This window comes from Bufo gargarizans, chromosome 6 (genome assembly GCF_014858855.1).
Source record: "Bufo gargarizans isolate SCDJY-AF-19 chromosome 6, ASM1485885v1, whole genome shotgun sequence".
Lineage (NCBI taxonomy): Eukaryota > Metazoa > Chordata > Amphibia > Anura > Bufonidae > Bufo > Bufo gargarizans.
This window is the reverse complement of record NC_058085.1, coordinates 145,738,157-146,026,514: the sequence shown is the minus strand read 5'-3', so window position 1 is coordinate 146,026,514 and position 288,358 is coordinate 145,738,157. Positions and strand designations below refer to the sequence as shown.

The following is a 288,358-nucleotide window of genomic DNA, read 5'->3' as shown; positions in this document are numbered from 1 at the left end:
AAAGGAGGTTTTTGTATATATCTTTCCTGAGATAAACAGAGTTCAAGTAGTAACGGAGAGTGATCCGATATTGATCTCGTTTCGTATTTCATTCGCTTTACCAATTTCACATGTTTTCTACTTATCAATGCAAGATCTATTCTAGACATCGATTTACCTGCTTTACTAAAACATGAGAAAGCCCTTTTCCCCTGTCCTAGATATTCCCAAACATCTTCAAAACCAGCCTCCAGGCAAAACCGTGCCAGGGGAGACCCCTGAACCGGACTATCACCCCTGACACTCGTAGAGACCCTATCACGTAGAGGATCAATGACACAGTTGAAATCGCCAATAATCAGTGTTGGACACTCTGGCCATTTATCCATAAATAGTACCAAAGAATTAAGGACCGAAAAGGAAAATGGCGGTGGAATGTAGACAAAGGCCAAAATACATATCTTCCCCCTTAACCTACAATATAAGAAGATAAATCTCCCCTGTTGGTCAACAGAGGATGCCTCACAAACGAAATCAATAAGTCTATGTATCAAGACAGTAACACCTCTCGAGTAATTGGAGAAAGTAGAATGATACGTGTGCGCAGCCCATCCCCTGTCGACCACCCTAGAGGTCTCTTCAGTGAGATGGGTCTCTAGCAAACATACTATGGCTGGCAAGTGGACCCGAGTCAAGTCAAAAACCGCTTGTCTTTTTCCTCTATCCCCCAAACCACGTATATTCCAAGCAATAATTCTAGTCAGCATTATCAATAGCGGTTAAATGGGAAAACGAGGAAAAAGAAAGAAAAAACGAAGAAAGAGAAAAAAAAAAAAGTATATACTTTGACGCACCACAGCCCCACCCCAACCCCCCGTACAGATAATCCACCACGTATTGTAGTAGATTTCTCTCCTATGACCATCCCTCCCGCACTCCCCCCACTCGGCCGCCCCCATTAGGAGGCGAAGAAAAGGGAATTTAGGGGTATAAACCCCTTATAACAATTCTAATTCCCACCACATCCTAAAGCAATTGAATCATAGATTATTTCGATCAAGCCAGTCCGTGGCTTCTTCCGAGGTGTCAAAAAATAGAGTTTTATCGTTGAAAATAATCCGCAATTTTGCTGGGAATATAAGAGAATATTTAATATCCCTTTCTCTTAGCCTCTTTTTGACAGTCATAAATGTGCGTCTCTTTTCTTGTATGTCTTTTGAGAAGTCTGGAAAAAAGGCCAATCTGTTCCCATTGTATATAACCGGTGAGCATTCCCTCGCCCTTCTCAAAAGGATATCTTTATCCCCTGTGGCCAGTAACTTAACAAGGAATGTCCGAGGTTGTCTCCCTGGAATTGGTTTACCCCCTGGGACCCGATGAGCTCTTTCTATCATAAAGAAAGGGGAAAACGAATCTTTCCCAAAATTCTCAAAAATTAACTTCTGTATGAATTGGGTTGAGTTCTTCTCTTCCGCGCCCTCTGGAATCCCTATTATTCTCACATTGTATCTTCGTGACCTATCCTCGAGGTCCGCCACCTTTTTCTTCAGAAGGTTATATTCTAATTTAAATGTGGAGACTTCGGTTTTTATTTTTTTGGATTCATTCTGTATCAGGGCAACGGAGCTCTCAAGGTTGTCAACTCTGTCTCGCATTTTTGCCAAATCGTCTTTTATTAGTCCCACATCAACTTGGATAAACCCAAGTTGGGTTGTAACAGCCTGTATTAAATCCCCATTTTGTTTGACCGCTAGCAGTATTTCTTCTAGCGGAGAGGAGTTGTCATTAGGGATAACTTCCCCCATTATACCCTCTTCCTCTTCGGGGTATCTAGAGGCTTTTTGTGGTTCTATCTCAGTCATCTCTGGGTCGTCATTTTTTTTTGTGACAAGTTCCTTTTGTCCGCCCCTCGTGTTAACCCTCGGAGACCTCAAGAACTGGTCTATTTTTGTTGTTTCAACAGTTTTGAACCCCAGTTTCTGACTTGAGAGGTCAGCCGAGCGCCTACTAGCTTTTGGAGCCATACCCTGTTTCTATATTTATATATATTTTTTTATTTATTTTTTTCCCCTTCCTCCTCCCTTCTTTCTTCTTCTCCTCCTCCTCTTCCTCCTTTTTTTTTTTTTTTTTATAATTTCCGCCTCTTTCTCTCCTTTTATATTTGTATATCTTCTTTTTACCTTTTTTTCTTTTTCTTTCCTCCTTTTTTTCCTTCTCCTCCTCCTTCTTTCTTTCACTTTCCACTTTATACTTTATAGTTTACTCCTTTTTTATTTATTTGTAACCACCACACTTTTTTCAAATGTGTTTTAGGATGGTAAAAATAGTTTTTTAGTTAGTAGGTATCATCCTAGGGAGAGGACATCTGGAGGACAAAGGAGAAAAAAAAAAAGAAAAGGAACAATCTCACCGGTTTTCAACCTTCCCCTACCGTCCGAAGATTGAAAATCCTGAGGGCCACCAGCAGCAAAAATGAAGAAACCACGGCCTCCAACAGCCTGTCAAAGTAAAGTTTATACGGTTGAGCCCAGCAGTGGAACGGAGGAGGGGAGAGTGGTGAACAAATTCTAGAGGCGCAAGGAGGGGCTCAGATATATCAAGGAGATCATACAAGCCCCCTGAATAATCCTCCAGCAGCTCGTCAATCTCCACGCAGGATTAGTCACAATCACAGGGAGGTTAGGTTAAATCATACAAGCCCCCTACAGATTCTTCCAGCAGCCCGTCAAACTCCACAGAGGATTAATCACAGTCACAGGGAGGTTAGTCACAGCGGTAACAGGGAGGAGGGGGAACAAATCAGCAAAAAATGAAGGCACGAGGAAAGGTCAAATGCATGTCGGACAATCAGCATAGGTCCCAAATGAATTCAATCAGCCCGTCCTGCGATCCATCAGCCAGAAGAAACACAGCAGGGGCACCCAGAATGACACAGGGAGGAAAAGGAAGGATCGGCAACAGTCCCAGATGAGTTTCATCAACCCGTCCTGCGGTGCAACAGCCAGGAGAAACACACCAGGGCTACTCACGATGACACAGGGAGGAGAAGAGAGGACCGGCAGATACTGACGACGAAGTCCACACACAGGTCCGACCACAACGGCACGGAGAGAAGGAGGGAGGATCGTCAGGAGCCAAGGATAAACTCCACGCTAAAGTCCAGCAATCGGGGCAGCGACACATGCCCCTGCGATCATGAAGAGGGCACGGCCGAAAATCAGCATGAGGAGGCCAGCATGAGGACGCCAGGAGATACAGGAGGACCGCCGAGCTGCGGGGAGGCGGAGAGCGTGACGTACTCTGTCTACGTCATCACGTAGGCTTAAGTATTAATGATACAATATATAAACAAAAATAATAATAATGATAAAAATAAAAAAACAAATTGAATCAATCAAAATCAAATATTATTATTTGGTATGAAACCAATACAATATATAAATTGAATATGATAATTTCTTGGGAGGACGAAACGATCAGGGAGGTGATGATAGATCCCTAAAAGAGGGACCACATACAATAAGAATTTACTTAATAAAACCATAGAATATATATATATATATATATATATATATATATATATATATATATATATATATATATATATATATAAAATGAATAAAAAATAATAATAATTAAATAAATATAAAAAATAAGAAACATATAAATAATAAAAAAACAAGCTTGATTATTAAAATCGAAAGCTATGGTAGTACTGTATATCTATTATTCATATCATCCCCCCCCCCCTCAAAAAATATTCACCCACCCTGAATTCAATATGGTAGACCTATTTAATTATAGCCATTTAAAAATAAAAATCGGGTAATAACTATTATCTGTATACTGAGTAATGAGCGCTTACAAAAAAATTAAGTATTGTAAAAATCGATTGGTCCATGTGGTGAATCTTGTATGATTCTCTATTATACCGGATATCTATCGCACACATGTAAACATTACCTGACGTCGTCAAGAGGAGACCGGACGTCATCACCTGGAGACCGCAAAGGAGAAGCGCCCAGTTTACACGTCATGCAGCTGACATCTGACCCGGGCCACACGCGTGGACGGGATTGGCTGCATGGTTCGGGGGGGAGGGACTCTGGAAGGCATAAAGGGAGGCCACAGTGAGCGCGCGCACACATATACCCCGCATCCCCTGACGAAGCCGCAACAGCGGCGAAACATGTCGGGAGGGGTGTAGTTATGTGATGTCGGTTTTAGGCAGTCTGTGAGGGAATAAGAGGAGTCATTTACGCTGAGATACAGATATTATAGAAAAGCATATAGTGGCAGATTGTGACAGTGTTGATACGGTGTGTGGAGCCGACCCCTAGTGTAGTGAATAGCAGGTTCAGGAAACATAAGTTTGGCAGCTGTACGGACACAGAGATATGGCTACATTGACCTCTATGGCATAAATAGAGGCAACATTGTAAGCCAATCTGTATCCAATTGTTGTGCAGATACTAAAGTATCATAAGCAGGGGACTGGAAACAATCTGTGAGCCCCAGTACAACAGGAACTGAATACAGGAGGCCTCAAATAAAGGCTCTCTATTTGCACTCCAAATAAATAAGGCATATAGTCCCAGTGCCAAACCCATAATTAGATATCCAAGTGATTCTTATTTAAAAGGTGAGGCTCCCACACACCTACAGTCACCATACCATGTGATAATAGTTAATATACTGTATCTAGCAAGATATTGCCAGCAAAGGTTGCAAAACTAGGCAACCAGGCTCAGTTATTGTTTTTTCTCACAACTGAGATTTTTTTAAAACTTTTCTTCACATTTTCTCTAATCTATGTTTATGTCTTGTGAGTAAATATTATAAACAATAAAGTAAAGCTTTTTAACTGCTAAAGAGAGATCCCTAAAGGGATTATTTGGTCCCACAGACCAACATAGTACCATCTGGGGAAGTGCACAACTCTCCTGAGACCATGGTGCTAGTTATCAAGGGGGTTTCCCAAAAATGACATTTATTGCTTATCCGCAGGTGAGAAATGTTACATTGGTTTGGTCTGACTTCTGGAATCCTGTGCCCTGTTCCTACTCTGTATAGAGCGATGGCCAAGCAAGTACAACGTGCACCCTACATGCAGATAGGAGTTCTGGAAACAGCCAAGGGAGCGTTCTCATTGTTTTTATATCTCCCATAGATCTGTATGGAGAGGCACAGTTCCACTACTCCTCACCATAACTATTGCAGAATTTGGAGGGGGTTCCAGCAATCAGACCCTCATTAATGTAATATTTCTGACCTATCCTGTAGATGCTGCTTTTGTTGGGAAGACCGCTTAAAGGGAATCTTTCACATTGGGCATAGTGTCTGAGCTGCAGGCAGCCTGTTATAGAGCAGGAAGAGCTGAGCAGATTAATATATAGATTTATGTGAAAAGATTCAGTAAAATTTTATTCATTTAATTCCTGCTCATTCTGGGCTTTGACGTCCAGGAGGTGGTCCTATCAGTGATTGACAGCATTCTTTCTATAACTGTGTATACAGAGATGGCTGTCAGTCGCTGATAGGACCGCCTCCTGGACTTCAAAACCCAGAATGAGCAATAATTCAAATGTATAAAATACAAGTTTTTCTGAATCTTTTCCCAGACACTATACCCAATGTGACAGATTCCCTTTAAATCACTGGTGTTCTTAATGCATGACACATGGATCAGCGAACACCAAAGATGGTGTATCTTGTGTGAAACGTTCTGTAGTTTGCATCTAGAGTCCACTTTGTCAGCACTTGCACCATGTAAAATAAATAGTGGGAATATACTAGGCCTGAGCCCTGATAATCTATGCTGTTACATTTCCACATTGTCCACTTATAGCTGTAGATCAGTTTCACAAATTTTATTTTTAACACAGGAAAGGTCCAATCCGAGCCCCAGAACATCTCAGAGCCACAGTGCGATGGGACTACCAACCAGATATTTGCAAAGATTACAAGGAAACAGGATTTTGTGGCTTTGGAGGTGAGTGGTAGGAGCTGATCATCCTGACATTGACAGGTTATATTGCTTAGTTTACTGCAGTAAAGATACAGTAGCATTTCTTTAATCTGACATTCAATGAATACAGTACATGTGATAATCGGACACCTAACCAGAAGCAGAAGACTGAGAAGAAAGAAACAATTAGGAATTTTAGTGATCACAGCTGATTTTGTGTTTCTGAATATATAAAGGGGTTGTCCAAGTTATTTTTATTGATGACCTATCCACAGGATAAGTCATCAATATCAGATCGGCGGGGGTCCATCCAACACCCGGCATCCCCACTGCTCAGCTGTTTGAAAAGAAGGTGCATGCTGTGTCAGCACTGCCTTCTCTTCATTGTTTACCTGCTCGCTGTCACAACAGCAGTGGTGAGCAGGTGTAATTACACCTAAGCTGTCCCATTCACTTCAGTGGGATGGCTCATCCCTAAATGTATAGGAAGGAGTCCTCCCATTGAAGTGAATGGGATGGCTTGTAATTACACCTGCTCACTGGTGCTGTTGCGACAGTGAGCAAGTAAACAATGAAGGGAGGGCAGCACTGGCAAGGCACGCACCTTTTCTTCAACCAGCTGATTGGAGGTGGCGGGACCTGTGCTGATCTGATATTGAATGCCCAGCATCTAGTGGCTGAATTGAAGTAATGCACCTTGGTGGTAATGCAGAACGATTTCTCCTCTGTCCTTTGTTTGTCACTCAGTCTCATTAATTCCTGTATAATCAATGCATTTAATAGTATCTTCCCTTTTATTTTCATTTCAGACAGCTGTAAATTTCTTCACGACCGCTCTGACTACAAACATGGCTGGCAGCTAGAGCGAGAACTCGAGGAGGGACGTTATGGCGCCAATGGTATGTGGTGATTTTACTGCAAATTGTACTTCTACATTTATATTATTGTCAAAATCACCCACTCCCATATTATTTGCTATTTTTATTTAAAGGGATGACCAATATGGATTAGGGCTGCAGCTATCGATTATTTTAGTAATCAAGCAATTTATCGATTATTCAAACGATTAATCGAGTAATCTAATTAAAAAAAACTTCTTAAAATAACTTATTGCTTTATAAAAGCAATATTTTTATTTCTTACAGTGGTATAGCAAATAATTGCACACACATAAGGCTTCTTTCACAGCTGCAATATACATTCTGTCAGAAGAACAGCCAGACAGAATGTACCGTATCAGGTATAGCTGGATACTGCCGGCTGCTGCTGCGATTGACTGTAATGGGGCCTGGCCTTGTTACAGCATTCAAGCTGGGTTTTGGCCGAACGAAAAAAAAAAAAAAACGTTTTTTGTTTGGACGCTACCCAGCATGTATGCCGGAACATGGCCAGATGGCCTTGGACCACATTATAGTCAATGAGAACATATAGCTGGTTGTATCCGCCTTTACCCAATACAGTGTACTCTAGCAAGGTGTTCTTCTGCCAGAATGTGTATCTAAGGTTATGTTGTGAACTCCGGCAGTCTGTTCTGTTGGAGGAACAGACTGCCCGAGTTCAATGGCTGCATCTGTCATAGCTGGATGCCTATCGACTGTAATGGGGATCTGGATGCTTTACCCCGGACAAAAAATGCTGCACAGAGACAGCATTTCTTTGGTCAGAATCCGGCCAGTCGCCAGATGATCAGAGTCTCCCTGTTCACACTGCAATGTGAACCTGGCCTAACCTGTTAAAGAAACCTAAATAAGATGATCAAATTACTTTTTTAATAAAAAGAGTTAAAAAAAAAAAAAAAAGAGAATAAGACAAGTATGGCATACACATGGCATCATGATGACACGCACAGGGGCCAAATGGAAATGCAGGTACAGCACCTATATAAAGCAATAGTGACATGCAGCTGGAGTCGCATGTGTGAGATTTACATGACAGTGGCTTAGGTGACACGTTTAAAACAATACAGACATATTGCATACACAAAAGGCTAAACATTAGAGCTGTACCGCACAACCCACTGGAAAACACCTCGTGAGGTAAAGGATCCTTAAGGGCCGTCAGCTGTCGAGTGCAGATGCAAAGTAAGTGGAGATGCACACCAATCACCCCGCACTTTATCAAATTTTAGTGGGCATCCCCTGTGTTTATAGACAATGTTCTCCATGGAGACCGCATTATTCACAAGAGAGAGCCATTGTTCCTTTGAGGGGGGGGGGGAGAATCTCCCATCCATAGCAGGGCAACCGCCTTCCTAGCTAGGAACAAGTTTTTTTTCTAGGAAAATTCTGTGATAGTGTGACCATGACTCCTCATCTACGACACCCAGGATACCCATTTTGGGACATGGCTGCAATGCTGAAGGGACCATAGTTGTGAGAGCCTCTAGTACCGTTATCAAATACTGGTGAATGATTGGGCAATCCCATATCATATGCCAAAAATTAGCACCCTCCGCACCGCACCTATGACACCTGGAGTGATCAATCCTACCCATCTTTTGAAGTCTAGTGGGAGTAAGATAGCTGCAGTGTAGAAGAAAGAGCTGAATCATCTTGTTGTTAATAGCGGGGAACACTCTGGTTGGGACTATTAAGGCCTCCTCCCGCTCATCAGAAGATAAAGAGGGTCTAAGCAACTTCCACCTGTACTCGACAGCCAACGGGGTCACCAGCATACGACAGTCAAGAAAATGTGTGTAGAGGGCTGACACTATCCCTCTAGGGCCCAAAAACCCCAATGAGAGGGTACTTAGATATGCACCTATTCCCACCTTGAAATTGGGCCTGTAGCGCATGCCTCAACTGAAGGTACCTGTAGAAGAGGGTGCGCGGCACCAGAAATCTGTCCTGGATCTGCAAGAATGAGATCAGCTGCCCTCCCTCATATAGATCCCCTAACACTAGAACCCCGTACCTCCTCCACTCAGACGTCCCTTCTAACCGTGACAGGTGAGGGAACATACAGTTGTCCCATATGGGGACTTCACTGGATAAATCCTTGTAGGCATTCAGTTTGGACGCCTGCCATATCTGGTGGGCTGGCTTGTGAATTGGAAGTGTGCCCTTTTGTAAATGACAAGAGCCTTCTAGGACAGGCCACAACGTAGATATCTGCAGATAGTCATGCAAATAGGATTCTGCGTTAGGCCGTGGAGCCTCAGTGACCCAGTACCTCAGAAATCTCAGCTGGCTTGCTATAAAGTATAGGAAAAAGTCAGGAAGGGCAGCACCCCTTGCAGCTTTGATCTCTGAAGAACCGAGAGTGAAAGCTTTCTTCTGGATTTGCCCCAGACAAAGGCTGTAATCAGAGCGTGAATGCGCTTGAAGAAGCCTCGGGGGATCAGAGTACACGCGTGGGACAACAGGTACAGACCTTTGGGCAGCAGCACCATCTTAACCAGATTCAATCTTCCCATAACTGACAATGGGAGGGACTCCCATGTTCTTACTTTCTCCTGAAACATGGATTCTAGGGGTTCAATATTCAAAGCGTAGGAGAGCTGCGGTACCTTGGTAATCATTACCCCAAGATACTTGAACCTATCAACTACAGGCAGGTTATGGTGACATTCCGGCCAGTCGTGTGCCCATAGGGGCATAATGGCAGACTTGCCCCAATTTATGTGTAACCCAGAGTATTGCCCAAAGGACTCTATGACAGCAATCGCTCTCAGGAGAGACACTTCCGGATCAGACATAAACAGGATAAAGTCATCTGCATACAATACTATCCTATCCTGCCTCCCACAGACACCCCTGTGTAGAGTGGATCCTGTCTAAGTCTGATGGCCAAGTGTTCGATCGCTATTGCGAACAACAGAGGCGAGAGCGGGCAACCCTGCCTTGTACCCCTACGTAGGGAAAGCCTGTCAGAGTACAAACCATTAAGCTGAATACATGCAGAGGGATTACTATAAACAATGCCAATCCATCTAATAAAATTAGCCGTATCTAGGGAGGCTAATGCCCACCTTGCTTTCTCGGCAACTCTTACTTGCGCTCTCCTAATGTTATCTGAGGTGGATCTACCAGGCATAAAGCCAGACTGGTCAGAATGAATCACAGACGTGGTCACCTTGTTCAATCTGTTGGCTAGAATCCTAGTCAGGATTTTATAGTCCAAGTTCAAAAGGGAAATTGGACGATAAGATCCGCAGTCCATCGAGTCCGGCAACGATGCGCAGGAGTGCGCCGCTTTATATAACTTCAACAGCTGTGGGCCCAGACTCTCCCCATACTTAGAATACACCTCCACCGGGATGCCATCCGGGCCAGGAGCCTTCCCTGACGGCAAATCCTTAATGGCTCTCTCCACTTCCTCCAGAGTGATATCCTCCTCCATAATACCCCTGTCCAGGTCATTCAGCCTAGGGTAGGAAACTTCACTGAGGTACGATTCTAGTTCCTGCCCTGAGTAACTAGCCGCCGACCTGTATACATCCGCACAAAAGATGTGAAAGCATTTCAATATATCCTGCACCGTCTCCACTATGCGTCCATCAGCCTCTCGTAAGCGAAGTACTAGTGGAGCCATAGTGTTGGTGCATGCTATATGCGCAAGCAACTTCCCTGTCTGATTGCCTGTTTCGAACACCTGTTGCTTGAGGAAAAAAAGTTTTCTCTTACTCTTTTCTTCCAAGTGCAACATGTACTGCCTTCCCCTAGACATCCACTCCACTCTGCGCTCCTCAATGGGGGACTCAGTAAACGCCTTCTCAGCCTCCCTGCAGCTGGCATGTAAATCATCCTCCCTGCGCTGCGCATCTCTCTTGACATACGATATGGAGGACTTAAGACACCCCCTGAGGTACGCCTTCAGTGTCTCCCACAACAGTAGGGGATCAGTAGAATCATCCTGGACCTCAAAAAACATACTCGGCTGATCTGGGATTCTGTCGGTTAAGCCGAACAGGGTAAGCCAGAAAGAGTGAATGCGCATTTTACTGCCCATGCAAACAGGGTTAGAGATCGCCAGATCCGGGGCATGATCGGAGGGCCCCTGTGGTCCATGGCGAATATCCACCAGGTCAGTATACACTATGGAGTTACCGAATAGGTAGTCTATTCTAGACAGAGCTCCTCTGGAGGGGGTGAAACAGGAGTATTCCCTAGTACGTGGGTTCCTGGCTCTCCACATATCTGTCCATCTCATCTCTTGGGAGATCCTAGCAAGGATCGTGTTTTCCCCACCTCGCCCACCTCTGTCGGCCCTGCAGCTAAATCTGTCCAGGTCCTCGCTCACCACTTGGCAGGCAGCGGGATAATTGGCCATGAAGCCAACGACTGCTTGCAACAGGGAGAGAGATGCAGGAGGTGAATTATACAAATTAACAATCACATAGGGAACACAGTAAATATGAGCAAATATGAAAATGTACTGTCCCCCTGGGTCCACTACTGAATGATGAACCTCGCACCTGAGGCATCTATGAAACAGCAGGGCAACTCCTCTGGAGTGAGAGCTACCGTAGGCACAAAATAAATGTTGGGCCCAGGGTTTTTTAAGCCTGTTTCCCGTTTCCGGTGTGAGATGGGTCTCCTGAAGACCCAGTATATGTGGATTAAAGGATCTAATCTGGGAAAACACTGCAATCCTCTTTTTAGGGTTGCCCAGACCTCTCACGTTCCATGACATCACTCTCAAGGGGGCCATAGTGACACTAGTATTGAATCAAGGACATATATCCCCTCACATAATGCGTATGCCAACAATGCAGACACCAGAACCATATGAGACAGTTGTTCCCCTGCTAATATCATGGAGGAATTCAGCCATACTTGAGAGGTGTAAGCTTGAGCATGCAGTAACACAACATATAACAATAACATAGGTGACCTGAGTGTGTCAGGTACAGAACCGACTAACTTAGTGGTCCTTAACTCGGGGACCTGCATGGTGTAGATAGGTGTTATTACCACACAGGTAATGCCCCTTCCCTCATTACCGCTGAGTCATAAAAACTGCCAGCCTTAACACAAGATGTTGGGACAAGTTGATATAGCGTCCGCAAATTTACTCAGAGAGGCCCCTGAGGAATAAGTGTGCCCTCCCTGGAGGCCAGCAAACTGAGGCGGCCTTCTTGAAACATGGCCGGAACACACTATATCGCATAGTAAAGTCAGGGAGTCACAGGACAAGTCCCATCCGTAACAGACATGAGGGAATGAGTAATACTTGCTGTGCAGAGACGGTGAGTAGATCAACGCTGTGGAGGACGCGCAGACTTCCTCAAGGCCCAGTCCTCGGCCTCCCTGGGGTCATTAAAGAAAACGGTTTTGTCGCCATCTATTACTCTGAGGCGAGCTGGATAGGCCATAGAGTACTGTAGGTTCAGCTCCCGGAGTCGGCGTTTAACCGCCACAAACGTGGCCCTCCTCTTCTGGAGATCGGCCGAGAAATCCGGGAAAAGGGAGACCCTTGCATTATCATGCCTGATATCCTGCTTGCTCCTAGCCTGGTTAAGAATAAGATTTGTGATCTCTCCAATTCAAAAGGCGCGCCAGAAGTGGTCTTGGGGGAGCCCCGGGTGGGGGGTGTCTGACTGGAACACGATGGCCTCTCTCCACCGCATACACAGGAGAGAAGGGCGCCTCAGGGAACTGCTCCTTAAACCAGGTTTCCAAGAACGCCGCCGGATCTCTGCCCTCAGCTTTTTCAGGTAGGCCGATCCTCACATTATTGCGACGCAATCTATTTTCCAGGTCATCACATTTCTGTTGCCACTGACCCACTGATCTCTCCAATTCTTGCACTCGCCCTTCCATCGGTCTGGTCAGGTCTTCCAGGGCAGACCCTCGGTCCTCAGTAGTCTTGACCCGATCCTGCAGTTGCTGCATATCATGGCGGAGCAGGCTGACATCCACTCTCACCTCCTCCAGCTTCCCGGTGAGTGAGGACTGTGATCGTAGGCAGCTTTGAGGGTAAACTCTGGCTCGGTGTTGTCCTCAGCCTCTGCCCGCGGGTGACTGCCGCGCGCGTTGGAGTTGCGGTCGCAGCGTCATTTTGGGCCTCAGATCTGGCGAACTCTTTCAGCCTCTCAGCGGCTGTCTGTGCTTTGTTGGGCCCCATAATCGGTGTGCGGGGTCTCCTCCTGCGTCTACACACCGTCCACTCTGTGCCTGGAGTCGGCAGTTTGTCAGGATGGTGCAGGATTGTAGAGGGTAAGCAGAGCTGCTCTCAAATGCGTGCTCTCATGCCGGCAGTTGGCCACGCCCCGATCAAATTACTTTTAAAAGCAAAATTCTAATTAAAAAAAAGCTAAATTACAACAAAAAAAAATAATACAAGTAAACAAACTAGTAAGACATAAACATTGTCTTACTGTTTTCTAAGGCTTTCTGGCATTTTTAGAAGGCAAAAACAGGAAAGGAAAGGCTTAGTTTCCCAATAGCAACCAATCAGATTCCAGCTTTCATTTTCCAAAAGAGCTCTGAAAAATGAAAGATGGCATCTGATTGGTTGCTAAACCAGTTCACCTTTTACACCAGTTTGGATAACATTATCTCCTGAATAAGGTACATATGGTAAAGTGCATGTAAGCTTGCATTAACCAGCACCTGAGGGGTTAACTGCCGCTGATCTGCTGCCAGTACCCGCCTCCTGTAGTAAGGGTTAATTATCATTGGTGGCGCAGTGCACCCCTCCCATAGTATTAAAATCATTGGTGGCAGTGGCCACAGGGTTCCCTCCTTCTCATTGGTGGCATTGGCAGCTTCTGATCGGAGCCCTAGCAGTGTAATCCTGGGGCTCCGATCTGTTACCATGGCAGCCAGGACGCTACTGAAGCCCTGGCTCCCATGGTAAGCTCCCTGCTGCTGTGTGTACTATGCAGGGAGAGTGCAAGATCCTATTCACCCTGATAGAGCTCTATTAGGGTGAATAGGACAAGGGATTCAAAGATACCAGGTTCTGGCCCCTAAGGGGGGAAATGGTTATTAAATAAAAAGTGTAAAAAACTTGGTTATAGTTGGAGGAGACTGCCCTTGTTCTCCTGGGCATCTCCTTCTCCTAGGCTGTAGCGCTGGCGAATCGCAGCGCAGAGCTCACAGCCTGGGAGGAAAAAAAAACTCCCAGGCTGTGAGCTCTGCACTGCGATTGGCCAGCGCTACAGCCTAGGAGAAGGAGATGCCCAGAAGAACAAGGGCAGTCTCCTCCTACTATAACCAAGTCCCGAACATACCGGAGGACATAACGGGAGAACGGAGCACATTCCACTACCACCAGACCATGACACATATTTAGCATTCCAGCAGAGAAAGTCAAAGCGGTTGTCCACGACAATGGTGCTAATGTTGTAGCAGCAGTAAAGACTTTTAACAGGAAAACGTGGATGGGCAACGGTGCGATGTGCAGGTCACACTCTGAACTTGGTTGTGCAAAGCTCTCTAAAGAACCACCAAGCTATCTCCAAGTGTGTGGCTTGTCCTCCTACTATAACCAAATCCCCAAACATACCGGGAGAACGGAGCGGCGCCCAGGGATAATAGTAAGTGCAGTAAGATCCCTGGGCGCCGCTGTATATGTCATGATACTTGGTTCACAATGTTTGGACCGATGAAGGGTCCTCTTTAAGGCTGGTGTTCCTTCCCATTTTAGTTTGTTTAGGGTTAAAGGAGTGTGCAAGGTGGAGCTGTGTGTGGCCTCATGGCTCTCCTTATACTGGAGTTGTGACCGTGAGGTGAGTTGTATGTCTGCCTTTGTAGGAGCTTTGTGCCCCTCTGGATGTGTCACCTGTCCGTGTCGGCCTCCTTGTGGAACATCAAGGTCTTTTGCAATATCATCCCGCTGTTTCCCCGTGTCCCCTTACCCAGAATCTCCTCTAAGGATGTGTTCAGGAACCAGTCATCCAGATACGGGACAATGTATATCCCTCTCAGTCTCAGGGCTGCTGCGATAATCACTGACAACTTGGTGAAGGCCCTTGGAGCACTGGATAGACCGAAAGGAAGGCAAGTGAATTGATAGTGGTGTATGGATCTTCCGTATGAGACAGTTATCCGAAGAAAACGCCTGTGTGACTTCCGAATTGGCACATGGAGATAGGCAGAGATGTGATTGAAGAGGTAGTCTCCATCCTGAACCTTTTCTTGGCCACGAACTTGTTCAGGAAGGTGAGGTCTATTACCAAGCACCACATGACAGCAAAAACTCTGGAGTAAACCCCTTGACCTCGTTGGTGTGGAGGAAAGCCCCTTTGAGCAGGAACTCGTGAACCAACACAGTTATCCTTTTTGTTTCCATGGGTCGAGAGAAAAACATTTGGAGGAACTTGCAGGAGTTCGAGAGAAAGACCTCTTTGGATAGTGGATAGGACATAAGCATCTTAGGTGGAATTTTGCCAAGCTGGAAAGAAATGAGAGAGCCTTGCACCCACATTTGACTGGATAATTATGGTGTCAAAGATTAGGGTTTTTGGGGACCTCCAAAAATGTTGTCTTCTGAGTAGATGAAGGACCACCCCTCCTATGGAACCATGACATTTATAAAATTAAAAAAAATAAAACTATTGCCGCTATTGCGTCTGGGAGAACTTCTGTATTGTTTACGGAGGGTCTAAGGGTCCATTTACACGTCCGCAAACTGGGTCCGCATCCGTTCCGCAATTTTTCAGAACGGGTGCAGACCCATTCATTTTCAGTGGGGCCGGAATGTGCTGTCCGCATCCGCGGATCCGTACTTCCGCATCCGTGCTTCTGTTTCCGCAAAAAAAATAGAACATGACCTATTCTTGTCAGCAATTGCGGACAAGATTAGGCATTTTCTATTATAGTGCCGGTGATGTGCAGTACGCAAATTACGGAATGCATATTGTCGTTGTCCGTGTTTTGCGGATCCACAAAACACTTACGGACATGTGAATGGACCCTAAATCTAGGCTTCCTTCTTTGCTGAGGAAACTTAACTCCTTTCTTCTCATTCAGAGATTCTAAGATCTTTTCTAGTTGGAGGTCAAAAAGACTTCCAGGCTGGAGCGGCAATGAACAAAAGTGATTCTTGGAAGGAATATCACCAGCCCATTCTTTGAGCCACAGGGCTCTTCTAGCGGAGGTAGACAAAGGTAGGATTCTAGAGTCCATTAAAAGAATGTCCAGAGGCATATCTGCCATTTTCATATCTGGAAGATTCTCCAAAATCTGATCCCTAGGGACCCCATCCTGAAGTTCCTTAGAGAGCTCTGAAAGCCATATTCCAAAGGCTCGGGCTACGGGAATAGACGCTAAAGAAGCTTTGCAAGATGCAGCTGCTGCAGAGTAAACCATTTTTAGGGATGCTTCTGCCCGCCTGTCCATAGCATCCCTAATGAGAGAGGTTCCTCAGAAGGAAACATAGATCTTCTAGAAAGTCTCGCCACCAGGAGATCTACCTTGGGGGGGAGACTCCCACTCAGCCGTGGTTTTGGGGTCTAGATTATACATAGAATTGAATCTGAAGACCTGTATCTGGCTTATTTTCTGGTTTGTTCCAATCAGACTGCATAAACTCCTTAAGTAAGGGCTGCTCTGCAAAACAATGAAGAGGGGCTTTCGGAAAATAATAAAATGCTTCCTTTTTTGAAATGTCATTAGAGACAGATACTCCCTCCACTGTTCTTTTGACTTTCTTAATAAGGGAAGAGGCTCTATCCTTTGGAAGAAGTTAAAAATCTTCAGGGTCACCATTGTCACTGGAATTGGAGTCTGAATCCAATTCTCCTTCTGAGCAGATCGGAGTATCCGAATCTTCAGTAGATAACACAATAAGGATAGGAGAGCTCAGTCTTGGACGTTTACTGGAGCAGTGACTAGACTTACATGCGCGATTTTTCTCACGCGAGTGCAAAACGCATGACAATGTTTTGCACTCGCGCGGAAAAATTGCGCTTTTTCTCGCAACGCACCCACCTCTTATCCGGGCCAAAAATAAGACGCCCGTGTGAAAGAGGCCTTAGGTGGATTAGGTCGCGGATGCAATGCGTTTTTCACGCAGCCCCATTCACTTCTATGGAGCCAGGGCTGCGTGAAAAACGCAGAATATAGAACATGCTGCGATTTTCACGCAACGCAGAACTGATGCGTGAAAAACAACGCTCATGTACACAGCCCCATTGAAATGAATGGGTCAGGATTCAGTACGGGTGCTATGAGTTCATGTCACGCATTGCACCCGCGCGGAAAACTCGCTTACGGAGGGTCTAAGGGTCCATTTACACGTCCGCAAACTGGGTCCGCATCCGTTCCACAATTTTTCGGAACGGGTGCAGACCCATTCATTTTCAGTGGGGCCGGAATGTGCTGTCCGCATCCGTGCTTCTGTTTCCGCAAAAAAAAATAGAACATGACCTATTCTTGTCAGCAATTGCAGACAAGATTAGGCATTTTCTATTATAGTGCCGGTGATGTGCAGTACGCAAATGAATGGGTCAGGATTCAGTACGGGTGCTATGAGTTCATGTCACGCATTGCACCCGCGCGGAAAACTCGCTCGTGTGAAAGGGGCCTTAGTGTGCTGCTGAGGGATGATATGGAAATGTAAGATTGCAGTACACAAATTGTTTTTAATGAAGTAAGGGAATAAGTGGTTGCCAGAAAACTGGTGCTGCTCATCCTCGGGAGCCCAATAGGATCAGACTGTTTGAAAAGGAAACCATTATTTCCTGTTTACCCCCACCATAGAAGTTATGCATTCATGTATGATTTCAGAAATAATATGCTGCATAATGGCTACTGGTTGTAAACGTGGAACTGTATCGCTTTGTACATTGTTTTTCAGATGAGGAGAATTATGAGGTTAGCAGCGATGAAGAAGACATGCCCTTTAAATGTTTCATCTGCAAAGATTCCTTCAAGAACCCAATTATTACTAAGTAAGTGAAGTGAGTTGCCATGGTTGTCCGGAAAAGTTCAATGTGAGAAGAGATCTCACCTGCATTATTAGGAAAGTGTTAGGCCGAATGCACACAGCCCTGAGCCGTCCGTGGTAACACGGGCTCGATTCCTGCTGAGAGCAGGAGCGCACGGCGTTATTGGTTGCTATGACGCCATGCGCTTCCTGCTGCTGCCGCCGCAGTACAGTAATACACTGGTATGATATATACCAGTGTCATTACTGCACTGCGGCGGCAGCAGGAATCCAGCCCATGTTACCATGGACCGCTCACGGCCGTGTGCATTCGGCCTTAGCCAGTCTCTCTTTTGAAAGGGGTTATCCAACCCCTATAATGCCCAGGCGGCGTAGGTAACGCTAGAGAGGCTCATTCCCTTTGCAGCCTGCTATTGGCTGTCCCCCTTCCCGACTGTTTCGATCTGTGCGTCAGGGAGATGCAGTGGCACCCGTGCGGGCATCAGAAGCGACATGGGTGCTGGGGAGCTGAGTAAGTATGACCAGTAGGAGAGGACCGGGCTTTATAGGGGTTGGGTAACCCCTTTATCATTATTGGTTATTGTAAATTTGGCCATTGACTTGGTATATATCTTTATACATACACTAGGGATCGACCGATATTGATTTTTTAGGACCGATACCGATAATTTGTGAACTTTCAGGCCGATAGCCGATAATTTATACCGATATTCTGGGAATTTTCATTTTTGAAAAAAAAATTAAAATTCCCACAAATCTGCTGAAAATTAATGTTTATTGTTAATGTGTATTTTTTTTGTAAATCTTTTTTTCATTTATACTTAATATTTTGGTGTTTTATTTTTTTTGTAACTTTTTTTATTTTATTTTTTTTACTAACTTTTAGCCCCCTTAGGGACTAGAACCCTTGTCCTATTCACCCTGATAGAGATCTATCAGGGTGAATAGGAGCTCACACTGTCCCTGCTGCTCTGTGCTTTGTGCACACAGCAGCATGGAGCTTATCATGGCAGCCAGGGCTTCAATAGCGTCCTGGCTGCCATGGTAACCGATCGGAGCCCCAGCATTACACTGCTGGGGCTCCGATCGGAGGAGCAGGGGGAGGGGGCGCACTGCGCCACCAATGTCTAATACTGGGGTTGGGGGGGCGCACTGCGCCACCAATGAAGATTAATCTATCATTTATTCATATACAGGAGGCGGGAGCTGGCTGCAGAATCACATAGCCGGCTCCCGACCTCTATGAGCAATAGCTGCGATCCGCGGCACCTGAGGGGTTAACTACCGCAGATCGCAGCTACAGCTCATAGAGGCCGGGAGCCGGCTATGTGATTCTGCAGCTCCCGCCTCCTGTATATGAATGAATGATAGATTAATCTTCATTGGTGGAGCAGTGGCCATAGCTCCTCCCCTCCTCCTGTTCCCTGTCCTTACATTGGCGGCAGCAGCAGCACAGGGGGAGGAGACGCTGCTTCCTTCTCCCCTGTGCTGCTGCTAAGGGGAACACGGAGAGCGCTGTCAGCAGCGCGATCTGTGTTCCCCATACGCTATCGGAATATCGGCAAAATAAATGCCGATACCGATAGCGTTCAAAATCCTGAATATCGGCCGATAATATCGGTAGATCCGATAATCGGTCGATCCCTAACATACACGTGCTTCCCAGGATTTTATCCTACTTCCAATATGGACAGTGAATCTGCAGTCAACTTTATATGCTTCATTTTCTATTAATTGGCCCTGATTCTTTACCCTTCTTCTAGGTGTAAGCATTATTTCTGCGAGGGTTGTGCCCTGCAGCATTACCGTAAATCCCAGCGTTGCTATGTGTGTAATACACAAACAAATGGAGTGTTTAACCCAGCTAAAGGTATGTGTGCCTCATTACAGATCCTGGAATATTTAAAAGTTACTTAGTGGCTGGACAGCACTGTCTGCTGCAGTTGTCGTCGCATAGAATAAAACAGCGTTAAAGGGGCTCTGCAGGTTCAGGGCTGAACCCGGATATAAGCTTGTCTTTGAGTGGAGCATCTGAGCATTTGTTTGCATCACAAGGTCTGTTTACTGCCAGTGACGTACTGGGCTTTACATCACTATGCTAGGTGGAGACTTCTGCCTAGCAGTGAGCCCGTTGATGTCACCAACCCGAGGTAGCTGTCTATAGCGCTGCCCTAGGCTGTTTTAGAGGTGGGTATTATGCAAAGTAGCATAGTTCCCAGCTCTAAAACAGCCATGGCATCCGGTGCTCACGCAAGAGGGCGCCATTTAGAAATACCTGACTGCCGTAAATTTACAGTCAAAGGTCGGAAAGGGGTTAAACATATCCATAAGCCTCAATTCACTATTTTGTTGCTTGCCACAGCATTTTATTTTTTTTTTATTTTTTTTTTTCGGTCAGCTCTTCAGGAAAGCACAGCAGATTGCGCTTTCTTATACAGAGGGCCACTACAAAAAAAATGTATTGTGTTTTTTATTTTATTTTTAACATGTGACCAAGAAGTGACACTGTCTGCTGGGCACCATGCACTTAATTTATTTTTCTGTTCTGATGCTTGCAACTGTGATAGTGACTATGGCTACATTATCTTATTGGAATGTGAAACCCCCCTCCTTTCTCATCAGTGATGCATGCTGCTGACAAGCTTTGTCACTCCACCATGCTTTACACTGCAAGGTACAAGGTAATTGCCAAGTACTGAAAAAGTGGGAAGATTTCAGTTCAGTTTCATATATATAACTTTCTTTCTGTGCCTTTTTTTTATCAGAATTGATTGCAAAGATGGAGAAGCACAAAGCCAAGCAGGAAGACAGCGATTCCCCTGAAGAACAGGGCTAGCTGATTTTCCCGCACTTTTTTTTTTTTTTTTTATTCAATAAACTTTATATAAAAATGTGTACTTCTTTCTGTATTGTAAGAGAATAAAGAGGGATATTTTATCAGATACATATCCAGTACCACATCTAGGATATTGATTGAACTATCCAACACACTGTTAAGAGTATGGAGGATTGTAGTGACTTTATTGGCAAGACTGTACATGCCAAAAGATGCTATGGAGGAAACAGGCTAAGTTCTGGTGCCATGTAAGGGTACTTTCACACTTGCGACAGAGGATTCCGGCAATCCAGACACAAACTGATAGCATTTGTCAAACTGATCCGGATCCATCTGATAAATGCATTGAAATACTGGATCCGTCTCTCCGGTGTCATCCGGAAAAACAAATCTGGTATTCATTATAATTTTTTATTTTTGAATTTTTAATGGTCTGCGCATGCACAGACCGGAAAGCCAGATCCGTTTTGCCGGAACACTTAATGCCGGATCAGGCACTAATACACTTCAATGTAAATTAATGCCGGATCCGGCATGTGATCAGTATTTTTGGCCAGAGAGGAAACTGCAGCACGCTGCAGTATTTTCTCTGTCCAAAAAACTTAAGAGGGACTGAACTGATGCATCCTGAACGGAATGATTGCTCTCCATTCAGAATGCATTAGGATAAAACTGATCAGTAATTTTCTGGTATTGAGCTCCTGTACCTACTGTCTTGTGATAGTACTTAAAAAAATCTGGTGCAGTTACATGTTGCTCCGAGCTAGCACTGAAGATTTTACGGAAAAGTTCAGTTTAGGGCTGCAGCTAACGATTATTTGAATAATCGATTAGTTGCCGATTAATTTCTACGATTAATCGGCAAAAACGACAAAATTACAAAACAGAGGTTTATATGATCTTACTTGAAAAAATATGTTCAAAGGCCATATTAAAACAAATTGTGGACGACACTATTATGGGGGATCTGTGGACGGCGCAGTTATGGAGAGGGGGATCTGTGGACGGCGCAGTTATGGAGAGGGGGATCTGTGGACGGCGCAGTTATGGAGAGGGGGATCTGTGGACGGCGCAGTTATGGAGAGGGGGATCTGTGGACGGCGCAGTTATGGAGAGGGGGATCTGTGGGTGGCGCAGTTATGGAGAGGGGGATCTGTGGATGGCGTAGTTATGGAGAGGGGGATCTGTGGGCGGCGCAGTTATGGAGAGGGGGGATCTGTGGGCGGCGCAGTTATGGAGAGGGGGGATCTGTGGGCGGCGCAGTTATGGAGAGGGGGGATCTGTGGGCGGCGCAGTTATGGAGAGGGGGGATCTGTGGGCGGCGCAGTTATGGAGAGGGGGGATCTGTGGGCGGCGCAGTTATGGAGAGGGGGATCTGTGGGTGGCGCAGTTATGGAGAGGGGGGATCTGTGGGCGGCGCAGTTATGGAGAGGGGGATCTGTGGGTGGCGCAGTAAGTCGGACTAATCACGTCTGCATCTTTATTTTACCTTTTTACAATGACGCTCCTGTAACAGCCAGGCAGAGCGGACGGCGGCATAACGTCACTCACTCACGTGACGCGCCTGCTCCGCCCACCTCATGAATGAAGGAGGCGGAGCAGGCGTGTCACGTGAGTGAGTGACGTTACGCCGCCGTCCGCTCTGCCTGGCTGTTACAGGAGCGTCATTGTAAAAAGGTAAAATAAAGATGCAGCGACCGCCCGCCCGAATAGCAACGAATCGGCAATTATTCGATAACTGGATTCGTCGACAACGAATCCAGTTATCGAATATAATCGATTACATCGATTAATCGTTGCAGCCCTAGTTCAGTTTATACTAATTGGTGTCTTAAAGGGCTAAAACTACTTTCACATATTCATTGTGCTGTCCGGTTTTGAGATCTGGCACTGGGGCTCAAAACCGCAGCACAACTCTTCAGTTTTGTCCCTATTCATTGTCAGTGGGGACAAAACTGAAGAAAACGGAACAGAGTGCAGCAGAATGCATTCCGTTCCGGTTTGTTGCATTCCCATGTCGGACAGGGTGCAGCATGGGAAACAAAAACCATGTAAGTCAATAGTGCCGGATCCGGGGGGTTTTTGGACACAAAAAAAAAACTGATCCGGCGCCCATTGACTTACAATGGTTTTAGTGCTGGATCTGGTTTCTTCATTTTCAATATAATACAACCAGATCCGATCTGAACAGATGCAGTCAGTTGTATTATTCAAACGGATGCATTTTGCTGTGGTTTTGAGATCCCATGCCAAATCACAAAACTGGACAGCAAAAGCACAGATGTGAAAGTAGCCTAATTCCTTAGCAAGTGTTGCAGCAGGCACCTTTTCCAGTGCAACATAGTGACAATCCTTCAGCAGTAGGGTCTATTGGTGACATGGACATGCTTCATGGTGACAACATGTCTCCAAACAGCGAGTAACGCATGTTATTTTCCTGGAGCGATACAAGCTCTAGCACAGGGGATTGCTATGAATGGAACGGTCAATGGAGGGTCTCCCTAAAATACAGCAGTACATACTGCAGACAGTCACCTACTCGCAGATGTAATATTTGATGCATACTTGACAGCTGTGATTGTAGTCAGGACATCAGAATCAGTTATGTGAAACAGTTAAAATTTATTTAGTTTGGCAACAATATGCATGTAATAGAGAATCTCCAGCTTGTCATGTCATAATGCACCGGACTACACATATTTGTGCGCTAGCCTACATGTACAGGTCAGACTTAGATGTCCCAGGTTTAATGCCACTGACGTGAAAGCATAGACATCTCAAGGTGCTGCTGCTGCTTTCTTAAAGGGATTGGGGGAGGTTTTTTTAATGTATAGGGAAATGGATTATAAACATTTTTTCAATATACTTTGAGTGGATTTTTTATGTCTTTTGGCAGTAAGCTACCCCTCTTCAGCGCAGTACTGAATAGTGAAGACATTCCTGCGCTGCCCTCACTTTCTACTTAATATATTCCCTAAAGCTGGCCATGAATAATATACATACTCCTGTCTAACATCGGTACACTGTCAGTAGAGTGCTGACAGTGTCCGGTGCGCTCACTAAATATATTGCCGCAGTTATATGTAAATTTTTAGCATTCATGGCCAGCTTTAGGGAATATATGAAGACGACGGTGAGGGCAGGGTAGGCATATCTTTACTATTCAGTACTGTGCTGAACAATGCAGATGGGCAACTCACTAACAAAAGACAACTTCAGTTTTTTTCATTAACAAAATCCCAAATCAAATAACTTTAAAAAAAAAAAATAATCTATTATCAATTTCCCTACACATTTAAAAATTGCCAGTTACACTACAAAAAAAAAAAATAATATAAAGCCACCACTGTTTTCCATAACAGTGTCTTGTATTGCAGCTCGCCTGCATGTGGCCAAGCTGCAATACCACGCTCTGCTCATAGATGACAGTGGCACTGGAACAAGTTATTATCCAGGTGGACAGTGCTACTGAAGTCTTGCGGTTGGTGCAGATTGAGTATAAGAAGGTCACAAGCTTGGGAAAGTTCTCTGCATGTGGAAGGGGCTAGAGATACTAGATGCAATCTGATCAGCCAATGACTGTGTCATCAAATTTAACTAAAATACAAGAAAGACCCTTCTTTATATGAAATCTAAATCTGCTATTCAGAATACTGTCCGCTTTATAATTCAGTGTTCTGATCAGTCCTTGTATGTATTACAGGAGGAAGGATACTGACAATCATGAGGTTCTGCCAGACTACAGAGTATATCTGAAAAAAGAAGTACTCTGAAGACACTTACACCAAACCCCATGTGTTGCACCCCAAAAACGTGCAAATCTAGAATGAATCATCATGAGAACATTCAGACATGTGTTTCCTTCCTCCTATTCATACTGAAATAGCATATTAGTTGTACTTACAGATTATGTATTATAAATCCTATATCTTGCCCCTCAGCGGGGCTGAAAATGGTCTGCCCCAAGAAACCGTGCTGCTCTTGCCCATGGATTGTGCAGTATTAAACCAGTTCAACCCAGGGGGGCCGTGCTCCAATCCAGACACAAGAGTGCCCCATTTCTGGGGGAAACAAAACAGACGGACCATATGGTTTCTTATCCCATAAGCCCCATTTACAGCCTGCCCATGATGGACCTATATTGTATCTTAGGATATTGCTCCTAAAGCAGTTCTCTAATACACTTTCATCATTTAAATAGCTCCATTAAAGGGGAGTTATCTGGGAACCACACGTATTCATGGGATATGTCTGGTAGTGTCATTTTCAAGTGAATGGTGTCGAGCTTCAATACCAGACAGAACTTGTAAACGTGGTTTGGGGGGCGGCCATTGTGATAATTCCTTCCCTCTCTCCAATAAGGGAGCTGCTTTCTGTGTTTTGCGGGTCCGCAATTTGAGGACTGCAAAACATCCAACAGTCATGTGCATGAGCCTTTACAGTGATAATTGTGACTAAGGTCATTCCTAATACAGCACCAAAGAATGGCGAGCTGAGGTCCACTGGTTATAATATCCCTTTTCCTAAAAATGCATTCTGTTGTCCTGCAATTCTACATTTTTAAAGGGAAGGGTGTGAAGTCAGATGTCAGCCTACTGATGATTTCAGGTGGGTGAGCTATAAAAGTTTATTAAAAATAAAATAAATCACATGCATATCACCTTAAAAACCACACTGGTATTACTGCCCCGTCTTTAAGTGCTATTGTAAGACTGAATGATTATATATCACAAGAAGTGTGTGGAGATAAACAGGATTTATCTAAACATTACAGGAGCATACCAGCAATGAAAAGGCTTCCCATGTGTATTACTAGCAGGTGACCACGACACCTGAGTTACACCAGGGACATTGTGGCCCCCATGTTCACTCACTCATTAACAGTGATGTGTTAGATCCATACAGTGCCGACCAGGTTAACTAAGCATTGATAGAACAGGTTTCCAGCACAGTGCACCGGTCCCCATGAATGGAAACAAAGCGAGAGGTGAACTTCGCTAACACCAGTGTCAGCGTCTACACTTTTTTTGGTGGTAGGTTTCCTCATGCACCTACAATAAGTGAGACCCCTCCCATGGGGCCTATGCTGTGTAAACATTAACAGGATTTGTATCCTCCCCATCCCCTACCCAGGCCCTCCTTTTTGCCTCAAAAGTCCCAATCGTCCACATCCAAGTGCTCCAGATCAGCTGCCAACTCCATCACACCCTGGGGCTCTGAATTCCTTGCTCCTTCAAAGTTGGTGATGGGCGACACAGGACGGAGTAGCTCAGGGAGGGCTTCTGACGCTCTGCGCTTTATCTGGAAGTGGAAAGATTAGATTTTAAGTATCATACCGCTTTAGGACTATCCCTTTTTGATAGAAGGCATAGGAACTATTTACCTGTTTGAAAAAGGAATGATTGAGCAGTGTGCCAGCATTCGGCCTACAACAAAGAAGAAAAGGTCATGATGCCAAAAGTAAGAAGCCAGAAATTAAACCCCCCCCCCCCCCCCCCCCTCTCTATCCACTGCTGATGTGGGAATCTATCTAAAAGGCCACTGTCTGATGACAGTAGAACTTTAAATTCCCCATGGAAGATTAGCCTGTGCATACTGAGCAGTGGATGAAGGGCTGCCCGCTGGACTCCTAAGCCTTGACGGGGCAATGATTATGCAGAGGTATTCCAGCAACAAATATTTATCGCCTTATAGGTGATTAACAATAAAACTGAGTCCGAACACTGAGACCTCTCAGTGATCGCCGGAATAGGGGAACCTAGCCATAAGCCCCCCTCCCGTCACTCCCATAGGGTTTGAGCACAGATGCAGTGACACCATGCTCACTCCATTGAAACTTCTGGCCGAAGTTCGATGTGACAGAGTTCTACTGAATCTAGACAATCTGCTCAGCACCTCCTGCTCTAAAGCAACATGTTGAACATTCCCTTTAAATTAGACAATTAGCTCTTGATAGGTGTCTCATTAAAAGAAGTTGTCCTATTACAAAAACTTATCTCCTATCCTTAGAATAGAAAGTTTCTGATCGGTGGGGGTTCGCCCGTTGGGAGCCCCGTCATGAGAACAGGGGTAAATGTTTCCCCAGTTTAAATAAAGCGGCAGACAGGCCTGTTTGTTCAACGCTCCATTCATCTCTATGGGACTGCCAGAAGTATCAGATAGGTAGAAGTGCTTGGCTACCTTCCATATGGCTGAAGGGAGCAGTGCAAAAGAAGAAAAGGGACAGGAGGCAGCGCCTCATGCGTGGCGCTGTTTCATTAGGGTGATAACATAAAAACTGTTGCGCTTACCATGTGCTGCTGCAAAAAGTCCCAACGGCTATGTTGTACTTTGCTGATATTGCCCGATCAGCACATGGGATGCCCGCGCTACTGCCTTGGTTCCTACCTGTGCCGTGGGTACGGTTGTCGGGATAAATGATCAGTACAGTAGAAGAAGGAAAGATGTGTCGGCGCTGTCAGCAGGAGTCTGGTACCAGGTAAGTATTAGTAAAAGGGATTTTTTTTTACAGTCAATGCGTTTCAAGGGCGGAGCGCCCCCTTCATCAGGACAGTAATACACATGACAACAAACAAGGGTTTTTAAAACCATTTTTGGTGCGCAGGCCAGGGGTGGAGGGGGAGACAGGCAGACCTGGGTGTGCTTATGCATAATCATCTTTGTTGATAGTGTAATGGAGGGGTTACCTACATGTTAATGAACATTTTATGAGCCTGTCCTGTTTATTATTAACATTATCGGCGGTATGTTGATTTAATATAGCACAGGCGCGATTGCGTGTGTGTATATATATATATATATATATATATATATATATATATATATATATATATATATATATATATACACACACACATATATAAAAAATCATATATAATTAAATATATAAATACATAATAAATAATAGTAGTGATAAGAAGGCAATAAGAACAAATTGACTCCAAAAAGGAGATTTTTGTATAACTTACCAGTTAAATCTCTTTCTCGCTCTTCCTTGGGGGACACAGACCTTGGGTATAGCTCAGCTCCCTAGGAGGCGTGACACTAAGTAAAACTGTTAAGCCCCTCCTCCATCAGCTATACCCTCAGCCTGGAGATAGAGGCTACCAGTTGCGTGTCCAAGTAGTGAAAGGATAACAACCAACAATGGAAACAACCAGCCAGCAACCCAACGGGGCGCCAGACCATAACCCCGTAACCAAACACAGAAGGGTGGGTGCTGTGTCCCCCAAGGAAGAGCGAGAAAGAGATTTAACTGGTAAGTTATACAAAAATCTCCTTTTCTCGCCCATTTTCCTTGGGGGACACAGACCTTGGGACGTTCAAGAGCAGTCCAAGAAGGGAGGGACCACAAACCCAAGGCGGACCACCACCGGAGCATCAGGAAACCGCTGCCTGCAAAACCAGGCGGCCCAAAGCAGCATCCGCTGATGCATGCGTATGCACTCTATAGAACCTTGTGAAAGTGTGCAGAGAGGACCAAGTGGCTGCTTTGCACAACTGTTCAGCCGAGGCCCGATGCCTCTGCGCCCAGGAAGCCCCGACTGCTCTGGTGGAATGAGCAGTGACGCTGAAAGGCGGAGCTCTACCCTTGGCTCGATAAGCCTCAGACACCGCCAGTTTAATGAAACGGGCAATAGCCACCTTGGAGACCGCCAAACCCTTGCGCGAACCCTCCGGAACCACAAACAGGGAGTCCGTGCGCCGAAAGGATCCGGTGACCTCCAGGTAAATCTTCAACGCCCTGACCACATCCAGACGGTGCAGTTCCCGTTCTCTGGGGTGGGAAGGAGAGGGACAGAGCGACGGAAGGACGATGTCCTCATTGATGTGAAAGGCGGAGACCACCTTTGGCAGGAAGGACGGGACAGGCCGAAGCACAACCTTATCCTGGTGGAAGATCAGGAAAGGTTCGGAGCAAGAAAGAGCCGCTAACTCCGACACCCGTCGGAGAGATGTGATGGCCACAAGAAAGATGACCTTGCAGGACAGAAGGCGAGGGGAGACCTCCCGTAAAGGCTCGAAGGGGGCTGATTGGAGCGCCGAGAGCACCACATTCAGGTCCCAGGATGGAACTGGAGGGCGGTACGGCGGTACAGAGTGAGCCACCCCTTGTAAGAAGGTCTTAATTGGCCCCAGAGGGGCCAGGGGACGCTGGAGAAGAATAGACAGCGCCGAAATCTGTCCCTTCAGAGAACTGAGGCTCAGCCCCAGGTCCAGACCCGACTGGAGGAAGGACAGGATCGTGGGAAGAGAAAACCGGAGAGGTGGGATGCTCCGGGACTCACAGAACCCCAGATAGGACCTCCAAACCCGATAGTAGATCCTAGAGGACACGGGCTTACGAGCACGGATCATGGTGCGGACTACGTCCGCGGAGAAACCCCGTCGCGTTAAGACGGCGGTCTCAATAGCCACGCCGTCAAACGTAGCGAGCCTAAATGCTCGTGGAAGATCGGTCCCTGAGAGAGAAGGTCTTCCCTGGAGGGCAGTGGCCACGGTGCGTCTGCCAACAGCAACATTAGGTCGGCGTACCAAGACCGGCGGGGCCAATCCGGGGCGATCAGAATCGCGGGAACGCCCTCTGCCGCGATCCTCCGAAGAACCCGTGGCAGGAGGGGGAAAGGAGGAAAGACGTACAGAAGGGAGAATTCGCGCCACGGAAGGACGAGCGCGTCGGCGCCGTACGCCTTCGGGTCCCGTGCCCTGGCCAGGTATCGGGGGACCTTGTGGTTGAATTTGGAAGCCATGAGGTCCACGTCGGGGCGACCCCAGCGAAGACAAAGGGCTTCGAACACCTCTGGGTGCAGGGACCATTCTCCCGGGTCGATGGTGGACCGGCTCAGGAAATCCGCCGCCCAGTTGTCCACCCCCGGGATGTAAATCGCGGATAAGGCCGGCACGTGCGCCTCCGCCCAGAGGAGAATGAGGGCCACCTCTTGCATCGCAGCAGCGCTGCGAGTGCCTCCCTGATGGTTTATGTATGCCACAGCCGTGGCATTGTCCGATTGGATCCGAACAGGGTGGCCCCTCAGTAGATGGGTCCAGTGTCTGAGGGACAGAAGAATCGCCCTCAGTTCCAGAATATTGATTGGAAGTCTGGACTCCGATAGAGACCAAACGCCCTGGACGGACCGGGGAGGGAAAACCCCCCCCCACCCCCGTAAGCTGGCATCGGTGGTAATCACCAGCCAGTTCAGTGGGAGGAAGGACCTCCCCCGTAGAGGGATATGCAACCACCAGCTGAGGGAAGCCCGAGCCAGGGGAGGCAGAAGAAAGGTCCTGTCCAGACTCCTCGGTGATTTGTCCCAGGCCGACAGAATTGCCCTCTGAAAGGTGCGGGATCGGAATTGTGCGAACGGCACCGCTTCGAAACAGGCAACCATCTTCCCCAACAACCGCATGCTGGATCTGAGGGAAGGGCGGTGATGACGGAGGAGACTGCGAACAGACCCGCAAAGGGCCAGACGCTTGTCCGACGGGAGGCGGACCTCCGCCAACTCCGTATCCAGGAGCATCCCCAGGAAGATCAGCCGTCTGGAGGGGGTAAGGGAAGACTTGGGGTGGTTGATGATCCAACCGAACCGCGTCAGGGTCTCCAGAGTGAGTCCCACACTGCCGGATGCCTGAGAGAAGGAGGGTGCCTTGACCAAGATGTCGTCCAAGTAAGGGAGAAGAAAAACACTTCTTGAACGCAGAAGGGCCAAGACAGGGGCCAGGACCTTGGTGAATACTCGAGGAGCCGTCGCCAGACCAAAGGGAAGGGCGACGAATTGGAAGTGATCGTCCCCCACTGCGAAGCGCAGGAAGCGGTGATGACATGGAGCAACCGGAACGTGGAGATATGCATCTTGAACGTCGATTGAGGCCATGAAATCCCCTCTTTCCAGGGAGGCCACCGCGGACCTGAGAGACTCCATCCGGAATCTCTGCAGTCGGAGAAAACGGTTCAGGCGCTTTAGGTCCAAGATCGGTCGCACTGAGCCTTCCTTCTTGGGAACCACAAAGAGGTTCGAGTAGAACCCCCTGAACCTTTCCGTCGGAGGCACGGGGGCGACGACACCCTTGTCCGTTAGAGAGCGAATGGCCGTGAAGAAGGCGGCCGCTCGTACAGGATCCCGCGGAGGACGGGACCGGAAGAAACGGTCTGGCGGAATGGACGCAAATTCGATCTTGTATCCGCAAGATACAACCTCGAGCGCCCATGCGTCTGAGATGTGGGCCCGCCATACGTTCCTGAACAGTAGAAGGCGGCCCCCCACCCGGGTGGGTGGGGGCGCACCTTCAGGCAGAGGGCTGCTGGCCTGTGGGAGCCCGTGTGGGCTGGGGCTTGCGCCAGGTAGATTGCGTCCGAAAAAACGGCTTCTTGCGTCTATCCTGGGCTGGGCCAGAGGAAGAAGAACCGGCCGCGGGTCTAGACCCGGTGGGCTTGCGAAAGGACCGAAAACGGGACGAACCAGCGCGACCACGGGGGGCGCCCCTCGGCCTGGACTGGGGGAGGTGAGTACTCTTCCCACCCGTGGCCTCAGATATAAGTTCGTCCAGACGGGTTCCGAACAAGCGGGAACCCGTGAATGGTAGGCCAGCCAAAGAGCGTTTGGAAGCGGCGTCCGCCGCCCAAACCTTCAGCCAGAGTTCCCTCCTGACAGAAACTGCCAGGGCAGAGGAACGGGCAATGAGGGCACCCGCATCAAGAGAGGCCTCACAGACAAATTTTCCGGCCTGGACAATTAGTTGGGCTAAGGAACGGAGGTCCTGTAGAGGGACGTCCGACCCTAACTCCCGTTCCAGTTGCAAACCCCATTCAGAGACCGCTTTACCAGCCCAGGCGGAGGCAAAGACCGGTCTAAGGGCCGAACCAGAGGCAGTAAATATGGCCTTGGAGAGGGATTCCGTACGACGGTCCTCAGCAGACTGGAGGGAAGATCCGTCTTGTACAGGAATAGTAGTGCTTTTGGACAGGCGAGCCACGGGAGGATCAACCTTAGGCGGGGACGTCCACGTGGTCACAGAATCCGCTGGAAAGGGATAACAAATGTCCAGCTTTTTGGGTGTAACAAAGCGGACGTTAGGCCGGGTCCAAGCCTTGGACACCACAGAAGAAAAATCAGCGTGGATGGGAAAGACCTTGGAGGCCTGTCTGGGGCGAAGAAAGGACACGCCGGCCTGTTCAGAGCTGGGGGGGTCATCGTGTATGTGAAAGGTATCACGGATGCTAGTGATAAGATGCCCCACCGCGGACGCCAATTTGGACGGAAGCTCTGAGTCCATGTCCACGTCCGAATCCGCCAGTTCTCCCTCAGAAGGCGTATCCCTTTGAGAGGATAGACTTGACTGAGCTCGCACGCATGGCGGAGAGAGCGAAGCATCTGGAGAAGATGTGCGCTCAACCCTTGAACGTTTCTGAATATGCCGGGCCCTGGAAGATTCGCTGGGAGGCAGGGAATCAGTGGGGGCGGCAGAAACGGTAGTCCCAGCGGGTGCGACAGGGATTGTGGCAGCCTGCGGGAGAGGCGGTCTATCCACGAGACGGCCCACTACATGTGTAAGGCTTTCCACCGCCTGAGACAGAGACCTAGCCCAGTCAGGGGGTTCAGAGGCACCGGGGGGCGCAGCGGAAAGCGGGCCCTGCACCGGGGCCTGACATGCAAGGCAATGCGGCTCAGATTGCCCACGCGGAAAAAGTTCCTTGCAGGCGGTACAGGCATGGTACCAGGGTTTGGGGGCACCCGTGGGATCTGACATGTTGAAAAAGTGGTCGTACCCTGATACAGAGACCACAAGGGGTTGCAGCAGCTATGACCAGGAGGGTTAGGAGAGGGTTAACTGTCCTACCAGTGTCAGAAGAACGTCAGGAGTGAAGTCCAGATCAACAGCTGCAGAAAGGCAGCAACAGCAGAGAGCGTGCGTCCCAGAAACGCAATCTATGCACCAGGAGTCTCCCACGTGGCTCAGCTTCCAGAACGGAGTGAGGAAGCGCGGCAAAAAACCTCAGCAGAGGCGCGGGAAGAAGCTCCGCCCCCTACACGTTTGAATGTCTCCTGTGAAGGAGAACGTAACTCCGCCCCCAATGACGCGCGCGCGCGCGAAAAAAAAGAGCACGCCCCCTGCTGCCGTGACTCTCAGGTTTATGCAGGAGCGTGAGAAACGAAAACCTTTGTCCGTAGAACAAGGCCCGCAGGCCCAAGTGCGCGGCGATATGCAGGTGGGTGACCTCACCGAGCCTCCTCTGCCACAATGTCCCCCGCCGAGCCCGAACCGCCGATGTCGGGCCTAAGCCCCGCCCCCCGATCACGCACGGAGCGGCGGCGGCGGGGAGGGAGAAGGATGTCAGGAGAGTAATCCGGGCCCTATAAACAGCGTGGGGAATCAGCCATTGGGGAGCGGAAGCAGCCGCAGATGGGGAGATCTACAGAGCGCTCAAATGACGACCACGGGTGCCCCCCCAAACCCAGTGCAAATAGGGACAGGGTATGGGCTGGAAAAGCCATCTTACCTGTCTTCACCCTCAGTTCCTTCCAGCAGGGTCGCCCCTTCAGCTACTGGCACCGCAGTGGCAGGAAGCTGGGAGAGGGGCTTTGCGTGCGGGCGACCCCCTAGCTGGCGGGATGTAGGGGAGCCATTGCTGCCCAGATCCCCTATTGCTTCTGTGGGGGAGGCAGCAGTGCAGATAGTTGGCACTGGCGCAGCTCACCCCGGGAGAGCAGAGAGGCCCAATGCGTCTCTGGTATCCCTAGGAAAAAACAAAAATAAAATAACAAATTAGAGAAAAAATTACAACAAGGAGAAAACAGCCCTGCAGTAGCAGGGAGTGTCTTGCCTCCTTGGACACTAAGCTAAAACTGGTAGCCTCTATCTCCAGGCTGAGGGTATAGCTGATGGAGGAGGGGCTTAACAGTTTTACTTAGTGTCACGCCTCCTAGGGAGCTGAGCTATACCCAAGGTCTGTGTCCCCCAAGGAAAATGGGCGAGAAATTATTATTTCATCTCCAAAAATTGATAATGAACTACAGCTACTGTGGCTGATCGATTCATGGACCACACATCGTTTTGAGGGTACTGATATCTGACCACGTTCTCTTCCCCTTAACACTGAACTCGCTCACTCCCCAGCGCAATAACTGCTTAGTATCGCTCGCATCGGCGAGCCCTATGTTCCATCAGAAAAACTCAGCGCTGCTGCTAATAAATATGTATGGGGACGACCAGCTGAATTTAGATACTATGTATACCACATATACTGCGCATACCTTGAATGTGGTAACCAACTAGCCAGTGTTCACTATTGAACTTCAACACTGAGCCGGCTGCAGCATCTGCTGTATAACAAGCACACAGCGCAATCGCGCCTGTGCTATATTAAACCAACATACCGCCGATCCATAATGTTAATAATAAACAGAACAGGCTCTATGTTTACAAATGTTCATTAACATGTAGGTAACCCCTCCATCACACTATTAACATAGAAGATTATGCATAAGCACGCCCAGGTCTGCCCCTCCACCCCTTTCCACCCCCTGGACTGCGTGCCAAAAATGGTTTTAAAAACCCTTGTTTGTTTGTTGACGTCATGTGTATTACTGCCCTGATGAAGGGGGCACTCCGCCCTTGAAATGCGTTGACTGTAAATAAATCCCTTTTACTAATACTTACCTGGTACCAGACTCCTGCTGACAGCGCCGACACAGAGGTTCCTATCTTTCCTTCTTCTACTGTACTGAATGGAGCAGTGGACATGCATGTGCGTCTCCTGCTTCTTTCAGACGAAGGAACACAGGCCCCTCGTTCTCTTGATTGGCATGAGATAGGAGAAGTTCTTGTAATAGGACAACCCTTTTAAGAAGCCTATGATGACATTTGCATGTAATACAACCTTTCCCTGGGGTTATGTATGATCAGGCCACCCTCTGTTTACCTGAGTGCAGGGTTCCTCTGCAGACACAGCTCCACTAAGTTGTGGAAATGAGGAGAGAAGCTGCGATTGTATGGATGCATGCTTGGCTCCCCATTGGACGGGCGACAGGATGTCCCCTCACCAATGCCAGAGTCAGCCCCTGAGCGAGAGGTCATCATGGTGAGTTCGGAGGCGGGAATGGTAGCTGTGTCAAGCAGGCAGGGTACTGTGCCATTCAACTTCTCCAGGAGCATCTAGCAGAAAGAGGAAGGATGCTTGAGAAAGAAATTACTCATAGATAAACCACATTATGTTCTGTTTTCTCAGCCTTTCCCTCACCTGTGTCGCTGGCATGTCCTTGAATGGCACATGACCATTAGCCAGTTCACACGCTGTGATCCCCACACTGTAGATGTCAGATTTGGCATCATACCCCTGTAGGTTCTTAAGGGAAAAAAATCCAGAGAGATCAATGCACAATAAGAAGGGGGAAAAGGTCACCTCACAAAAGGTACCCTTCCCCTACCTGCTGTAAGACCTCCGGGCTAAGCCATGGGAGGACCCTTGAGCTGTGCTTGGGGAAGTCGTGGACGACTTTAAGACGCTGTCCATGTGTTATCATGTTAAGGATGCTGCGCAGACCAGAAAGGTAAACTTTGCCATCCACGGCGATGAGAATGTGACTGGCCTTCACACTCCTAGAGGAAGAGGTGGAACACAGAGTTATTAGAATCTACCTATGAAACTGGCTGACCTGTTCCATGTGCACTTGGCAGCTGAAGGCATCTGTGTTGGTCCCATGTTCATATGTGCCTGCACTGCTGAGAAAAATTATGTTTTAATATATGCAAATGAGCCCCTTAAAGCAACGGGGGACATTGCCTTAGACCTAGAGGATCTACTCTCTCTGCAACTGCTGCGCACTTTCCACTTTGATTGGCAGGGCCAGGCATGATGACATTTTCATTGCCTGGCCCTGTCAATCAAAGTGGAGAGGGAGAAGCAGTTGCAAAGAGAGCATGGCTTCTAGATGTGAGGCAATGCCCCCATTTCTCAAAGAGGCTCATTTGCACATACTAAAACATTTTTCTCAGCAAGGCGGGCACATATGAACATGGGACCAAGAAACAACAGATCAGCCAGTTTTGAAGGTACAAACCTGCTGACAGATGCCCTTTACATGGCAGCCAGTCAGTACAGCCAGTACTATAACAGCTGGCTGAGTGTAGGCAGCAATAACTAGATTTTTGTACTCACTGTAAAATCTGTTTCTCTTCCGTTCATTGGGGGGCACAGGCATTTACAATGGGTAGAGCTGTTGCCGCTAGGAGGCGGACGCTAAGCACACAAAGTGTAAGCTCCTCCCTCTTCAGCTATATCCCTTCCTGCAGGGACCAAGCTAATCAGTTTAGTGCAAAAGCAGTAGGAGAAGCCAGACATAAGAAAATCACATTATAAGAGGAAGAGGTGGGAACACGTAAGAAAATGTGAACCGACTCCACGGGATCACCAGTGGATCGCATGTCAGGTCCCTGGACAATGCAACGAAGTCCTCGACCTTGTTGTTGAACCGAGTAGCTATTAGATCCACATGCGGCTGACCCCACCTCTCGCAGATGTCCCAAAAGACCTGCAGGTGAAGAGCCCACACGCCAGGATCGAGACGCTCCCGGCTGAGAAAGTCCGTGATCCAGTTGTCTACACCTGGAATGTGAACTGCCGATAGAGCCGGAACCGGTTTCCTCCGCCCAGCTGAAAATCAGCGCCGTCTCCTTCATGACTGCCGAGCTCCAGGTGCCGCCCTGGTGATTGATGTATGCCACCGCCGTGGAGTTGTCGGACTGCACCTGCACCGGACAACCCCTGAGATGGTCGGCCCAGTGTTGCAGAGAGAGCTGAATCGCCCTCAACTCCAGAACACTGATTGGAAGGGAGCGCTCCTTGCATTGATTGGACCGAGAGATTTTCCAACACTCTCCCCCCCCCCCCCCAACCCCTGAGGCTTGCGTCCGTTGTTAACACCCTCCAACGGAGAGTGAGAAATGAATGCCCCTATGTCACCATCGGAAAGGTCATCCACCATCTGAGGGCCCGGCACACTGGGTCAAGGAGATGCATTGGCCGATCCAAGGAGTCTGGGGAGTGATCCCAGCTCGACAGAATGGCTCGCTGAAGCGCTCTGGTATGGAACTGAGCATAGGGGACTGCTTCGAAGGCAGAAACCATGTGCCCCAGAGCCCGCATGCAGCGACGAAAGGGAAACGGAGCTGGCCACAACAATGAGCGAATCTGAAGATGGAGAGCGGATAGTTTTTCCGGAGGCAAGAATACCTTGGCCTGACAAGTGTTCAATACCATGCCCAGATAAGTCAATCGCTGTGATGGATAAAGACAAGACTTCTGTCTGTTCACGATCCATCCGAAGAGCTCCAGGGTGTCCAGGACTATGCTCAGGCTGTTTGCCGTCCCTTGGAACGACTGACCCTTCACCAGGATGTCGTCCAAGTAAGGGATCACCACGATCCCCGTGGCATGGAGCAGGGCCATGACTGCCGCCAGAACGTTTGTAAAGACCTTGGGAGCCGTGGCCAGGCCAAATAGGAGAGCCACAAACTGGTAGTGAAATGGACCCACTGTGAACCAAAGAAACCTCTGATGACTGACGCATATGGGCACGTGAAGATAAGCGTCCTTGATGTCTATCGAGGACAGGTACTCCCCCAGTTCCATGGATGCAATAACCGACTTCAGAGACTCCATCTGGGAATTTGCAGACGCGAAGAAAACGGTTGAGCACCTTGAGGTCCAGAACGGGACGGGCTGTCCCCTCTATTTTGGGAACCACAAAGAGATTGGCGTAAAACCCCTGAAAACGGTCTTGCGCAGGAAACTGAACAAATCACACTTTGCTGCAGCAGCGTGTGAATTGCTAGAAAAATAATAATCTGCGGCTGCAGGAGAGGTCGGAGGAGACGACCGAAAAAAACAGGACGGAGGGGAGGACTTGAAGTCCAGCTTGTAGCCCTCTGCAATGACCTCCCTCACCCACACATCTGAGACGTGAACCAGCCAAACAAGCAAGACGCCGGCAGCCCACCCGAACAGAGAGTGCCGGGAGACACCCGTCATGCAGTGGAGCTCTTAGGGTTAAAGGACTTGGAGCCCTGTTGACGGACATGCCAGGAAGGCCGCGGCTTAAAAGAAGGCTTGCGCTTCTGGCCTGTGGCCGACTTATCGGACACTCCCTTGGGGCCAGAAAAACTCTGAAAGGGATGAAAAAAAAGGCTTCTGCTTTTTTTACTTATTAGACCGCCCCCTGTTCGTGGGTGCTCTTACCACTTGTAGCATCCGAAATCTCATCCAGGCGCTTACCAAAAAGTCTGCCACCGGTAAAGGGGAGGGCTGTCAGGGTCCGCCACCAACAGGGCTGACTAGCGAGCCATAAATCTTGAATTGACTGAAAAAAATACTCAATTGGTAGTTGTATAGAAAAACTGGATCACAGAGGCCAACTACCTAAAACATAACTTTTATTCTTAAACTCTAAGATCAACAAGGTCCCTATCTGGGGACTAATCCAAATACAACACAGACAAACAACAAAACAACCGTAAGCGGCCGATGAGGAACAGAAAGAGATGCTCTGATGCTGACAACGGGTGCTGGGCAACCAATATGGGGTCCCTGGTGTAACCCTAGGGTGTCCCTGATCATCTTCTCTGCCCAGAGATGCCTCCAGATGGTAAAGGCACTCTGTCCCCGTGCCTAGAACTGTCTGTCCTTGTAAAAGCCCTTACCACACAGATTGGCCCATATGGATGCCCGGGTCATTCAATGCGTAATTTAATTCCTAATAAATAATATTGGTCTCCCTTCTAGTCTCGACGCGTTTCACCTATTACAAATAGGTTCATCAGGAGACAGTGAAGGTAATCGGGTGGCCCACCCACAATGCTTGGTGGCCACACACCAATGGTTTAACACATATAAACCAAAATCAAAGAAAACAATCAAATAATAACTGGAGCAACCCTAAGGTCGCAACCATCCGCCAACGATCTCACAATAATAATATGTTATGACCATTACCAGCCAATTCAGATAAAAACGATAATTCAGATTAATTCAATACTTATCTTTTAGCTGCATGAGTCCTAAGCGGCGACCTGTGAGTTGGGGTGCTCCAGGGGGCACTGAAAATGAGGCTCCCTGATGAACCTATTTGTAATAGGTGAAACGCGTCGAGACTAGAAGGGAGACCAATATTATTTATTAGGAATATTTGGATTAGTCCCCAGATAGGGACCTTGTTGATCTTAGAGTTTAAGAATAAAAGTTATGTTTTAGGTAGTTGGCCTCTGTGATCGAGCCATAAATCTGTCCGCGTCCAAAGATGCTTAACAAATATATGCACTGGCATGCGAGAGCTGCAGGGCCACAACTGCAAGTTCCCCTGAGGTGACTCCCGAGTCAAGACCCTGACGTAAATTACTTGCCCACTCTCCCATAGCCTTGCTCACCCAAGTAGAGGCAAACACCGTCTGCAGCGCTGTGCCCACTGCTTCAAAGGCAGATTTTGAAAACACTTTCAGCTTCTTATCTTACATCAGAGAAAAAAGCCCCATCCGCCATTGGCAAGGTAGTATGTTTAGCCAAGCGGGAAACTGGCAGGTCCACTATAGGTTGAGCTGACCATTTCTTAGTCAAATCCTCCGGAAAAGGATGGTCAAGCGTTTTGGCAACATGAAATGTTTATCAGGTAAAATTCCACTCCTTGGAGAAAGAGGAATCAAACTCCTGGTGGCTGGGGAAACACGTGTGCGAATGACGGGACTTCCTACCGTGCTGGCAGATGATGGAGCTGGATCCTCAACCTGCAACGTCACAATAACTGCCGTAATTAAAATTGTCCACCATGGAGGATAGTTTGGGTGACTGACCCTCCGGTGAGACAACATCCTCATCTGACCCTCTCTCCTGAGAACATGCCTCTTCAGCTTAGGAGACGTCAGAGTGAGACTCTCTAGCAGGAGGAGAGGCCGAGGAAACAGGAGACACAGACACCCTTTGGGGGGGGGGGATGTTTGGGCCCGTTTTGTGAGACGGCCGCGATGGGCACGCGCCCCATGATCGCCAGATTTGGGCCGGTCAGAGGACTGCCTCTGACCGGCCCGCTCAGAGGACTGCCTTCAAAGTCTTCTGCTCCCCTGGCTCAAGACGGATCACCACCTTCGGTGAGGGACGCTACACCGGAAACAGAGGGAACTTTCACTGGGGCGGCCGTGGTGATGCGCTTGCTGTCGGGAGACAGAGATTTTTTTAACCCCTTAAGGACCGGGCTCATTTTCACCTTAAGGACCAGGCCATTTTTTGCAAATCTGACCAGTGTCACTTTAAGTGGTGATAACTTTAAAACGCTTTGACTTATCCAGGCCATTCTGAGATTGTTTTTTCGTCACATATTGTACTTCATGATACTAGTAAAAAAAAGTCAAAAAAATTAATTTTTTTGCATAATAAAATACCTAATTTACCAAAAATTTGGAAAAATTAGCAAATTTCAAAGTTTCAGTTTCTCTACTTCTGTAATACATAGTAATACCCCAAAAAATTGTGATGACTTAACATTCCCCATATGTCTACTTCATGTTTGAATTATTTTGGGAATGATATTTTATTTTTTTGGGGATGTTACAAGGCTTAGAAGTTTAGAAGCAAATCTTGAAATTTTTCAGAAATTTACAAAAACCCAATTTTTAGGGACCACTACAGCTCTGAAGTCACTTTGCGAGGCTTACATAATAGAAACCGCCCAAAAATGACCCCATTCTATAAACTACACCCCTCAAGGTATTCAAAACTGATTTTACAAACTCCGTTAACCCTTTAGGTGTTGCACAAGAGTTATTGGCAAATGGGGATGAAATTTGAGAATTTCATTTTTTTGCCTAATTTTCCATTTTAACCCATTTTTTCCACTAACAAAGCAAGGGTTAACAGCCAAACAAGACTGTATCTTTATTGCCCTGACTCTGCTGTTTACAGAAACACCCCATATGTGGCCATAAACTACTGTACGGCCACACAGCGGGGCGTAGAGTGAAAGGTGCGCCGTATGGTTTTTGGAAGCCAGATTTTGCTGGACAGTTTTTTTGACACCATGTCCCATTTGAAGCCCCCTGATGCACCCCTAGAGTAGAAACTCCATAAAAGTGACCCCATCTAAGAAACTACACCCCTCAAGGTATTCAAAACTGATTTTACAAACTCCGTTAACCCTTTAGGTGTTGCACAAGAGTTATTGGCAAATGGGGATGAAATTTGAGAATTTCATTTTTTTGCCTAATTTTCCATTTTAACCCATTTTTTCCACTAACAAAGCAAGGGTTAACAGCCAAACAAGACTGTATCTTTATTGCCCTGACTCTACTGTTTACAGAAACACCCCATATGTGGCCATAAACTACTGTACGGCCACACAGCGGGGCGTAGAGTGAAAGGTGCGCCGTATGGTTTTTGAAAGCCAGATTGTGCTGGACAGTTTTTTTGACACCATGTCCCATTTGAAGCCCCCCTGATGCACCCCTAGAGTAGAAACTCCATAAAAGTGACCCCATCTAAGAAACTACACCCCTCAAGGTATTCAAAACTGATTTTACAAACTTTGTTAACCCTTTAGGTGTTGCACAAGATTCAATGGAAAATAGAGATACAATTTCAAAATTTCACTTTTTTGGCAGATTTTCCATTTTAATATTTTTTTTCCTGTAACAAAGCAAGGGTTAACAGCCAAACAAAACTCATTATTTATGGCCCTGATTCTGTAGTTTACAGAAACACCCCATATGTGGTCCTAAACTACTGTACGGGCACACGGCAGGGTGCAGAAGAAAAGGAATGCCATACGGTTTTTGGAAGGCAGATTTTGCTGGACTGGTTTTTTGACACCATGTCCCATTTGAAGCCCCCCTGATGCACCCCTAGAGTAGAAACTCCAAAAAAAGTGACCCCATTTTAGAAAGTACGGAATAGGGTGGCAGTATTGTTGGTACTAGTTTAGGGTACATATGATTTTTGGTTGCTCTATATTACACTTTTTGTGCGGCAAGGTAACAAGAAATAGCTTTTTTGGCATGTTTTTTTTTTTGTTATTTACAACATTCATCTGACAGGTTAGATCACGTGGTAATTTTATAGAGCAGGTTGTCACGGACGCGGCGATACCTAATATGTATACAATTTTTTTTATTTATGTAAGTTTTATACAATAACTTCATTTTGAAAACCAAAAAATTGTTTAGTGTCTCCATAGTCTAAGAGCCATAGTTTTTTCAGTTTTTGGGTGATTATCTTGAGTAGGGTCTAATTTTTTGCGGGGTGAGATGACAGTTTGATTGGCACTATTTTGGGGTGCATATGACTTTTTGATCGCTTGCTATTACACTTTTTGTGACGTAAGATGGCAAAAAATTGCTTTTTTTACACAGTTTTTTTTTTTTTACGGTGGTCACCTGAGGGGTTAGGTCATGTGATATTTATATAGAGCCGGTCGATACGGACGCGGCGATACCTAATATGTATACTTTATTTTTATTTATGTACATTTTACACAATGATTTTATTTTTGAAACCAAAAAAAATCATGTTTTAGTGTTTCCATAGTCTAAGAGCCATAGTTTTTTCAGTTTTTGGGCGATTATCTTGAGTAGGGTCTCATTTTTTGCGGGATGAGATGACGGTTTGATTGGTACTATTTTGGCGTACATGCGACTTTTTTGATCACTTTTATTACCTTTTTTGGGAAGTAAGGTGGGCAAAATTTCAATTTTCTCATAGTTTTTATTTTTTTATTTTTATGGCGTTCACTGTGCGGGGAAAGTAACATGACCATTTTATAGATCAGGTCGTTACGGACGCGGCGATACCTAATATGTGTAGTGTATTTTATTTTTTTAATTTTTATTCAGTGATAAATGTTTTTTTTTTTATCTTAACTTTTTTCACTTTTTATTTGATTTTTTTGACCCAGACCCACTTGGTTCTTGAAGATCCAGTGGGTCTGATGTCTGTAAAATACAGAACAGAACCTATATAGGTTTCTGCACTGTATTTTACTTACACTGAACAGGTCTATGCTTTCAGCACAGATCTGTTCAGCACCATGGACAGCAGGACGCCTGATCAGGCGTCCTGTTGCCATGGGAACCTTCCCCGTCTGCTCAGTTATGGTCAGAACTTCGCAGACGGGGAAGGGTAAGGACGGGGTTCTGGGGGGGCTGTCTGGGGGCTCTCTCCTTCTCCCATCGGGGGGCTGCAAAGGCACAGCAGCCCCCCGATCGGAGAGGGAGGGAGCTCCCTCTTACTGTTAACCTTTTCCATACAGCGGTCCGTACGGACCGCTGTATGGAAAGGGTTAAACGGCTGACATCGCATCAACGATGTCAGCCGTTTATACCAGGGTGCCAGCAATGTGCTGGCACCCTGGTATACCCACTGTACACCAACGATTATGCAATGGGAGGCGGGCGGGGGATCGCGATCCCGCCTGCCGCACCGCCCGCCTCCCGCAACGCCCCCACTGCATGCGACACCCCCCCTGCACCACCCGCCGCCATCAAATCGTGCAGGGGTGCAGGGGGGGGTTAACAATATTGATTTCGGGCACTCTGAAGTTTCTGATCCCCGCGGTCAGGGACCGCGGGGATCAGAAACGGCAAAAAGCGCAGCAAACCGCAGGTCTGAATTGACCTGCGGTTTTCTGCGATCGCCGATACGGGGGGGTCAAATGACCCCCCCCTGCGTTGTTACGGGATGCCGGCTGAATGATTTCAGCCGAAATCCCGTTCCGATTAACCCCAGCGGCGCCGGAATTAAGATTTTAAGTTAGGACGTACCGGTACGCCCTTGGTCCTTAAGGACTCGGGAAATAGGGCGTACCGGTACGCCCTATGTCCTTAAGGGATTAAAGGGTACCCTGGTCCTCCTTTTCTTCTAGAGAGCGGGAACGAGCAGGGGGTTTGGGTGACCTCCTGGTCTCCCATCTCCTGGGTAGGAGTACAGGCAGTTTTTACCCAGACTGCCTGAAGCTTCCCGCTAGAAAAAAAAAAAAAAGGAGACACAAAATTTGTAAATCTGCCTCCTACAGACACTAAGCTAAAACTGATTAGCTTGGTCCCTGCAGGAAGGGATATAGCTGAAGGGGAGGAGCTTACACTGTGTGCTTAGTGTCCGCCCCCTAGCGGCAACAGCTATACCCATGATCAATGCCTGTGTCCCCCAATGAGACGGAAGAGGGAAAAAAAAATATAAAAAATTCTTGCTAAAATGGTACATGCATCTGTAAAAGTTGGACGGCAAGCAACAGGGCTACCATTAAAGGGGTGGTCTCAACTCACCGTTACTAAGGCGAGAGGAGAGACAGTTCTGACCTCCTCTCGACGCTCTGCTGTTTCAGTAGCTCACATTGCTGTGCATGACTGAAACAGTGTAGCACAACAAGCTAGGCCGTTTCTGAGTTAGGGAAACATTATAGCTTGCTGTGCTACAACGTTTCAGTATCTGTCATGCACGGCAATAAGAGCCACTGAAACAGCAGAGCGCTGGAGCACTCTGCTGTATCCCAGCCGGTAGGAGGTTGGAACGTGTCTCATCTCATTCACACAGTCAGTGTTCGGTCAGTGATTTCAATCAGTGATTGTGAGCCAAAACCAGGTGCGGCTCTAAACACAGAACAGGAGCAGATCTTTCCCTTATACCGAATGTCTGTGGAGGCTCCAATCCTGGTTTTGGCTCACAATCACTGATGGAAATCATTGACCAAAACACTAACGTGTGAATGAGGCTTTATGTAGTGGAGGTTTCCATCACTGCATGACTAGAACATGTTGTCATTCAGGAGTCTGGGAAAGCTTGGTGACAATATCAGTGGAAGCTGTAGGGGTGTCTTTTCCAGAAGATGAAAACTTCAGAGGACAGAAAGGGTAACTCAAAGACATGCAGAAACTGAAGGTTTGATGGCACTACCTGTGTACATATCCCATGTGATGAATATAATCCAGGGCTTTCAGCACTCCCAGCAGGATGTAAGCGATTGCCAGCTCACTCATGCCATCAGTGAAGTGTGTGCAGATCAGATCTTTGGCTGATCCTGTAAAAAATAAACACAGTGGCATGGTCAGTGTGTAGAGAAACATGTAGCCAGCACCTTCAATATACTGTACTGGTAAAGATTTAGGGCATGGTAACTGGTTCTACATTCCTATCAGTGGTGAATTCCTTAGGAAGATGTTCACTAACTGCTCTGTCACTCTTTTGCCCCATTCTACTCACCATAAGCCATGAACGGGGTGACCACCCACAGCTCATTATCAGAAATGAAGGTTGCTCTGTACGGGAGGATGTTGGGGTGATTGAACAGCTTGGACACATGGAGTTCAGTCTGCAGGGAAGAAAAAGGGTTAAGTGAACAAGCAAATTAGTGGTTATCCATAACTATAGGATTAGTCCAAACATAGAAGGTACAAAGCTGAGCTTCACATCACTGCTTTTACTTTAGTCTCTATGTGACCTCCCCCGTCCCCACTAGTAATCATGTATGGAACTCTGTCCTTCAAAATCAGAATGAACTTCAGAAAATCAGAAAAGAACTTCTCCCACTAGTCCTCTGACCGGTTTCTCACATTACGACACTGCCCCTCACAAAACATACGTGTGTTCACCGTACCTGCAGAAAAGCCACCATGTCATTGGTGCAGGACTCCATATTAACCCTTCTGATACAAACATACTCTCCGGATGGTTTATAGCGTGCTAAGTTGACGGTCATCAGGTCCTCAAAGCCTTTTCCTATCGAAAAATAGAATACCTTCAATAAACAAAAGTACATAAGGGGCTCTACATTTTTCCCCTTAAAGGGATTTTCTCAGTACAGTTTTCAAACCAGCACCTGGATGTAACTGCATGTAATGTACCACAGATGCTGAGTTCAATAAAATGTATCTGTATAGCACCACCTGCTGTTTGTTTTTTACTTATTTCTTTGTCCGGCTCACTGAGAAGGTCGCACATGCTCAGTTTCATCCTTCTGAGCTTGTGATAGAGAGAGCTACACAAGAAAGACACACCCTCTGAGAAAGGACACTCCCCTTGAGCTGTTGGCTTGATATAAATCTAGCAAAACAATTAGAGCAATGAATGGGGAGATCTCTGGATCCATGTGAGGTACAGGGCTGGTTCTAGCTTTGCTAGAAAGAGATTGTCATGTACTATATGATATTTCTCTATTAATTATGGGTTCTGTTGCACCATATATTTATGGCCATATTTTCCCAGCATACATTTCTGCCATATTTTTAGGATTTGTGGGGATCCCCAGTCTGTGTGCATAAACAGATATTTTCAGAACTTAGAACGTGCTCATTAGGCTACTTTCTGAACTCTCTTTCACTTTGGTGGCACGGTTCTCTAGATAGGTACAGGTTCTAGATGTGCGACATTTGACATTGATGGCATATCCTAGCGATGTGCCATCAAAGTCCCATATGGGCCAACCCCTCTAAAGGCATTGTCCAGTATTTTCCACTGACGAACTAGGCTCGGTATAGGCCATCAACATCTTATCAGTAGAGATCAGCCGTTCTCGAGTAGCTCAAGTGCTGGAACTACAAGGCTCCATTGTGTAGTGGAAGGGGCTGGTTACTGCAGCGTTGCACCAACTCATCCAAAGGAAGCAGCGCTGCAGTAATCAGCTCTGTCCACTACACAGTTCACCTACTGTGTGCCTGCCTTCTGCTGATCAGATATTGATGACCTGTCCTGAGGAGAGGCCATCAATGTAAAAAGGGGACAACCCCGTCAGTAAATAAAATATCAACACAAGACGCTACTGCTATAAATCTGTATTAGAAATAACTTTGCATTTCTGATAGGGCAAATCGGTCAGCCATTATCGTTTGTATGCACAATAAGGGCTCATGCACACGACCGTATGTATTTTGCTGTCCGCAAAACACGGATCTGCAAAAAATATGGATGATGTTCACGTGCATTCCGTATTTTGCTTAAGAAACAACTGGCCCCTAATAGAAAAGTCCTATCCTTGTCAGTTATGCAGACAATAAGAGAACATGTTCTATTTTTTTTTTTTTGTGGAACGGACATACGGAAACGGAACGCACACAGAGTAACTGAATAGCTCCGTATACGGTCTGCAAAAAAAAACAAAAAAACGGACACGGAAAGAAAATACGTTCGTGTGCATGAGTCCTAAGAATGTGTTCTCTGCTTAATCTTTCATTTCTGGCTATGGTCCCTGCAGGTTTGTGCTGCAAGCAAGTGCCAGATTATTAGACTTTCTGAATTATCAGATGTCATATTAAAGGAAATGCCTTTCACAATTTTACTTTGCAACCAGCAACATATGAAAGTGAGAAAAGAAAGAACTATCCGGGTAAAAATGATGGATCCTACAAGTAAACCAGGCAGTATTCACCTTATGGTACATGGGTATCAGAGCCCACCCCCATTCCGTATTCCCCTCTTACCTATAATAGTGAGCAGATCATAACAAGTATTGTCCGGTGTGTATACCCCCATGGTGTCCGGACCACGACAGGAGGCTATAGACTCTGCACTGGCTGCTTCATCCGTCTGGAGGTGAAGCACAAAGAACAGAACATGAGGCCATTAGATTTGTGGAAGGTTAACTAGATGGCGACGTATGATGCCAGACGGGTGAGAAAGCAGGACACTGGTATTAAATACATTGAAAGGACTACAACACCAAATGTGGACAAAATGACAATATGATGTTTAATTAAGATGCCGTATTAATGGAATGAGAATAAACTGTCCATGGATTAGTAGGTGCATGAGGCTCTATTATTCATCATTGTCAATGGGGCCTTAGATGCAGCCTATGTTATACTGCAGAGCTGCATGCACAATTCTGCAAGATTCAGAGATGAGGTCTCTCGGCATTCCCTGATGTTTTGGTGCCTTGTTGTGAAGATTTACATTGTATGAACTGTCAATTATACGTGCAAAAGTAACTGTCCCTCTGCAACACAGGAGCTCAGCTAAGTTGTTAGGGAAGTGCCTGCCAGCAAGCTTGCTGACTGTTTCCAGCAGAATTCTGAATGCAGCCTTGAAGTAAAATACATACTGAAAATCAGGGTCAGCATAGGATAAGTAATGTATACATTTAGGTCATATCTATATGGTCAAGGGAGGGAGACATACCCTAATAATTCCTATATTGCACCAAGGAATTTGATTGTGGTCGGCTGTTTGCCAAGTAGAATCCAGAATAGGTTCCAGCCATGGCTTAGCAATTCTGCTTGGGACCATGGCGTATGTATCGGCCTACCATGCTGCCCGCACATTTACTCCAGCATGAAATGAAGCACCAATACATATGCTTCAAACCACATGCAACCAGTCAGAATGGTCGAGCGCAAGCAGCAATGAGAATGGAGCCAGAATTATGTGGCCAGGATTAGAAAAACATGGCTGCTGTGTCTGGTATCGGATTGAAGTCAATAGGACAGGGCGGTAATAACACACACCGCCTGTTTGGAGGCGTGGGGCTGTTCCTGGAAGAAAGCAGCCATTTTTTTCAATCCTGTACAACACCACTAATTATACATGTATAAGATGTCTTCTGAGACACCAGAACTGCCTGGGTGTGGGAATCATACAGAAGCAGGCTACCAAATACACATGCCATAAATCAGAGAACATATTCACACGCCTACTATCTATTCACTACCAAGACATGCAGGACCCGGCGCTGAGGCAGTCATGTTTGTTACTGGCCTCTCGGAACACTGCTCCATGCTTTCTACAGAGCAACATTTCTGAACGGGTGTTACAAAAAAGGGAGACTGACCACAACTGCCTGCATATAAGAAAGAAGGAAGAAAAATCTGTAATCTACCTTCAGTTAATCTGAAGCACCAAATAGGGATATTCCTGTCCTAAAAAGAGATGGCTGCCGTACTTGTGTTGCGCTGCGTTTCCTTCAAAGTTTCCCCTTTATTGACGTTTCTTGCACAGCAGTACTCCCGGCCACCCATAATGGAAAAGATCATAAGCATGCGGAAAGCGCGGGGAGTGGCGAGGAAAGCACTGCGGGAAGCAGTGCGCAGAACTCACCCTCCCCGGTCTTCTTCCGGGCCCTTCTCTGTACCGTGTCCTGACCGGGTACAGCACCAGGACGTAGTGCATGTAGTCAGAAAGACACGCAAACCACTCATGTTATCAGATCCCATTACTTGCTTCATTACAGTTCCCCACATTATGAAATATAGATCCTAAAAATGCATTAATACTACATTAAACCCTTCTTTGCCTACAATGTTCAGAAAAGATGTACAATACACAGGACACCAATTTATGTTTCCAAGCCCCCCAATTATTAAAGCAGATATTGCTTTCCTACGTGTGTGACTGTTACTTGATAATTCCTTGGTAAATAGGACTTGGCGGCACACAGCTTAAAGGGCCCCGGAGTTTAGGAAATTTACCTATCTGCAGGAAAAGATTCTCCAGTTGTCTCTGCCAGTCCTGCAGCTATATGTTTTACAATCACTGGCACACCAACATCTCTGCTGAGGCCAGTGACTGGGTGCAGAGGTCATGTGAATGTACAGAAATTAGTACCTCTATGCCAGAACTTTTCAGCTGAGCAGAGCAGGCACAGGTAGCAGCTTGCAACACTATGCTAAATCCTGGGATAGCACATTTGTACAGGGTACCGATGTGCTATGCCAGGATTTATCTAGGCATAGGGGGCACAGGGAGGAGCAGTGATGTTTGCTCATCATTTTAAGACATTAAAGGGGTTGTCTCACCTCAGACCTTGGTGGCATATCCCTAGAATATTCCACCAATGTCAGATAGGTATGGGACCCCAGAAGAGAGCATAGGCCAGCCACACATGCGCAGCCACAGTCCAACAGAGATCATACTGCGCAGGTGAGGTGCACTTTCTATCTGGGGACCTGTTCAGGACATTGGGGTGGGTCCCACCTATCTGATATTAGTAGCATATCCTAGCAATATGCCACCAAAGTCTGAGATGATAAAAACCTTTTTCCTCTCTACAATCAATTTTTTACAAGGATGCCCTAGTGATATACTGATCAGAATGTCCCTATGCTAGAACCCCTAGCGATCAGCTGTAATGTAACGGGCAACAAGTGTTCAACCTCCCTGCAGCGCCCCCACAGGGAATAGGAGTCACTACAACTTCCTATTGAAATGAATGACTTCTCAGAGGTTTTAGCTCTCCCAGAGAGAGACACTTTTTGTAGCTGCTCTCTGCTCTGGCTAATAGATAAGGGGTCTTGGATGGGGTCTACCCCTCTTCTACTAGCTCAGAATTCCCCGATAGGGTATTTGATAATAGGCATTTCCACTGCAGAAGGAATACAATTCTCTTTGGAGATGCAGTACAGAAGGCAAGAATGATCAACCTGCTAAAAGGACTTTGTCCTCTGTACTTTAACACCAATAATATACCAGTACGAGGCGTCAGTCCAATAGTACTCCACAGTACAAGTTTCATGCACCTTTAAAGGGGTGGGGGGTTTAGAGCCCTCTATGACCCTCCTCTGTGCTTCTGAGCAGCAGGTCTTCTTCACATCACCACTAGTTATTTCCATTGTAATTAATACAAGTACTGGATCCAGCACGTAGCTGAACGGACCCCACTGGTGTCCATTCGACAGTCGGCATGCAGGACTTTTAAAAAGGGGGAGATTTATGTCCACTGTTCATGACCTAATCTGCGACTAAGGCAACCAAAAGGAGCCCTTAACAAGTCCTGCTGTATATACAGCTATCCAGGGACTGTTCAGTTGGTGTATCCATCTACTGGACAGGTATTTTACCTTCACATCTACCCACAGCGCCAACCATAATAGACGCATCAATATAGGACATATCAATAGTAGACCAGGTAGTTTACATGTGGCTGTGCAAGCAGAGGTGGCTAAGTACCCCTTTAAACCATGTGTACTTAGAGGGCCTAGGGCGCCCTTGCCCACCATGGAAGGACAATACAGCAATATATTAATACATATAACAGAGATCTGAAATGCTGAATGGAGCATGATAATGAAATGGCAGACGTCATAACACCGTACATTACAGGAAAAACGTATGTGAGCTCCACAGTCTCATCCCAGCAGCTTGGTCTACGGCAGATGTTACTAGGGACCCACCACGGGGCTAAATTTTTTTCTATCAAGGGAAAATTAAGCAAAGGCAAAGAAAAACAATCCCTTTAGGGAAAGGGACATTTCTTAAAATGGCCATCCCATTAGGAAAGGATAATAGGGAACATGGACTTCATAGAGGACAGACCCCTATTTTGGACACTTCTGTATTATACTGGATTAAGATCCATTACAAAGAGCAGCTCCTGTTCTGGAGGGCGTACAGTGACTTTGTATTACAGGTTTGTCCTTACATTTGAAGGAGTGATACGTAATTACCAGATTTTGCCTGCAGTGCTGCTGCTGCAAAGAAAGGCAGTAAGTACTTTGCTTTCCTATTGATTTCATATGCCTTTAAAGGGGTATTCTGATACTTTCAAGTTATCCTCTATCCATGACTATGAGATCGGTGGGGGTCCTACCTCTGGGAATGGGCTGGTACCCCACAAGATCCCCTGTAATGACAGAGCGGCAGTTCACACATGGGCACTGATGCTCCGTTCCTCTCTATAGCATTTGCCAGTCCCATAGAAATGAAAGGAGCAGCAGAGCGCATGACCAGCTGATGGATGGGGGTACATTGTGCCGAACACCAGCCAATCTGATATTGACAGCCTACCCTGTGGATATGCCATCAGCATAAAAGACATTTCAAAAGTGAATTCAATTACATTAGCACTACTTTTTTTTCCCACATAGATCTACATCAAGTATAATAAAATAATGGAAATGACTTGCGATACTGCAACAAGTCATATAGTTAAAGGGGGCATCTACTTTTGGACAATCATTTTTTGTTACAAGATTTTCACAAAAGTACACCAGTCACGGGGTGTCACGCTGCTTGGATCCCAAGTGGAACCAGGCAACAAGAGCTCAATTTGCCTGCGGTGCCACCAAATGTGGGGGGGGGGGGGGGAAGCAATGAAAAGGAAACATTGCAATCAATGGGTGGTCCTTTTAGTGCACGGACATAATAGGACTGTGATGGCTAACCTCCGGCACTCCAGCTGTGGTAAAACTACAACTCTCAAGATGCACACTTGCTTGGCTGTTCTCAGAACTCCACAGAAATTAATGAAGCATGCTGGGAGTTGTAGTTTCACCATAGCTGGAGTGCCGGAAGTCCTCCAGGGAGAAAGACACTCTTTTTAGTCCCTTTCTACTCCTGCTAATTGATGGAGGCCCCCCCATTACCTTATCCCTACATAGGACTTTTTGAAATAGACAACCCCTTTGATAACGGGCAATCATAAAAATAACACCATGACTAATTTCTTTCCTATATATTTATATATTACATATTATATTTACACATATCATCAACCTGCTCATACTCTACAGGCACAAAGACAGAAGTACAGGCCCCTCTCTCTTGACCAGGTTGCTGGGAACGAAGCTGTGCGTCACATCATGCCTCCATGCAGCACATACAGACACGTGGTGCATAGACAGGACGTCTCACTTACTTTCCTTCGGGAGTCCCCTAAATGCGAGTCTGGAGGGAGGGAGAGGAGGACCCACTCAGCTTATATCAGCACATGAATAGCACACGACTTCCGCTTTAAACAAAAACTCCACTTCTGAACAACCTTCAATTGTTAAATTCTACGTACAAAGCTGGTTGGCATTGTAAATACTTTCCTTGCCTCTTTCACACGACCGTATGGCCTTTTCAGTCTTTTGCGGTCCGTTTTTCACGGATCCGTTGTTTGTTTCCGTTTCTGTTCCATTTGGCATGTACAGTATACAATAATTACATAGAAAAAATTGGGCTGACATAAAATTTTCAATAGATGGTTCCGCAAAAACGGAACGGATATGGAAGACATACGGATGCTTTTCCGCATGTGTTCTGTTTTTTTGCAGACCCATTGACTTGAATGGAGCCACGGAAAAACGAATGCATACGGAGTACATTCAGTTTTTTTTGCGGAACCAAAGGGTTCCGTATATGGAACGCAAAAGGCGGCCCGTAAATGAGAAAAAAAACGGTCGTGTGAAAGAGGCCTTAGGTTACTTTCACACTAGCGGCAGGACGGATCCAACAGGCTGTTCATCCTGTCGGATCCGTCCTGCCGCTATTTTGCCGTGCCGCCGCTCCGTCCCCATTGACTATAATGGGGATGGGGGCGGAGCTCCGGGGCAGTGCGGCAGTGCACGGCGAGAGGCTGCCGGACTAAAAAGTCAGACATGCAGTACTTTTAGTCCGGCGGCCTGCCGTGCTGTGCCGGAGCTCCGCCCTGTCCCCATTATAGTCAATGGAGACGGAGCGGCAGTCCGGCAAAATAGCGGCAGGACGGATCCGACAGGGTGAACAGCCTGGCGGATCCGTCCTGCCGCTAGTGTGAAAGTACCCGTTGGTGTCCCGTTCCCGTATTGAGGATCCGCAATACACGGGCTCTGTTCCGTTGTCATTCCGCATCACAGATGTGGACCCATTCATTTCAATGGGTCCATAACTCCGGAGATGCGGAACGGAACACTACGGAGTGCTTTTTGGGGTTCCGTTCCGTGCTCTATCTTTTTGCGGAACGGAGGGATCGGGGACCCATTCAAGTGAATGGGTCAATGATCCCCAATGCGCCTGTCCCACGGAAGGTGCCCGTGCATTGCAGACTGCAATTTGCGGTTCACAGCACGGCCACCAACGGTCATGTGGACGAGCCCTTACACCAATTGATCGATCTGGTTGCTGCTTTCTACTCCAAACAAAGCCAAGGTACAGTTTTATCTCTGCACAAAGAATAAAACCTCATATAACTGATAAACTGATCAAGTAAAGCAATGTAACTGGACTGTCAAAATGTTCAACATGTGATATAGCTTCATTAATGTACAAACTATGTAAAAGTGGAGCTTGGTAGAATAGCTCACACGAGAGCGTTGTTGCATGCATAGTAATCTATAGCATCTTTAAATGGGTTAAAGGAACACTCCAGGCAAAACAACACTCACTGTAGGGTCTGAGGGGTCAGACCCACCCAAAGAAAATAGCCATGCACCGTTCCCTCCGATCCTGCACTAGGCAGGAAACAGTGTATTAGATTTGCTTGGAGTGTGGAAAGTACAAGGCAAGAGACAAATGACATTCTTTGCATCGTACGGATAAATCTGACTTACCTCCAAAAAACTCTAATTCTCTCAAACCATCAACCAGGATCTTATCTGAAACCCAACGCTGCGGAGAGAAAGAAAGGGATGTCCGATTAAAAGGGTTTTCCAAGATTTTTATGCTGATGATCTATCCTCAGGATAGGCCATCAGCATCTGATCGGTGGAGGTCCGACACTCGGGAACCCCCGCCGATCAGCTGTTTGAGAAGGTACCGGTGCTCCTGTGAGTGCTGCAGCCTTCTCCGTGCTCACCAAGCACAGCGCCATACATTGTATAGCGGCTGTGCTTGGTATCGCGCTCAGCCCCATTCACTTATATGGGCTGAGCTTCTCCTAGGCCACATGAACGATGTACGTGTTATCACATGGCCTAAGAAAAAGCTGAGAGAAGGGCGCGGCCTTCTCAAACAGCTGATTTGCAGGGGTCCCAGGTGTCAGACCCCCACCGATCAGATACTGATGACCTATTCTGCAGATAGGTCATCAGTAATAAAATCTCAGAAAACCCCTTTAACAGCAGGAGACAGAGTCAGGGTTGAAGAGACAACAAGTAACAAGCAAGGATCACAAAGTATATTTCTATCTTATTATATCGGTGTCTAAACACTAGGGGGAGTTTACCAGCTTTTATTTTATACACTGAACTCTATAATAACATTGCGTGTAATGAGCTCCCACTAGTGGTGGCTGCAGGAAGCAAGATTTGTATCATTTAAAGGGAACTCGACACCCCAAAGAGCAGCGTGATCGGCCAGCAGCAGAGGGAAAGCTGTCAATCACTTTAAAGCCCAGTATTTACATGAATGAAATACAGGTTATACTTAATAATTTTCCATAAAATGGTGTCCCAGATTTACTAAGGCTATAGATGGTGACAGCTTAGACGGGCTGTCTGGACCTGCACTAGATTTATCACAGGGGCTCCGGCTGAATGATCAACCTGGTGCAGTTGGTATAACTCTATACCAACTATTAGTTGGCTTACTTTGAAACACAAAAAACTTATGTCTGATTTTTGGCACAATTTTAGCACAAAATGGCACAACTTAGACCTCCACCCTTTAAACCCTGGATTCTTGTTGAGCAAGTCCGAAAAAGTGTAGAAACCCTGGCTGCGCCAAACTGCTGAACTTTTAGAACCAGTATGTCAATCTTCTTGGCTCCTCCAGCTCTCTCTGCCTGTAGGTCAGACACCATGTTCATCATGGCAGGTTCCTTTTACAGGGGTCTTCCAATCCTTTCATATTGATGGCCAATACTCAGGATAACCTACCAATACCCGACCAGCGGGGGTCTGTCCCTCGCACTTTCATTGATCAGCAATACTGCAGCAGTTCAGTTGTTCTGCAGTAGTTATGGCACTTAAAGAGGGGTGCGGGACCACTGCCGTTAAGAAATTGATGACCAATCCCAAGGAAAGGCCATCAATATAAAAAGACATAAAAACAAAAACTAAAAAATCCTGAAATTATGTCTATGCAGGGCAGCTCTATAAAGACAGAATTAGTACAAAAATTAGTGACAGCCAGGAAATTGCTGATAAAGCCCTCCAGTCCTGCATGGAGGCTCCTGTTCCCATTGTTTCTGGTTCCAGGGAACTGGAACAGAGGAGCTTGCATATATTGTTTCTTCTTTTTAGGGCTCATGCACATGCCCGTTGCCTGGCCACGCCTATATTGCAGAACGCAAACAGTGGGTCCGCAACATACAGGCACCAGCCGTGTGCGCACCGTATCACAGATGCGGACCCAGTCACTTGAATGGGTCCACAGTCCCGATGATACGGTGCGGGGCACAATCCCACAGAAGCACTACTGAGTCTGTGTCTCCGCACCGCAAAAGAGTACTGCATGCACTACTTTTTTGCGGTGCAGACCACTGGATGCAGTTTGCGGACCCCATTCAAGTGAATGGGTCAGCGTCTGCAAACAGTCTGTGCCCATGTATTGCGGACCAAAGCACAGACCTGGCCGGCACACAGGGTTGTCACTTTTATTTTATATGAATCAGTGCAGCATACTGGATTAAAAAATGACACTGGGTTAAAAAGAAAATGGCCACTGTTTATAGAGTCACTGGGGGAGATTGATCAAACTGGTGTAAAGTAGAACTGGCTTAGTTGCCAACAGCAACCAGATTCCACCTTTCATTAATCACAGCTCCTTTGGAAAATGAAAGGCAGAATCTGATTGGTTGCTATGGGCAACTAAGCCAGTTCTACTTTACACCAGGTTGATAAATCCCCCCCCACTGAGTGTTCAGAAAATTTTTGATATGACATAGAGAAGTTTTGATAAGCGGAATTCTTTGTGCCAAGAACCCCACCTATCGCCAGACCGAGGAGAGAGAAGAACTCGCATAACACACCAGCGATCAGAGCTCGGAATGCCCCTAATCGAAACTTTTGATATGTCTCTATGACAGGCAGCCCTCCAGCTGTTGCAAAACTACAACTCCCAGCATGCCTGAACAGCCTACAGGTATCAGCCTACAGCAGGGCATTGTGGGAGTTGTAGTTTTACAACAGCTGGAGGGCCGCAGTTTGAGGATGCCTGCTCTATGACATACCAAAGGTTTTCGGTAAACTCAGTGACCCCTTAAAGGCTGGTCAGATTGATTGTATTTCAGTTTGTCTCCCTTGTGAAATGTGACAAGTACCTCTCAAGGAACATGCAATGTGTATGGAAATACTCACGAGAAAAGACATGGGGTCCTCTTTATGGTGAAGGATTAGTCATATGCCATAAACTAGAACCTGCAGAGAGAACATCTGACATCACATTACGGCCTCCAACCATACCATGTTCTACAGATTATATATATATACACACACTTTCATGCCATGGTTCACATAATGCACCAGTGAGTCAACCTTTTGATCAAACAGGAAAAAAAAATATTCCTGGTAATCTGGGCAACCTATCAAATATCACCCCCCGCCCCTTAAAAATTAATCTACATATCTGTGCACTATTTGTGGTAGTGAAAAGCATGAGATCTGGGAGAAATGATCTGTTTGTTTGAAATATAAAACAGATCCCATATAATCTGTATAATAGAAGCCAGTGTGAACAGTGCCCAGACAGATGGGACATAGACACACACTATAGCCCCCTCCATGCAGTGCTGTTGCGGAACTGCAAATCCCAGCAAGTCTGTATATTATTCCAATAATACCTGAACCACAAGAAGCTGCAAATACCAGTATGTCATATACCTGTATGAGTACTGGACCTAGGCATGCTGAGACTTACAGTACCCCAGCAGCCCTAGGCGAAGGGGCACCAGCTATATGTAACTGGCAGCACACACCACATACACGAGTGACTGGACCAGTACCAGTAACAACACATACACACCCCCTCCTTCTCTGCCTGCCTGGACCTCGGCTACTTCCGCTCTGCGCCGGAAGTGACGTGGGTATGGGCAGTGAGTTCTCCCGAGTTACCAAAGTGTACGCCACTTCCGCTGCGGCCTAGAGTGAGCTAATAGGCGAGAAGGCAAGATACGGTTACCAGGAGAGGTCAGGTACGGTTTGGAGGAGGTTGTGTGGGGCATGGCTAGTTATCGAAGGGCCTTCATTCTGCTCAGGTGGTATTATGGCTCGTTATTGGTTTCATACAGTAGTCAGCAAACTGTCTGGTGAAACTACAACTCCCAGCATTAGCTGTCAGGCACAGCATTGTGACTAGTTGCTGTACAGAATTGTACTGTAATACCTTACCTGAAACCTGACAAAGAGGCTGGGGCACATTTGTCTGTTGCCCAGAGCAACCAGTCACGGCACACCTTTCATTTCTTTTTAGTGCTCTTTAAAAATGAAAGCTGTACTGTGATTGGTTTCAGAGGGCGAGGAAGACAGCTTTCATGACTTTTCACGAAAAGTGGCGGTGATTGATGTGAGGTCCTGAATTGATGTGATGAGATCCTTTAAAGGGATTCTGTCACCAGATTTAACCCTATCATGCTAGCTGACATTAGCAATGTGCTAATGTCAGCTAAACCTAACTAGCCTATTCCTACTTTTATCTATGCCCCTGTTACGCCAGAAATCTAACTTATAATATGCTTATTAGCCTCTAGGAGCAGGAAGGGGGGGGGGGGGTAGCGCTGACATCTGTCTGCCAGCCCTGTGCTCTGGTGAAATCTCGCCCCGTTCAGCATTTGGCGCAGGTGCAGTTAGAGGAAGACGCTCGCAGGCTGCCAGCTTCCTCTCCGCGCCTGCGCCGAATGTTGAACGGCGTGAGATTTCACCAGAGCACAGGGCTGGCAGACAGATGCGAGCGCTGCCTACCCCTGTCAATCAGGACTTGTAGGGAGGTGACAAAGGTGGGAGAACGGAGCCTCTAGGAGCAGGGATAACGCCGCCCCCCCTCCCCCTCTGCTCCTAGAGGCTAATTGGCATATTATAAGTTCGATTTCTGGCGTAACTGGGGCCTAGATAAAAGTAGGAATAGGCTAGTTAGGTTCAGCTGATATTAGCACATTGCTAATGTCAGCTAGCTTAAGAGGGTTAAATCTGGTGACAGAATCCCTTTAAATGACAGTGGGGGAGGGGTGGTAATAGTCTCGTCTGACCTGTGTTGTGATGGTCAGCCCCTTCTACATACTTATTGGTGAGGTTATACTGATAAGGGCATGTCAGTGCTGGTCCTGTGCATAGCGGTGCCACATCTGTCTCCTCACTTTGATCTCTGCTATATATGTGGGTGTCATTATTGATGGTTATTAGAGACTGTGCATGTCCTTTACCCTGAGCCAATGCACCTAAACCAGTTCTTCCCAACCTTTGTGACATAGGGGACCTCCTGGAAAATGATCTTGTCCTTACATACCACACATCTGTCCCACTCACACGGTACTTGCTCTATTCTGGGGAACCTCTAGACAGATCCCAGGTGACTTTGGCTGGGGAGGTATTGATCTACACATTCGCCATGGATGCTCTAAACGTTTGACTGTTTCTTTATTAACTTCTATGAAAGTACTTCTTGTCGGGCCCTTAAAGGTACAGCAACAGTAGTGGCCATGGATCGCAGGGGCATCACAGTGTAGCTGTGATCCCAGAGAAATCAGTGGGGTCACGAGTAACATGTGTGTGCTGCAGCTGCGACCCCTGAAAAAAATAAAATCAAGCAGAGTTGGATTTTTATGTGATCCCGGGGTCACAGTTGTGGCCCACATGAGACTCGCACACGACTAGTGTCGCCATGTGGCCTTACCCTAAAATGGTTAGGATACTTTCACACTTGCGGTTTTCTTTTCTGGCATAGAGTTCCGTCCTAGGGACTCTATACCGGAAAATAACTGATTAGTTTTATCCCCATGCATTCTGAATGGAGAGCAATCTATTCAGGATGCATCAGGATGTCGTCAGTTCAGTCTTTTTGACTGATCAGGACAGAGATAATACCGCAGCATGCTATGGTTTTATCTCCGGCCCAAAAAACGGAACACTTGCCGTAATTTTTTTCCATAGGAATGTATTAGTGCTGGATCCGGCATTCAAAACTCCGCAATGCTGGATCCGTCCTTCCAGTCTGCGCATGCGCAGACCGAAAAAGATGTGAGAAAAATAATTGCCGGATCCGTTTTTCCGGATGACACCAGAAAAACGATTTGTAAGACGGATCAGGATCCTGATCAGTCTTACAAATGCCATCAGTTTGCATGCATTTTGACGAATCCGTCAGGCAGTTCCGGTGTGAAAGTACCCTTATCTGGGAAATAATTATCATGATCTCCAGAGCTCCCATAGAAATGAATGGGCGGGATGATCACATGCCTGACCAGCTACTCTTTTAATTTTGGGGAGGGCGCTCCCTGTTCTCGTGATCATGGGCTGTCCCAGCGGTAAGACCTCCACCGTGTGTGTGGTGGTTATTAGGTCATTGCACTGTGGAGATAGATAGGTATTGTGTCTGATGGGATCAGTGGTGTTTTGTGTATTCTGGAGGAGAGGACATCACTCTCTGGCACCACCTGTCCCCTGTCAGTTGTTTTTTTGGCCATTGACCCCTCTAGGAGGGGTCATGATATTTTAAGCCCCAAATTCGGCATCTGTATTTAGATGTGAGATGCTGTGTAATCATTTCCAGTCCCATTGCCTCCCAGTCCCAGCTCCAGTTCTTTATTGTGCCCGCTCTTAACCCTACTTACTCTATGGCTGCACCCAGGGGTTATCAGTCTGGCACTCCCTGTATGTTCACATCCCCCTCCATTTACAGTCTTGCTCAGCTGCCCCCTCCCACAATGTGACTGGTTTGTTGCCTATTTAGCATAGACTGCAGAGGGAGGATCAGAAAAGCGTGCCACCCTCAATCATTATTTTCCCCATGATCATTTAACATGTTTACTATATGCATGTGCCCATAGACACCAGTGATTGCATGACACTTTGCCAGAAACCGTGCCATCTCGGTCTATGAGGCTGTGTTTTGTATTGCAGTATTCAGCTGACTGGGACTGAGCTGCAATACCAGGCACACCCTATGGACAAGGGTGGCTCTGTTTCTGCGAAAAAAAAGGCAGAAAGCCATGATTTTCTAATCTCATTCAACCCCTACTACAACAATTATGTGTTGAGATCCTTATAAGTAATGCAAGAATGCCCGGATTATGGAAAACTGGTCTCCAGATGTTGCAAAACGACAGCTCCTTGTCAGGACATGCTGGGAGTTGTAGTTTTGCAACAGCTGGAGAGCCCTACTATAGGTTGGAGACCATTAAGATGATCAGATATGTTTATTGCAAGCAGTATTTTTTTAAGCTGCAGCAAACGGGTTAATATTTGCTAGGATTTATTGCTTTCAGCCTCCTTTGAGAGCAATACTGGAAGAACGTTCTCCCGGCACGACTGACATTCTCTCCAGATCCCTGTACGTGGACAATGAGGATGTATGGGAATTTGCAGCAAGGGTGTTATGTAGGACACAGTGCGACACAAAGGGATTTTCTCGTAAGCAGATTACAGTACAGCAAGGGCTTAACACATAGCGCTCCTCGCAGTCATAATTTAAATGTTCTCCTTCTTAAAGTGTCCTTTCCCCCTTTTCAATCAGATGGCATCCTTGGTGAAAGCTGCAGCGGGCCATGCATCGTGGCCTGTGTGGGGGAAACGTAGCATTACATGGCAGTCATTCAAATGAACACCCCTCTGTGATGTTCATATATTCTAATAGGAATTAAAGGGGTTATCCGCGGCTGGAAATGCCCCTCACACTGATTCTACTTACATGCTCCCTGCACTGCTCCTGGTCCCAGCACGCTGGTGATGCTAAGGAGGCTTGTCACCGCCTGCCATTGGCTGGCTATCACCTGACACTGGATGTTTTCATCCGCACGCGGTCACCAGGTAAGTAGAATCGGTGTGAGGGGCCCAGTCATATTTGGGGGGGGGGGGGATTAGGGATTTCAAGCCTTGGATAACCTTTTTAGGTGGGCATTCCATCTTGTAGACATGGATCTGATGTTGATCAGCATAAGTCATAAGTATCTAAAAGCTGGGTTACCCCTTTAATCTGGCCATACACATTAAGGCCTCATGCACACGTCCGTGGAACACGGACCAGGAGATACCGGCCTGGAGTGCACAGCGTCATTGGTTGCTGTGACACCGTGCGCTTCCTGCCGCCACTGCTGTACAGTACAGCGGCACGAAGCACACGGCATCATAGCAACCAATGACGCCGTGCGCTCCTGCACTCAGAAGGCATCCAGGCCGGTATCTCGCGGTCCGTGTTCCACGGACGTGTGCATGAGGCTTTAGACGTGTATCAGTCAAACCCACAAGTCTACTGTGTATGGTCTCCAACTCTCCCAATCGCTGATATTAGGGAAGATAAGGGTCGGGCACATTGGATTGAATTGTCTGACCGTTTTTCTAGAGGGGAGATAAACTTTCTCCCCTCTCTCCATTCCCTGGGCATGCATGGTCAGCCGAGCATGGATAGGTATGGGAGGATCCGGAGAGATAGCCTTTGGCCGAATGAGTGTTCATCTGACCGGTATCTGTATGGCCATCTTTAGTGTGAGACAACCTGTTTAAGGCCATCGGGTGTCTTTTGGAAAGCTAGGGCTCCCTTCCAATTACCACAGGTGTATTAATCCAGCTTTCCCACATTCCTGAACCTAAGCGTGCAGTAGTCCCTTCTCAGAAACAAAAGGAACATGAAAGGAACACGTTGAATCATCTCAATAAAACTTTCTGCATCTTTCTAATATATCATTATTTTCAAGATCCCTGCTTTCAGTCATTGAATGGGCTTTTATAAGAGATAGTTCTGCTTCATTGTGATAAGATGTTCACCAGTGTCTATTGGGATCTTTTTTTTTTTCCTCTCTGGTCATACAGTGAATGTTTTTATTCCTTGCCCTTCTACCTCCTGATGCTCCCATTCAGTGACAGCAGGCCAAGATATAGAACATGTTAAAAAAATTGGTAGACCGTGTATTAGAAAGTTGCTTAATTCTGTTTGGTCAACATCAACAACAGCTTATATGTTCCCTTTCTTTCCTTGCAGAGCGTGAAAATGTTGTCCTCTCCTCGCCTGCTAGTCGCACTCCTCCTCTTCCTGGTCGCCAGCTCCAATGCCAAGTTCCAGGAGTTTGATGATGGTGATGATGTGGCTGAATATGATGACAATGACTTTGCGGAGTTTGAAGACACAGCGGATGAGATGACCACGGAGCGCCCACCGCACCAGCAGCACCCACCTGATGAGGACGAGGAGGAGGAGGATGATGAGGAGGCCACAGTAGAGGTGGAGGGACAGGATGAGTTTGAACTGGATGCTGAAGAACAGGTAAGGACTCGTGCACGAGGCCGTGTAACTAATCGATGTTCACACCTTTAATGGTCTCCGTCTCTGTATAAATTGCATCAACATTTGCCAGCTATTGCTGTACACATAGTGGTTGCCACTCTCCTTTTTCTCCCTACCCATTACAGCGTCACTATTGGAGCATTGCCAATAAGTCTTCATACCCTGGAGCACTTCCAGTAAGTCTCCATACAGCGTTGGTCTTTTTAAGGACATTCAGCACCCTGCCTAAGCTGCTTCCAAGGCATCACACTGAGCCAGCCAGAATCCTACTCCGAACTGATGAGGGGCAAGCACCTAGAAACAGCTGTCTACGGATGGATATCTGGCTTGGCTATAATCCCTAGTCAAATCCCAAGACTTGTTGGAAAGTCGGATCTTGACTTCTAGAGAGGCACTTCCAACAGGTGGCGCCGGTGAGATGGTTCTCTTTCATTGGAGATACCTCTTTAAATACTGCTTCTCTATGCAAGTCTAAAAGCAGTACCATCTGAACTGAAGAAGATTTGGATGAACGTGGCTATAGGTTACTACTGTGCTAAAAAGATCTGGAACTGTGGTTAGAGAGTCGAACGTAAAATATGTTTCTAGAGAAATCTGATTAATATGGCAATCATGGATCACCATTACCATTGTAATATCTAGTATAGTTTTTTTGTTTTGTTTTTTTACCGTGCTGCATTTTTGTATCCTTTTTTTATAATTTTTTTCTAAATTGCAGTGAAACGGAGGCATAAACGTTGATGTGAATCCACCCTTAGCCTTGTGGTCCTTTGCTGCACTGAGGGTCAAGTCTGCCTTGTGTTGAGGATAGAAGTACTATGGCATATACCTGTGCCACTAAAATTAGAGTTCCCTAATGTTGATCAACAGCTTCCAAGTTCTACCTTATTTAGGGAGAGGCATTCATTTTTTATTTTCTGTCCCACAGGAGAGCGACAATGATGAGCCATATGATGATGAAGAGTTTGAAGGCTATCCAGACAAAATAGACCCAGGAAGCCCCAATAAAAACAAGGAGCCAATCACTATTGTAGATGTAAGTTCAGGGAATTACGGGTATGTTCACACGTGGCTGATACACATACAGCAAATCTATACCAGTTTAGGCTACTTTCACACTTGCGGCAGGACGGATCCGACAGGCTGTTCACCATGTCGGATCCGTCCTGCCGGATGTCCGACTTGTTAGTCCGGAGGCTTTCGCCGTGCTGCGCCTGAGCTCCGCCCCCGTCCCCATTATAGTCAATGGGGACGGAGCGACGGCACGGCGAAATAGCGGCAGGACGGGTCCGACATGGTGAACAGCCTGTCAGATCCGTCCTACCGCAAGTGTGAAAGTACCCTTAGGCTACTTTTACACTTGCGTTGTTAATTGCGGTATTGAGATCTGGCAGAGGATCTCAATACCGGAATTAAACAGATCAGTTTGGATTTTGCACATCAGGATGCATCCGTTCTGTTAGGAAATCAAAACGGGAAAAATGGAAACGTCGCTAAATACATTGAGGTACAACGAGTGACAGATCTGTTTTTTTAGGCTACAAAAAAAAAAAACACAGATCCATCACCATTGACTTATATTGTTTTCAGCGCCGGATCCATATTTTTTTCGCTTTTTATGACTGGACACAAACCGGAATGCTGCCGGAACGGAAGACATTCTGATGCATCCTGAACAGATCTTTCTATTCAGAATGCATGGGGACAAAATGGAAATGTTTTTTTTTCCGGTATTGAGCCTCTGCAGGATCTCAATACTGGAAAACAACAACACGAGTGAAAGTAGCCTTACAAAAGCAGCAAAGTGGATGAGAGCATAGGTTGACCAGCAGTGTGGATTTTAAATCTGTAGTTTGTCAATTTATGCTGCAGATATCCATTGCAGGTTTCACTGCATAGTGTGAAATCCACAGGAAATCTGCATGTAACACACTTTTTTTTTTTCTATCAATTCAATGCAGATTTTTCTGTGGAAATGGCCTGTGGGCCTTACCCTTAAATATTTTTTTTTTTTTTGCGTTCTCCTGGTTTTCATGTTATATTTTATCACACTCTTACAGGTCCCTGCCCATCTGCAGAACAGCTGGGAAAGCTATTACATGGAAATACTCATGGTAACAGGGCTTCTGGCATACATCATGAACTACATTATTGGCAAGAATAAGAACAGCCGTCTAGCACAGGCCTGGTTCAATTCTCACCGTGAACTGCTGGAGAGTAACTTCTCTCTCGTGGGTAAGTGCCAGGCCTTAAAGGAGTTGTCCCACCATTAAAACATGTCACAAATCCACAGGTAAGTATTTATTCACTGGGGGGTCCACCAAGTAGGACCGAAACCGATCAGGAGAAAGAAGGTCTCTGAGTACCTGGGTGAATGGTGCGACTCTTACGTATGCCCACTTCCTCACCATTCTTCTGTATCATGTAGCTAATCGATAAGTTGTGGGGGTTGTCAGGTTAGCAACTGCATAGAAGCATATAGAGGTCAATGGGTGAGGTTAGCCAGGTTTGAGAGCCGCCAGAGGTGCAGCTATGTATTATGTAGTCGCCCATTGACCAGCCAGCTTTTTGTTCAACTAGTGAAAGGCTGAAACCTGCTAAAATGTTCCTACTCTTATTGCAGGGGATGACGGGACAAGTAAGGATGCAGTGAGCACTGGGAAGCTGAACCAGGAGAACGAGCACATCTACAACCTATGGTGCTCAGGGCGTCTGTGCTGCGAGGGCATGCTGATTCAACTCAAGGTGCTGTCATTATCCTGCTGATACTATTCGTTTGAACAGAACTGACTGCTGCTTGGTATATTCTCCTTCGTTACCCTAAACTATCGTTTGTTAGTAGTACTGGGATAAAGTGCGTTTGTCATGATACAGGTGGGTCACCTACATAGTGCCCCTAGTTAAACCAGTGGGCAGTTTAGGCTGATGCAACCTGCTTTTAGCCCTTTTCATCTTCAGCAATGTTTCAGCCACATATGACCTTTATCAAGCCACGATTACAATATTGTACATAGAAAGTGAACGTTTCAAATTCCCATGGATACAAAAGGCAGAAAGGGGAAGATTTATCATCGCCCTGTGCCAGAAATGTGGCGTTAAAAAGTCACATGGTATGAATCGACATTCTTTCCTTGAAACCTTACAATTGCCAAAACTAACTAATGAACAAAACTTGATGCTTAATAATGATATCACAGAACTAGAAGTCCAAAATGCTATCCAACAAATGAAAAATGGAAAAGCACCAGGCTCAGCCGGTTACACGGGAGAATTTTACAAAACACTAAAAGATGATATCACACCAACACTCACTATGCTCTTTAACATCATACTACACACGGGCTAATTACCGCTACCTTCTAATATTGCTCAGACAAAATGACTACCAAAAATAAGCAAAGACCCAACAATTCCTGGATCATATAGACCAAGATATTGAAATAATATCCAAAATGATGGCAGATAGACTAGCCTCTCTGATGCCTAAACCTGCACGAGTTGGATTCATCAAAGGACGAGCAGCAGTCACCAACATTTAGAAAGGTTTTAACTATATTATACATATACATCCAACATTAATAACCTAAGATGCTGAAAAAGCATTTGACAATATAAGGTGGCCCTGGCTGGGGGCAGTCCTCAACAAAGAAATGTAACATTTAGAAAACTTCTCAATGGCCTTTATTTAAAACCCATGGCCAGAATACACATGCCAGCGTTCTTATCTCCCACATTCCAGTTATATAAAGGAACAAGGCAGGGATGTCCCCTATCCCCATTTCTATTTGATTTGGCCATAGAACCATTAGCAAGATCATTAGAAGAATCAGAACTATACAAGGGAATCAATATTGACAAAAAAGAAGTAAAACTAGCGATGTTTGCAGATAACATATTATTTATGTCTCAACCACAAAAACGATTAAAGAAAGTACTGACACATTCAAGACTTTGGTAAAATAGCAGGATTCTATATGAACATATCTAAAAGTGAATTATTAGAACAAAAAAATCCCAAATCTGAACAGTTCTGGTGTCCAAAAGGCATAAGTCTTAAACCAGTATCCACACACATCACATAAAAATTAGACGTACCCCTGACACAATTTATTAATTAAACTACCCCCCCCCCCCCCCCTTATTCAAAAAAATAAAAGAAGAATTACAAAAATGGGAACATTTACCGCTATCATTAATAGGAAGATGTTAACTATTAAAAATGATAACTTTTCCAAAATTACTATATCCACTTCAAACTATCCCTATATTATTAAAACATAGACATAACAAGCATTAACAAAATGTTCACAACATTTCTATGGCAAAGCAAAAAATATATAAAAAATTACACTACAAAAACTAATGTTACCAAAAGAGGAAGGAGGAATAAACCTCTCGAATATCCAAAACTACAGTATTGCCTTTTTGAGTCGACACATTTTAGACTGGTTATAGGACTCTCAGCATTACTCCAACACTCCTTTAGAGGAAGCATTAATAGCTCCAGAAAATCTAAAAAGTCTCTTACACACAAAATACACCTACTGGCCGACAATAGCAAAGAGATCAATAGTCCTAAGAGACATATTGGTAACCTGGAAAGAGGTCGCAAAGAAAATACACAAACTACCGTATCTCTTATCTAAACACTTGCAACTATGGAACCACATTGAATTTACTCCTGGAAAAGACAGCCCCTTATATAAAGAAAAGGGAATCCACACAGCGGGTCAACTAATGCATGAATCTGAAAAAAAAATGGCTAACAGAAAAAGAAATAAAAATGAAATATAATCTAAAAAATAACCAGTTCCTCACCTACGCACAAATATCCTCTTTTCTCCAGTCTAGATAAAGAAGCTGCAGAAACAACATTTGATCTTTTACTGAAAACACCTCAAAATCGTCCATCAATTTCAAACCTATATAAAAACTTCTATTCACGTGCACATATCCAAAATCAAAGGCTACTTTCACACTTGCGGCAGTGTGATCCGGCGGGCAGTTCCGTCGTCGGAACTTGCTGCCGGATCCGCCGATCTGCCACTGACTGAAAGCATTTGTGAGACGGATCCGGATGCGGATCAGTCTCACAAATGCATTGCAAGGACGGATCTGTCTCTCCGCTTGTCATGCGGACCGACGGATCCGTCTTGGACATTTTTTCGCATTTTTACTGTTCTGCGCAGGCCGGAAGGACGGATCCGATATTCTGAATGCTGGATCCGGCGCTAATACATTCCTATGGGAAAAAATGCCGGATCCGGCATTCAGGCAAGTGTTCAGTTTTTTCCGCCGGAGAGAAAACCGTAGCATGCTGCGGTTTTCTCTTTTGCCTGATCAGTCAAAACGACTGAACTGAAGACCTCCTGATGCAAACTGAACGGATTACTCTCCATTCAGAAAGCATGGGGATAAAACTGATCAGTTCTTTCCCGGAATAGAGCCCCTGTGACGGAACTCTATGCCGGAAAAGAAAAAATGCAAGTGTGAGAGTACCCTAAGACATGGGCCCTTCATCTTTTCAGCTGAAAGCATACAAAAAAATTTGAAGGATGGTCAAAAGTCGAAAGATGGAAATAAACATTCTTCAAAATAATACATAAAGCATATCTAGGATTTGCCATCCCAAAAAATGATAAAAATCCAAAAAGAATAACAAACTGTCCTAAATGTAACTCTTCAAACATAGACCTATAACACGAATTATGGAAGTGCAGCAACATTCAAGACTTCTGGCAAAACATTCAACAATATATAGAAGTACACTGGAAAATAATATAATATATATATCATGAACTCCTGGATACACCAGACAACCCCCACAACTACAGAAGTGATATCCCAAATGAAATAAATGACGTGTATGGAGAGAATAGATACATTAAATAACAAGGAAAAAAACACATTATTTCTTTAAAAATGGAAGACTTTTATTGAAACACACTTGAAAACTCACAAAATAGAAAATCTGATGACTCCATTCCAACACACAGAATGGTACAATGTAGAAAACATCCTAGGGAAACTAAATATTTAAAACATTTATAAAATATGTGCGTATATGTTACACCTTTGTCTTAATATGAATGTTAAGATATTATTATTATTATTTTTATTTTTTTATGACTTGTATTTGTTATACTTTTTTATTTATATATACTGTAACATAAAATTACAATAAAAAGATTATTGAAGGGAAAAAAAAAAAATCGCCTGGTTTTTAAAACGCATGTTTTTTAAAAGATAGCAGCAGGCGGCTTTTTTATGCCATATTTACAAAAGGGGCAGTGACCAACCTTAACACAGTTATCTTCATTTACACCAGTTTACTGGCTCAATTGAAGCTCAGAGCTGCCATAGATTTCTGTTGAGGTGCACGGACTGACAGAGGATACGTCTAATGTCTGACGGGGCCTGCACCTCTCTGCCGCGTGTCTATGCGACTGGCACTTAGCACAGCTCTAGCCTGTGTTCATGTAACAAGCACGTGTCACATGGACACAGGGTAAAGCGGTGCTGCATTTGAGATGTTACTGGTGCACTCTGGCGCCATGAATCCCGCAGTTATGAAATATACCATGCACCACTGCACTTATTTGGAGCTATGTGTTGTTTGTATCCATGGGACTTGCTATGTACAGGATTGTGGCTTGATAACAGGCAGATGTAGCCGAAACATCACTGAAGGGGAATATTTTGATGGATTGAATAAACTGTATTTTTAAGCTCCGGTGCCTTGGATTTTCCATTTATAGAGGCACATTAAGTCCACTTAATTCAGCGCTTCTGAAGTTGTGAGGAGCCGCCAGGAAGGCCATTTTTAACAGAAGTGATTACATTGCACCAATATCTGGTTTAATGTATGAGTTTTCATCCAACAGTTATCTTGCTTTTATGTCTAGCTTAAAAATGTAAGTAAAGATGGTTTTCCAGTTTAGTAAACCTGGCCGGCGATGCTCCGCTGGGCTCCTTCGTTGTAAACATCCAGTTTGAGATTGCCGCAGCCAATCGCCCCCCTTCCCTTCCATTCTTGCAGCCCTGTAACAGGAAGGGACCGTCCAAAGCAGAGGACTCCTTTAAACAGCTGCATATACGTTCTCTGGTCTAGGGCTACTGTACTATTGAGAGACTGTCACTTTGTATTCTGTATTTTGGCTCATAATATCCAGTCTCAATTGTGCCTTGTAGGTCCATTTCATGTGTGTTTAACATTTTTTTTATTTTCATTACAATTCCAGTTTTTGAAACGCCAAGACTTGTTGAATGTGTTGGCTCGTATGATGCGTCCGACCTGCGATCAAGTGGTAAGTGAAGCAATGGCAACCCACATAAGAGCAATAGCAAAATGACCATTTGCAGCACATCAGTCAAGGCCAGTCTCTTATTAATACATAGTTGGACTTTTCTGCCTAAAATAGGAATAAAAGAAAATCACTACTAAATCCCTGAGTCTTCTGACAATTTGATAATCTGGGTGACAACCAGTATGATGGCCATGACCACTTCCACGTGGGGTTTTCCCCAGTTTACTCATGCTGCTAAATAACCTGACTACACAAGAGTCTAAGATGTATCATTTTTTTTTTTAATCAGATCATTTTTATGAAAGGTTTTACATACAGCCAATTGTTCAGATAAACCATACATTATATGACAATAGGATATCAATACAGTAAAATCAATCATACTTTCTCCAAATCAGCACATCAATAACACTGCATCATATAAACCTTTATTAAATCTCCCAGTCCCCCCCCAACTACCTTCCCACCTCCCCCTCTCCGTGTGGTCATCTCCCTCGACATGGACAAAAATGCTCCAATTCTCTTACATCTTAACTTCCAAATCCCCTTAGGACCATTCCATTCCAAATATGCATCAATCTCTGAGACTTCCCCCAGGTCCTGCCAGCCACTGAGATGTATCTCTACATAACTTTGCACATGAAGTTTGGGAAAGAGTCTGGTTGGCAGTGCAGTTATATTAGGTGTATTAGTTGGTATAACAGTGAATCACCATGGATATAAGTTGCGGTACATTAAAGTCTGTGTAGTTCAAAAGCATCCATTACACCCTGACAGCCTACTGCCATGGTTGGCCATAGATTGTTAGTAGACTGTTGAGAGTAGTAGTTTCACGACAGCTGCTTAAACGCTGGTTATAAGTAATAGAGGTCTGACTACCATTCATTAGAACAACATGCCTGATCTACACTCCCTGTCGAGAAATAGCTGTGCATGCTTGGTCACTTGGCATTAAAGGTGTTTTCCCAGATTTCAGTACTGATGAACCATCCTCTGGATAGGTTATCAGTATCTGATTGGTGGGGGTCTGACACCCAGGACCCCCGCCGATGAGCTGTTTGAGAAGCCAGTGGCGCTCGCAGTAGTGCTGTGGCCTTCACTCAGCTTTCCCTAGTTCAGTGACGACACGCTCCTAGGCACAACAGTGAATGGGGCTGAGTACTATATCAAGCACAGCCGTTACACAATGATCGGCGCTGTGCTTGGTAATCACAGAGAACGCCACATCGCTCACAGGAACACCAGTGACTTCTCCAACAGCTGATCGGCGGGGGACTCGGGTGTCAGACTCCCACTGATCATATACTGATGAGCTGTCCACAGGATAGGTCATCAATATTAAAATCTCAGAAAACCCTTAAAGAGAATTGGAAACGTGGACGAAAGGACTGGATATTGCTGTTTTCTGGAACCCTGTCATGACATATCTAGTTCATATGCAGGTCTGTGATGGTGAAGCCTTTGTATATCATGTCCGTACAAATCCTTACTCGTTCCTTCTCTTACTACTGTACACGTCATCTTGCAGCAAGTTAAAGTGACGATGAATGAAGAGGACATGGACACGTTTGTGTTTGCTGCAGGGACTCGGAAGACCCTTGCTCGGCTGCAGAAAGAAATGCAGGACTTGGTAAGTTGGGCAATAGAGGTTAGTTTAGACTCTTGCCTCTGGATTTAGAAGGATTAATATTACGTCCGTTTCCTATTTGCAGAGTGAGTTTTGCAGTGACAAGCCTAAGTCTGCAGCCAAGCTTGGTCTCCCGGAGTCTCTGGCCGTCGTGTCTGAGATGGGGGAGGTGACGGATGGTGTCTTGGACACTAAGGTGAGCCATTAAAAATGAATTAATCCTGTTCTGTTTCGCTTTGCTTGCTGACCTCCTGCTCATTGTCTCCACGTCTTCTCTACAGATGGTTCATTACCTGACACAATATGGTGATAAGATTGAATCCATCCATTTCTCGGACCAATTTTCTGGTCCAAAGATTGTGCAAGAGTAAGTATTCCGTGCTGAATAAATACTATCATTGCACTTGGATCCCTGTTTAAATGACTGAATGTATGTAGGCCCTGTTGGGAAACGTGCATATAGTATATGGGTGGAGCCGGATCTCTGCTTGCTAGCAATGAATATTATCCTAGGGGTGAAAACTCTTTGAAAACATGTATATGCCAAACACTTCTGTCAGCTCCTATCCACTCTAAATGATTCTCTGTAGAGGAGGCAGCCTGGAGCCTGTTCTAATGTATTTTACACATAATTCTAATATGTTGTACCAAAAAGCCAGGATGAGAGAAATGTGTGCTCCCAATGTATTTATCTAGACCAGATATAATTGTAGCAAACCATTAGCTGTGAGAGGTATTATACTCAGAGGCTTAGAGCCCACACAAATGTAATGGAGAATGTTTTGATTCATTGACAGTGAGGAGAGATCTTGAAAATGCCATATAATAAAATCTGCATGAACTACACGTCAGTGTGCATATACCCTTAGAGGGCAAATCATTTTCTTTCTATATTACTGGGAGACTTCTTTAAGAAGACTTTTATCTGCAAGTATTAGTTACATCCCTGATATAGTAATTTACAAAAAAAAAAACACAACCCAGATAGAAAAGTCAGATTGTGGCACAACTCTGCACGCAGTTATGCCTCAGACATGTAAATGATTACAGGTGTCGTCTGACTTGACACTGAGACTTGCCACAAGAGGGCGTAAAAGTGCTTCTCCAGCTGCCCTATGAAAAAAGGCTCTCGGAGGCTACTTTTGGGTAGGGTACCTCTTGGTGAGAGATCCTTGACTACTAGACATGTCACTTTCATGCACTTGAAGACATTTTGACCAGTTTCCAGACTTTATGATGGGCGTGCATCAGTATTGTTTCAAGAAATTTCCTGCCAACTAGGCCATTCTGGTGTTTGGAGGTGTTGGGAGCAGTGTTTACATGAGGGCATGCACACATGGCAAACAGGCTCCAGACGGCCCAGACAGATCACCGTTCTAGTGGAGGGTTTGATCTACTGACTGGCATAAGCAGCTCCCACAGTTTCGTCAACCATCCAGACACAGGTGACACATTCATCCTGCACCCCTGTCTGTGCCTGAACAGTTTCCAGGTGCTTAGCAGAAGGAAATTGTGCCTTCATTTGCAGTGTTTTTTTTTAATGAGAAACCTGACCTGCTACAGACTGGAATCTTATCATCTTTAGAAACAAATTCAGGTTCTGTTGGGATGCCACGATGGTTAGTTTCAAGTATGGAAGCCTCGTGGTGAGCACTTCAATCCTGCCTTTGCTATGGGGTGACACACTGCCCCAACTGCTGGTGTGATGATCTGGGGAGCCATCACATACGACAATCGGTCACCCCCAATAGTGATACGAGGGACAATAAGGGCCCTTTCACACGGGCGAGATTTCCACGCGGGTGCAATGCGTGAGGTGAACGCATTGCACCCGCACTTAATTCCAAACCCATTCATTTCTATGGGGCTGTGCACATAAGCTGTGATTTTCACGCAACGCAGGCCCCATAGAAGTGAATGGGGCTGCGTGAAAATCGCAAGCATCCGCAAGCAAGTGCAGATGCGGTGCGATTTTTCACTCACAATTGCTAGGAGACGATCGGGGTGGGGACCCGATCATTATTATTTTTCCTTATAACATGATTATAAGGGAAAACAATAGCATTCTGATGAAAGAATGCTCAGTACAATAGGGCTGGAGGGGTTAAAAAAAAATATAATTTAACTCTCCTTAATCCACTTGTTCACACAGCCGGCATCTCTTCTGTCTTCATCTGTGAGGAATAGGACCTTTGACGTCACTACGCTCATCACATGGTCCGTCACATGATCCATCACCATGGTGATGGATCATGTGACTGACCATGTGATGAAAGCAGTGATGTCATCAAAGGTCCTATTCCTCACAGATGAAGACAGAAGAGATGCCGGCTGCGCGAACAAGTGGATTAAGGTGAGTTAAACTATTTTATTTTTTTAACCAGCTTTATCACCATTTGAGCATTTATGGGACCAACTTAGATGCCAGCTCCAGCAACCTAGGAGTGTGCAGGATCTACAGCCCTGCTACAACATCTGTGCTGCAGGATACCATACAGAAACTGTGTGCTCCATGCACAACCGTATGGCTAGAGGCATCTGACTGAGTACTAGAGCATCCTTTCAATTGTACAGTTTTCCCCCAAAAACTTATTTCACTTTCACTCTAATATTGTAATCACTTACATATGCCATCATTACATTCACACACAGAAAGTTGCATTTGATTCCAAAAACTTTCTTGGTGCTTTATTTTGTACAAGGCACTTGGTTTCATTCTTAATCTTTCATAGGCTTTCTATATTGTTTGTGTGCTGAAATTAGAGGTCATTTATTTACAGGCCTAGAGTCAATTGCATGTATGCCATTATGGCTTCGGGACCCCTTACTTACACTTTTTTCCTTTCAGGGAGGGGCAGCCACTCAAACTACCAGAGACCAAGAAGACTCTTCTGTTTACATTTAATGGTAAGGATAGGGGTGCACTGTCTCTGCTACTAAACAAGGAAATCTTTGGGAACTATCTGATCTTTTCCATCTTCACCCTCTAGTGCCTGGAGCTGGAAACGCATCAGTAAGGGACATGGAGTCTCTTCTGCCACTGATGAACATGGTAATTTACAGCATTGACAAAGTGAGAAAGTTCCGTCTGAACAGGGAGGTGAGTTGATGTGTGAGATAGTCTTCAATGGTAGTTATGGATCATCTGTACAATATATTAATATATATATATATATATATATATATATATATATCACCTTGCCTTCTACTGTGACTCATGTTTAACAAACTACCTGGTTCTCACTTTCAGGGGAAGCAAAAAGCTGATAAGAACCGCGCCCGAGTTGAGGAGAACTTTCTGAAGCTTACACATGTGCAGCGGCAAGAAGCCGCACAGAACAGACGCGAGGAGAAGAAGAGAGCAGAGAAAGAGCGCATCATGAATGAGGAGGATCCTGACAAGCAGCGCCGTCTGGAGGTGAGTTGTGAGCATTACACATCTACATGCCCTCAAGCAACATGGCAAATTAAACGCAAAGATAATAATAATTTGTTCAGTAGACTGATAATGTCCTGTGACTGCCAGATTTCAGAGTGATATTTCAGGCTTGGCCACAAGGGGGTGCTCTTCATTAGCAATGTACTTTTTATTACCTATATATGCTGATCGGTCTTTAAAGTATAACTGTCGTATTTTTATTTTTTTGGAGTATTGGATTGTGGTGATTAATATCACCTTGGTGGCCCTATTTCAACTTTTCACTGTGTATTCAATTACCCCTTAATTCCACATTTTTGTTCCCTGTACTGCCTACTTTTACCTGTGCTTAAAATAGGGTAGCATGGTCCGTCTATCTGTTGATAGACGGAGCACGCAGAAGCATGCTGCGTGCAAGGTCAGATTACTGACAACCAGGGACTGTAGGTAAATGATTAAAGCCAGGTCCTCCCCAGCAGCTGATAACAGTGCCTGGGCTGTGTGCACTCCTCCCTGTCCCTGCGCTTGGCAGACGCTCCCTCACTCAGCAGAGCTGGAGAATGCAGAGTTGGAGCAGCGCAGACCAGGGAAGGGAGATCTGCCATATGCTCAGTGTATAAATGAAAGCAACATGTGGTAAGAGGACCCCTTTGTGCTGCAGGAGATTAACCCTTTAGGGGGGAGGGCTGTGGTTGCTGACACTTTTGGGGGGCTATTGTTACTGGCTAGTGAGGGCAGGCGGGATTAGCCTCAGGGTGTGGGCAGTGGCGGCCATCTTAACTGAATAGTGAAATTGCAGTTTTATGCAGACTAGTTGCTAAGGGCTAAATCTTATTAAATATGGGGTAAGTCAGTCTAATAGTAACTGATTCTGGATTATCATGTTATCAGTAACTACATATATGAAAATTGAAATTAGGGTCTAAGTGTGACAGTTATCCTTTAAGCACAGGACGCAATGAACTCTTCATTACGTTTATTCTGTATCTTTTGCAGGAAGCCGCCCAGCGCCGGGAGCAGAAGAAGATAGAGAAAAAGCAGATGAAAATGAAGCAAATTAAAGTGAAGGCCATGTAACAGCCAATCCAGTCCCTGCCCCCTCTCTAACTGCAACCTCAGTCAGGATAGCAGGGGAAAACTGAGACCTCATTTAGGAATAGTATATAATTGGCTATGAAGAACTGGTACTTTGTCTTCCCATATACAGCTTTATGTAAGAATTACCTTTTAGCAGGGACCTGGTGTCCAATACCTTCTCCCAGGAAACCTTGGTATAGGCCGGTTTGGACATAGACTGTTTTGACTGTAGTGGTAACCGCTCCTCACTTATGGACAAGAATGTACTGAATCGCTGTCCTGTAGAACATAGCTCGCCTGAAGCATAACATGAGCCCAATTGGTAACAGTGCTGCATGGTTCTGAAAACTCTTCAATATGTGCACAGAGCACCAATCCAGCCATACCCCTACAAGCCTTCCTTGGCCTCTCCGGCTAGAAGGAAAACCACAGGACAGAGTTCTTCCTTCACCTCGAAATTTTTACCTCTGTGATGTCAAGTAATGAAGATTAGGATTGTTAACAGTATTATTTTTTAATTGCAAATCTTTTTTATTGTCTAATGGCCAGCATTACATATAGGGTGACCATAGGCAAGAAAAGTACATGGATGCATAAGGAGAGGTTTACCAAAACTGGTGTAAAGGAAAACTGCTTAGTTGCACATTGCAACCATTCAGAGTCCACCTTTCATTGTCCAAAGGAACTCTGAAAAATAAAATCTGATTGGTTGTTATGGGCAAGTAAGTCAGTTGTCTTTTACAGCCGTTTTAATAAATCTCCCCCATAGTATTTGACAAGTGAAATCTGAGTTATGTCTCCCTGAAAATGGTTATCCGGTCAATTATATTGATGAAGGGTCTGACTCTTGGTACCCCACCGATCAGCTATTGGAAAAGGCCAGGTGCTCCATTAGCACCGCGGCCTCTTCCTAGGCCGTGTGACATCACGTACATTGGTGACATGGCCTAGTTGCAGTTCAGCCCCACTGAAGTGAATAGGGCTGAGCTGCAATACCAAGCACAACCGCTGTACTATGCACGCTGCTATGCAGAGCTCAGTGAGCACGGCGGCTCCCTGGAACAGCTGATTGGCAGGGTCCTGAGGATCATTATCGTTCCCTGGTCATCCATTATCAACCCTTTAAATGTTTGCTGTTGGATTTCTTTCTTCCTTTTTTTTCTTTTCATATCTCATAGACATTAAATCATCTATGAGTCTTGCTGAAAATTTTTAGAGAGTATACCTTAATGTTGGCTATGCCAGGTTGGTAAAATATGTGGAGAAGATTGCTGACCAGTAAACCAGGCTATTGCTGCTCTGGTTATGGTGATCTTTTAGGGGCTTGTTTCCATGTATATCAAATTTCTGTAATGTAGTCTTTAGGTTTTCTATACGTTAAATGGCATTAGGTTGGAAAAAGTTCATATTTGCCCTAACAGTTGTGGCTCCGACGGGGTTAAAACACATAGCATGTCCTTAAAAATAAGAACAAACTTTGCTCGCCACCTGCCTGCTTATTGGTTAAATTGCTTGCATAAATGGGCAAGTGTTCCTAGATGAGGTTGTCATAATGTACCCACTTCCCTGGCTGCGGTTGTGTTAGCTTCTATCCCAGCTAAAACACGGCTGTCCAAGTACATCCTATAATAACTTGGCCTATGATTTTTAGGTTTACTACTTAGGTTTAATAATCTCTTCCCCAATATTTTATAAATCTAATATAAAAAAAAGTATTTAAGTTATTGCAAAATATTTCTATAAAGCAAAATAGTATTATTCCTAGTGCCCACCTGCAGGGGGCAGTACACAGCTTGTGTGTCGATTCCATTTACTACAGTGTTGTCAGATCCATATCGCTGGTTGGCTACACAATGAAGGCAGCAATTTTTGCGAACTGATATTTAGCCTATAAGGTTTATATGGCGCAAACATTGGCCCTGAAGATCCACAACTGAATTTCACTCGAGTAAAAAAAAAAAAAAAAAAGATCTGAAAATACAGCCCCCCCAGTCATCCGTTTAATGTTCTATATATCAGGTTAAAGGGGTTCTGCCGTTTTTCTAACTGGATAGATCATCAGCATCTGATCGGCGGGGGGCCGGCACCCAGGACCCCTGCCGATCAGCTGTTTGAGAAGGCAGCGGCGCTGGCAGTAGCTCTGCTGCCTTCTCGCTGTTTACTGCAGTCCCAGTGACGTCATGACTAGTGTCAATGGCCTGGGCAGGGCTAAGCTCTGTTCACTTGAATGGATCTTAGTCCTGCGCCCAGGCCATAGATACTAGTCGTGACGTCACTGGGCCTGCGGTAAACGGCGAGAAGGCAGAGGCGCTACTGCCAGTGCCGCTGCCTTCTCAAACAGCTGATCGGCAGTGGTCCCGGGTGTCGGACTGGATAAATCATCAGATGCTGATGATTTATCCAGAGGATAGATCATCAGTTTAAAAAAAACTCCAGAACCCCTTTAAAGAGGACCGGTCACCACTAGGCTAGCAGTTTGCAGTAAGGGTACAGAGGGGTGTTGGACTCCATCCAGTCAGTGCTGCCATGGTCAGCCTGTGCAGGGACCCCCCCAATCGGTTAATACCCATCTCTACCTTTACTGCAGACCGCTAGCAATTAATTCATAAACTTCTAGTAGAAATAATAAAGGAATGGATGCTCCAGAGTTTTTTTTACATCGGGAATGCATGTAGCTAATAAAACAGATGTGACAGGTCCTCTTTAAGATCTTTGCCAAATGCTGGCAGCCTCTCCATCCTGAACATGACCCACCCTGGCTCATGCTGGAGGCTAAGACCTTTGCATAGTTGGATGATGGGTGCTATAGGTAGTCACTGTTAGTAATGTGCAAACTCACAAATGGCTAAATTGAATTAAAGTACTTCATATGGGGGATGACTAGGGAGTTTCAGGATGGATTAGCTCCCAGCACGAGGACACCTACCAAGTGGAGAAAAGCCAGGCTTCTTTCTTTCAGTAACGGCACCACACCTGTCCACAGGTTGTTTCTGGCATTGCAGTTTAGCTGAATTTAAGTGAATGGAGCTGCAATACCACATCCAGCCTGTGACCAGGTGTGGCACTTGCATGCTCTACTGATTGCTGGGGGTCCACACACACACACACGCATGTACTGGTGGGTCACACAAGTGGTGTGCTCAGTCTGCACAGATACCACTACTCTGCAGGTGTTATGTTCTAATATAAGCTAATACCTGGTCTCAGTGAGACCTATACGCTTTACTTATTTTCCAGCCCGGTGCCTTGTGGCACCACAGCGGAGAATTCCATAGAAGAAATAGGAGATTCCAAGATCAGAAGCTATGCAAAACAAAAAAAAAACATTAATTATTGCAAAATGATTGCTTGTGCGTCACATAGGTTCAATTAGGTTTGTAAAAACTGGCCGGTTATGTCATGTGTGACTTGATGCTGTGAAATTATCGCAAGATCCTATTCTGCTTACTAATATAGGATGTTACTGTGTGCATGGCTAGAGAAATAACCGGATGCGATAGGTCCCCCAAATGATGACAAAATACAGGTTTTGAAGTTGTCTTCTGTCACAGCTGCTCAAATAACATTGTAATTTTTTAAAATAAATATCCATTTCTCGGAAAGCTGGGTAAAAATCCACAACAGAGCAGTAATGTCTGCAACATTGTACTTCACTCAACTTTCCTAGAAATGGACAATACAACTCCTCAGCTATCTCTTGGTATTGTCTGTAGATTTCTCATAGGTTTGCACCCAGCCTTTCCAGAAATAACTAATTAAAACAGCACCACTCGTCTTCACAGGCTGTGTCTGGTATTGCAGCCCTGGTGTATATGGCTGAGCTGTAATACCAAATGCATACCTGTGGTGCCATTTCTGAAAAATTCTGACTTTTTTCCCTTAATCACTACAGATTTTATCCTTTGCACTGCAAATCAACAGGTAACTCGTGCACGGTTTGATCAGCAGCTCATTCGGCAGATTTTTCCGATGCAGATTACGTCATGTGTGGGTACAGGCTGAGACAAGCCTATAATACATTCATAATGTGTGTGGGCATCTGTCAGCAGACCTGTTACATGTGCACTTGGCAGCTGAAGGCATCTGTGTTGGCCCCATGCAGAGAAAAATGATGTTTTAATATATGCAAATGAGCCTCTGGGAGCAGTGGGGGGCACCCAAAATGCTCTGTTCTCTGCAACTGTCTTACCCTCTTCACTTTGACAAGGCCAGGTGTGATAAAGTTTTCACTGCCTGGTGCTGTAAATCAAAATGCAGAGGGTGTGGCAGTTGCAGAGAGAGTAGTGCCTCTAGGTGTAATGGCTACGCCCTCATTGCTCCTAGAGGCTCATTTGCATACATTAAAACTTCATTTTTCTCAGCAATGCAGGCACATATATACATGGGACCAACATCGATGCCTTCAGCTGCCAAGCGCACATGCAACAGGTCAGCCAGTTTTAGAAGTACATATCTGCTGACAGATGCCCCTTAAAGACACCATTATACAGACCAGTTAATGCTTTTTTGAATAGTGGAACCCCCCTTTAATCGACCATGACTATAGATTACCAGAAGGCCTGATAAGGAGACTGCCGAATTATGGGAGACCACTAGACATTGATCTAGTTCTAGGCTTGACTGTGTCCATTATCTATGATCGCCCGCACATTGCATGAGATTGTGATTGATGTCTAGCAATAAAGGAGAGGTAATCAGATTTCAATACTCAGGAACTCAAAATCCAGTTGCTGCTTTCCAACACAGATGATTGTGGATAGGGTGACTGTCTGCAATATTTTATCTCCCCTCCCCAACCCACGGTTATGTGTCCTCTTGTGGATACACGGCAGCTATTACCCACCGAAATGTTTTTTATTTGGCAAGTGAACATCAAAATGGATGTAATAAGATAAACTGGTGTTTTGTGTGTTTGTTATATTATGATGAGGGTGCCAGGTTAAAAAATAATAATAAAATTCTTCTACACATGACTTAAGATTTTCTTTTTTTGTTTTGTTTTTGACAGGCAAAGATAGGAGACCCCATAGGTGATGTGTGTACTAAACAGGCACACCCTTTTTCTTGGCTTTTCTTCCCTTTTTGTGTGTTTTTATTATTATATATATATATATATATTTTTTTTTTTTTCGATGTTACTTTAATGTTGTGGGTCTATTGTACTGTACTCAAACGATGATGGCAGCACTGATTGGACGATGTCCGACTGTACGGAGACCCCCTCCAACTAAAACATGTCAGAGCCTCTTTAACACCTTAACCCTTTAAGGACCCGCACTGTACATGTACGGCGCTGGTGAACGTGACTTAAGGACCAGCTCCGAACATGTATGGCAAGCTGATCGGGTGGGTGCAGGAGCAGCAGCCGGGGTCCTGCAGTCACTGATGGTGCAAACACCATTACCGGCACAATAACCCTTGCAATGCCGCGGTCAGCGCTGACCGCTGCATGTGCGGGATCCTGCTGAATGCGGGGTGGCCATTGGGTCCCTGCGCTGCTGTGACAAGGAGAAGATAGCAGGGAAGGCAGCCTGATGCCAAAAATGTGGGGGAAAAAATTAAACTTTTTGAAAATAAATGGCCTTGAACTGCAGGCAAGCTTTGTATTACAGCTCTGGATTTTCAGTTATATCGTATGTATTGGATCTATTGATCTTGTCTGCGATATTTTGGTAGACATTTCGGTCTGTGTCAACCTTTATCAATTTATCGCTGTAATATAAGAGGAGAACATGAGTATCAAAAAGAAAGTATCTATAGGTGCCGTATATACAAAGCGTTACTGGTATTGCTAGTATTCCCATTGAACATATTAGTACCGGTCATATTCACATATCAGCTTATTGATACAATTTGATGACATAGGATTATGAAAACTCATGAATGCAGATGTGAAACTTAAAGTAATGGATAGCAATGCAGTTTGTCTCAAGGTATGAGGTGGAGAGGGATAAGTACCAAGTAATGTGGGTAGATCATGCAATAGGTTCCGGGTCAAGGGAAGATGGACAGGAGGGATGAATCTTACCAGGTGAATTAGCGTGGTGGTAGTCGGATAGTAGAGCTGTAGTGTGGCGCTGTGGTGTGAGCATCTATAAATATGTCCCTAATAATTACCTGTGTGAGCGCAAGACGCGGACACTAGCGCGTAAGGGCTGTGGGACTGGCCAGGATCACGTGTGTAGAGGCGCACGCTCTGTGTGTGTGTGTGTGTGTGTGTGTGTGTATATAAGGAGTATGTAGTGGTCATCTTGGAGAAGGGAGGGCATGCGCCGTAGCATCTAAAACGTAATGGGACTGTGCGCCTGTGTATTAGTGGGTATGGGCTGGGTAATCGCCATCTTGGGAGTGAGAATGTGTGCATGGCAACCATGTATCTGTTTAGGAATGTAATGTGTGTGGAGAGACTAAGGGAATGAGAAGAAGGTGTGCAACTGAGGGGTTATGCCAATATGATTTTTTGCCATTTTTCAAGTGGTCTTAAACTTTTGATCAGGACTGTATTGGGTATCGCCGCGTCCGTAACAACCTGCTGTATAAAAATACCACGTGACCTAACACCTCAGATGAACACCGTAAAAAAGATAAAATAAAAACGGTGTAAAAAAAAGCCATTTTTCTTTGTCACCTTACATGACAAAAAGTGTAATAGTAATCGATGGAAAAGTCATATGCACCCCAAAATAGTGCCAATCAAACCTCACCCTGCAAAAATAATACCTACCTAAGACAATTGCCCCCAAAAAAATATAAAAATATGGCTCTCAGAATATGGAGACACTAAAACATGATTTATTTATTTTTTGTTTAAAAAATGCCGGTATGTATACTTTTCTCGCTCATATCATTGGGGGGACACAGGACCGTGGGTATAGCTTGCTGCTGCCACTAGGAGGCGACACTAGGCTGAAAGCTGTTTGCTCCTCCCCTGCAGGCTATACCCCCTCCAGCCTGGAGAGAGCATATCAGTTTTTAGCTTAGTGTCGTAGGAGGCAGACCTCCCTGCTTTTGCAGGGTGGCATTATGATTTTTATTTTTCTTGATTTTTATTTTATTTTTTCACAGAATTCCGGATGGGGGTCCAGGGTCGCTTGCGTCCCTGTATCCCCGGGAGGCTGGCCGGTGTACTTTGTTCACCGCCTTGCCCCCCCAAGAAGGCAAAGCGGACCAGGGCAGCCTCGCTCCCCTGCTTCCCCCCAGCTACAGGGTCACCCTCTCTTCAGCCCTCCTCTGCCCGGACCCCTGTTGCCTGGTGCCAGCGGTCGTAGGGTGGCCCTGCTGGTGTTGCATCTGAGGGTGAAGACTACAGATGAAGATAGTAGGTAAGTGGCTCTTCACTCTCAGCGGCCACCTTCCCCCAGGCTCTCCCTCTCAGTGAGACATCAGCAGCAGGGGGGGCACCCACATGCTCGGATCCGTCCGATAATCCGGTCAACCCCCAGCTCCAGCGCCCCCCCCCCCCCCGCCGCGTTGTTCGCGTCCGCCGGCACCTTGTCTGCCACCGCCACTTCAGACTCACCGCCGTCCGCTCCCGGCTCCCTCCGCTTCCTCGCCGCTGCATCGCACGCAGCACTTGGTATTCTGTGCGATTGCAGCCGGCACTAGTTTTTTGCGCAGGGCGAGAGCGACATTAGCAGGGCGCCAGGATCCTTGTTACCGCCGCGGTGCCCGTAGGAGGGGACTCACTCTCTCCTGCGAGCAGACATTTGGGGGGGGGGAGCATTAGGCACGCTGGCTGCGGTCACGTGCACGGAGGGGGGGGGGGGGGCGGCGCGATTTCCTCACTTCAATTAGTCTGCCGCTCCCGGGCTGCAGAAACTTCCTGTTTCTTCCCGGGGCAGCGTGGTGGACACAGGACCTGGAACCTCACTCCGTCTGGTAGGAGATAGATACCCCATCCAGCAGGAGAGCTGACCATGTCTGACCCAGCCACTGACCCCCCTCAGGCAACTTGTAGGACCACTTACTATGCCTGCTCAGTGTGTTCAGCTAAATTCCCTCGTGGCCAGTCAGTGTGCTCTGCTTGTCAGAAACCTGCGCAGAGCAATCCCCCTAGGGCACAGTAGCCCACAGAAGCCTTAGATCGTCCTGTTCAGGGGGAGCCAGACTGGGCAAGGTCCCTGTCACGGGCAGTGGAGGACCTCTCTAAGATCTCCCATTCCACCCTTTCATTGCTGGGTCGTTTAGTGGAGAAATCACCACCGGTACAATCCGCGCAACCGCATTGCACGCCACCCAGAGGCAGACCTCCTAGTAAGCGTCCCAGAGCAGGCACCCGTTCCTCCTCTGACGCCTCAGCATCCCCCCCCCCGCTCCTGGCTCCCAGTCACAGGCGTCCTCCCTGTTGGGCGACGCACTGTCAGGGAGAGCTTGGGGGTTCGGATGCAGATGTGGATCTGGAGCATTCTTCTCAGATTGCTTCCATGGTGGATAGCCTGATTTCGGCGATAATAGACACCTTCCGAGTCCAGGAGGATCTTCCCTCCACTAGCCAACAAGGGGGTGTCGTTTTTGCGGGCAAAGCAGAACCCCAAAACGTTCCCGTTACACAAAGATTTTCCTATTGTGGTCACCAAGGCTTGGGACCAGCCATTTTTGCGTTTTCTGATTCAGAAACGCCTAGACCTACTCTAGCCATTTCCACGCGAGACTGTGGAACAGTGGTCCTCCCCACCGAAGGTGGACCCGCCGGTGGCTCGCTTGGCAAAATCTACAACCATTCCGGTAGCGGATGGCTCTTCCCTCCAGGATCCGGTGGATCGTCGCGTAGAGTCACTCTCTAAGTCGATCTTTACGGCGAGCGGTTCGGCACTGCGTCCAATTTTCGCATCTGCCTGGGTAGCCAAGGCGGTTTCGGAGTGGTCCCTCCAGTTGAGCCAGGACATTGTGTCCAACCTCCCGCCCGCTGAACTCGAGTTGTCGGCGCTCCAAATTTCTCATGCGGGGAAATATCTCTGTGACGCGGCACTGGATGCTGGGTCGATGGTCGCCCGTGCCTCACCTCTCGCCACTTCGATCCGCCGGGAGTTGTGGCTCAAGGCCTGGAAGGCTGATTCTTCCTCTAAACGCTCCCTCTTGAAGCTTCCGTTTTCTGGGGCTAGGCTTTTTGGGCCAAAACTGGATGTGATAATTTCAGAGGCTACGGGTGGGAAAAGCACCCATCTGCCCCAACCCAAAGCGAAGCGGCCCTTTCAGTCCAGATCCGCTTCTTCACGCTTCCAGTCCTTTCGCCGTTTTTCGGGCACCCGTTCGGCGCCCACCTCTGCTGCGGGACCGCCTAATCAGGATCGGCGGAAGGGCCCGTCCTTTAAGCCTCAGCAGGCCTGGCGTCCGCGTACTCGGCAACCTCGCACAGCCCCAAGTAAGCAGCCTTCAGCATGAAGGTTTGCCCCCACCCTCTCAGGTGGGGGGGCGTCTTCTCCGGTTCCAGGAGATTTGGCATGCGCATATTCCGGACGCATGGGCGCTCGAGGTGGTCTCATCGGGCTACAAAATAGAGTTCAGGTCCCTTCCCCCCAATCGTTTCTTCCTTTCCCAGCCTCCCAGGGATCCCACCCGGGCCGCGACTTTTTTGCACGCCGTCCAGTCCCTGCTCGTGCGGTGGGTGATTTCTCCGGTCCCTCCGGAGGAGCGGTTTACAGGTTTTTATTCCAACCTGTTTGTGGTCCCCAAGAAGGAGGGCGATGTGAGACCGGTGCTGGACCTCAAACTTTTGAACCATTATCTGCGGGTTCAGAGGTTCAGAATGGAATCTCTCCGTTCCGTGGTGGCTTCGCTGGTGCAGGGGGAGCACATGGCGTCATTGGACGTGCAGGATGCGTATCTCCACATCGCCACGACGCACCCCGTCTCAGCCCGTTCGCGAGGCTCTCTCCTGGTGGATGGTTCTGGACCACCTGTCTTCGGGGAAGTTGTTCCTGCCGGTGTCATGGACGGTGATTACGACCGACGCCAGCCTCCGCGGTTGGGGAGGGGTCTTCGGTACCCGGACAGCCCAAGGAGTCTGGTCTCTGTCGGAGTCCAAACTGCCCATCAATATCCTGGAGCTCCGGGCCATCTACCTTTCCCTCTGCCATTGGACCAACGATTTGCGGGGCCGTCCGGTCAGGTTACAGTCGGACAACGCCACAGCGGTTGCCTACATCAATCACCAGGGGGGGACGCGCAGCGGAACGGTGATGGACGAGGCCGCGAGGATTCTGCAGTGGGCGGAAGCCCATGTCCCAGTGATCTCGGCGATCTTCATCCCGGGCGTGGACAATTGGACGGCGGATTTCCTCAGCCGAACGACGGTGGACTCGGGGGAGTGGTCTCTCCACCCGGAGGTGTTCGAGGACCTTTGTCTCCGGTGGGGTCGCCCGGAAGTGGATCTAATGGCATCTCGGATGAACCACAAACTCCCGTGCTTCCTGTCTCGCGCAAAGGACCCGATGGCTTACGACGTGGACGCTCTCGTGGCACCGTGGGACGACTTCAGTTTTCTGTACGTGTTCCCGCCGCTGCTGCTCCTACCGCGGATTCTTCGCAGAATCAGGATGGAGGGTGTTCAAATGCTCTTGATTGCCCCAGACTGGCCGCGCCAAGCTTGGTACTCGGAGCTCGTTCTTCTCCTGGGGGACGCGCCGTGGCCTCTTCCACTCAGGCCCGATCTGCTCTCACAGGGCCCAGTCTTCCACCAGGGTTTACATACGCTGCGTTTGACGGCGTGGCTATTGAAACCTTCCTGCTGAAGAAAAGGGGTTTCTCGGATGCGGTTGTTCGCACAATGATTAGGGCTCGGAAGCCCTCCTCCGCGAAGATCTACTATCGAACGTGGAAGTCTTTCCTAAAATTCTGTGAGGACAGGGGCCTCCCCTCTAGGAAGTTTTCCCTCCCTACGGTTTTGGCCTTTCTTCAGGCGGGTTTGGAGCTGGGTCTGGCCTTGAGTTCGTTGAAGGGGCAGGTTTCGGCCCTTTCCATATTTTTCCAGCTGGCGGTACTGGGCCCGGTCAAGACCTTCATGCAGGGTGTTTCGCACACCGCGGTCCCATATCGGCCACCTTTGCATTCCTGGGACCTGAATTTGGTGCTGGTGGCACTTCAGTCCGAGCCGTTTGAACCCCTGCGAGAAGTCTCCCTCCGCATATTGTCATGGAAGGTCGCGTTCCTGGTTGCCATTACTTCCATACGTCGGGTGTCAGAACTGGCGGCGCTGTCGTGCAAGGAGCCCTTCTTGGTGTTCCATCAGGATAAGGTGGTGCTCCGGACGGTGCAGTCGTTTCTGCCAAAGGTGGTGTCGGCATTCCATGTCAATGAGGACATTGTCCTGCCATCGCTTTGCCCTAAACCTTCCCATCCTAGGGAGATGGCGCTTCACCGATTGGATGTGGTGCGGGCCTTACGGATCTACCTGGCCGTGGTGGCCTCCTTTAGGCGAGCGGACTCCCTGTTCGTGATTCCGGAGGGTCCTCGTAAAGGTTTGGCGGCATCCAAGGTGGCGATTGCTCGGTGGATTAGATTGGCCATTAACGAGGCCTAGCGCTCCAAGGGCAGGGTCCCTCCCCCCGGTATCACGGCTCACTCTACCAGGGCGGTAGGGGCTTCTTGGGCGCACCTTCACCACGCTTCGGCGTCTCAATTGTGTAAGGCAGCTACTTGGTCTTCGTTGCACACCTTCACCAAGTTTTACAAAGTGCATTCTTTCGCATCAGCGGATGCTGCTCTTGGCCGCAGGATCTTGCAGGCCGCAGTGTCTCACCTGAGGGAGTTGGGGCCAGTGGTTATCCCGCCCCGGGGACTGCTTTAGGACGTCCCACGGTCCTGTGTCCCCCAATGATATGAGCGAGAAAACGAGATTTTGGTGAACTCGCCTGTAAAATCTCTTTCCCGCTTTATTCATTGGGGGACACAGCACCCACCCATTATTTTTTTGTTTCTACTGGGGCCAATGGTCCGAGTTGCCGGTTGGGACCGGTGTCCGGTTCGGTTGTTTGTTGGACTGTGGTCTTTCCTAGTTATGTTTTGTTTCTGTATGTTTTCTCCTACTGCTGAAGCACAAACTGATTGCTCCTCCCCTGCAGGCTATACCCCCTCCAGCCTGGAGAGAGCATAACAGCTTTCAGCCTAGTCTCGCCTCCTAGTGGCAGCAGCAAGCTATACCCACGGTCCTGTGTCCCCCAATGAATAAAGCGAGAGAGATTTTACAGGTGAGTTTTTTTTTTATTTTTTTTTTAAGTTTTATACTATTCGGTATCGCCGTGTCTATAAGAACCTGCTGTATAAAAATATCACATGACCTAACCCCTCAGGTGAACACCATAAAAAAGCAATTTTTCATTTTCAGAATATGGAGACACTAAAAAATCATTTCTTTCAAATATGCATTAGGCTAGTTTCACACTAGCGTTCGTCGGTCCGCTCGTGAGCTCCGTTTGAAGGAGCTCACGAGCGGACCCGAACGCCTCCGTCCAGCCCTGATGCAGTCTGAATGGATGCGGATCCGCTCAGACTGCATCAGTCTGGCGGCGTTCAGCCTCCGCTCCGCACGGACAGGCGGCCTGGCCGTGCGGAGGCGAGCGGATCCGTTCAGACTTACAATGTAAGTCAATGGGAACGGATCCGCTTGAAGATGAGCCCATATGGCTCAATCTTCAAGCGGATCCGTCCCCCATTGACTTTACATTGAAAGTCTGAACGGATCCGCTCAGGCTGCTTTCACACTTAGATTTTTTTTCTAAGTTATTAATGCAGACGGATCCGTACTGAACGGAGCCTCCGTCTGCATTAATATGATCGGATCCGTTCAGAACGGATCCGATCAAACGCTAGTGTGAAAGTAGCCTTATGTAAAACTGAAACAAACAACCAAAACAAGTAGTCATATATGGTATTGTCATGTTCGTAACAACCTGCTCTATAAAAATACCACATCATTTTAACCTGTCAGATGAACATTGTAAATAACAAAAAATAAAAACTGTGCCAAAAAAGCTTTTTTGTTACCTTGCCTCACAAAAAGTGTATTATAGAACAACCAAAAATCATATGTACCCTAAAATAGTGCCCAAAAAACTGCCACCTTATCCCGTAGTTTCCAAAATGGGGTCTTTTTTTTTTTTTTGGAAGTTTTTACTCTAGGGGTGCATCAAATGTGACATGGCAACTTAAAATTATCCCAGTGAAATCTGCTCTCCAAAAACCATATGGCGTTCCTTTTCTTCTGCGCCCTGCCGTGTGGCTGTATAGCAGTTTACAACCACATATGGGGTGTTTCTGTAAACTACAGAATCGGGGAAATAAATACTGAGTTTTGTTTGGCTGTTAACACTTGCTTTGTTAGCAGAAAAAAAAATGGATTAAAATTCAAAATCTGCCAAAAAGTGAAATTCTAAAATGTCATTACATCTTCCTTTAATTCTTGTGGAACACCTAAAGGCTTAACAATGTTTGTGAAAATCAGTTTGGAATACCTTGAGGGGTGTAGTTTCTAAAATGGGGCCATTGGGTGGTTTCTATTATGTAAGCCTCACAAAGTGACTTCAGACCTGAACTGGTCCTTAAAAAGTGGTTCTGAAAAATTTCAAGATTTGCTTCTAAGCCTTCTAACATCCCAAAAAAGAAAATGTAATTTACAAAATGATCCAAACATGAAGTAGACAAATGCTTTTTTGTGTGCGGAAATTGACCTGCCATCCGGGTTTCGAAGTCCACAGCTTGTTATTTGTTTGTAGGTTTTAAGCAGGGTGTGTGCTGTGTTCCCGAATGAACAGAAGAAAAAAAGATTTTACAGTAGGTGACAAATCCAATTTTCTCATCTGTCATTGGGGAACATAGAGAGATCTTGGGATGTGCCAAAGCAGTGGCCAGGGTAGGAAAAGAATGTGCGCTGAATACAGAAGTGCAGAGTGCTGCTTTCAGAACTTTGCAACCCATGGCTGTGTCAGCTGAAGCAAAGGTATGCACTTTATAGAATTTGGCAAAGGTGTATAGTCAACCAGATAGCGGCCTTATACACTTAAAGTGCAGACGCTTTGTGATAGACTACCCAAGAGGCCATTATGGAATGGGTAGAATGGGTGGTCAGCCAAAATAGGGGCTTTCTGCTCTTGGAGTGATAGGGCTCAGAAATGGCCAGCCTGATCCAGCAGGAGATAGTGGATTTGGAGGCAGACAGACCCTTCCTGGGACCATTTGGGATAATGAAGAGACCTTGCCCTCCTAAAAGGGGCTGGGGAGTAGAGGTAAATGCATATTTCCCATATGAAGGCCAGAGAATGGAGGTGCCTAATTATGGTCTGGACAAAATTAGGGCACAACAATATCCTCAATAAAATGAAAAGCAGTCATGACTTTTAACTCAAAAGACGAAACCGGTTAAGAGTATCCTTGTCCTGGTGTAGCACAAAGAAGGGGGGTTTACACAATAAGGCTGTCAGTTCCAACTCAAGGGATAGATATTATGGTGACCAAGAAAGCTACCTTGAATGAGAGGAAGCAAGGAAATGTCCTGTAATGTTTCAAAGGTAGACCTGCAGAATGTCTAGGACAAGGTGGGAGTCCCATAGAGGCAAAGGGCATAGGTTAGGTGGTGCCTCATGAGCCACACCCTGAAGAAAGGTTAGAACTGCCAAATAGGAAGCTAGACAATAGTGGAAAAAATAATAATTGTGGCAACTTGTCTCTTGAGACAACTTAGACTGAGATCTAAACCTGAAGATAGCATATGATGGTAGGCAGAGAAAACAGCATAGTAGACCAGTGCACTTGTTTCCACCATTTGAAGTTGGACTTGTGATAGATATGGGGGGATAAGTAGGTTAGGAATGGTCTAAGAATGACAGCTGTAACAACTATGCTGTTCAAAGAAAAGGAGGTAAATTTGGGTAGTTCAAAAGGCCTTAGGACAGATGATCTTCCCATAGAGGAAGAGACCAGGGTTGATCTGCTAGAAGATTGATCAGAGAGGCATACCAAATCTGTCAAGGCCAGTCTGGAGCGACTAAAATGACGGGCAAAGAGAAGCTGAGGTAACAAAGGAACTGGATAGAGCACATACAGAAACTGAATCCGCTCCAAGGAATGACTTAGCATCTACCACCAGAGTGACGTGGTCATGAGACCGAGCGTTGAAGGTGATAAATGAGCAAGTCCTTGTCCAGTGCACCCCAACGGTTGCATATTGCTTGAAAAACCTGGGACTTAAGTTTCCATTCTCCTGGGTCCATTTTTTATTTTTTTTTAAATAAAATCCACAATCCAGTTGTCACTCCTAGAATGTGGAAGACTGGTTGCGCTGTCATATGTTCTTCCGTCCATCTGAATATCCAAGACTTTTTCTCTATGGTTGTGGGACTGCGAATTGCCCCTTGATGATTGAGATACTTCAGCTGTCAAATTGTCTGTCCAGATGCTGACTGGGTGTCCGGTCAGCTGGTTGGCCCAATGGGACAACTGTATGGCTCATGCTCCATTATATTGATAGGAATATACAACTCCTCTGGTGACCATAACTCTGCACCTTCTGGAATTGAAGGACTTCTCCCCAGCTGTGAAGACTAGTGTCTGTCATGATCACTACCCATCGAAGTGCGATAAAAGGACAGCCACCTCTGAAGAGAGCGAGATAAGTCAGTCAGTGGGGTGTATCTGAGCATCCAGGAATGTTGACGATTTGTTCGGCTAAAATGGCATGTTAAAGAGGTCGAGAATAAAATTTAGCACACCGGACCACTTCCATAGCTGCCTCCATGAGCCCAAAGACTTGCATGCAGAAGCAAATTGAAACTGGGCAAGGATGGCGGATCTGAAGAATAGGTGAACTCCTGGGTAAGGACGACTTGCTTATATCTAAGAATACAAGCCATTCTGAGGGCCTCAGGTTGAATGTCTGGAGGTTGATCAGCTGTCTGAATTGGTGAAGGTTATCCACAACTGTTGTGAGGCTGTCTGGGGTGGAAACCGTGGAGTGAGCTTTCACCAAGATGTCATTCAGGTATGGAATAGTGACAGTCCCTCTGGTCTAAAGAAGAGCCATAAGTGACACGAAATGTGCACAGGGCTGATGGTAGTGCTCCGAATTGGGACTGGAGGTTCCACACTTAATTTAAAGAGGTTGTCTCACTTCAGCAAGTGGCATTTATCATGTAGAGATAGTTAATACAAGGCACTTACTAAAATGTATTGTGATTGTGCATATTGCTTCCTTTGCTGTCTGGATTGATTTTTCCATCACATTATACACTGCTTGTTTCTATGGTTACAGACCACCCTCAAATCCACTAGTGGTGGTCGTGCTTGCACGCTATAGGAAAAAGCATCAGCCTCTCTGGTGGCCGGGACCATGGGAGCGCACACAGGCAATTTTTATTTTTTTTTACGTATTGTTTATTGATTTTTTTGAGTTTTCAAAAAAGAACATTACAGAGCATGAAAGAGACTCCAACCTGGGTGAGTTTATCCAATTATGTAATAATATATATTTATATATATTTTTATATTTTTTATTTTTTGCAACACCCTGTGCACTATAACCAAGAACCGTGAACACCAGGGAGGGAATAAGGAAGGGTGCTGTTGTGGGGTCTGGAAAATCCGATTACCGGTGAGTGTAATCATAATTTTTCCCTTCCCCCACGACAGCACCACAGAGACAGAATACAGAGAAAATCCCTTCCCCTTCAGAGAAAACCACTTCTAGAACTTTCTTCCCAAACAGAAGATCAGAGACAGGATTGAGTTAAAGCCATTAGCGACAGTAGAAAGTAGAAGAAGACCACGTGGCAAGCTCACAGATTTGTTCAAAAGAACATTAGCCTTTTCAGCCCAAGTGATAGAGACTGCGCGAGTAGCATGTGCTCTCAGGAGAACTTCCAGAAGAGATGTAAGCCAGGGAAATAACTGTCCTAATCCATCTGGCTAGTGAACTCTTTGAGACCACCTTACCTTTATTTATTCCAAAAGCGCAGAGGACTTACTTCAATCCTAGGTTACCCCTACGTAACGTATAAGGCATCCCCTGACATCGAGGCAGGGGCAAAACTATTTCCTTCTGATGCCCGGGCTTATCAAAAGAGCTTGAAAGGTAATCTTAAACTAAAAATCCCCAGACGGAAGCATAGGGAACCCCCAAACTTAGGAAATTTTAATACTAGACACTATACTTAAAACCCAGCATAAACTTAGAAAATAAATCTCATGTGGGTTTCTCATCAAGTATTTAACAAAACATTTTATGCTTCTTGTAGACCCTTACCCGCAAATAGATAACCAGACATAGCCACAGAACTAGCTCACCCTGCCTGCATTGCCCCCAAGGTAGACCGCCACCGAGGCATGGGGGCACTTAAGGCACAGATGGTCACATAGACATCCACTCTGAGCCAAGAACAGGAAAAAGGCAACAGAAGACACCAGCCCCATAGACACAGCGGCAGAAGCCGTCAACCACTCAGACACGTCCGCAGAAGCCGTCAGCCATGCAGACACGGCCACAGAAGCCGCCAGTCATGCAGACACTGCAGTAGAAGCTGCCAGTTGATCAAATGCAACTGCACTAGATAAGCCCAGCACCAGAAAACAGACAGTTACAATGTAAGGCTGCAGGAGCAGTCATCCTAGCAAGCATAGACATAGAAGCAATCGCTCCATAGGCACGTGAGGCCATTTAAGCATATACTAAAGGCAGCCGGCCAGGAAAGGCAGCCAGCTAGCCAGGCACAGACTCAAAGGCAGCCAGGCACAGACTCAAAGGCAGCCAGCCAATCATAGTTTCACAGGCGTTCAGCTGACCCGGCATAGACACTACAGGCATTTAGACGATCAGGCATAGACACAATAGGGTATCAGCCGACCAGGCATAGACGCTACAGGCGGCATAGACACTACAGGCATTCCACCGACCAGGCACAGACGCTGCAGGCATTCAGCCGACCAGGCATAGACGCTACAGGTGATCAGCTGACCAGGCATAGAAGCTACAGGCAATCAGCTGACCAGGCATAGACGCTACAGGCATTCAGCCGACCAGGCATAAACGTTACAGGCGTTAACCAACCACGCACAGACGCTACATGCGTAGGCAGGTATAAAGCAAGACATTCAACCAAGCAGGCATAGATGCAAAGGCGTTCAACCATACCGGCATCAGAATTTAGTCAAACTAATATATCACCAAAGGCATACAACCAGGAGGTCCCGAAGCCCAAAGCCAAGAGGCAGAAAAATAGGCCCTGAGGCCAAGATGCAGACAACTAGGCCCTGAAGCCAAGAAGCAGAAAACCAGGCCCTGAGGCCAAGAGGCAGACAACCAGGACCTGAGGCAGACAACCAGGCCCTGAAGCCCTGAGGCAGACAACCAGGCCCTGAAGCCCTGAGGCAGACAACCAGGCCCTGAAGCCCTGAGGCAGACAACCAGGCCCTGAAGCCATGAGGCAGACAACCAGGCCCTGAAGCCATGAGGCAGACAACCAGGCCCTGAAGCCACGAGGCAGACAACCAGGCCCTGAAGCCACGAGGCAGACACCCAGGCCCTGAAGCCACGAGGCAGACACCCAGGCCCTGAAGCCACGAGGCAGACACCCAGGCCCTGAAGCCACGAGGCAGACACCCAGGCCCTGAAGCCACGAGGCAGCCAACCAGGCCCTGAAGCCACGAGGCAGCCAACCAGGCCCTGAAGCCACGAGGCAGCCAACCAGGCCCTGAAGCCACGAGGCTGCCAACCAGGCCCTGAAGCCACGAGGCTGCCAACCAGGCCCTGAAGCCACGAGGCTGCCAACCAGGCCCTGAAGCCACGAGGCTGCCAACCAGGCCCTGAAGCCACGAGGCTGCCAACCAGGCCCTGAAGCCACGAGGCTGCCAACCAGGCCCTGAAGCCACGAGGCTGCCAACCAGGCCCTGAAGCCACGAGGCTGCCAACCAGGCCCTGAAGCCACGAGGCTGCCAACCAGGCCCTGAAGCCACGAGGCAGATACCCAGGCCCTGAAACCACGAGGTAGCCAACCAGGCCCTGAAGCCATGAGGCAGTCAACCAGGCCCTGAAGCCACATAACACAAATATTCGCTGTAAAAACTAGATTTTTGTACTTACCGTAAAATCTGTTTCTCTTCCGTTCATTGGGGGACACAGGCCTTGACCATGAGTACAGCTGTTGCCGCTAGGAGGCGGACACTAAGCACACAAAGATTAAGCTCCTTCCTCTTCAGCTATATCCCTTCCTGCAGGGACCAAGCTAATCAGTTTACTGTAAAAGCAGTAGGAGAAGCCAGACATGGGAAATTCACATTATGTGCAAACCCAGAACCACACAGGCCCGAAAAGGCCCATAAACAAAAAACGGTGGGAGCTGTATCCCCCAATGAACGGAAGAGAAACAGATTGTACGGTAAGTTTTCTCATCCATCTCATTGGGGGATACAGGCCTTGACCATGGGACGTTCCAAAGCGGTCCCTAAGGGTGGGCTTAACTTCAACCCCCCTGCCAATCACAGAACCACTGTCTGCAAAACTCTACGCCCCAAAGAAGTGTCAGAAGAGGCAAAGGTGTGCACTCTGTAAAACATGGAAAAAGTATGCAAAGACGACCAGGTTGCCGCCTCGGACCTGATCTTCCGGAGAAGAGGCGTAATGAGAGTAAGAGGCGGGAACACATAGGGAAACGTGAACCGACTCCACGGCATCGCCAGTGCCATGGGGTTCCTGGACCACGCAACAAAGTCCTCGACCTTGTTGTTGAAGCATGAGGCCATGAGATCCACATCCGGCTGACCCCACCTCTCGCAGATGTCCCAAAAGACCTGCGGGTGAAGAGCCCATTCGCCGGGATCAGGATGCTGTGTCGCTCCCAGCTGAGTAAGTCCACCATCCAGTTGTCGATGCCAGGTATGTGAACTGCCAACAGTGCCAGAACATGTTTCTCCGCCCAGCTGAGAATTAGCACCGTCTCCACCATGACTGCCGAGCTCCAGGTGCCGCCCTGGTAATTGATGTATGCCACCGCCGTGGAGTTGTCGGACTGCATCGGCATCGGACAAACCCTGAGATGGTCGGCCCAATGTCTGAGAGAGACCATCCAAGGAGAGACCATCCAAGGAGGCTGGGGAGCGATCCCAGCTGGACAGAATGGCTTGCTGAAGCGTTCTAGTATGGAATTGAGCATAGGGAAGAATCTACAGATGAAGAGCGGAAAGTTGGCCTGACAAGTGTCTAGTAACATGCCCAGAAAAGTCAACCGCTGCGATGGATAAAGACAACACTTCTGCATGTTCAGGATCCATCCGAAGCGCTCCAGGGTGTCTAGAAAAATGCTCCGGGGCCTTCGCCAGGAAATTGTCTAAGTACGGGATCGCCATGATTCCGCTGGCATAGAGCAGGGCCATGACTGCCGCCAGAACCTTCGTAAAGACCCTGGGAGCCGTGGCCAGGCCGAACGGGAGGGCCACAAACTGGTAGTAAAATGGACCCACTGCGAACCGGAGAAACCTCTGATGACTGACGCATATGGGCACGTGATGATAAGCGTCCTTGATGTCTATCGAGGACAGGTACTACCCCGGTTCTATGGACGCAATGACCAACCTCAGTGACTACATCCGGGAATCTGCAGACGTGGAGGAAACGGTTGTGTGCCTTTATGTCCAGAATGGGACGAACCGTCCCCTCTGTTTTGGGAACCACTAAAAGATTGGAGTAAAACCCCTGAAAACAGTCTTGCGCAGGAACCGGAAATATCACACCTTGCTGTAGCAGCGTGTGAATTGCCAAGAAATAAAAGAATCTGCAGCTGCGGGAAAGGCCGGAGGAGACAACCGAAAAAAAAAAAAAAAAAATGGACGGAGGGGAGGACTTGAAGTCCAGCTTGTAGCCCTCAGCAATGACCTCCCTCACCCACGCATCTGACACGTGAGCCAGCCAAACATGCCGAAACACATGAAGCCGCCCACCCGAACGGAGTGCATCGGGAGCCGCCAGTCATGCAGTGGAACTCTTAGGGTTAAAGGATTTGGAGCCCTGTTGACGGGAATGCCAGAAAGGCCACGGCTTAAAGGAAGTCTTGCGCTTCTGGCCTGCGGCCGACTTATCGGATGCTCCCTTGGGGCTCGATTCAGTTTTTTTTTTACTTATTAGACCGCTCTTTGTTCTGTGGTAAATGGGTGCTCTTACCACCTGTAGCATCCGAAATGATCTCATCTAGGCGCTTACCAAAAAGTCTGCCACCGGTAAAAGGGAGGGCCGTCAGGGTCCGCTTTTGAAGCATTATATGCCGCCCAGCATGAGAGCCATAGGGTACGGCGAATAGCCACCAACAGGGCTAACGAGCGAGCCATAAACCTGGCAGCGTACAAAGATGCTTCACAAATATATGCACTGGCAGGAGAGAGCTGCAGGGCCACATCTGCAAGTTCCCCCGAGGGGACTCCCGAGTCGAGACCCTGACGTAAATTACTTGCCCACTCTCCCATAGCCTTGCTCACCCAATGAGGCAAATGCAAAGGTTAGGCCCTGCAAGAAGGGCCAAACAATACTTAACTTTTACCCAGCCTGTGTCCCTCCAAACGCCAGTCAGACCCTCCACCAGAAGCTTTAAAAATCTGCCGCTGACGTGGGGGGCGGGGGGGGATCACAAGCCCCCCTTCCCAAAATGCTGCCGACTCCAACGCCCGTCCATCCTCTCAGGCCACGCCCCTCACTCTCAGACCACACCCTCATCTCAGGCCACACCCCATGCTCACCGGAACCACGCCGCATTCCCGGCCGTCTCAAATACTGGCCAGGGACAATAAGCCATGGGGGGACCCCGACTGCCCCAGAACCGATGCGCAGACCCAGAAGCGTAGCTAAGGGGAGTTAACTACGCCCCTCCTCTCCCAGTGCACTCCAGAGGACGCTTACTGTAGCAGCGTCCCAGGTATGTTAACCCTATAAGGAGATTGCTGCCCAAGTCCACACGTGGGGAGGAGACAATACTGGCCAGGGTCCTGGAGGGGGGCACTGGATGTGGTACTGAGGGGGTTACTGGAGGGAGGGTGGAGGGAAGCACTGCTCCTACTCACTTGTCCGACGTCTTCTGCCCCCCTGACTCTAGATGGATCACCACCTTCGGTGTGTGGCACCTTGGTGAGGGACACTAGACCAGAACAGAGGGGACTTTCACTGGGGCAGCCGTGGTGATGCGCTTGCTGGCTGGAGACAGAGAGGTTTTTACAGGGACCTCTGGTCCTCCTTTTCTTCTAGAGAGCTGGAACGAGCAGGGGGTTTGGGTGACCCCCTGGTCTCCCATCTCCTGGGTGGTAGTGCAGGCAGTTTTTACCCGGTCTGCCTGAAGCTTCCTGCTAGAAAAAAAAGAGAGACAAATTTAGTAAATCAGCAGACCTGCAGCGCAGGAAGGTCTGCCTCCTACAGACACTAAGTTAAAACTGATTAGCTTGGTCCCTGCAGGAAGGGATATAGCTGAAGAGGGAGGAGGTTACACTTTGTGTGCTTAGTGTCCGCCTCCTAGCGGCAACAGCTTTACCCATGGTCAAGGCCTGTGTCCCCCAATGAGACGGATGAAAAACTTATGATTTTTTGGAAGTAACGTCTACTTCTCGCGATCTCCTCTGGACCGCATGTATAGGGAAACGCTGCTCCAAAAGACCTGAATCCCTGCTGGGACCCTGCCACATGCGGAGGTAAACAACACCCCACATGGGGCTGCTTCCATTTCCTTTATGTTTCAACATGGCCTCACTCCCATTGAGGAGCGCACACACATCTGCCGCAAGAGCCAGGTGGAAGCCCTGGACCACCACCGGCTCCTAGTATCCTGCTAGCCCAACATATGGGTGATAGACCACAGCAGGTATGTGCCTCATAGCCCTCCAGAGCATCTCTGGGACTTCCTTGGTATGGGCAAGAACCTGAAAGAGAAACTGCAGGTCTCCCACTCCAGGGACAGAAAACCACTGAGGTTGGAGATAGGCTCCACCTTTTTATTTTGCAGGTTTTCTGTCCCTTGGGGCAGATCCACTCTCTGCGGTGCTGTCGTTGTGGAAGGGAAAAGGATAATAAAGACACAATAATTAAAGGATATCAAATCTTGTATGTACTCATAAATAGCTTCCATTTCTCCCATCTTTCTGCGGTCATTGCAGCTTTACCAAGTTGGTTAGCAGTGGACTCTTCCATTGTGTAGTTATACTGTACTTATTACCTCTGTTAAAACAGGGAGGTTAGTGGATTTTCATTGTTGTGCAATTAATGTCCTGATTAGTGTTTAGCGAGCATGCTCGGCCGAACAGCAGTTCGGCTCGAGCATCGCTATGCTCAGCACATCACAGTGTTTGGCCGAATACTGTGTATGCTCGAGCACAATGAAAATCAATGGAATACCCGCGCATTAAAGGGAGTCTTTCACCTAAACTGACCATTATAGAACACCATGATCTGCATTATAGTCCCCATATTGGAATGTTACTTACCGTATAGCTGTCCGTCGCTTATTTTCACCAATTTTTTTTTTATTCAATATGTTAATTAGGTTCTGATGATGCCCAGGGGCGGCGTTAAAGCGGCTGGTGCCCAGGCCCCTTGTCACTTTTCATATGAAACCCCTCCCCTTTCACCCCTCTGGCCCGCCCTAGGTTCTTCAGAAATCCAGCGTCTGAGCCATTCACAAGATTAGCCGCGCCTGCGCACTTCATTCCCCATTATGGGCAGAGGCACAAGGACGGCTAGATGTACGGACGGCTAGATGTACGGACGTCTGAATGGAGCCTTACAGGGGGGTGATCAATGACAGGGGGGTGATCACCCCATATAGACTCCCTGATCACCCCCCCTGTAAGGCTCTATTCAGACATTTTTTTGGCACAAGTTAGCGGAAATAGATTTTTTTTTTTTTTCTTACAAAGTTTCATATTCCACTAACTTGTGACATATAATAAAATCTCACATGAACTCACCATACCCCTCACGGAATCCAAATGCGTAAAATTTTTTAGACATTTATATTCCAGACTTCTTCTTACGCTTTAGGGCCCCTAAAATGCAAGGGCAGTATAAATACCCCACATGTGACCCCATTTCGCAAAGAAGACACCCCAAGGTATTCGCTGAGGGGCTTATTGAGTCCATGAAAGATTGAACTTTTTGTCCCAAGTTAGTGGAAAGGGAGACTTTGTGAGAAAAAACTAAAAAAAAAAAAATTCCGCTAACTTGTGCCAAAAAAATAAATCTTCTATGAACTCGCCATGCCCCTCATTGAATACCTTGGGGTGTCTTCTTTCCAAAATGGGGTATTTATACTGCCCTGGCATTTTAGGGGCCCTAAAGCATGAGAAGAAGTCTGGGATCCAAATGTCTAAAAATGCCCTCCTAAAAGGAATTTGGGCCCCTTTGCGCATCTAGGCTGCAAAAAAGTGTCACACATGTGGTATCGCCGTACTCAGGAGAAGTTGGGCAATGTGTTTTGGGGTGTCTTTTTACATATATCCATGCTGGGTGAGAGAAATATCTCTCTATAATGACAACTTTGTATAAAAAAATGGGAAAAGTTGACTTTTAGAGAGATATTTCTCTCACCCAGCATGGGTATATGTAAAAATACACCCCAAACCACATTGCCCTACTTCTCCTGAGTACGGCGATATCACATGTGTGACACATTTTTGCAGCCTAGGTGAGCAAAGGGTGCCACACTCCAAAGAGCACCTTTAGGATTTCACAGGGCATTTTTTACACATTTTGATTTCAAACTACTTCTCACGCATTAGGGCCCCTAAAATTCCAGGACAGTATAAATACCCCATTTTGGAAAGAAGACACCCCAAGGTATTTCGTGATGCGCATAGTGAGTTAATGGAAGTTTTTATTTTTTGTCACAAGTTAGTGGAATATGAGACTTTGTAAGAAAAATAAAAATCATCATTTTCCGCTAACTTGTGACAAAAAATAAAAAATTCTAGGAACTCGCCATGCCCATCAGCGAATACCTTAGGGTGTCTACTTTCCGAAATGGGGTCATTTGCGGGGGTTTTCTACTGTCTGGGCATTGTAGAACCTCAGGAAACATGACAGGTGCTCAGAAAGTCAAAGCTGCTTCAAAAAGCGGAAATTCAAATTTTTGGACCATAGTTTGTAAACGCTATAACTTTTACCCAAACATTTTTTTTTATCAAAGACATGTAGAACAATACATTTAGAGAAAAAATTATATAGAAATTTAGTTTTTTTTTAAAAAAAATTACAACTGAAAGTGAAAAATTAAATTTTTTTGCTAAAATTTCAGTAGGTCATCAATATCAGATCGGCAGGGGTCTGACACCCGGCACCGTAGCTGATCATCTGTTTGAAGAAGAGGCAGCGCTGGCACTGTTTACCTTCTCGCCGTCGCCACTGCAGCTGTGAGCAGGTGTAATTACAATAATTAAAGGATATAAAATACCAGCTTCAACTATCAACTGATTGAGGCTTGCCATATATCAGCTTCCACAAAATAGTGATAGAGGTTTTCCATATGCCTACGACCACAAATGACTGCTTGAGGGTGATATACCAGCTTCAACTAACAACTGATTGATGCCTTCCATATATAAGCTTCCACAAAATAGTGATAGAGGTTTTCCATATACCTACGTCCACAAAATACAGATTGCGGGGTTTAATATACCTGCTTCAACAAGCAACTGATTGAGGCCTGCCATATATCAGCTTCCACGAAATAGTGATAGAGGTTTTCTATATACCTGCATCCACAAAATTACTGCTTTAGGGTGATATACCAGCTTCAACTAACAACTGATTGAGGACTGCCATATATCAGCTTCCACAAATACTGCTTTTCTCTAGGGACAGGGTCATTTTGAAAATGACAGGCAGAGGAAGAGGCAGGCTGTTCCGCAGGGGTGGTAGGGGTCAGGCAGATGCACCAGGCCGGAGCCTAAGTGAGAAGTTGGAGAAGGTATGTGCGATTATGTCAAAGGACGCACCACAGTTGGTTGAGTGGCTCACTCAGCCTTCCGCTTCTGCACCCTCCTCATCCTCTGTATCTGCACCCTCCTCACTCTCTGCTGTGTGCACCCACAAAGACACCACCACCATCACCACCATAGCCCCTCCACTCGAGTCAGAGGAATAATTTTCTCATCCATTCCCAAACCTTACCGATGCACAGCCATTCTTGGCATCGGATGAGGAAGAGGAGGTAGCAACGGCCACCACCCAGCGGTCTGACGACAGTACCCAGATCAGCCCAAGGAGGTTGGTCCCCGCTATTGCTGCCTACTCCGAGATCTCTAATGTCAGTGGTGGTGAAGGTGACGATGATGACGTGTCGATGGAAGTCATCTGGGTGCCCACAAGAGAGGAAGAGGGGGGGGAGTTCAGAGGGAGAGATGGAGCAGCAGATAGAGAGGAGAAGGAGGAAAAGCAGGCAGAACTCGCAGTGCACAGGAGGCAAAAAGCAGGCTGCAAATGTACTGTACATACATATCAATATGACCTGTCGTTACGCCGCCTTCGATTAAAACATTATTGGTACGACAATAAATCAGAAGCCCTATTAACCCGTCGCCTTAAATCTCAAACCCTGAATACCATACCTGCATGGCCCAAATGGAACAAAAATTATGGATCCCAGGGGAATTGCTAATTCTTTTGCTAGCTACTATAGTACCCTATACAACTTGAAAGATGACAATGCCACGCACCAACTGACACACTGTGGAATCGTGTCCTTTCTAAATCAAATCTCCTTACCTAGAATCTTCACAGCACATGCACAACAATTATCTGCAGAAATTACTGAACAGGAAGTAATGAAGCTTATTGATTCATTGCATTTACATAAATCCCCGGGTTCAGAGGTTCAGATGGAATGACTGGTGAATTTGATAAGACTCACAAACTCCTTATTGCTCCCTATTTAACTAAAGTACTGTATATAATGACATATTCAGAACAGGCAAATTCCCATCAGAAATGTTGGAAACACTGATTGTCATCCTACCTAAACTGGGGAAATCACCAGGTACACCTGCTAACTTTAGGCCTATCTCACTTCTGAATGCCAAGATCTGTGCACATAGACTAAATGACATTCTCCCCACAGTAATATATAATGATCAAGTGGGCTTTGTAAAAGGGCGCCAAGCATCTGATGGGACCCGTAGATTTCTAAAATCCTGTCGGTGGTGGCTAAACGTCAGACGCCTTCTCTGCTTCTCTCTTTGGACGCAGAGAAGGCGTTTAATACGATTCATTAAGGCTATATTAAGGAGGTACTTGGGAAATGTGGATTTCGTCCTGCTGTCCTTACCCCCATTATGGCATTATACCTACCCAACTGCAAAAGTTTTTACTTCAGGTTCTATCTCAGACCCATTCACCATCTCTAATGGAGTTAGACAAATGGAGTTAGACAAGGATGACCACTGTCTCATTTTGACATGGTCATATAACCCCTACCCCGACACATTAGATCATCTTCGGATATTGAGGTCATTAGATTAGATTCAGAAATATTGGTCTCTTTGTGGACGATGTTCTTATCTGCCTCAGCAAACCAGAAACATCATTACCCCCTGTAATGGATATTCTTGCACACTTTACCAAAGTAGTGATAGACGAACCTCGGCCGGGATGATTCAAATGTTCGCAAACTGCGCGTTCGCGCCGGGCACCATTCACTTTAATGGCAGGCGAACCTAGAAAACCTTCAGGTCATATTTGCAGCCAGAAAACACTTACTAGAAGTACACAAATAGTCCCACAACATGAACAGTGATATAGCAGAGGGGTATCATTGGCAAAAATTCCCACAAAAAATATGTATTTTAATCAGGGGCCACTTTTATGCATCTTAAAGGGAAACTCTCTGCTGCACCCCCCAAGCTCCCCAGAACCTAGTCGATGTGCCAGGTTAGATGTTGCTATGCTGTGCTGCGTCTGTTGTGCCTGGAAGCCAAGAGACACACCGGTCCTGCGCTGCTTTCAGCTCTGCGGTCACAGGCCAATCAGTGGCTAACCCCGGTCAATTTGACAGTTAGTAAAGTGGTGTGCGACAACGGTATCAATCTGCTGAGCGCGCTCAAGCAGGGCAAAATGACACACAGTGCCGTGCCTGGCACATGTCCTGAACTTAGTCGTGCAGCGATTCGTTACCAAATACCCCGGGTCCAAGACGTCTTGCGGCAGGCCAGGAAAATCTCTGGCCAGTTTAGAAGATCTTACACAGTCATTGCTCGCTCCAGGCTCCAGTGGGTGAACCTCTCCTCAAACCAGAGAGCAGGAACAGCTCTCACAAGAGCTAGTAGTAAAGCCAAGGGAGTATAGCAAATCTTCAGCGTATAGCAATCCCCCAATGTTGATCAGTTACCCAAACACCAGCCTCAACATGATGAAGGATAAAACAGGCACAATACATCCCCACAATGCATTATGGTTTCCTCCTCTCTGCCCTCGAGACACCCAAGGAGTAATTCAATTATCTCTCAGGACAAAGGGAAATCGCCAATACACATGTGGGGACAACAGGACAGAAATCACCATTTAAACACACAATGTCACAACCCTTACAGTAAACACAGACATTTAACATATCCCCAGATAGCTCAAGTCTTAGTGCATATTATTAGGTGAATGGCACTCAGACTACACGAATAAAATAAAATTAGCTATCTGGGTACCCTCACATAACATAAAATACAATTCCAAAGACAGATTTAAGCTGTGCGGCCGGTCTGTCTTCTCCTTTAAAGTTAGTATGGTCCATAATCCTGAGGCAAGAGGCTGGTAGCCAGGCCCCTCCAAAACCCAGTGGCGAGGTTGGTTTCGCCACACATCTCCCCCTCCCAGGGAAGACTAACCAGATACCTGACCTCATGCCGGTCGGTATCCGAGTTAGTCTGGCAGTCCACCCACAACCCAATACTGGACCTGTTGAATTTTGGGGCCTGGCTCTGTTCTGTATGTCCCCAGCTGTTGGGGGGGGGGGGGGGCATCTGCTACTCCTTACTTCCTTGTTGCTCTCTAGCTTGGAGCTGTAGGTACTTGGTGGGCAGAGGCCGACTGCGTTCTGCCCCGATGCCAGCACTTCCGCTGGGGTATCCTGTGGGAAGTCCGGCTCTGGAGAAGAGGATAGGGGAGGGCAGAGGCCGACTGCGCTCTGTCCAGATGCCAGCTCTTCCGCTGGGGTAGCCTGCGGAAAGTCAGCCTCTGGAGAAGAGGATAGAGGAGGGCAGAGGCCAACTGCGCTCTGCTCAGATGCCAGCTCTTCCGCTGGGGTAGCCTGTGGGAAGTCCGGCTCTGGAGAAGAGGATAGGGGAGGGCAGAGGCTGACTGCGCTCTGCCCAGATGCCAGCTCTTCTGCTGGGGTAGCCTGTGGGGAGTCAGGCTCTGGATAAGAGAATAGGGGAGGACAGAGGCCGACTGCACTCTGCCCAGATGCCAGCTCTTCCGCTGGGATGTGGTCAGGGAATCCTATCCCCAGGACCTTGTTGCAGATCGGCTGTGGAGAGGAGGAATCGCTTACCTCCTCCTCTTGGCATTCCTGCAGGGTTGGTGGGGGATCTGAACCGGCCGTCCAGCATCCCGGTAGGCCTGGTGCAGAGACCGCGGTCCCATCTGCACCATCGGAGTTAGGGGTGCTGTCCCCCTGTGGTTGGGGAGAGAGATCGGTTGTCTCTTCTTTCTTTACAACACACTGCTGCTGGGGAGTCAGACCAACTGTCTCAACTCCCTGAAACTCTGGCTGCCGTTGGGGATCTGGGCCGACTGCCCAGCATCTCTGTAGGGCCGGTGGAGAGACCTCGGTCTCATCTCCACCTGCCATCGGGGGGTCTTCCCAGAACCAGTCGATGAAGTTCCCTACTTTGGGAAGTTGGTAGGGAAGCAGGGGGTATCGCCGGCAAGTCTTCCCAGTTGTAGGAGGGCAGATCTGGCTCTGCTTTTCGAGTAGGTTGGGGATGAACGGAGCTGAGCAGGTGTTGGTAGGTCTGCTCCAGCTCCCACTCCCTTGTTACCAGGTGGGTCATGTCTTTACTCACCTCCCTTCCGTCAGCATAAACATGCATGCCCATCCGGTAGTCGTAGATGTCCCAAAACCTAGAATCCTCCGTGCTGCCAAGATCAATGTCCTCCTCCAAGGCATCCCATAGTAACCCAGGTCCATCATAATCCTCACCCTCGGGTCTGTCGTGCTCAGCCATCCAGGGGGAATGTTGAATGACATGCCACCTTAGGGCCTGGTAAGCGTCCTCTAGCCAAAGCTCCTTACATACCAGGTTCTGGAGCTCTGTTACCCAGTCATCCAGGGGCTGCTCTCCCAAGAGACCCATCCGCATCGCCACACGCTTCTGTAGCCACTGCTCATAACTAGGGAGACTCTCACCTCGCCGCCGCTGGGCATTTTCCAGGGCATCATACCAGACTTCCTTTCTGTCTGCATCCCTGTAGTCTGCGGCTGCCTCCTCCTCCTCGTCATAGAACGCTGTCCGAAGACTAGCCGATTCCATCCTGCTGTAGCCAGGGGCGCTGTACGGATACTAGCGTTGCCCTCAATATACTCCACGAACTGTGTCTCCGAGCTGCTTCTCCTCACACTAGGATGCCATCCCACTGCTTGTCACCAAATGTAACGGATCTCCTGGCACCCTGACCGGGTACCTCCGTCAATAGATGCTCCTAGTGCTTTCCGAGGGCTCCAAGCACTCCACTTGACACCGTACGCACTGCAGACCCCACGAACCGCCGAAGCTTGGTTGAGGTCTCACCGTCTCCTACCCACTCTGGACCTACGACAAGGCTCCAGGCTCCAGTGGGTGAACCTCTCCTCAAACCAGAGAGCAGGAACAGCTCTTACAAGAGCTAGTAGTACAGCTAGGGGAGTATAGCAAATCTTCAGCGTATAGCAATCCCCCAATGTTGATCAGTTACCCAAACACCAGCCTCAACATGATGAAGGATAAAACAGGTACAATACATCCCCACAATGCATCATGGTTTCCTCCTCTCTGCCCTTGAGACACCCAAGGAGTAATTCAATTATCTCTCAGGACAAAGGGAAATCGCCAATACACATGTGGGGACAACAGGACAGAAATCACCATTTAAACACACAATGTCACAACCCTTACAGTAAACACAGACATTTAACATATCCCCAGATAGCTCAAGTCTGAGTGCATATTATTAGGTGAATGGCACTCAGACTACACAAATACAATAAAATTAGCTATCTGGGTACCCTCACATAACATAAAATACAATTTCAAAGACAGATTTAAGCTGTGCGGCCGGTCTGTCTTCTCCTTTAAAGTTAGTATGGGCCATAATCCTGAGGCAAGAGGCTGGTAGCCAGGCCCCTTCAAAACCCAGTGGCGAGGATTTGCCACATACACAACTTTTTTGAAAGTCCCAGAGGCTGCAACACCTAAGCAAGAGGCATCACTAACCAAACACTGCCATGAAGACCAAGGAACTCTCCAAACAAGTAAGGGACAATGTTGTTGAGAAGTAAAAGTCAGGGTTAGGTTATAAAAAAAAATGTCCAAATCTTTGATGATCCCCAGGAGCACCTTAAAATCTATCATAACCAAATGGAAAGAACATGGCACAACAGCAAACCTGCCAAGAGACGGCCGCCCACCAAAACTCACGGACCAGGCAAGGAGGACATTAATCAGAGAGGCAGCACAGAGACCTAGGGTAACCATGGAGGAGCTGCAGAGTTCCACAGCAGAGACTGGAGTATCTGTACATAGGACGACAATAAGCCGTATGCTCCATAGAGTTGGTCTTTATGGCAGAGTGGCCAGATGAAAGCCATTACTTTCAGCTAAAAACAAAAAGGCACATTGTGAGTTTGCGAAAAGGCATGTGGGAGACTCCCAAAATGTATGGAGGAAGGTGCTCTGGTCTGATGAGACTAAAATTGAACTTTTCGGCCATCAAAGAAAACGCTATGTCTGGCGCAAACCCAACACATCACATCACCCAAAGAACACCATCCCCACAGTGAAACATGGTGGTGGCAGCATCATGCTGTGGGGATGTTTTTGAGCAGCCGGGACTGGGAAACTGGTCAGAGTTGAGGGAAAGATGGATGGTGCTAAATACAGGGATATTCTTGAGCAAAACCTGTACCTCTCTGTGCGTGATTTGAGGCTAGGACAGAGGTTGACCTTCCAGCAGGACGATGACCCCAAACGGAAAACATGTAAATGTTTTCTTGAGGGTCACCCTCATATTTTCTTCCTATGTTTTCTTGAGGGTCATCCTCTCTCCAGACACTATAAAGATTAACATGGGGGAAATAACAGTGGTACCACATTTTGTGGAATAGAAATGGTCAAAAAAGACAAAAGGATCAGGTATTTACCAATTTGTGGGTTTCTGTATCACTGTACACTGCGGGCCCTTGAGTACCGACAGATAGGGGAAGTATAAAGGGAGCACGTTGCGCAGTACCTAATAGACAAGTAACAGATCTTCTATGATCTTATGTAGGAAAAGTCAAGTAGTCACTGTAGGATACAAGATGTGTATCTACTAGGGGTCGGAACAACGGAATCCGAGGTAAACACACCATGAGCTAGTGTCAGCCCACTGCATTGTGCAAAATGAGGCAACTTATAGACATGCCTGTTGGAAAAGGATACAATAAGAGCAATGCTCCGGCTTGCCTGGAATAGAGTTAGACCGTACTTCGTTTCCTGTAAGTCACTGTGGTCCACTCTTCATGGATATGTTGTGGAGCCTGTCTTTTACCGAGGTTCGTGGTGTTGTCCTCTGAGAGTAGATTCCATTCTCTAGACATTTGAAGAGCGGCTCCTGGTGATGAGAGAGCATGCTTCCCTCCATCTTTAGTGATGATCAGTTTCAGGAAAGCCCCACTTGTAAGGGATTTTGTGATCCCTGAGCAGCTTTGTGATTCCATTGTATTCCTGCCTTTTAGCGAGTGTGGCTGCTGAGAGATCAGCATATAGGGAGATGTTTTTGAATCTTTCTGGAAGGATCGGCCCCCTGCGCATAGCTTCCAGCAAGCCGTTCTTTTTTTTTTTTAACAAATCTTTATTTAAGATTTTCAGCATTTGTAAAGACAATGATCAAGTCCTTAATAACCGAAAAAAAAGGAGATAACAAACAAAGGAGTACATCCACATTGTGATACTTGGCGTTCATGATGCATAATTTCAGTTCGCCAAAAATACATATGCGTAAATATTTGCCTTTACATATATTCGCACATTGACACAAATATTTGCCATGTATAACCCGCGATGGCTAGATGGTTGTAGTCATATGAGTAATATAATAATCAAAAAAAAGATACTGAAACTGACAGTACCCGCATCTAAAAGATGTGGGGAACATTTGGAGCAGAGCAAGCCGTTCTTTAACATGAAAAAAATGTATGCAGGCTAGAACGTTTCTAGGTATGTCTGCTAGGAGCGTTTTGGTAGAAGATGAGCCCTATCTATCAGAAAGTTAATCGTGCTGGCTTGGGGTAGTAAAAGGGGTGCAAATAAATCTGTGAGGTAATCTTTTAGGTTTTCTTGTTTTATCTTTTCTGACACTCCCCTAAAATGGACATTATTGCTCCGTGATGGTCTTCCATATCTGCGATTTTATTTTTAAGTGCAGAGATTTGTTCTTCTAGATTATTAGCCACATCTACGTTCTCATTATGGGCCCCAGTGTACTCCCCCATTTTAGACTCTATATGATCAGTATGATTACCCAGAGAGGTGATCTCATGTTGTAATTCAGAAATAGCTGACCTGAAATCTTTTTAAATGGCCAGTTTTAAATCAGCCAGCAGGTGCTTCATTTGGGATTCAGTTACAGGGATAGTAGATCCCGGTATAGTGGAGCAAGGACTGGTGGCTGTGGTAGCTTGTTGTTTCCCCGCTAACCAGCCTACTGTAGTAACATGGCTCCTGGAGGCCTTAGTAATTGAGGACACACTTTCATGTGTTTCGGAGAGATTTCCTCCCGGGGATGACCCAGGGCTGGATTCAGATATCGATCCCCTGATCTTTGCCCCCTTGCTGCTGACAAGACTGGGGAACTGCTTGGGGATTTGTGCTCACCCTGTGTTGTTGCCGGAGAAAGTGTGGCGTCATCTTGTGAGGGATCCACTGCTGGAAAAAAATGGGTAAGCTTCAATGGGCTCTTCTTTCCCTTCTTTTTTGGCATCATGCAGTTGGCAGGAGGTAAGCCAGACGTATCGGGCCTGAATTTAAGGCAGCCAGGTGCTGTTTTGTGCTGCTTTTGGGCTGTAATGCTCCGGAGCTGGTGTCTCACACAGCCACCGAAAATGCGACACTAGCCACGCCCCCATAGGCTAGTTATTTTTCCTATATTGTGCAAGCATGGCCACCGATGCTGGATTGCAGGGTGGCCTGTAACCATGGAAACGAGCAGTGTATAATGTTATGGAAAAATAAATCCGGACAGCAAAGGAAGCAATATGGATAATAACAGTGTATTAGTAAGTTGCTTGTATTAACTTTCTCTACATGATAAATGGCACTTACTGAAGTGAGACAACCCCTTTAATTAATGCTGGACACATTGGATTAGGATGTAAAGATAGGCATCTTGGATGTCTGTGAAAGACAAAAATGCTATCACTTCCATGGAGGCTGTCACGAATCTCAGGGACTCCATGTGAAAATGTATGGCTTAAACTAATTTGTTGAGTAACTTGAGGTCGAGCACCAGTCCCCTATTTTCCGGGTAACGAGTGAGTAGAATCTGAATGGCTTGAAATAAGCCGAGGCTTTGGTCAGGCACGCAAGATAGTAGTCCTGACAAAGTGAGAGGTGGGAACAGAGGAAAATTCTATTTAGTATCCCTCTGAAATTAGCTCTTGTACCCTGACATCTGAAATGTGGGTAAGTGAGACCTCCTGAAGGAGATGTGAGGGGGGGTGCATTGTAGCATCTCCACTATGGATTTATTGGTAAAATAGATGTCCTGCACTATTTTGGTAAAGGAGTGTGCCCAGTTTTAGACAACCATCATCTGTGACGCAGAGGTTGCTAACTGCTGGATGGAGAAGGCAGGATGTGCAGAGAGGTCCAGTTGACCGCACTGAAACTTAGTGTGGCAAGAGCATGCAAAATGAGTGATGGGGGTGACCACCTGCCTGAATGGGGGGTTCTGTTCTAGGATCCAACATGGTAGGGAAGGGGCTAAGCCTGTCAATGAGGCAGACTCATTTTCATATAGTGTATAACCTCGACCACCATTGTTGGATTGCAGGATGGCCGTAACTATGGAAACGAGCAGTGTATAATGTGATGGAAAAAAACATTAAATATACAATAGGCTAGCTCACGGTAAAACTTATACATTTATTATTTAAAAACATATATACTTATAATAATAAATTAAAAAAACTATGTATTGAGATCTCATAAGGAATATGCTCCCCAATTAAATATATTAGGTTTGTATATATAAAAATAAAGATAGAAATAAAAATAAATGTATCGGTCTTGGTCTCTTTTAGTATTATTAAATGCTCATGAATGTGCAGTTATAAAAAATATATATATATATTTATTTTATATTCTTTATTTTATAAAAGCTTTATTGAAAGCTCAACATTACATGCCATTTATGTTAACAAACTTAGAACATGAATAGAAGCCTCATCTGAAAATTACAGGGGTTGCATAGCATAAACGAATTGTTTATCAGTCATGATATATATTTGTCGGAATCGACCACTTAAATTTTAAGTCCTCCGTATCTTTCTCATAATCTCCATTGAGCTTGGAATTTAGAAAAGGTACGGTTTTCTTTTGCTGCTATTTCTTCAAATCTATAGATGGATTCCACCTTTCCAGACCATTGATCAAGAGAAGGAAAACCAGGTGTGAGCCAAAAACGCTGTATCAGGAGACACGCCGCTATAATTAGTTTCTTAAAGAGAAATTAGGGCCTTATTGCCGAATTGGAAGTCGGCAAGCCCAACAAGGCAAGCTGGGGGACAATGGAAGGTTAGATTTGCAACCCTCATTGCATCTCTTAAATATTTTCCCCACCAATTTCGTATTAGGGGACAAGACCACCATATATGAAAGAAAGTACCTCTTCCTTCCCTGCAACGCCAGCAGACATCTGAGTTCGAACTATCATACCTACACGTGATGTCAGGTGTCTTGTACCATCTATTAAGAACTTTGTAGCCATTCTCCTGTATTCTCACACACTTTAAAGAAATATGAGGTTCTATAAAAAGTTTTTGGAGCTCTTCCGGAGCAAAACATGACCCTAGATCTCTCTCCCAAAGACCAAGAAATGCTGGTTTAGCCATAAATATAGGGGTATTCAACCATCTATAGATTTTCGATATAGGTTTATATGGAGGAGCGGGGGGGAAACAGTAAGCTGTCGAACCAGGTAAGTGTCCTGAGAAGTGCCTGTTTAAGGATGTGATTGGTTACAAAGGATCTAATAAAGGATATCAGGGGGAGATGAAACCCCATCTCCGGCAGAACGTGCGCCAGATCTTCCATACTCTAAACTCCTCCATCCTCTTTCGATTCTTGAATTGAGACTGGAAGGCTCTGTCTCAGTTCAAGAGGAGCCAAACTCACCAAATCTTTCACCTGTATCCCCGGAGATGGGAGTGGTACTCCCCAGGGAGACGATTGGAGCCATTTCCAGGCGTCCATGGTAGCTTTGACGATTGAATCCAATTGTGTTTTTTTAAGTGAGGATTCTAGCAACCCAACTAACAGGCTTCTAAAAGGTGAATGGAAATTCGAGGCCTCCATATCCACCCAAGATCTGTGTGAGGGTCGTCTGATCCAGTCTACCACCCTCCATAAGAGGATTGCCCTTCCATATAGTGATGGGTCGGGTAGGCCAATGCCACCTAGATTCCTTGGTCTTCTAAGAGTTGACACAGCGTTTTTTTTTGTCCAATATGAAAGAGCGAACATGTTTTGATAAAGTGAGGTAAAAGGATTTGGCGATCGGAATAGGTAGCACCTGTTGGAGATAGTTTAATTTCGGTAATATGAGAGATGCTGCCAAGTTCTTCCGTCCAAACATCAAGTTGATCAATCATGGATTGAAGTAATGGGGTATAATTAAGATAAAAAAAAGTCTGTTTGGGTCAGAACTTATCTTGATACCCAGATAAGTAATCGTCGTTGCATCCCAATTAAATGGCGATTGCAACCTTAGATCTGTCTTGGTTGAGGGCTTAATACCCATACTGAGGACATGTGACTTCTTCATATTCATTTTTAGGTTAGAAAACGGGCAGAATTTCTTTAACAGACCATATATAAGGGGTAAGGATACCGTTGGGTTAGATGTCATAATTACAAGATCGTCAGCAAAGGCTGAAACCTTATGTTCTTGATTGCCCAATTTAAATCCACCTATATCCCTTTCCTGTCTAATGGCCTGAAGTAGAGGTTCCATGGTTAGAACAAAGATCAGGGGGAAAAGAGGACACCCCTGTCTCGTGCCATTTTTGATGGGGAACGAGGGGGACAGTGTATCATTTACTATCACAGCGGCTGATGCGTTAGTATACATGGAAAAGATAGCATTATTAAACGGTTCTGGGATATCAAAAAAAAATTGTGTGGTGCGCATGTATTCCCAGTTGACCCTATCAAAGGCCTTTTCACCATCAGTGCATACCAGGACCAGGGATTGGGACCTTTTTTTTTAGCTTTAAGTAGTATATTTATAATTCTAGTCGTATTGTCCCTTCCCTCTCTACCCTTGATAAACCCTGTCTGATCTCTGTGTATTAGTGCTGGTAAATGTATGGAGAGGCGATTTGCCAACATCTTTGCTAACAGTTTCAGATCAAGATTAAGTAAGGATATAGGGCGATAGTTTGCACAATGTGCTGGGTCTTTTCCTTCTTTGGGTAGTATTGTCCATATCTGTGGACATAGGGGAGTCCAATAGAGAAGAGTTACAGATAGATAACAAGTGTGGGATTAGTGTTCTGTAAAATGTTCGGTAGTAGAGAGCTGGAAGACCATCCGGTCCTGGAGCTTTACCTTTAGGTAACTGTTTTATGTCTGTTTGAAGTTCTTCACCTTAGAACGGTGACCCCAATACTTCCATCTGGGATTTTCTCCGTTTAGGGAATGATAGCAATTTTAGAAAGGCTTTAAAGGAAACTGCTGATAGTGGTGGGTAATTTTCTAAGTTATTTTGGGGGATATTGTATAATGACTTATAGAAATCCAAGAACTGTAGGGCTATGTCTTTAGTTGTGAATGCCACTTTCCCTTCTGGTTCGCAAATTTTGCAGATATAATTTTGCAATTTCCTTTTTTTAATACGACTCATCATGAATTTAGAGGCTTTGTCACCATGTGCGAAGTATTGATATTGTGAATGTAAAAAGTATTTGGCTGAGGCAGAATTAAGAAGGTTTTTCAATTCGGCTCTTAAATCATACAGCTTGGTTAGTTGGGAAATAAGTAAGGATTGGTTATGGAGGGTTTCCCATTTCTGTATCTCATGCAGGAGGGCATCTATACAAGCTTTTCTCTCTTTCTTAAGATGAGATTCTAAACTAATGAAGTGACCCCTTATTTAGGCTTTATGTGTGTCCCATAAGATATGTGGAGAGGTTTTTCCGGTAGAAATCAGTGAGAAATATTCATCCAGGAGCTTTTTTTCTTTTTCCACAAAGTCACTGGATGATATTAATTGTTCATTTAGGCGACATTTAAATGCTCGAGGAGTGAGCTGAGGGGCAGAGATGGTCAGAAGTACAGGAGAACGGTCTGACAAGTGAGTATAAACAATACATTCCGATGAACAGAGCTGGAGGTGTTCCTGTGAATGAATAGATAGTCTAACCTATGGTAGGACCCATGTACATTTGAAAAGAAGGTGTAATCACGTACAGAGGGATCCATTACCCTCCAAGCATCCACCAAGTGGGCAATTTGGAGTTTGTTATGTAGACAGCACAAGGCCTTTCTAGATATGGTAAAATCTAAAAGGGGTTCGAAAGTAATATTGAGGGAACAGAGCATTGAACCAAATTATCTGGTTAACATTCGGTGCATATATATTAACAAAAGTGTACATTTGGTTTGCTATTGTGCCTTTAAGTAAGATATATCTACCCTCTGGGACTTGTAAATGGTCTCTATATTGGAAAGGGGTCCCTCTGCTGAACCCAACACTCATACCCCTCGAGGCCGAGGAATCCGAACCACAGTGCAACCATAAGTGAAAGGCAGAATAGGAGAGGTTTGGGTAGTGGTTGAATTTGAAATGCGTTTCTTGTAGCAACAAAATTGAGCATCTTCATATGTAATAAGATTTGACACCTTTTAGAGGGCGAATTAAACCCTTTAACATTATAAGAGGTTATATTTAGGTCTGCCATATTTGTTTTATAAGGGGAAGGAAAATAGCATAAATATATCTCATTGCATATATCTCATACTCATCCTCCCAGGGTGCGGCCACCAGGTCCCCCAGTAGAACTCTCAACCTCTCCTTTAACCCTGCATGTTCAGAGAAGCATCAGCTACTAATGAAATCAACAAAAACTAATTGTGAAAAAACAAAACATAATAACAACGGCACTAGGGATTGAGATATATAGTGCCAATCATACATTCTGCTAAATAACATCTAACAAAATAGATATGAAACGGAGGGTAGGTGTCAAGTTGACATATAACTATGCCCTAGTTCAGGCTAGAGATCAGGACAAAAAAAGTTATCCGTTGGGGACCGGAGGATATGAAGTTGAATCCTGATGGACCGCCTTATTAGGAACATTTAAGCAAAGCAATGTTAGTCTCCCAAGGGTAATTTTCTGGGAGTTGGTCCAGAAGTTCCTTTCTTGATCCTTTGTGGTTTAGGAGAGCATGATTTTTCCCAGGGTTCAGCTGGAGGTAAATCCGGAAGAGCAGATAGGTCCTGGATAGGATCCCAATTTTGGATATCCAGCGGATTAATCTTCAGATGGTCATATATTAAATCCAAGTCTTGGAATAAGGTGATGGACATTCTGCTGCCCAAATGGGAACGCCCATCGGTATAACATTTTATGAGATCTAAGCCGGTCTGTTGGAGGTTTCAAGGCTCTTCTTTTTTTTTAAGGTGGACTGGGCAAGATCTTGAAAGATGAGAATAGTATGGCCATCCCAATCTATTGTCTGGGTGTTACATGCCTTTGTGAGAATGACTTCTTTACCAGGATAGCTCAGGAACTTACAAATGACATCCGTCGGTGGGTCCGAGGGTGAAGGTTTAGGCTTTAGTGCCCTGCGAGCTCTTTCAAGTATAACTTCATGGGCTGTATCAGGACCCAGTAGAGATAGGCAAATTTGAACAATGATATTCGAGCTATCGCTGGTAGCAACCGTTTCTGGAATGCCATGGAAGCGTAGATTATTGCGCCTTCCACGGTTTTCCTGATCTTTTATGGCACTGTAGATCAAGTTTAAGTTAGATTGAATAGTAGACATGCGCTGAGTTAGTGCGTTTTGATGTTGGATAATGGAGGTCTATGAGTCCTCTAATGCCTCTACCCTTCTCACTACGTCACGAACGTCCTGTTTTATGGCTGACAAATCAGAGCTTAAAGGCTCAGGTGCTGATGCCAGGGACGTGGTTAATGCATCTTTCTGGTAGGTACAGGATATGGGATGTTCGTCGGACTCTGCCTCTCCTCTTTGCGCTTGTTCATGCAGCTCCGTCTGCTTATGCCCCGCTACACGCGGTGTGGTTGGCGGCATCTTTGTGTCCCTGGCTACATATGAAGCGGATGCTTTCTTGATGAACTTTTCCATTTCTCCTCCGCTAATCCCGATTCTTTGTTGTTCCAGGGCCTCTCCTGCCTTTGAGCCACCTATTTTGACCATTTTGATCTGACAGGCGATTATAACAGGCTAATAGGGCGAGCTTCTGCACAGAGCAGTAACCTCAAGCTGCCATCTCCCTCGAGCGCTAGCTCTGCCCAGCATGTGCAGTTATAAATTGACGGCTTTGCTGTCTAGAACCTTAACCTCCTTAATCAGTATCTTATATGTATTAATTATCTTCAATGGTACCGTTTATAGAGTTCATACAATGACATTCGTACTGATGTCATTCATTTTTATTTTTGTTGTGTTCCATCACATTATATAATGCTCTAAGTAATATGATGATCACAGGTCGGCACTGCTTTTTGAAGTCGCGGTGCACGAGTCTATGGGATGGCGTCCCAATGTAAAATCTGATGAAGGTGCGGTAGCACCGAAACGCGTCACTTATTGCCTGTATATGTGACTGAATAAATACAAAGATTCATCTACAGCGAGTGCCGGTCTTTTCTACTAATTATATAATGCTCTTCATTGCATGTTATCCTCAGTTAAATAGATGGTATATGTTGAATGCTGCGTTACTGCAGGCATACCGCAATGTTATTAGATATATATCTCAGAGTGTTCCTTAACCCCATCAGGACCCTGCCATTTTTCACCTTAAGGACCAGGCCATCTTTTGCAAATCTGACATGTGTCACTTTATGTGGTGATAACTTTTAAACGCTTTTACTTATCCAAGCCATTCTGAGACTGTTTACTCGTCACATATTGTACTTTATGACGATGGTAAATTTGAGTCAAAATATAAAATTTTTGTTTATAAAAAAAATATCAACTTTACCCCAAAAAATTAAAAGTTCGCAATTTTCAAAATTTCTATTTCTCTGCTTTCAAAACAGATAGTGATACTTTTCCAAAATAGTTATTACTGTACACCTAATATGTCAAATTTTTTATGTTTTTTACATTTAACACAATAAAAGCATTTTTGAAACAAAAAAAAACATGTTTTAGTGTCTCCATAGTCTGAGAGCCATAGTTTTTTTTTTTTGACGATTGTCTTAGATCGGGGCTCATTTTTTGCGGGATGAGGTGATGGTTAGATTGGTACTCTTTTGGGGGGCATACGCCTTTTTGATCGCTTAGTGTTGCACTTTTAGTGACATAGGGTGACAAAATGTTTTTTTTTAGCAGTTTTTATTTTATTTTATTTTTTTGACGGTGTTCATCTGAGGGGATAGGTTATGTGATATTTTTATAGAGTCGGTCGATACGATCACGGCGACACCTAATATGTCTACTTTTCTTTTTTTCCCCTATTTTTCTTTTTTTTTTTACTTTTTGGGGAAAAGGATGATTTTTTTTACTTACTTCTTTTTGTAAAGCTTTATTTTTTTAACTTCTTTTTTCACTTTATTCTTTGTCCCAGTCTGAGTCTTCAACTTTTTGGGGTCTGATCCCCTTTACAATGCATCATAATACTTCTGTATTGTAATGCATTGGCTGTAAGTGTATTACACACTGTAATACAGTCGTGGCCAAAAGTTTTGAGAATTACATAAATATTGGAAATTGGAAAAGTTGCTGCTTAAGTTTTTATAATAGCAATTTGCATATACTCCAGAATGTTATGAAGAGTGATCAATGAATTGCATAGTCCTTCTTTGCCATAGAAGTTAACTTAATCCCCAAAAAAACCTTTCCACTGCATTTCATTGCTGTCATTAAAGGGCCTGCTGAGATCATTTCAGTAATCGTCTTGTTAACTCAGATGAGAATGTTGACGAGCACAAGGCTGGAGATCATTTTGTCAGGCTGATTGGGTTAAAATGACAGACTTGACCTGTTAAAAGGAGGGTGATGCTTGAAATCATTGTTCTTCCATTGTTAACCATGGTGACCTGCAAAGAAACGCGTGCATCCATCATTGCGTTGCATAAAAATGGCTTCACAGGCAAGGATAATGTGGCTACTAAGATTGCACCTCAATCAACAATTTATAGGATCATCAAGAACTTCAAGGAAAGAGGTTCAATTCTTGTTAAGAAGGCTTCAGGGCGTCCAAGAAAGTCCAGCAAGCGCCAGGATCGTCTCCTAAAGAGGATTCAGCTGCGGGATCGGAGTGCCACCAGTGCAGAGCTTGCTGAGAAATTGCAGCAGGCAGGTGTGAGAGCATCTGCACACACAGTGAGGCGAAAACTTTTGGAAGATGGCCTGGTGTCAAGAAGGGCAGCAAAGAAGCCACTTCTCTCCAAAACAAACATCAGGGACAGATTGATCTTCTGCAGAAAATATGGTGAATGGACTGCTGGGCAAAGTCATATTCTCAGATGAAGCCTCTTTCTGATTGTTTGGGGCATCAGGAAAAAGGCTTGTCTGGAGAAGAAAAGGTGAGCGCTACCATCAGTCCTGTGTCATGCCAACAGTAAAGCATCCTGAGACCATTCATGTGTGGGGTTGCTTCTCATCCAAGGGAGTGGGCTCACTCACAATTTTGCCCAAAAACACAGCCATGAATAAAGAATGGTACCAAAACACCCTCCAACAGCAACTTCTTCCAACAATCCAACAACAGTTTGGTGAAGAACAATGCATTTTACAGCACGATGGAGCACCGTGCCATAAGGCAAAAGTGATAACTAAGTGGCTCGGGGACCAAAACTTTGACATTTTGGGTCCATGGCCTGGAAACTCCCCAGATCTTAATCCCATTGAGAACTTGTGGTCAATCCTCAAGAGGCGGGTGGACAAACAAAAACCCACTAATTCTGACAAACTCAAAGAAGTGATTATGAAAGAATGGGTTGCTATCAGTCAGGAATTGGCCCAGAAGTTGATTGAGAGCATGCCCAGTCGAATTGCAGAGGTCCTGAAAAAGAAGGGCCAACACTGCAAATACTCACTCTTTGCATAAATGTCATGTAATTGTCGATAAAAGCCTTTGAAACGTATGAAGTGCGTGCAATTATATTTCACTACATCACAGAAACAACTGAAACAAAGATCTAAAAGCAGTTTAGCAGCAAACTTTGTGAAAACTATTATTTGTGTCATTCTCAAAACTTTTGGCCAGGACTGTACACTTACAACCTGCTTCCTGTGAGATCCAGGGGGCTGGATCTCAAAGGCTGTCACGGAAGACAGCCACAATACTTAAGGAAGGCATTGGGCTGCCTTCCCTGCCATCGGGTCCCCGTCACAGCAGCGTGGGGACCCGATGGCCAACCGGCAGGATCCTGCATGTGCTACGGTCAGCGCTGACCGCGGCAGTGCGAGGGTTAATGCGCCGGCATCTGTGTTTTCACCAATGCCGACGCATACAGCAGGGGTCCGGCTATCAGTGACTGCTGGACCCCTGCCGCTGATCGGGCCGGCGCAGCTCCTGCACCCACCCGATCAGCCCGCCGTACATGTACAGCGCCAGTCCTTAAGTCATGTCCACCAGCGCCGTCCTTAAAGGGTTAATAGACGGTATCTGATATGTGTAACTTTATGTGGTAATAACTTTGGAATGCTTTAACTTATCCAAGCCATTCACAGACAGTTTTCTCGTGACACATTGTCCTTCATGTAAATGGTAAATTTCAGTCAATATGTTTTACCTTTATTTATAAAAAAAAATCCAAAAGTTAACGAAAATGGGAAAAAATTCACTGTTTTCTAAATTTGAATCTCTCTGCTTTTAAGACAGATAGTGATGCCTCATAAAATATTTGTGAATTAACATTCCCCATATGTCTACTTCATGTTGGCATCATTTTAGTAATGTAATTTAATTTTTTTAGGATGCTAGAAGGTTTGAATTTTAGAAGCAATTTTTGCAATTTTTAAGAACATTTCCAAAGTCAACTTTTTTAAGGACCAGTTCAGTTCTGAAGTCACTTTGTGGGGCTTACATAATAGAACCAACCTATAAATGACCCCATATTAGAAATGACACCCCTCAAACTATTCAAAACAGCTTTTTCCTGGAACACATCAAGGGTTAACAACAAAACAAACCTCCATATTTATCACCTTGATTCTGCAGTTTGTAGAAACACCCCATATATGGTCATATACTGCTGTTTGGGCACACGGCAGGGCACAGAAGGGAAGGAGCACCAAATGGTTTTTGAAGGGCAGATTTTGCTGGAATGGTGTTTGGGCATCATGTTGCATTTGAAGAGGCCCTGAGGTAACCCCACAGTGAAGACCCCCAAAAAGTGACCATATTTTGTAAACTACACCACCCAAGGAATTTTTTAAGGGTGTAGCAAGTACTTAATTCAACAGCTGTTTCATAGAATTTTCATAGCCTCTAGCCATGCAATCCTTCCAAGTAGTTGATGCCCCTACTTTGTGCTCACATTGCTGGAACTCTCTTAGAACAGCTTACTGTTGTTTAACAGTTTTTCTTTGTTTTATTTCTTTTCTGTATGTCAATGTACTCTTGTATATCAAAGAAAAAATGCAATAAAAAACAATTGTTCATAAAAACTGTTTTTAGAAAAAAAAATCATGTTTTTGTGTTGCCATTTTCTTAGAGCCATATTTTTTTCATTTTTCTTGCTATAGTCTTGTGTGGGGCTTGTTTTTGCGGGACGAGGTGACATTTTTATTGCTACCATTTTGGGGCACATACGACTTTTTGATTGATTGATATCTTTTTGTGAGGTGACTAAAAAAAACTGTTTTGGCATCATTTTTTTTTTTTTTTTTTACATCGTTCGCTTGATGAGGTAGATCATGTGATATTTTTGTATAGCCAATTGTTATGGACATGAAGATACCAAATATGTCTATTTTTTTTTTTTTTTTTTTTTACATTTTACACAATAAGAAGTTTTTTCTTAAAACAAAATCATGTTTTTGTGTTGCAATTTTCATAGAGCCATGTATATATATATATGTATATATTTTTTCTGGCTACGGTCTTGTGTGAGGGCTAATTTTTTGCGGGATGAGGTGACGTTTTTATTGCTACCATTTTACGACTTTTTGATACGACTGTTTTGGCCTGTTTATTTTAATTTTTTACAGCGTTCACCTGATGGGGTAGATCCTATGATATTATTATAGAGCCAGTCGTTGAGGACACGGTGATACCAAATATGTCTATTTTTTAACATTTTTAAAATAATGGATTTGGGGGGGGGGGGGGAATGTATGTGACACTTTGTGTCCCCCATTATAAGGTCATACAAGACTTCTGAGTGACATTTAACTTCTTTTTTTTTAACTATTGATTTCTTCTGTAACTGGGACTGACATAGTAGCCCCAGTTACAGGGGAAATACACCCCCTAGAGAGGCTGTACAGCCTCAGTGCAGGGCTGATCGAGGTCTATGGAAGACCTGACAGCTCCTGCACTCCCCCGGCGGTCACATAGCGCTTCCTGATCTGTATACACAGTGCTCGTCGAGTGCTGTGTATACAGCGATCTAGAAGGCAGGGACTCTGGGGTGGCCTGCTGTCACTGACAGCGGGCTCCCCGCTCGGCAGCTGCATGACTAGCATGCAGCTGCCATCTCTATATGGACGTTCCAGAACGTCCATTCAGAGATAAACGACGAGCCCAAGGACGTTTATAGTCAATGGGCGGTCGTGAAGTGGTTAAAGAGAGCCCGGCACTTGAAATGCAGTGCAATCTGCAGGCAGTATATTATAGAGCAGGAGGAGCTGGAGATGAGCAGATTGATACATAGGTTTGTGGAAAAAGAGGCAGTAAAACTTTTCAGTTGTACATTTAAAGGGGTCACCTCAAGTGGCATTTATAATGTAGATGCAGTTAATACAATGCACTTACTAATGTATTGTTATTACCCATATTGCCTCCTTTGCTGGCATGATTCATTGCTTATTTCCATGGTTACGACCACCCTGCAATCCAGTGGTGGTGGCCATACTTGCACAATATAGGAAAAAGCGCAGGTCTCTCTGGTGGCCAGGCCAGCATTTTTTTCTATAGTGTGCAAGCACGACCACCACTGATGGATTGCAGGGTGGTCATAACTAGGGATGAGCGAATTTAAGTCGATTCGCATAAAACTTCATTAGAATACTGTACAGAGCGAATTCGGGTTTGCTTTGTACCTTTGAACCACTTGGAACCGAAACTAAGTTCGGTAAAAGGTTTATAACAGTAGAAATTAGTTTCTGAAGTTATAACCTGAAGTCTTGCGAGACTTCGCGAAGTAATAACTTCAGCTCATCTGAGCCAATACATTCTAATACTGTACGGAGCGCTCGCTCTCTACAGTATTCTAACAAATCTACTTCGGATGCTCTCCTCCCGCCGGCCGTGTCTGCAGTGTAAGGCAAGGTTCACACGGGCGTTGCGGGAGAATATGCGAGTGCGTTGCGGGAACATGCTTGATTTTTCCCCGCGAGTGCAAAGCGTTTTAATGCGTTTTGCACGCGCGTGAGAAAAATGGGCATGTTTGGTACCCAGACCCGAACCCGGACTTCTTCACAGAAATTCGGGTTTGGGTTCAGTATTCTGTAAATTTTATTATTTTCCCTTATAACATGGTTATAAGGGAAAATAATAGCATTCTTTAATACAGAATGCTTAGTAGAAGGTCAATTGAGGGTTAAAAAAATATAAAAAATTAACTCACCTCCTCCAATTGATCGCGTAGCTGCTGGTCTCCTGTTCTTCAGGACCTGTGGTGATGTCACTGAGCTCATCACATAGTCCATCACCATGGTGATGGATCATGTGATGGGCACAGGGATGTCACCACAGGTCCTTAAGAAAGAACAGGAGATCAGCAGCTACGCGATCAATTGGAGGAGGTGAGTTAATTTTTATTTCGTTTTTTTAACCCTCAATTAACCTACTAAGCATTCTGTATTAAAGAATGCTATTATTTTCCCTTATAACATGTTAAAAGGGAAAATAATACAGTGAATAGACTTTCCTCCTAGCAACCATGAAAATCGCACTGCATCCGCACTTGCTTGCGATTTTCACGCAGCCCTCTTCACTTCTATGGGGCCTGCGTTGCATGAAAAATGCACAATATAGAGCATGCTGCGTGAAAATCACCGCTCATGTGCACAGACCCATAGAAGTGAATGGGTCCGGATTCAGTGTGGGTGCAATGCATTCACCTCACACATTGCACCCGCGCAGAAAACTCAGTTCAGTATTCAGCGCAGGCGCAGTGAGGAAGCCAGCAGCCGTCGAGGGTCCCTCCCTGGCTGAACGGCGCGAGATTTACACTGCAGACACGGCCGGCGGGAGGAGAGAAGCACTGCCCTGGCTCAGTCAATTAAGAGAAGAAGGGCATAAAAAGAGGTGGGCCAACGGAGCCTCTAGAAGCAGGTGCAACGCCCCCCCCCCCCCTCCGCTTCTAGAGGCTAATTAGCATATTATACAAGTTTGTTTTTCTCAATAAAGGCTTCAGGCAGTGAGATGGCACTAATATAGTTAGTAAGTGGTTGCCGAGTGTTGAGGAAGGGTTGAGACGTATGCATATATATACATATATGCATGCAAACACGTGCATACATGTATGATATATATGCATGCATTGACTGCCACATCATAGGATGATGTGCGCAGATGTGCCCAGCATCTGCGCACATCTGCCCTTGGTGGCCCACAGGGGCTCATTGCGGCCCCTGTGGGAAATATGTGGTCCCTGGTTTATATATGGGATGTGCCCCCTTATATATATGATCAGTGCTCCCTTATAATATATCTGTGCCCCCTTATAGATATCCCCCACATCCATAGGCCCCCAATACCTGAACCAGGTGCATCGGTGTGAATGTGCCTGATTGCATCAGAATGACCGGACAAAGGTCCGGTCATCTTGATGACTACAAAGAACTCAGATTCAACAGAATCTGAGTCCTTTGTTTTAATTATCTCCAGCACTGCTGGAGATAATTATACATGATAGAAGGAAGGGAGAAACCTCCCCTCCTTCTATTATGCGTATTCCGGCAGCACGATTACCATTGCGCTGCCCGGAATGCAAAGTGCTACAGGCGGGAGATCAAAGGCTTCTCCCGCCTGTTAGCAAGTGGCGCATCGGGGCCGCGCTCGTCCAGGGGCGCGTGGGCTGGCGCAGTGACGTCATCTCACTGCGCCGCCCCACATGTCCCTGATGGTGGCGTGCGCCCGCGCGCCACAGTGTGGGCGGTGCGGGCCGCCGGATATAAATATCCGGCTGCCCCTGCACTGAGAAAGATCGAGCTGCCCCCCCGCCTGAAGAGGATCACTCCCTGGACGAACGAGCACCCCCTAGCAACACACGCTGAGTATCATTAACCCCTACCGCTATCCCACCAACGATATTTCCCCTGATTAACCCCTACAACGCCCTGATTGACCCCTACAACAACCTTCCCTGCCCCTGATTCCCACCAACGATACTTCCCCTGATTAACCCCTACAACAAACTCCCCTGCCCCTGATTCCCACCAACGATATCTCCCTCACCCCTGATTATTTATATTTCCCCTGATTAACCCCTATCCCACCAACGATACTACCCTCATTACCATCCCTCTCCTACCCCCACTATTAACCCCTACTATTCCCTTGTACCCCAGCATACACTTGCAGGGTATCAACCCTTGCATTGACCACCAATCCCCTACCCAAGTCCTGCAGGAGCATCCCTGCTCCCCATTCCCCGGACTGTATTTCTGTGTCTGTGGCCTGGATTCACCCTTGCAGCGCCACCATTAACCCTCGTTGTTCCCTTAGGGATAGGATTAGAACCAGGTGGGGTGGGCTGTTAATATATGTGTGTGTACTGTATTAGATAGCTTTGTGGGTGGAATTTGGGAACCGTGTAGTTTAGTGCTGCATTTATAATACTGTATTGTTAGTGTATTGCGTGCGTAGTGTACTGTTGGTATTAATAAATACTGTGTTTTATTTGTAACCATCTGTAACGTGTGGTTATTAGCGATAGTTAGTTTAGTAAGGCGCATGCAGCTAGTTTAGTGGTTAGTGTAAGGCAAAGTATAGTAAAAGTATTGTATTATTATTATAAAGGTATAAATAGGCAGAATTTTCACTAGACGGCTCCTCCTATTTATGAATATTAATTAGCGATATTTACATAAATATTGCTGATTAATATTCCCCCTTTACACCGAGAACCAACATCACAATCATTGTAGACTGGGCCTGGCGCAAATTCTTCCCGCCTAGCTGTCCTCTCCCCCAGAAGCCAGCTGAGTACCGCCCTGGTCTCAGGCACTTTTAACCCTTCCTTGCCAGCCATTTCTTATTAGGCTGGCACAGGGTTATCAAGGGGTTAGATAAACAGTGCAGTTCTTAATATTCAAGGTTTAACCCTTCCTCCACTTAATACAGTCATGTTAAAAAAAAATAAAAATAATAGAACATTTAATACGGGCCCCCGCCCCCCTCAGCGCACATCATAACCGTGCGGTACCAGACTGGGCCCGTGCCCTGTCTCGGTCACAGGAGGACCTCTCATAGTCCCAATCCGCCCTACACAGCTGCTTGGTTGATAATCTGCATGCACCTTCGCAATACAGGGACCCCTGCAAAATTCCCAATGTGCCCTCCGGGGCCGTTGGCTGACAATCTTCCACCCACGCAATCAAGGAGGATCTCTGTCATTCCCAATCCACTCTCCTGGGTCGTTGATTGATAATTCTCCACCTGTGCAATTCAATGAAGGACCTCTGACATTCCCAATACACCCTTCTAGGTCGTTGGTTGATAATTCTCCACCTGCGCAATTCAATAGTGGACCTCTGACTTTCCCAATCTACCCTCCGGGTTGTTTGGTTGATAATTCTCCACCTGCGCAATCCAGTGGAGGACCTCTGGAACTTCCCAATCCACCCTTCGGGGTCGTTTGGTTGATAATGCACCACCTGCGCAATCCGGTGGAGAGACCTCTAGAAGTTCCCATTCCACCCCCTGGGTGGTTTGGTTGATAAGTCCCCACCTGTGCAGTCCGCAACGGTCAGGGGCGAGATTCTGAGGGGTAGACCTGTGCGCAAGTGGATCACAGCAGGACATCTTTCGAATATCTCCGCACCCCCACACTTCCTCCCTGGGCCACACTCAGACACACCCTTTCTCCCCAGAGAGGGTCAGTCTAAGGGGGGGGGGGGGGGAATCACTGATCCAGTCTCCCAGGATTGCGTCTAGGGTGGCCTGCAGTACCTATCGTATGCATTGCCCCCTTCCATGGGCGGAGTAATCGCACTTCTTCGGAATGCAGTACTGGCCCTATACATTGTCCCCTGCCTAGGTGGCCTAAGTACAATAACACTGATTTCAGTGCCGGGCATATACGTGCGCCCGTCTGTAGGTGGCGGAATTGCATCTCCTCTGGGTTCAGTACCTGCCATATGCATTAGCCCCTTCTATAGGTGGTGCAATGACATTTTCACTGGTTACATTGTGTGCGGTATGCATTCCCCCTTACTTAGGTGCAATATATTGCACTCCCACGGTCTGCAGGACTCACCATATGCACAAGTTCCGGCAGTGGGCATTAACCCCCCTTCATAGGTGGAGTATTTCCTTACTGCTGGCTTAAGGGGTTTCTACCACCTCATTTAGACCTAATTAGCTGTCAGACACTAGCGATCTGCTAGTGTCTGCTCTACCTAACCATGCTATTCTAAGACCTTTGTGTGCAGCCGTTACACAAAAACAACAACTTTTATTGCTATGCAAATAAGCCTCTATGTGCGTCTTTTCAGCACCTAGAGGCTCTGTCTACTCAGGGCCATCTTTAATATTGATTGGACCCTGGGCAAAAATTTACTTGGGCCCCCTGGATCCCGCCTTCCCACACCTTAGCAGGCAATCATGACCTCCACCACAACACACACACAAAAAATCCACACCCCTGGTAGAGTCCAGTGAATGACTGTAAATACTTCCAGTTCTGAAGACTCCAGCGGCTCAGGATCAGTGTTCTGGGCAGCTGGGCTCAGGCTGGAAGTGGGCACCGCTCTGCAGGAAGGAGACCAGGGCTCGGCTCACCCTAGTGTTACAGTGCATCCCAGCACCCCACAGTATGCAGTATAGCACCCTATAGTATACAGCACCACACAGTATGCAGTATAGCACCCCACACTATACAGTACCCCACAGTATATAGTAGAGCAGTATAGCAGCCCACAGTATACAGCACCCCACAGTATACAACACCTCACAGTATACAACACCTCACTGTATACAGCACCCCAAACTATACACAATACAGCCCCCCACACTATACAGTACAGCAGTATAGCACTCCACACTATACCGCACCCACAGTATACAGACCCCCACAGTATACAGTACAGCAGTATAGCACTCCACAATATACAGCCCCCCACACTATACAGCCCCCCCCACAGTATACAGCCCCCACACAGTATACAGAACCCCCACACAGTATACAGCCCACCACACAGTATACAGCCCACCACACAGTATAAGGCCCCCCCACAGTATACAGGCCCCCACACAGTATACAGCCCCCACACAGTATACAGGCCCCCCACAGTATACAGCCACACACAGTATACAGCCCACCACACAGTATACAGTCCCACACAATATACAGCCCCCCACAGTATACAGGCCCCCACACAATATACAGCACCCCACTATACAGTAGTTTACAGTATATTAACATAACAGCCCCTGTCACCTTTTTCTGATGTATTCTTCACACAAAAAAGCTCCACAGTTAACTTCTGCAACACTCCTGCTAGGACCTGTGATGAGCTCATAGCCATGTGACCAGTAATTGCTAGGTTACTGGTCAAATGGTGATGCTGTCATCTAAGGTCCTAGATCACAACGTTAAAGTGCACAGACAGCTTGACACCCGGGGCAGTAGTTAGCAGGGCTCAAGAGGCAGCTGCCTTGGGCCCGCCAGGAGCAACTGTGCCCGGGGCAGCTGCCCCTTTTGCCCCTTGGTAAAGACGGCCCTGCGTCTACTCACCCTGTATTCTGCCCCGCTCGTCCGTCAAGCCCGCCCATCTCCTCTAGATTGCCAGCCTCCATCTCATCCATGGGCCGAATTCTCGCGCCTGCGCCATGTGCGTCTGTATTCGGCGCAGTGACTGTCTGACCGGCCGGGCGTCGTCTGTTCCTCTGAGCACTCTGACGTAATCGGTGCAGGCGCAGTGGAGATGCCGGCGCAGGGAGCAGTCAGTCACTGCGCCTGCGCCGAATACAGACACACACGGTGCAGGCACGAGAATTCGGCCGATGGATGAGATGGAGGCTGGCAATCTAGAGATGGGCGGGCTTGAGGGACGAGCGGGGCAGAATACAGGGTGAGTAGACCGAGCCTCTAGGTGCTGAAAAGACGCCCCCATAGCACCTAGAGGCTTATTTGCATAGCAATAAAAGTTAGTGTAACGACTGCACACAAAGGTCTTAGGGCTCTTTCACACCTGCGTTCTTTTCTTCCGGCATAGAGTTCCGTCGTCGGGGCTCTATGCCGGAAGAATCCTGATCAGTTTTATCCTAATGCATTCTGAATGGAGTGAAATCCGTTCAGGATGCATCAGGATGTCTTCAGCTCCGGCCAAAAATCCCGAAGACTTGCCGCAAGGCCGGATCCGGAATTAATGCCCATTGAAAGGCATTAATCCGGATCCGGCCTTAAGCTAAACGTCGTTTCGGCGCATTGCCGGATGCGACGTTTAGCTTTTTCTCAATGGTTACTATGGCTGCCGGGACGCTAAAGTCCTGGCAGCCATGGTAAAGTGTAGCGGGGGAGCAGCATACTTACCATCCGTGCGGCTCCTGGGGCGCTCCAGAGTGACATCAGGGCGCCCCAAGAGCATGGATCATGTGATCGCATGGCACGTCATCCATGCGCATGGGGCGCTCTGACGTCACTCTGGAGCGCCCCGGGAGCCGCGCGGACTATAAGTATACCGCTCCCCGCTCCTACTATGGCAACCAGGACTTTAATAGCGTCCTGGGTGCCATAGTAACACTGAAAGCATTTTGAAGACGGATCCGTCTTCAAATGCTTTCAGTACACTTGCGTTTTTCCGGATCCGGCGTGTAATTCCGGCAAGTGGAGTACACGCCGGATCCGGACAACGCAAGTGTGAAAGAGGCCTAAGAATAGCATGGTTAGGTAGAGCAGACACTAGCAGATCGCTAGTGTCTGACAGCTAATTAGGTCCAAATGAGGTGGTAGAAACCCTTTAAGTACTTGCCGTATGCATTCCACCTTCCATAGGTAAAGTAATTGCACTACCATTGCATACGGTCCCGACTGTCGCGCTATCCCTTTGTATGGGCGAAGTGTTGCACTTCACTGTGCTTCCTGTTGCATTAACCCCTTCCGCAAGTGATCCACTAGTAGGGAATAACTAGGCATCTTGGGATGCTGCAATTCAACTATGCCACGGCTCTAGGTGCCTTCGCTTCTTCACAAGGGGGCGTGGCAACAGTTGGTACCCGGTACTCTTACTCTAGTGGTATACGGGCGCTGCCAGTGGATTCGGTGTCCATCTTTCTTTTGGCGTGGTTTTTGGACAGGCTTATAACATCCTCTGTCTCAGGGGGTTACCTAGCATCATTTATGTGCCCCAGTGCGCCCCCCCCCCCCCATCTCCATGGGCCTCCACCATTCCTGTCGGTCATGATATTGTCCGCTTCAATGCGTAGCGCGTACTCCATTGCACATATTTGGTTGTCCGTTCCAGCAAGTCGAGTGTTCACTGACGCTGTATTTTCTACCCACCACACCTCCTTCTCTAGGAAGTGCTTATGCTGGTACTCTCCACAGGTGCAGTTTTGTCGCTAATGCTTGAGTTCGTAGTCGCTGCAGTGGGACATTCCCCTTATGTAGGGGTCCTACCCAGGCGCTGGCTGGGCAGTTGCTCCTCTACAGCGCCCTTCCAGGTAGAGTCTTTAAGGTTAGCTCTACTTAACTGGGGCAGTATGGTACGTGGCTTCTACGGATAGTCAGACCTCAACCACAGTTTTGCGCTGACGGGGCAAGCAACGGCTACTACTGTGGGAGCGGTATTGAGTTACCACTACATATTTGAGTTCTTGCTGCACTGCTCTTTCATCAGGTGGTGGGCTCTTCTAGCACTGAATTCGGTGGCCTCTGCGAGTCCCCCCCCATCCCTCTGCTGGGGTATGGGGCTAGAAATACGGTGTGACTCCCCTTGCCTGGCTTCCTCCTCAGGCGGAGTTTTGCACAGCCACTTATTCCTTGGCTACTTCTGTATAGCGCCGGTCTCAGGCGGGGAATGGGCTTAGACCCAGCCTATTCTTCTCCTGTCTTTTTCCTCCTCTGGCTCATGGTTCATGGCCACCCCGCATGCCTTGGTAGTTCCTGCGTTACTACCTTCCCTCATCTGTTGCACGGGGTATTCGTTTGGTAGTCTTCCATTTCCAGGCACGCTCCGGTCCAGACTGGTAGGCTGTGGCGCCTCCACATCTCTCCTACAGGGACTCCTCCATTGGTCCGGGTGTGCTACGGTGTCTGCACGAAAACTTCCACCTTTCTCTCCCGAGCAAGAGTTCCGGAAGCATGCGGCGGGGACGCCCTCATATTTCCTTGGCGGGAGTTCTCCCTCCATACGTTTTTTCCCCTTCCCTTCCTACCCAGGGTTCTACGGGAGATCAAGATGGAGGGCATTCCGACAAATCCTAGTCGCTCCGGATTGGCACCGTCGCGCCTGGTACGCCGACCTCGTTTTCCTTCTAGGAGATGTCCCTTGGTCACTGCCACTCAGAGACGACCTTCTTCCCAAGGTGCGTTCTTACATCAGCATTTAGCTGGCGGTGTGACTGTTACCGCCATTCTGACAAGGAGACGGTTTTCAGCGGACGTCATCCGCACTATGACTCAGGCCAGGAAGCCTGCATTGCCCAGGATCTATTATAGGACCTGGAGGTCCTTCCTGGGCTTCTGTGACAGCCGGGACATCCCCTCACTCAGTTTTCTCTCCCCATGGTCCTATCCTTCTTAATCAGGGTTGGACCTTGGTTTAGGCCTTAGTACTTTGATGGGTCAGGTGTTGGCGCTTCTGTCCTTGGGCAGCTTCCAGCATCCTCTGGTTCCCTGGTGCCATGACAACCTTCCTTTGGGAGTGGCACATATGGTTCCTCCGTACCGTCCTTTACCGCCTTGGGATCTGAATTAGTTCGCTCAGCGTTCCAGTCTTCTCCCTTTTGAGCCCTTGCGGAAGATCTCACTCCAGCTCCTGTTCTAGAAGGTAGTCGTTTCTTGTGGCTATCACATCCATCAGACGGGCGTCCAAGTTGGGGGCGCTCTCTTGCAGAAAACCCTTCCTGGTTCTTCACAAGGATAAGGTGGTTCTCCGGCCCATTCCTTCTTCTCCTGAAGGTGGTCTCTGACTTCCATATCAATGAAGAAATTTTCCTTCCTTCACTGTCCCTCTCCTTCACTCCCTACGGAAGAGAGTTACATTATTGGACGTTGTCAGGGCTCTGATCGTTATTGGCAGCCTCCAGTCCCTTCTGGTGTACGAACACCCTTTTTGTCTTCGGAGGGTTCCCGCTAGGAATTGGCGGTCTCTGAGGTGGCGATTGCACGTTAGATTTATCCTGCAAGAGCTGAGGCATACCGCGCCCGGAGCAGGGTTCCGCCCTTAGGTGTCAAGGCTCACTCCACCAGAGCGGTGGGCTCTTTCTTGGGCTGGGAGGAATCGCGTTTCGGCTGCACAGTTGTGTAAGGTGGCTACAGGTCCTCCTACACACGTTCACAAAAGTTTACCAGGTGCATACTTATGCATCGACGGTCGCTACCTTGGGCCGCGTGGTCTTGCAGGCGACAGTTCTTAGACGCCTGCAGGGACACTTGCTTCCATGGGTCTGTGTTTTTTTCCCTCCCCGTGGACAGCTTTCGGATGTCCCATGGTTCCGGTGTCCCCCAATGAATATGGGCGAGAAAAGGAGATTTTTGTATAACTTACCAGTAAAATCTCTTTCTCACTCTTCATTGGGGAACACAGCACCCACCCAGTATTGTTGTTTGACCACAGTTGTGGCTGTTGCTGGTTTGAACCCTGTTGGGTCTTTTGGCATGGTTGGTGTTCCATGTTTTTTCTTTGGTTGGCTTGCTTCTCCTGCTGCTTGTACACAAACTAAAACTCTCTCTCCAGGCTGGAGGGGGTATAGCTGCCAGGGGAGGAGCTAACAGCTTTTACTAGTGTCAACGCCTCCTATAGGACATAGCTATACCACGGTTCCTGTATCCCCCAATGAAGAGCGAGAAAGAGATTTTACTGGTAAGTTATACAAAAATCTCCTTATATACACCTGGCACTACTGGGGGGTAAATGGAGGAGCATTATATACTGGCACTACAGGGTACATTATATATATACTGGCACTATGGGAGGGGAGGGAGCATTATATATTGGAACTAGTAGGGGGCACTACAGGGGGACATTATGGTTATATTATTACTACTAGGGTACTGTAGGGGCACCCCATGCCTATCAGCCGTTTGAGGAAGCCCTCTTCCTTCTCGCTCACCGCTGTATGTCTATGGGACAGCAGCAGTGAACAGCACGCTCCCTCTGCTCAAACAGCTGATCAGCGGAGTTGGGCTGTGCACATTATTACAAGATTTGGGGCCCCACTTTTGATTTTGCCCAGGGCCACATTTTATCTAAAACCGGCACTGGTCATATGATAATGCAGTGGTTACAATTGGTGACAGAAGAGGGAACTGGTTCCCTGCTCTTGTTCGCTTACTTAGCCCCTCCCCACGTCAGGGGCAGCCTTGTGCTTATCAAGTGGAGCCACAATTTTGAGAAGGGGGGCGTGGTTTAGAGTTGTGGTAATACACATTTCTCTAACCCCCTGAAATATCCTTCGTTTCTGGCCCCCGTAGTGACGGTTATTTACCATCCAGTCAGTGTCCATTTTATTTCAGGTAGAAGTCTACCACAACATGTCTCCAGTACAGACTGACAGGAAGGGGGCGGCGCCGGCGTACGTAGCGCTGACTCAGTGACGTCATTAGTAGGCGCCGTCCACCACTCAGTGACGTGTGCAGGCGGCGCTGAGCTCTGGTCTGCGGCGCGGAGAACGGAGGCGGAAGAGGTGACAGGAATTTGGGGCTGATGGGATGAGACTATGGAGGGAGGGATGGAGCTGGCGTCCCCTGAGGCTGTCTGTGTAGACGGGGATAGGTGGCATGTGTCAGCGGGCAGGTTGTAAACAGTGGCACCGGGCTCCTAGTAGATGGAGGGGCGGAGTGGAGGCTGGCTCCTCAGGAGACGCAGATAGGACTTTTTACTTGCATAGGTCATTTATATAGGGGAAATGAGATACCCCCAGTGATTAGGGAGCTGCTGAGGCCTGGCACAACACAACAGCCCCTCTGGAGCTTGTCCTGAGCAGCGCAGCAGTGCCCCCTACTGATCGGACCTGTTGGGCTACACTCACATGACTCCCAGCAGAACTTATTGACTTTAAAGGGATTCTGTCCTGAGATTTGTGCCCTATAAGCTAAACATATGGCCATGTCGGTGCTAATAACATGAATCCTAAACTGCCCTTATTAAACCTGCTTGTGGCTCTATTAGCCCAAAAAACAGGTTTTTATAAGCTGTCACTAACCTACCTAAGGTGCCCAAGGGGTTTTAAGTTAATCCAGGGTGCCCAGCGCCGCCTCCTCAATCCACCTGTCCCTCTGCCAGATCCTGCGCTTGCGCACTAGGCTCAGCCTGATGCGCTGCAGACTCCTGGCAGCGGCTTCATTGAGCCGGCTTGATGCGCACTTCGCTCAATGAAGCCGCTGCCAGGAGTCCGCGGCGCATCAGGCTGAGCCTAGTGCGCAGGAGCAGGATCTGGCAGAGGGACGGGTGGATTGAGGAGGCGGCGCTGAGGTGAGGAAGGCGGCGCAGGGCACCAGACGGCGAGGGGTGCAGGCGGGCATCCTGGATTAACGCAAAACCCCTTGGGCACCTTAGGTAGGTGAGTGACAGCTTATAAAAGCCTGTTTTTTGGGCTAATAGAGCCATAAGCAGGTTTAATAAGGGCAGTTTAGGATTCATGTTATTAGCACCGACATGGACATATGTTTAGCTTATAGGGCACAAATCTCATGACAGAATCCCTTTAATACAGTTTGCTGGGAAAACGCAGGCTGTTGATTTCAGTTCTAGTGTGAACAGGAGCAGTCTGGCTGGGCCACCCCTGTCTATAAGGTCCCTTGACTATGTGGTAAGGCTGGGTTACTGCAGGGCAGTAGTGTGCTGCGTGTCCCTGAACCGCATGCACTACTTTTGGCGTACTGACATGCAGAATCCTGGCATTGCGCTGCAAGGTAAATCAGTCCAGTGGGGCCACCCACCTCCTGACTGGCACAACAGGATTGTCCCTTTTTTTACACTCCTGGACAGCCCATCTGTCAGCAGATTTGTTCAGATGAAACTGGCTGACCTGTTACATGTGCACTTGGCAGCTGTAAGGCGTCTGTGTTGGCCCCATGTTCATATATACCCGCATTGCTGAGAAAAATTATGCCAAGCGCACATGGAACAGGTCAGCCAGTTTCATAGGTACAAATCTGCTGACAGATGCCCTTTAAATATCTTCTGTCAGAGATCAAAGCTCAACCCAACAACACCCCCTTCCCAATCAGTGTACTCTTTTGACATAGTAAAGGTGCACATATAGTTCTTTTTTGGCATTTAAATTTCTGTAAAGGCTTCTCTCATGTGCGTAACGTGTCTGCTTGCAGATTTTCTCTTGTAGCTGCTCTGACATTTGACTTTTTCTTTATTTTATTTTTTATAGTGCAACCATGAACTGGAGTAAAGGAGGTCCAAGTGGCAAACGTGGCTTTGGTTTTGGGGGATTTGCCATTTCTGCAGGCAAAAAAGAAGAGCCAAAGCTCCCGCAGATTTCGCATAGCGCTTTCAGCACAACATCTACCTATGGCACTGCCAACAGCTCCCAGCTACCTTCATTCTACAAGATTGGGTCTAAGAGGGCCAACTTTGATGAAGAGAATGCGTATGTACAAAGCGGAGAAACTTCTCTCACTTATGGGTGTAATGTACTACCAGATGTTTTGCAGCTGTAGTTACAGAGGTCCAGGCCAGTCACCAGAGCTTCGGCACCATAGAAAAATGCATGAACCTATGTAAAGAACAGATCAGACCATGGAGTCATTCTCACTCTTCTTTCCATTGGATGGGGGTGGGAGTGAAAGTAGCCTGAGGTGTAGACCTTACTGGCATCTACTACTGCACATTAGCTGACTTACTTCCGTGTCCCTATCCTGATGGTGCGAATCCAGTCCAGAGGTCAGCTATTTCCACCAGTCCCATGGAGAATGAATGGAGCAGCAGGGCGCATGCTCGACCTGCCATTCCATCAGAACAGGGGAACAGGATCCCCAATATTCTCACAGTTTGTGGGGGTCCCAGCGGTCAGAACCCCACACATCAGTTAGTTATCCCCTATCCTGTCGATAAGGGATCATTTGTGGCACAACCCTTTTGATGAATGCAGTGGGTAGAGTGATGCATAGCAGGAAACCCCAGTGCATTTATTAGGTAAGGGTTGTTAGTGGATCTACAGGTAGAGGGAGGGCTGTTTTCAGTCTATGTTGGCTATCTTGTGCAGTAGCAGGTTATCACTTTCCTGTCCACAGATACTTTGATGATGAGGAAGAAGACTCCAGTAATATGGACCTGCCATACATCCCAGCAGAGAATTCTCCAACCAGACAGCAGCTTCGCTCCAAAACAACAGACTCTGACAGCGAAGAAGACCCTCTAGAGGCCTTCATGGCGGAAGTAGAGGTGATATTCCCTTTAAAGAGGCATTTCAGTTTTGGCAAATAAATGTCATTCTTTGTGTAATGAAAAGTTACATATGTTTTCAACAGAATTTCTGTATCGCTTCCTTGTGGTTTTCGGTATTTGTGCTTGCTGTCCTCATAACCTTTTTAGTGGATAAAAACCTGTATAAGTGCTCTGTCTTCTAATAGGCTGTGCCTCTGCATTCCCATCATAGGGCCGGGATACATTTTTATCCCCTGATATAAACAATGAAGATTCTTATTAAATGGTCACCAGCGGGGATACTTGAAAATAGTTTAAAGGGCATCTGTCAGCAGTTTTGTACCTATGAAACTGGCTGACCTGTTACATGTGCACTTGGCAGTTGAAGGCATCTGTGTTGGTCCCATGTTACATGTGCCAAGTGCACATGTAACAGGTCAGCCAGTTTCATAGGTACAAATCTGCTGACAGATGCCCTTTAAATATGTATTATGCAATGCATTGTCACATCATTAATTGCTAGAATGAAGGAGCTGTGAAGATGATTTTTATGTATTAAGTTGATCGGATATTATGGCCCTATTGAGTTATATTAAAGGTGTTCTCCAGGTATACTCTCCCACCCTATCTGACGAGTATGGAGGGACACAACTGCACACCTGTTAATACAGTTGCCAAGGCAACCATGTGAAACCCAGTCTGTATATGTGCAGGTCTCATTTATTAAAATTGGACCCATGCATGATACTTGTGTGTTGTACTATTGTCTTGGCAGCTATACCATTTAGTGTGCAGTTGTGTCTCTCTACACCGGATGTCAGATCCCGCAGGAGAGTATGCCTGGGCAACACCTTTAATGGAAGCGATGCATCCTCCTTTTCCCTTTTTACATTGTACAGAGCTGCTGCTGTACAGTATTTGTATAAAGCACTGGTCTTTTCTGTTGTGTTCAGGATCAGGCTGCCCAGGATATGAGAAAACTTGAGGAAAGAGACAAGGAGAAGAAGAATGCAAGGTATGAGAAAGCCACTGTTTAAGCTTAAGTCCTGTTTACCCCTCTTGGTCCACATGTCAAGTCTCTCTCCTACACTGGCGAGCATCTGTGACATTGATCAATCTTTTAATTGTCACACACTGACTAGCCTTCACCACGGCTGTAAACGCCATCCTATGTGATATTAAAGGAACACTCTAGGAAAAAAACTGGTCCTGTTTTAAGCCTAGAAGGGGCAGTGCATTATTTATATCTCTGAGCTGTACAGTCCCCCCCCCCCACCCCCACAAGCCCTGCATTTGGCATAGTAGTGTATTCGTTTTCCTTAGTGTTCCTTTTAAAGAGTAACTCGCCCTTTGTTTAAAAAAATTCTAAATCTCCTCAAAGGGAAGCGGTCACCATGAAAATGCAAAATAGACTGCAGGCATCCTGTTATAGAGTAGGGGGAGCTGAGCATATAGATTTTTAGTTTATGGGAAAATATGCATTATAAAGGCTCATGAACCCGACAGTGGTTTTTGTCCGCATCCGACCAAATTTTTTTCCGATCAGATGTGGAGATGTGCCCCGCCCAAAAAAATTGAACATGTCCTATTGTTTTGTGGGCAAGTAAATAGCTGCAGACTCTCAGCCGATATCCATGTTTTGTGGATGCACAATTTGCGCACCACAGAAACTGCTACGGCTGTGTGCACGAGCCCTAACTTGTATTCATTCATTTATATCCAGGCTCATTCTGGGCTTTGAAGTCACGGAAGAGGTCTTATCAGTGATTGATGGCTATTTCTGTATACACAGTCATAGGAGGAAGGCTGTCAATCACTGATGGCTCTGCCTCCTTGACTTTAAAGCCTAGAATGAGCAGTTCTAGTTTTCCAATAAAATTATATCAATCTGCTCAGCTCCTCCTGCCCTATAAGATGTTGACTGCAGCTCAAACATCATGTTCAATGTGACTGGTTCCCTTTTAATTACATTTTCTACTATACTTTATTAATGGATTTTTGCTATTTTACTAAACAGATAGGCGATGTGTGCCTCTGCCCGTACAGCACTCGCTGCGGCCACACAGCAGAATCCGTACACCACTGACCTGTCAGCAGTGTATGAGTATACTGATTCTAAAGGGCGACAGACACCTGAACTTCAGCTGCCCATTTGTTTGGTAAAACTGCAAAATCCACTACGTATACTACAAATAATAAATTTGAGGGGATTTAAAACATTTTAAACAAACTTGTCTAAACTGTTAGTTACCATTTAATTTTATTCCTGCAAGGGAAGGATTTTATAGTATCGTGGTGCAGAGACCAGTATTGTGATGTAACCCACTGTGATGCAGATTGCATATTAGCGTGGGTTATCTCGCATGTTGTAGCACTAAGGCTACTTTCACACTATTTAAGTTTTCCGGTATTGAGTTCCGTCATAGGGGCTCAATACCGGGAAAAACGCTTTAGTTTTGTCACCATTCGTTGTCAATGGGGACAAAACTGAACAGAACGGAATGCACCAAAATGCATTCCGTTCCATTTAGCTGCGTTCCCAGACCGGAGAGCAAACCGCAACATGTTGTATTTTGCTTTCTGTCCTGGGAAACTGATAACGATAGATCCGTCATGACCCACAATGCAATGTCAATGTGGACGGATTTGTTTTCTCTGCCACAATAGAAAACTGATCCGTCCCCAATTGATTTTCAGTGGAGTTAATGACTGATCCGTCTTGGCTATGTTAAAGATAATACAACCGGATGCAAACGGTTGTATTATCAGTAACTGAAGCGTTTTTGCTGAACCCTGCCGGATCCAGTAAAAACGCTAGTGTGAAAGTAGCCTTAGCCATATGTTTCCAACTGCTGTTTTTCTTTTGCTACATTCATAGCTCTGCCTATAGTTTCGCAACATCTGGGGCCTCTTCCAAGTACCACACCCCCCCATTTGTTCATTAATGTATGCCCCACAGTATTTCTAAGGCTGTTATATGGCTGGTATCCGAACTGAGTGCAGGGAAGTTTGTTTTTCCTCTTCTTTTTTGCAGGGGTATCAGGGATGACATTGAGGAAGAAGATGACCAGGTAAATTTGTAGTTTTCTTATTGTGTTCTCCAAGGTAGTTACTGGGCCTTGTAGCCAGGCAATGTAGTATAATTGCCTGTTTCTAGGGAGAAAATACCAGCTTATAGCCCAGAGGAGAACTGATTTCCCATTGTAACATGTCATTCATAGTAGCATTCATTTTCTCTGTGCACCCTGCCAATTAGACACCCATTCATACTGTGTGATTCATTCCAATTCAAACAATATTGAGAAACTGTAATGATGATCGACCCATGTAAATGAAAGAAGATAAAAACATCTAAAATTGTCTGACAATGAGCCCAATCCTCCTTTTATTCTCAAATCTCCCTTGTCCAGTTCTCTACATGCATCTTAAGATTCGGTCACACCTACCTATAGTATCAACATATTATTGTGCCTCTGCAGAAAATAATGATGACGTGGTGCTTGCTGAAGTGCCACAGCCTTCTTATTCTGCTGATTAGTGGTGGTTGATCAGGATCAGTCATTAAAGAAACACTGCACACTAAGGGGTACAGTTGTTGAGGCAACCATGTGACGCTCAGTTCGTGTCATGAATGGATGCACATGGGAATTACACTCGGCAATTGTACTGCCCAGTGTTCAATTTTGTCTCTCTATCTCTGATGTCAGATTGGGCAGAAGAGTTTGCATGGAGGTATGCTTTAGAGGGGTTGTCATCAATATAAAAGCGTAGACAACCCCTCTAAAGGGAATTTGTTACTAACGACATCCCTATCAAACTGCATAGACACATAGCTGTGGTTCACTTTTTTTAAAGTGCAGTTTTTCTTTTGTTGATCTGAGGTTTTATTCCTGAGTTATGATAAAAAAAAATTAGGCCTTTCGTGCAAAGAGGGCATCACCATTTCTCTTGTTGCTGCTAAGTTCCATTTATTTTGGTGTCCAGCCCCTCCCTGGCTGCTTTGATTGATATAGCCAGGCAGTGGCAAAGTAGTGAAGGAGGGACTGGCCATAGAACGGAGGGGAGTTTGGTTACCAAAGTTAAAACTGCATTTTAATCAAGTGATTCACAGCTATGTGTCTATATAGACAGTTGGATAGAGAGGTCGCTGGTGACAGATTCCCTTAAAGAGGACCTTTCATCTGGCAAAAAATTCTGAACTAAGTATCATGATCTGTACAGCGGTGCCCAGAGATCTCACTGCACTTACCATTATCCCTGGGCGCCGCTCCATTCTTCCGCTATGTCCTCCGGTATCTTCGGGGACTTGGTTATACTGGGCGGAGACTGGCGTTGTTCTCCTGGGCGTCTCCTCCTCCTAGGCTGTAGCGGTGGCCAATTGCAGCGCAGAGCTCACAGCCTGGGAGAAAAAAATCTCCCAGGCTGTGAGCTCTGCGCTGCGTTTGGCCACCGCTACAGCCTGGGAGAAGGAGACGCCCAGAAGAACGGCAGTCTCCGCCCAGTATAACCCAAGTCCCCGAAGATGCCAGCGGACATAGCGGAAGAATGGAGTGGCGCCCAGGGATAATGGTAAGCGCAGAGAGATCTCTGGGTGCCGCTGTACATATCATGATACTTAGTTCAGACTTTTTTGCCAGATGAAAGGTCCTCTTTTACGATCTTAGAAAATCCCTATTAAGCCTCCTTAGGAAGTAGCATAGACAAAACAGCAGTCATTTTCAGTATGTCCGAAGGTATCCCTAATGAATAAATAGTTTGGTAAGCTGTTTCCATTGGGGGAGTGTGCACTCAAACGTCACTGATACCTAATTCCATGAACGAAGATGGTTTTGTGTTGCTGGTTCACGTTGGTTTTCTTAGAAAATCGTGCAATGTTTATGTCGCCAAATGTTTGTGTCAAATAAACATTTAGAAGAATAGGTGCAGTGTTGTGGTGGATGCAGTCAACAAAATATGACTATAAACCCTCACACTGATGTTAAAATGAGACTTTAGCCAATATATCCTTATATGAAGGACATACTGGAGGCCGCGTACCATGTCAAGGCATCTCAGGTGGCAAGGGACCTAATGCTAACCTACCTGTGCCATATGGGCAGTACCAGGGGCCATTGGGCAAATTACAGAAGCGTAAGGTCCGACTCGCAGCAAACTGCTCCCAGTTGCCTCCAGCGTGAAACCACACATGCAATGGGAGGAGGCAGCGAGTCCCACCCAGAGCTGACTGATATGATGCAGACCTCACATGTTGCCTATAGATGAAAATTGAAAAATGCACAACTGCATATGGGGTTAAGCATTTCCTGCGTTATATTATGTAATCTCCAGATGTTTGTGATAAAGGCTTTCTATAGGCTTCAGATTCTGAATGACTCCCCATTGTATTATTTAATGGAGCAATCTTAAGTAAGGCACCCCTTGTATAGAAATATAGTGAGTTTATTTTTTTTTGTTTGGTTTGTTACTTGCCTTTTGGTAGAGTTTTGTATGTTGTCACATGCTCCTTTAGCACTATATACATGGAGCAATCATTGGCACTGTATGTCCCTGAACGATCTCATTAACACATACACTTTCATTGTTGTCGTCAGCACACCCCTATTTACACGGGACGATGCTGCTGATAACTGGTGGTTTCCCGCCCAACAAATGAGAAGGTTTTGGGTGATCAGTGGCATGTTTACATCGGACAGTGAACAGGCAAACAAACGTTAGTCTGAACATTCGTCTCCGATCACCTGCCTGTGTAAAATGCGCTTTAGATCATAAATGAGTTAAAGGGATTCTCTGGGATTGATTTGAAATGGCTGCCAGCAACCTCTCCTAGAATGTGAGCAGGACTGTTTGCCATCACTTGCAGATCTGCCTGGGGGTCTGAGGAGGAGGGGCCTCACTGCACAATACGCTCTGTCACTTGCATATTCTACTTATAGGCGAATGTTCCGGTGAGGCTGCTCAGCCATGATGGTATGTCATAGGCAGGATTACATCATTACCATGTATTGTAGAGCAGTGTAGTAAATGCTCCTCGCTCCATCTAGACAGTTCTGCAAGTGGAGTCAAGCAGTCCTGCTCACATTCTAGGACGGGTTGCCTGCAGCCCTTTTCAATCGGTTCCAGAGAACCCCTTTGAAGCCTCATGAAGACGTCCGTGGAACACTGTCCGTGAGATACCGGACTGGCATTGCAGATGCGTACAGCGTCATTGGTTGCTATGATGCCGTGCGCTCCTGCACTGCCAGTCCGGTATCTCACGGACAGTGTTCCACGGACGTCTGCATGAGGTTTAAGGTGCATGTGAGAACGGTCCACCCCAGCTTTCTTTTAACCATATCTAAAGAAACAGAAAGGGTTTTCTGGCTGCTAGCTTTACAACTTAGCTGCCAAAAGAATAGATTAGATCTGGTACCCATAGGTATATCTGGTATAGCAGCCTTGTTCAGAAGGTTAACCCTGGTTACAGTAGAGTAGTAGTATAGTGTGGTAGAGCATATGTGAATCCAAAATGATGTATATTTGGGCATTCCTACCAGATGTCATATATTCCATCTCTATTTCCCCATTTCCATCATCGCATTGAGAAACCTTACTAAATATTTGTGTTAATCTGGTGGGGACCAAATACTACTGGTAAAACTTTTCCAAAGTGATATATTTGTAGACCTTTTTGTAGTCCAAGCCTTATGCACCCACTAGCAATTTACCTATATCTGCTTCCTACTTACACTTGAACAGTAAATTGCCATGAGAAGAAGAAAGATCGTTGTAATGTGGAGGATACTCTATCTATTCCTCCTGTCAGATCTGATGCATATGGATTTGAAGAAGGTTCTAAACGGAGGTCCTAGTAATGTCATCATTGTCAGTTTTGAAGCCCTGTGCATAATTTTTGGACAAGAGTGGCGAAATAAAAACTTTAATGCTACATACACATAGTAAAGCTGTATGCAGCTCAGTATTCCATGTAGTATTCCATATGACACATGGCACGGTATTATGCCTCTGCATGGTGCAGTGTTTTTTGCTAGAGGTAATGTTGGGCCAGCAGACGTTCCTTGGTGCTGTATAATGGATCTCTATGTACATGAGGTCTAATAATCTCTTCACTGACATAAGGTTCCACCTAGCAGATTGTATGTCTCTTCTTGCCCATTGGCAGACCTTTGACTGAATGAGAGTCTCAGTTTAGAGGAAGATATTCTGAATATTTATATTTTTTCTGCTGAGACTCTCTATTTCTCATAGGAAGCCTATTTCCGGTACATGGCGGAGAACCCAACAGCTGGGCTGCAACCTGAAGAGGAAGAAGACAATCTTGAGTATGACAGTGATGGTAACCCTATCGCCTCAACCACCAAACGCATTATTGATCCTCTCCCTCCAATAGACCATACAGAGGTAAGGGCCAGATTACTCTTTACTTGGATATTTCTTCCACAATTGCGTCTATCTTAAGCTATATTCACACAACGTGGGGGCAAGTCTTTTGGGGCACAACTTGGGGGCTATTACAACTACTAGGAGGCACTAAGTGGGCCATTATAACTACAGGGGCACAAAGGAGTGTATTATTTATAGTGGGGGCATATTATATATACTGAGGGCACTGCAGCAGGTGGGGTATTGAAATAAAAAACCCAGTGAAAATCATCTGTTTTTAATGGTCGCTTTTCACAGCCATTCAAACTTTATGCAAAACGGCTGTTAAAAACAGACCATTGGATAGAAAATGGATGATGCACAAATAGTTGAAAATGGCCATGAAAAACTGACAGTGTGTCTGTTCTTAACTGCCTTTTAAATCGTTGTGTGAATGTAGCCTTATGATGATCTTCCCATTTTGCAGATAGATTACGCACCTTTTGAGAAGAACTTCTATGAAGAACATGAGGAAATCACTGCTCTGACTCCACAGCAGATTGTAGAGCTGAGGAATAAACTGAACCTACGGGTGAGATGATGACTATTAAATGGATCCATGTGAAAATGTACTATCACTTTCCATTGTGATGCGAAGTGTAAAATGTGCATACTGAATGCAGGTCTCTGGAGCGGCTCCACCCCGTCCGGGCAGCAGCTTTGCTCACTTTGGATTTGATGAACAGCTTATGCACCAGATCAGGAAGTCTGAATACACCCAGCCCACACCTATCCAATGTCAGGTAAAGACCATCCTACTGTAGGCACTTCATATTTAAAATAGATCCCCTATTTACTTAACGCTGTTCTTCTACCTTCTTCAGGGTGTTCCTGTGGCGATCAGTGGACGAGACATGATTGGCATTGCCAAAACTGGAAGTGGTAAAACGGCAGCATTTATCTGGCCTATACTAGTGCACATTATGGACCAGAAGGAGCTGCAGCCAGGAGATGGGCCCATTGCCGTCATAGTGTGTCCCACACGAGAGTTGTGTCAGCAGGTACCAATTGATGTGGTGTTTTTTTTGTTGTTGTTTTTTTGGTTGTTGTTGTTGTTGTTGTTGTACAGGAATACATTTTTGTGTGTTTTAACTCACTGTTACTTTATTGTGACTAAGCTTGTTGCCGTTTGTTAGATTCACAGTGAGTGTAAGCGGTTTGGCAAAGCCTACAATCTACGCTCTGTAGCAGTGTATGGAGGAGGCAGTATGTGGGAACAAGCAAAGGCTCTGCAAGAAGGAGCAGAGATAGTCGTTTGTACACCGGTGAGTAACCATTAGCCAGCACTAATATCCAGGCTTTTTAGCAGGCATCTTACTAAGGCTGCTTTCACACTGGCGTTTTGGCTTTCAGTCTGTGAGATTCAGGGCTCTCGCAAGCGGTCTAAAACGAATCAGTTTTGCACTAATGCATTCTGAATGGAAAAGGATCCGCTCAGAATGCATCAGTTTGCCTCCGATCAGTCTCTATTCCGCTCTGGAGGTGGGCACCAAAACGCTGCTGTCCTCTTGACGAAACTGAGCCAAACGAATCCGTCCTGGCACACAATGTAAGTCAATGGGAGACGAATCCGTTTTCTCTGGCACAATAGAAAACTGATCCGTCTCCCATTGACCTTCAGTGGAGCTCATGGATCCGTCTTGGCTATGTTACAGATAATACAAACAGATCCGTGAAAGTAGCCTTAAGCTCCGTTCACACAGCTGTATGAACTGTCAGTGCAAAAGCCATGTGCGTCTGTGCCTTAAGGCTGGGTTCACACCTGAGCGTTTTACAGCGCGTTCCTACGCGCTGTAAAACGCTCAACAAGGAGAAACCAATGATTCCCTATGGGAATGGTTCACACTTGGGCGTTTTACAGCGCGTACGATCGCGCTGTAAAACGCCCGACGCTCCAAAAAGTACATGAGCGACTTTTGGGGCGTTTGTGGCCATAGGACACTGTAGTGAATCACACAAACGCGCGTCAAACGCGCGTTTACTATTACAAAAACGCGCATAAAAATGCGCGTCAAAAACGCGCGTAAAACGCGCGTTTGCGCAACGCTCAAGTGTGAACCCAGCCTAAGTGGTGTGAGATCCTGTTTGTGGAAAGCACATAAGGCTTTCCTTTCAGGAAAATGCATTTCTTCCATAGACTGAACTGAAACTTGGTTTTAGAAATATTTTGTCTTGACAGGTTTAATGTGTCCCATGAAAAATATTAAGTACATGTAGGTTGGCTCAAAAATGTTTTTTTGAAGTTAGGTAGACTCATTGCTAAAACTGAAAGAGAGAGCCTGGTAAGAAAGGGGGTAAACACTTCGGTAATGAAGCAGTTAAGTTAGATTACACAGTAAGATATAGAGCAGCATGGTGGCGTGGTTTTCTTTTAGCAGGGTTGTAGTCTTCTATTGCCCACAATGTAGCTTTGTCACCCCAGCAATTATATTTGTATTTCACAGGGACGTCTTATTGATCATGTAAAGAAGAAGGCGACCAACCTACAGAGAGTCACCTACCTTGTATTTGATGAAGCGGATCGCATGTTTGACATGGGTTTTGGTAAGCTCATAGGCTGGCTTTACCTTACTGTTTAGTGTGTGGAGTAACGTTCATATGGGGAGTCTACTTCCAGGCCTTCTGACTAGTGTATGATGTGCTTACTACTTTCAGAATACCAAGTTCGATCCGTTGCCAACCACGTGAGGCCGGACAGGCAAAGTAAGTGAATGGTGTTGCTCATGTTTTATGGTGATAGTAGTAACCCTCATTTGTGGTGGTTTTAGAGAAAAGGGTTTCTTATCTCTCTTCTTACAAACCTGCTATTGCATTTCCGACCCAGCCTTGCTGTTCAGTGCCACGTTTCGGAAGAAAATTGAAAAGCTGGCCAGAGATATTCTGATTGATCCCATCCGGGTTGTTCAGGGTGATATTGGAGAGGTGAGAAGTTCACTATGCCTGTTTACCCATTACTTATTCTTTGTCGAAGCAAAGCAATGATCTGTATATGCAATTCAACATTTTCTTTTATCTCCTTTGCATGCCTATGTCATTAAATCTCCAGGCTAATGAGGACATCACTCAAGTGGTAGAAATTCTTCCCTCTGGTCCGGATAAGTGGTCCTGGCTGACTCGTAGACTTGTGGAGTTTACATCCACTGGGAGCGTCCTCCTGTTTGTCACCAAAAAAGCTAATGCCGAAGAGCTCGCCAACAACTTGCGCGTGGAGGATCACCCATTAGGTCTTCTTCATGGAGACATGGACCAGAGTGAAAGGAACAAGGTTATCACAGACTATAAAAAGAAAAATATCCCCATCCTAGTTGCTACAGATGTTGCTGGTAAGTAAGAACCCTGTGACCCCAATGGTAATTAGAGGAATACTTTGGAACTTTAGCATTGGCGCACTATTACTGGTTCTTTTCTCCACTTATGCACAGAGGACATTTTAGCATGTTGTTGACCAGTAAATAGAAGTTTTTATTTCATTGCCCTTGTTCATAATCAGTATTACTGTTCTTTGACAGCCAGAGGTCTGGATATTCCATCAATCAAAACTGTCGTCAACTATGACGTAGCACGAGATATCGACACACACACTCACCGCATCGGTCGTACAGGCAGAGCAGGGGAGAAAGGTGTGGCCTATACGCTTTTAACACCCAAAGACAGCAATTTTGCTGGGGACCTAGTGAGGAATTTGGAAGGAGCCAATCAATACGTATCAAAGGAGCTGCTTGATCTGGCAATGCAGGTACGGCTTCCTTCAGAGACACAGGTTTTTTTTCCATACCACGTTCATTTGCTGCATGCGTCAGCATGTAGAATAAAAATATAATACAAAAACACCACCAAATTGGAAAAAAAAACAACTCTCCAAAAAACCACACAAGTGCTGAAAAATGCCACTGAAAACCGATGTGGGAATCCACCCTAAATCTGCAAATATAAACATTATCTCCTACCCTGTACATGTTTAGTATCCACATTGGATTAAGAAGCTTTGCTTTTTCTGTACTCCATAGAATTCCTGGTTTAGGAAGTCTCGATTCAAGGCTGGGAAAGGCAAGAAGCTGAATGTAGGTGGTGGTGGACTTGGCTACCGAGAACGTCCTGGGCTTGGAGCAGAAACCTCTGTAAGTGTGGGAATCCTATATATACACATCACTATATTTAACAGCCATAGGTCTTGAAGATGTCTTCATGCTCAGAAAGACTATAGTCTCAAGTCACAGCCATGGCTACTGCTGGGTTTGTAGTAGCAGCCTAAAACCTCCACCTGTTGAGGAAAGGTTTGAGGGAGCTGAAAAAGCCATTCAGCTCTAACATCATATGGAATGTGTGCTTTAATATATTTGCAATATATATCTTTTCTTCAGACCTGTGTAAAAAAGATTTTGTCGTTAGCGGCTCTGCCGTTGCCACCATCTCCGCTGCACTCTCACAAGTGGCTGTCTTTTCCGCCCAGGTTCTGACTGGTTGTATATGCTTCTTTTCCTATTCAGCTGCTGTAACTGCAGCTGAACAGGCAGAGAAGAGCACGCATCCGTTTTGGACCTGCTAAACTATTTTTCTTCTACAGGTTTGAAGAAAAGATGGATTATTATGTATATATTTTTTTAAAGCGCAGAGAACCACTTTAATACTGTACCTTGCCTCATTCACCCACTTCTGGCAATGTATGATTTAGGCTACTTTCACACTGGCATTTTGGCTTTCTGTTTGTGAGATCCGTTCAAGGCTCTCACAAGCGGTCCAAAACGGATCAGTTTTGCCCTAATGCATTCTGAATGGAAAAGGATCCGCTTAGAATGCATCAGTTTGCCTCCATTCCGTCTCCATCCTTCTTTGGAGGCGGACACCAAAACACGGCTTGCAGCGTTTTGGTGTCCGTCTGACGAAACTGAGCCAAACGGATCCGTCCTGACACACAATGTAAGTCAATGGGGACGGATCCGTTTTCTATGACACAATCTGGCACAATAGAAAACTGATCCGTCTTGGCGATGTTAACCATAATACAAATGGATCCGTTCTGAACGGATCCGTCTGTGCAGATCCATAACGGATCCGCACCAAGTGTGAGTGTGAAAGTAGTCTTGCACACTAAAGCATAAAGGCATATAAGGTTTAGCCAGGTCAGCTCTGTTATCTTTACAATATGTATTTGTCCAGCTAGTAAACTGTGTGGCTTTATTTCAGGAACGTGCTATTAGCGGCAGTGTGATGAGCAATTATGAGGCCTTCAAACCTACAGGAGGAGCAATGGGAGATCGACTATCTGCCATGAAGGCTGCATTTCAGGTGTGGAGTGGGAAGAATGTGAGTTGCAAGCTGGTGATATCTTTGGTGTATTAACTGATCTTTTGTTGCCTTTGCAGTCACAGTACAAAAATCATTTTGTTGCTGCTAGCTTGAGCACACAGAAAACGGGAACGTCAACCATCAACTCCGGAGCTTGGACGAGTGCGGGCAGCTTAAGTTCAGTTCCCAATTCTGCACCACAGACTCAGTCATCGCCATCAGAACTATCTCCACCCACCTCCAGAGGAATGCTTGGCTTTACCAGCACTGGAACACTTAGCAGTGTCCCAACAGCTTATCCACCCATGGTTATTCCTAGCTACCCCGCAGCCAGCCCATATAGTAGTAAAGAGGGGTCTAGTAGTAGTAGCAGTAGTAGCAGCAGCAAAGAAAGCAGTGGTGGCCGGGATAAATACAGTGAAGGAAGGGGGAGGCATGGGGATAGCCATCGGCATGGAGATGGACATCGCCATAGTGACAGAGATGGGCATCGCCATTCCGGCAGTAGCCGACACAGTGAGAGCCGTAATGGTGGTGAAGGGAGGAGAAATAGTGATGGGCGGAGGGAGAGTTCCCGGGACAGTGAAGGAAAAAGAGAGGGCTCACGAGACCGGGAAGACAGCCGGAGAGACAGCTCTGGAGACAGTCGAAGAGAAAGCCGAGATGGAGGAGAAAGCCGGAAAGAGAGCTCACGAGATGGCGACAGTCGTAAGGAGGAATCCCGAGATAATGGGAAAGGTGAAACATTTGCTGTACCAGATCCACCCAAACGCAAGAAGAGCAGATGGGACAGTTAAAGTTCCTGTTTGGAATTGGCTGGTGTTGCTTAGGGCACTACATCTTTGTTCTTGTATTTTTTGCTTGCTTTTGGTGGACATGAAGTCCCAAACTGAATGTTAGTCAAATAAATATTCCCATCCCCTGGAATTGTCACACCATGAATTTGCATCATAAGAGCATTTACCAAGCTCACAAGAGGATGTCCTGTATTCCTATGCTTCTTTGTGTAGAGCAGTATATGCTGAAATTCCCAACTGTATCCCGTGCTTCGTACAATATGCAAAACTTGGAGCATCTCAAGTGACAGCCATCTTCATCGAGAACTCTTCAGTCTCCAAACTGCGTGTTTAGAATGTGTTTTCTGTATATAGGTTTTAGTTTTTTCTTTGTTTTTTTTTCATGTACCGAGCTGTTCTCATTTCACACATATTGATTAAACAAAAACCAACTTTTGTTTTAATATGGTCCCTGTCCCTCCCTATGCGCCACAGACCACTAGGAATAATCAATCTATGGTGGGATGATTCTATGGCATTAGATAACACTTTCTTTGAATCTCTAATGCCATAATTTGTCTTAATAGGTTATGTTTCCCATCTTTGGATATTCCAGAAATGTCTATGGGTAGGAAAACCAACAGTATGGGGAGAATTAATCATTCCCACCATGCCAGTTTCTGGTGCAAAAGTCACAAACGTCATGACTTAAAAGTCATTGCACCTAAATCTAGGAGCAAGTGGTGTTTTTATGCCGCCATCTCCACTTTCTTGAAAAGGGAGTGGGCCTGGCAAATTTAATATTCTCTTACACCAGTTTTCGGGTGTAACAGAAGATTAAAATCTATAGCACTTCCGAGCTGCCGTAGATTTCAGTGTAGGCACACGTTGCTAGAGGACGTGCCTAATCGTGAAGCCTCTTCATAAATTCTGCTCATCCTCTGGGTAATGTCGGTCTAATAAATGCCCCCTTTTATTTTTATTTTTTTATGTGCTTTCTTTCTGATGAGTCTATGGCCTGTATGGTTATAAATCTGGTACCAATGCAGTTCCATTTGGTCTAGATGAAAAGCATTTCACAGTAATCTGTTCTTCCTCCCGTTATTAGTAGAAGTCTCGCTGTTTCTCTCTCCAGCTTTATAAATCTCATGTCACTCAACATTGTAAGGTAACTTTGTTTATATGGTAACAGTTGCAGACTACATATACACAATAAAAGGTATCTCAAGCAATAGGCCATTATGTAGCATGTGCAGAAGCTTTTCAGGAACTGTATATGTCCTTATTGCATTATCAGCAGTTCCATGTTAAGGACGTTTCGACTGTAAAAAAGCTATAGAGACAAAATAGTAAAGGGACACTTCCATCAATCACATTTTAGAACAGTCTATATGTGTATTTTCTTTTTCTTTTTTTTTTTTTTTTTTATTATCGCCCCATGTATTCTACTTTCTTTGTGTTTGAACTTTTAACAATCCAAACAATTTCTTGACTCTTTCAATCAGACCATCACGGTGTCCAGGGAGATCCCACATATAGTGACCTAAATTAGAGCCTCAAACGTTATCCTAATTAGTTAATTTTTTTGTAGGCATCTTTATCTAGGCCTATCAAGAGAACAAAAGAGCTGTTATACTGTAATTCCTACAGTACTTGACTATTATAATGGGAATTGCCTAACAGATAACTCACATTAGTAGCAAACTGATAAAAGAATACTCAGCTAAGGTCCAGTTACATGAGAAGATGGTTGGGAATGAATGTTCATACATATGCTTGTTTCTATGTAAAGGTCCTGCTGATCACCCCATGTACATGCATTCATCGGGTGAAAGCATTGTTAATGTGGACACCTAAATCATTTCTGGGCATAAGTTTGTGCTGTGTATACAGCAATCTGCTGACCAGAAACAGTGATTCTTTATTGGCACAAGCGATCGTTTCTTCACATGCACAGGAGATGTTTGCTGCACGAAGTGCAGCTCTCATCTCCTCTGACGAGCAGGCAATTATCAGGAACAAACAGTTAATTTCCGATAATTGCTCAGTCGTCCTGTGTAAAGGGGTCTCTAGGAAGGAGTATTAATAATTTCATAACTGTGAGAGGACAGTATTTTGTATTTCAATTTCAACGAGTCAAAAATGTGTTCCTTTTTTTTTTTTTTTTTTTAACAATGGATCTTTGGTGACAGATGCTTCTGTATGGCATCTGTCTGAGGCATGCGTTTAATGTAAATGTTAAACGTAAGACAAATGTAAACCCAGCCTAAATCTGTTCTTTCTGGGTAGAGTTTTACATTGGGTCGTCTTATTAGTGATTGATGGCATTCTATGCATAAGTATAAAGAGATAGCTGTCAATCACTGATAAGACTGCCACTGTGTACAACTGAACTCAGAAACAGCAGAGATTTAAATGTATAAATTACAAGTTTAGCTAAATCTTTTCTTATCAAACTGTAATCAAGCCTGCTCTATAAGGGTACTTTCACACTAGTGTTTAAGTTCCATCATAGGGGCTCAATACTGGAAAAATAAACGCTTCAGTTTTGTCCCCATTCATTGTCAATAGCGACTGAACTAAACGGAATGCTCCAAAATGCGTTGCGTTCCCAGACCGGAGAGCAAACCGAAACATGCTGCGGTTTGCTTTCCATCCTGGGATGCTGAGCAAGACTGATCCGGCATGACCTCCAATGCAAGTCAATGGGGACGGATCCGTTTTCTGTCAAAATCTGACACAATAGAAAATGGATCCGTCCCCCATTGACTTTCAATGGAGTTAATTATGGATCCTTCTTGGCTATGTTAAAGATGATACAACCGGGTCCGTTCATAACAGATGCAGACAGTTGTATTATCAGTAACGAAAGCGGTTTTGCTGAGCCCTGCCGGACCCAGCAAAAACGCTAGTGTGAAAGTAGCCTAACTTCCTGCCTTGCACTGCATTTTGTCTGCAAAGAGACAGTTTCCTTTTTTTTTTTTTTTTTTCCTTGTCCTGAAAGACCCGGTCATTAGAAGAACCTTGAATTATTAAATTAAAATGCAGACCTTAAAGATGGAATTTGAGGTATGCCAGAAGCCTCATCCAGCATAATAGGATTGATAAGTTCTCCTTGCTTCCTACAAGATCAGCTTTGAGATGAAACTATAAGTGCTAAAGAAAAGATGTATTTTACTTGTTATAGCCACAATGAGATTATTGGGTGTGTATTGATGAGAGTCCACAAGTCTGTTCAGTTCCCCCTTGCAGTACGTTGCTATCTGAGGGTGAGATACTTGAGAAGTATCCTGGGAGGTAGGAAGTAGACTGCACTGGTGCTGTCACATGCTTGCTCCTGGCTACCATACTTAAACAGATGCTGTTTGTGGTATGGGACAAAACCCCTCCATAGTGACAGCTACCACCGGTACTGGTCATACGAGATTTCTGTTTCAGATCATGAGATAAGCTCCGTCGAAGCCAGAACTTCCGCACTTCTGCTTGTACCTAGAAAGAGAACACGATTAGAGCCAGGATAGCTATAAATATGTTCAAGATTAGGAGCAAACCCTGCATGTTAATGTCGCTTGGTTCTGGTGCAGCTCTTCTGGCTTAAATACACACAAACTGCAGTTTCTTAGCTCTGCTACACTCACCACTTTAGGTTATAGAGTGTGGTGATATGATATATTACAACCTTTCTTATAATCGCCTATAACACAGGCTCTAAAATGGCACTAGAATGGCTCTGAATTCAAGCTAAGGACTCACATTGACATGTTGCTGTCATGGGAACTGCTCCCTTATTCAGCAACTAATACATAGGAATGCGATGCCACTACAATGCCTTCTCTCTACCAGAGCTAGGTTGAAAATACATTGTGACAACTGTGTGTGCAACTGTACATGGCCCTGAAAGTAAAGGGCACACTGCCAGTTTGAATCACTATTGGGAATCTGAGTTAATAACTTTTTCATGGTTGATGGGATTACAGGTCAGACTTTTACAAAATTGGGTAATGTTTAGAAGTTGATGGATTAATGAATACGTTCTCCCGGACATAATATTGTTGCAATACTTTATTACCTCCCCATTGCAGAAACAGTAAATGATCGCCACAAAGAATCCCTGTGGGGGGAAAATTAAGTGTTATTTTTAACTGGACTTGTCTTTCTAGATTCCACAACTTCTGTTCTACCCATCTGTGTCCCACCTCCAAGAAAAGTTTAATCGGAAGTTCGCCTTTAAAAAAATTACCTGAGAGGAGTTGAAAAACATCTCATAATGCATTTGTATTTGCCACAGCAGCCCAGTCATCTCTGTGTATGGAATTGCCATGAAGACAACATAATGCACGCCAAACAGGGGCATCAGGACTAACGTTGACTTAAGGAGCTTCCTGTATGAAGAGACAAACATTCTGTACCATGCCCTGGATCTAAGAGATTGAAAAGTTTCTGTAAGAAGTACTTTTGGGTCATTGATACCCACCCATATTGCTGTCGGGGGTCTAGTTTTCCTGTGTTGGTTTCCCACAGTTTAGAGGCCAGAACTCTCACGATGTTCAGAAACAAGATGAAATTGACCTAGAATGACAAATGTTTTTTGTCAGCAGTCGTATCGGCTGTAATTTTTTTTCAAGATCTATATACAGTCGTGGCCAAAAGTTTTGAGAATGACACAAATATTAGTTTTAACAAAGTTTGCTGCTAAACTTCTTTTAGATCTTTGTTTCAGTTGTTTCTGTGATGTGAAATATAATTACAGGCACTTCATACGTTTCAAAGGCTTTTATCGACAATTACATGACATTTATGCAAAGAGTCAGTATTTGCAGTGTTGGCGCTTCTTTTCCAGAACCTCTGCAATTTAACTGGGCATGCTCTCAATCAACTTCTGGGCCAATTCCTGACTGATAGCAACCCATTCTTTCATAATCACTTCTTGGAGTTTGTCAGAATTAGTGGGTTTTTGTTTGTCCACCCGCTTCTTGAGGATTGACCACAAGTTCTCAATGGGATTAAGATCTGGGGAGTTTCCAGGCCATGGACCCAAAATGTCAACGTTTTGGTCCTCGAGCCACTTAGTTATCACTTTTGCCTTATGGCACGGTGCTCCATCGTGCTGGAAAATGCATTGTTCTTCACCAAACTGTTGTTGGATTGTTGGAAGAAGTTGCTGTTGGAGGGTGTTTTGGTACCATTCTTTATTCATGGCTGTGTTTTTGGGCAAAATTGTGAGTGAGCCCACTCCCTTGGATGAGAAGCAACCCCACACATGAATGGTCTCAGGATGCTTTACTGTTGGCATGACACAGGACTGATGGTAGCGCTCACCTTTTCTTCTCCGGACAAGCCTTTTTCCTGATGCCCCAAACAATCGGAAAGAGGCTTCATCGGAGAATATGACTTTGCCCCAGTCCTCAGCAGTTCATTCACCATATTTTCTGCAGAAGATCAATCTGTCCCTGATGTGTTTTTTTTTGGAGAGAAGTGGCTTCTTTGCTGCCCTTCTTGACACCAGGCAATCTTCCAAAAGTCTTCGCCTCACTGTGCGTGCAGATGCCTCACCTGCCTGCTGCCATTCCTGAGCAAGCTCTGCACTGGTGGCACTCCGACCCCGCAGCTGAATCCTCTTTAGGATACGATCCTGGCGCTTGCTGGACTTTCTTGGATGCCCTGAAGCCTTCTTAACAAGAATTGAACCTCTTTCCTTGAAGTTCTTGATGATCCTATAAATTGTTTATTGAGGTGCAATCTTAGCCACAATATCCTTGCCTGTGAAGCCATTTTTATGCAACGCAATGATGGCTGCACGCGTTTCTTTGCAGGTCACCATGGTTAACAATGAAAGAACAATGATTTCAAGCATCACCCTCCTTTTAACAGGTCAAGTCTGCCATTTTAACCCAATCAGCCTGACATAATGATCTCCAGCCTTGTGCTCGTCAACATTCTCACCCGAGTTAACAAGACGATTACTGAAATGATCTCAGCAGGTCCTTTAATGACAGCAATGAAATGCAGTGGAAAGTTTTTTGGGGGATTAAGTTAATTTTCATGGCAAAGAAGGACTATGCAATTCATCTGATCACTCTTTATAACATTCTGGAGTATATGCAAATTGCTATTATAAAAACTTAAGCAGCAACTTTTACAGTTTCCAATATTTATGTAATTCTCAAAACTTTTGGCCACAACTGTATACTTGTTCAGCTGGAACGTTCCTGATATTTTCCACGTTCACATCTTATAATATCATCACCAGTGTGATGGGTCTGGAATATAGCGTATCCTGCCTATAGAGCAGGAAGTATATAGGAAAGACATTCAACGCACCAGTGTGGCTGCCAGAATTGGTGTCTGGTATATCCACTTCATATGGCCAGCACTGAGGTCCCAGCACCTAAATAGAAGAAGAATACAATAAAGATGATACCTCATTTTCAGTTGGAATAGGACCAGAATGGGCAAACTACATCAGCCCCAGCCGATCCCCTTTTCATATCCATTTACCACATGTCTCATGATTGAACAGAACGTATGAATAATCTGCAGCTAGCTTCATGCACACAACCGACTTTTTGGTCCACATCCGATCTGCATTAATTTCTATTGACTGGCTGTGCTGGAAGTTATAGAATGTGTCCTATTGTCCGTTTTGCGGACAAGAATAAGCATTTTTTACAAGCCCCAAAAAAGTGTGGGATGCACACGGATTGGATGCTTATTTTATGAATACACAATTTGCACACTTCAAAATGAATACAGTTTTATGCAAGAGGCTTTAGGGCGCGATTTGGCAGGTGAGTCTCAGTTACATGACTTACATTGAACTCACCAAAAATGTTTTCTGCCTGTTAAACCAGATAGAAGCAGGTAGATGCTTTTTTTTCCTAATCTGTTTTTATTTTCTTATTGCAGATTTATTTATTCTGTTTCCTGAACATCATTATGGGGGCAGCCATCTTGCCTGAGCTGTTTGCAACAGAATTTTATCAGAATTAAAATCTCTTTACAGCAGCCCCATGGTCCATAGACACAATGGTCTGGAGGGAACCTCATTGACTTCTATGGGAGAGTATTCTAGACATGCTCTGTGACCTGTGCAGAGGTCATTGTACAAGGAAAGAATAGATAAGCACTGACAATCACCTATTGTGAATGGTGGATTCTGTCTTATCTGTCATTCTAATCCTACCTGTATTAATATCACCTCTCTGTACAGATAAGCAGGTAGCTGCAGTAAAGTGATCTGTACAGATCAAGATGTGGCGCCAATTATTAGGCTTAGAGGTCAGTGCAAAAACTGCAGGATTTTATTGTTTTTGTTTAAATATAGATATTGACTAGTGATTAGCGGGAGGTGCCATATTCGATTTCGCGAATATTCGATTGAATATTCGTCTTATATTCATCGAAATCGAATATTCGTCATTAATTATTTGCGTATTGCGATTTTTCTTTTGACAGTAAAAGGCAACGTTCCTATGACATTGACTATGGCTATGTGTATTTTACGAATATTCATATTATTGCTCTAACTTCGTCTTTTAGAATATTACGAATATTCTAAAAGACGAAGTTAGAGCAATATTACCAATATTAGTAAAATACATATATAGACTGTAATTTAGCTAATATAGTGTTATAATCTTTTTTTTTTGTCTAACTTTTTTTTGCCTCTTCTGAACTTCAGTTTTGGAAAATATATACACTATTAAAAAAATTACTATAGCACTATATTAGCTAAATTGCAGTCTATATGTGTATTTTACGAATTTTCGTAATATTGCTCTAACTTCGTCGTCTTTTAGAATAATACGAATATTCTAAAAGACGAAGTTAGAGCAATATTACGAATATTCGTAAAATACACATATAGACTGTAATTTATGTGTACTGTTATTCCACTTGGCATACTGCTCCCCGACAAGCGTCCCCGTAACCATGGGAACGCCTGTGCGTTAGAATATACCATCGGATCTGAGCTTTCACGATCTCAGGGAAAACTCAGATCCGATGGTATTTTCTAACCCACAGGCGTTCCCATGGTGACGGGGACGCTTGTTGGGGAGGAGTATGCGAACAGCTGTACAGATAGGAAAAAAATAATGCCAAAATTCAAAATAACGAATATATTCACTATATTGCTATGTATTCGTTTTTTAGAATATTGGTCATTTTATTTTCCATATGAAAACATGATTCCCCCCTGCTTAAGTTGCTTGTGGGCCAATGGCTTATTGACCCACAAGCAAGAAGCAGGGAGAAATCCTATTTTCAGATGAAAAAAAAACACGAATATTCGATTTCGTGAATATATAGAACTATATTCTAAATATTCACGAAATCTTGAAGTTACGATGTTCGAGAAAAAAATTCGCAATTCGAATATTCACGCTCAACACTAATATTTTCTGGTGGCACCCTTTAATGGCTTATTGTACATTGTACCTACTGTGTATCTGCTAGAGAAACCCGTACACTTGCCCACACAGATACAAACACTGCTGGAAGTCCTGGGAAGAAAGAAGAAAGGTCACTGAAAGTATGGAGAACAATCTCCATGTGCACTTGGTAACAATGTTCTCTATGACTTGTAAGAATCTTGTCATCAAAACAGTTCTCGCCCATAGGGCATGAGTACCACAAATAAAATATCCATCAGGCGATCTCACCCCAACCAATGATGGTCAGTGCCCAGAAGTAGCTACGATCAGACAGATATGCCATGAAGATGAGACTGTGCAGATAAAGGCCTTCTACCAGAATCCAGTAGTGATTAGTGGCCAGGAAATAAAGGAACAAGGTGACCACCACTTTACATCCAGCCTGTAACAGTTAAAGAATATTCTCAGTGATATGTTCTGGTGATACAATGTAAGATAGTCAAGATACAGTAATTTTGTATGGATTATAAAGTGATGAAGAAAGATATCTGGAATCTAATATATCTTTTCAACATTCCTTGGCTTACAGCTGAGTAACTACTTCTACCATACAGTCTACTAGGTAGAATGTCTTCTCCTTAGAATATGTATAATGATAACATGGAGCAAGTTACCCTTACCCATTGGAACTCTGTTACTCTTGAAGTAGCAATCTCTCCCGCTTCATTGCCTGGTATTCCTTCATCCTCTCTTGAATACAGTACAGCATCTTTAAGAAATATGCTTCCAGCTCGGCAAATGAAGGATGTGAAGAGGTGAATATGGATGTAATTTCGTGTACAGTGTAGCCGCCTGCATGAGTGGAGGCAACCATATGAACAAAGCTCACGTTTAGGGAGTTGAAATGGGGACTTTTTTTTTTAAAGGGGTTGTCCAAGTTAAATAGTAACTGCCATAGATTTCAGGTTGGTATAATGTATTGCTGGGCTGACTAGGCCCTGCACACTTTTTTCAGTTTTGTAAAGGGGCAAACAGGGCACAAACACAAAAAGTTGCAAATTTTTGCACAAACGAGGGTTTTGGTAAAAACTGTTGACTTATTGAAGCCATAAAACATCTAGTGGCTTGTTAACTGTGTCCTATAAAACCAAAATGGCTCTTATGTAAGAGTGAGATCACTGGCCCACATTTACTAATGTGAGAGTGCACCTACACCTTGTCAATTGTGCCAAAATGTGGCATATATAATTTTAGAGGAGTCCTCAAGCTTAGCTTGTGAGAGGGCATGGCTTATCGGGAAAAGAGCCTGGCCTAAAATGTGACACTTCTGATATAAAACTGTTGCAAACTAAGCATTTGGTATAAAATGAGACCAAACATCTGGCTAATCACCAAATTTCAGCTTGAGCCACTGTGAAAAATATGGTGTATAACCAGACAGCCTGTCGAAGTTTACACTATTTACAGGATTAGTAAATCTGCGCCATTGGACTTCCCAACTCTTCCCAACAATTTAGTGCTGATTTGGTATTGGCCATGAGACACTCTTGCAATGTGATTTCCACATGCTATTACATCACAGGGGTAAACAGTAGGAGAGGTAACTATACAAGCCCAAGAAACCTCAACTCAGCTTCACATATGTCAAAGTTAAAGGGGTTCTGCACTTTCATTTCACTGATGATCTATCCTCTGGATAGATCATCAGCTTCTGATCGGCGGGGGTCCGACACACGGGACCCCCGCCGATCAGCTGTTTGAGAAGGCAGCTGTGCTCCAGGAGCGCCGCTGCCTTCTCACTGTTTACCGCCGGGCCGCCCGCCCACTGACGTCACGACTTGTATCAACTAGAGTGGGCGCGGCTAAACTCCATTCAAGTGAACAGAGCTTAGCCGCGCCCACTCTAGTTGATACAAGTCGTGACGTCAGAGGGCGGGCGGCCCGGCGGTAAACAGTGAGAAGGCAGCGGCGCTCCTGGAGCGCCGCTGCCTTCTCAAACAGCTGATCGGCGGGGGTCCCGGGTGTCGGACCCCTGCCGATCAGAAGCTGATGATCTATCCAAAGGATAGATCATCAGTGAAATGAAAGTGCAGAACCCCTTTAACTTAAACTGTGTAAAAGCAAAAGTTGTTGGGGAAGCCCATCAATAAGGCCATTGAACTTTGGTCATGGTGGAGACTGGAGACTTTTGAGAAAGCTGCTGGCAAAATATCCTTAACCAAATAAAGTGTAATTTTTCTTACCAGAAATTCTCTTTCCTTTAGTCCAAAGCAGCAGCACCCTCGCGGATTTCTAATCCTCCTGAAACATAGGACAGGGAAATGTCAATTATTCTGAGATCCTTTATTACTGCCTAGGTTAGAACCTCCTACTGTATAATTCTAAGTAACCCAAGAGAGACAATAAACCATCCGGTCTGTTCCAAGAATTATTTTATTGGGCGGGTAAGTATGTGCTGCTGCTTTGGACTAAAGGAAAGAGAATTTACAGTAAGAAAAATTACACTTTCCTTGTTGTCTTTCAGCAGCAGCACCCACAGGGATTTAGCATTTAATCCTAAAAGGAGGGCTCCCATTATACCGCAGACTTTATTACAGCTCTGCCTAAAGCAGTCTCTCCCCTATGCCGCATATCTAGTCTGTAGCGCTTCACAAACGTATTGTGAGAACTTCCTGACACTGTTTTACAGATCTGGGAACTAAATTCTTCTCCGCCCATGATGTAGCCATCGCACGGGTTAAATGAGCTTTTATAGGCTTAGGTACCTCAAGACCCCTCTGCTCATAACATATAGTGATAGCCTCCCATATCCATCTGGACAAGAAGGCTTTTGCCAGTTTTTCCCCTTTTTGTTTTTCCCCAATGGGAAACAAACAAATGGTCCGTCTTCCCGAATGCATTCGTCCTTTGGACATATATCTTTAGGGCTCTGTGCACGTTCAGAGAGTAAAGTCTAGTCTCTTCCTCTGAAGTCTGATCTGGAAAAAAAAAAACGGTAACTCAATCTGCTGGCAGTGTCCTGCTGTGAACTTCTGCTGTGATCTTTATCTTGCAGAAAGATTTAAGTAAGGCTCGTCACATGCCAGGGCCCGTATCTCACTGACCCGTCTGGCCGAAGTAATTGCCACTAAGAAACAAACTTTCATGGACACAAACTTTAAATCGGAGTCCTGCAGTGGTTCAAAGGGAACATTGCAAGTTGATCCAGAACCACACAAAGGTCCCACCTTGGGATCGGTCAATGACTTGAGGTCTGATTTTTCTGATTGCTTTAACAACCCTCTGTATTAGTAGTTCTCTGGATAAATGTCTGCCCAATGAAGCTGATACAAGGATATCCTGAGTTGTAAGAGACTGACAAGATACCTCATTTTTCCCACACCAAAAATCAAACACCTTCTTGACTCTAATGTACACTTTATTAGTTGTACGTTCTCTGGACTGCAATAGCGTTCTTATTACCACATCTGATAAACCCTGTTCTGCTAGAAGGGGCAGTCAACATCCAGGCTGTCCATTTCAGGTGGTGTAGATCCGGACAACATCTGCCGTACTGTGTTAGTCGACTTTCACACTCGCGTTTTGGCTTTCTGTTTGTGAGATCCATTCAGGGCTCTCACAAGCGGTCCAAATGGGATCAATTTGCATTCTAATGCATTCTGAATGGAAAAAGATCCGCTCAGAATACATCAGTTTGCATCAGTTCAGCCTCCATTCCGCTTTGGAGACCGACACCAAAACGCTGCTGAAACTGAGCCAAACAGACACAATCTGGCACAATAGAAAATAGATCCGTCCTCCATTGACTTTAAATGGTGTTCAAGACGGATCCGTCTTGGCTATGTTAAAGATAATACAAACTGATCTGTTCTAAACGGATGCAGGCGGTTGTATTATCTGAATGGATCCATCCATGATGGATCCACACAAAACGCAAGTGTGAAAGTAGTCTTACTAGGTGTGGAAGGTCTCCCTGCTTATCAGCATAAGGCTACTTTCACACCTGCGTTCAGGTGTCCGCTCGTGAGCTCCGTTTGAATGGGCTCACAAGCGGCCCTGAACGCAGCCGTCTGGCCCTAATGCATTCTCAGTGGAGGCAGATCCACTGAGAATGCATCCGTCTGCCAGCGCTCAGCCTCCGCTCCGCTCAGTGAGCGGACACCTGAACGCTGCAAGCAGCGTTCGGGTGTCCGCCTGGCCGTGCGGAGGCGAGCGGATCCGTTCCGACTTATAATGGAAGTCAATGGGGACCGATCCGCTTGAAGATGACACCATATGGCTCAATCTTCAAGCGGATCCGTCCCCTATTGACTTTCAATGTAAAGTCTGAACAGATCCGCTCAGGCTACATTCACACTTAGAAATTTTTCTAAGTTATAATGCAGACGGATCCGTTCTGAACGGAGCCACCGTCTGCATTAATATGAGCGGATCGGTTCAGAACGGATCCGCTCGAACGCTAGTGTGAAAGTAGCCTTAGTGGTGTAAATCATGCACTTTTGGGCCCGCATGGGCATATCAGGATTGTTGAGACCTGATCCCATTTGATCTTCTGTAAGACCTTTGGAATCATAGGAATGGGCAGAAAGATGTAGGCCAACCTGAAGTCCCAGGGACTGAGAGGGCATCTAGTGCCCAAGGATTTTCTTCCCCTGAACAGGGAGCAGAATAGAGGCACCTTTGCATTGGCTCGGGTAGCCATCAGATTTATCTAGGGTCGACCCCCAAAGCCTCTTGAGTTGAAGGAATATTTATGGGTCCAAAGACCATTTCCCCCGGGAGGGGCAAGTCGTGGCTTAGCCTGCCTGCGACAGCATTCTTCCTTACTCTGGTGTGTACAGCTGACAGCTGTTGGCCCCTCATGTGGGCACCACAACCTGTAGTCGAAGCATCGGTAGTAATATCAGTCCATCTGGGAGGGGCAACATTTTATGCCATTCTTTAAAGCCATCCACCACCTCAGGGATGTCCTCGTCTCCTTGAAGACGATTGTCGTACTGTCTAGAAAATTGGGGACTCGATCCCACTTCTGCAGAATTTCACGTTGCAGGTATCTTGTATGCCAATTCGCCCATGGAATTGTCTGACTGGCTGCCGTCATAAGAACTAATGTCTTCATCATCTGATGAAAGGATATAGGTCTGAACGACCTCAGTACCTGTACATTCTGGCGCAGACATTCCTTCTTTTCACTGGAAGGGAACCAGTTATCTCCTTGGTGTCCAGAATGAACCCCAGGAACTGTTTCTGCTGAGATGAGACAATACTGGATCTTTGTCTGTTGAATATCCAGCCTAAAGACTGGATTCTGTTGAAGATTAACTGGAGATGCGCTTTGAATCTCTCTGTGGTCTTCCCCCTTTACCAGCCAGTCGTCAAGATATGGGATTATAGTTATCCCCGATTCTCTGAGGCCCGCAACAACCGCTGCTACCACCTTTGTGAATGTGAATGGGGCTGATGAAACCCCAAATGGTAGTGCCTTAAACTGTAGATGACATAACTGGCTATGCGCAGGAATTTTTGATGTTTTTTGAATGTGCAGATAAGCATCTTTTACATCTATTGTAGTGGGGTAATCCTGGTTCTAGCAGATTTTGCGTGGACTGAACCGTTTCCATCTGGAACTTTTTCTTGTGTCTGAACCTGTTTAGATACCTTAGATCCACAATAGTCCTCCACCTCATCTGAGGTTTCGGGACTAGCAATAACCTTGAGCCCTGAAAACTGTCTCTTTCCAGGACAGGCTGTATTTCCCAAGTCAACAGATCAGGGATTCCCAACCAGCCAAAGCTGGTATTGCCAGCCCTTAAGCGATCTGACGAGTGCAGGTATGTTCAGCTTACAATAACCGTTGACCTTCATCACAGTATAGAGGATCCTTTGGAGAGGCACCTCTTGACGCAGATGTCTCTCCACTCCGATTTTCTACACTCCCTTGGAAGAGCGAAAATATATATATTTTTTTTTTTGTGAAGATTCTGGAGTGGCCATCTCAGTCTCCAGACCTAAATATCATTGAGCCACTCTGGGGAGACCTCTTTCTTTTTAGGAAGAATACCACTTCTTCTTAGCAGCATAAGGAAGGGACTTCCATTTCTATTTTTTATTTTCCATAAGTGGGTCATTCTCTGGTCCGAAAAGCCTATTCGGACGATAGTCCATTGCACAGAGTGTATTTTTTGAGTGGACATTTGCCCCCCAAGGTTTTACCATACCGGGATCGCATCGCGCGTCTATTTTATGCGCATGCGCTGTGCCCGGCGCATGCGCATAAAGCAGACGCGCGATGCGATCCCGGCCAGTGTGGGTGCCGGGCGCATGCGCTGAAGATGGCTGGGGACACTAGTACAGCGCTTCAGAGTAGCCGCCCAGCTCAGTGAATATTGATGAGCTGGGCGGCGCTTCAAACGGCAGTTGTGGCGAGGCTGGCTGGGCGCAAATTGATATGAAGCACCGCCCCTTGGGCAGATTGAACGCCAGGAAAGCAGGTTATAAAACTTCTTTTTACTGTATTTATGAGGTGGACAGGGGGGATACTTAGATGATTCTAATAACCTTTATAAGACCTATACTGTCATATATACCCCTAAATATGCTTTTTGGGCCTGTCAGTGTTCCTTTAAAGGCTGTAGATTTATTTTTATTTTTTTAGAAGTTGTTGCTTAGCTTAGGTATTGATGAGACTCTCACTTTTTTCATTGCTTTGGTGCAATTGCTGGCTTCTCAGCGCACTGGCTAAAGTGGGATCTGAACCCATGCCTCCATTTTTTTCAACCGTATAAGAGGATAGCGCTGCCAACAGGCAAGGGAGTGTTACATGGTCTGCATGACATGTGCTTGTGTTTCCCAGCAGACTTCCTTAAGGAGGAGTTTCTATTTTTCTAAGAGAACCAGGGATTCTCATCAGTGTAATATGCGCACAATCCAACGATTACGAAGATCTAGCACTATTTTCCAGGTCTTCTCGAAGTGCTAATATTGCATTTAGAATATTCCCAATCAACACTAAAGTGCAGGTGCATTTTTTTGTTGATTAATTTCTGTGTGGATTGGAACTTGCAACCTTCTACATTAAAGGCAAGAACCTTAACCACTGGGCTGTAAGAGCCCAAACTTCAGAACCCTGAATATAACAGTTACACCTAAGTGATTTCATTTAACAAGCTCCACTTATAGAAAAAAAAAAACAACAACAAGGAGGAAACACCCCCCCCCCCCCTCCCCCAGCATTAGAGACTCTGTACACAGAAGAACTGAAGAACTTAAGTGAAATGCCTAACAATCTGGATGTCCTCGCACCCCTTACCTTGTAGGGAGCACGGCGGTGCATGGCAGAGCGGCATGGAAGGTGGGCGCCATGTTTTATCCCTCTCTTCTCCCCACGTAGTGGTGCATGCGAGGTAAGACACACATGCAGCGCCAGCAGGGAGAAGGCGGAACCTGCAGAGGGAAGCGCCACTAAACCGAGACACCCTCCAGTAAGTCCTGCTCTGTGCAGTGTAATTTTCAGATGAGCTTCAGCATTGGAATAATCCGCTAAGGCAAGTTAACAGTGAATAATTTAGGCTGAATTTTAACCTGCATACTAGAAGCAAATTTAAGTGAGTTTGCACCTCACTAACAAAGAACGTTAGTATACAGTGCCAGCCTTTCATATAGCAGACGAAACACAGAAGCTGTGTCAAATATCCGCTAAAAGAGGGCACAGACCTAGGAGTAATACAATATAAAGTTAGTAATAATAAAAAACTTATACTTCCCAACATCTCCACCTCCCTCATTAGAAGGGAAGGAAGGAAAGAAAAAAACACAGTAGGAGGTTCTAACCTAGGGAGTAATAAAGGTCTGAGATTAATTGACATCTCCCTGTCCTATGTTTCAGGAGAATTAGAAATCCCCCTTCCCCGTGGGTGCTGCTGCTGAAGGACGACAAGGAAAGTTGAACTATTCAATGAATGTGCAAACCACCAAACGGAAGCTTCACCTTATTGTGGACATATTATCAAAAGACCCAGCTCATTGACGACAGTTATATTGGAAAGAGGGGAAGGAGGATGAGGACCACCTGTAACAATGGATGTAGACAATAAAGAAAAAAATCTAACATATTAGTGCATTAGCAGAGAAACTATAAAAGTTGCCTTAACAATTTGTCAAATTACAGATTTCATATTCTCAGAGCTTATCTTAAAAGATCAGATTGGTTAGCACTTATTTATACAGAGGCATCTGTGCAAAATGCCGGTCAATGTTTTATGATCCTCTCATTATGATAAGAAACCAAAGTAGTCTACTGTGGTCTGGTAGGACCTGTCACTTATGTGTTGGGTGCTAGGGGGCACCAAACAGCCACTCTATTTTGGCCAGGGTATTTAGATAGTAAGCTGGGCAGTGAACTGAATTTTTGCTGTGTGAAGAAAATCCTAGCTACAACTCTGACTACTAATGTGAGAATTAGAACAAGGATTTATATCAATGGATAACAATTAATGTACGTTTGCTACGTCGGAATGTGTGCATAACTTGGGATCTTACTTGAAGTAACATAGGATGCAGAGAGCAATAAGGAGCGTTGCCAAAGAAATGGAGTATCCTACAGTGTAAATGAGCCACAGCCGTTTGAAAACCTCCTGTAGAAAGAAAGCATTCACAGCTAATATCCATATTTCTTATACTGTAGATCCAGTATGAAAGCATCAGTGGTCTCCAGCCTGTGGCTCTCCAGCTCCTAAGAGAACTATTTCCCACATCCTGCAGTTGTCTGAGTATTCAGAGAGTTGCAATTTCTCAATAGTTGGAGAGTCACAGGTTGGAGACCACATAGTTTATAAATCCAGTAGTATTCCCACGACCTGTTACATACCTTCTTCTGGACACTTTCACTTGGGCTTACAAAGGTGACACATTCACTGTAATTGGCCCAGGTCCTGTTGGCCCCTGGCACTTGAAGCCACATGCTCAAAGGTCCACATCTCCGATGAGCAAATCCTGAGAAAAATGAAGGCAGTGAAAAGAGAAGGAATCTGTAAGATTCTTTGAGTTTTAATTTTTTTGGCAGTAGCATTTATTTGTGACCCAATATTAAACGTAACCCACAATGGAGCAAGGCATTGAGGCTCTGTGAGATGCCTTTAATTTGTCAATGTTATATACCTTGACTTCTCCAGAGTAATTTAATACTGTGCCGTATAAAAGGTTACTACATAAAATGAGAATGCTTGGACTCGGAGAAAATGTCTGTATGTGGGTAAGAACTGGCTCAGTGATAGAAAACAGAGGGTGGGTATTAACGGTACTATACTCAGATTGGGTCACTGTCACTAGTCGGGTACCACAGGGGTCAGTATTGGGCCCTATTCTCTTCAATATATTTATTAATGATCTTGTAGAAGGCTTGCACAATAAAATATACATTTTTGCAGATGACCCTAAACTGTGTAAAGAAATTAACACAGAAGAGGACAGTATACTGGTACAGATGGAGCTGGAAATTGGAGGCTTGGGCAGAGAAGTGGCAGATGAGGTTTAACACTGACAAATGTAAGGTTATGCACATGAGAAGGAATAATGCAAGTCACCCGTACATACCAAATGGTAAAACACTGGGTAAGGGCTTATGCACACGAATGTATTTTCTCTCTGTTTCCGTTTCCGTTTTTTTGTGGACCGTGTGCGGAACCATTCATTTCAATGGGCCTGCAAAAACAGCAGAAGTTACTCCGTGTGCATTCCGTTTCCATATTTCCGTTCTGCAAAAAAGTAGTGCATGTCCTATTATTGTCCACAAATCACGGTCCGAGGCCCCATTCACGTCAATTGTTACTCAAAAAATGCAGAACGCACACAGCTCACATCCGTATTTCATCCGTATTTTGTGGATCCATACTGTAGAAATACTATGCCCAGCCTATATTGCTCGTGTTTGGTGAATAATAAGTTACTGTTTCCATTTCCAATCTGCAAAAAACGGATCAAATACGGAAACCATATGGATATGTTTTGTGCAATAACGGAACGGAAGAGGACTTAAATCAGAGGAAAAAAAACAACTCAGATACGGAACAACGGATCCGTGAAAAACGGACCGCAAAACAACAATGGTCGTGTGCATAAGCCCTAACACTCACATGGAAAAGGACTTTTAGTGGACAGCAAATTTTATTGTAGAAACCAGTGTCAGGCAGCTGCCACCAAGGCCAATAAGATAATGGGTTGCATCAAAAGGGGCATAGATGCCCGTGATGAGAACATAGTCCTGCCACTTTACAAATCACTCGTCAGACCACACATGGAGTACTGTGTACAGTTCTGGGCTCCAGTGAACAAGGCAGACATAGCAGAGCTGGAGTGGGTTCAGAGGAGGGCCACTAAAGTAATAACTGGAATGGGTGGACTACAGTACCCAGAAAGATTATCAAAATTAGGGTTATTCAGTTTAGAAAAAAGACGACTGACGGGAAATCTAATTAATATGTATAAATATATCATGGGTCAGTACAGAGATCTATCCCATCTATTTATCCCTAGGACTGTGACGATGGGACATCCTCTGCGTCTTGAGGAAAGAAGGTTTGTACACAAACATAGAAGAGGATTCTTTACGGTAAGAGCAGTGAGACTATGGAACTCTCTACCTGAGGAGGTGGTGATGGCAAGTACAATAAAAGAGTTCAAGAGGGGCCTGGATGAGGAAAATTGGCTTCTACCTCATGAGTTTTTTTGCCTACCTCTGGATCAACTTACAGGATAACAGGCTGAACTGGATGGACAGATGTCTTTTTTCAGCCTTATAAACTATTGGGGTCACTTATCAAACTAGTGTAAAGCAGAACTGGCTTAGTTGCCCATAGCAACCAATGAGATTCCACCTTTCATTTTCCAAAGGAGCTGTCAAAAATGAAAAGTGGAATCTGATTGGTTGCTATGGGCAACTAAGCCAGTTATACTTTACACCAGTTTGATAAATGACCCCGATATGCTACTACTAGTGTTGAGCCAATCAAAGCATCCAATGTGGAATTTGATACAAAGTTTTGTAAAAATTTGATTCACTACTAAACCAGATTTCCTCATGCTTCATGGTAACAATTTTTTTTCCTACAATGGCTATTGTACATGTTACAAAGTGAAAGTAAGAAGCCTGGGAATGCGATAATGCTGTGCAACCAGCCATTCCGCAGATAGCCATCCCCTGTGATTTCACAGCCCTATAAAAGGGACCGTGTTGCAAAAAATTATTAATAGAAGAATATTGGATAGGGACAGTGCAGGGATGGTGTAGGGAGATTGTTGGGAGAGTTTTTAGACACTGTAAGGCATGGATGTCAAACTCATGGCCCTCCAGATGTTGCAAAACTACAACTCCCATCATTACTTGATAGCTGTAGTATGCCCAGGCATGATGGGAGTTGTAGTTTTGCAACAGCTGGAGGGCCACGAGTTTGACATCCCTGCTGTAAGGAGAGCATTGGGAGATTGCATTAACAGTGCAGGTGAAGTGTAATCACCATGTGCATCTTGTTGAACTGCTGCTACGTTCCCAGTTAATATTAATTTATACATAGAATTACTGTGCCTCAGTATTAAATGGCAGTGTAATATATTACTGTGTGCATCTTGTTGAACTGCTGCCACAATCCAAGTTAATATTTTAGTTTATACATAGACTTACTGTCCCTCAGTAATAAAGGGCGGTCTAATATATCGCCGTGTGCATCTTGTTCAACTGCTGCGACATTCATAGTTAATCAGTTACATTACTGGTACAGTTACTGTACTCTATGGCCAGCAGACAATTGCCTGGGCCCTCCAAAGGAATGGGCCGTGGCAAAAATGTTACTGGAGCTGGCACAAGTAGCAGCAGAAGAAGGGGTGGTGGTAGCGGCACCCGCAATAACAGGCCCGAGCTGCCACTGTCATCCAGCGGTCGTGTTCTGACCAACAATCGAGCTGTACTGGAATAGTTGACTCATTCTTCAACATCATCTCAAGTGACAACAGATACACACAGCCAAGAATCGGTGGGTTCCTCTAACACCCCACTTACTGCAGTTGGCATAGCCCAGGAAATACCTCTGTGCCCTCATCTTTCCTGAATTTGCCTCTTGTTTTTGTTGCTTCTTCCGCTAGCCAAGAAGAGAAAATGCTTTACTCGCCAGTGTGGGAATTTTTCACCAAATCTCTGGGGCATGTTAGCATGGATATGTGGGCAGAGGGTGAGGTGCGGCCAGGGTGCTAATGTTGGCACGACAGCCCTGCATCAACATAAGGAGCACTTGCTGTCTCCTCGCCAACTGGAAATAGGAACCATGGGTACTGATAACAGGAAGAACATTTTGTCTGCGCTGCATCAGGGAGGGTTGACCCCTGCTCCCTGCTTGGCGCATGTCTTTAATCTCATTGTCACCTGGTTTCTTAAGTCTTCCACTGAACTGCGAGAGCTGTTAAAAATGTCCAGGAAACTGTGCATGCATTTCAGCAGTTACTGTGCAAAACACACCCTGTTTGAGCTGCAAAGGCAAAATACTCTTTCCCAACGTTGCCTAATATACAATGTTTCCACCTGTTGGAACTCCACGCTCCATATGTTAGACAGACTGTACAAGTAGGGCAAGCAGTCAATGCTTTCTTAATACTGCAGACAGACAGGTCTACTCCCCGATGTAACTTCCTTCACGTCATGGAGGGGATGCTGAAAAATCTGATTGGCGAGGAGACAGAATATGTGATGCCTATATGTCATGGCCACCTGAGCCCTAAGGAGGATGAACTGGTAGAGGAGGAGGAAAAAAAAACACCCAGGAATTTTAGACACAACTAGGTGGTTTATCTGCTCAAGCGACAGGAGAGGAGCAGGAGGAGCTGGATGGTGAGGACGAAGCAGATGACCCAGACAGACCATGGCAGTATGCAGTGGAGATGGAGGGAGGGAGGCCCGCTGAGTCCCTTGTGCAAATGGTCAGATACATGCTGTCATGTTTGTGTAGTGGCACAAACATGACAGGATTCATGTTGCATTGTCAGGATTCGGCAGAGGGATGACTACTGGCTATTCACATTGTTAGACCCTCGCTACTGGTCAAAAATGGGGCCATTTTTTAGGCCTTCTGAGAGGGATGCAAAAAAATGGACTACCATAGAGACATGCTGTGTAGTCAGTTGGTCGCTGCCTGTGACCGCCATCGCCTGTCCTCAGGAAGGTCTTACCGGGGTACCTTTTGCGCTCACACTCCACTGTCATGGCAGGTGGGGATGGTGGTGGGGGCAGAAGCAGCATCAGCTCCAGATGCAGCAACTTCAGCCTGGAGTCTATGATGAGCAGTTTTCTTCAGCCGCCTACTGAAGAAACCACCCAGCAGCAGGATTGGACTGCACCCTGTCACCCTTGATCCAAGATCTCCTGGACTACTGGGCATAAAAACTTAGTGTGGCCGTAACTGTCCAAGTTTGCCATGGGCAGGCATTCATGCCCAGCCAGAAGTGTGGCATCAGAGCGGGTGTTCAGTGCGGCGGGGGTCATAGTTACCCCTAAGAGAACCTTTCCTCCTAAAATGTTGAAAGACTAATTTTCATAAAGATGAATCAGGCGTGAATCAACCCGGATTTCCAGACGCTGTTGCCTGATTCAACAGAATAGATCATTCTGCCACTAATAATCACACTGTAGTGTGCTGCCACACTGGAATATTCTGCGAAATGGGCCGTTACTTCTTGCCACGTGCTGCTGCTACCATTCTGATGCTGCTACCCGCCTGCTGCCTCTACTGCCATTTCTACAACGGGGATTCTTGGCCTACTGATATGTACATGTTAAATTTTTTTAAAGGATATACATGCCACTGGACCTTGCTATCACACTGCTGTTTTGGGGTTTTGTTACTACTGTCATCTGCCACCATCTTGTGCTGTATGCCACTGCTGCTGACCCCCCCTCCCCACTCTGTCATAGGGCCAATGTTGTCCGTGTTACAGCCACCGCTGTTGACCCCCCATCCCCACTATGTTATGGGGCCCCTACTATCTGTGTTATTGCCACTGCTGTTGGCCCCCATTCTTACTCAGTTATGGGGCCACTATTGTCCTTGTTTGTCCTTGTTGACAGCACTGTTTATTTTTCCTTCTCATCTGTCAGAAGAACAGAAAAATTAAAAAGATCCTGCATTTTGAGCATCCGCAAGGCTTTTTTCACACATTCAGTATTTGGTCAGCATTTTGAATCTGTATTTGATCAGTATTTGTCAGCCAAAAGCAGGAGTGGGTCAAAAACAGAGATGCAAATATTTATATTACATTTTATCTTTGTTTTGGACCCACTCCTGTTTTTGGCTTACCAATACTGATCAAATACTTATTACTGACCATCTGGAAGAGACTTCATTTTTTTTTTTGTTTTCTGTTCTTCTGATGGATCAGAAGATTGGAAAAATAAACATTAATGTCAACACAGCCTTACTGCCACTGCTGCTGCCCCCCTCCCCACTCTGTTATGAGGCCACTATTGTTACTGCCACTGCTGCCACCCTCCCCACTCTTTCATGGGGCCACTATTGTCAATGTTACTGCCACTGCTGCCGCCACCCTTCCTACTCTGTCATGGGGCCACTATTGTCAGTGTTACTGCCCCTGCTGCTGCTGCCACCCCCCCTCTTCTGTCATGGGACCACTCCTGTCACTGTTACTGCCACTACTGCCATACTTCCCACTCTCTCATGGGGCCACTGTTGTCAGTATTACTGCTACTCCTGCCACCCTCCCCAAATCTACTTGAATTTCGGGGTACTGCACAGTAAAGGCCACGGCGATAAATTAGACCCGATACTAACATTGACCTGTAATACTGACGCGCAGTAAATCTACAGCTAACAGAAGGGATTAAGAAGCATGTGTCTGGACTGCCACAACATGCATTAAAATAACTTTTTTTTTCTCTACTACTTTATTGGCTCTGCCTCCATTTCTTTATCTTGCTCCACTAAGGAGCCAATTGGACACAGCTCCTGCAGGGGTACGCACAGGTTTTTGGCTTTTTAGTGCACTGATGTAGTGATAGCCGTAATCTCGCGATGCGCATTTCTTTTGCTGATGCCAGCACGGGGAAGGAACACTATACCAGCACTGCGCATGCGCGAGCTCGCGCATCGCAAGATTACGGCTATCTATCGTTGATGAAAGGAGGAGACATAGGCGGTGCTGGGCTTCTTCACAGGCGGGCGTGGCTGGGCACGGCTGGGCACAAGTAAGGTTAGTACACCCCTTGGACACATTCAACACTCATTTACATATCTATAAAATCCTTTTTTAAAGAAATTAAAACCAGACAGCCCTATAGGACACATATATTGCGGACATGCTAGCGGTGATCTAGCCGTGTATGTCCGTATCTCTATAGCCCCAAACCTGATGACAGAATCCCTTTAACCCTTGTGTAGTGCCCACATTTACCTAGTGGGACACTACAAATTCACATGGCAATACCATCTCTCTGCTCTCGTCCTGCAGTTTAAGTTCCAAGCGTTCATTGAGATTGTGCCACCAAGTGGGATGAATATGATTAGGCAGAGTGGCCTGGGTATACCTGGTTTATCTCAGTTTGTGACGAATTAATTCGTAACAAATCAAATTTCCTGACGTAATCCATTTTTTTCAAAACTTCACTCATCTCTAGTTACTATGTTACAATATTTGGGCAGCAAATACTATTATTTTAACATTTCCTGTTTTTTACCTACAGATTATTTCCCTTGTTATTTTACCCTCTTCTAGAAGGCACCAGGAGTTGTAGATCTTGAAGGACTACTAGATGAATGTAATTACCTTGGTGATTAAAATCGTAGATGTATTCTGGACATGGAACAGATACTAACTGGTGGAGTGATCCCTGTGGCCAGCATACTATCCCATCCCACTGTGGAGGGCAAATCGATCCTAGAAGCAAGGACAAAAATTGCATTGCATATCATAAAACAGGATTGGAAGTTTTTTTTCACGAGTACAATATTGATAACCTATCCTCAGGATAGGTCATCAGTATGTGATCAATGGGAGTCTGACTCCCACCACCCATGCCGATCAGCTTGTTGAAGACACGTGTCTTAGCCTGCCCACAGCACTGAGCATTGTGCTTGGTATTGCAGCTCAGGCCTATCTGCCTGAATGAAACTGAGCTGCACATAGGCCATGTTACCGATAATCATGACGTCACTGGTTTAGGAAGAGACCGTAGAGCTCACCAGAGGACACAGGCTTCTTCAAGCAGCTGATCGATGTGGCTGCCGGGAATTGGACCCCATGGATTACTTATTGATGACCTACAGTAAATAAGTCCTACAGCAAATAAAATAATGTTGATATAAATAGCTTTAAAATATTTATTTTTTATTTTAATTAAAACTGTTATGAACATGTCCTAGAATGTTACTAGGATGGGTTGCATGACGCTCGAGACCTGTGGAGTTGGGATGGGATGGAGCTCTGGAGCTTGTTCCTGTCAGACTGACTGCTACCAAACCTAAGCATGCAGAAATTCTTTGTTAATCCACGATCAATTTAAAATGATAGGCTCAACAACCACTGCCACTGCCACACGCAGGATAGGTGCGGACCCTGGACCCGAGTAGAAGACCCAGCAAGCTAAGTACTGCCTGTCACACATTGTTTAGGATTGTGTCCCTTGCTGCTTCAGCCATACATGGAATGCTGAGATAGGCACATACTGCCTGTCACTATCTACCTGTGGTCCTGGTTATATCTGAGTCCCCTGATGATCTGGCGCAAGCCAGTGAAACGCGTAGGAACAGTGTTTCTTTGTTTTGCTTTTTTCTTTCTCTTGCATCTGACCTTCTAGAGGTGACTGGTCCTTTTACTTCCGACGAAGCTGGGCAGTCAAACAACAGGTCTGAGGGCCATCTAGGGTCAGACGGATGGAGTGCCTATGACAGAGCACAGGGATATATGTAGGGGTTGAGACCCAGTATCTGTCTCCCTCTCTTTATTTCTATCACCTTTGTTTTCCTTAACTCACTCCTCCGAGTGGGCCAGTGTTCACACCGCCTGGCTCCACATTTTTTCAAACCCGACCAGTTCACTGTAGTTGGCAGGGAATTTTTTGTCCTCCAGGAGAGGTTTCTGATATTACAATTAATTGTTGAGCCTATCATTTTAAATTTATATCATTAAAGACATATCTTTTAAGACTTTCCATAATTCAATTTAGCGTTTATTTACTTTGGGCGTCATTATATATAAGTGTGACCAGCTTCCCATTTAGGTTGTGTTCATATATAATCCACGATCAAGCACTAATGCTGCAACCACAGACTGTGCCTCCTAAACCCTGTCAGGCTCCCTGAACACAATGCGCATGCTCAGGTCTGGCAGCAGTGCTGCATCTCCCTTCCCCCTCCCAAAGTGAATAGGAACTGAGCTGCTGTATAAAAACTACTGCTCCGTCCACTGTATAATTATAGTTTCCAGCTCCAGCGGAATCCCAAAACAGTAGGAGTGCCAGGTGTTGGATCCCCACAGATCTAATATTGATGACCTATCCTTAGGATAAGTCGTCAGTACCTAAGTCCCAGAAAACCACTTTAAATAATTAAAAAAATGAAGCACCTAAAAAGTCATGATCAATAAATTCCTATCATGTTTTGTATACAGATACTATGCAGACTTATCTTTCTCCATGGTTACAGACAACAAACAAATCTAGTGTAGTCAGATCCTGCCATCATCACCTATTCTATATGTTTGCAAGTTCTTGCTAACCTATGTAATATGTGTGTCAAAATCAGATGCATAGGATTATATACCCTCAAAAGGAGTGTCTCATAAAAACGCCTGCTTTTTTAACCTCTTAAGGACACATGACGTACCGATACGTCATGATGTCCTGGTACTTAAGGACACATGACGTACCGGTACGTCATGAATGGTTCCGATCACCGCCGCTCGGCGGGCGGTGATCGGAACCCGGTGCCTGCTCAAATCATTGAGCAGGCACCTGGGGCAAATGCGCCGGGGGGTCCTGTGACCCCCCCATGTCGGCGATCGCAGAAAACCGCAGGTCAATTCAGACCTGCGGTTTTCTGCGTTTCCGGGTTATTCGGGTCTCTGAAGACCCGATAACCCGGAACAGGATGGTGATGGTGGTGTGATTTCACTCCACCAATCACCATCCAGCGATCCTGAGTGGTGATGGTGACATCACCACTCAGGATCGCTTTCTGATTGGTCAGTGGGCGGTCCGGCGGCAGATTCAAAAGAGGCAGGCGCTCCTCTCCTCCTCCTTTTGTGTTCCAGAGCCGGAGGAGAGAGGAGCTGCCTGTACGTGTCTGCTGCCACCGCTGTACCGCTGCCTGCACCCGATCTGTGCCCCCAGGACCCGATCACTGCCACCAGCACCCCCATCAGGTACATAGGGACAGCTAGGGAAAGTTTGGGTTAGGCAGGGAAAAAAAAGGGAAAGTTTTTTTTTTTTACTTTTCATTGCATCACCCTAGTTAGGGTGTCTGGGGTCCACAGCACAGCTGTGTGACCCTAGACCCCCCCAGGGGTGCTGCCACTTGCCCCCCCCCTTCCCCCACTTTTTTGGGGTGCAGGATTTCTTTTTTTTTTTTTTTTTTTTTTTTGTGTACGCTGACTGTGGCCGGCCCTCTTAGCGTCCGGCCACTGTTAGCGCATCGCACACCCCACCGCTGATCAACTTCGGACGGTTGATCAGCGGTTTTGAATTATTTTTTTCACATTTTTTGGCCTTTTTTTTAGTCAGTTTTTTTTTTTTTTTTTTTAGTTTTAGGGTGAGTTCGTGATCACCCGTGCCCCCACACACACGCACACAAAATAAAGATTTCCACACACGCACATACACACGCAGACACACACTCCCCTATGGCCCGCCGGACGTTCTCGGCCGAGGAGGCATACGCCCAGCTTGCCTCCGACTCCGAGAGTCCCAGTGAGGATGAGGATGACCCCACATTCCTGTTGTCATCCGCATCCTCCTCATCATCTAGCGATGATGATGAGCCCCCAAGGCGGCGGAGACGCCGCCAGGCGGAGCAAGGGGACCGCCATGTTAGGGACCCTGTGGCCCAGCCTAGTACGAGCAGCTCTGGGGCTCGTACTGGTTTCCCGGCCCACCAGTTAAATCCACCGGAGCACCCTGCCGGTGAATTTGTCTGGTGTAGCCCAGAGCGATACGAGCCAGTGATTCCTGATTTTGTAGGCCAATCAGGAATCCAGATTTCCACAGTGGGCTACACTGAATATGACTTTTTTCGTCATTTTTTCAGTGACCCACTGGTAAATCTGATGGTGGAGCAGACGAATCTGTACGCCCAACAGTTCGTCACTCAACACCCGGGCTCCTTTTTGGCCAGGCCCGGTGGCTGGACGCCGGTCAGTGCAGCCGAAATGAGGACATTTTGGGGCCTCGTGCTGCATATGGGCCTGGTCAAGAAACCCAGTGTCAGGCTGTACTGGAGTGGGGACATCCTATACCAGACCCCACTTTAGAGTACGGCCATGACACGCTCCCGGTTTGAGGCCATCCGGAAATGTCTGCATTATTCCGATAATGCAGCATGTCCCCCCCGAGGTGATCCTGCCCATGACCGTCTGTACAAGATACGGCCGGTCATCGATCACTTTGGGGCCAAATTCATGGAGGCCTATGTACCTGGAAGAGAGGTCGCGGTTGATGAGTCTCTCATTGCGTTCAAGGGGAGACTCATTTTCCGCCAGTATGTGCCCTCCAAGCGGGCGAGGTATGGCGTGAAGCTATACAAAATTTGTGAGAGTACCTCAGGGTACACTTACAAATTTCGTATATACGAGGGGCGAGATTCCCGGATTCAACCTCCAGAATGTCCCCCCACTCTGGGTGTTACCGGGAAACTTGTGTGGGACCTTATGTACCCACTGCTGGATAAGGGTTACCACCTGTACGTGGATAACTTTTATACCAGTATCCCCTTGTTCCAGTCCCTTGCCGCCAGATCCACGTTCGCTTGTGGGACCGTGCGGAAAAATCAACGCGGCCTCCCTGCCCTCCCCCTCCAGGTACCTATCCCCAGGGGTGAGACCCGTGCCCTTACCACTGGAAACCTGTTGCTGGTCAGGTATAAGGACAAGAGGGATGTCCTTATGCTGTCCACAATTCATGGTAACGGCATCACCCCTGTCCCTGTGCGAGGTACCGCGGCAACGGTCCTCAAGCCCGATTGTATCGTCGCCTACAATCGGTATATGGGAGGAGTTGATCTCTCTGATCAAGTCCTCAAGCCATATAACGCCATGCGCAAAACCCGGGCATGGTACAAAAAAGTTGCGGTCTACTTGGTGCAGGTTGCCATGTACAACTCTTTTGTACTATCCCGAAGCGCTGGCAGCACAGGGACATTCCTCCAGTTCTATGAGGCAGTCCTCAAGGCCCTGATCTTTTCGGACCGGGAAAGAGCAGGCCGGAGTACCTCGGGAACTGTAGGCGCCCGGATCGTCCCTGGCCAACACTTTCCAGGTGTGGTCCCCCATACTGGAAAGAAGGGACGAACCCAAAAAAGGTGCAGAGTGTGTCACAGGAGGGGGATACGGAAGGACACCACAACTCAATGTGACACGTGCCCCGATCATCCGGGCCTCTGCATTATTGGTTGCTTCAGGGAGTATCACACTTCCATGGAGTACTAAATTTATATCCCAATTTAGGACTGACATCGGATAAAAAAAAACTGGTTCTCAGACTTGAGACACCCAAAAAAACTAAAATAATTTATTAAAAGTATACATATTAGGTATTGCCGTGTCGGTAATAATCTCCTCTATAAAAATACCCCATGACCTAACCCTCCAGATTAACACGGTCAAGGGAAAAAAAAAAAAAGGTGCAAAAAAAGTAGTTTTTTTTGTCACCTTACATAACAAAAAGTTTAATAGCAAGCGATCAAAAAGTCATATAGCCCCCAAAAAAGTCCGCTCGTCCCGCAAAAAATGAGCCCCCACATAAGATAATCGGATTAGAAAAAAATAAATAAATGACACTTAGACTTTAGAGATACAAAATTATTTTTTTGTATCAAAAAGGATAATATAGTCTAAAACCCAAATAAATGTAAAAAAAGTAGATTTATTAGGTATCGCCGTGTCCGTAACAATCTCCTCTATAAAAATACCCCATGATCCAACCCCCCAGATTAACACGGTCCAAAAAATAAATAAAAAAGGTGCAAAAAAAGATTTTTTTGTCACCAAACATAACAAAAAATTTAATAGCAAGCGATAAAAAAGTCATATAGCCCCTAAAATAGTGCCAGAAAAAACGTCCGCTCGTCCCGCAAAAAATGAGCCCCCACATAAGATAATCGGATAAAAAATAAATAAAAAAATGACACCTAGACTTTAGAGATACCAAAAAAATGTTTGGGTATCAAAAAGGATAATATAGTCAAAAACCTAAATAATTGTAAAAAAAAAAAAAGTAGACTTATTAAGTATCGCCGCGTCCGTAAGAATCTCCTCTATAAAAATATCCCATGACCTAACCCCCCAGATTAACACGGTTAAAAAAAAAATTATGAAAACGGTGCCAAAAACGCAATTTTTGGCACTTTTACATTTCAATCCGTTTTTTCCGGTAACAAAATAAGGGTTAACAACCAAACAAAAGTTAATATTTATTACCCTGATACTGCAGTTTACAGAAATGCCATATTTGTGGTCGTAAACTGCTGTATCAGTAAAAGGGAGGCCGCAAAAGGAAAGGACCGACATGGTTTCTGGAAGGCCGATTTTGATGGCCTTTTTTATTGACACCATGTCCCTTTTGAAGCCCCCCTGATGCCCCCCTAGAGTAAAAACTCCCTAAAAGTGACCCCATCTAAGAAACTACACCCCTCAAGGTATTCAAAACTCATTATACAAACTTTATTAACCCTTTAGGTGTTCCTCAACAGTTAATTGCAAATGGAGATGAAATTTCAGAATCTCAATTTTTGGTAACCTTGCCTCACAAAAATGTAATATAGAGCAACCAAAAATCATATGTACCCTAAAAATAGTCCCCCAAATAATGCCACCTTATCCCATAGTTTCCAAAATGGGGTCACTTTTAGGGAGTTTCTACTCCAGGGGTGCATCAGGGGGGTTGAAACAGGACACGGTGTAAATAAACCGGTCCATAAAACTCAGCCCTCCAAAAACCAAACGGCGCACCTTTCACTCTACGCCCCGCTGTGTGGCCGTACAGTAGTTTACGGCCACATATTGGGTGTTTCTGTAAACGGCAGAGTCAGGGCAATAAAGATACAGTCTTGTTTGGCTGTTAACCCTTGCTTTGTTAGTGGAAAAAATGGGTTAAAATGGAAAATTAGACAAAAAAATCAAATTCTCAAATTTCATCCCCATTTGTCAATAACTCTTGCGCAACACCTAAAGGGTTAACGGCGTATGCAAAATCAGTTTTGAATACCTTGAGGGGTGTACTTTCTTAGATGGGGTCACTTTTAGGGAGTTTCTACTCCAGGGGTGCATCAGGGGGGTTGAAACAGGACACGGTGTAAATAAACCGGTCCATAAAAATCAGCCCTCCAAAAACCAAACGGCACACCTTTCACTCTACGCCCCGCTGTGTGGCCGTACAGTAGTTTACGGCCACATATTGGGTGTTTCTGTAAACGGCAGAGTCAGGGCAATAAAGATACAGTCTTGTTTGGCTGTTAACCCTTGCTTTGTTAGTGGAAAAAATGGGTTAAAATGGAAAATTAGACAAAAAAATCAAATTCTCAAATTTCATCCCCATTTGCCAATAACTCTTGTGCAACACCTAAAGGGTTAACGACGTATGTAAAATCAGTTTTGAATACCTTGAGGGGTGTAGTTTCTTAGATGGGGTCATTTTTGGGAGGTTTCTATTATCTAAGCCTCACAATATGACTTCAAACCTGAACTGGTCCATAAAAAGTGGGATTTTGAAGATTTCTGAAAAATTTCAAAATTTGCTTCTAAACTTCTAAGCCTTGTAACATCCCCAAAAAATAAAATATCATTCCCAAAATGCTACAAACATGAAGTAGACATATGGGGAATGTAAAGTCATCACAATTTTTGGGGGTATTACTATGTATTACAGAAGTAGAGAAACTGAAACTTTGAAATTTGCAAATTTTTGCAATTATGGGGTAAATTAGGTATTATTTTGTGCAAAAAAAATTATTTTTTTGACTTCATTTTACCACTGTCATGAAGTACAATATGTGACGAAAAAACAATCTCAGAATGGCGTGGATAAGTCAAAGCGTTTTAAAGTTATCAGCACTTAAAGTGACAGTGGTCAGATTTGCAAAAAATGGCCTGGTCCTTAAGGTGAAATAAGGCTGTGTCCCTATGGGGTTAAATGAAGCTGCCCTTTTTGCCATTTAAGTGAATGTCTGTATATGTCATACATTGACACGCTGGACCTACTTGAGCATGTGCCCCTGATACTTAGCTACAAGACTGAGCAGAGTGGTGAGAGAATACTCCACTGGTGGCTTGACACTCTCAAGCATCAGCCCCTGCAGCAGCAAACCCGGTTGCTGAAGTCATTGTGACACCCCCTGCTTGGAGGTACTTGGTTGTACCTTCTTTGACATGCTAGCTTACAGACATTGAGAAACACTACTACATATAAAACTATTCACCATTTGAAGGCTGCTGTTTCAGTTTGGACTTGTGAGCTATGATCTCAGTCTGACAGCGACGCATTGCTTGTGACAACAGGAATATCTGTTCATCTCTGGTGAGTACGTCATCAGTATCCACCTATAGCAATGGAAGAAAGATTGATGTTTTTTTCATACAGTAGTACAATCCTTATTACAGAGCACTCTGGTCCCCAGACATCTCCTGCCAAAGACAGAAGCCAAGAACTGAAGGCCTGGTTTCCATGTCAGAGGAGGCAGGTACAGCATGGACACATTGTCTGGTTGTTAGCCATCCAGCCAATCTCAGGCTCAAATTTGTATTATGTTAAAGACCCCTGCTTGCCATCATGGCATTGACTGGGTGCATTCATGTCTATATGAAAATGCTGTTTTCAATGAATACTTTTTACTGAGATGTGAGATAATTGCAGCCACAGTCAGGGGTGCACAGCCAATGAGGCGAGGTGAGGCAGCATGAGTAGGGATGAGTAGGGGGCAGTGAAAAGGCCTTGGGCAATGAGCGCTTTAATTGTGGAAACATTCATCTCTGCATATTCAACGGTATCGCTATATTAACCAGTATGTAATGTTTTCCAAGTATGCCTTTTACAGTAAGGCAGGAGGGAAGGGGTTAGGTTGAGAATTTGGCATGGGGGGGGACGTCATTTCAGTTTTCACCTCAGGCAGCAGAAAAGCTAGATGCACCACAGGCAACAGTCTGCACCATTTGAAATATCAGTATCCTATACAACGATATGGTCAGTCCCACATATCCTATACATTTGGAGGTCATCTGAGGGAGAAAGATAACTTGAAGAAATAATGTGACCATTATAAGCACTATTGATCCATGCCATATATTTAGTTATTAATTAGCATGTGTGAAAGTGGTGGGCACCATGTTTGCATATTATTGCCTTTTAAATGACTATTTAGTGTGAGCCCCATGCAGTGATACTTGAAAGGTAGATGCCAGCTTCCAGGTGGATATGGACTCTTTGGACTTATTAGCTGGAGCCCCTGACTACAGTACCATCTGTTCTACTAAGGAATTAGTTGACATCATTATGACTACATCATGGGTATTTTATCCGCCACCGTTCCGGACCTGCAACTATTTGTTGTATGTGTGTTATTTGCCCTCAGAAGACCGTTCATAGTGTTCTCTGGTTCTAGAAATCCCTGCCCAGCACTGGAGACAGTCTATGTTCTGCAGGTACATGGTAAATTTTACACAAAGGTGTCAGTGACACCCCTTCCCGACCAGAGCATGACTTGGAACAATACATCAGTGATCTCTATACCCAGAGTGCAAACCAGTCCATTGTATACTTGCCAGACGACCCCAGCCTGATCAATCAGCAATCAGTTTAGGAACTGTTTGTATATTCCTGCACCGTTCACTATGGCGCTAAATAACTATGACATACTACCTCATATATACTCTATGAGCTTCCCATGTATCCTACAGTCTTAAATATCCCATTTGCCTAGTTACAGTAATAGGCTATGTATTACTGAGCATTGCTATTCAGGAGTAGGGAAAAGCTTGGTGAAAGCCTCTGTAGAGAGCCATAATGACAACCGTACTAGTTCTTACACAGCTCTTCCAGGCTTTTAAATGGCAATCTTTAAGATTAAAGGAGCATTCCCGAGTTATGTGAATAAAGCTAAGTTATATTTTTTATGAACAGCAAGTGGGCAGGAGCATCCCCATTTAAAAAAAAATAAAGTGGGTGTCCGGGCAGTTGGACCCACACCGATTATAAAGTTATATCATATCTTAGCAATACAGCATCAATTGTTATTGTAGGAAAACCCATGTTTGGCCACAGTCATACTTCCCAACCATCCTAGATCTGGAGGGACATTCCCAGATTTCGGTGGTTGTCCTAATTTCAACTGTATCTAGTTCCCTGTTTCACTATTCAATTCCCTGCAGCCGGTGCCATGTCCTGACGTCATTACACCTGCATTGCTCAGCCGGAAAGCACAGAGACCAGGGATTATTCCGATGACATCACCACATTGTGCCTGCTGTGGGGAGGGCAGGATGTTCTTTATTCACTAGGGAACAGGGCTAGATGAGTATTACTTTCTTTTAAAATTTTAACACTACTTTATAACTACTTTGTGGGACCAAAAAGGGGGCATAACTACTGTATGGGGGCACTAAGGAGACATAGCTACTGTGTGGGGGCACTAAGGAGACATAGCTACTGTGTGGGGGAACTAAGGAGCCAAAACTACCTTGTGGGGGGCACTAAGGGGCAAAACTACTGTGTGGGGGCACTAAGAGGTGATAACTACTGTGTGAGGGCACTAAGGGGGCATAACTACTGTGGGGGAACTAAGGAGACATAGCTACTGTGTAGGAGCAGTAAGGATGCAAAACTACTTTGTGGGGACACTAATGGGGCATAACTACTTTGTGGGGGAAGTTAGGAGGAATAATTACTGTGTGGGGGTACTAAGGGGACTGGGCAGGATTGGGTGTCTGTAGGCAGACAGTGGGTGGAGAAAATGTACTGTGGCACCACTGTTATTGTCCCTCCTTGGGCTTTTTAAAAAAATTGGGAGGTATGCACAGTGTGGCCCAGCCATGGGATTACCATGCAAATTACCAATACTTGCCAAGCTGCACTTGCCATTTGATACAATGGCTCAGATTTACTAATGTGTTTGCTCCCAGAATCTACCTAAAAACTGGCACAAATTGGCACAATTTGGCATAACTTATATATCTCCAATTTTTCAACATGCGTTCAAAGAAGCAAAGCTTAGTGGGAAGGAGAGTAACTTTGCATGAAAGGGGCTGTTGCCTAAGATGTGCTGTTTATCACCAAAATGTTGCCACAATTCGGGCACTAATATTTGGTATAGAGTCAGAGAAAAGTGTCTATCCCTGCACCAGATTTCTCCTCCAGCCTGAGCCCCTGTGAAGAATCGGGTGGAGGTCTAGACAGCCTGGCTAAGCTTACACCATCTCCAGGCTTACTATATCTGCCCCAATGTGTTGTGACTCCACGCTCTTGCAGTAATTCTAACTGATAGTTTCAGATACTAAATCTAGTTTATTAAAAGAGCCTGCAGCCTAAACTACAACTTTACATCACTATAGGAATCAGGTATCTATATTAGTGGCTTTATCATTCAAAATTGTCACTTTACTTGGAATCCAGCCAACACCTGGGATTTATTTGCACTGCTTTTCTGGCAAGAAAATATCTATCATATCACTTTGAAAACTTTAAAAATATTTTAAAACAACACAAATGGTGCATGGTGTAGGGGACAATCCTTCTCCCATGGTCATGACTTTTAATGGATTGTGATGTATGTTCCCTGGTGTTTGTGGCAATGTATCTATCAATGTATCAGTCCACTTCTGATACGACATACCACTGCTCTGCCATCCCCATCCCGTCTAATGACATCTGAGAGTTGCTGGTACTTACCACTGCCAGTGTGGGGGAGAAGAAGGCTACTGCTAGAGTCACAAGTTTCGCTACTGCCCAGGAGAGCCCCTCCATGCTGAGATGTTTGGTGAATGAGCATAGGACAGTCCCTGGTTCAGCGCATCCTCACAGAGTGTTGACTGTGAGCTGAGTCCTCCCTGTCTACATCTCCCTCAGCCACAGCAACTCATGATTTCTGAGATGTCAGTAAAGTGCGAGAAACTTTTAGTTTTACAACCAACCAAGAGCAGGAGGGAGGCGATAGGAACAACTATTTGTTTAGCTCTCATTAACATGATGGTTAACAGTCAGTAATCTGCAACCTGCGGCTCTCCATCGTGACAGCCCAAAATCCATCTGTAATAGTAACTCATCCATATCCATGTGCTTGGAGAATACCTAATGCATTTCTCTTCAGAGCAGCAGTTTGTGCTTCAGAGCTGAATGGGAAACTGCATACAAATTACAGTATGCTTCTACCACATTAGGCTCCAGCCTGTGTGGTCTGTTCACAAAGGTTCCTTACGTTTATTTATTGTTATTAGAGATGTTCATTTTCATATGTCGTGTAGAAGCCACCATAGCACCAGGCCTTTGGGCCTGTGGAGGTACTAAAGGTCCCTCTGCCCCATATGAAGAGACAAGTACTGTAAATGATATGTGATAGGTATAGGCCCTGTTACAGAAAAATCTGTCTTGGGGCTCAGCAGCTTCAAGTTATGGATCTGTGGACATGGAAATACATGGGTTAATAACGAGAGCATTGTGGAAGGAGGTCAAAGATCACATACCATATGGATACTCCCTGGATGCCAATGACACTGTCAGTACAATGCAGACATGTCATGTTTTTCTTAGGCCTCTTTCAAACCACCTTTTTAAATTAAAGGGGTTTTCCGCTTTTTTCTATTGATGACCTATCCTCAAGATAGGTCATCAATATCAGATCGGTGGGGGTCCGACTACTGACAACCCCGCCGATCAGCTGTTTGAAGAATATCAGTGCTGCCTTCTCTTCACTGTTTACCTGCTTGCCGTCACGACTGCAGTGGCGAGCAGTGTAATTACTGTCCCCATTCACTTCTATGGGACTGCTTAGTTTCTTCACTTGAAACAGCTGATCGTCGGGGGTGCCGGGCGCGCCGATCTGTTATTGATGACCTGTCTTGAGGATAGGTCATCAATATAAAAAAAGCGGACAACCCCTTTCTTTTACTCAGAAACCTTAGATAACTGGATCTGTTTAATGGATGCACAGGCCTCTATAGAAAAAAAGTATGCCAAAAGTGCATCTGTTTTGTCTATGTTGCGTTACTGTCAGTTTTTTTTATTGGTTGGGAAAGCACAGACGTCCGTGGTATTTCATCTGGCAAAAATAAAAATAGGATGCGTCTCTTTCCAGTGCAATTAAGTAAAAAAAAAATCTATAAATCAATTGAAAGTAAAAGGAAGACCTGCATTGCGTACAGTAGTTTCAATTTTTTTCATCCAATTTTTTGGGCCTTAAAAGGCCAAAAATTAACTCAATTACAGATCACACAACCCAAACCACATTTTTTTGCAATCTTTGTAAAAAAAAAAAAGATCAGTCAGAAATATCAGTTTTTTGCCAGTTTCTCAGTCAAAAAAAAACATGGTGTAAAACAACTCTTTCTCAGCGCTCATTCATATTTTACTTTGTGGATAGGAGATAAGATGTCTTAATGGGACAACCCCTTTAAACCAGTCAGGATGCAGAACAAATGTTATATTCTCTTCTTCCTTGATAGATGCTCATTGTTGCTCCCTGTTGTTTAATACACTCTGTAGTAGAAAGAGTGTGACCGAACCTTATTGCCCATGCAATTAAGGGTGACATGGTGTCATGACACCTAGTTAATTATATGGGCAATTATTATACATGGTATTGTACTTACCTGGTAACAGATGTCCTTGGCACAGTCCGATGTCCTCGTGAAGATCTCTCTCCATTTTGATTGGAGAAAGGATCAACTGCTCTCTCTTGAATACCCGTAAAAGAAAAGAGTTGACGGTTACTGCGCATTCTGGTAAGCGGCAGAGAAGAAACCGGACCTGAACCTAAAAACAGAAGAATGGAAGAACTTCTAAAACAACTTGTAACTGAAGCAGAAACTTACGGTGGTGAAGCCTGGCTCAGGAGATGCCTCCGCGACGATCCTGCAGACAATAATCCGGATCTAGAATCTATTCATACGGTCTGCACTCCCTATCCTGTTAGCAGCGCAGAGCCAGACGTACGCTCTGACATCATATCTGACCGCCATCCCAGTAACGCTCCGTCCACCCCAGTCCCTGCACAAAGAAGAAGGAAAGAAGAGAAAATGTTCTCTCCTACTTTAGGTCTTGTGAAAAGCAGGAATACTACTTTCGCTGCGCCACAGAGCTCGAGATGCCGGGTAAAGAAACGACATACTTACCAACGGTCTCCCTCAGCAACCGCTGGGACCGATCCAAATGTCAATCAAGCCTCCATATCTGTGGATACAAGGGAGGGTGAGAACTTAATTACACAAACACTCACTTAGTGACTGTAAATCGCAGGGCACTATCAAAACATTACTAATAACCCTTTGAGTACTGACAATTTTGATACAGAAAAAGTCCAAAAATTTTATTTCCTTCATAACACAAAATGAAAACACCAAAAAAATAGATTCTGTCTGGTCTTCTCCTGAAAAAAATTCTGTTATACTTTTAACAAATGAAACAACAAGAAAGAATGACAATTTATCCTCTGTTGATAGGAACACAAATTGATAAATGTTTAATCCCATCTTTTGAAGCTGGCACAGGAATAAAATAAACATCTTTAAAAGAAACCATGGGATTCCATTTATCAACCCAAATAAAAGAAAAAATATGGAAAAGAGAGTACGTTGATTTATTCTCTCTACTTCCTTCTTCAAAAGATACTTTTAATCAAGAAAGAAGAAGAAAAAAAATCTGAAAAGTTTCTTGAATTGGATACAAGCGTTTTGCATATATGCAGCTGTAGTGGGTGAAAAACACCCTATACACTGCAGTGGACTATTTCTCCACTCAGATAGCATACTAGAGGCATACAGAAATGTTGGAGGTTCGGCATGGATCAATTATGATGAATCCGACAGAAGTTAGCAGTTTACCCAAAACTTTTATGGGGATCAAATGACGTTGGTCTTTGGATCAATCTCATGTTGCCTCAGAGGTCCAATTTTCGCCAACAACCGACTAAAAAAGGAATTAGTTTTTCCTTTAATGAATCCGTTTGTAAATGGCAAACTAATTGTAAGTACAGACACGAATGCAGTTTCTGTACGGGTAACCACCAAGCCACAAAATGTTTCAAAAAACACGGACAACTTTACACAAACAATAAAGTATCAAATAGAGGAAGTGACACCTATGATACTATCAAGACTCATTCAATATTAAAAAATTTATAGTATTACAGACTGGCACTCAGCAACTGGTGTGACTGCGGAGTGAAATATTTTATTTCCATAAACCACAAATATACATATAGATCACGGTAAGAAATCCAAACATGCAAAATTTACCTTCAAAGACGACCTTAAAAACATATAACAATCTGTGGTATATTATAGCTGAGTTGTCCGTCCAGTATCCCGCAGATCGTCACACTCGTAGTTGTCTGGTTCTGGTATTACTATTGTCAGTGTGGCGCTCTCAGATCTGAGCAGTTCAAACCAGCCATAACCCACCATGTAAGTAATGGTTAAAATTCGCTATTGGGTAACTTATATACACCTCACCCAAATTTTCTCACTATCTATATAGCAACAAACACTTATTCAGCATATAGAATTCTAACGCAGTTCCAGCATTAAAATATATAAAAGTTCCAGGGGTTTGAGGGAGACTTTTGCTCTTAAGGACTTCCTTTTGTTGCAAGATAAACAATAATCAACAGACCATTATCCGTCACAATGGGGTAACTTCATATCCTCCCCACTCGGGATTAAGTACAGACCGTTTAAATCCTCTATGCGAGGTTTTTCATCATTTGTTTGTGGGTTATTCAGTTAAGAAAGTAAGTGTAGTTGTTCCAGTACTTACTATTTGTAGAATCAGTGCATGAGTACAGAGCTCCCAGTAGCGTCCCACTTGATAAATGGAGCAACGTCTATCTCTTACCTGCGCTCAGTTGTATACAGTAGTATAGTACACCAAACTCACTGCCGTCCTTTAATCACCACATCCTTGGTGTTCATCCGCATTTAGTTGCAGCACTCCACGTGGTGAGACCAGTTTGTTCTGGTTACACCCTATCCAGGTAATCTCCCAGGTCCCAGGTGCAGCAGTCTGGAGTAGTAGTTAACACTTGCTTTCACAGTTATAAAATAAAACAATTATTTGATGAATTCTGCTAGCAGATAAAAAGTCACTCGTCACGGGTACCTGAAGGCTGAGTATATATTCCCAAACGCGTTTCGAGGTCTAAATTATAACTGACCTCTTCCTCAGTGGTATTCCAGGGAGACTACCTGAAAAGGGTGTAACCCGAACAAACTGGTCTCACCACGTGGAGTGCTGCAACTAAATGCGGATGAACACCAAGGATGTGTTGATTAAAGGACGGCAGTGAGTTTGGTGTACTATACTACTGTATAATACTAAGCGCAGGTAAGAGAAAGACGTTGCTCCATTTATCGAGTGGGACGCCACTGGGAGCTCTGTACTCATGCGCTGATTCTACAAATAGTAAGTACTGGAACAACTACACTTACTTTCTTAACTGAATAACCCACAAACAAATGATGAAAAACCTCGCATAGAGGATTTAAACGGTCTGTACTTAATCCCGGGTGGGGAGGATATGAAGTTACCCCATTGTGACGGATAATGGTCTGTTGATTATTGTTTATCTTGCAACAAAAGGAAGTCCTTAAGAGCAAAAGTCTCCCTCAAACCCCTGGAACTTTTATATATTTTAGTGCTGGAACTGATCCTTAAAGTGTAACTGCCGTTTCATTTTTTTTATTCCTTAATGGTATAGTACACCCTGCTGTATAAGTGCTTTTGTGATTTAAAATTTGATAATTTTCAGTTTTACCTGCTAATAACTCCCACAAATGCATGCTACTTTCCTATTCAGCAGCTCTTATCTCACAGCGTTGCCATGTGCAGTCCGTCTTCTCAGTATTATAACAAGAGGCGGATGAGCTCTGGGAGGAGGAGCACCGCCCTGACAGCCTGGAGCTGGGCTGAGGCAGAAAGTGGAGGGGGGAGGGCTGCTTTAGATGGTGATATCTTCTCAATGGTAGCAGCTAGAAATATGAAACTGGTCTTGTTTGAAGCTGGCAGTCCAGGCTTTCATACAAGACCAGAATGACAGCTCCAAGCAACAGAGGAGAAATCACTGTTAGGAATAGCATCCCGATTTCTATCATTAATATCTTCCCCTGTACTGAACAGATGTACACTCACCTAAAGAATTATTAGGAACACCATACTAATACGGTGTTTGACCCCTTTTTGCCTTCAGAACTGCCTTAATTCTACGTGGCATTGATTCAACAAGGTGCTGATAGCATTCTTTAGAAATGTTGGCCCATATTGATAGGATAGCATCTTGCAGTTGATGGAGATTTGAGGGATGCACATCCAGGGCACGAAGCTCCCGTTCCACCACATCCCAAAGATGCTCTATTGGGTTGAGATCTGGTGACTGTGGGGGCCATTTTAGTACAGTGAACTCATTGTCATGTTCAAGAAACCAATTTGAAATGATTCAAGCTTTGTGACATGGTGCATTATCCTGCTGGAAGTAGCCATTAGAGGATGGGTACATGGTAGTCATGAAGGGATGGGCATGGTTAGAAACAATACTCAGGTAGCCCGTGGCATTTAAACGATGGCCAATTGGCACTAAGGGGCCTAAAGTGTGCCCAGAAAACATCCCCCACACCATTACACCACCACCACCAGCCTGCACAGTGGTAACAAGGCATTATGGATACATGTTCTCCTTCTGTTTACGCTAAATTCTGACTCATTTGAATGTCTCAACAGAAATGGAGACTCATCAGACCAGGCAACATTTTTCCAGTCTTCAACAGTCCAATTTTGGTGAGCTCGTGCAAATTGTAGCCTCTTTTTCCTATTTGTAGTGGAGATGAGCGGTACCCGGTGGGGTCTTCTGCTGTTGTAGCGCATCCGCCTCAAGGTTGTGCGTGTTGTGGCTTCACAAATGCTTTGCTGCATACCTCGGTTGTAACGAGTGGTTATTTCAGTCAACGTTGCTCTTCTATCAGCTTGAATCAGTCGGCCCATTCTCCTCTGACCTCTAGCATCAACAAGGCATTTTCACCCACAGGACTGCCGCATACTGGATGTTTTTCCCTTTTCACACCATTCTTTGTAAACCCTAGAAATGGTTGTGCGTGAAAATCCCAGTAACTGAGCAGATTGTGAAATACTCAGACCGGCCCGTCTGGCACCAACAACCATGCCACGCTCAAAATTGCTTAAATCGCCTTTCTTTCCCATTCTGACATTCAGTTTGGAGTTCAGGAAATGGTCTTGACCAGGACCACAACCCAACATGCATTGAAGCAACTACCATGTGATTGGTTGACTAGATAATCGCATTAATGAGAAATAGAACAGGTGTTCCTAATAATTCTTTTTTTTTTTTTTTTTAAATATAAACTTTTATTTTTTTATTATCATACAAAAAATACATACCAATATTCCATTTACAGTACTATAAAATCCAAAAGTCCGTCAGTTCTAGTTTTTTAACCATGGTTAAATATAATTTCATGCAGGTACCCATAATTATATGCATATTAACTAAATCAAATAGAGGTCTCACTACCTGGGAAGAAAGCAGGGCCCACCCGGCATCAAGAGCTTTAACAATGCAGATAGAGAAAGACATCTTATTTAATATTATTATCTCTGTACGGGGAGGGAACAGAGGCCCGCGGCCCGGGCGGCCCGCCAAGCAGCGAACACGCACCTCATACGGCCTCCCTCAAACATAAGTAGGCACCACCGACAGGATCAACACTCGTGTGGCAAATCATCTGGTGCTCACATACACCGTGCGGGGCAGGCTCACAGCGATCTTTGATCGCACACTTCCGTAGAACCGAAGGAAAACAGAGGGGGGTCCAGCAGTCTTCTATCGCAGTGGTATAAAGCCCACTCACGGGTTTTACTGCCTCATCCCCGTATAGTTAGGTTAAATGTTGATACCCTGTTTAAGCATAACTCGCATGGGTTTACCACGATGTCTCGTGGAAAGAGGACTCGAGTCAAATGTCGCTCAGCAATCTCCGGCAATTGAGGAGAAAAAACAGAGCCAACCAGCACTGTCTCATTAAGAGAGCAGAGCCCAACACCGACTCCAGTTCATTAAGAAAAGACAGATGGTAGAACCCAAACCACACCTGTGTCAGATCACTGTCCGTGGTTGAAACTCATGTCCAACAGGGAAAGCCGCATCCCGGGTCGCACCCGATGCCCGGACCCCCCAAGATCCCGAGCCCTGAACCCTCACCCAAGTATTACTCAATATTTTAAATAGGTCAAAAATTAACCGATATCTGATGCCGGTGAGTCCTGCCAACCCCCAACATTTCTAGAGATACTCCAATGCTCCATTATGACTTCACGTTCTGCACTAATACATTGCGTACAAAAAGAAGCCGGACTAATTGGATCTTCCCCAAAGGCCCCCCACCATCCCCCCTCCCCCCCCACCTTGCAGACCAAAAAAAAAACAAAAAAAAAAAAACCCTAATTAGTTAATCGTGTCCCAATCTTTCCACAGTTTATTCCACTTTAAGTAGGATCCTCGTTGTTTGTACAAGATCTTCTCGTAGCTTTTCACCTTCTCAACCAAACCCAGCCAATTATTACAGTCTGGAGCGGAGGAGCAAAACCATGCTCTAGAGATGAGAAGCCTAGCCAGAAACATCACCTTAATCAACAGTCGACCGTTTGTAGGTTGGTAATTGACCTCCGATAAGTCTCCCAGGACCCATATCCTGGGAGTAAAAGGAACAACAATGTTGAGTTTACAAGCCAGATTGGTTTGAACCGATCTCCAGTACCTGCTCACCATCGGGCAATCCCAGAACAGATGTAAATGATCTGCCTCGGATTCACCACAGCGTGGGCAGTCAGAGGAGGTTCTAAGTCCTCTCCTATATAACCATATAGGTGTCACATATATTTTGTGCAAAATATTAAATTGTACAACAGTGTGGTTAAAATTATGCGAAACCAATTTTAAACTTTCCCCTATATTCTCCCAGTTTGGAGAGCCCGTCTCTGAAAGCGAAGATGACCAGGCTCTCTGTCCTGGTGAAAAAACATCCGAAAAAAACTTTTTCATTAAGTGTCTATAACAGTGAGATACTTTAATTCTCGTGACAAATTTCTTGCAAATTAAATCATGTAAAAATTCAGGAGTATCTATAGTAAGAAGATAGCGATTCGCAGTGCTAGAAAGTGCTGACCTTAGTTGAAAATATGCATACCAAGCCACCTCACCTAGATTTGCCCCTTGCTTTAATTCCGCAAGGGGCAAAATGTGTCCACCAATGACCACTTGATGCAGGTACTGAACATTCTTGGTCCTCCAATACTGGCTGCAACTCAGGTCGTTTAAGTTCAAAAGCTTTGGATTATGCCATAGTGGAGTGCAAATAAGTGATGCCCCAGCTCCACACCAGTTCCTTATATTTCGCCAAGACTTTGTAGCCATTCCGCAGAAAAGTGTATACCCATTTAGTGCATTTGATAAATAGTCAGACTCAAGTACTGTAGCTTAAGGCCGGATCCGGATTAATGCCTTTCAATGGGCATTAATTCCGGATCCGGCCTTGCGGCAAGTGTTCAGGATTTTGGGCCGGAGCAAAAAGCGCAGCATGCTGCGGTATTTTCTCCGGCCAAAAAACGTTCCGGTCCTGAACTGAAGACATCCTGATGCATCCTGAACGGATTTCTCTCCATTCAGAATGCATAGAGATAATCCTGATCAGGATTCTTCCGGAACAGAACAACGCAAATGTGAAAGAGACCTTAGGAAGTTGCTGAACTAGAGGCACAGATAAATATCGTTGCTAAGGGCTAAATACAGACATCAGAAATGTAAAATTAGCTGAAAAACGAAGCTTAACGAATATCTTCCCTTCAGCATCACATATGTTAGGAATTTCGTTTTTGGTAATGAAATGGCAGTTACACTTTAAATGACATGATAGATAAAAATGCTTCTACAGTACAATATGCCTCTTCTGATCTAACACTATCTTTACTAAAAAATCTGGAAAAAATGCGCTGATGGCTAAAACAGATATAAAATCAGCTTTTAGGCTATTACCTATAAACCCAGCAGGATACAATCCACTTGGATTTAAATTTGACGGATATTATTACTATGACAAGGCCCTTCCAATGGGTTTTTCCCTAGCCTGCTACTATTTTGAGGTATTTTCTACTTTTCTGCACTGGATGGTAGAAAGTCATTACAACGCAGGGTATACAATACACTACTTAGATGATTTCTTATTTATTGGTAAAGAGAAATCAAACGATTGTATCAATTTACTTAATACCTTTAAAAACATTTCTGACTTCTTTAAAATTCCATTAGCTGAAGAAAAAAACTGTATACCCAACAAAATATATAACATTTTTAGGCATTTATATTGATTCGGAAATTGTGGTTTTCAAAATCCCTGACAAAAAAATAAACTCGTCAAAAATCCTATTAAATAATTTACTATTATCCAAGAAAACTACCCTTAAAAGATTTCAATCCGCCTTAGGATCTTTACATTTTATTGCCAGGGGTAAAATATTTTCTAAAAGAATGTATGCCGCCACTGCAGGTAAGAAACATCCATACGACCATATTTGCATAACCAAACAATTAAAGGATGACATACAAATCTGGTTATCATTCCTGAATACATTTAAGGCAGTACTATTTGGCAAAAATAATCTATTGATTCTGACTGTCTTGAACTATTCACAGATGCAGCTGCATCTGGGGGATACGGGGCGATCTTCAAAAAACAATGGTCTGCTGAAAAATGGCAAGAACACTGGTTGGATAAACCAATAATTAGGAACATAAACTTATTGGAACTCTTTCCGGTTTTAGTTTCATTAACCATCTGGCAAGACTATTTTAGAAATAAGAGAATCTTATTATATTCTGACAATAAAGGTGTGGTTTTCTCTATAAACTGTCTCTCAGCTAAATCTGACGAGGTAGTTAGTGTGACAAATTCTTTTAATTTGCTTACATAATAATATATGGTTGAAAGCTAAATATATAGAAGGAAGATCCAACTTAATAGCGGGTTCTTTGTCTCGACAGAAATTTTCAATATTCAGACAACTCGTCCCTGATGCAGAAGAAAAAGGAATACCATGCCCTACAATTTTATGGACCTTGATATAAAATTCATAAGCGGTTTAGTAAGCAATTCCTTGGCCTCGTCTACATGGGCTGCTTATTCAGCCGCATGGAGAACATGGAATTCATTCTGCCTGGCCAACAATTACAATGAAAAGGATAATAGCTCGATACGATTGATCCTTTTGTCTTTTAAAGCGGGCAAAAAAGGGGACAATATCCCAAAAATTATAACTGGCATTTCATATTTTTAGAAAATACTTATTATTCCTTTTACAACCAATTTTCTTGCAAAACAAATAATCAAAGGTTCAAAAAGAACTATACAAAAAATATTAGAACTAAACCTTTATCTTTAGAAAATGTTAACATTTTTGTAGAATACTTACCGAATATATGCTCCTCTGCCTACGAATCTTCATTATTTATGGGCTGCCCTTTTTGCTATCATTTTTCGGTGCTCTTCGCATTAGTGAGATTGCAGCTATAAATAGAACATCAGAGGCACCATTATTATTTAATGACTTAATTATACAAAGAAATAAAGTCAGCATTTTCCTAAAAAGATCAAAAACTAGGTAAAGGAGTATGGCTCAATCTCAACATTATACAATCTTCTCCCTTATGTCCAGTACAAGTGTTAAAATAATGGTCACTTATCAGACCCAAAATACCAGGTCCCCTTTTCATGCATTTAGACAAATCTCCATTGACAAGATTACAATTTAATTTTGTGCTCTCCAAATGTAAAGAACACTTCAATTTAAAGAAGGAAAAAAATATCTGCACATTCATTCCGAATTGGGGCAGCTACTCACGCTTACAAACTCGGACTTAAAGAAAATACCATTAAAAAGATTGGTAGATGGAAATCAGAAAGATATCGATTATAAGTTAGACCTGATCTATTGTCTTAATCTCTTGCAGAACTAAAGATAGTCTGGATTTTAGGAAACAAACTCATCACATCAGCCTGCAATCGATCTACTATGAGATTCAAATCCAACAATTTAGGTTTTGGAAATAACGTTATGATTTTCTGGAGAGGCATTACTTATCTTTGTTTAAAAAACTTTTATACTGTTTGTGTAGCAGTCAAGTAATGATAAATTGACATGCAGGCATATGGAATTAGAGGATTTTATTACGGGATTATATAATAATTCCAAACAAACACTGTCGTATATAGGTTTGGACATCTTCAATGTAGATTTAAAAAATATGATAGAGAAAGGCTGCGGTGTCATTTAGCCAATTATAGCTACGCTATATGGTGGTGGGGAAATAGTCACTCGCTGAGTGGACTAAATTGGTATTAATAGTAATAGGTATATTGGAATTACAGTAAGTTTATATGGTTTTGTTATTTAAAGGAAACCTGTCACCGGGATTTTGTGTATAGAGCTGAGGACATGGGTTGCTAGATTGCTGCTAGCACATCCGCAATACCCAGTCCCCATAGCTCTGTGTGCTTTTATTGTGTAAAAAAAAACGATTTGATACATATGCAAATTACCCTGAGATGAGTCCTGTCCCTGAGATGAGTCCTGTACGTGAGATGAGTCAGAGACAGGACTCATCTCAGGTTAATTTGCATATGTATCAAATCTTTTCTTTTACACAATAAAAGCCCACAGGGCTATGGGGACTGGGTATTGCGGATGTGCTAGCGGCCATCTAGCAACCCATGTCCTCAGCTCTATACACAAAATCCTGGTGACAGGTTCCATTTAAGTATTTAAAGTAACATATAATACACCGTGGCCTAATCTATCCATCAATAAAGATTGAATTAATTGATGTACGTGTAGCTTTTGGAGTTTTTCGAGATTCTTACTGGTAAAGTGTTAAATTAATGGAATTTATGACACCATGGGGGGAGTGACAATCCCCCCACAAACACTGGTTTATTAATGTTATAGTCACTGTACAAGCTCAACCAAATCAGATATTCGCTTTAAAGGGAACCTGTCACCTCATAAAATGCATCTACACCTGCCAAACATTGCAGACTCTTCTCCATTGAAAAGTATAAAAAATATGAAGGCTGGGAACTGATGAACAGTGGGGAGTAGAGCCCTACTCTCCCCATAAGTGAAGTAGAACCCACACCTATAGGGCATTTGTGGAATATCTCTTGGATATGTCATGCATGGCTAATATTCGAAAACCTCTTAAATGGGAACCTGCCACCTCAAAAATGCATCTACACCCACCAGCAGTACCTCATAGTAGACCGCAGCCTGTTAATAATCATATATTTCATCCTGTTGTCCGATGCTGCGTAAGTAAAAAAAACACAGTTTTATTCTCCATCAGTGCTATAGTGCCGGCCAGCTTGAAGTCAAGGGGGCAGCAGCCTCATTGCCTCAAGTCAAGGTAACCACGCCCCCTAACCGTCCCCTCTTGCCAGAAAGTGACAGCCTGCAGTGCAGCCGCGATTCCCAGAGTCTAGTGCATGCGCATTGTGCCGCTGAAACCCGGCTAACAGCGCCAGCAGGAGATGGGTTAACGCATTACTACAGAGCGCACCTCGCATGCGCGAGTCTTGGGGAATCGTGGCCGCACTGCAGACTGTCACTCTCAGGCAAGAGGGGATGGTTAGGGGGCGTGGTTACCTTGACTTGAAGCAAGGAGGCCGCTGCCCCCTTGACTTCAAGCTGGCCGGCACTATAGTGCTAATGGAGAATAAAACTGCGTTTTTTTTTTACTTACACAGCATCAGACAACAGGATGAAATATATGATTATTAACAGGCTGCGGTCTACTATGAGGTACTGCTGGCAGGTGTAGATGCATTTTTGAGGTGACAGGTTCCCATTAAAGAGGTATTCGAATATTAGCCATGCATGACATATCCAAGAGATATTCCACAAATGCCCTATAGGTGTGGGTTCTACTTCGCCTATGGGGAGAGTAGGGCTCTACTCCCCACTTTTCATCAGTTCCCAGCCTTCATATTTTTAATACTTTTCAATGGAGAAGAGTCTGTAATGTTTGCCTGGCTCTTCCTGTAACTACCATAGACTACAATGGAAAGGGCTACACACAACACGGCCACCTATCCTTTGAGGTATGTGGAGAATGTGGCAGCCAGGAATCAGTGAACAGGGCCAGGGGACTCCTGTTTTCCTGGTAGGTTAGGGTCCCTGCAACCACACACTATTAGACATGGCTTACTGTTGGGATATGCCATAAATGGTTCAGATAGGAATACCCACTTAACACTGACGAGCAAAAGGGTAACAATGTTTTGAACTTTTGACTTTCAGGCTTCATATCTCACCATCCACTACACTACTCGAACGTGAGACTACCATCATTTTATAGATAATTATCTTGGCTATCTCATGCATAAATTGGACTTGCAACTATTTAGCATATGATGAGTTATGCAGATTCTTGTCATGTAACTGTTTTGCTCCTGGTGGTGGAACAATCTTTTTCTTCTTGTATACTACAAACAGCAAAAGACTGGGAACTTAAAGTGGCCCTGGAAAAATAGTAAAAGTGGCCCCGTTTTGTAGTCGGGTCCAAATTGATGGAAGGCAGGACCAACACAAGTAGGCGGGACAGAAATACCATATTGTGGCACATTATAGCACCCCAACAGAGCCAAATGCCACAGTCAATCACAAAATACTGCTGCCAGCAGCACAAAATTCATCCCCATAAACTTCCACTGGCCAGCTGCAACGAGGGTGCAGGCAGCACCCTGGGCATCGGCCCACTGGGAAATTTCCCTGTAAGCTGTATGGCTAATCCGCCCCTGACTACACACCACAACCTGTTCTCACGTTTCCTAGTAGCTCAGTGTGCTATTAAGTTGATTCCCAAGCGAAAGGTCACTGGTTCGAATCGAGGAGCAGCCATGAAGACGATTTCCCAAGAAAGGAGAAACAGCATAATTCGGCTCATCGATAGCGGTATCTCGGCCCAGAAAATTGCCATGTCAGTTGGAGAAATACAAAATGAAGTCCACCCTTCTATTCCAAAGCCAAGAGGTGGACGTCCAGGCAAAATATCAGAGTCAATAAGTCAGCTCATTACAAGATCTATCAGTTCTGGCATGACAAACACAGCACTGGAGGTGGCTTGTATGCTTCATAATAGTGAGATCACAGACGTCCATGCAGGCACCGTGCAACACGCGTTGCACAAGTCTGGAATGGTGGCCCGAAAAAAGGTGAAGAAGTCTCGACTTCAGTATCATCATAAGAAGCGTCGGTTCAAGTTTGCAAAAAAGTGTGGACAGTAGAAGATTGGAAATGGGTGATTTTGAGTTATGAGACAAAAGTCAATAGACGGGCTCTAATGGGTGCAAATGAGTCTGGAAGAAAAAAGGGAAAAGGGGGTGTGGCAAACCTAGCCACTTCTGGACTATAACGTAAGAAAGGTTGTCCGTACGTTTGAATGCAATATTTGGGCATGTGGTATTTTATATTGCTACTACTGCCCCTTTAAGACTGGGTAGCAGATTGCATTCAGGCTGTCTTACAGATTATGTATGTTATTATGTGTTCGGTTAAATTGTATATGTGTATGCCAGAGTTCAAGTTAGTCCATTACGTTTGGCAATTGTATTTTGTGAATTACGTCTCAGACAATGCTCATTGTGTTGGTTAATTACGTCTCAGACAAGGCTCATTTGGTTTTGTGTATTGTGTTACAGACAGAGGGGAGGGGAGTTTGTGTACAATGGCATGGGGAACTGTATAAATATACAAGCTTGTGAATAAAGCGGGTTGTTGACTCCCAGACTGTGTTTCGTCCGGTTAATGGGAGGATTGGGAATATTGCCGTACTGTTCAGCGCTGACTGTGGATTTACCTGTTATACCAGCGGAGATCGTGGATTCTAATATTGCACTCCGCTACAATTGGTGGCAAGCGACGGGATCCAACCTTACAGCCGAAAAGCGGTGTTCGTGTAAATTGAAACTACCGAACAAGGAAAGTGAAGGACAATTCGTATGGAACAAAGGAACGAACAACGAGGTGAATGGAGATTGATTATGCTGCTTTGAAACGGCAGACATTGAAAGAGCTATTGGAAGCCAGGGGTAAAGTAGCCAGCAACAAACCCAAGGCTGTACTAATTGCCGAGCTGATGGAGGGAGACAGAGCCCGCAGCGCTACACCCCCAGCAGCCATGGAGGAGACACTCTACCAGAGGGAAATGAGAACCAGGCTGGAATTTCTGCCACAGCCTATATCAGAGGCCATGATGCAAATGGTAATGGCAAATGTGCAGGAGTACGTGATGGCACACAGCCCACAGCATGCACCGTACCGAGCGGAGTCCACGACTGGGTCACTCTACATCCAGGTAAAACCCCAAATTCCCTATCATGCCTTTAAAGTATTTTGCGAGGAGAAGGATGAGATTGATGGGTTTTTACATGATTTTGAAAGGCTGTGTGATTTACATGACTTGGAACGGGCAGTATGGGTCCCCTTGCTGGCAGGCAAGCTAGCAGGGCGGGCAGCAGAAGCATATCGTGCTGTACCCAGCGAGAACAGCAGAGATTATGAAAAAGTGAAGCGATATTAGAGCGGTATGCCATTACCCCAGAAGCATACCGGCGAAAATTTAGAAACCTGCGAAAACCAGAGAAAGATTCTCATGCTGAGTGGGCACACAAGCTGGACCAAGCATCACAAGGGTGGATACAAGCCAGCCAAGCCACTACTATGGAAGAATTGCGACAGTTAATGCTGTTGGAGCAATTCTTCAATGGTTTGTCTCCAGAGACACAAGAATGGGTGCGGGACAGGAAGCCTCTCACCCTAAAAGAAGCGGCACGCTTAGCCGATCAGCATTTTGATGCGAGAAGGCATCAGGTAACCCTCCCCAAGAGTCACCCGCAACCCGCGGGGTCACCCAGCATTCCACCCCCCCACGCTCCCACTGCATCTCCTCTTCGCCCGTCCCCAGGGAACCTACCACCACCCTCCAGGTATAATGGACGTGCCAATATCCAGTGCCACACCTGCAAACAGTGGGGGCATATGGTCCATGAGTGCACCCAAAATCGAGGCAGACCCGCCTGGAAACAAGCTCGACCGAATCCGACACCAAGGGCTGCTGCCCACCATTATCAGCGGGAGCCAGCTGCCCAAGAGATGTGGAGTGTGCAAGCCGAGGAACCTATAGGGGTATTACACGAGGTGATGTCCGTTCGAGCCACCGACAACAGGCAGCACCATCGCCAGCTGGTGACCCTGGAAGGGAAGGAAGTACAAGGGCTCCGAGATTCCGGAGCCACGCTCACCTTGATCGCACCCCATCTGGTTCCAGGTTCCGCTCACACTGGCGGATCAGTGGCCGTAAGGGTGGCAGGGGGAGCAGTGTACCGACTACCCACTGCTAAAGTGCATCTGGATTGGGGTGCGGGAGAGGGGGTTGTGGAAGTGGGCCTCATGCTAAATCTACCAGCAGATGTTGTACTGGGGAATGACTTGGGCCAGATGACCTCTGCTTTTGTACCCCAGGCTCCACACCAGGAAGCTCATCCAGTGACCACACGGCAGCAGGCTCGCATCACAGCTCCACTAGCACACTCTGAGGCTCAGGTAAAAGACCATGACCCCCACACGACACGTATGTCCTGGGATACCCCAACTACATTTGAGGCAGAGGTAAAGTCAGACCCCACACTACAGATATATAGGAACAGAGTACACACCGACCAGGCTGGGTTAGAGGGGGAGCGGTACACGTGGGAGAAGGGGCTACTGTACCGTATTGCTGAAAGAGGAGTGGGGGGGTCAGTCACAGTGACTACCAAACAGTTAGTGGTTCCCCAGAAATCTCGGCAAGAGCTACTTAGGATTGCGCACGATATTCCCTTGTCTGGGCATCTAGGCATGACCCGTACCCGATATAGGTTAACCCATGCATTTTTCTGGCCAGGGATTTCTAAAGATGTGAGGCAGTACTGCACATCCTGTGATATATGCCAGCGAGTAGGCAAGCGAGGTGACCGCCCCAAAGCTAAATTATGTCCCCTCCCTATTATTGCAGAACCTTTCAGTAGGGTGGCCGTCGACATAGTAGGGCCCCTACCCAAACCCAGCCCCTCTGGGAAAAGGTTTATATTAACAGTAGTGGACTATGCCGCACGATACCCTGAGGCCGTAGCCCTCACTAATATCCATGCTGAAACGGTGGCTGAGGCTTTAATAAAGATATTTTCCCGGGTAGGGTTTCCCCAAGAAATAATATCCGATAGGGGCACCTAATTCACTGCCGAGGTCACCCAACAACTGTGGAAGATATGTGGCATTAAGCCAATAATAAATTCTGCCTACCACCCCCAGTCCAATGGGCTATGCGAAAGACTTAATGGTATGCTGAAACAAATGCTCCGTACGTTTGGAGAAGCGCACAAAGACTGGGAACGGTTTTTACCCCACCTGCTCTTCGCATACAGGAAGGTACCCCAAGAATCGACAGGGTTTTCTCCTTTTGAATTACTGTTTGGAAGGAGGGTACGAGGGCCGTTAGACCTAATTAGGGAGCATTGGGAGGGTGAGAGTAGCCCAGATGGAACCCCTATCGTATCTTACGTACTGGAGTTCCGGGACCGTCTGGAGGCGCTGACTCAGACTGTGCGCACCAACCTCCGGGCGGCCCAGCAGCGCCAGCGCCGATGGTACGATAGGGGAGCCAGAGACCGCAGCTTTCAAGTGGGGCAGAAGGTTTTGATTTTAAAACCCGTCCGCACAGACAAGCTGCTGGCCATCTGGCAAGGCCCATACCAGGTGGTGGAACAGAGATGTGACACCACCTATGTGATTGGCCCCTGCTCAGGGGTAGGGAAGAGACGCATGCTCCATATAAACATGCTCAAACCCTACCATGAGAGGATAGAGGACATGGCGGCGATATGCGCCTCAGCCTCTGAGGATCAGGAGAATCTGCCCCTACCTGACCTATTAGAACAGGAAGAACAGACAGAGCCCTCCAAGGGGGTTCGGCTGGGGGAGCAGCTAAGCCCTCAGGAGCGTGCCCAGGTACAAGAGCTGATTGTAGCTAAAGGGGCTACCTTCTCCAATTTGCCTGGGTACACTCAGCTGGCCACCCACCGAGTCGAAACCCCGGGACAGCTACCTATGCGGCAGACTCCATATCGCGTCCCTGAAGCAGTCAGAACACATATGAAAACTGAAATTGACGAGATGTTTCAGCTGGGGGTTATCGAACCTTCCGATAGCCCCTGGGCATCGCCGGTAGTGCTCGTACCCAAGAAGGACGGCACGACACGTTTCTGTGTCGACTACTGGAGGCTAAATGACAAAACGGTGTCTGATGCCTATCCGATGCCTCGGATAGACGAGCTGCTGGATAAGATGGCACGGGGCCAGTATCTCACTACCATAAATCTATGTAAGGGATACTGGCAGATTCCACTAGCCGAAGATGCTATCCCCAAGTCGGCGTTTGTCACCCCGTTTGGCCTGTATCAATTTCGGGTCATGCCATTCGGGATGAAAAACGCTCCGGCAAATTTTCAGCGGATGGTCGATCGGTTACTGGACGGATTCCAGGAATACGCCTGTGCCTACTTAGATGACATTGCTATATTCAGCCAGACCTGGGCAGAGCACCTACAACACATAGGGGCCATCCTAGATCGTATTGGAGAGGCAGGATTAACGCTGAAACCCAGCAAGTGTCATATAGGGATGGCCGAAGTGCAGTACTTGGGCCACCGGGTGGGGAGCGGGCAACAGAAACCGGAACCAGCTAAAGTGGAAGCTGTAGCTAAATGGCCCACTCCTAGGACAAAAACCCAAGTGCTAGCGTTTCTGGGTACCGCAGGGTACTATAGAAAATTTGTGCCCAATTATAGCGCCCTGGCCAAACCCCTGACTGACCTGACACGTAAGAATCTTCCTCGACAGGTTGTCTGGGCCCCAGAGTGTGATCAGGCATTCCAACAACTGAAGACTGCTCTAACTAATGCTCCCGTACTTGCTGCTCCTGATCCAACTAAAAGATTTCTTGTTCACACAGACGCTTCAATGTTTGGATTGGGAGCAGTGCTGAGCCAAGTTGGAGCCGATGGCGGAGAACACCCCATAGCTTACTTGAGCCGAAAGTTATTGCCACGAGAAGTAAGCTACGCCGCCATTGAGAAGGAGTGCCTGGCCGTGGTGTGGGCCCTCAAAAAGTTACAGCCGTACTTATATGGACAACCTTTTTCCTTACTCACAGATCACAACGCGTTGGTGTGGCTAAACCGTGTGGCTGGAGACAATGCCAGGCTGCTGCGCTGGAGTCTGGCGCTGCAGCCGTATGACTTTACCATCCACTACCGCCCAGGAAAACAAAACGGTAACGCCGACGGGTTATCCAGACAAACTGAACTTGAAAAGTGATCTGTGAGTACTCTCCCGGACATCCCCAAGCCGATCCGTTGGGATCAGACTGTGTATGCCGGCTTGGTTCTGGAGGAGCATTGTGGTAAACCTAGCCACTTCTGGACTATAACGTAAGAAAGGTTGTCCGTACGTTTGAATGCAATATTTGGGCATGTGGTATTTTATATTGCTACTACTGCCCCTTTAAGACTGGGTAGCAGATTGCATTCAGGCTGTCTTACAGATTATGTATGTTATTATGTGTTCGGTTAAATTGTATATGTGTATGCCAGGGTTCAAGTTAGTCCATTACGTTTGGTAATTGTATTTTGTGGATTACGTCTCAGACAATGCTCATTGTGTTGGTTAATTACGTCTCAGACAATGCTCATTTGGTTTTGTTTATTGTGTTACAGACAGAGGGAAGGGGATTTTGTGTACAATGGCATGGGGAACTGTATAAATATACAAGCTTGTGAATAAAGCGGGTTGTTGACTCCCAGACTGTTTCGTCCGGTTAATGGGAGGATTGGGAATATTGCCGTACTGTTCAGCTCTGACTGTGGATTTACCTGTTATACCAGCGGAGATCGTGGATTCTAATATTGCACTCCGCTACAGGGGGCTAACAGATTGAGATTGAGAAGTTTGGTAGAGGAAGCCTTATGATATGGGGTTGTTTCACAGCCAACGGTATAGGATACTAGACCAGGTTCGATGGTGGTCTCAATGCTGAGCTTCGTACACTTGGTATGGGTATGAAAAGGATGACATAGTATTCCAGCAGGACAGCGACCCAAAGCATACGTCGAGATTGGCAAAGAAATGATTCAATGATAATGAAGTAGAGGTGCTGGATTGGCCCCCACAGACCTCAACCCAATTGAACACTTGTAGTTGGGTTCAAGAAAAATCTGTATTTGTAGCCAAGTGAGTTGACCAGTATGCACCTACATTGGGAACGTTTAGAAGAGACCTGGGAACAGATTTCGGTCAAGACATGTTTTAATCTGATTGAGAGCATGCCCAGAAGGATTCAGGCAGTGTTGAAAGCTAAAGGTAACAATTCAGTTACATGACAAGAATCTGCATAACTAATCATATGCTAAATAGTTGCAAGTCCAAATTATGTATGAGATAGCCAAAATGATTGTCTATAAAATGATGGTAGTCTCATGTTCAAGCTGTAGTGGATGGTGAGATATGGAAGCTAAAAGTCAAAAGTTCAAAACATTGTTGCTCTTTTGCTCGTCATTGTAGTTCTAACTCCTGAGTCCTACATTAGTACATATCGTACAGAGAGGTATTTGCAACATATCCTGCTTAGCCTCGCCCTTGATGGAAGTGGAGCACACCCACACAATTTACACTGTGTGTGTCATATTGACTGCTGGAGTTTCGTTTCTTTTCATTACTGAATAATTTCTCTTGAGAAATGGCGTCTGCTAATCTGAGAAATGAACTGTGCTGCTCCATTTGTCTCCACATTTATAAAGATCATGTGACACAATTTCTGCCTGGCCTGTATTGACAGTGTGCTGGACACACAAGAAGGATCTGGAGTATATAACTGCCCTCAATGCAGAGCATAGTTCAAGAAACGTTCTGCATTGAAGAAGAACATAACTCTATGCAACATAGTGGAGAGTTTCCAGACAACTCAGCCAGGTCAAGAGGAGACTGGCATCAGCTGTACTTACTGTATCCATTCACCTATACCAGCAGCTAAATGCTGTCTGCTTTGTGAAGCTTTCCTTTGCCTGAATCATGTGAAAGTACATACCAAGTTAACAGAACACATCGTGAAAGAACCCACCATATTTCTTCAGAAAAGAAAGTGTCTGATCCATAAGAAGGTCTTTGAATATTAATGTATGGATGATGCAACTTGTGTCTGTGTTTACTGCTCAGTTGGAGAACATTGGAGACATCAAGTGGTGAAGCTGGAAGAAGCTACAGAGGTAAAAAGGGATGAACTTATACATGTCCTTCATAAACTAAGGATAAAAAAAAGAGGAGACAGAGAATAAAATCTGGAAGCTACAGGAGCTCAGGACAGAAAAAATGATGACGAAAAGGAGAGGGTTACCTTGTTCCAAGACATCAATAAACAATTGGAAGACCTAGAGAATAGAATTATGAAAGTGATCCCCAGGCAGGAAGAACAGGTGTTACTCTCACTCCGTGAACAGATACAGGAGCTGGAAATAAAGAAGGATATGCTGTCTAGTGACATGTGGGAAAGTGTGGAGCTCTGTAGGATGACTGATCCAGTAACTGTCCTGAAAGAATCAGATATCATTGACTTTGATGATGGTGAGGAGACAAATAAGGAGAGCAGTGAGGGATATGTTATTGATCATGGTGATCCTGAAGAGGGTCTCATCTCAGAAATGCTAAATAAGAATTTATCCATTATAACATATTTAATCAAAAGAATAGACATGCAGAAAGCTAAAGCGATATTATTGGATGTACATTCTGCTGCCAATAACATATATGTGTCACGTGACATGAAAACAGCATCTTTAGGGAGAATTATGCAAAATCACTGACCCCTTTTTTTCTTTGCAGTTTGTACCGGAGGTGTGGCTGCCTCTTCAGTCGTGCACTCCTGACCAGCCTGTCTGCCCCATAGGCAGATTTTAATTAGTGTAAGTATAAAGCTTAGCCTGCTCTTCCTCACTCACTGGAAGCCTTTTGGTACCAGGAGAGGTATAGGGTGGACTCTCTTTGCATTCATTGGGGCCCATCTGGCACCAAGAGAGGTGTAGAGTGGACTCAGCATGCATGTTGGGACCTGCATTCCCTGGATTCAATGGAGGCCATTTATGGTGGGCCCAGCATGCATATGGAACCTACAATCCCTGAATTTTATGGTAGCCGTCATGGCACATAACAGGTAGAATTTAGTGTTAGGTTCCCGTCTTACAGACGTGTGGCAGACGGGCCCAAATAATTTTGTACAAAATGTGTTTGCCAAGAATCTCAAATTTACTTAATAAGCACAGCATTAGCATTAGAATACTTTTTTGTGCTTTATTTGGTTTGCAGAGTGCTGTTGCTTTTTTTTTTTTTTCTTTGTGTTCTCAGCCATAGCAACGTGCACCTGCACATTGGGATGTGCTGACTGCCCCCTTTTTTTAAATTAGAAATTATATTTTCTAAACCAATACACCTCAATTTACCCATTAGGCATTCATGTGGGACAGTATGAAACGCCTTCCCTCTGTCCAGGTTTCTACTCTCCTACTCATAAAAACAAATCAGCAGTGTCTGTAGAAGTTGAATATAGCAGTTCACTCTGCTGTCTTTATCCTCTCAAGGCTGTACTAGAGGCAATTTACTAATGGTTTAATCCGCAGAATTCTCTGTAGGAGAAGGAGCACTGCAGTCTGTGTCCTCTCCACTCTGTCTCTGGACAGGAACTCCCCTGGCTTGGCAGGAAGCAGGACCAGCCCACGCCTATCAAAAGGGGAGGAAAAGAGTGGCTAACCCTGTTCCTGTCAACCTTTGGCACTCTTTCCTTGCTGGTAGTAATAGCCAGGAAATAAACAGTGAAATGCAATACACAACAATAAACAATTTGGAGTACCCCCAGTTCTGGGGTACTACACACCCCCATGGTGAAAGGCAAGCCATCCTCTGGTTGTGCTTGTTGTCTCCTCCTATTAGTCCTCCATCAGATATCCAAGGCTGCAGTTCTCGTTGATCCTCTCCCTCCCATTGCTGTGAAGAGACTAGGTTAAGGACATAAGTGGTAATGCATACATACATTGTCTAGGCAAACATTCCTAACTACCGGGGAGGGGGGGGGGGGGCCTAATAGGCTAGATAGAGTTCCAGAGAGCAGTCCATGATAGTGCCAAGGAGGGGTGCTAGCTATCCTAGACTAATGAAACACAGTCTCCAGCTACGGGGCTCTTATGAGTCAGAGTCCTTGAGAATCCACTTTGTCATGGTCTGGAGTCAGGCTCGGAGGCCAGTAGCTATAGCAGCGGAGCAGATATTCACACTGGTCACCCTGGCTGATGACACGGATTCACCTGAGGTGCGGGGTCTAAGTACTAACTGGTATTCGCCAGAGCTCCTGATGGTGGAGATGGACTTTGCTGCGTGTTAGTACCAGGTTGCGGTCCTCAGGATAGCCCCAGCAGGAGGTGAGCAAGCCGAGGTCCAGTAGCAGATATAGCAGACAGGGATCAAGCAGAAGCGTGGTTGAATAACAAGCCAAAGTCGGTAACAAATAGTGCAGGTTGGGATTAAGCAGGAGCGTAGTCAAGGAACAAGCCAAATTTCAGTAACGGATGGTAGCAGAGATACGGTCGGCAGCAGTATAGACAAGAGCAAGATATTGGCTGGTAAAGGCACAATAATCTGGCAACCAGGAAGTGCAGAGACATGGCTTAAATCAGGAAGTTCATGGAAGGAGCAAGGGGTTCAAGGCAAACAAGATTCAAGACAAGATCATTCAAGGAATAGTCTAAGGAACTGTCCAGCACTTCAGGTGGCTCAGCAAGTAGAGGCACCGCCAGACACAGCAGAGGTCCCAGATTCAAGTCCAGATCCTAACAGTACTCCCGTCCTCCCCGGACATCCCCTGGATGTCTTAGGGCCAGGTTTGTGAGGAAACCTCTGGTGGAATTCCTTTGTTAATCTAGGGGCATGAACATTCTCATCCGGCTCCCAAGAGTTTTCTTCTGGCCCATATCCTTCCCATTGAACCAGATATTGTAATTTTTTCTGAAAGATCCTGGAGTCAAGAATTTTTTCCACCACAAATTCTTCTTCACCCTGTACTTCAACAGGTGGAGGAGGAGGATGAATTCTTCCAGAAAAAGTATTTTCATGAAAAGTTTTAAGTAGCGATACATGAAAAACAGGGTGAATCCTCATATTGTCGGGAAGTTTTAGGTGAAAAGTGACCGGTTTGATCAGAAATCTCAAAATGTCCCACAAACTTTTGACCCAACTTAGCACATGGAACCTGAACCTTCAAATTTTTGGTAGATAACCAAACTTTGTCACCTACTTGAAAGGTGGGGATTGATCTCCGATGTCTGTCAGCAGCTTTCTTGTAATATTCCTGAGCCTCCTTCAATGTATCCGTCAATTTCTCCTGGATCTCCTGTAATGAAGTTAATCTGTCTGTAACAGCAGGAATTGGAGTTGAAATAGGTAGACCTCGAATAAAAACTGGATGATACCCAGTGTTTAGGAAAAAGGGGCTTTGGGAAGTGGAGCTATGTTTAGAGTTATTATAAGCAAACTCTGCCGTAGGAAGGTAGTCCACCCAATCATCCTGAAGATAACTCACAAAACATCGAAGGTATTGCTCCAAAGTTTGATTGGTCCTCTCGGTCTGACCATTAGACTGTGGATGAAAAGCTGAGGACAGATTAATTGTTACACCCAACGCTGAGCAAAAACTTCTCCAAAATTTAGAGGTAAACTGTACTCCTCTGTCAGACACCACATCATCAGGAATTCCATGTAGTTTAAAAACTTCCCGGACCATTACTTCTGCAGTATGTTCGGCAGAGGGTACCCCCTTAACTGGAATAAAATGAGCCATTTTAGTGAGACGGTCCACAACTACCAGGATGGTGGTCATCCCTTTAGAAAGGGGAAGGTCGACCACAAAGTCCATCGAAATTGACCCCCATGGTCTTGATGGAACAGGCAGTGGTTGAAGTAACCCCAGAGGAGAAGATCGGGGTGTCTTATTGCGAGCACAGGTTCGACATGAAGCCACATAACTCTTGACATCTTTCTTGTACCCAGACCACCAAAAGGAACGTGATAAGAGTTCCTCTGTCTTAGACACCCCAAAATGACCAGCAAGTTTAGAGTCGTGAACCAACCTGAGGGCTTCTACTCGAACTGATTCAGGTACATAGAGGCAATGTGCTTGAGTCCAAAAACCGTTGCTGTACTTGAGGTTAAAGTTTTTAGGAGGATGATTAAGAAGTGGGTCATTCTCATACCCCTTCTTGAGAAGATTAAGAAAGGTCTTAGAACTCATGGCCCCTAGAAAGTTCTTTTCAGGCAGGATCGTACATTCAGAGTTGCTTTCCTGGAGAGGCCCAGACAACATCCGTGACAGGGCATCAGCCTTACCATTCCTTGACCCAGGGCGGTACGAGATAACGAAATTGAACCTCGAGAAGAATAGGGTCCAACGTGCTTGTCTAGATGACAACCTCTTGGCAGAACGAATAAATTCTAAATTTTTGTGATCCGTGAGAACGGTTACAGGGTGCTTAGCCCCTTCCAGCAGATGCCTCCACTCAGAAAATGCTTGCTTAATTGCCAGCAGCTCCTTGTTTCCAATGTCATAATTCTTCTCGGCTGGAGACATCAGTCGAGAGAAATAAGCACAAGGATGAAGCTGCATTTTTTCTCCAATTCGCTGAGAAAGAATAGCTCACACAGCAGAATCTGAAGCATCAACTTCTATGATGAAAGGTAGTTCAGGATCTGGATGTACCAGTATTGGTGCAGTAGTGAAGAGAGTCTTTAGTTTACTAAAGGCAGCTTGTGACTCAGATGACCACAAAAAGGGTATTCCTTTCTTTGTCATCTGTGTAATTGGAGCTATTACCTTGGAGAAATTCCTTATAAATCTCCTGTAAAAGTTGGCAAATCCAACAAATCGTTGTATCTCCTTAACATTCGTAGGGACAGGCCAATCCACCACTGCTTTGATCTTATCGGGATCCATGCTTACCCCTTCAGAAGAAATTATGTAACCCAAGAACTGGATCTGACTTTGTTCAAACTCGCATTTCTCTAGTTTTATGTAAAGTTGATTCTGCCTTAGTCTCTTGAGGACAATACAGACATGCTTGTGGTGTTCTTCCAAATTATCAGAAAAAATTAGAATATCATCCAAATAGGCTATTACAAACTGATCCAGCAAATCTCGGAAAACATCATTAATAAAATGCTGAAAGGTTGCGGGAGCATTGCACAGTCCAAAGGGCATGACCAAAGACTCAAAATGTCCATATCTGGTTCTGAAAGCAGTTTTCCATTCATCTCCAGGACGAATGCGGACAAGGTTGTATGCCCCCCGTAAATCTAATTTGGTAAAGAGCTTGGCGGAGCGGAGTCTCTCGAGCATTTCTGGAATCAGTGGAAGTGGATAGCGATTTTTAATTGTGATCCTGTTTAAATCTCTGTAGTCGATACACGGACGCAGGGTTGAGTCCTTTTTCTCCACGAAGAACAAGGCTGCCCCAGCAGGAGAGGTTGAGTGTCTGATAAAACCCTTCTCCAGATTCTCATTAAGCCACTCCCGGAGCACCTTCAGCTCAGGTTCTGATAAAGAAAAAAGGCGACCAAAGGGTATTTCTGCCCCTGGAAGCAATTCAATGGGGCAATCATACGAGCGATGAGGAGGCAGCTGATCAGCGTTCTTTTTATCACAAACGTCACGAAACTCAAGATATTGTGGAGGTGGCTTGTCATATGACTGGGTAGTTACCATAACTGCTTGTGAATCCAGGGTTGGTGGAGGGCTTATTTGATAAGATTCCCTGCAATGTTTTTTGCAATGGTCAGAGGTAAAACTTAAAGAACGTGTTTCCCAGTTGATGGAGGGATTATGGATAGAGAACCAAAGAATGCCCAGGATGATAGGGAACTTGGGTGATGTGATCAGCTGAAAACTGATAGTCTCCTGATGGTCAGTCTCAATTAGGAGTTTAAGTGAAACAGTCTCATGGGTAACAGGTCCTGAAGATAAGGGTGAGCCATCCACAGTTTCCATATCAACAGGGGTGAGTTTATTTCTTATTTGAATGTTATGATTTTGGGCAAATTCAATGTCCATGAAGTTTCCCCCGGCCCCCGAGTCCAGCATAGCAGAACAAGGTATTTCACCATCTTCAACGATAAGCTTTATAGGGATGATAAAATGAGTTGATAAAGAATTAACTTAATTTGCTTCCTGAATCAAAGGAGAGACAGACTGAGAAATTGAGTTTATTTGTTCAGATACAACATCAGTTGCCGCAATTGTTCTTCTAAATTTATTGGGACAATTAATTGCGTAGTGTCCAGCGTTTCCACAATAAAGACATAAGTTCTCTGAACGTCGTCTTTCTTTCTCCTGAGTAGTAATAGATCTTTTAATAGCATCCACCTGCATAGGTTCAGGACTGTCAGAATCTGGAAGAACTCTTGGACCCTTAGGAGTAAACTGGCTAGTAGAAAAACGCATGTCACCATTACTGCCTAGGATTCCCAGTCTCTCTTTTCTCCTTTCAGTAAGCCTCTGATCAATTCGAATACATAATTTAATAAAAGCCTCAAGGTCTTCAGGACTTTCTACTCTGGCTAGCTCATCTTTTACTTGTTCAGAGAGTCCTTGACGGAACTGACTCTTTTGTGCTGCTGGATTCCAATTGGTATCTGAGATCCAACGTCGGAATTCTTTGGTGTACTCTGCAACAGAGCGTCTACCCTGCCTTAATTTGTGTAATTTTGCCTCAGCAGTAGCGCAGCGGTTAGGATCATCGAAAACTTGATTCATAGCAGCCACAAAATTATTGAAATTATCCAGGATGACATCATCTTTCTCCACATAAGGGGAGGCCCAGGCTAAGGCTTCCTCAGTCAGGAGATTAATAATAAACAGCACCCTTTTCCTGTCAGAAGTAAATGCAGCTGGTTGCATCTGAAAGTATATACGACACTGATTAAGGAAACCTCTGTAATGGTGACGGTCTCCATTAAACTTGAGTGGTAGGGGCATTCGTGCGTTAGTATCTACAGCAGCAGTATCACGGGAACGAAAGTCCCGCAATTGTCTATGCAGATCAAGGATGTCCTCTTTGTAGCCCTTTCACTTCAATTTGTAAATCACAAAACTTTTCCTGGTAGTTAACACCAAATGCCTGCAACTCAGAGATTTGTACCCTGAGAGGAGCCACAGCAGCTGCTACAGCGGCCTCCATGTTTTGGGCCAGATTATTCTGTCACGGTCTGGAGTCAGGCTCGGAGGCCAGTAGCTATAGCAGCGGAGCAGATATTCACACTGGTCACCCTGGCTGATGACACGGGTTCACCTGAGGTGCGGGGTCTAAGTACTAACTGGTATTCGCCAGAGCTCCTGATGGTGGAGATGGACTTTGCTGCGTGTTAGTACCAGGTCGCGGTCCTCAGGATAGCCCCAGCAGGAGGTGAGCAAGCCGAGGTCCAGTAGCAGATATAGCAGACAGGGATCAAGCAGAAGCGTGATTGAATAACAAGCCAAAGTTGGTAACAAATAGTGCAGGTTGGGATTAAGCAGGAGCGTAGTCGAGGAACAAGCCAAATTTCAGTAACGGATGGTAGCAGAGATACGGTCGGCAGCAGTATAGACAAGAGCAAGATATTGGCTGGTAAAGGCACAATAATCTGGCAACCAGGAAGTGCAGAGACATGGCTTAAATCAGGAAGTTCATGGGAGGAGCAAGGAGTTCAAGGTTCAAGGCAAACAAGATTCAAGACAAGATCATTCAAGGAATAGTCTAAGGCACTGTCCAGCACTTCAGGTGGCTCAGCAAGTAGAGGCACCACCAGACACAGCAGAGGTCCCAGGTTCAAGTCCAGATCCTAACACACTTTGGAGCAATAGAGCTCCTTGGGTCTGTGGCTTTCGCGTTCCAAAAACACAGTATCCAGGCACACCGCGGCTCAGGTACGTCCTGAGTCCTGGATGTGGGTCATGACCTTAAAAATGTTGCAGGAAACAGAATCCCTCACTTGCAGCTCTTTAGCAAAGAGTCCTGGAAGCTCAGATGAGGGTCACAAGGAAATCAGGTACTACACCAAGCCACAGAAAAGGATTTAAAAAAAAAGAGCAATGACCAGCGCTTCCTCCAAAAGCCATGTGAATTTTGTTTAAATAAAAAATACATGAATAGGAACATAAAATAATAAAAGCAATAATGCAGTTTGGGGTACTGCCCCTTAGATAGAGGACTGCTATAGAGCCACAGAATAGGGGGACTACGAAGTGTCCCTCTAGGCCCTGCACTGAATGGAGGACTAAGAGCCAAGAAGCCGGACTGTTCATCCTAAAGCTGGACATCTGGTCACCCTTGATGCAGGAGTATGCTGCAGCAGTATCTGAGACTGCCAGAGATGTCAAACATGGCAGTGACAGAGTGATAATGTATAGCTAGCTAATAGTAGAGGTGAGTGGCACTAGTCACAAGGGTTCACCACCTCAAAGCCTAGACAGGGTAAGTGTAGCTGAGCAGCACCACAGGGGAATTAAGGTTGGAGTAATGGAGCTTGGAAGCAGTCTCTAATAAAGTCCAGCCAGCCTCTGTGATGCCTGCAAGGGGCAAGTCAGATGTGAGCGATACGGTCTACTATCCTGAGTGTATAGCAGGCCTGTTAGAGACTGACTGTGCAGATTCTTCTGTACTTCACCAGTTGGAGAGAGTGCCATGGTGATAATGCAGCGATCCACAGGGAAAGTGGAGAGGTTGGTAGTAGTACTTACAGTGGTGGCTCTAGCGCCGCTTCTCCTTGGAACATGCATCTATGGGAAGGGTGCATACTCCTGACTTTGGGGCTCCTGCCTGTTATGGATTGGGATGCCCTGGTGTAGATAAGTCTTGAGGTTCAAGGCAAAAGTCATAGAGACACTGCAGCCTTGTAGGAGTGGATGCAGGCAATGATGAGGCCAGGTTTTAATTTCACAAGTTCACTGTACTTTACTGAGGCAATTGAATAGATGGCTCACACAAGCACTGAACACACTCACCACAATCTTTACAGATGGTATATGCAGTTTTCCAAAGGTGTGTATGGGAGATATATAACTTAGTCTCTTTCTCATATTCTGCACAATCTTCCAAAATTGACCATGGGGTGAAACTTATCTCTCCCACTCTCACAATATAGTTATTTCTGCAATATAGTAGAGTCTCTACAGGTGGCCAGGCTGATCTTTTTGTATGATGGAGAACTTGAAGTTTTGCTCCCACCACATGTAGAGACGCCTATAGCCAGGGTGCAAGCATTTACCTTCTCGGACAGGTATATAGCAATCCTCCTGGTATGGCCGCCGAACTTGCTGCTGCTTTTAGTAACTCATTCCCTCAAGGGCTGACACATATGTGATCACTCTGCTTCCGTAATCCACAGATTCCCTGTCAGCGCTGCCCTTATCTGCTTACACCCTCTCTGTCTACATAAGATTGATCTCACTTCCTGCAGAGAAAGGGGTGGTGCCAGCCCATGCCTAGCAATAGTAACCAGAAACTCACTCTCCATATACAGCCTATGGGACATAGAGTGCCTCAAAAAGTGACTTTGTTATATTTGCCTGTCGCCCTAAGACTGTGTCCTGATTAAAACACTCTGAAACTACCAAGCTTGTCACCTTAGTGCATCCATGCTAAAGAGGAGCAAACCCTCTGACCAATGCAACACCCCATGTAAACACTGGACCAACGAGAGGATAGATGCCCGAGCAAGTGTGACAAGCTGCCAATGCATTGGGGGCCTCCCCCCAGGGCCCTCTCTATCGCGTCCCAGGTGTAGAAAATGCTGAGTGTTGTAGTGCGGCATAAAAGTCTCTTTATGTGTCATGGTGCTCCTACCTGGATACTTCTGGACCCCAGGCTTTGTCTCCGAAGCAATGAAAAGGGGAAATAATTGAGGGATTGGAAAGAACTTGAGTTCAGACCTTGAGATAAAGTTCAACAGCGGCTTTACTTGAATAAACGTTTCTTCCAGCAGTTACAGGCTTTGTCTGGATTCCAGCAGGCTTTAACATTAAACTGGCAGGCAAACTCAACTCTGCTATATCTTTCTCTTTGACTTTGCTGTACTGACAGGCTGGCTGTATAACTCAGCTTCTTCTGTATGCTGCACTTATTCTCTGTAGTCTGACTCTATGTTATGCCAGGGAACTTTCCTCCTGGCTCCTGAGGCTTTAGGTTTCTGCCTCCATGACCAGCAGAGCTTAGGGTGCTCTGGTTGGCGTGGGCATGTCCAGCAGAGACGTGCCCCTGCACACCCTTCCCCTTGCAGGGGGTAAACTGCAACTGACTCTAACTGGTCCCCACCCTCCCTGCAGGAAATAGGGCTGTCCCACTTTTCTCCAGAGGGAGGATAGAATGTAATGGTAAGTTCCATTCTATCTAACTATAGCTCTGCCATGTTTGTTGCCACCTTCTGGTGAACCAGGCACATTACATGAACATAACAGTTGCATAAAAATGTTAACATTGCACCATATAAAGGACCTGGATAGAAATACACAGATGACATTGTGAAGAAGTGGTAACACCACTCTGAGGTGTTACACCAAGAGAGGAGATACCTTGAGCTAAGGCACTTGAGGCCTAGAGGCCTGTAACATTACCCCTGGATTAGTGAGCTACAGGCCTGTAATATCACCCTTTGATGGGGGAGGTCCACTTTGGGAGCTACGGAAAGTAAATATCAACTGTAAATAGTTAAAGGAATGTATATGAGACTGTAAATACATTACAGGAACCACAAATCAAGTACCCTGATATTGATTAATGCAGCCGTCAAGTGTGAGTACCTTTGTAAATATGTTAATGCAAAATTTCAAGAGTATCGGGCGTTGCTAGGGTCTCAAAGGATCCGGGGCTCAAGCCCCAATGCATATGTGCCATATTCTTAAAAAATCTGCCCTGTCCCCTACCCCCCACATACTCACGCCTTAGCACTAGAAAAAGATAATACTTTTTAGCCATTTCCGCCTGAGATCCGTTTTTTAGACAGAAAAAAAGTACTGCATGCAAGACTTTTTTTCCACCTTAAAAAAAAAACTATCTATGATGAAAATGGCTAAAACGGATGCACAATGTTCATAATGGATGCATAGGTTCATTTTTTTTTCTGTTCTTTAGAATGGATCAGAAAAACGAAAAATGAAAGGCGATGTGAATCCAGCGTTAGGATAGCTGTCTCTTTCAACTCCCCCATACACATACATACTAGCCGAGAGTGCATGGGTTGTTGGTGGATAACAATTAAATAATTTCAGTGACTGATCCAGGATAATATCATACTTCCAACCTTTGTACATGTGTAACACCCCAGAGTTGTGTTACGACACGCCTCTACCCCGCTACTATCTCCTAAGAGCTTTGTCATCTGATGTAATTTTACATTATATCTTCACAGATGTGCATAAAACCTTGTTAACTCTAATAATTGCTGTAAGTTCCATGTTCACCAGCAGGTGGCAGCAATGTGTTAGCAAGGACTTAGGTTCAGTTTAGTATATCTAAGCTGGAATAGATCATTCCAGCTTAACCCCTCCCCCCCCCCCCCCCCCCTGTGAGCAGAGTGGGCTGTGACCACATCCTGCTGCATTAGGAGAGAAGGAAGTTAGAGGAGTGTGACAGCCACCCCTGTTGTGCCAGCCACCCCTGAGGAGGCTGTGTGTGTTAGGAGCTCCCAGATATAGGGAAGAAAGCCAGGTTCTTGTCTCGGCTGAGACATTGATCAAATCCCCAGTCTGAGCCCTGCAGCCTCAGCTGGATGAAACAGCAGGCAACCTCCAGTTCCAGGAAGAAAGCATACCCTGAGAAAATAACTGTGAGTAAAGTCCAGAGACCCAGGAGAAGTCATATTTCTCCTCAGCTAGTCAGTCCCCACACAGCAGAAGATATAAAGTAGTGCAGAAACCAAATTCCTGCCACATGTTTAGAGCTACAAAGCAGACGTCCTTTCCTGAAAGCTCCAGGTTGATAGAGCAGAAGATAAATTCCTGCCAACCTCTGCTGAAAACCTGCTGGGACCTAAGACGAAAGCTGTACCTTGCTTGGATGAATGTCACCCTCAGTAAAGCCGAGTTTGAACTTTATCAAAGGTCTGGGTCTCAATTTTTGCTGCTAAATCTCTCTATTACTCCTCTTATCACTACACTCATTTTATTGCAAGTGAGCCAGGAGTCCAGCTGTACCCAGGTAGGAGATACCGTTGACACTATTATTCACACCACTCTGGCATTCCTACTCTGGGATGTGAGTTATAACACCTTTGAAGGGCTCTGTAATTGTACCCTGCGCACGCTGCAATTGGCGTCATGAACAACTACAAAACATAGACTATCCTCTACACCTGACCCAGCCATTGCATAATTTGGTATCAGCATGTATACCCTGCATCCTGCTCATTGCACATGCTTCTTCTTTTTCATTTTTTTAAATCTATTTTAGTTTTCATTTTGGGGTACCTGCAACTTTTTGATCACTTTTACTGTGTTTTTGGTGGGGATAGATGGGATATGACCCTTTCTGGCATTCACCATGCATTAGAAATAAGACATTCATTTTATTCCTTTTTTAAATTCCTTTATTGTTTTCTGGAGCAAATATACAAGTTCTCATATCACACAATTAAAATCTACAAATATACTTTATACCAATTAATACATTTGTTCCTTTTAACCCACCCCATCGCTTTTGTTTCACTGCTGCGGGGTCCGTCCACTTTTTAATATCTACCTTGATCCCTGTTTCCAGAGATCCCCAATATAGGGGATTTTGGGAGCCTGGAGCGAGAAAAGAAGCCTGCCCTATCAGAGAGTCGTCACTCCGATTTCCCCGCCACTCTTCTATAGGCCTCAATAGTATCTAGCCGGGCCCTCCATTCATAAAAGCTAGGGCTATTCTTCGTACCCCAATATTTAATTATCAAGGCCTTTGCGACCATAAAGCCTTCCATACTGACTCGTAGTTGGTAGGGGGTCAGCTCAGAACAGGAAAAGAGAGCCAGTATTGCCTGTGCAAAACTTCGATTCAATTTGATCTTATATCTTTTATATAATTCCTAATAAATACTAGTCCAAAACCCACTCACTTCTGGACAATTCCATAGTAAGTGACCTAATTCCGCGTTTTCTGATAAACATTTCCAACACAAGTCCTTCCTTTCCTTATATATCTGGGCGAGGAAGGCGGGGGAGTAATATAGGCGGTGAACAATCTTGAACTGAATCAATCTGTATTTCTGAGAAATCAATACTTTTTTAATGTTTTGATATACTATATCCCATTCCAAAGTGCCCCCCTCGCCCAATTCAGCTTCCCAGCCTCTCTCACTTTTAAATGTGGTTATTTCCCCCAAACAATCCCGAAGTTTATGATATATTTGAGAAAGTGTAAGTTGAACATCCTTAAATCTAAAACAGTAATCCAGAAAGGGGCTTGCCCTAATGGTCAGTAAACTTTTATCCTGAGTGCTCATATATGCGTGACTAAGTTGTACATACCAATATCTATCTAAGAAGGTCGGTGTACCCTTTATTAATTCATCTAAGGGAATAATATTACCATGTGATATTATATGAGTTAAGCGGTTAATTCCGCATGAAATCCAGTATTTATAATCTACAATTAACTTAAATTCTTTTAAATTATAATTGTGCCAAAGTGGGGTGAAATAAGTAGGAGATGTCTCACCCAATAATTATTTTAACTTATTTCAAACCCTATTTAGTGTATCACTAATTAAACATTGTTTTTTCCTCGTGTCCAAGTGACCAGTCTCCAAAACAGAAAAAAATATCCCCATGTGGCCCCTGGAAATCCCTTGAGAGGATGCCCAGTAGCAAAGCAGCCTGGCTATCCGCCCCCCCCCCCCTCCCAAACACCCCTTTATCTGTGCTGCAATATAATATCCCTAGAGGAATGGAAGGGAAAGGCCACCCCTCCTCTCTGATATGCAAAGATATTTTTGCTTAATCCTAACCCTTCCCCTCCCCCAGATTTAGTCATTCATCAATTTATCCAATAACCCAAAGAAGGAATCATCGATCCATATCGGGCATGCTGTCAGAGGGTATAATGCAATAGGGAGGACCACCATCCTAATTAGTGCAATCCTTTTCTCCTGTGACAGAGGCAACTTCTGCCAAGACCGGATCTTCTCCGTGATCTTATTAACCATAGGAGTTATATTTAGGGGATTATATCGAGACAGATCCGCACTTATGTTGATACCCAGATATCGGATAGAGTCAGTTGGTCCAAGTAGCTTAATACCTAAGGGCCTGTCAGGGGGCACCCGGATGAGAGGGAGAAGTTCAGATTTGTCCCAGTTTACTTTATACCCCGATACCGCCCCATATTCTTTCAAGATATTCATAATGGGTGTAACAGCCTTCCATCCCTGCCTCAGGAATACAAGTATGTCGTCCGCATATAGACTAATCTTATCTTCCTCTCCTCTCCCTCCAAATCCTACGATCTGATTAGACTGCCGGATTTTGCAAGCGAGAGGTTCCAAAGCTAGGGCAAATATCAGAGGTGAAAGGGGACAACCCTGCCGTGTACCTCGCTGTAGAGGAAGCTGTTCCGAGTCAATCCCATTTATCTTAACCCTGGCCCTTGAGTCTGAATAAAGCAACTGTATCAATTTAATAAAATGTTCACCCAAATTCATTCTATCCAGAGTTGCCCACAGGAAGGGCCACTCCACCCTGTCAAAGGCCTTCTCGGCATCCAAAGACAGGATGGAGCGATCCTCCCCCTCCCTAACATGTACATTAAGAAAGGCCCTACGAATATTAGATTGTATATCCCGTTTTGGGATGAAACCCGTCTGATCCGGATGGATCAGTCGGTGGACAACCCCCCTTAACCTAGCTGCAAGTACTTTCGCTAGTATCTTGTAATCAGTATTAAGTAACGAGATTGGGCGATACGCCCCCACCTCTGTCTTATCTTTATCTTTCTTCAAGATTAAGGAAATGGAGGCTTCCCTCAGAGACTGGGGGAGTGAACCACTCCTCCAAGATTCATTAAACATTTGAAGAAGAAGAGGCAGCACAGTTTTACGAAGTGCTCTATAAAATTCAAAAGGAATGCCATCCCTGCCCGGAGCCGTATTGCCCTTTATACTGTCAACAGCTTTCTCCACCTCTTCAAGAGAAAGTGGCAAATTTAGTTTGACACTATCTTGCTCAGAAAGGCAAGGGAGTGTCATACCTTCAAAAAAAAGAGCCTGGGCTCCATCATCGACCCCAAGATCCGACCGATACACTTTAGTAAAGTGTTCTACAAAGGCAGTTTTAATTTTAAAACTGTCATTAGTTAGTACACCCGTTGGCAGTTTTATTTTCTTTATTGGGATTTGGGCCTTTTGACTAGCAATAACCGATGCCAGCATTCTACCTGTCTTGCCTTTTTCAAAACAATCTTGCTGTCCAGCAAAGAAGCGTCTATGTTGCGCCTTTTCATAAAGAAAGGTCTGGTATTCCCTCTTTGCCTCCATTAATAATAATCAAATACTATTCTCGTTTTGTTTGGCCAAAGCCGCCTCAAGAGCCCCGACCCTCTCTATCAATTCCTTTTCAGTATTAGCGTATTCCGCCCTTTTCCACATAATCCTCATACTATATGTCCCTCTTATCATGGCCTTCAAAGTATCTCACACATAATGTATGTGTGTGGATCCATAATTCAGTGCCCAGAATTCTGAAATATATTTCCCAATACTTTCTTGGTCACCGACCACCTGTATCCAATGTGGGTTTAACCTAAAGGTTTTTTTCCCCACGAAGGATAAAGTGTCAGCTCTCAAAATTAACATTGGAGTATGATCAGATATACCATGTGGTTCATACTTCATTTTTTTAATCAATTCCAAAAATTCTGCACTTGCTAGAAATAGGTCTATCCTAGACATAGCCCTGCAAGATCTACTAAAGCAGGAGAAGGCCATTTTTTTTCCCATACAAGGACTGCCACACATCTATAAGACCCATGTCCTGACAGATCCCGCTAAGAGTCGTGGGCTGATCATTAATACTCCCCCTTCCGCTATACTCGGATACCCTGTCCTTATTATCCATAATGGAGTTAAAATCTCCCGACACTAATATAGGGCACGGATCCCACTTACATACATACTCTGCAAGTTTCCTCAGTACTTCCGAGGAGAAGGGGGGAGGAATATATACGAACGCAAGTACGCATATCAGTCCCTTCCACTGGCCGTCTAGGAATACAAATCTTCCTTCCTTATCAATCCATTGATCATATGGCTCATAATCCACATTCCTATGTATATAGACACTGACACCTCGCGAATAGGCAGAGTAGTGGGAGTGGTATTCGTACTGCGTCCAAGGTTTTCGCATATGTTTCAATCCCACGATAGCAGGTAAATGTCTGGAGATGGTATCATGTGCCACGCTCCGTTTAAGTTTGTCCGCCAATCCGCGGACATTCCATGTTAGTATACGTGACATTTGCCAAATGGCAACGAATGGCCTGGCCCTCCCGCTCCCCTCCCAAATTCTGAATCGGATCCCGCAGCAGTAAAACAACCCCCCCCCCCCCCACCCTATGGTGCACAAGACTATAAAATCCCATGCGCCTCTTACACATCGCCTCGACCTCCTCCCCCCCCCCCAGCGCTCTAAACCTCTAAACAATTTCCTGCATGTTATATATATAATACAAAAGATCATCGATACATAAATAACAAAAAACTGCACTGAACCAGATGACTCTTAATTAAGCATACAAAAGAAAAAAAAGAAAAAAAAAAAGAGACCAGAGAAAAAAGGAGCAAGAAAAAAAATATAAAGAAAGAGAGAAGACCCTCCGGTTACGATTTTCATAGCCCTTCGGCCTCCAGCCGGGCGAAGGCGCACAGAAATTGTCAATACATTAATAACAAAAACTGCACTAATCTGGATGACTCTTAATTAAACATTCAGCGAAAAGAGAAAAGAAAAGCCGGAAAAAAGAAAAACAGAAGAAAAAAAAAGGAAAAGGAAAAGAGACCCTCCAGTTAGAATTCTCATAGCCCCTTAGCCTCCAGCCAAGCGGAGGCTTCCTCAGTGCTAGAGAAGAAGAGAACAGAATCTTTATATACTAATATCAAATATACAGCATTGAATATTTGATATTGGCATTAATAAGATGTTTTTTGATCTAAGTTGAGTAGAGAAAGAGTAATCTGGGTAGATCAAAATTTTGTTCCTGTTGTAAATCAGATCGCCAAGTTCTCTCTTTCGCTTCAGTATTTTATCACAGTCACTAGTACAAAGAATTTTGGCCAGCAGGCTACGTAGTGGGCTTCCAACAGGCAATTTTTTATTAGGGACCCTGTGTGCCCGTTCGACCATAAATAATGATGAAAAAGATTCTCGGCCCAAAGAGTCCATCAGCCATTTCTGGATGAATCCCCCTGGGTCGTCCCCTTCCGATCCCTCCGGGAAACCTATCAGTCGGATATTTCCTCTACGTGACCTGTCCTCCAAGTCTGTTAATTTCTCCTTAAGGGCTTTATATTCTACATCAATCTTTTGACATTCATTTTATAAAATGGCTAATTAAGGCTTGAATGATATGTGCCCACAGTCACATCACAGGGCACTGATGGCGTGACAGAGGGAGCCCCCTCCCTCTGTTTAACCGGACAAATGTGTTCACATACAACCCCTTAACGCTTATGATGTACAGTTCCGTCATATAGTTTTTAAGGGGTTAATGACTAGGATCTTTTGGCTGTTATTTGGGGTCTTAGATGGGGGGGTTTCATCTAGAGGCTTTCTGGGGGATCTTTATTTGGGGGTATGCTTGTAGATTAAGGGTGCAACAGGCAGAGTCATTTACTCCATGCCCCTTCCATAACTTATTGAAGTGATCTTGGAATTATCGGGGACCACAAATCAGCTTTACATTAGTGTATATATTTATTAGACTTAGTAGAAATATAATGTAAGTCAGCTTTTTGGTCCCACATACTGTAATTCCAAGATCATTTCAATCTAGTATGGAGGGAAAGTGGAGTGAATAACATTTGCCTGTAGGAATCACTCTTCCCACCTTTTGAAAATAAAGTGAGTGTAGCCTGCATTGTGTCCACAACCTTCCCCTGGAATGTGCAGTAGCCGCCCTGCTGCCGGTGCCCTCATCCACCCCCTCCCCACACATCCCAACCACCACATTCCCAAGAACACAGCTGTAGAACTTACACTGTGGCTGACTGTGTCTGGCTTTTCTCATGGTGTGACAATGCCATTCAGCGCTTGCCGCGCGCTCTCTGTCAGCGTGCAGGAGGAGGCTCTGATTAGTGAAGCAGCAGAAATGAGAGAAGCCTGCTGACTACTGTTGATTGAGCACCATAGAGCTCGGGTGCTCGGGGGCTTGGGCCGAACACATCGGGATGCTTGGGTGCTTTACCAAGCACCCAAGTATAATGGAAGTCAATGTCAGAACCCGAGCATTAAACCAGGCACTCCTTGCTCTGAAGAAGGGAGGGTGCCTGGTTCATAGGAAAAGGTCAGAAATTGATGGAAACACCACCAAAATGGTTCGGGAACAGCATGGGGAGGATGTCAGGATGCATCTTGGACTCCCAGGTCGGTGCTGGGAACGATGTTGTCCGAGTAGTACGCCACTTTTAGAGGAAAAATTGTTAGGAAACATTCTTTCCTTTATATTTACTTTTATAAAAAGTGCAAGTGCTGCCAAAAATTACAAGTAAGAGGCACTCCGATACAACCTGTATATCACATAAAGTAGGGCCTCATTCACATTGTGGTATAATTGTTCATGTAGTGGGACTCCTACACCTATGCACTAAGTGAAAGGGCTGCCAAAAATTACAAGGAACCGGCACTACAATACACCCTTTGTTACACATAAAGGAGGGCATCATACACAGCCTTGAAAAATTATGATTGATGGCCTGCTGGTGACCCTCAAAAACATTTGGAGCAAGAGCCTGCTGATCTGACCATGTAAAACATTATGGGTGAGGGCCTGCTGACGCTTTGGTGACTCTAGATACCCTAGGGCCGATCGCATGTCCCCGTGACGGCGATGATCCATTCAGAAGTCTGGCCTATCAACTTTCGATGTTATGTCAGTGCAAACCATGGTGACTACGTGTACCGGGGAATCAGGGTTCGATTCCGGAGAGGGAGCCTGAGAAACAGCTACGGCTACCACATCCAAGCAAGGCAGCATGCGCGAAATTTACCTATTAGATATAATTAGGTGAGGGATTGCAGGTAATCTGACCCTATAAAAGATTTTAGGTGCGGGCCTGCTGGTGAGCTAACCCTGTAAAAGATTGTAGGTGAAGGCCTGCTGGTGAGCTGACCCTGTAAAAAATTATATGCAAGGGCCTGCTGGTGAGCAGAAGTGAGGGCCTGCTAGTGAGCTGACCCTGTCAAAGATTTTAGGTGCAGGCCTGCTGGTGAGCTGACCCTCTAAAAAGTTGTAGGTGAGGGCCTGCAGGTGAACTGACCCTGTAAAAGATTTGAGGTGCGGGCCTGCTGGTGAGCTGACCCTGTAAAAGATTTAAGGTACGGGCCTTCTGGTGAGCTGACTCTCTAAAAGGTTGTAGGTGAGGGCCTGCAGGTGAGCTGAGCCTCTAAATCATTATATGCGAGGGCCTTCAGGTGAGCTGATCCTGTAAAAGATTGTAAGTGAAGGCCTGCTGGTGAGCTGACCCTGTAAAACATTATATGTGAGGACCTGCTGGTGCGCTGACCCTCTAAAAAATTATATGCGAGGGCCTGCTTGTGCGCTGACCCTGTAAAACATTATACGCGAGGGCCTGCTTATGAGCTGACCCTCTAAAAAATTATATGCAAGGGCCTGCTGGTGAGCTGACCCTGTAAAACATTATATGCAAGGGCCGGCTGGTGAGCTGACCCTCTAAAAGTTTGTAGGTGAGGGCCTGCAGGTGAGCTGACCCTGTAAAAGATTGTAGGTGAAAGACCGCTGGTTAGCTGACCTTGGAAAACATTATATGTGAGGGCATGCTGGTGAGCTGACCCTCTAGAAAATTATATGCGAGGGCCTGCTGCTGAGCTGACCCTATAAAACATTATATGCAAGGGCCTGCTGGTGAGCTGACCGTCTAAAAAATTATATGTGAGTGCCTGCTGGTGAGATGACCCTGTAAAACATTATATGCGAGAGCCTGCTGGTGAGCTGACCCTCTAAAAAATTATATGCGAGGGCCTGCAGCTGACCTGACCCTTTAAAACATTATTGCCACGGTCATATTGGTGTTTGACTGTGACGCGGTTTAATAAGAGTCAACCTGTCAGCATTTTCAGCTGACAGGAGGATACGCTTATCTGTTACAATGCCACCAGCAGCACTAAATACCCGCTCAGACAAAACGCTGGCGGCAGGGCAGGTCAGCACTTCTAAGGCGTAGAGTGCCAGTTCGTGCCACGTGTCCAGCTTGGACACACAGTAGTTGTAAGGCACTGAGGGATCATTGAGGACGCTGACACAGTCTGCTATGTACTCCTTCACCATCTTCCAAAATGTTTCCCTCGTTATGACACTAGGCCGCGCATCAGGGTGAGGGTGCTGTCGGGGTGTCATAAAACTGTCCCAGGCTTTGGAGAGTGCTGCCCTGCCTCTGTTGGAACTGCTGTGTGTTCCCCTTGTCTCTCCTCCTCGGTTGGCAAAGGAACTACAGACTCTGCCACCAGTGTTGTCATATGGAAATTGCCTGGATTTTCAGTGTTGCAGGTCCCAGAAGTGACATTGGTTTAATTCACACTAAAGTTCAAATGCGTTAATATGTAGGACCATGCTGCAGGGTATCTTGGAAACCTTTCCTCCACCCAAGGCTCTCCTCACACCATCCAGACATGAAAAACACGCAATTTCCCCAGGTAACCTCCCCTCTTCTAAAACCTGCAGGATATCAAGGGGTTTCACAGATAGTGAAGCACTATTTTCTCAATTTAAATAAAATAATTTATTGTACTCACAAACAGCGACTTGTAAAAGGCATATCTCAAATATAAATCCTCCGTTGTTACGGGACACATGTTGGTGTAAGGCGGGCATGGCACACCTTGAAAAATAGTGGCGACTGGGGACTGCGTAACACGGGACGGCCGCCGACATCAGGCTGTGGAAGGCCTCAGTGTCCACAAGCCTAAATGGCAACATTTCCAGGGTCAGTAATTTGGAAAACTGCGCATTTAGTGCTATGGCCTGTGGGTGGGGGGCTGTTTTTTTTCGCTTGCGTTCAAAAGCCTGGGGTAAGGACATTTGGATGCTGAGCTGGGACACGGAAGTGGATGTGGTCACTGATGGTGCTTGCAAAGGTCCAGGTGCATGATGGGAGGCATCCGGGCCTGCGCCTTCGATAGGGGATTAGCCAGCACGTAACATGGGGGAAGAGGATGCAGTGGTGTGACCCACTGACACAGATTGTGGACCCAGGCGTTCGTACCACTTATTACGGTGCTTGGATGCCATGTGGCGGATCATGCTGGTGGTGGTGAGGTTGCTAGTGTTCACACCCCGGCTTATTTTCGTATGGCACAGGTTGCAAACTACTATTCTTTTGTCGTCCACACTTTCCTCAAAAAAGTGCCATACTGTGGAACATCTACCCCTTGGCAAGGGAGATTTCCGCATGGGGGTGCTCTGTGGAACAGTTGCGGGCCTGTTTGGTGTGGCCTGCCTTCTCCCTTTTGCCACCCCACTGCCTCTTCTAGTCTGTTGCGGTGCTGCAGATCCCTCCCCCTCTGTACTGCTGTCCTCGGCTTTCCACATTCCCAGGTTAGGTCAGTGACCTCACCGTCCACCACATCCTTTTCCACTTCCTCACTCTGATCATCCTCCTGATTTGTTGACCTAACTACAACCTCAGTGATTGAAAACTGTGTCTCATCCTCTTTATCAACCTCTTGAGACAGTAATTGCAGTTGACTCATTGGCAACTGTGTCTCATCATCATCGACCTCATTAAACACTAATTGCCATTCCCCACCGTCAGGTTCTTGTGACTGTGGATTCTCAAGAGGTTGGGAATCAGGGCACAAGATCTCATATCCCTCTTCAAGCGTGCTTGGCGAGAGGTCCAAATCAAGTAATGGCGATAAAAAGAGGTACGCGGAATATCCGAGTGTGGGATCACCTGTTTGGCCAGACTGTGCATGGTGGGAGGAAGGAGGATCAGGGTGAGGATTGTGTTGACCAGACTCCTGGCTACTGAGACTGGACTTGGTGGAAGACAGGGTGGTGCTTAACCGACTGGAAGCATTATCTGCTGCAATCCAACCGACCACCTGGTCGCACTGGTCTGACTTCAAGAGTGGTGTCCTGCACCGCCCTACAAACTGGGACATGAAGCTAGGTATCGTAGATGATTCTTTTTCTTGTGCTCTGGCAGCAGGCACAGTTTCTCCGCGCCCAGGGCGACGGCCTCTGCGTTCACAATCAGCATCACTTCCCCGTCCCTTACTGCTCGCCTTCCATTTTAAATGTGATATATGCTTAAAAGTATGTAACACGTACAGTAGCGTAGGATTTGGAAGTGTATGCATAAACATTTTTACAAAGGTATTTGTGATTAGGAAACGTTATACAGGACAGGTACCACAGGTAATGTCACTGTTAGCAGAGTCTACGGAAAAAAGTACACTGGATGTCACTGATATTTTAGTGAGATGTGGCGCGGATAATTTAACTGTCCGCAGCGGACACCATCTACGGAAAAAGTGCACTGGATGTCACTGATATTTTAGGGATGCGCACACTTTAAACAGGAGATGTGGCTCAATTACCCAAATGTTTTGACCTGGCAATGCCCCTGGTATCATACATTTCTGTGGAGATCAATATGTATATATTGTGACACAGTGAGAGGTTTGGTCTAGGGAAAACAGGTATTTGCCTCCCTGCATGTGCTGCTGGGCTGATTTACAACCAGGTGAGGTCAAATAACGGACCGGATTTTAAGTGCCAATCCAGGTATTGGCAGCACCTGGCTGTCCTTAAATAGGCAGCTGGGCTCAGAAGCCAAGTCTGTGTGCTGGGATCTGAGGCCTGTGCTGGGCTGGAGAGCTAAGACCCGTGTGTCAGGGGAACAGGCCGCCTAAAGCCTGTATTTGGATTTTCTGAGGCAGAACTGCCACCAAGGTGACTATTTGTTATATTAACTAGCCATTGAGTGTGAAGTAACACCAACACTGCAAAAGTGACATTTTGTTTTTGGCACCATGTGTGAATAAACACTGAAGTTTGAATTGCCTCTGTACTGCGCCCGCTTATCCTAACTACCAGAGCAAATCCCCACAATATGCACAGTAAAGTTCCAGTTGCTGCAATTTTTTTGTGTGCCTTTGCTTGCCTTATGTACGAGCCATTCAAAGAATCTTGCTATTGAGCCAAGCGCTACTCCCCTTCTTTACATATCTGTAATTACTTTCATGGTTAATAATATAAAATTCCTATCAAATGGGAGTGAAAATGAGCGGTCAGGATGAATGTTAACAGCAAAGAAATCCAAATGTTTAATTGATAATGGCCTCATTTATGTGTTCCAAATATGCCAGAGATATCTACGGAAATTTTAGATAGGTGGTTTGGACTTGAAGCAAAGAGAATCCTTTATGTGTTCTAGACCCATGGTTGTCCAGGTATTGTGAAACTACAACTCCCAGCATACTGGGACTTGTAGTGTCACAGCATCTACTGAACAATAAGTTATGCTCTGATTACATATAGTTTTTGTTTATAATGTAATATGTGACAAAGTGAGGGATCCATCAGATGACATCAGTGCTCATTTATTGAGTAATATGATCGTCTGTGGGGGTCACCTAAATAATCATTTGCCCGAAGCAGATCAAGCTGTCTAAACATTACTCTGCTGCTGGCAAACAATGATTCTATACGGGGACAAGCAATCGCTCCTTCCCATACTGTGGAGGAGATCACTTCATGTGGACATAGTGGTCTTCTCCACTGACGAGCAGGCGATTGTCTGGAATGAACGCTTCCTTCTCAATAATCGTCTGCATAGCTGAGCAGTGTAAAGGGGCCTTTAGAGACCAACAAATGAGATCCAAATCAGGGTATATTTGTACTAGAATAAAATAAAAACACAGCATTTTAGTTGACCAGAGACAACCCCCTCTGTGTAGCACCCTATCCTAGTTCCCCCAATGACATAATTGTGTATATAGCCAGATGGTGTCGCTTATCTCTGTATGTTGTTGTTATGTGAGTTTTAATTACATTTAATTTAATTAGTTTTAATTTGAATACGTTTCTGTCTATTGCTATCACCCAGAATTCAAGTCCAACATGGCAGTTATGAGTTAGAGAAAACTGACATGCTGTGTTAGAGCTATAATGGTTAATATTTTGGTTATAATCCAGCTTTCTGAGGAACAGATATAACTGATTGTAGGTGAAAGTGCTCTTTGATTGTACAACGATGGGTCTTAATAAATGTGTACTGCTACCTGTGTCCTTCACAGTTTCTAAAAGTCAATTGAAGGCACTTCAAGTCACCGCAGTAGGGGGATCTGGTTACTGCTTTCTCGTGACAGAGCCCTGACGGTAGGTCAAGAAGGGGTGGGTGGTGGAAGACATTCTAGAGAGCCTCCTGAAATGGCGGGTGTGAGATTCCTGGGAGGTCGAACTAAGTAAAATTAATCTGTTCTCTAGAGATGAGGCTGTCAGATTCAATACACAATGAGTTGTCCACTGCCAAATCAGTAGAAGCATATTACATTCAGAGATCAAACCAGATGGAGTAGTAAGAGGACATCTTCAACTGAAGATCGTTAGTCAATGATTTAAGGCAGCATGTACTCATTATTCACGGGACAGTCAAGCACATTCCATGACTTAACTTGGCCACAGGGATTTTTTGTTAAAGGGACTATAAAGGCGTATAAAATGTAACCTAAAATTTTATTGGTAGTTTATTCGTTCCTGTACGGGAATTGACTGACTGTAATGTTTATAATGGGCTGACTAATAGGAAGTTTAGAAAAATATCTGCCTCCATGATCATTACTTATTCAACCATATCTTCAGGTCTCAACTTCTATATATGTCACGGTAAGTAGGGAAAGGAAGAACACCAAATAAACAAACTACAACAGTAACACAGACTAGGACCCAAAGCTAGTGAGGATGGGGATGGTAACCTCCTAGTTATCCCTGAGCCTCTCCCTGACTGCTGACAGTATGAGCTAATCCTAATGGTGGAAGAACTCATACACCGGAACCTAAGACCTGCTGAAACTGTCACAAACCCAAATTTAGGGAGCGGGGATCAGACTGCCGGGACCTTCCACCATGAAGGGACCAGCGTCTCCCTGAGACCTAGACACAACACACACACACAAAGTAGAAACAGGGGGACTTAGCTTGAGATGAGTAAGAAGCAGGAGAACCTCTAACAACCATATTAGAACTCCAGAAGGAAATAACCACAAGGTTTGCAGTGAGATGTGGGCTAAAATAGAGCCACTAAACAGCAAATGAGCAGAACCTGTGGAGAGGTGAGATCCTGCCCACAACAACAAACAGCCAGGAAAAACAGGAAGACCTGTCAGATAGACTTACGTGCTGCAAGTCTATCTGATCTTCTCAGACCTCTCACAGGAAACAGGCAGTGACAATATGTGTGAGTGAATGCAGCAACAGGCCATATAGTTGTATACTTTTATAAGATGGCAATTAACATTTAGTGGAGCTGAGAGCAATTGCAAAGAGGGTCTTTGTCTCTGAAGGACCCAGCACATCTATGCATTATATAAATAATCTCTTGATTTCAGTGAGTAGTACAGTATGTAATGCCTAACTTGTCCTATGTTGGCACTGCAGGAAAACTCAATACTTTTTTTGCTGAATTCCCCTACAGCTGATTGCTGGAGGTAAAAGGACCCTAAGTATTATTTGTTTTCTTCAGCAACACCCCAGTGGACATTAACCATTAAACAGTGTCCATTTAAAGCAAGAGGTTGTCTATGTATTGCAGGACAGGAAAGGTTCTCCAGAGTGAGAGATGCACTCTGTAAGGACTCTCCACTCTGGGCCAAGAGATAAGGATCCTGAACAGACAACTCCCCCTATATTAATCCAATCAGGGTATATGAAAATGGACAACCCTATAATATCCATTGAGGCAACAAAAAGTAGTGTATATTGACTTGATATTAGGAATATCCATGAATATAAAGTAAAATTATTTTTATTCAGTAGTCAGATGGCTTAGAATCAAACTTCAGTAAAAGGTCGAAATTCAGTAAAAAGGGTCTAGTGTTGATGGTGATGGGAACCAACCCAATGGACTGGTAAAAGTGCTGGGGTCAGTGCAAAAATCCTTTGAAAGGGCTGGAGCTTGATCAACCCTCTGTGGGTCCTAAAGTTGGCAATAGACATGAAATAAAATTAGACCAAGCCTACCAACTTTGTTGGGAACAGCCAGCGATCTAATGTGACCCAATTGTCTCTTGATGGTAGATGACAGGGAAATTAGTACTTGGTGTTCCTGTGGGATATAATAAAGAAAAAATAGTACTTGAAAGAAGGGCCAGGACAAGGTATTTCGGCGCCCTAGGCCGAGCAGTTAAATTGTGCCCCCCCCCCCCCAAAAAAAAACAACCCAATTATAATAAAAAGATTAAAACACATTTAAAAGAAGCAGCGAATGGCAGGTCCAGTGATTTATATGTGACATCTCCACAGATTTGAGTTCTTCACTTCTTCACTTTCCCTTTCTTCTCCATTTGGTCCAGACCATCACGGGAAGACGTCTTTGATCAGAGGTGTGTAGCCCCCTTTTCCATATAAGAAGACACCAGTATTACTATATGGCACATGAGGGACTGTCACAGATTTTGCAAATTAGATCCCAAATTTACACAGACCACTGTCATCCTACTGCTACTCCCAATACTGTGCCCGCTGTGCTCCTCCATGCCGACAAACACTATACTGTCAGATATAACAGTACCATACAGATAGCCCCTCATAGTAATAGTTATCCCAGATGGCCCTCATTAGCAATAGTGTAGTGTCCCACTAGGTAAAGGTGGGCACTACACATGGCCGCCTAAAGAAACCGCCTAAGTGCGCCTCGTGTGTCCGTTTGGCGTGAAAAAGACAAGGAAAAGGTACCGCCCAGCCTGCAAGGGAGAGAGGATACCGCCTACCTTCAATCCCGGAGCTCCAAGAGGCCGCGCCTACCTTCTGACGCCGCTCATGGGACTCCCGTCTGACGTCATCATGCATCTCGCGAGATTTGGAGCGAGCACCGCTGGAGTAAGTACAAACTTTCGTATTCACCGGCCCCGTCATTTTTCTGTACCAGAGAGGTCCCGATCCTTACTAAGAGATCGGAGAAGGTCCCCTACTAGTAATAAGAGACTTGACCTTAAAAAAAAAAAAATAAGCCTAGCTTAGCTCCGGTCTGCCCCGCAGTTTCTTAAAAGGCCATACTCCCTCCATTGCCCATTTATCAACACTATGTCCGCACCTGAAGAAGCAGGGCAGATGGCCCCTGATGTGCCTACCGAAGTGCCCGCAACTGATCATAGGGCGCCTGCCACGGCAGCATCAAGCCTGATGCCACTGACCATGCCGTATTATTTTGGCGCCCCCTGGTTCCCACGATATTCAGGGGAAGCCCATAAATTAAAGGACTTTAGAGACCAAATACTGGCCTTATTCCGGCTCTACCCTATCTCTGCTGAACAACAAATGGAGATCCTCCTGGCTCAGTTAGAAGGGGCCGCTCGCAGGGAAGTCATGTCATGGCCCCGTTCTGAAAAGAGTAGCCTGGAGCAGATTTTTGATCACCTTGGCACCACATTTGAAGCTAGAACGGTGTCCGAAGTTAAAATGTGATTTTTCAGCAGGAAGCAGCAGTCTGGGGAGTCGCTCCGTGACTTTGCTCTGTCCTTGCAAGAGACCCTGCGGGCTGTGATCCAGGTGGACCCAAGGAAGCTGACGACCAGGACAGGACTCTTAGAGAACAGTTCATTGCATGTATAAGTACTGAACATTTAAAGGGCCAGCTGAGGATGCTGTCAGCTCAACACCCCAATTGTACATTTTTGGATTCAAAGAGCTGGCCATCAGTATACTAGGCCATAACCCTGCCGCGGGGCCAGCAGCCTCCCGGGGCTGGCTGGAGTCAGTGAAGCCACTCAGTCTCCAGTAACAGATGTAGTGGCAGCACTAATGGAGCAAGTAAACTATCTCACTTTGAGCTTAGAGAAAGTATGCAAGAAAATAGAGGAATGGGAGAGACTGGTGTTACTGGAAGATGAAGGCCCTTTTCCTCCCAGGCTCCCGCCTGCATATAGAGATGTATACTCCAAAGAACCTGATGGACGACCGAGTTACCGGTCCAGAAATCGCAAACAGCCTGTCTGTCACTATTGTAAAAAATATGGACATACTGAATCAAACGGGCATCCCCTGAGGCAGAGGACTGCCCCTCGGGAGGTAGAACAGTAGGTCCAAAGGATCCAAGCTGAATGCCTAAATACGTAGGATCTCGTCCAAAAATGTACATCTGTATCAACGGGATACCATTTGAAGCCCTGTTGGGTACTGAGTCTCAGGTCACCACCATCCAACGACCTGCCTTTGACAAGTTCTGGGATTCAAGTCTCCTTACCCAGCTACCGGAGTCCTGGCTAGATATCATTGCCAGCAACGGTAAGCCAGTGAAAGTCCACTTACCACAGCAAGGTGTGATTGTGGTACAAGCAGGAGATAAAGGAGGGCACCCTGTGATCCTAGGGACTAATGTCTTTAAAAATTGTTACTCCGAAGTGCTTGAAGCTTTGAACCAAACTATATCTTCAGCCACGCCTGCTTCCAGAAGAGTCATTCAAAAGACTATCAGTGTGCTGTGTGCTCAGCAAAGGTTCGCCAACAGAAAAGGAGAAATCTGTACTGTCCGGATCCGGGATAACCGGCCGGTAATTCTGCCTCCAAATTCCCAGATCCAGGGCCAGGACTATCAAGCCTTAGAAGAGAACGACGCCCCTTTTCACCGCATTTTCCAGTGGAACTGCTTGATATGTTTATGCTGCTAAAGTGGTGATTGCTGTATATGCCTGTTTGTCGTTTTGTCTTTCAGGTTGCAGTTTCCAGCTGGGCGGACCCCTTTTATGTTGCGCCGAGGACGGGCAACTTCATGGCGTGGGGGTATGTAGTGTCCCACTAGGTAAAGGTGGGCACTACACAAGGATTAATGTGTTTATTGCATTAATGTGATGTTTTATGTTCTTTTTCCTGTGTTATCTGGGTATCAGGCCTGTTATGGTGTAGTTCAGCCTCCTAGACGTTAGAGGGAGCTAGAGAGCCCCGAGCATATATAGGTAGGCCCAGACAGGGAAGAGTTAGTGCAGTCCAGGTGGCTAGAAGTGAAGCCTAGTCAGCCTGAAGTTCCTGAGTCTATGTTAGCTCAGAAGAGACACCCCAGTAGAAGGGTTTTGCCTCCTGGGAGAAACCTGCAGTACCCTCAAGCCAAGCAGCGCCAGTGTATCCAGCTAGACGCAAGTAAGCTGAAGGGCAGAAGGATTACAAATATAGGGCAAGGATAAATACGGGAGGAAGATTATTTGCCAAGGATAAAAGCCAGCATTTTAGGCATACAGGCCTTGGAATACAGCCAGCCAGTATAACTGTGAAATAGTGCAGCCTGGGCTGGGAAGCGTGGATCTATTACCCTCTGTGTATCTTGCCAAGATTATACCTGCCAGTATTGAAATAAGCCTGCTTGTGAAGTATTTGATGCAAGGAACTGTATTACTATCTTATTGTATAAAGTTGGACTGTTCCAAGTAAAGCAAAGTTTGGTTCACCGCAACTTGTGTTCCTCACTTATTACAACTGGAAATCGGTGTGCCACCGTTACAGGCACTGGCGTCACGATCCTTAAAGGGACCTTGCCCCAGGCACTCAAAACACCTGCAACATCCAGGGCACCTCATCCACCATCAGGCCTGGTCCCTACATACAGAGTGTGCCCCAGAGGAACTTTGTGCCAGCCTCTCCTTTACTGCAGCATGCCTGCCCAGGGTTCTCCTACAAACAGTGAGTAACCCTCGATTGCCCATAACCGTGACCTCACTTCGCAATACCCTGCAGGTCTGGCGTGCTGCAATAGTGCCCCCAATAGTGATAACACTCCCCAATAGTGCCCCCATTAATAGCAATGCCCACTGTGCATAGGAATAATAATGCCCCAGTTTCCCTGGTAGCAATAATGCCACCAGTGCCCCTAATATTTATAATGCTCCTCCTGTAGTGCCCCCTGTATTATAAAGCTCCCCATGGTTCCAGTATATAATACTTCTCTGTCCCCCCTCTGTAGTGTCAATATATATATGGCCCCCTATAGTGCTACTATTTAATGCTACTCCACCCCCATAGTGAGAGTATATATATGCCCCCCATAGTGTCAGTATATATATAATATCCCCCCGTAGTACTAGTATATAATGATCCTCCATCCTCCCTGTTGTTCCTGTATATAATTCTGCACATTACTGTACAACCAGTATATAATGTTTCCCCCCTGTACAGCCAGTATGTGAATATAATGCTCCCCCCACCCTACTGCCAGCATATAATGCTCCCCCACCCTAGTGCCAGTATATAATGCCGCCAACCCTTGAGCCAGTATATAATGCTCACCCCCACCCTAGTGCCAGTATATAACGCTCCACCCCACCCTAGTGCCAGTATATAATGCTCCCTCGTTCTAATGCCAGCATATAATGCTCCCCTCCATCCTAGTGCCAGTATTATTTATTAACAATAAACTTTTGTTTAAATCACGTTTTTATGTAAAATACATTTTTGAGGACGTTATTTTTAATTTTCCATGTCGATATTTAATTTTCCATGTCGATACAACCCTGCGGGCTGTGATCCAGGTGGACCCAAGGAAGCTGACGACCAGGACAGGACTCTTAGAGAACAGTTCATTGCATGTATAAGTACTGAACATTTAAAGGGCCAGCTGAGGATGCTGTCAGCTCAACACCCCAATTGTACATTTTTGGATTCAAAGAGCTGGCCATCAGTATACTAGGCCATAACCCTGCCGCGGGGCCAGCAGCCTCCCCTGAACCTCAGGCTTATCAGCCAAAGACTGTCAATGTGGGGCTGGCTGGAGTCAGTGAAGCCACTCAGTCTCCAGTAACAGATGTAGTGGCAGCACTAATAGAGCAAGTAAACTATCTCACTTTGAGCTTAGAGAAAGTATGCAAGAAAATAGAGGAATGGGAGAGACTGGTGTTACTGGAAGATGAAGGCCCTTTTCCTCCCAGGCTCCCGCCTGCATATAGAGATGTATACTCCAAAGAACCTGATGGACGACCGAGTTACCGGTCCAGAAATCGCAAACAGCCTGTCTGTCACTATTGTAAAAAATATGGACATACTGAATCAAACGGGCAACCCCTGAGGCAGAGGACTGCCCCTCGGGAGGTAGAACAGTAGGTCCAAAGGATCCAAGCTGAATGTCTAAATACGTAGGATCTCGTCCAAAAATGTACATCTGTATCAACGGGATACCATTTGAAGCCCTGTTGGGTACTGAGTCTCAGGTCACCACCATCCAACGACCTGCCTTTGACAAGTTCTGGGATTCAAGTCTCCTTACCCAGCTACCGGAGTCCTGGCTAGATATCATTGCCAGCAACGGTAAGCCAGTGAAAGTCCACTTACCACAGCAAGGTGTGATTGTGGTACAAGCAGGAGATAAAGGAGGGCACCCTGTGATCCTAGGGACTAATGTCTTTAAAAATTGTTACTCCGAAGTGCTTGAAGCTTTGAACCAAACTATATCTTCAGCCACGCCTGCTTCCAGAAGAGTCATTCAAAAGACTATCAGTGTGCTGTGTGCTCAGCAAAGGTTCGCCAACAGAAAAGGAGAAATCTGTACTGTCCGGATCCGGGATAACCGGCCGGTAATTCTGCCTCCAAATTCCCAGATCCAGGGCCAGGACTATCAAGCCTTAGAAGAGAACGACGCCCCTTTTCACCGCATTTTCCAGTGGAACTGCTTGATATGTTTATGCTGCTAAAGTGGTGATTGCTGTATATGCCTGTTTGTCGTTTTGTCTTTCAGGTTGCAGTTTCCAGCTGGGCGGACCCCTTTTATGTTGCGCCGAGGACGGGCAACTTCATGGCGTGGGGGTATGTAGTGTCCCACTAGGTAAAGGTGGGCACTACACAAGGGTTAATGTGTTTATTGCATTAATGTGATGTTTTATGTTCTTTTTCCTGTGTTATCTGGGTATCAGGCCTGTTATGGTGTAGTTCAGCCTCCTAGACGTTAGAGGGAGCTAGAGAGCCCCGAGCATATATAGGTAGGCCCAGACAGGGAAGAGTTAGTGCAGTCCAGGTGGCTAGAAGTGAAGCCTAGTCAGCCTGAAGTTCCTGAGTCTATGTTAGCTCAGAAGAGACACCCCAGTAGAAGGGTTTTGCCTCCTGGGAGAAACCTGCAGTAGCCTCAAGCCAAGCAGCGCCAGTGTATCCAGCTAGACGCAAGTAAGCTGAAGGGCAGAAGGATTACAAATATAGGGCAAGGATAAATACGGGAGGAAGATTATTTGCCAAGGATAAAAGCCAGCATTTTAGGCATACAGGCCTTGGAATACAGCCAGCCAGTATAACTGTGAAATAGTGCAGCCTGGGCTGGGAAGCGTGGATCTATTACCCTCTGTGTATCTTGCCAAGATTATACCTGCCAGTATTGAAATAAGCCTGCTTGTGAAGTATTTGATGCAAGGAACTGTATTACTATCTTATTGTATAAAGTTGGACTGTTCCAAGTAAAGCAAAGTTTGGTTCACCGCAACTTGTGTTCCTCACTTATTACAACTGGAAATCGGTGTGCCACCGTTACAGGCACTGGCGTCACGATCCTTAAAGGGACCTTGCCCCAGGCACTCAAAACACCTGCAACATCCAGGGCACCTCATCCACCATCAGGCCTGGTCCCTACATACAGAGTGTGCCCCAGAGGAACTTTGTGCCAGCCTCTCCTTTACTGCAGCATGCCTGCCCAGGGTTCTCCTACAAACAGTGAGTAACCCTCGATTGCCCATAACCGTGACCTTACTTCGCAATACCCTGCAGGTCTGGTGTGCTGCAATAGTGCCCCCAATAGTGATAACACTCCCCAATAGTGCCCCCATTAATAGCAATGCCCACTGTGCATAGGAATAATAATGCCCCAGTTTCCCTGGTAGCAATAATGCCACCAGTGCCCCTAATATTTATAATGCTCCTCCTGTAGTGCCCCCTGTATTATAAAGCTCCCCATGGTTCCAGTATATAATACTTCTCTGTCCCCCCTCTGTAGTGTCAATATATATATGGCCCCCTATAGTGCTACTATTTAATGCTACTCCACCCCCATAGTGAGAGTATATATATGCCCCCCATAGTGTCAGTATATATATAATATCCCCCCGTAGTACTAGTATATAATGATCCTCCATCCTCCCTGTTGTTCCTGTATATAATTCTGCACATTACTGTACAACCAGTATATAATGTTTCCCCCCTGTACAGCCAGTATGTGAATATAATGCTCCCCCCACCCTACTGCCAGCATATAATGCTCCCCCACCCTAGTGCCAGTATATAATGCCGCCAACCCTTGAGCCAGTATATAATGCTCACCCCCACCCTAGTGCCAGTATATAACGCTCCACCCCACCCTAGTGCCAGTATATAATGCTCCCTCGTTCTAATGCCAGCATATAATGCTCCCCTCCATCCTAGTGCCAGTATTATTTATTAACAATAAACTTTTGTTTAAATCACGTTTTTATGTAAAATACATTTTTGAGGACGTTATTTTTAATTTTCCATGTCGATATTTAGACTTAAACAAAAAAAAATTAATAAAATCCTGCATTTTTCCCCACTAGCCACTAAGCCTAATAATAGACGCCACTTCTTGGTCCAACCAGATCACTTTACTGCAGTTATTTCACTATCATTTGAGGCAGGTTTAGAATGGCATATATCACCTCTGTGTATAGATAACACAGGATCTTCTATTCATAATTGGTGATTGTCAAAGCTTATCTGCTGCTTGCTTGTACAATGGACTCTGCAAATGCAGTACGCAGCCCTGCAGGGTGAGGCGAATGGTGAGGTCACAGGGGTAGTTACTAACCGAGGGTGGTTGTAGTACTCACTGTCTTTTATATACCCTGGGTGGACGTACAGCAGTGATGGAGAGGCTGGCACAGGGGACCTCTGGGGCACTCTCTGTGTATAGGGACCAGGCCTGATGGTAGGTGAGGTGCCCTGGATGTTGCAGGTTTGTTTAATGTGCCGGTGGCAAGATCCCTTTAAATTCGTGACGCCAGTGCCGGTAACGGTGGCACACCGATTTATGGTAGGAATAATAGAGGAACACGATGTTGTGGTGAACCAAAACTTCTGTTTACTGGAACAGTTAACTATATACAGTCTTTGGTCAAAGTTCCATAGGTCAGTGATAGTAACATGCAGGCTTTACATCAATTGGCAGGTACATTGTTCTTGCAAGATACGCAGAGGGTTAAACACTTACAGATCAGGCTGCACTTTCCTCAGAATCCTGTCTGTCTTTATCCCAAGGCCCGTATGCCCTATTGCTGGCTTTATCCTTGGTTAGGGAAAACTTCCTCAGGTATATGTCTCCTTGCTTTAAATAGATCCTTCTGCCCTTCAGCTCTCTGGTTCGGCTGGAATACCTTTTGCTCTGCACTGTACTTGGTAGGAACTTAGTTTCTCTCATGAGGCAGACCCTTCTCCTGGTGGCAAGCTAGAAGCCTGGGCTATCTAGCCTGGGCCTGACTATAAATACTAGGGGTTCCCTAGCTCCCTCTACTGTCTAGGAGGAGGAACTACACCCTAGCAGGCCTGATACACAGATATAACAGGGAAAATACACAATAAAACATTATATAAAATACAATGACCCTGTCCCGCAGGAGGTGGGAACAACGTGTCCCAATTGACCCTTGTGTAGTGCCCACATTTACCTAGTGGGACACTACACAAAGGTTATAGATCATGCCTAGAAAGCTCTCCCATAGAAGTCAATGAGGTCTTGTCCATTGCATCTATGGCCCATGTGGCTGCAGTAAAGCATTTCTTTAAAAGTTTTCTAAATGCTGTCTCAGGCAAGATGGCCACCCTCATAGTCATCTTCAGGAAACAGAATAAAAAAATAATTGCAATTAGAAAATAAAAAGAGATAAGAAAAAAAGCATATATTTTGCTATCTGATTAAAACTGGCAGGAAAAAAAATTGGTGACACATTTCCTTTAACTCAGTCCTGTCTTTGATACAAAATACAGAAGGGACCGTAGACCCCAAATTCCATTACATGGAGTGAGATAAAATAGGGATACAATGGAAACAACGATGTAAAGAAAAAGAAGCATGGAAAGTAGTGGTTGTAGTAAGGAGATGACAGAAACATCCCTCAGCTATGCCCTCCAAGCAGAGGTCAAACAAACCGAGAAATAGTTCAGTTTGTGGGTCAGGCGTCTCATACTTAGGGGTCCTTTCCTTGAGAACTTAAAGGTATCATTTACATCTGCATGCAGTTAGTCTTTGAATCATTCCCCTCTGACAAGTTCTTACAAAATTCTTAAAACTTTTTCTTAGTTATGGAGGAATACGATAAACCCAGCTTCCAAAAATATGAACACAGCCTTTATTGCTTCATAAGTGTAAAATCCAAGATAGCAAAAAAATTTTTGCGTTTTGGGTCAAAGACCCTTAGTCATTATTAAGGGTTTTTGTTTGACCTGAAATGTGTAGACTTTTTTGCTATCTTGGATTTTACACTATGGAACAATAAAGGCTGTGTTCATATTTTTGAAGCTGGGTTTTTCATACTCCTTGTTGTTAAACTTGCGCTACGTTCCTGGCATCACCCGTGCTTCCATCATTGACTCAAGTGAGCTAATATATCTCCCTTTATTTTTTCTTAATTATATCTGTTTAGGGTACGGCCAGACGCTCAGGTTTCCATATGCAGTTTTGGAAGTCAAAACCAGGAGTGAATAAAAAAAAAAAAAAGAGAAGTCGTATCTGCCCTTTATACTTCCTCTCCTTTCATGATCCACTCCTGATTTTGGCTTCCAAAACTGCATCAGCAAACCTAACCGTGTGGCCATACCCTTATGAGAAAGCCAACAGGCAATGAATATGTCTTTCGTTGTAGCCTCCAAGAGAATTGTCATGCTCTACAACCTGAAATGTGCCTAATTATGGAGTATTATTGTATGAGATGACGCATGAGCACCTAGAGAGGACCTGCTCCATCCTTACACAATTGAAACTGGTCCACCTGACAATTCACTAGTATCAGAGGACATCGCCAATTGAGGGAAAAAGGGGGGGGGGGGACTAGAAGAAACAAACACCGGAATCGGTGAAGGTATACACCTGTAAAGGTATATGGCCGACTACTATTGTGTGAGGACAAGCTGGGTCCTCTTTAAAATAAATGGTGGACAGAAGCCTAAGCTGGCAGGAGGCATAAGTGGCCTCTGGAGTCTGGCCACAGGCCTTTTCCTATTTACTTTGCCAAATAATAAGAGCATTATGCTCCTCCACAAGATTTGATCACATTTAATCTCTTGTTATTTGTCGCTTAAGAGGTACCTGCTTTTGTCACATTGTCACACAGCATGGGAGGACATGACCCCGTCCCTTAACTTAGACATATGTCAGTTGGGAGGGGAGAGGGGGGGGGGTTGGGTACGACACTTAAGCCTAACTATGTATCTAATGAGAATAATGCTTTACATCCCACCTCTAAGAATAGACACAGGCCTGTACGACTAACCCCCTCCTAGCCAGAGCCCACCTCCACACCGCCACCCTGTCTGTACTAATATGTAGTGCTGCACTGATATTATATTTATATAGGCAGGCTTATGGTTGCAGCTGTTCGTAAAGTATGACCTTGGGAGTCTGACAATGCCACCCTGTCAACTGACAGCTGTAAAATCCTATTCTCTACACTAATATATGTAGAACTACCGTTCCTGGATATCTAATCACCCTTCTAGAAGAAAGCCATACAGGGACTTGTAGTTCACCAACAGCTGCAGTGCAGTGGTTTTCTACTTTTCTGTCAGGATGTAAAATATGGAATAACTGGGTGGCAACCAATATTGACTCCCTTACAGCTCTCCCAGGGGTTTTCACTCAGCTTTTCAAGACCCGGAGCAAATATTCTTTCTTATTATCTATTGATTTATCTCTCAATTCTATAACTTCTATGATGTTCAGCAGTGATGGCCAGTTCGCAGTGTTCGGCGACGAACAAGTGCGATCTGCCATCTTTAGTCCCAAGCCCGGCGATGCAGAGGTAAGTCCTTACCTGTGCCTGTGCCGCGCAAGCCGCTCTAAAACACATGCGGTCACCGGGAGCAGGCAGTTCCGAGAACAGCCTTCATCGCGCGGTTCTCGGAACTGCCTGCTCCCGGTGACCGCATGTGTTTCAGAGCGGCTCGCGGCGCAGGCACAGGTAAGGACTTACCTCTGCATCGCCGGGCTTGGGACTAAAGACGGCAGATCGCATGTGTTCGATGGCGAACACTGCGAACTGGCCATCACTGATGTTCAGCACACTAGGAAAGCTTGGACAGAACCAATGTAGTTGTCATTACAGCTCCCAAAGGGGTCCTAACAATAGCAGTAATTGCAAATGTTCCCCAGCCATTCATCAGAAACTCTGTGATTTGGCAGGGCAAGAGTTAATATCTCAGGGTAGGTCGGTGGCGCTGATAACAAAGAATACTTGACATGTGGGACATCTCTGTCACTCTTCCTTTTATAGTAGCACAGCTCCCTCTCCCTAGATATAAGAGGGGGCTGAGTGACCACCCTGGCTCTGTCATTCCTCCCTTCTCATTCATTGCCACCCAAGAAGCCCTTACTTACACATCATGGCCCCCAAGAAGCCAGACCCCAAAAAGGATGCCCCCAAAGCCGCTGCCGCCGCACCGCCGCCTCCTGCTCCAGAGCCCCCAAAGGAAGTTGCATTTGACCCAAAAAGTGTCTCAGTAAGTATTCACTACCATGGAGAGGAGACAGGATGCTTGGCTCTGTCAGAATGCAGTGTGCTGGAGGATGCTGTATACTTGGCTACCTATCTGCTTGCTGTCACTGAATGGAAGCATTCTTGTTTACATACAGAGGCTGAAAATGTTTATAGATCTTTTAAGAGGTTGTTACAATAGTTTCCAGTCTGCACAGTCCTCTGTGAGACAAGGCTGTCTCCTGTCTTGATAGTTTATCTGCAAGATCTTTCAGACTCTGGATGCTAACAAGAATGTTCACTTTCACTGACAACAAACAGAGATCTTGGGCTAGGTGAGGAACACAATTTTTGTTATTAACAGCTTCTCTCTGCTTCTGCGTTAGATGCTATATGTGAGCTAAAATCTGCAACTTCTCTCTCGCAAGGAAAGTGTGGAGGCGCAGGGAGGGACAGCAGCACCGTCAGCCTTAATTTAGACAGAAATTGGTGCAAATTTAAGTGCACATCTTCTCCTTGAAAAAATTTAACAGCTTATGTTTGAATGTGGCAATTTTTTTGATACTGCAATGCTGTTAGGCTGAGCTCCAAAGTCTTTATTTAATTGCCAGATCATTGAGAGATTACATTTAGGGCTCATTCACACGACCCTTAAGGACCAATGATCATACAACATTCATTCTCGATCATTGCCCTGTGTTACTATATCCGACAATCCATCAACAAATGAGTGTTTGTTGGCTGCTTGCATGTTTGTGTAGACATAAGCATTTCCCTGTGTGAACACAGATGTGTTGCCGGCAATAGGCACGCTGTATGGGAACAAATGTTTAACCCCTTACAGTACGATTATCGCTATGGTTAAATGTCCCTACCATTGACATGTTCTGGTTATATAGTGAATCAGAATGCATTAACAGAAATAATCTGCCCATGTTAAAAGGGCCCCATGCACATGACTGTGTCTGTGGATCCGCGAAATATAGATGTGGTCCGTGCGCTGAACAGACATACAGATGTGGAAAGCGCATAGATAATCTTTTTGTTTTCCGCATCCATATGTCCATTCCACAAAAAGATAGAACACGTCCTATACTTGTCCGCAAAAGGCGAACCCACTGAAATCAATGGGCCCCCAAAAAACGCGGATGCAACACAGATGGTATCCATATTTTGCAGATCTGCATTCTGCAGACCGCAAAATATATAGGGTCGTGTGCAGGAGGTCTTATGCTCACCTTACGTAAAGATCTACGATTGCAATCTTGACTATCCAAAGTGATCGCTATGATTATTTACACTATGGGTCTATGGTTAAGGACCAGTGAAATTAGTCATATTGTATGCATTATGGGAGCGTGAAAAGGCACCTGTACATCTGTCTATATAGGACATCTTGCCAAAGATATAAAAAAAACTATTACAAGTTCCTGCATATGGCTTTAAAGTAAATGACACCATGTAAAAAGGAACATACTAAAGATGTCTGATGGTGCAAATAAATGACATCATCAGCATTTCAACTTTCAGTGATTTCAGAATGAAATTGCAAGACTGCAAAATCAAAAAAATCATAAAAATCATCAAAGTCATAAAATATTTGCCATTCCCTGTATAATGTAAGAAGTGGCATTAATGGAGTTGAACGCACCATACGAGATGGGATGAATTTGGGAGCACTTGAAACCATGTAGTAACCTTACCAGTCATGATACTTTGGTGGAACACTTGCTTTCGGGGGGCATCAGTCTTTATATTCATCACTCGTATAACCAGGACCTTCAGCAACCACATTCACCACCAATAGGTCTCCTCTACATACTACAAAGCTCTGTAAAATGGCACTTTGAATCTCAAGTGGCCTGTGCACCACCTTAAGACGTCTATGAGGACACGTTGAGTGCCCCTATGTTGCCTCCATTGTACATACCATCCCCTAGAAGCAATGGGATAATTGTGCCAATCTGAATAGCAGACTCCGTGGTGTTTATATGGAGATGATATAATATAATAACTCGTGCTACATGATCATTTGCCAAGAGATGTTCCGGCCCCATGTACGAGATATGACAACAAGTAGATGAAATCCTATCACATAGAGACATTTAATAGCACTCAGGGAAGCAGATGTCAGGACAAGTGACAAAATCAGGAACAAAATATTCTGTCTGCACCTTGTAGAACAAAGGCATCCCAGATGAAGGATTCCCTAGGGGATCCCCCTCCTCAGGTTTCCACCATGATATAACTGAATCTAGATGGCTGGACATCAGTTCTCTTTGTATTGTTAGCCTCCAACTCAAACATTGCTTCTGGGGTTCGCATCTCCCACCCCCACAAATGTTTGAATTATCAGTGGGCTATGGGAGCCAGCAAAGGTTTTCAGGGCATTCCCACTATAGTATTTTCCATGTTCTGACTGTGAAAAGGGTTAATCAAACACCGGGTTGCCTCTACGGCAATGGTGACCTAGCTGTTTGGACATTGGCCAGTGCCAGGGAGTGTGTGGGGGTGTGTAGGCTACTTTCACTCTGGCATTTTGGCTCTCCGTTTGTGAGATCCGTTCAGGGCTCTCACAAGCGGTCCAAAACGGATCAGTTTTGCCCTAATGCATTCTGAATGGAAAAGGATCCGCTCAGAATGCATCAGTTTGCCTCCGTTCCATCTCCACTCCTCTTTGGAGGATCCGTCCTCTATTGACTTTCAATGGTGTTCAAGACGGATCCGTCTTGGCTATGTTTAAGATAATACAAACTGATTCGTTCTGAACGGATGCAGACGGTTGTATTAACTGAACGGATCCGTCTGTGCAGATCCATGACGGATCCGCACCAAACGCGAGTGTGAATGTAGCCTAACACTGCTTGACTAAGCATAGCGACTTAGCTGTCAGTCAGTGAGTAGAACACCCACATGACCATGACTCCTAAACAAAGAAACAGCAGAATTTCAAGGAATATCTTACAAGATTTTCAGCACTTTTATCAATGTGCTCAGCTCCTCCTGCTCTATAACGTGCTGCTGGCAGATTACATTACATTTTCATAGCGACAGGTTCCCTTTTAGTGGCCGTTAACAATCAAACATTTAATCTTGCATGTTGGCTCCGTTTTGGTTGTATCATGGTTACTCCTATATTCACACTCCAGTACCTACTTTTATTTTCGGAGACGGCACTCCAATGCTGAAGCATGGAAGGCTGCATGGCAGCACACAAGCACTCAGGAAGCTTGGAGTGCAAACTGTTAGGACCCTTGCAGACGAGCGTGTCCGGATTAGGTCCAGATGCGTCCCGGTGTATTGCGGCAAACCCGTGCGAGTAGGTACGCAATTTCAGTCAGTTTTGACTGCGATTGCGTTCCGTTGTTCAGTTTTTATTGCAAGGGTGCAATGCGTTTTGCACGCGCGTGATAAAAAACTGAATGTGGTACCCAGACCAGAACTTCTTCACCGAAGTTCAGGTTTGGGTTCAAGGTTGTGTAGATTGTATTATTTTCCCTTATAACATGGTTATAAGGGGAAATAATAGCATTCTTAATACAGAATGCAGAGTATAATAGTGCTGGAGGGATTAATAAAAAATAAATAAAAAATTTAACTCACCTTAGTCCACTTGTTCGCGCAGCCGGCATCTCTTCTGTCTTCTTTTGTGAGGAATAGGACCTTTGATGTCCGTCACATGATCCATCACCATTTTTTAACCCCTCCAGCCCTATTGTACTATGCATTCTGTATTCAGAATGCTATTATTTTCCCTTATAAGGCTACTTTCACACTTGCGCTTGATCGGATCCGTTCTGAACGGATCCGATCATATTAATGCAGACGGAGGCTTCGTTCAGTACGGATCCGTCTGCATTAATAACTTAGAAAAAATTCTAAGTGTGAAAGCAGCCTGAGCGGATCCGTTCAGACTTTCAATGTAAAGTCAATGGGGGACGGATCCGCTTGAAGATTGAGCCATAGGGTGACATCTTCAAGCGGATCCGTTCCCATTGACTTACATTGTAAGTCTGAACGGATCCGCTCGCCTCCGCACGGCCAGGCGGACAGCTGAACGCTGCAAGCAGCGTTCAGCTGTCCGCCTGTCCGTGCGGAGGCGAGCGGAGCGGAGGCTGAACGCCGCCAGACTGATGCAGTCTGAGCGGATCCGCTCCATTCAGACTGCATCAGGGCTGGACGGAGGCGTTTGGGTCCGCTCGTGAGCTCCTTCAAACGGAGCTCACGAACGGACCCATGAACGCTAGTGTGAAAGTAGCCTAACCATGTTATAAGGGAAAATAATAATGATCGGGTCCCTATCCCGATCGTCACCTAGCAACCGTGCGTGAAAATCGCACAACATCCGCACTTGCTTGCGGTTTCTCAGCGATTTTCACGCAACCCCATTCATTTCTATGTGGCCTGCGTTAAGTGAAAAACGCACAAAGAGGAGCATTCTGCGATTTTCACGCAATGCACAAGTGATGCGTGAAAAACACCGCTCATGTGCACAGCCCCATAGAAATGAATGGGTCGTGATTCAGTGCGGGTGCAATGCGTTCACCTCACGCATTGCACCCACACGGAAATCTCGCCCGTGTGAAAGGGGCCTAACACTTTTCTTATTTAAATACCAGGCTTCTTGTTTTAAAACATTTTAATTAATTTGTCTTCTAGACATGAGATCAGCAGTCATTGGGCCAGATTTATCATTACTCTGACAGCTCACTCCACTTTCACATATGGCTAAAGTCAGTTTTAGCCAAGTCAGATTTATGATCGGCCCTTTAAGACTGTAACAAATGTGGTTTGACGATAGCAGTTTATCCGTCAGTAAGCAGCTTTACAAACGTTGCACATCTTTACAAAAAAGTCGCATGTTCTTTTATAAAGTCTCATAAAATGAGCATGGTCCTCACTGGAGTGATTTTGCGAATTTTTTGCGACTTTTTTGCGACTTTTTAAATAGTCGAAATAGTAAATCTGTCTAGAGATTCATTTACATTAGAAAACACACCCACTTTCAGAAAATTGGCGAGCATAGTGCAGAGCCAATAAAAGTCGTACATTTTTGCGCAGTTTAAGCGATTGCACAAAAATTTGCGACTTTTTCACTCCATTAGGCCCCATGCACACGGCCGTGTTTCACAGCCGTGTGCGGGCCGTGGAACCGCGGCCTGGATCCCTCCTGAGAGCAGGAGCGCACGGCGTCACTGGTTGCTATGACGCCGTGCGCTCCCTACTGCCGCCGCAATACAGTAATACACTGGTATGATCTATACCAGTGTATTACTGTACTGTGCCGGCAGCAGGGAGCGCACGGCGTCATAGCAACCAGTGACGCCGTGCGCTCCTGCTCTCAGGAGGGATCCAGGCCGCGGTTCCACGGCCCGCACATGGCTGTGAAACACGGCCGTGTGCATGGGGCCTTATTCTGACTTGAGTTAATGATAAATCTGGCCCTTTGTCTTCACCATCATTTTTTCTTGTTATTTTTTAAACTAATTTTTGTAATAATAAAATATATTTTTCTTTTCTTTACAGATTGAATTCAGTGCTGATCAGATTGAAGGTAATTTCCTTATTGTATTTTAATGTCAGTATTGTCACAAAATTAAAGGCACAGACACATCGAAGATTCTCACTGTTGAAAGCAGATAAAGCTGATTGATAAAAGCTTAAGGCTGGGTTCAGACCTGAGCAATTTACAGCGCGTTCCTACGCGCTGTAAAACGCTCAACAGGCAAGAACCAATGATTCCCTATGGGAATGGTTCTCACCTGAGCGTTTGACAGCGTGTACGATCGCACTGTAAAACGCCCGACGCCCCAAGAAGTACAGGAGCTTCTTTGGAGCGTCTTGTCGCGCGTTCCCGTACATAGACTTCCGGGAACGCGCGACAATGGGCGTTCGCTTGTTCCGGAGCCGCGATTGTAAACGCGCATACAATCGCGCATAAAGAGCGCTCCATCCCGAACGCTCAGGTCTGAATCCAGCCTTAGGTGGTCATACACCAGCTTCAGATAGCTTTAGGCCGACAGCTATTACTTCTGAGTCCTTGCACGCTTGGCTGATCATGCATGTGTTCTCAATAGGGGGGGAGCCATTGCCTGACACCTCTGGCTACAGCTTATCTCCCTTGACAAGAAACAATTGAGTATGTTGAAATCCAACATGTCCGAACCGTCTTTCTCCTCCATCAACTGTCTGGGAAAGTTGAGATAACTCCATACACAGATGATCACCTGGTTCTATCCAGGGCGCCTCAAAATTCTTCTGAACTGAATGTAGATCTCCAAAGAGACCTATGGAGATCTAAATTCAGTTCAGCAGATTCACAAACAATCCAGCCATCAGGGCTAAAGACTGTCAGCAGATTTTACAAAATGTGTGGGATCTATGGGCCCCTTTGAACAATTTCATTTATTCCCATTCCCAGCATTCAGCTGAAGAGGGAAGCTAAGCAGATTGATTACGATCTTGGCTCATGAGTAGTGTTGAGCGAATTGAAGTTAACAAAGTGGACTTCAGTGCAAATTTCAGGAAAAATTTGATTAGTCACAAAGCCAAATTTCCTTGCACTTTGTGGTAACAAGTCAATTTTTCCTGAAATGGCGGTAAAAAAAAAAAAAATACATTCACACTTCATGTGGAGAGGCCATTGCGGCCATATTGATTGAAGACAACGCGCCAAAGCTCACGCGCACTGACTGGTGACTTCACCACGCTGGTCGGGCATGGTGACATCATCAGTGATTTCGTCACAGCCCCCGACCACCGTGATGACTTGGTGACGTCAGTGCACGTGAGATTTGGCGTGTTTTCTTCTTTGTTTTTAACTCCTGATAAACCCCTGAAAGGCCTCAATGTGACTGTCAGATGCCATGATCAGCATTGAACGCAGGCATCTGAGGGGGGTTCAATGACGAGGGGCGGCATGATTTCCGTTCCCCATCATTGCGCCCACTACATATATTGGAATGCGATTCATGACAAAGTAATTTGTTATGAATCGAATTTCTTTGTGAACTTTGGCGAAGCAGCTGAATAAAATTTTTGATAACTTTGCTCATCTGTATTCACGAGTCAGCCTCTAGTAAGAGAGACTGGGTAAATAATTATGCATCCGTTGTGCCATTGCATTATATATGCTGACAGATTAGAATGAAACCCTTCTTTACTATACTGACCATATAGACAGCGAAGCAGGAAGTGTGTGCTTTATGCCCTCTACAATGAATGAGGGTTAATACTAATAAATACCAAACTCAACACATAGAATCTACAGCAGAAGGAGACTAAGAAGACTCAAGAAGGGCTGTCTACAACACTCCTGCTCTAATAGAGATGGTGTGTATGCATTCCTGACCGCAAAAATGGATAAGATTGTGTGCATGGGGCCGAGGAAATAAATGAGATATTAAAGGGGTTCTTCGGGCTTTTAATATTGATGACCTATCATTAGGACACAGAGCGAAGGGAGACGGCACGTGCCCATTGTGCGCCTTCCCTTCATACAGCTGATATGCGGGGGTGCCGGGTGTTCTGAGGATGGGTCATCAATTTTAAAAGCCTGGAAAACCCCTTTAAATGTTTTTTTTTTTTTTTTCAGCCTGTTGCTTCCCATGTCCAACAATACGTTCCATCATAACTATAATCCCTTTTTTTTTAGAATAGGTTTATCTATGGTCAGTTTTAAACATAGAAAGCTTTTTATATGGTCCCAAAGCTCTTGTAAAGAACAAAGCATTGAGCGTTGTCAAGGGACTAGACTGCCAAGGAAAGAATCTGGTATGAAGGGAATGTCCACTGCAATGGACCGAGGAATAACTCTAGTTTAGAATCAGCATATATAATAGTAAACTGACCCTGGTAAGCGATATTGTTCAGCTGCTTCTGATGTTCCGCTGAGGTTCCACTGTTGGAGTACTGGATAATTGTTTCCGTATTCCTTTGGCCAGATTCCTTGAAAGATTTTATATCAGGGACTCATGTGAGATTACAAAAAAAGGTGCTGTGCATTCACTTAAATGGAGCTGAGCAGCAATACAAGATAATGTTTGTGGGCATGAATGCTAATGTTCCTTGAAAAAAAAAAACTTTTTCTCTAATTTCAAACAAGTTCTAGGTACTAACAATCTATACATAAAAGTCAACCACGGTCACACAGAGCATGAGTTTGAAAAATATGAATATCGTGCAAAAGTCCATTTATTTCAGTAATGCAAATTAAAAGGAATTGCATTAATGCAGCTTAAAATTGGAATTTTGTGAAAAGGTTCAATATTCTAGGCTGTCACACTCTAGTCAGCTAATTAATACATACCCCCTGAGCAAAGGGGACCTGAGATTGTGACTTTCAGAAGCTATGAGCTTGAAATATCTCGCTTTGCATGTAAGGAGTCTCTCATATATTAGTTTCACCTTTTAAGTTGGATTACTGAAATAAATGAACTTTGCACGATATTTACATTTTTGGAGTTTCACCTGTATTTGGTAGGGGTTTTCCAGAGAAACACATAAAAAAAAGGACTAGAATGGGTTAAAATCAGGAGCAGACTGGGAACTTAAAGTGGTCCCATGTTGTGGGAACGTTTGCCAACTGCTCCTTGCTATGAAAAAGATTAACCAAGTGTTGGTATATAGTAGTTTTTGGAATTACTTTTTGTTTAATATGGTACTAATCAGGGGCGTACATAGAAATCATTGGGCCCCATAGCAAGAATCTGAATTGGGCCCCCTAACTCCGCCCACTAGCCAACCCTTGGCCCATCCCTGTGCCCCACGTTAAGCACGCAGGCCACAGTGGGTACAAGCTTACTTACACACAGCCCCAGAGAATAAAGAGTTAAAGCAGTGACGTCACCTCCTTCTGCAAAACAAGAACGTTTCTGAAAACTGGATTCACAGGAAGGGGGAAGACGACAACATCGCCCCCCTGACGGCCACAAGCAGAACAGCATTTCCCCGGATGATAAAAGTCAGCAGTCAGACGCCCCTGTGAAAAATAGAGGTTGAGGAGACACAGGGTGAAGAACTGCAGGCAGATGGGGGCGCAATAGAACAGCCAGTGCGGGAAAGGCTGCAGTGCATTGGCCTGGGCAATACTTATACCAGCTGTACATATATAATTATATACAGGAGGAGATACCCAGGTTATACCAGCATGCTCCATATCACTATATACAAGAAGATTTATATGGTATTGCATCTTCTTGTATATAGTGATATGGAGCATGCTGGTATAACCTGGGCATCTCCTGTATATAATTATATATGTACAGCTGGTATAAGTTATACATCTTCTGCTATATAATATACCAAAAGATCTGTAACTTATACCATATACGTTACAATATGTACATATATAATTATATACAGCAGATCCCCATGTTATACCTCAATGCTCCATATCACTATATACAAGATGTTATACCGTATACATATTATTGTATATAGTGATATGGGCCATTCTTGTGTAACCTGGGCATCTCCTGTATATGATTATATATGTACAGCTATTACCATCTGTACATATATATGAGCCTCCCCCCCTGAGTCCTCTATAAGCCCCCCAAAAATGCCCAGGGGATGGGGAAGTAGGAGGAAAGCACACTGTCCTTTATGAGAACCCCCCCCTCCCCCCTTCTTGCTCCCTATGAGTCCTTGATGGCTGCATACTACATGATGAACCAACCATATAAACCGGCCCCAGGTCCGGTCAGGAGCGGTCCTTTAGTCCGGGAAGGGAGGGGGGGTGTCTGCCACTGCACTGACAGTGCTGATAACTTCAGGCGGGCAGCACATGTGAGCAACGCGCAGGGACTCCAGAGGATCATGCGCCGCATCGCCTCACTGGACTGTATGTATGGCCAATCAGCAGCAGCCTCTTTGCGCTGATTGGCCAGTGTGAAATGCAGCCCGGAGTCTCGCTTCTTCAGGTCAGTGATTGGCTAGTGGCTCCGACGGGGGGGAGGGGGTTCGGAAGAACACACAAGTGCCGCTGCGCCGCATATTACCTAATTAACTAAGTGTGGGCGGGGCCTTCCGTGCGCTCCGGGCCCCCCTGTGCCACGGGCCCCATAGCAACGGCGTGGTCTGCCTATATTGGCGGTACGCCACTGGTACTAATACATCTTGCATCTTTCTTATTAACTCCCAGAATTCAAAGAGGCCTTCCAGCTGTTTGACCGTACCCCAGGTGGGGAGATGAAGATCACTTATGGGCAGTGTGGTGATGTTTTGAGGGCTTTGGGACAGAATCCCACCAATGCAGAAGTACTGAAGGTCCTAGGAAGACCGAAACCAGAAGGTAAGAGCAAAATAAGACCGATTCCAGATTATTTGTTCTTGCAGATTTTACTTTCCATTGATATATTTACATGTTAGTTGACTAGTTGGAGCAGTGATAACTTCACTTAGACCTGTATGAATACTATCAGTCATACAGGCAGTTCCTAGTAGTTCTAAATTCCAATAGCAGTGAATTGTAAACTCCCTCAGGCCCTACAGACATGGGGGTAACTACTAGGGTAGAACGCATAGTAGATGCTATGTGGGACAAAGGATGAGAGAGCCCACTCCAATGTAAAAGGAGCCTTAGAAGAATGAAAGGCAATGGTCACAGTTGAAGGGGGAAGAGCAAATATACGATGAGCTTGAGAAAGACAGAATAGACAGTCAATAATGAGATGTAGAGTGCTGAGAAGACAAGGAAGAGTGGAAAAACATATGGTACTGCATATGAATTGGTGTGACAAAGTACATCTATTACCAATGTAATACAATGGCCAAAGTAAGAAGATGACAACATTTCTCTGTTATGCAGTATAGAACATATAAGGAGGATGGCGAGGCTCCAGTTATGAAACCAACAGCCAGAAGAAGACAATCCACTTTATAAATAGTATTGCTTTGGTAAACTGATAGGCACATTCCACGTTTTCTGGCTCTATGTGACATACCTTCCATTTGATACAAATACACAGTCCCTGACACCTGGCATCATGTCTTGTTCTATTTCTGCATGAGGGATTAAACCCCCTCAGTCCCTGAGCTATGAAAAGATGGTGGGTTAGAGCATAAAGGCCACAGACGGCTCAAAAGGATTGTAAGTATTTCACCCACTGTATTTATGGGCATGTGATCATTTCATTCCTAGTACTGAAAGGACAAACAAGGTCAGTTATACCAATGGACTTGTTAGTGGTCCAGATGCCAACTGAACATTACATTCCTACTGCTGATTCAGGGGAGGGCTATTGACATTTCACCAAGCAGCGGTATGTGTGTTATTATCCATTATATGTAGTTAATGCCAAGGTACAGAAAATCTTAGAAGCTGGTCATCATGAAGGGTTTAGTCTTAGTGACCTAATACCCAAAGCCTGACAACTGTCTGGCTGTAGATCCAATAAATATGGTATGGTATGGCAATCTGAAGGATCAAGAATACAATACAGCTTATGTCATGTATATATTGCTTATGGGCTTCACTGTGTAATGCCTGAAGAGGTATTAGATATGGCTGATAGAGAGAGCAACTAAGACAACTAACGGTGATCTATGGGTATATAAGGAACCATTTAAGTATTAATATGTTAAGAAAATAATAATTCATTCATGGAATCTCCATGGAATCAGTGACCCCATGGTGGGTTACTATTTAGTTATTTGTTAATATTGCTATGATAGACTATAAAGGGACTGCTTTTATTTTTTATGTATCTGGAGACATGGCTACAATTTTTTCTTTACCTTGTTTCAGAATTAAACACCAAACTCATTGACTTCGAGACCTTCCTTCCGATGCTTCAGCATATCTCCAAAAATAAGGACCAGGGTTCATTTGAGGACTTTGTAGAAGGACTGCGTGTTTTTGACAAGGAGAGCAATGGCACTGTGATGGGAGCTGAATTACGCCACGTCTTGGCCACCTTAGGTGAATAACATTGCTGCATAGGAATAACTTGGTCTACAATGAAATAGAGAAATACATTTTGGACATGTTACTCACAATCTTTTTTCACTATATACAGGTGAGAAGCTGCAAGAAAGTGAAGTGGAACAATTGCTGTCAGGACAAGAAGATACCAATGGATGTATTAACTATGAAGGTATCCCAATGACCATGGGTCATACTAAGTTTCTACAGTTATGGGTACTAAAACAGATGTTATGTGCACAAGCAATGCAATTTCAATGACTGCTTTCTGAACTTGCCAAGTAGTACATACATCATTACAGTCCAAAATTAATTAAAAAAATACTTCTCCAACCAAGAGACCCATATACAACTGTGTATTCACCATGATTAGCATCTCCTCAAGGCTCAGGATCCCTCACTCAGTTTCCACTCTAATCTACAACCTACAAAAAGAGTCCCTCAATAACAGACAGATCACAGGGTCCCCTGTTGCTACCACCCACAGCAATTATCTGCTAATCTACATAAACCTGACTAGTTTTCATTTCTCTTGCAGCACCTCTGCAGGAGAGATGAAGAATTACAATCAAATTAAAATCAATGCGCTTACAGATGTGTGTAGAATCTTGTTTGTGAATATCATCTCACTCATATTTTTCTCCTCCTCAGCTTTTATCAAGCACATTATGGCTGGCTGAAAATAATGTGGTACGTGTTTAGTAATTTTTTTTTACTAATAAATAAAATCAATATAATTTTTACATGTTATGATCATATGACAAGAGATGATTATTTAGTAATAAACATGTTTTCAGGTACCATCATCATGTTTCTAATCTTTTATAGATCTCCATGAACTAGTCATCCATCCCCAACCACCCTATTCAATTTGATTATGAAGAACCTGACAACTCGCCATGGTCCAAAAGCCACATTTGAAATGTGAATGTCCTGGAGTCCTCATAGAGGCTGTTGCCCTGTATTGAAATACAACATGCAATTTTAAATTATATGTGATTTTTTTTCTCCTGGTGAATTCCACCAAATAAATTTCACAAAAAAACCCACAGAAGTTGTGTCCTGCATGTATGATTCTAAGTTCTTTTATGTTTAGCGTTAATTTTGTCTGCTGGCCTGGCCTAGAATTTTAAGGAACCTCTGAGCCTACTGTATCCTATCTTTAATATTTAGCTCTTCCTCCTCCTGGAAATATCTGGAGATTCTTGAGCAAACTCCAAAACAGTAGACAGTCACATACAGTGTATGGCATGTTAGTGAGTGTTGCTATGTGTCACTAGCATTTAGTCCTGTTTTTTTATTTTTTATTATGAGGCTTTTTGGCTTTTTGTTTCTTGAAGGGAATCTGTTACCAGTGATGTCCCAAACCAACTGTTTGCAAAGGCATATAGCTGTGGTTCACCTAATTGAAACGCTTTTTATATTGTTGATCTAAGGCTCCATTCCCGAGCTATGATATGTTTACTTTATATGCAAATTAGGCCTTCGGTGCAACAAGGCTCTCGTTGTGCCCAAGCTCCACTCATTTCTGTGGCAAGCCCCTCTCTGCCTGCTGTAATTGACAGGGCCAGGCAGGGGCAAAGCAGCAAGGGAGGGCTGGCCACAGGAGTTAGTTGAGCTTGGGAGCAACAAGAGCAACAGTGATGCCCTAATTGCACCAAAGGCCTAAAAAAAAGTATCATAACTTAGGAATGGAGCCTCGAATCATCAAAAGAAAAACAGCATTTCAACCCCTTCCTGACATGGCAATCTTCCATTTTTTTAGTTGTTGTTTACTCCCTGCCTTCCCGGAATCATAACTTTAAAAAAAAATTGTTCACATATAAGGGCTTGTTTTTTGCAGGACAAGTTGTACTTTCTAATGGCACCATTGAATAATGCATATGACGTGGTGGGAAGCTGGGAAAAAATTAGGTGGAATTGGGGTTTTGTTTTTATGGTGTTCACTATGCAGTAAAACTGACTGGTTCCCTTCATTCTTTGGGTCAGTATGATTACAAAGATACCACATTTATATAATTTTTTTTCTTTTGTTTCAATACTGAAAAAAAAAGCTTGGATAAAAGTAATTTTTTCTTTTCATCACCATATTCTGACCCCCATATTGTTATGTTTACTGAGCTGTGTGAGGATCAGTTTTTGCAGGATGATTTGTACTTTTTATTGATATCATTTTGGAGTGTGTATGACTTTTTGATGACTTTTTATAAAGAAAATTTGGGGGGGTGAAGCGATGAAAAAAACCGTCCATCTTGATTTTTTTTTTTTACGTTATGCCATTCACCATATGGGATAAATATTTTTTGATTTTAATACTGGAGTTTTTAGGACATGGAGATACCTATCATGTTTATTTTTTTATTGTTTATTTATTGTTATTTTAATTTTGGGGAAATGGAGGATGATTTCAATTACAATTTTTATATTTAAATTTTTTTTAAACTATTTTTAGACCTCCAAGAGGACCCCAACATGCAGTCATTAGACTGCCTTTTGTATTAATTAATGTAATTTTACCTATCACAAAACACAAAGATCAGTATACTGTATATGTATGGCAGCACGGTACCTTAGCACTGGTGTCTTGTAGCGCTGGGGTCCCAGCTTCAAAGCTAACCAAGGACAACATCTACATGGAGTATGTATGTTCTTCCCATGTTTGTATGGGTTTCCTCCCACACTCCAAAAGACATACTGATTGGGAACTTAGATGGTGAGCTCCATTGGCGACAGCTTTATGCTAATGTCTGTAAAGCTTTGAGGAATATAGGAGCGCTATATAAGTGCATAAAATAAATAAATATTCCAATGCAGTGCTGCCACCTGCAGGCCTACATTGGAATATAGCGGTTATAGCTATAGAAACCTTGTACAGGCTCTGGCTTATAACTCAGCCAGGGGAAGTGTTCCTGCCTAGGAAGTGCGCGCTTACAAGGTTTTTGCCCCATTATCAAAGATTGCAGACACTGGCCCCAGGTGTCTGCTGTGTGAAAAAGCGGGCACCATCTTTAAAGACCAGAATCTGCTGTACATGTACTGTGGATGTCGGGAAGGGGTTAATCAGGTGAACCACAGGTATCTGTCTATGCAAACATAGGGAGGTTGCTAATGACAGATTCCCTTTTAAAAGGGGTTGTCTATTAGGACATACAGTATGTACATCTCAGAGGAAAGGCCCCCTGCTTGGGACCCTCCTCCATGATCCAGAACAAAGCACTGCTTTAGAAGAGGACACTTGAGACATACTTGTAGTACATGGAATATTATATTCCCCTGGCTGCTGCAGGGAAAATGCCTGACTGCTTGAGTGCCTGAAGAGGGTCAGCAACAGAGGTACAGAGTGGGGGTGTGGGCATTCACAAATTAAATATGGGCCTGGCCTTTTCTAGTTAGTCCCATGACAAGATACATAGTCCTGGTTTGATACTGTGCCATATGAATCAATTGTTTTTACTATTTCCCATTACTAGAGCAGCATTGCAAGATTGCATTTAATAGAGTAGCTTCCCATTTTAATTTAAGGGCTTATGCACACAACAGTATTTAGGCTCCGTGTCCAATCTGCATTTCTATGGTTCCCCAAAAAATACAGACACCACACGGATGTCATCTGTGTGGCCGTTCCTCAAAGTATAGAACATGTCCTATTCTTGTTGGTTTTGCGGACAAGAATATGCAGTTCTAGTAGAGAGAGAAAATAGCTGCATGCAAACGGATGGTATCCGAATTTTGAGAATCCATGATTTGCGGATCGCAAAATGGATACGGTTGTGTGCATTAGGACTAAATGAGTTACGATCTCAGTTGTTTCATCAGTGATTTCTACAAAGAGATCAGTAATAATGGAAGATTTTGCTCCAATTCTGTGCTTTTGACCCACATCTGGTTTTGGGTCGCATTCACTGATGGAAATCACTGACAAAACACTGACGTGTGTACAGCGTCTTATATAGTTTTTAGAATATGGGCTCTGTATATCTGATTACAATTTACTATTATTGATGACTCAAACAATATGGCTCGTTATGCTTGTTAACGCCAACCATGTTCTCCATCCTCTGGTTGTTTTCCGTACCATTGCCTTCCAGGGCCCCATCAACCTGATAAAAATAGCTGCCTGATGCTGGAAAATTCGAAAGAGCATCCCTACTTGTGAGATAAGGAATACTTTTCATGCCAAAGAAGGTTTTGTGTTTGAATCATCCCACCAGACACGTCTGATAACAGCATCACTTCACGATTAAGCCCCCTGCCCAGGGGACAGGTCTGCTCTTTTGAGAATAAAAGGACATTGTAAAAGAGACCAGATAATTTTAGCTCAAGTCCTAATCCATCAGACATATATATCTCACCATGAAAGAGGAAAAGACCTTAAGTGGGAAGAAGGATATACTCTATTTTAGTTGGGAATATGCAAGATCAGTTCTATTTTCACATACAGTATATACAAATCCTGATCCTATGTGCTGGCTAGAGTTGAGCGGACATCTGGATGTTCAGGTTCGGCCGAACTTCACAAAAAAGTTCGAGTTCGGGACCCGAACATGACCCCGAACCCCATTGAAGTCAATGGGGACCCGAACTTTGGAGCACTAAAATGGCTGTAAAAAAGTAATGGAAAGGGCTAGATGGCTGCAAATGGCAGCAACATGTGGTTAAGAGCATGGCAAGTGCTCTGCAAACAAATGTGGATAGGGAAATGACTTAAAATAACATAAAATACGTAAAAAATAAATAAAAATAATTTTGATCTTGAGGACGAGGTCCATATGGAGTAGGAGGGTGAGGAGGTGGTGGATGTGGCGGTGTAGGTGGAAGCGGCGGTGGAGGATGAGAGGTAGCCTACACTGCTTTTTGGTTTTATTTATTTTGTTTAAATTAGGGTACACCCCAAAATATTGGGAAATATAACCTGTGATAACCACCCCCCTGCCGTGCTAAACAAACGTTTAGACAATACACTTGCTGCAGGGCAGGCCAGCACCTCCAAGTGTAAAGGGCAAGCTCAGGCCATGTGCCCAATTTGTAGACCCAGAAGTTAAAGGGGGCAGACCCATCAGTCAGTACAATTGGATATCTGCTCTATCAACTTTCGATGTTCTTTTCTGCACCTACCATGTTGATCACGGTTAGCGGCGAATCAGGGTTCCACGCCGGAGAGGGAGTGTGAGAAAGGGATGCCACATCCAAGGGAGGTCAATGGATGAAATTAAATGTGATCGAGCGGAAATGTGGGAGAAGTTATCAAAGGGGAAGGATCGAATGAAAGGAGGTCGCACACAGCAATTGCCCACTCCCGACTCGGGGAGGAAGTGATGATAAATAACAATACAGGACTCTTAAGATGCCCTGTTATTCCTGTTATTGGAATGGATAATAAAAAATTATAGGGAATGTCACTGGGGTATTTTGGATTTGGAAACGTTAGACAAGAGATGCCCTGCTGCCGCTTTGTTGACTCTAGATAGCTTCTGATCGCACGTCCCCGTGATGTCCACGATCCAATTGGACCACATCCAAGGGAGGTCAATGGCTGCAATGTGATCAAGCGGAAATGTGGGCAAAGTTATTAAAGCAGTAGGATCGAATGAAAGGGCCAATTAAAGACGAATTTTTAGAAATTTTAGTCCCTGTCACCTATGCAGAGCAGGGTTTTTTCATCGCCAGAAATGGGTCAATGTCACCCACCAATGGAACAGATGATTTTTAAAAATGTCCGTCCCTGTCACCTATGCAGAGCAGGGGTTTATTCACAGCCAAAAATGGGAAAATGTCACCGAAGAATGTAACAGAAAAATGTGTGAAATTTATTAACCTGTCAACTAGGTAGAGCAGGGGTATATCACAGCCAAAAATAGGTGAAGGTCACCCGACAATGTAACAGAAAAAATAGTGAAATTTATTAAGCTGTCAACTAGGTAGAGCAGGGGTATATCAGAGCCAAAAATTGGTGAATTTCACCCGAAAATGTAACAGACAAATTAGAGAAATTTGTTTACCTGTCTACTATCACAGCCAAATAACATAAAATACGTAAAAAAATAAATAAAAAATTTTGATCTTGGAGGACGAGGTCCATATGGAGTAGGAGGGTGAGGAGGTGGTGGATTTTTTGTTTACCTGTCTACTATCACAGCCAAAAAATTGGTGAATGTCACCCAAAAATTTAACAAACAAATTAGTGAATTTTGTTTACCAGTCTGCTAGGTAGAGCAGGGGTATATTAAAGCCAAAAATTGGTGAATGTCACCCAAAAATGTAACAGACAAATTAGGGAAATTTGTTTACCTGTCTACTAGGTAGAGCAGGGGTATATCTTAGCCAAAAATTGGTGAATTTAACACGAAAATGTAACAAACAAATTAGTGAAATTTGTTTACCTGTCTGCTAGGTAGAGCAGGGGTATATTAAAGCCAAAAATATGTGAATTTAACCCGAAAATGTTACAAACAAATTAGGTAGAGTTAGTGAAATGACATAAAATAAAATACGTACAAATTAAAAAAAATAATCTTGATGTATAAGGTGGAGGTCCATATGGAGTAGGAGGTTGAGGAGGCGGTGGACATAGCTGTGTAGGTGGAAGCGGCGGTGGAGGAGGACGAGGTAGCCAACACTTGGTTTTGGTTTTAATTTTAATTTTATTTTTTATTAGGGTACACCCCAAAAGAGTAGGAAATATAAAAAATACAACAATGAGCAATTGCGCTGTAGTATAACAATAGCTGGGTAAGGCCGGTATACATGTCTATTCTGCACAAGGTACGGACAAGTCCTGTGGGATCCATGCCTGGTTCATTTTAATGAACGTGAGCTTGACCACATTTGCTGTGAACAGGCGGCTGCGCTTGTCTGTGATAACGCCCCCTGCTGTGCTAAACACACGTTCAGATAATACCGTGGCTGCAGGGCAGGCCAGCACCTCCAAGGCGTAAATGGCAAGCTCAGGCCATGTGCCCAATTTGGAGACCCAGAAGTTGAAGGGGGCAGACCCGTCATTCAGTGCGTGTAGGCGTGTGCACACATACTGCTCCACCATGTTGCTGAAATGCTGCCTCCTGCTAAGACGTTCATATCAGCTGGTGGTGCTGGTTGTTGTGGCGTGCTGACAAAGCTTTTCCACATTTCGGCCATGCTAATCCTGCCTTCTGAGGTGCTGGTGGTGCCCCAGCTGCGTTGTCGACCTCTTCCTTCTCTGCCTTCTCCTTGTGCTTCCACTGTGTCCCCGCTGTCAGGTGGGAATGCCACCAGCAGCGCGTCTACCAGCGCGCGCTTGTACTCGCGCATCTTACGATCACACTCCAGTGGCGGAATTAAGGACGGTACATTGTTTGCAGCGGGGATCCAGCAGCTTGGCCACCCAGTAATCAGCACAAGTTAGAATGTGGCTAACTCGGCGGTCGTTGCAGAGACACTTCAGCATGTAATCGCTCATGTGTGCCAGGCTGCCCAGAGGCAACGACAAGCTGTCCTCTGTGGGAGGTGTATCGTCTGTGTCCTCTGTAGCTCCCCCAGCAACGCAACAGTGATGGCCATGAGCTGGTTTGGGTACCACCCTGCTGTGAACACGGTTCCTCCCCCTCCATCTCCTCCTCCTCATCCTCCACCTCATCATCCTCCAGAACTGTGCCCTGGCTGGACAATTGTGCACCTGGCGTTTGTGGGTGCAGGAACCCACCCTTGGAGCCACTTGTTAAATGACTGTCTGGAAACCCTATGAAATTATCCCTCTTCCTCCTCCTCCTCCTCCTGTGCCACATCCTCTTCCATCATCGCCAGAAGCGTTTTTTCAAGGAGGCATAGAAGTGGGATAGTAACGCTGAGAACGGCGTTATAGGCACTGGACATGTTGGTGGAGTACTCTAAACAGCGCAACAAGGAACACAGGTCTCACATGTAGGCCCAGTCATTGGTGGTGAAGTGGTGCTGTTCCGCAGAGCGACTCACCCGTGCGTGCTGCAGCTGAAACTCCACTATCCCCTGCTGCTGCTCGCACAGTCTGGTCAGCATGTGCAAGGTGGAGTTCCACCTTGTGGGCACGTCGCATATGAGGCGGTGAGCGGGAAGGCCGAAGTTACGCTGCAGCGCTGACAGGCGAGCAGCAGCAGGGTGAGAATGCCGAAAGTGCGCACAGATGGCCCGCACTTTCTGCAGCAGCTCTGACATATCGGGGTAATTTTTAAGGAACCTCTGCACCACCAAATTCAGCACATGCGCCAGGCAAGGGATGTGCGTCAAACCGGCTAGTCCCAGAGCTGCTACGAGATTTCGCCCATTATCGCACACCACCAGGCCAGACTTGGGGCTCCCTGGCACCAAACACTCATCGGTCTGTTGTTCCATGCCAGTCCACAGCTCCTGCGCGGGGTGGGGTTTGTCCTCCAAACAGATAAGTTTTAAAACTGCCTAGTGTCGTTTACCCCTGGCTGTGCTGAAGTTGGTGGTGAAGGTGTTACGCTGACCGGATGAGGAGGCGGTAGAGGATGAGGAAGTGGAGTAGGAGGAGGAAGCGACAGGAGGCAAACTGAAGCGCCCTGCAATCCTCGGTGGTGGAAGGACATGCGCCAAACTGCTATCCGCCTCAGGCCCACTGCATTTACCCAGTGTGCTGTTAGGGAGATATAACGTCCCTGAACGTCCTTACTGGTCCACGTATCTGTAGTTAGGTAGACTATGCCATAGATGATGTTGCGCAGTGCACACATGATTTTGTCCCCCACTTGGTTGTGCAGGGAAAGGATGGCGGTTGGGCACGATGTACTGTGGGACAGCCACTGCCATAAGGCTTTCAAAACTCTCCGTCGCCACCAGACGGAATGACAGCATTTCAGAGGCCAGTCATTTTGAAATCCTGGCATTCAGGGCCAGGGATCGCGGGTGGGTAGGGGGGTACTTGCTCTTCCGCTACAGTGTTTGGGAGATGGAGAGCTGAACGCTTCCGTGGGACGTTGTGGAGATGCTTGGTGACCCAGGTGGTGGTGTTTCTGGCAGATCCTCTGTTTGCGGGGTGGCAGGTGCCACTGTCCCTCCAGAGGTGGATGAAGAGGCCGAGACTGCAGCAGAAGAGGAAGCAGGAGGAGCCAGACCTTTCTTGGTTTTTGAGGTGTCTACTCCACTGCAGCTTGTAGATCATGACCAGGCAGCTTGCCTGGTCATGCAGGTTGTGCTCAGGTTGAGAACATTTATGCCTCGCTTCAGGCTCTGATTGCACAGTGTGCAAACCACTCGTGTCTTGTTGCCAGGGAACTCATTGGAGCTGGCTTTGGTGTGCTCGATCCCTTGCTCCGCTTTTGCACCCTGCTCCCTCTTCTGCTGTGTTGGTGGCTCTGTGCGACCACCGCCTCTTCCTCCGAACTACACAGGTCACTCGCATGACCTTGATTCCATGTGGGGTTGAGGACATCATCATCCTCCACATCATCTTCCACCCAGTCTTCACCCCTGCCCTCCTTGTCGGTCTGCACACTGCAGAAAGCCACAGCAGTTGGCACCTGTGTTTCGTCATCATCCGAGACGTGCTGTGGTGGTCCTCCCATGTACTCATCTTGAAACATAAGTGGTTGGGCATCTCTTCCACTTCTGGGGCAGGGCTATGTGGATGGCCCTGGGAAACCCTGCTAACAGAGTCATAAAAAAGCAGAAGAAACTGCAGCATGACTTGGGGCACAGACTGCTTGGCTGATTTGCAAGGGGGTGAGGTGAAAGACTGATGGACATTGGCTGCAGGTGCCAACTCAGATCTTCCAGCAGGAGACTGGGTAGAAGACAATGTGAAGGAACTGGAGGCACTGTCAGCAACCCAATCTACTATCGCCTGTACTTGTTCTGGCCTCACCATTCGTAGAGCTGCATTAGGCCTGACCAAATAACGCTGAAGGTTCTGTCGCCAACTCTCACCTGAGGAAGGTGTTTCACTTGTGCGTGTAGCTGGCACAGATCGACCACGTCCTCTCCAATTTAGGATCTCGCCCAAAATGGGTGTTTTTTTTATAACAGAAGATAACAGCAGTATCTAACGCGTGTATTTCACACTGACAGATGCAGCAATGGCTGCAAATTTAGTATCTGGCCCAAAATGGGTATTTGTTTTAATAACAGAATATAACAGCAGTATCTAACGCGTGTATTTCACACTGACAGATGCAACAAAGGCTGCAAAAACAGAAGATAACAGCAGTATCTAATGCGTGTATTTCAAACTGACAGATGCAGCATAGGCCCCAGATGTAGGGTATTGCAAAAAATGGGTGCTTTTTTTAAACCCAGAAAATGATTGCAGTATTTCCAGATTATATTTCAAACTGACAAATGCAGCATAGGCCCCAGATGTAGGATATTGCCCAAAATTGGAGCTTTTTTAAACCCATAAAATTATTGCAGTATTTCAAGCTTGTATTTAACAATGACAGACGCAGCAAACGCCACAAATTTAGTATTTTGCCCAAAATGTTTTTTTGGTTTTTTTGCAGGAGCGTGACGTAGTGAGTTACGCTGCCCCTGCCGCCCAGCCTCCTGCCTGCTACGGAAGATTGTATTATGTACTACAGGCTGAATTGCACATGATTTCTATAATTTAAAATTGCCTACAGGTTAGATATGATTACTACAGTGAGTGAGGCCCGGTATAATTAAATACAGTGACTGCACCGGGCTATTGTATTAAATGCCTAAGCAATGTCTGACACAACCATGCCTTCTAGGTCTGTTCATTAGGTACTATGTAACTGTTATGTATTGTATTGCATGCACTGTGTCTAGTTGACCACATTTGGCAGTGTATCTAGCAGAGAGTGCCTTTAGATATAATGAAAATGCCCCTTTGGTATGTCAATTGCACAAAGGGGTCACATGGGGGCAATAGTTGACCCATTCATGTAATTGACAAAAGTAACAATAAAGTTATATTTACCATTGATCCTTGTACTTTGGATCGTCATATGGAAAGGTCCTTGTGGATCTAGCAGGAGACCGACGGTTGGATCACAAGGAGCCTATAAAAGAAGTGGAGAAACGGTCAGAGTGCATTCTCGGACTGTCTAAACAAGAAAGCTGAATTAGCTGCGAACAACAAAAAAGACATCTCGCCTGCTACTGATCAATAACATAATAGTATGAGATAATTTAATTTCCATATTAATTAGTAAATCTGATACCGATTAATTAGGATTGGGAAAATCAAATAAATTGATTGAAAAAGATGATACAATTTGTCCCGTAAATAATATGAAACGATGGATACAAACTAGACCTCAAATTAACGATTCTCTATTAATTCATAAGGATAGATTTCCCCACACTAGGTATCAATTCCACTGGGTAGACAACGTTTTTTATTTATTTGGTTGAATTTGAATTGGTTATCTAGGTTGATTGGTGAGTTATTTTAGAATTAAATAGGTTATGATCTATAAATAAAAATATATTTATTTTAATATATTTAGTTATTAAACATTGTGGCCTTAAAAATATCAAATATTAAATTAATAAATAGATATATCTAATTATTGCAAAGAAAAAGTCTAATGTGATTTATAGTAAGGTTTTAATATTGCGTGAAGAAGCATGGTGTGGTGAGGGAGCGTTTCCCCTCACTACTGCAGGAGCTTTTGGAAAGTAGCTCAGAGAGCTGCCCACTCCTGATATATAAAAGGACTTAGTACAGTACCCCTGAGAGTCAAAAAGGAGCCAAAGACACCCTACTCCTACAAAACGGGTCACCGGATACCTCAATCTCATAAGAAACATTAACTGAAGCTGATAGGAACCGGACTGAAGCCAGAGATCAGCACAGCAGCAGGGAGATAAAACAAGGTATTCAAGTTCACCTGCCAGTTTACCCTTAGCCTGCTGGAGCCAAGAAAAAGATTAAGTATTGTTTGGATACACATTTATTGGAATTTTATTCAGGTAAAGACTGTTAAAGTTCACCCAGTCAAGACTCTACTTATTGCTCCAACAACTCCTTTGCTGCTACAGAGCCTAACCCCGGGGAGCAACAGTATCCAGGTAGGAGCAATATGACACAAATCTATCAGGCCGCATCACCACTCGCCATTTCTAAACACCCGGACTTGATTGCCCTTGGGGGGTGGCCTGCTGCATCTGGATAGGTCATCAGTATCTGATCGGTGGGGATCCGACACCCGGGACCCCCGTGATCAGCTGTTTGAGAAGGCAGCCGCACTTACAGTAGGCCACTTGATGACACATTCATGTGTCATGTGGCCTAGGAGCAGCTCAGCCCCATTCCAGTGAATGGGGCTGAGTGTGATACCAAGCACAGCTGCTATACAATATACGGAGCTGTATTTGGTACGTTGTGAGAAGGCAGCAGGGCTCACAGCAGCACTGCTGCCTTCTCAAAACAGCTTATCGGCGGGGGTCGCGGGTGTTGGACCTCCACCGATCAGATACTGATGAATAGGTCATTAGTAAAAAAAAAATCTTGGAAATCCCTTTTAAGGCCTGGGGAAAATATTTTTGCAGCCTTCTCTGGGCCATCTCATTCATTTTCAAGGCACTATCAGCCAATTTGGGTATGAATCCATCCTTGCAGATCATGTACACCCATACATGCTGATTGTATTCCCTGGCGAAGATAGGATCCTTGCTAGAACAGCCTGCTGGATCACTATCACTAGTCTGAAACTCGCCTTAGCTGGTGGTGATAATAATGTGACTTGACTGTGTATATAAAGTCAAGAATCATGGCCAGCACACCCAGGTAGATATGTTGGTGGGTGCACGTCTCCAGGGGAAGTGCTAAGGTTCCCATAACAAGTCGGATAGCCACAAAAAAATAAAGAAAGTACGGAGACAGCAAGTCCTTTCTGTGAAGTTTATTTCAGAGGCAACGTTTCAGCTACTGTATCAAGCTTGAAAAAGGCTTGTTAGCCGAAACGTTGCACCTGGAATAATCTTCACAGAAAGGATGTGCTGTCTCCTCGTACTCTCTTTATTTTTTGTGTGGATATTTGACTGTGTATATTTGTAATCCTCTCCAAATAGCAGCATATAGGCAGTTGTAGTACTCTCTAAGGACACTTTGCAGTCTCTCTACAGAACCAGACATGCAATTGGGTTCTTGTTAACTCCTTCTGCAATTCCCAGACTGAGGGGGTGCAGATTTCAGATACAGATGGCCAGTCCTTCTCAAATTGTGGTAGTTACCAGAGGCAATTATCCATTCCACAGCAGTAAAGTCTCTTATGCCATAAATGAAGGAATACCTTATTGACTTGTCAGCACAGCCTGGATAAGGTTCTGGACCTTCTAAGGTGCCAGATCTCTTTCTCTCATGGTTACCCTGGTAGCAGGGCCGGTGCTACCATAAGGCAGACCAAGCGGCTGCCTTAGGGCGCACCCTGGGGGAGGGCAGAAAAATGTGACATGGAGGGGGAGAAATGTGACATGGAGGGGTGATGTGACATAGGGGGGTGATTTGACATGAAGGGGGAGAAATGTGACATGGAGGGCTGATGGCTTACATGGGGGCATGATGGCTTACATGGTGGCATGATGGATGGGGGCTGATAGGCTGACATGGGGGCTAATGGCTGACATGGCGGCATGATGTCTGACATGGCGGCATGATGGCTGACATGGGGGGCTGATGGATGGGGGCTGATGTCTGACATGGGGGTCTGATCTGAGGTCTGATTAACATTGGGGTCTGATTGCTGGTCTGACCTGAGGTGTAATGGAAAATATTTTTTTCTTATTATCCTCCTCTAAAACCTAGGTGTGTCTTAGGGGGCGAAAAATACGGTCCTCAAACCAACGATTGTCTGAACCAGAGAGAAGATACCAGGACCACACAGAGGAGAAGCCAGCTTCTGCAGACGGGACCAGGGCCAGGTGAGCTGTAAGGGGGGGGCGCCAAAATGTAGCTTCGCTTGTGTTGGCAAAAATTCTTGCACCGGCCCTGCCTGGTAGTAGAGTTTCTTCTTTGGCAGATGAAGTCCCAGGGACTAAGCATCTGTGAAGTTTGGCCTGGATGGCGGTTGCTTTCACACACGTCTTCTCTCTTGCTCTGCTCAGACTAGATGCCTCACTTAACAGGGGTGACCCGATCCATCACCCTGCTAACATAAACAGTCTGCCAATATGTTAACTATTTGGTTGCCTATACAATTTAAAGGGAACCTGTCACCAGGATTTTGTGTACAGAGCTGAGGACATGGGTTGCTAGATGGCCGCTAGCACATCCGCAATACCCAGTCCCCATAGCTCTGTGTGCTTTTATTATGGAAAAAAAAACGATTTGATACATATGCAAATTAACCTGAGATGAGTCCTGTCCCTGACTCATCTCACATACAGGACTCATCTCAGGTTAATTTGCATATGTATCAAATCGTTTTTTTTACACAATAAAAGCACACAGAGCTATGGGGACTGGGTATTGTGGATGTACTAGTGGCCATCTAGAAACCCATGTCCTCAGCTCTATACACAAAATCCCGGTGACAGGTTCCCTTTAAGTACACATAAAAAAAATAAAAGTCAGAACATTTCACTCAATAACATTACATTATAGGGGTTATCCGCAATTTTTTTTTGTTCCTTATGACTTTCATATATAAGAATTAACTTTATCTGTACTAGTTATCTGCTTCATTTTCTTTAATCTTCATCTTGTATTTATTTTGAGTTGCTAATTACTAGTTCTCTATAGTGTGATTGTCTCAAGGTACAGCAATGGTCCTCCAGGAAAAAATAAGGCTGAGTTCACACTTTATTGGTCAGTTGTTTCCATCAGTTATTGTGAGCCAAAACCAGTAGTAAAGCCTTCTCAGAGATCAGGTGTAATTATTTGATTTGCACCTATTGTGTGTTTTTGACCCGCACCTGATTTTTGCTCACAATAATTAATTGAAATAACTGACCAAATAACCAAAGTGTAAATTCAGCCTTAAAATTGTTAATTGAGGGACCAGTTGTGAACATCAAGGATGGTGCGACACTGCCCTCTGCTGGCCATTTACACTCATTACTCTTTTTAATAACGTTCTCCTAAAGGAAGAAACCTGTCTCTCCTGTAGGACCTGTGAGAACATGTGCCTATTCATTGATGTACCGAGGTGTTATATGCATGTTATATATTTAGTCATCTTATACATTATATAGTTTTTTCTTTTTTTTCCCTTCCCTTATTTTCTACCATTCTGTTTGGACTACTGAGCGAGTTTTAATTGTTGTCTCAGCCAGCACAGACTCTTGTACCTCTTTAAGATGACATCATCCAGCAGCCATTAGTATTTTTTACTCAGATTATAGTATTGAGATCTACATCATCTTTTGATCCATGATATTTACTATGATATTGCTGTATATTCTTTTCAGATCCCTTGATAAAGGTCGACAGCCGACCGAAACGTTGGGGTTTCATTTTTTGGCCTATTGTATTGCATTGTCACTTGCTTTGGATGGAACAAAAAAATTATGTAAAAAACACTATGTATTAAAAGCACTATCTGATGAAGAAAAAATGGTGTGCCGTGGATGTCTCCTAGGCACCCCTGATAGTTGGGCATGAGGCAGAGTTAGAGATGTGGTTTTGTGTAAAAAAAAACATTGCAGTGCGGCTGTGGTCCCTCCGTAGCCTTTTCAAAAGTTGGGATATATGACTGTGGGACACCCGTTCTGGCCCCTTTAAACTGTGTTACTTTCTCGGCTGTTCTTGTAACTCCCTCAGAAGTGAAAGTAGGATTCTGGGAGTTGTAGATTTAGAACTGGGCCACCCGTGGCAAGCATCCTTCTCCTTTAAAGCCCTTGACCAGCCCTTGGACATAGCTAACCCTGCAGACTTTTACCAGTTTGTCTGCTAGTTAGCTCTGCCTCCTGTCACCATGCCCTCCTCCTATCAAGAGTTAGCTTTCCCGGTTCAGGGGTGGACTCTTCCCATGCCTCTGCACATGTGCCACGCAGAACAACAGGAAGGCTGGGTAACATTTGATGTGGAAACTGTAGGGGTATAACCAGTGGCGTGCCTAGGGTGTTTGGGGTCCTTTCTCTGCCTCCCCCCTCCCCCCCCAGTACTATAAAAAAAATTGTACCCCCTCAAAGTAGTATTGCCCTCATTGTACAACCTTCACATTAGTTTTCTCCAGATACTGTATGTGCCCCTTTACCGTAGTTATGTCCATATTGTGTCCCCTCACAGTATTTATTCCCTTACTGTACAACTTTCACAGTAGTTATGCCCACATTGTGCCCCCTTAAAGTACTTATCCCTTCATTGTGCCCCTTTAACAGTAGTTATGCCCTACTTGTGCCCCCTTCACAGTTGTTATGCCCTTTTTGTGCAACCCCTTACAGTAATGTCCTCTCTGTGCCCCTTTCACAGTAGCAATGCCCTCACTGTCCCCCTTTACAGTAGTAATACCCTCTGTGCCCCTTCATAGTAGTAATGCCCATTATGCCCCCTTCACAGTAATAATGCCCACTCTGTGCCCCATAACAGTGATGCCCACCCCTTTCACTGTAGTAATGCCCTCTGTGCCCCCTTCATAGTAGTAATGCCCATTGTGCACCCTTCATATTAGTAATGCCCTCTGTGCCCCCTTCATAGTAGTAATGCCCATTGTGCCCTCTTAATAGTAGTAATGCCCTCTGTGCCCCTTTGTAATAGTAATGCCCTCTCTGCCCCCTCTGTGTTACCCCCCCCCCCCCCCCCCCCCAAATGGTAAATACTCACCTTGTCCTGTTCCTGATGCTCACATCCAGCTCTCCCCCTGCAGACACAGATTGCTCTGCAGCATTGTGTGGGAGAATTCCAAGGCTGCAGGCTCCTCCCACACAGGCTGGCAGTGCGATCTGTGCCTGCAGGCCGAATGGTGGAGCAGGGAGAAGAAGGCTATCTTCTTCACCATTCAGTGCGAGAGAAATGCAGTCCAGTTTTTAAAGTGGTTGTCCCATAAAAAATATTCTACAGTTTCCAAACCAGCACCTGGATCTGGAGACTTCTGTAACTGCATGTAATTAAATATTACAGCTACTGAGTTAATCAATGAAATCCATCTGTATAGCGCCACCTGCTGTTTGCTCTTTTTCTAATTCCACTGTCCTGCTCACTGAGATGGAAGCACATGTTCAGTTCTATCCTTCAACTGCCACCAGCTGCAGCAAAAAAAGACACATTCTCTGAGAAAGGACATGCTCCCTAAACAGCCAGCTTGAAAGAAATCTAGCAGAGCAATTTGAGCAATGAATGGGGAGATCTCTGGATGCATGTGAGATATAGAGCTGGTTCTAGCTTTGTTAGAGAGAGGTTGTTTTGTACTAGATCAATTTGTAGTACCTTACACCTGGGAATGCTACAATTTGTACATAATTTATAGATATTATGTATTGTATTGTTTGCTTTTGGCCGTAGTTCCCAGCAAGGAATGGATGGCAAAGGTTGGCAAGGAACAGGGCTAACCACCCTATTCCTCCCCTCTTGGTAGGAGTGGGCAGGCCCTGTTCCTATCCAGAGACAGAAGGGAGAGGAAGCACCCTGCAGAGCTCCTGCTACTCATACAGATTCTCCAAAGAGAACGCAATCAATCTTCTCTTTGAGATTCCAGACAGCAGGGTGAACTGCTACCATCAGCATTGAAGACACTGTTGCAAAGTGAGGTATTACAGCCAAGCCACCCATACCCACACTACTACTAGGCCAGTATCACCTACTACCTACTTTAAGTGCTGAATTGCCACCAAAAATCATGTCTCCATATCCTTACTGGTGTCAGAGAAGAATTGCACTTAAAGCCTGCTGCTGTATGTATTTAAAGTTCTATGTTGCACTTAGAAAAAGAGACATTTAACTCTGACCCCATTCTTCAGTACTGCCTTTCCACTGCACCGATCCACAGGGAGCAAAGGCCTGAGGGAGTACACTGTGACACAATACTGCAAAAGTGCTACTACTACTCCCATTCTCTACACTGGCTCCTCAGGGGGTCGCTGCAGATTTAGGCTGTAGATTTCATGCTGTGTCATGCTGTGTAGTGCAAAGGTCTGCACCAAAGTCTGCAGCAAAATCCACATGATTTGGTGCAGATTTTCGAAATACAGTTGCAAGAAAAAGTATGTGAACCCTTTGGAATGATATGGATTTCTGCACAAATTGGTCATAAAATGTGATCTGATCTTCATCTAAGTCACAACAATACACAATCACAGTCTGCTTAAACTAATAACACACAAATAATTAAATGTTACCATGTTTTTATTGAACTCACCATGTAAACATCCACAATGCAGGTGGAAAAAGTATGTGAACCCCTGGACTAATGACATCTCCAAGAGCTAATTGGAGTGAGGTGTCAGCCAACTAGAGTCCAATCAATGAGATAAGATTGGATGTGTTGGTTACAGCTGCCCTGCCCTATAAAAAACACACCAGTTCTGGGTTTGCTTTTCACAAGAAGCATTGCCTGATGTGAATGATGCCTCACACAAAAGAGCTCTCAGAAGACCTACGATTAAGAATTGTTAACTTGCATAAAGATCAGATCACATATTATGACCAATTTGTGCAGAAATCCATATAATTACAAAGGGTTCACATACTTTTTCTTGCAACTGTATAATACTGCAAATTTTTCTCTGCAGAAAATTTTAAGAAGACATGCCACATGTGGTTGTATACCAAGGGTACATATCTGCTGATATTCTGCAACAGCAAAATATACACCAAATTATCAGAAATGATCATGGAAATTCTGCACTGGACTGGCCTTGAAGAGATGCCTTGCTCATGCAGTGAATTCTGTTGGGTGGTTTCCTCAAGCTATAGGCATGCAGGCTGTGGGCAGTATATGTATACAGTGGCGGAAATAATTATTTGACCCCTCACTGATTTTGTAAGTTTGTCCAATGACAAAGAAATGAAAAGTCTCAGAACAGTATCATTTCAATGGTAGGTTTATTGTAACAGTGGCAGATAGCACATCAAAAGGAAAATCGAATAAATAAAAGATAGCAACTGATTTGCATTTCATTGAGTGAAATAAGTATTTGAACCCCTACCAACCATTAAGAGTTCTGGCTCCCACAGAGTGGTTAGACACTTCTACTCAATTAGTCACCCTCATTAAGGACACCTGTCTTAACTAGTCACCTGTATAAAAGACACCTGTCCACAGAATCAATCAATCAAGCAGACTCCAAACTCTCCAACATGGGAAAGACCAAAGAGCTGTCCAAGGATGTCAGAGACAAAATTGTAGACCTGCACAAGGCTGGAATGGGCTACAAAACCATTAGCAAGAAGCTGGGAGAGAAGGTGACAACTGTTGGTGCGATTGTTCGAAAATGGAAGGAGCACAAAATGACCATCAATCGACCTCGCTCTGGGGCTCCACGCAAGATCTCACCTCGTGGGGTGTCAATGGTTCTGAGAAAGGTGAAAAAGCATCCTAGAACTACACGGGAGGAGTTAGTTAATGACCTCAAATTAGCAGGGACCACAGTCACCAAGAAAACCATTGGAAACACATTACACCGCAATGGATTAAAATCCTGCAGGGCTCGCAAGGTCCCCCTGCTCAGGAAGGCACATGTGCAGGCCCGTCTGAAGTTTGCCAATGAACACCTGAATGATTCAGAGAGTGACTGGGAGAAGGTGCTGTGGTCTGATGAGACCAAAATAGAGCTCTTTGGCATTAACTCAACTCGCTGTGTTTGGAGGAAGAAAAATGCTGCCTATGACCCCCAAAACACCGTCCCCACCGTCAAGCATGGGGGTGGAAACATTTTGCTTTGGGGGTGTTTTTCTGCTAAGGGCACAGGACAACTTATTCGCATAAACGGGAAAATGGACGGAGCCATGTATCGTGAAATCCTGAGCGACAACCTCCTTCCCTCTGCCAGGAAACTGAAAATGGGTCGTGGATGGGTGTTCCAGCACGACAATGACCCAAAACATACAGCAAAGGCAACAAAGGAGTGGCTCAAGAAGAAGCACATTAAGGTCATGGAGTGGCCTAGTCAGTCTCCGGACCTTAATCCAATCGAAAACCTATGGAGGGAGCTCAAGCTCAGAGTTGCACAGAGACAGCCTCGAAACCTTAGGGATTTAGAGATGATCTGCAAAGAGGAGTGGACCAACATTCCTCCTAAAATGTGCGCAAACTTGGTCATCAATTACAAGAAACGTTTGACCTCTGTGCTTGCAAACAAGGGTTTTTCCACCAAGTATTAAGTCTTTTTTTGTTAGAGGGTTCAAATACTTATTTCACTCAATGAAATGCAAATCAGTTGCTATCTTTTATTTAAAGTTATTTATTCGATTTTCCTTTTGATGTGCTATCTGCCACTGTTACAATAAACCTACCATTGAAATGATACTGTTCTGAGACTTTTCATTTCTTTGTCATTGGACAAACTTACAAAATCAGTGAGGGGTCAAATAATTATTTCCTCCACTGTATGTATGTTTTGTTATTGTATCTATGTAGTAAGCTTGATTTTTTTACCTTATCTGTGTAGTATGCTTGGTTCTGTTACTGTAACTGTATAGTAACACCACTGTGACAACTAAGGCTAGTTTCACACTAGCGTTTGGGAGACCATGCAGGCTGTTCCAGCAGGGAACAACTTGCTGGGTCTCTCGTGAATGCTGTACGGCCCCATTAACTATAATGGGAACTGACAGAGATCCAGCCGCAAACCCAGCAAATATGCCAAGAATTGGATGGACAAATACCACTATCCCCATATTTTCTCGAACAGCCTGCTGGGTCTCCCAAATGCCAGTGTGAAACTTGGCCAACAGTTTTGACTTTGGGCTAATCATAAGGGCATCATCTTGGCAGTCTCATGGTTTTCACCCTTTAGCCACAAGGATCTAGTCTTCTTTGCAGGGATGTCAGTAAGGCCGCTACCTCTTGGAGTAGTCCTTGTGTGGCTGACAGCTGAGGCAAGGGGTCAGAGACACGCATGTGTTGCACCAAGGGGTCAGGCAACATCATAGTCAGGGACAAGCCAAGGGCAGAGGATGGTAGAGTCAGGAAAAAGGCAGCGTTCGGTACACGGGCAGAAAAACAGAACAGCACACCTTCGCAGTAACTAACAAGCTAGATAACCTATTGTTCAGGTAGAAAATGAGAACAACAGCTTGTAAGTAACCCTACAGAATGAGGTTCAATTCAATAAAGAATAATTACAATATATTTTCCCCAAAAGACACAAAGGACACTGGTGCCCTGGCCTTCTCCTGGAGCGCCAAACCTGCAACAGACACAGAGTGAGTGGAGTGGTGCCCGTGTCTACACAAAGTAGCCACCTATGTAACAGTAACCGTGGCTCTGTTTTTGCATCCATGTAGTAAGCTTGGTTCTGGTATCATATCTATATAGTAAGCTTCATTCTGGTACAGTATAATCATATCTATATATCAAAAACTTGGTTCTGGTATGGTATCTAAGTGGGAATCTTGTATTGATGGAATGGTTTATATTTAAGGGGTTCTGCACTTTGTTTTAACTGATGATCTATCCTCTGGATGAATCATCAGCTTCTGATCGGCGGGGGTCCGACACCCGAGACCCCCGCCGATCAGCTGTTTGAGAAGGTTTGCTGGCCGAGTGACGTCACGACTATAACAACTACCATGGGCGGGGCTAAGCTCTGTTCACTTGAATGAAGCTTAGCCGCGCCCAGGCCAGTTGATACTAGTCGTGACGTCACTGGGGCGGCGGAAAACAGTGAGAAGGCCGCGGCACTGCTGGGGCGCCGCTGCCTTCTCAAACAGCTGATCGGCGGGGGTCTCGAGTGTCGGATCCCCGCCGATCAGAAGCTGATGATCTATCCAGATAGATCATCAGTTAAAACAAGGCGCAGAACCCCTTTAATTTTGGACGAACTTCTGTTTTCAAGTTCGGCGTACAAGGTGGTTCTAGTTATCAAAGAATTATGTTATGGATTTCCGCGGTAGCGGATTCCATAATGGAATTCTTAGATAACCCGAACCTTGTACGTTGAACTTGAAAACAGAAGTTCGCTCATCTCTAGTTTATATATTTAAGGGAGCAGTGAGGACGTAAACAGGTAAAGGAAAAAGTGCCCCAACGTGCATTGCATACCGCTATTTTTTCACAATATATGTAGGTGGGTTGGTTGGGCTTGTGCGCCAAGGCTGCTTTTTTGTTCCATCGCTGATTACTACTACTATACTACTACTATAACTGTATTATGAAGCTTTTCATTCTTCATTATCTGGAACTGTACAGACTAAAGCTCATTGAGACCATATTGGCAGCGTGAGATGAAGGAGAGAGCTCAGTATTAAAGAACAGAGAAGACTATTCATGGGAGCATCAACAACATGGAAGTAAAGGTCAATGAATATTATATCATGGAAATAAAAGGCTACATGGAAGATAAGATCTAATCATATTAATAAAGAAGGAAACTGAATAAGAATGTCAGAATATTTCTATAGAAGTGCAGCATACAAATAGGTGCAAAAATAAAATGGCAGATAATAGGGAAGATTTACTAATCCTGTCTAAAACGTAGAGTAAATACTTAGACAGATGCGCCAAATTTATCACAGCGGCTCACGGGGATGATAAATTTGGTGCATTGTTGGACACTTTCTATAACTTTACTCTACCTATTGGTCAGCTTACTCTATAGCAAAATTTTGCACCAAAATTCTGGCACAATTGTGACACACAGGGAAATTTATCAAAACTGGTGTAAAGGAAAACTGGCTTAGGCTACTTTCACACTAGCGTTTTGGCTTTGTGAGATCCGTTCAGGACTCTCAAAAGCGGTCCAAAACGGATCAGTTTTACGCTAATGCATTCTGAATGGAAAAGGATCCGCTCAGAATGCATCAGTTTGCCTCCGTTCAGTCTGGAGGCGGACACCAAAACGCTGCTTGCAGCTTTTTGCTGTCCGCCTGACAAAGCGGAGCCAAACGGATCTGTCCTGGCACACAATGTAAGTCAATGGGAATGGATCCGTTTTCTCTGACAGAATCTGGCACAATAGAAAACGGCTCTGTCCCCCATTGACTTTCAATGGTGTTCAAGACGGATCGGTTATGGCTATATAACACATAATACAACCGGATCCATTCATGACTGATGCATGCGGTTGTATTATTGTAACGGAAGCGTTTTTTGTAGACGGATCTGCAAAAAACGCTAGTGTGAAAGTAGCCTTAGTTAACTATGGCAACCAATCAGATTCCACCTTTAATTTTTTAAAGGAGGTCTGAAAAATGAAATGTGTAATCTGGTTGCTAACCCAGTTTTCCTTTACATCAGTTTTGATAAATCTCCCCCCCACATTGTGACATCTTAAACCAATCGTATTTCAGTAAACCCAGTTCTCAAAAAGGCTCCATAGTCCAGACTAAGGCATCACGCACACGGCCGTGTTCCGCGGCCGAGAGCGGACCGCGGAAACCCGGCTGGGATTCCTGCTGACAGCATGAGCGCACGGCGTCATTGGTTGCTATGACGCCGTGCGCTTCATGCAGCCGCTGCTGTACAGTAATACACTAGTATAGTGTATTACTGTACAGGAGTGGCTGCATGAAGTGCAAGGCTTCATAGCAACCAATGACGCCGTGCGCTCATGCTGTCAGCAGGAATCCCAGTCGGGTTTCCACGGCCCACTCTCGGCTGCGGAACACGGCTTCATACAAACCCATTGATGCCGGTCCGGCCAGATGGATGCCACACGCACCTAGGCCTGATTATGTACCTGGACTCTGCCATACGCATTATAGATACAAATCAACCACGTCACTTATCACTGAGTGGCTAGAGGTAGCCTGTACCTCCCTCCCAACTGCCTAACATAAGCATAGTCTTTTATGTGGTTTTGAGTTTGTTCTCAGTGCAAATAGACTAAGCATTCTGAGTGACTTATTTCAGTCTGCCCCTTTTCCACCCGTGCTCAGTAGTACATCACTGACACTAAGTGATTTAGGCAGCGGCCACTTGTACTAACCCCCGTCCCCTGACGATTCAAGGGGTTGATTGTAGTATTATTACTTCCGTGTATGTTCTATTGAGGAAACGCGTAGGGACACATGAACATACCTTCTTTATACCCACGGTTTTGCTATATTTATTCTAGTTTCACTAGATTAGGTGCCCTTGTCATTTCCCTGGCAGGGTCTCATAGGGACCTTAGACCAGGGCAAGGTTCCGGACGGGACCACCCCTTGCGGGGCATGGATCCCGTGTTAGGGTATTAGGGTCATAGTAGGTCAAGCAGGGTGCAACAGGGACAGTTCCATTCCCTGCGGCCCTTGATTAGGCATGACCTTACCTATGAAGAACCCCTCCCCCGCATAGGGACACCTAATTCCACGTGCTGGGAAAAGAACATTATTTCCGGTTGTCTCCTGAGTCCGACGAATACACGCACTGTTTGACTCGATACCGGTAAGATCTACCCTTATTCTTTCACCCTGACTAGGTATTGCCCTGTTCTCCAAGTGGGATTCAGGACGATTACGCTAGGGTGTTTCTCAGCACTAGTTGTGGCTCCTCCTGACCCTTGGGGTTTACACAGCTTAAATAAGGGCTCGCCCTAGGGATTCTGTGTACCTGCGACCCGCAATTGAGCAGCTCACATGTACCCAGGGCCCGACTGTGTCTGTCTGTTTTTGTTTGTAAGGGGACTATTTATGTTTTAGTCGCATCAATAAATATCATGTTTTAAATGTTACTGCCCCTTTGATTTTTCTATTACGCTTTCAAGCAGTACTTTGGGGAGAGGTGCGGTTTGCACCGTTCTCACCTTCAAAGGACAACTTTATTCCTTTTTTAAATACAAGAGGATCCCAGAGGTTGCATCTATGGCATATCTTGAGAAGGATGAGCTCACACATAGCAACCACAATATGGGCAAAAACTGGCCAAATATGCAAAATGCAATGTGATGTTAACAGGGCCTTATTTACCAACTTCTCAAGATCTTCTTAGCAATACCATGACCAGGGAGTATCTGCAAATGGTTTGTTATTTAATATTTTGAACTGTTAAGTATTGTTATATTATGTATTGCACCCAGTATAGCTATGTATAGATGGCATATCCCGAGGTTAACAATCCTGGCTCAGACCTTGCAGGAGGCTAAGTTATGGCTGTCTCCACCCCTAGATTGAAGTTGTTCTAGGGAGAGTTTGGGGAGAGAGGAGGCAAAGTCGATGTGCTCCCTCTTCTCAGGCCCAGAAAGCTCTACATCTCTGCAAGAGCTACAGAAAGTGTGAAAGAGAAGGACAGAAACAGAGGAAGATAAAGGAGAACTTGGAATCTACATTTCCAAGCATAGGAGTCAGCAAGGTGACCTACTACTACAGCCATTCAGTCTTTGCTGCTGAGAGGGACACCGTTAAGACACACTTGGACACGTCCTGGGAAGACATGCCTTCAGAACTCTGTATCTCACAGTAAACAATACAGCCACCATTAACAAAAAAAACAAAAAAGCCACCATTGCCTGCCATAGATTCTACTGAGAGAGACTTTAGCAAGACAGTGTACAAAACCACGACTCCCATCCTTGTCTAAATCCATACATCGCTATCTGGGAGAGAATTGCAATGTGTACAGTTGGAACTGTGTCTGCTATATTTGGATGTATATTTGCACTACAGTAAAGAGATGTTTATTCTTCTACCTCTGGTTTTCTGACTCCCATACATGGGCCATTGCACTCCAGACACCCTACCTTGCACCCATACAGACACTTAATCGACACTTGATAGACTGTGACTTCCAGAGCTACCACCAATCCCATCCTCTGCTCTGGATACCCCCCGACTCGCTGCAGACCCACCAGAGAAAATTATTTTCTGTGCTCAATCCCCATATCATCAATAATGTCTAATAGGGTTTGATTCAAAGAATTGGCAATTTATTGTGTCTAAATGGAGCTTAAAAAGTTTTTTTATTTTTTTACTCTGGAACTTTGGGGCCACTATAGTAGCCTTGGATCCACCGGAGGATTCTCTATATTGGCCAGCCAGGATATCATAGATGGATATAAATTGCACTGCATGGCCCTGTTATTACAGAATCCCGTGTAGTAGCTAATAGCTGATACTGGGCTCTATTCACATTGGTCCACAGGATACCATGGGTGGGTAGGTTTTAGTTTTCAGTTAACCACCCTGCTCCTCCCCTTTTGGCAGGAATGGCTGGTCCTACTTCCTGTCTAAAGGAGGAGTTTTAGTCTAGCGAGTGAGGAAGGAGGAAGCAAGTGTATGTGCTCATTATTCTTAGGCCTCAGGATCCAGAGACTAGCTGATCTCTGTGAAAGCTACAGATAGCTAGAAAGAGAGAAAGAAAGAAGAATTTAGAATCTGCATCGCCAAGCAAGGTAACCTGCGACTACAGCTAACCAGACTTTGCTGCTTGTAAGGGATTACAGACATCAGACTTAGATTTAGTATGCTTAGATAGCATATTAAAAGTGCCATTATTTGCCAGCCTCCATACCTAGTCATCTAGGATAAGGATTTGCACTGTGTACAGATTATTTTTGGATGCACTACAACTCCTATTTTGGACTTTAAAAATATATATTTATATCTCTGGCCTGGTTTCCTGACTCCTACTGCACCATACCCTGGAAATTGCACTACTACACCTCCTACCAAGCGCCCATTCAACCACCAACATCAAGACCACCCCAAACTACCATCAGACAGGAGACAGGAGACAACTATATGGAGGGTCCCAAGGAGGAAAGGGTGCAGACTCCTATCACTGCACCAGGCCTAGGGAGCAACGGCCTGAGACACTGTGACACATCCTACAGTCAGAGCCACTACCACTCCCATTCTCTGCATTGGCTCCTCAAGGGCTCACTGCAGATAGATAGACATATTTAAATTTTATGTTGCAGCCTTGTGCTAAAATAAAAAAAAATCTAGTTTCCCCCCACTGCACTCAATACCCCATAATGTAAACGTGAAAACACAATTTTAGAAAATGTTAGCAAATTTATTAAAAAGGAAAAAACGAAATTTTGTATGGACATAAATATTCTGATCCTTTGATATGACACATCAAAATTTGCACTGGGGCCTCCCATTTTTCTTGATCATCTTTGAGATGTTTCTACCCCTTGATTGAAATTCCAGCTATGATAAATTCAGTTGATTGGACATGGTTTGCAAAGACAAACCCCTGTCTATATAAGATCTCATAGCTGACAATGCATATCAGAGCAAAACCCCAGCCATGAGTAGGAAAGAACTGACTGTAGAGCTTACAGACAGGATATTGTTGGAGGCACAGATCTGGAAAGAAGTAAAAAAAAATCTGCTGCACTGAAAGTTACCAAAAGCACAGTGGCCTCCATAGTTCTTGAATGGAAAGAGTTTGAAACAACCAGGATTCTTCCTAGAGCTGGCCATCCCACCAAACTAAGGTAAGACAGGTAAGTACAGTCCTCTGGGCGCAACAAGGTGCAACAGCACCACCCTCATTGCTCCTAGAGACTCATTTGCATATTATAAAACATCCATTGTTTCCAAAATTTGGGCACCTAGGAAGATGTGATGAAGAACCTGATGTTCAACCATCAAGGTGAGTCGGTTTTATTTCAACGTATCTGATGACAGAACCCCTTTAATAGAACTGGACTGGGACAAAATTTCACCTTCCAATAAGACAATGACCATAAGCACAAAGCCAACACAACACAGGAGTGGCTTAGGGACAACTCTGTGAATGTCCTGTTTGACCCAGCCAGAACCCTGACTTGAACCCAATCAACAATTCCCTGGAGAGATCTGAACATGGCTGTCCACTGACAATCCTCATGCAACCTGACAAAGCTTGAGAGGATCTGCAGAAAAGAATGGCAGAAAATGTGTGGCATCAAACCCAAGAAGACTGGAGGCTGTAATTGCTGCCAAAGGTGCTTACCGAGTAAAGGGTCTGAATACTTATGTCAATGCAATATTTTAGTTTTTACTTTTGAATAAATTAGCTAAGATTTCGAACATTCTGTTTTTACTTTGTCATTATGGGGCATTGAGTGCAGAATGAAGGGGAAAAACTTGATTTTTTATTTTTTTTAGCACAAGACCACAACATAACAAAAAGAGGAAGGGTCTGAAGACTTTCTAAATGCATTGTAGGTACATAAATTCCTCAAGATTGAAACTGAAACACCAAGAAGGAAATGTCATGGAATTATGGAAATCACAAGATCAATAGGCATGTTAGTGATATGCAAATTCTAAAAAAATAGAAACAAAATATTCAAAACAATTTGTCCAGTGTTGAGTATGAGCATCATGCGCAGAAATCGTCTACTGGTGCACTCCTCGTCGTGGATTTCTTGTATATTCACGTACCCAGGATCAAGGGTTGAACGCTGGCACCCGGACGTATAAGGAGTTCTGCTGGGTGTAACTTAGCCTCCTGCAAGGTCTGAGCCAGGATTGTTAACCTGGGGTATGCCATCTATACATAGCTATACTGGGTGCAATACATAATATAACAATACTTAGCAGTTCAAAATATTAAATAACAAACCATTTGCAGATACTCCCTGGTCATGGTATTGCTAAGAAGATCTTGAGAAGTTGGTAAATAAGGCCCTGTTAACATCACATTGCATTTTGCATATTTGGCCAGTTTTTGGCCATATTGTGGTTGCTATGTGTGAGCTCATCCTTCTCAAGATATGCCATAGATGCAACCTCTGGGATCCTCTTGTATTTAGTCAATGGTCAGCTATGAAATCTAACTGGCTGAATTCTCCATATACTTCAGTGAAGATATGATTGAATGCAAATGCTGCCACCTTTCCGATAAAGTGCATGGGGAATGCAGTGAGAGAACCACTTTGAGACAATATAAAGTTCAAATTTACTCACCAAAATTTTTTCTTACTGAAGCAGCACACTAAAGGGTTAATCTTCCTTTCTCCCTAGTAACTAGGGAGAAAGGAAGATTAACCCTTTAGTGTGCTGCTTCAGTAAGAAAAAATTCATTCTCATTCATTTTCAATAAACCAGTATCTCGCATATTTATTACCTGTCCCTAGTAACTCAGCTTATCATGCTTATACTATATAGTATCCACTATTTTGCTATACACCAAAGCGGCATCTATCTAACAGAAGGTCATAGTTTCTGCCCTTCCTAGTCCTCGGATCACGCAATGCGCCCTCTACAACACTGACGCATGACGTCAGAGATTTTATCCTTCAGCACTCTCATTTTGTGTGATTGCGCATGCGCGCGCCGTCTACTGACGTCAGACGTCGGCGCCACCTCACGGGAGACACTACATTTTACAAGTGTATATAAAGGCCGCTTATGTGGACAGACCCACACCTCCAGAGCATTTCTTACATATCCTAAGTCACAGGTAAGACCACCCGGATACGCTTTTAGCCACAGCTTGATAACATTATTCACACTACTTTATCCTTTATACTCTGTACTTTTTTTGTTTCTTTTACTACTCTTCCGGGTACCATATAACACTATCCTTGCAGCCTTGGATCCTTCAACCTCTACATAAATTGATGTCCTCCCTCTGTTTAATGCCTTCCCTAATCACTCAATGCTCCCCATCTTCCAAAACGGTCCCTGACTCCTTATATATACTGTGGCGGCACCAGGGGGAGACACTAAGCCCCACAACTGTGCAGATGGGACCATGGTCTCTGCACTTACAGCACAGGGGGTAGGGACAGTTGTTCCTGTCCCCCAGCAACAGGGCAGTTTAGCCAAAGGGGAGACAGTCGGTTTCCCCCTCCAACAACCAGACTCCAACCAGGCTTCTTCCGTGGTAACGCTGGCACCAGGGCAGAGTACCGCTGATCCCTGCCCACAAAGCAACCTCCACTCCAAGCCAGGGAGCAACTCAGAGACCGGGAGTACCAGCTACAAATATAATGTTGGTGGATTCACTGGACAGAGACAGCCTACTAAATTCTACAGGTCCAGTATTGGGTTGTGGGTGGGCTGCCAGACTAACTCAGGTACCGACCGGCGTGAGGTCAGGTATCTGGTTAGTTTTCCCTGGGGGGGGGAGATGTGTGGCGAAACCAACCTTGCCACTAGGTTTTGGAGAGGGCTGTTTAAAAGCCTCTTGCCTCAGGATTATGGCCCATAGTAACTTTAAAGGAGAAAACAGACCGGCCGCACAGCTTAAATCTGTCTGTAGAATTGTATTTTATGTTATTATGCGTTCGGTTAAATTGTATGTTATGTGAGGGCACCCAGATAGCTAATATTATTGTATTTGTGTATTCTGAGTGCCATTCACCTAATGATATGCACTCAGACTTGAGCTATCTGGGGATATGTTAAATGTCTGTGTTTGCTGTGGGGGTGTGCCATTGTGTGTTTGGGTGGTGATTCCTGTCCTGTTGTCTCCACATGTGTATTGGTGATCTCCCCTTTGTCCTGAGAGATAATTGGATTGTCTTCGGTCGTCTCCGGGACAGAGGGGAGGAAACCATGATGCATTGTGGGGATATGTTGTATCTGCAACAAACTGTAATAAAAACCAGGCTGGGTGTGCCAGCACAGCAGACCACTGTTTGACCCTGATCACGGAGCCTTGTCTCGTTATTGGGGGGATTCCCTGTATGCTGTTGGAGACTGATTGCCAGGAGTATAAGCTGACTGATACGCTTTTCCTGTTCGTCTGCCGGCAGCTATTTGTGAGGTTCCAGTTTGGAGTGCTATTTTGTATCCAGTTCGGGAGGTTGGTGTTCTGCAGTAGCTGTGCCTGTCTCTCGGAAAGGGGCTTATTGCCTAAACGGATTTTAACCCCTTGTCCGCTGAAACGGTGCCGTTACATATACCTCCTATAGTTGCTACCAATATTTAATATTTAATATTTAAGATTTATTCTTAAAATGTTTGATCACGCACAATATCGGTATGTATAAAGGCAGTAATATGCTTTATATTCTATTACTATACGTGTTATACAGATTTGTTACTCCTTAGTTTTTTTTATTATATTTTCCACTCCCCTCATTTTTTCCCTTTCCGCCCTGGACCACCGAGCGGCTGCTGCTTGTCCGCTCAGATTCAAAAATTCTATATCACATGTCGAGATCATCCTACAGTGTTTTATATTGTTTGCCTGATTATAGCCTCTAGCTTTGCATCACTGTTCCATCCGCAAATATTGATTTTATTTATCATATGTTCTTTACAGATCCCTTAATAAAGGTCG

General features: G+C 45.2%; 6 protein-coding genes across 14 annotated transcripts in view; 4 read left to right on the top strand and 2 right to left on the bottom strand.

Annotated features, from left to right (window-relative positions):
- The window catches only part of RNF113A (ring finger protein 113A), a 38,236-nt gene extending 17,537 nt beyond the window's left edge, over positions 1-20,699 (top strand). Inside the window, exons 6-10 of the mRNA XM_044298813.1 lie at positions 5,865-5,971; positions 6,757-6,846; positions 17,696-17,789; positions 19,549-19,655; positions 20,551-20,699. Coding sequence (XP_044154748.1) covers positions 5,865-5,971; positions 6,757-6,846; positions 17,696-17,789; positions 19,549-19,655; positions 20,551-20,621 — 469 coding nt within the window. The 3' untranslated portion in view covers positions 20,622-20,699. The remainder of the gene's footprint in view (positions 1-5,864; positions 5,972-6,756; positions 6,847-17,695; positions 17,790-19,548; positions 19,656-20,550) is intronic.
- Positions 20,700-25,234: 4,535 nt separating this feature from the next.
- Positions 25,235-57,261, bottom strand: STRADA (STE20 related adaptor alpha). 3 transcript variants are annotated; one of them, XM_044298809.1, is made up of 13 exons: positions 57,214-57,261; positions 56,550-56,609; positions 53,862-53,919; positions 52,208-52,236; positions 47,061-47,166; positions 45,242-45,363; positions 44,848-44,956; positions 44,542-44,665; positions 35,045-35,216; positions 34,858-34,962; positions 34,540-34,772; positions 26,005-26,047; positions 25,235-25,922 (listed from the first exon to the last, which is right to left on the bottom strand). In XM_044298809.1, the coding sequence occupies exons 2-13, from the start codon at positions 56,559-56,561 to the stop codon at positions 25,770-25,772; spliced, it is 1,266 nt and encodes a 421-aa protein (XP_044154744.1). In that variant the 5' UTR covers positions 56,562-56,609; positions 57,214-57,261; the 3' UTR covers positions 25,235-25,769. The 3 variants fall into 3 exon arrangements, with proteins under 3 accessions (XP_044154744.1, XP_044154745.1, XP_044154746.1); XM_044298810.1 differs by lacking the exon at positions 57,214-57,261 and adding an exon at positions 57,072-57,195; XM_044298811.1 differs by lacking the exon at positions 52,208-52,236 and having other exon boundaries at positions 57,214-57,236.
- A 9-nt stretch (positions 57,262-57,270) lies between these two features.
- CCDC47 (coiled-coil domain containing 47) lies at positions 57,271-78,106 on the top strand. The gene is made up of 13 exons (XM_044298808.1): positions 57,271-57,382; positions 62,377-62,658; positions 63,608-63,715; positions 64,740-64,914; positions 65,303-65,424; positions 69,921-69,986; positions 71,515-71,616; positions 71,699-71,809; positions 71,895-71,980; positions 74,462-74,520; positions 74,604-74,713; positions 74,864-75,031; positions 76,028-78,106. Exons 2-13 carry the CDS (start codon positions 62,386-62,388, stop codon positions 76,106-76,108), a joined length of 1,461 nt encoding a protein of 486 aa, XP_044154743.1. The 5' UTR covers positions 57,271-57,382; positions 62,377-62,385; the 3' UTR covers positions 76,109-78,106.
- Positions 78,107-133,876: 55,770 nt separating this feature from the next.
- On the top strand, positions 133,877-150,590 carry DDX42 (DEAD-box helicase 42). Its single transcript, XM_044296327.1, has 18 exons — positions 133,877-133,949; positions 135,651-135,869; positions 136,513-136,663; positions 137,599-137,660; positions 139,680-139,716; positions 143,891-144,043; positions 144,492-144,596; positions 144,688-144,807; positions 144,889-145,065; positions 145,201-145,329; positions 146,509-146,608; positions 146,720-146,767; positions 146,889-146,986; positions 147,111-147,387; positions 147,574-147,800; positions 148,072-148,182; positions 149,249-149,350; positions 149,428-150,590. The coding sequence occupies exons 2-18, from the start codon at positions 135,658-135,660 to the stop codon at positions 150,145-150,147; spliced, it is 2,829 nt and encodes a 942-aa protein (XP_044152262.1). The 5' UTR covers positions 133,877-133,949; positions 135,651-135,657; the 3' UTR covers positions 150,148-150,590.
- Positions 150,591-153,151: 2,561 nt separating this feature from the next.
- LOC122940867 (parathyroid hormone/parathyroid hormone-related peptide receptor-like) lies at positions 153,152-255,386 on the bottom strand. 7 transcript variants are annotated; one of them, XM_044297730.1, is made up of 19 exons: positions 254,928-255,386; positions 254,097-254,228; positions 196,432-196,526; positions 188,076-188,133; positions 187,776-187,950; positions 187,554-187,638; positions 185,638-186,362; positions 182,177-182,297; positions 174,318-174,428; positions 167,368-167,492; positions 167,040-167,134; positions 159,182-159,353; positions 158,790-158,943; positions 158,570-158,630; positions 156,448-156,514; positions 154,601-154,695; positions 154,367-154,508; positions 154,196-154,237; positions 153,152-153,615 (listed from the first exon to the last, which is right to left on the bottom strand). In XM_044297730.1, exons 7-19 carry the CDS (start codon positions 185,710-185,712, stop codon positions 153,325-153,327), a joined length of 1,551 nt encoding a protein of 516 aa, XP_044153665.1. In that variant the 5' UTR covers positions 185,713-186,362; positions 187,554-187,638; positions 187,776-187,950; positions 188,076-188,133; positions 196,432-196,526; positions 254,097-254,228; positions 254,928-255,386; the 3' UTR covers positions 153,152-153,324. The 7 variants fall into 7 exon arrangements, with proteins under 7 accessions (XP_044153665.1, XP_044153667.1, XP_044153663.1 ...); XM_044297732.1 differs by lacking the exons at positions 254,097-254,228; positions 254,928-255,386 and adding exons at positions 207,227-207,363; positions 246,952-247,828; XM_044297728.1 differs by having other exon boundaries at positions 254,097-255,386.
- On the top strand, positions 245,093-258,228 carry MYL4 (myosin light chain 4). Its single transcript, XM_044297735.1, has 7 exons — positions 245,093-245,273; positions 250,775-250,802; positions 255,393-255,542; positions 256,998-257,171; positions 257,269-257,346; positions 257,826-257,864; positions 258,003-258,228. The coding sequence occupies exons 1-6, from the start codon at positions 245,157-245,159 to the stop codon at positions 257,852-257,854; spliced, it is 576 nt and encodes a 191-aa protein (XP_044153670.1). The 5' UTR covers positions 245,093-245,156; the 3' UTR covers positions 257,855-257,864; positions 258,003-258,228.
- Positions 258,229-288,358: the final 30,130 nt, after the last annotated feature.

Bases quoted from the DNA above. Each gene is read 5' to 3' on its own strand.
- STRADA (XM_044298809.1), bottom strand. The intron at 35,217-44,541 runs GTAGTGCCATCA...CTCTTCCTCTAG, and splicing joins CACATGGGATATGTACACAG to GAGTGTGAAGGCCAGTCACA. The intron at 34,963-35,044 runs GTAGGGGAAGGG...TTTTCCCTTAAG, and splicing joins GCCCGGAGGTCTTACAGCAG to AACCTACAGGGGTATGATGC.
- CCDC47 (XM_044298808.1), top strand. From the start codon at position 62,386: ATGTTGTCCTCTCCTCGCCTGCTAGTCGCACTCCTCCTCTTCCTGGTC. The intron at 65,425-69,920 runs GTGCTGTCATTA...TTACAATTCCAG, and splicing joins GCATGCTGATTCAACTCAAG to TTTTTGAAACGCCAAGACTT. The intron at 75,032-76,027 runs GTGAGTTGTGAG...TATCTTTTGCAG, and splicing joins ACAAGCAGCGCCGTCTGGAG to GAAGCCGCCCAGCGCCGGGA.
- DDX42 (XM_044296327.1), top strand. From the start codon at position 135,658: ATGAACTGGAGTAAAGGAGGTCCAAGTGGCAAACGTGGCTTTGGTTTT. The intron at 136,664-137,598 runs GTGATATTCCCT...TGTTGTGTTCAG, and splicing joins CCTTCATGGCGGAAGTAGAG to GATCAGGCTGCCCAGGATAT. The intron at 146,609-146,719 runs GTAAGCTCATAG...TACTACTTTCAG, and splicing joins CATGTTTGACATGGGTTTTG to AATACCAAGTTCGATCCGTT.
- LOC122940867 (XM_044297728.1), bottom strand. From the start codon at position 185,712: ATGGAGGGGCTCTCCTGGGCAGTAGCGAAACTTGTGACTCTAGCAGTA. The intron at 159,354-167,039 runs GTAAGATCCCAA...CCACTCATGCAG, and splicing joins TGCATCCTATGTTACTTCAA to GCGGCTACACTGTACACGAA. The intron at 156,515-158,569 runs GTAGGTACAATG...TCTTCTATTTAG, and splicing joins GTTTCTCTAGCAGATACACA to GTGCTGGGACCTCAGTGCTG.
- MYL4 (XM_044297735.1), top strand. From the start codon at position 245,157: ATGGCCCCCAAGAAGCCAGACCCCAAAAAGGATGCCCCCAAAGCCGCT. The intron at 255,543-256,997 runs GTAAGAGCAAAA...ACCTTGTTTCAG, and splicing joins AGGAAGACCGAAACCAGAAG to AATTAAACACCAAACTCATT. The intron at 257,172-257,268 runs GTGAATAACATT...CACTATATACAG, and splicing joins CCACGTCTTGGCCACCTTAG to GTGAGAAGCTGCAAGAAAGT.